This window comes from Notolepis coatsorum (genome assembly GCF_963971535.1).
Source record: "Notolepis coatsorum genome assembly, chromosome: 10".
Taxonomy (NCBI): Eukaryota; Metazoa; Chordata; class Actinopteri; order Aulopiformes; family Paralepididae; genus Notolepis; species Notolepis coatsorum.
The window spans coordinates 95,643,974-95,897,979 of NC_140174.1; the positions used below are offsets into that span (position 1 = coordinate 95,643,974).

Genomic DNA, 254,006 nt, shown 5'->3' on the forward strand with positions numbered 1-254,006 from the left:
GACTATGCTTGCACCTCATGGTACCAAAGCACCTCAAAGGCGCTAAAAACAAAATTACAAACATCTCAAAACAAACTGGTCAGACTACTGCTTGACCTTACTCCTAGAACCCACCTCACCCCTGCCCACTTTGACAACTTAGGATGGCTTAGAGTAGACGACAGAGTACAGCAACTTGCAATGGGCCTGGTCTACAAGATACACTACACGACCAAGGTACCCATGTACATGTCAAAATACTTCCCAAAGGTCAGTGAATACCACGATCACAACACCAGAGGGAGCTCCACAAATCATGTTAAACCCAGATTCGGCTCAAACAAGGGACTAAACACGTTTCGCAATTATGCCACATCAATGTGGAACGCCCTACCCAAAGCTGTAAAGGAATGTGAATCACTACCCACTTTCAAAAACACTCTCAAAAAACACCTACGGGAGACTGCAATTCGAAACTGGCCCCTGTAAATGTCCCAACACAACCCCCTCCAATGTACAGTAAATTACCAAGTATGGTCTTGTCAATATTCCAATGTAGTTTTGTTTGTACAGTTGTACAGTGTACAGTGTCCCCCACCCACCCCTCCTACCCAACCCCCACCCCCCCCCTACCCAACCCCCCCCCCCCCCTCCAATGTACAGTTTCTACGGCAAATGTATATACTTTTTTTTTTTTTTCTGGGCTCTCTTTGTATCACAAACAGTACTGTATTTACAAATATGGTATGTCATAAATATATAGATGTAGCAGTACTGTCTATCTGTATGTCATGTATGTCATATATGTTACGATGAATTGAAAATGGGGGACCCTGATGTAAACAAGACGAAAGTCTTTCTCTGGTCTGCATCCCCTTAACAATTGTATGTATTGAGCTGTACTGTACTGTACCCATTCTGCAATCTGTTATTAAAGTTTTCAATCAATCAACCAATCGGGAGGAGAATGAATGAATTAATGAATGAACCTGATGTAAACAAAACAAAAGTCTTTCTCTGGTCTGCAAACCTTAACAATTGTGTGTATTGAGCTGTACTGTATTGTACCCATTCTGCAATCTGTTAAATAAAGTTTTCATTCATTCATTCATTCTCCTCCCGATGTGTTCGTTCAACTCGCGTCTCTGCGACCAGCCGCTCTATCGGAGATAGGATCACATTGTGTCATGTTTTGCTAGAGGGTGGCGATGTTTATTATTCCGAATAGATAGACACTGCTTATAGCCTATAATACGTGACATTCTGGTAATAGCTGTTTCGAGTGTTTATTATTGGGTTGTTGTCGCAGACTCACTGCATGTTCAATTTGCGGCTCGTATGGTACTGCCTTCCTATACCCAGTTAAATCTGTCTTGTCTTCATATCTCACGCCCCAAAGGCGATAGCGAGGGGGGCGTACGCGAGTAGGTCAGTGGCCAATCAGAGCGCAAAACGGGAACCCGGAAACACAACTGCGTTGGTAAAAGCATACACGCGATCTGTTGTGCATGTTTTTCCATTGGGTTTATCTTATCGGGAGGGGAAACCCTTGCAAGCACGGGGAGAACATGCAAACTCCACACAGAAAGGCCCGGGAGATACCCCACCTGGGTAACTGGCAACATGGCAACCTGGTGCCCAAGCGGGAATCGAACCCAGTACCTTCTAGCTGTGAGGTGACAGGTTAACCACTACCCAACCGTGCCACCTTAAAAGGTACAAGTAGAACAAACGTTCCTTATTCAACAAATTAGATGTGTGTTGTCTTTACTTGTTCCCATCATACCTTTCTGGACAGTTGTCCTGACAACGGAAAACTGTCATTTTATTGTAGTCAAAAAACGACACTCCCCTCAGTGATCTTTTCTGTATGTTGTCGATGTAGCAGCCAATGTACTTTGCTGGGAGAGATGAAAACAAGTCAGAGGTTGGATGCGTGTTAGTCTCACACTGCTTGTGTTAGAAACCCTGGTAGAGGTTGGAAACATATAGGAATACAATTAAGAAAGACGCTGTAAACCCATAAGCAATACTAAATATTTGAAGTGAACATTAAAACAAAAAAATTATATTTTGACAATGTTTTGCTGCAATTACTTTACATATTTCTTTCTCAAATAAATTAGATTCTGTTTCATTCATATTCATATCATGAGTTATGTGACTAGAATCAGCAATCTATCCATCCATCTTTCCATCCTTCCTTCATTCCTGCTCATTAATGCACTGCTGCCCGTTTCTACGAGATTCCACAGACGGTACTACGATACACAAGCAAACCTCTCTCACAATCTGTGCTGATTGATTGATTGATTGATTGAAAACTTTATTAACAGATTGCAGAATGGGTACAATACAGTACAGCTCAATACACACAATTGTTAAGGGGATGCAGACCAGAGAAAGACTTTCGTCTTGTTTACATCAGGGTCCCCCATTTTCAATTCATCAGGACATATATGACATACATGACATACAGATAGTCAGTACTGCTACATCTATACATTTATGACATACCAGATTTGCAAATACAGTACTGTTTGTGATACAGAAGGAGTCAGGAAAAGGGAGTATATACATTTGACGTAGAAACTGTACATTGGAGGAGGTTGGGTGGGGGGGGGTTGGGTACACTGGGATATTGACAACCATACTGGGTAATCTACATTGGAGGTGGTTGGGGGGGGGGGGGGCACACTGTATATACAAGCAAAACTGTACATTGAGGGGGGGGGGGGGACACTGTACAAACAAACAAAATTGTACATTGGACTATTGACAAAACCATACTAGGTAAATGACTGTACATTGGAGGGGGTTGGGTTAGGATATTTACAGGGGCCAGTGTTGAATTGCAGTCTCCCGTAGGTGTCCCTTGAGAGAGGTTTTGAAAGTGGGTAGTGATCCACATTCCTTTACAGCTTTGGGTAGGGCGTTCCACATTGATGTGGCATAATTGCGAAACGTGTTTAGTCCCTTATTTGAGCCGAATCTGGGTTTAACATAATTTGTGGAGCTCCCTCTGGTGTTGTGATCGTGGTATTCACTGACCTTTGGGAAGTATTTTGACATGTACATGGGTACCTTGGTCGTGTAGTGTATCTTGTAGACCAGGCCCATTGCAAGTTGCTGTACTCTGTCGTCTACTCTAAGCCATCCTAGGTTGTCAAAGTGGGCAGGGGTGAGGTGGGTTCTAGGAGTAAGGTCAAGCAGTAGTCTGACCAGTTTGTTTTGAGATGTTTGTAATTTTGTTTTTAGCGCATTTGAGGTGCTTTGGTACCATGAGGTGCAAGCATAGTCGTAGTACCCCTGAATGAGTGCTCCTGCCAGAGTCTTCAGGGTATTCTTGTTTACCAGAGAGGAGATCCGGTACAAGAATCGAGTTCGTTGGTTGACTTTTTTTTATTACATTGGATGCCATTTTGTCACAGGAGAGATTAGCCTCTAGGATGGAACCCAGGTAGGTAATTTCATCTTTCCTTGTGACAATATTGTCACCCACTGTAACTGAGAAGCCGTCGGTCTTGCTGAGTTTGTTATTTGAACCGAAGAGAATGGACTCTGTTTTGCCCATGTGTAATGATAGTTTGTTATCAGCGAGCCATATGCAGATTCTGCCTAGTTCCGAGCTGAGGGTTTTTTCAACCTGTAACTTGTTCTTGTCAGAGACCAGCAGGGCTGAGTCGTCCGCAAACAGGAACAAGTTGCAGTCACAAGCTGACGACATGTCATTTGCATAAATTAGGAATTAGGAATGCTCTGCCATCTCTCCCTCGTCACCCCTTCAAACCTCTGCTAATAGCCAAATGGGTAAAGTGCAGTGAGTCCTAAATCAACCTGCTACATTACTATAATTATAATAGTCTGAAAGGCCTGGGATTGAGCAGCAGGTGGTGCTGGAGGACCTCTGCAGTAATCTTCTCCTAGCCATTGTGCTGCTGCATGAGCAGCAGGACACTAAACTGCTCTATGTGACAAAGGGAAAACACTGATTTTAGAGCTGCACTTTTCAACTTTTGACCCAGCATTTCTTATCGTGTAGGTGTGGAGATAACAGTGGAGAGTGAAACCAATCAGAATAGTCATTTGTCATCATTGTGCTAACTTCTAGTGGAGAAATTATTAGTGCAATTAAACAATTTCCCACTTTGCTGGGGACACCCTGGGACCACCTCAAGGACCCCACCAATGGACTTATCGACTACATGAAACAGCTCACAACAATCAGTCAATCCTGTTTTGCAGTCAGAGACACTCAGTTTTGGAACATCCTACCAACAGAAATACGATACTGTGCTACCTACCACACTTTGGCTTTACAAAAAAACTCAAGACCTGGCTATTAACCAATCAAACATGTGATCACTTTTAATTAGTTCATTGTGTATTTTGTTATTGCTTTTACTATTATGTTGGATTGTGTTGTAAATATTGTGTTTTACTCTTAATGCTTCTGTTTTAGGTGTATGGTCTTAACATAACATCTTGCCAAAAGGACTACAGTTGTGAATTAGCCAGCTGGCTAAAACGGACACATTACAGAAATGTTGATTAATGTGTACAGTCCTTTTTAAATAAACTGAAACCTGGATTATCTTGAGTAACCGGGTCATGATTTATAAATAGAGACATTTTAGTCATTTAGTAGAACCTCCTGTTAATGTTTGCTGATCAATTTGCACTAATTTATTATATTTATATAATATTTTGTGTTTGTGTGTGTGATTGGTAAAGATGATTGCTTTCAAACTTCAGTTATGAAATATAAAATATTTATTTATCAAATATTTACTCCCCCCCCCCCTCTTTTTTTGTCAAGGTAGCAATTTGCTCAACTCTAGCTCCATTTGTTAACTCACTTTCTTGTGTCTCAAATATGCAGTGACTACACTTAAAGACATGAATACATCACAAAAACAGAAGCTTTGTTTACATATCTAATGTATCATTACCAAGGGTAAGAATCACAGTCAATGGATGCTCACTCATTTGAATGACCACTTTGTGATTTGAACTGTGATTTTTTTTCTTTTTTCGATCAAATCTTTTTATTCCCTTTCTTTTTACAAAACAAGACAACACAATACAGTATAATAATAATAATAAACAACAACAACAGTAGACAGGACTTCACATGACAATAACAGTAATAATAATAATAATAATAACATAAAATAATAATAAATTGGACTAACAAAATAATAATAAAAAACAGAGTATAAATTAAATAAGTCGCCACTGAAATTCTAGGTAAAGGAATAGGAAAATTAACCCCTTACTGTATAGTGAGCCTCCTGAGCCCCCTCCATCTCCAGATCCGGCAGGCACGGATCCCAACCCGGAGGACCCACAGTCCGGCGCCCCCGCGAGCCAAAGCACCACGCCTCTTTGATGCTTCGACCCGCAGAGACCCCGAACCGCCCCCCCCGAACCGCCCCCCCCCCCCCCCCCCCCCGGTCCGAGCCCACAACCACCAGATCCACAGCCAAAGGGGCCCAAAACATATATATAATTAAATATATAAGAAAACACAAAATCAAATACATAAAACCAAAAAGAAAAATAACAGACATGAACACTCGCTCGTTCCCCCCCCCCGCTCACCCCAGGACCTTAACGTGAGTCATTCAAATAATACCTTATTCGATACTCGTAAATTCCAAAGTCATATTTGAACTGTGATTTTTGAAGTGCGTGATGGACTCCTTCCCGTCCCTCTCAGAGCACTGCCGGTCCAGATGTCGACGGCTGAGTTCCAACACGCTGCGCGCGGTTAACCCTCATTTCTTGTCGTCCGAGAGGACTCGTCTAAAGGTGAGGTTGATGCGCGGCTTGAGAACCTTCTTGCGAGCAGGCAGGCTGTGGTACCAGTATGTGTTGGTGGGTGGGTTCATGAGGAGTAGGCTTCCATGACTGAGCTCCATCTTTACCGTGTCAATCTGACGACTGCTTCGTTTCCCCCGTGCCTCCATGTGTCTGAAGAGGAAGTCCCGTGCCGCCCCCAGAGAGACCGAGGCGATGGGACAGAGAGGATCCAGTTCCCTTTCATCGTCGCGGTGCTCCCCCATGTGATCCTTCCCATCCTTATACCTGGCGGAGAAAGGAACAATTCTGTAGAGAAAATAATAAATTTCTCATATTTTGGAAACTATCCAGTAATTCCTCTTCCTCACCTGTTAACCAGGACAAAGTTGAATGTGTGTCCTGTAGTTTTTGTAACAGCGTCACGAATATATTCCAAGGTTGGAGTCCATGGACAGGCTAAATGTTTAACCCCAGAATAGGTGTAGGTCAGTCCTGCGTCCCCATATGTTGCCTGCTTTCTAGGCACGTTGTAGATCTTTCCAAATATCTGGACCTTTGCTTCACCCCCTGGGGGGAAAAACAACACTGTAATAATTTATGAACATGACTTTAATGATTGACATAAGTTAATTTGTGAACATAACATTACCCGTTAAATACACCACCTCCTCCTCCAGTTTTGCAAAGAGGTGGTCTGCCTCCTCATTAATGAAAAGTAAAGCATAGTCACAGTCTAGTCCTTCTGCTTCAATCTTCTGCCAGGGGACAGGGTGACAGAACTCTGCAAAAGCTGCATCTTCATCTTCCTCCTCCCTCATGCCCTCATCATGACATGCCTCCAGTTTGATCATTTTGTTTACACTTCCTTTCAGTACATCATCAGCAGTCCCATCATTACAAGACCGCTTCTGTCCCCGAGTTACAAACCTGTCCATTTAAAATGACTGGATACGGATATGGAACATAGCTGCTTACCAGTAACCCCTGCTGCTCTGTCTTCTGTGTTGATGTTTTTAAACGTTCCACTCTCGACGTCATAAGTGCGCGCGAAAGGGGGAGGAATTGAAACTTGGAATTGCTGTGTGGTAGCGTGGCAGCCCGCTTTCTAAGCATCATTTATACACATTTACCACCTTGTTCAATTATCGCAAAACGGCGAAATGATTGGACAAAAAAATATTAAATCGTTTTTCTCGCCTGTCTCGGCGAAAAGAACTCCCAAAGACCTAAATGAAACCAGAAAGGATAACAACAAAGACAACCAGGTGAGAATTAGTTATGCCCCCGATTATTTAGCATAAGTGAAAGTTATGTGTTAAGTGAAGTAACGGAACGCGGCGTATATATACCCTTAACATAATCAATGTTAGTATACGTTATTTCATCTGCTGTGGGAGACGCATGTTATGTTGCTATAGATCTCCGCAACAGTCTTCCGGTATTTTGAGCACGCAGGAGAGAGCGAGCTTCGTGTAACGCGGAAGTGTAGTTGCTATGTAAAGTGTAAACGGGGCTGTGTTCACGAGCTTCGTGTAAACGCGGAAGTGTAGTTGCTATGTAAAGTGTAAACCAGAGCCGTGTAAACGGGGCTGTGTTCACGCGCGTCACTGTTCTGTAATGTTGTCGAAAGTTGTTCCGGGATCATCCCTATGTTCCCCGGGTCCTATGTACGCTCCCCGGGTTCTATGTTCCCCGCTTTGATTGATTAATAGATTGAACATTTTATTAATTTTTATTTTATTAATTATTAATGTCCGCCTTGTTTCGAACGGTTAAGCTTAGGCCCTCTTTCGAACTGGTTACGGTTAGAGTTTGGAATCAGGGCTGGTGGTCTAAAATGTTCAATCAATCAATCAAAGCGGGGAACATAGAACCCGGGGAACATAGGACCCGGGGAACATAGACATGCTCCCGTTGTTCCTTGCCTTGGTACACTCACTCGACATAGTTCACAACTTCACACACAAACACGAGGATGTTTGCGCCGTATGTTAGACTATCTCCAAGACTTATTGCACTCCCAGGCGCACAATTTTCACAAACGTTGTCTTTGTCTGATTTTCTGAAGCCTGCGTTGAAGAAGCTGAAATCCTCGCCGGCTGCTCCTGAGTCTACCTCCCCTGCTCCTCTATCACCCGAGCAGCTAGACCGAATTACCCAAAACAAGAAAGCCGCTCAGGAGAGACTCTCCAGTCGAGCACCAGACGGGTTTGGTGAAAGCTGGAGAAGGGGACTGTCCACTGAGTTTGGAAAGCCTTATTTTGAACAGGCGAGAAATAGAACCATCACATTGTACATTCATTGTTAGTCTTAAAAAGAACACAAACAAAACTTAAACTGCTTCTTCTCTGTGTCACAGTTGGTATCCTTTGTTTCTGAAGAAAGGAAACGCCAAACTGTCTACCCACCTGCTGAACATGTGTTCACCTGGACACAGATGTGTGACATCCAAGATGTAAGTTGAACAATAGTATCCTGGGCGGCTAGGTGGTGTAGTGGGCAAGGCGCTCGCCACCAATGCAGGAGACGCTGGGTTCGAGCCCAACTCTCCGCATTGCTATCAGCTTGGCTGGTCGTTCATACTAACACAATTGGCAGTGTTAGGGGTGGGAAAGCTGATGGGTCGGGATCGGACGTTGTGGACAGCCACTCCTACAGGTCGGTTGGTGCGCCTGCGCAGCAGAATCAGGAAGCGACGGGGGCGGCGTGTCCCTCCCACGCAGACCCCCGCCGATGAGAGATCGCGCTGTGCAGGTGAAAAGATGCGACGGCTGCTTCCTCGAGTACCGGAGGGGACACGTGATGCAAGGCTTCATCCACATTGCAGCCGGCTTGTGGGAGGCATGGCCTTTACTTAAAGGATAACTTCTGTATTTTTAAACCTGGACCCTATTTTTAAGTATAAGTAATGTAATAAAAAAAAGTCAGCCAACGAACAAGATTCTTGTACCGGATCACCTCTCTGGTAAACAAGAATACCCTGAAGACTCTAACGGGAGCACTCATTCAAGGATACTACGACTATGCTTGCACCTCATGGTACCAAAGCACCTCAAAGGCGCTAAAAACAAGATTACAAACATCACAAAACAAACTGGTCAGACTACTGCTTGACCTTACTCCTAAAACCCACCTCACCCCTGCCCATTTTGACAACCTAGGATGGCTTAGAGTAGATGACAGAGTACAGCAACTTGCAATGGGCCTGGTCTACAAGATACACTACACCACTTAGATACCCATGTAACACCAGAGGGAGTTCCACAAATCATGTTCAACCCAGATTCGGCTCAAACAAGGGACTAAACACGTTTTGCAATTATGCCACAACAATGTGGAACGCCCTACCCACAGCCATAAAGTAATGTGAATCCCTACCCACCTTCAAAACCACTCTCAAAGAGCACCTACGGGAGGCTGCAATTCTGGCCCCGGTAAATGTCCAAACCCCCACCCACCCACCCAACCCCCTCAAATTTACAGTTTCAGATTCAGATTACTTTATTCACCATATTGTATATACAAATGGAATGTGATTCGACATTTCAGTGCATGATCTTTTTCACAAATAGGAATAACATAATAATAAATAAATAAGTACAAAACAGAACAGTGAGACAACAATAAGACAGTAAAGGTGCAGTGGTTGGGGACATGGATACAGTGCAGCACAGTTCAAGTCCAGAGGTCCAGCCCTAGCAGCTTGCCATAGAGGGGGGGGGAGCAGGGGGGACACCTGACTCGTTTACCAGGCGAGCTGCTGAGGGGAAGAAACTGAGTCTATGGCGGGACTTTAATGTCTTGGGTAGCCGCCTGCCGTGGGGGAGCATGATGAAGAGGCCGTGACCCGGGTGGGCGGGGTCTGCCATGATCTTCCTCGCCCTCCTCAAGGCCCTGGTGGAATGTAGGGACTCGAGGGAGGGAAGGGGGCAGCCGATCACCCTCTCTGCCGAGCGTATCACCCGCTGCAGCTTGGCCTTGTCCCTGACCGTGGCTGCAGGGAACCAGGTGATGATGGAGAGGGTGAGGATGGACTGGATGATGGCAGTGTAAAACTGGACCATCATAGTCCTCGACAGCCTGAACTTCCTCAGCTGACGTAGGAAGAACATCCTCTTCTGGGCCTTTTGTTGTTTTGTTGTTGTCAAATGTATATATTCTCTTTTAGAAACTCTGTCTCTTAAACAGTACTGTATATTTGTATATCTTGTTGTATGTCATAAATGTCTCGATGTAACTACTGTATATTTGTATGTTGTGTGTATGTCATAAATGTTAGGATGAATTGAAAATGGGGGACCCTGATGTAAACAAGACGAAAGTCTTTCTCTGGTCTGCATCCCCTTAACAATTGTGTGTATTGAGCCGTACTGTATTGTACCCATTCTGCAATCTGTTAATAAAGTTTTCAATCAATCAATCAAAGAATATATATATATTTTGTAATTGTTCCTGTATTAAGAGAGACAAACATTTGAGGTGCAAACATTCACATTGACCTCTAAAGGTTATGTTAAAGTGGTTATGCTGGCTCTGATTACGTCCTCTTGACATTGGCAATCTTCAAATTTGAAAGTACATAATCCTTGCCATGTTTTCTATGCAAAAAAAAATTCTTCAGAGGAACTAGTATAGTGAATATAGTGGAGTACAATATTTCCTTTGAAATGTAGTGGAGTAAAAGTCTCCTAAAAGGAAAATAATCAAAAAAGTGCATTTAACTCGAAATTGTACTTTTTACAGTTACCTGTTACCTATCCACTTCGTGCCTAGTGGCACATAAGGTCTTCACAGAGCGTTTCCACTCCGGTCAGCTGCCGTTGTTCTTGCTTCAGGCCATGAGCTCCACCCTGCCTCTTTTCTTTCTTTCTCTACTGTGCGTCTCCAGGTAGTCCTTGGTCTTCCTTTTCTTCTTTTCCCTTCTGGTGCCCAACTCATTGATATGTTGCAGTCGTTGTTGTGGTCTTGCCTCAGTATGTGTCCTATCATCTTCCATCTTCGCCACTTCACTTCCTTGCTCAACGGCTTCATGTCGGCTCTTTTTAGTAGCTCTACTGTGCTGTCTTGCCACTGGATTCTGAGGATTCTTCTGAGGCATCTGTTATGGAACACGTCGACTGATTTGTTGTCTCCCTTGTTCATCTTCCATGTTTCACATCCATACAGGAGCACTGGCACAACCAGTGTTTTGTACAATCTCAGCTTTGTTCTTCTTGAGATGCTGTTGGAGTACCAGATCTTTTTGAGTTTGATGAATGCACCTCTTGCTTTGGAGAGTCTGTTCTTTAGGTCTTTCATACCTCCTCCCTCTTTACAGACGGTGGCTCCCAAAGTATGTGAATTGGTCTACATCCTCAATCTCTTGGTCGTTGATGTTGATTTTGTCATGGTTTCTTGCATTAATTCTCATGGTTTTTGTCTTTCCAGTGTTAATCTTGAGTCTCACTCGTCTAGCTTCTCTCTCCATTCTTGTCGTTTTTTTCCTGGATTTGGTGTTTGGTAGAGGAAAATAATGCTACATCATCTGCAAAATCCAGATCGTCGAGTTTTGATGTCAACTTTTTACAGTACTTGAGAGTAAAAATACTTAATTACTTTCCACCACTGCAAGAGGGTCGGGCACCCTAAACCTTTCATGGGGTATAACATTACACCATACAAATAACAAACGAAATGTTACCGCCAGCATGGCATTTAGCAATTGCTGTATTTTCAAATTCAACATACATAGGAAGCGGAAAAATAGCATAATAATTTATTGAGGGTAGGTCAGAGTGCAGGCTCACCCACTATGCACACACCCCTGGAGCAGTTTTCTGGTTCAGTGCCTGAAAAGCATAATTTGGATTTTTGGACATTTAACATGGTGACATTTTGGGAAATTAGCTCACCGTCTTCTCAAGAGAGAGACAAGAAGATAGATACCAGTTTCCTCTCTGTGCCTCTCAATGAATGGAAGCGGACATGTACGGGTAGCCTATGCATTGTCCAACTAACACCTCTCCCGAAGGCTAAACGGTCATGTCCGTTTCCATCCATTGTGCTAAGCTAGGCTAACATGGAGCCAGATAGCGGTCTACTGAGAGGAAACTGGTATCTATCTTCTTGTCTCTCTCTGGAGAAGACGATAAGCCAATTTCCCAAAATGTTGGCGTGTTCTTTTAAGTTGTGTGAAATACTTGCCAGTAGTGTTGTGGATCCAAAGCTGTATAAGCGAACCGCAAAGCTTTAGACGGGCAGCAAACTCTAGCGCGTAGGAATAAATTTTTCTTTTCAAGAAACAAAATAATGCCAAGTGGAGGACCGTTATTTTGTGTTAGAAATGGGAAACCCGTTTCATACAACTTCAAAGTCCAAAAATCCAAACTATTGTTTTAATCAAGGGCACTATGGCAGACATGGTTGGCACCATATAGATGCAATACTGCTCTATTTTACGTAGGAAGGAGAGAATGCTATTTTCCTGCCAAAATGTACCTAGCCTGTCTGGGTTCAATCTCACAACCTTACATTTACAAGCTAGCTTCTCAAAACCTTAGGCTACTGCCACACCCGACTCTAAAGATCACTTTATGGGTGTAACTTTTAATAATCTTCCATCAATTCAACAAATAAATTGTGTCCCTGTTCACTCACCCTCTGTCTGTCAAAGCTATAAGGAGCAGTTGGGTTGAGCAAGTAACCTCTAGGCTTCAAAATAGTAATTATAAGGTCAGTTGGGTTGGGTTGTCATTGCCATAGATTCACTGATGAGAACTGTCTTTTTCTCTAACCCCAGGTCAAAGTGGTGATTCTCGGCCAGGATCCATATCATGGTCCCAACCAGGCTCATGGATTGTGCTTTAGCGTGCAAAGACCGGTTCCACCTCCTCCCAGGTACACCATGTCACCCTGAGTACTGATCACACAAGCTACATGTCACTCTGAGTACTGATCACTCAAGCTACATGTCACCATGAGTACTGATCACACAAGCTACACATCACCCTGAGTACTGATCACACAAGCTACCATGTCACCCTGAGTACTGACCACACAAGCTACCATGTCACCCTGAGTACTGATCACACAAGCTACATGTCACCCTGAGTACTGACCACACAAGCTACCATGTCACCCTGAGTACTGACCACACAAGCTACCATGTCACCCTGAGTACTGACCACACAAGCTACACGTCACCCTGAGTACTGACCACACAAGCTACCATGTCACCCTGAGTACTGACCACACAAGCTACACGTCACCCTGAGTACTGATCACACAAGCTACCATGTCACCCCGAGTACTGATCACACAAGCTACCATGTCACCCTGAGTACTGACCACACAAGCTACATGTCACCTTGAGTACTGACCATACAAGCTACATGTCACCCCGAGTACTGACTTGCTCTGTTTCTTTCCTCTCTTAAAAACAAGAATGCCTGCCTGTTCGAATCCAGCTCCCGGCGTTGCTATCAGCTTGGCTGGCCTCTCACACTAATACAATTGGCAGTATTAGAGGGTGGGAAAGCTGAAGGGTGGGTCCTGGGCGTTGTGGACAGCGACCCCTACAGTTCGGTCGGGGCGTCTGCTCAGCAAGGGTAGGAACTAGGGAGAGATAGTGCGGCCTCCCACACGCTACACTCTCCCCGGTGAGAACCTGTGCGGCCAGGCTGGCCTGCCGGCAGGCTGCACATGCGTCGGAGGAAAGCATGTGACAGTCTCCGGTCTCTCGGACCAACAGTAGGGGAAAGTACGCAACAACCAGGAAGGGTGGGATGGGAGAAAAATCGGGAAAAAGAGGGGAAGAAAGATAATAAAAAAAGGGGGGAAAAAAAGAATGCCTAAAGCCACGTCCACGTTGATTGCATAAATACGTTGCTCTCCGACAGAAATTAATTAATTTAGAATGAGATAATCTGTTACCGGTTTTCTTTTGAATGATGCATGTTATATAGATTGGCCAGTTTGAATAAACAATGTATATTCATGTATTGAATGAACCCTTACACCGTTTCTTCGTTCTCAGTTTAGTGAACATGTACAAAGAACTGGCCTCTGACATTGAAGGCTTTGAGCACCCTGGACATGGAGATCTGACTGGATGGGCTAAGCAAGGTACCGCTTACTAAGCAGCATGTTGATCAATGACCTCTGGTGTCCGAAGAGGTGTGTTGCCTTCTATCATCATAATGATCTAGTTAGATTTGGTTTACTTTTAATTCATGTTACTTATCCTGTCTTCCCTCAGGAGAGACTCTGTGTTGTGTTGTTGAAGTAAAGTCACTTGAATGAAATCTTCCCTTGAGATAATATATGTATATATGGCTCCCAGTATTCTCTTTATAACACAGGTTTATAGGCATAAACAGCAAAATAGTTACAATTCGGTTGCTCTCGGTTGTTCTCTCTGTGTGAGCTGAATACCGAAGAAGGAGACAGAAAAAGCCTTCTCTCCTCCAAGGTGAAATACCAAAGAAGACTCCAAGACTTTCTCTCCCTGGCATAATATGACCATTTGTTATCACCCGCTCCATACTTATCTCCATTTCTGGCGGCTTTGAAGCTTAGCAGCGTGGCTACATAAGTAGAGCTCCGGACTCATGATCAGAAGATCACCGGTTCGAACTCTGGTCAAGGCTGTTGTCGGAAAGTGGTGTTGTTGTCCAGAAGGGAGCACTGTGTCCTCTGGACTAGTCAGTAACAATGCCCCTGTTACGGTGACAGGGACACCGTACAGCTGCGAGTGCCGTCCTTCGGATGAGACGCTAAACCGAGGTCCTGACTGAATTCGGTCGTTAAAGAACCCATGACGCCTATCGCAAAGAGTAGGTAGTTCCCCCGAAATTCCTGCTCAGGTCTCTGACATCAAGGCCACCTAATCATCCCGCCCCCCTTAATTGGCTGATATCAATCCCTATCTCCTGAGCCGTTCAGCCATTGTGTAGTGTGATGTGTGCCTGGTGCCAGTGTATGGCAGCCATTGAGCCTGCGTAGCCCAAGGTTGGGTGCTACCAGTGGTGGTGAAGGAGGCAATTTCCACCCTACATTGTGGGGAGCGCTTTGAGTCTAGAAAAGAGAGACGAGAGACGCCATCAGGATACCTGAATCTAGTCTAGCTAACTAAAATGTTAACACTTGCCATAATATCGGGTCAGAAATAAGAATAGACTGTTCCTTCCATATCAACACCTTCTCTGCTTAAGGCCAGAGTGAACTTAGACCTAAAGAATTGTCGTAACGGTGTTATCTTCTAAGAAAACGCTACCCAGATCCTACAATCTCTTTACCTCTTTTCCCCCCAATGTGTCTTTTGCTTCATCAGGTGTGTTGCTTCTCAACGCTGTACTGACCGTTCGATCGCACCAGGCCAACTCGCACAAGGACAAAGGATGGGAGAAGTTCACAGATGCTGTGGTTCAGTGGCTCAGTGCCAACTCGGAGGGCCTCGTCTTCTTGCTGTGGGGAGCCTACGCCCAGAAGAAAGGAGCTGCCATCAATAGGGTTGGTGTACTAACATGGGTTGAGTTTCTCACACTAGGGCTGTCGACAAATATTCTATAGGCAAATTAATAATCGACTTGTAAAAAAAAAAAACATACATTTCGATTGTGAAAATGTATATTCAAATGTGGGGGGGGGGGGACCAGCCCGGCTGTCTTCCTCTCAACTCCTCGCGTGGACCTGAATGCGCTGCATGACGGACGGGAGACACACGGCGTCACTTTTAGCGGACACTTTTAGGGATTTATCATTGGGGAAATGTATTATCGGCTATTGTAATAATTCTGCCTCGTGAACATTGGCAAGCTTTCCATTTTAGCACAAAATGAGTTCCCTTCTATCACTAACATTATTGTTTAAGCATTTTTGGTTGAAATAAAAATATACGTAATTATTTTACGATTGTTTCATGTTGAGTTATAGATTGTGGATGAATACACAGAGAAAGGTACACCATGCCAATGTTCATGCTTTATTTGTTTTAAACAAGACGATTTATAAATGTGTCCATTGCAAATACATTGCCATTTCAAGCGAGGTGGCCCGCCCGGAAACGACAATCAAATCAAATCAAATCAAATTTATTTGTAAGGCCCGACAACGCACGTTAATGTCCCCATGGGCCATACACGTCTTCTTTAAACAAGTCAAGAAGAAACATAACAATAAGTCAAGAACAGAACAAGAACACCATAAGGTCCAACAAATTTTAAATAAATGCAAATAAATGAAAGAATGCAAGCACTCCCAGACATACCCCACGCGAAGGTAAGGAAAAACTCACTAAAACCTAACAATAGGGAAAAATGCTCCACAGGCAGTGTGGAGGAGAGAAACCTTAGAAGGGCCATTCAAGGGGGGATCTCCCTTCTTAGATGTCGGTGATAGTAGTGTTGCAGACTAACAGTTGGTAAGCATGCACTCAAGTTTGTAGTGAAACACAGATGAGTGCATGCAATAGCAACTGAACATTTTGAAAGATTAAAGATAGAGCTGATAGCGATAGCAACTGAACATTTTGAAAGATTAAAGATGGAGCTGATAGCGAATCTATTTGAGGCACAGGGGCGGCGCAAAGAGGGTTGCGTCCTCCCCGTCTTAATCACGGGACATTCAACACCCCGGTCATTGCTCCGAGACAGCCGGAGACAGGGAGATAGGGGGCGGCGCAGAGAGGGTCGCAACCTCCCCCGACATCATCGCGGGACGTCCAGCACTCCGGTCACCACTACGAGACCGCCAGAGACAGGGAGACAGGAGGGCACGCAGAGAGGGTCGCATCCTCCTGGCCTTCAACACGGGATGTCCGACACTCCGGTCAGCACTCCAGGACAGCAACTCACAGGGAGACGGGACAGGTGTTAGACAGCTCGCGTGATTGTAATGGGCGGACATACAATGACGTAACCACTACACCTTCCTACAACAACATGCCGCAATGGCAGAGAGTTCAGAACCCGACTGGCCACGAAGAGAGCAATACGAGCGGCAATCTAAAAAACCCTGTGTGGAAATACCTTTTTAATAGCACTTTATTGTAAATCATCCCTTGAGGCTCAAGGTAAAACTTCTAGATATTGAATAATTAATGGAGACTGAAGCATCATGCTGGTCCCCAATGGTTTGTTTACTAGTTTCATGTCAAGGAAAAGATATTGTTCCATGTTCATCACACCTTGCATGGAGGCGCGTTGCTGTGTATGAATGTCCGTTCTATATACAGTAAACTTTCATTCACTTGATCTCGCTCTGAAAGACGGCCCGTTCTCAATCTAGCACCAATTTGTGCTCGCGCACAGAGAGAGCGAGAGAGAGGGGACAGGCTGGTGTGTTCATCATAAAGGTAATTTATTTAGTTTACATAATAATAATATAATTCAGGGTTAGAAATTAACGGGGGCTTGGGGCAAAATGCCCTCGAACATTTACCAAATGCCCTCGAAAATCAGTTAAGGGGGACAAGAAAAGCCCCAGACAGTTTACTAATTATATATATGCTCTACAGTGCGAGCATTTCACTCGTATTTGCCCCTAATAATATGTGTGCGAACCGGAAAAATCATTTACTCGCAGTGTGCGAGTGAAGATTACAAACGCTCCGCTGTTAATAGTTCAGAAACTACAAGTCCCACATTCCACAAGGCGCATAAACGTCCAATCACAGTAGAGTTTCCTGCGGTGACGCGGCTGGTTTCATGCGAGTGAAGGGAAATGAGAACACAGTACACTGGAACAGAAAGTCACGGTACCAGCATGCGTGATTTTTTCCATAGCCTTTGTTTGCCAAGACGCTCTGATTGGCTAGCCCGCGTACAGCGAAGACCCTCTCTGATTGGTTTAGCTCCGAAGGGTCTCCTCCGCCTTGTACATAATATTCTCTGCTTCGAAGTGGTTATGCTTTGGCCCTCTTTCGAAGTGGGTTATGCTTAGAGTTAGCCCTCAATTATAATTAATTAAAGAATTGTATAAAGAATTTTCCATGTTCTGTCATCTAATAATATATTCCATTCCATTGCCTTTCCTATCTGTATCAAAGTCAAAATGTTGGTATCGTGACAAGACTTGCAACATACAAAAGCAGCTTGACAACCGATATCCTTTGCGTCTAGTAGGCATGGGCCAATTTGTGATTTTAGTGATGTGCTATTTGCACAGATGTTTAGCCCTTAGTATGCACACGCACAGTATAATATGCATGTAATAAATAGTTTGTTAATAAACTCTGTTACTTGAACAATTTTCACTGTGCTCCTAAATTTATTTGTGTGCTCCTAAATTTTTATTTACATTTTATTTAGGAGCACATGTGCTCCTTGGGAAAAAGGTTAGCGTAGAGCCCTATATATGGAGCCATTAACATTACGTTATCAAACATAGGGACAAAGACTGTGAAAAAAAGTGTTTTATATAATATAATAATAATAATATATAATAATAATATATATAATCTTTGTTAATTTTCATCATAAAAATGCTGTGCCCCCGAAATACAAAAAAAGCCCCCGAAAATCAATTAAGGGGGGCAAAAAAAGCTCTGGGGATTTTTTTTTAAATTTCTAACCCTGATATAATTATTCTATAATAAGAGAATAATAGATATTTCAATGGTTCGAACCTATGTGGTTTTTATAGAAGGAATAATTGAATGTCATTTTAGGCCAATTTTGACAGCCCTATCTCATACACACACACCTCTTACTAATCTCCCCTTATGGTCTTTGTGTTCATGGTTTGTAGAAACGTCATCACGTCCTGAAGGCTGTGCATCCTTCTCCTCTGTCGGCTCATCGTGGGTTCTTCGGTTGCAAACACTTCTCAAAGGCAAATGAGCTGCTGAAGAAATCCGGAAAGGAGCCCATAAACTGGAAAGCGCTGTAAAATGCCAAACACGTTTTCTTTGTTTTAGAACTAGCGATGCACCGATACTGTTATTGCATGTCAGGGAGATACCAGGATAAAGTAAAGTAGGGTATCAGGAGAAGTTCCCCAATACTAATATTATAATATAATAACCTATACCAAGAGCCACATCATGGCAGAAACCAAAACAAAGCCACTTGATTTTCTGGTCAAAGTCTATACAGTTCAGTCAAAGTTAGGGACTGGTGTTCTGTACTTTAGTGTTCATGTCTGTAGTTTAGTTTTAGTGTTGCATTTCCTTTCAGAGGTAGATGTTTACAACATTATTGCCTTCGTAAGCATTGTGTTCATTTTGGCAGTTTGCATAACTCACTGCTTGTGCTCAACACTGGATTTTGATGAAAGCTTTTTGTTTTTGTTTGTTCTCAGATTTGTTGTAAAATTTTACAGTATCATATCTGCTACGTTCCACAGTATTTAACATTGTAAATATGTACATGTACTCCCTTGTTTTTGGCACATTAAAGTTGTTTTTGTACTTTTCTTACTCAAAATGTTGGTTCCATTGACTGAAATTATGGATATAGTTGTATCCGTGGTATCACTTTCTATCGGTTCATATATCATCTTTGCAACCCTTATTGTACAACATATAAATGTTAAAGGGGAACTCCAACATTTTGGGAAATTAGCTTATTTAACATCTTCCCTGGAGTTAGACAAGAAGATACATACCTTTTTTGTCTCTGTGCGTGCATTTTAGCTTTGGGAATAGACGCTCCGTTAGCATAGCTTAGCTTCATCACTGGAAGTGAGGCAGGACAGTAGCCTTACAGTGTATTGCAAGGTCTGACATTGACCAAACTTGATATGCATGACCTTGGTGGGCTCTAGGTCAACTCCTGAAAAGGGGGTCAATGTCAGACTTTGCAATCAAAAGTTAGGGGGCTAATAACCCTTGCCATAATTTCAGTGCGCCCCCTAACTTTTGATTGCAAGGTCTGACATTGACCCCCTTTTCAGGAGTTGACCTAGAGCCCACCAAGGTCATGCATATCAAATTTGGTCAATGTCAGACCTTGCAATACACTGTAAGGCACTGTAAGGCTACTGTCCTGCCTCACTTCCAGTGATGAAGCTAAGCTATGCTAACGGAGCGTCTATTCCCAAAGCTAAAATGCACGCACAGAGACAAAAAAGGTATGTATCTTCTTGTCTAACTCCAGGGAAGATGTTAAATAAGCTAATTTCCCAAAATGTTGGAGTTCCCAAGCTCACTTCCAAAAACCTTGCTGTAATTTTTTACCCTCATGTGCAATTTGAGCAGGATGTTGATCAACTCTTAACAGTTGTGTCTTTTCAGGATTTAGAGAAGATTATTCATGCTTTTGTATCCTCGTGCTTTGACTACCATTTTGACCTCGTGTTTTGACTATCATTGGTAGTACCATGGTAAATTATACATGCATAATTAGGCTTCCTTTCATTATGACATGGCCATGTTCCTCTTTATATTTCAGAGTTCTTACATCCATACAAAGCTACCCGGTCCCTTCTATCTTTTTCAGTCACTTTTTCCTGTCTGATTTATCCATTGACCTCCATAGTAAAATTGGACATGAAAAAGTCACTGAAATTGTACCTACCTGTACTCTCACTATAGTGACAGGAGGGTGGTGATTTATATTTTATTTGAACCATCTGCGACTGAACAAAATAACAACCAGCAGTCAATTACATATTCCATATGTTTGAGTATTCTGATGGAGAGTCCGCTGTACTACATCTAAAATCCCATTACCTAAAGGAACACGCCAACATTATGGAAAATGCGCTTACCATCTTCTCCAGAGTCCAAGAATATACCAATTTCCCCTCTGTGTTCAGCTGCAAGCTAGCCTAGCTTAGCACAAATGAATGGAAGCGAATATGGATCAGCTAGCCTAGCTCTTGGCCAAAAACACCTCTCCCGGACTTTTAAGCTATGCTAGCTGATCCGTATTTGGTTCCATTCATTTGTGCTACACTAGGTTAACTTGCAGCGGGAAAGCTTTCTATTGAATGCACAGAGAGGAAATTGGTATTGTCAGGGATTCCGACCGTGCTCAGATCCTCTTTGAAAGAGGGGGATCCGTCATGACAAATAATTTTGTTCTATTCAGATGTGGATTTATTTTATAGTTTAATTATACAAAAGTAATAAGAATAACAGAGCAGTTGGGGCGGCTGGGTGGCGCAGCGGACATTGCGCTCGTCACCAACGCAAGAGACACCAGGTTCGACTCCGGCTGTCAGTGTTGCCTCCGGCTTGGGCCAGCCGTCATACTAACTCAATTGGCAGAGTTAGCGGGTGGAAGTTGATGGGTGGTAATCTGGACGTTGTGGACAGCGACTCCTACAGGTCGGTTGGGGACGCCTGCACAGCAGAGACAGGAAATGGCAGGGGTAGTGTGAGCCTCCCACACGTTACACCTCGCCAATGAGAGTCCGCGCTAGCAGGTGAAAAGATGTGACAGGCTGCCTCCTCGTGTATCGGAGGGGACACGTGATGCAAGGCTTCTATCCTCCCTACAACCGGCCAGTGGGGGGCATATGCGAGCAACGTTCAAGACAGGGGAGGGGACAATTGGCACTGTGGAATTGGGATGGGAGAAAAATAGAAAAAAGGGGAGAAAAAAGTGGATACAAAAAAATAAAGAATAACAGAGCAGTTGATGCAGAACAAATAAAAGACAACAGAATATATTCTCAAGCCAGTGAGTCCCTAAGACGAAATGCCACACAGACTGGTGGGTCCAGTTAGCTGTCCAGCAGTTCGCTTCAAGAAGCTCCCGTCTGTCCAGTGAGTGTCATATATAGAAAAACGTAGGAGTTCCTGGCCCTCCCTCGACAGAGGGAGCAATAACTCTCAAGGTCGGCCTACAAATGGAATGCTGGTGGCGGTTACCATGGAACCTCAACAGTAGATATGGCATATTGTAGACACTGTTTCATAGTCCTTTTACAATAGATAGAATTATAGACAGGTAGATTTATAGATATTTTACATATCCCCCCTTGGTCATGATTTTATTATGACCAAATTCTTATCAATAAAACCACCACCACAATATGAAAACAGCTAATAATGCTAATAATGTATCATACTTTTTCATAGTCATTTTGCAATAGATAGAATTATAGATAGATAGAATTATAGATAGATAGATAGAATTATAGATAGATAGAATTATAGATAGATAGATAGATATTTTACAAGCGACCTGGGGATTTGGGTCGGTTGGTCAGTTGAGCTGTCACTCAACACTCCGCCATCCCGGCGCTGGATCCTATTGGACGCGTCAGCCGCGGGTTGACAGAGTCGAGAGTGCACGGGCTGACCTGGGAAGGTATAAGTGGGTGGGGCACCCAGCGTGCACTCTCTCGGGGCATGGGAAATGGTAGCAATGAGTCTGATACTGCAACCTGTAATGGAGAACTGTGATAATAAATAAGTGAACTGATAATAATAATCTGCCTCGAGAGTCGTCAATAACGTTGGAAACCTCGAACGTTACAGTATGTATCTTCTTGTCTGACTGGAGAAGATGGCAAGCGCATTTCCCATAATATTGGCGTGTTCCTTTAAAGGGGACATGCATTGCTATTCCTAGCACTATATGGGCAACTTTACACAATTCCTGTGAGTCTATTGAAGACATCTGTACACAGTCTGCGACTGGTAGACAGAGAGAGATAGAGAGGGGGGTGGGTGGGAGAGAGAGAGAGAGTTAGAGAGAGAGAGAGAAAAAAAAGACAGGCCGTTATTGATAAGGCCCACTCTCTCCCTCCCTCCCTCTCTCTTCCTTTCTTTCTTTCACTCTCTCCCTCTCCCGTTCGGGGGTGTGTGCCGTGCGGCAGCCCCCCCCCCCCCCCTCTCTATCTCTCTCTCTCCCTCCAGAGTGCATGCAGAGGTGGGTTTCACTCTGCCGCAGTATGAGGAAGTGGTTTCCACTCGCTGTGTAGTCAGTCTAGGTAGATTGTGGGCGGGCATTAGCTACAACCACAGAGCCAATCACATCATTGTCCGCTACCCAGAGCCTGAGTGACGTCACGACATGGCTCAAATCAGGATGGCCTAATTTACTGGAGCAGGAAATGGTCTGAGCTGAATCAGAGCAATCCGCCAATATGGTATTTAGACACAAAAACACATTGATACTAACTCCTATTACTATAATACAATGCTAGAGACTGAAAAATTACATTTATAATGCATGTCACCTTTAAAAGAACACGCCAACGTTTTAATTAGCTTATCGTCTTCTCCAGAGAGAGACAAGAAGATAGATACCAGTTTCCTCTCTGTGCATTCAGTAGAAAGCTATCTGGCTGCATGTTAGCCTAGCTTAGCACAATGAATGGAAGCGGACATGATTATATGATATATGTATTATATAATTTATAATAAATGTGATCAAGCATGGTCTAAAGAAAAAAATAAAGATTGGTCAGGACCTTTATGACTATGAATAGAAGAAAAAAAATAAGGAGAAAAAGTGGATCAAAAAAATAAATAAAAATAAACAGAATGACATACTATTTATATAATAGACTTATAGATAGTTCATAGAGGGGAGAGTTCACAGGCATATGGATAGAGTTCATAGTATGAACTCTATCCATATGAATGTGAACTCTCCCCTCTATGAACTATCTATAAGTCTATTATATAAATAGTATGTCATTCTGTTTATTTTTTTTTATTTTTTTGATCCACTTTTTCTCCTTATTTTTTTTTTCTTCTATTTTTCTCCCATCCCAATTTCGCTTCGCCAATTCTCCTTTCAATTCTCCCCTCCCCTGTCTCGAACGTTGCTAGACTATGCCTCCCACTGGTCGGCTGCAGTGAGGACCAAGCCTTGCATCACGTGTCCCCTCCGGTACACGAGGAGGCAGCTGTCGCATCTTTTCACCTGAACAGCGCGATCTCTCAGTGGCGAGGAGTAACGCGTGGGAGGCTCACGCTGCCCCTGATACTTCCTGATTCTGCTGTACAGGCGCACCAACCGACCTGTAGGAGTCGCTGTCCACAACGTCCAATCCCCACCCACCGGCTTTCCCACCCTCTAACACTGCCAATTGTGTTAGTATGACGCCCCGGCCAAGCCGGTAGCAACGCCGAGAGCTGGGCTTGATACCAGCATCTCCTGCGTTAGTGGCGAGCGCCTTGCCCACTGTGCCACTGTTATTCTGTTTATTTGATGTTTATTTGATTTGTACTATATTATACTCATAAATGTTCAGACAAGCTTAATCTCTGGTTATTAGCGATACTCTGTATACACCCAATTCAAAGTTATAGGCACATTTTCCTAATTTGGTCGCGGAAGTCTGAATTTGGTACACATTTTAGCAGACTCACTCTACAGGCGTGCAGAAAAAGGGCAGCAAATTAGAACCAGGCAACTACTGCCCTGTTTCTATCCTTACCTCCATCTCGAAAGTCATGGAAAAAATAGTATACGAACAGGTCGAAAAGTACCTTGCGGAAATAAATCTAATCTATGAATTCCAATCTGGCTTCAGAACATCCCACTCCACTGACACATGCCTTCTCTATTTAAACGACCACATCAAACAAGAGGTGGACGTGGGCAAATACTGCGGCATGGTCATGCTGGACCTACAAAAGGCCTTCGACACTGTCAATCACACCATTCTGATTGACAAAGCTAAAAGCAATTGGTTTTGATAGTCTATCAGTGAGCTGGATGCAATCCTACCTGGAGGGGAGAGAACAGATGGTGGAGGTAAACGGTACCCTATCCCCCCCCGCCTCCCAGTGAGCTGTGGTGTTCCACAAGGAAGCATACTAGGACCGCTACTGTTCCTAATTTATGCAAATGACATGTCGTCAGCTTGTGACTGCAACTTGTTCCTGTTCGCGGACGACTCAGCCCTGCTGGTCTCTGACAAGAACAAGTTACAGGTTGAAAAAACCCTCAGCTCGGAACTAGGCAAAATCTGCATATGGCTTGCTGATAACAAACTATCATTACACCTGGTCAAAACAGAGTCCATTCTCTTCGGTTCAAATAACAAACTCAGCAAGACCGACGGCTTCTCAGTTACAGACAGTGGGTGACAATATTGTCACAAGGAAAGATGAAATTACATACCTAGGTTCCATCCTAGAGGCAAATCTTTCCTGTGACAAAATGGCATCCAATGTAATAAAAAAAGTCAACCAACGAACTCGATTCTTGTACCGGATCTCCTCTCTGGTAAACAAGAATACCCTGAAGACTCTGGCAGGAGCACTCAATCAAGGGTACTACGACTATGCTTGCACCTCATGGTACCAAAGCACCTCAAAAGCGCTAAAAACTAAATTACAAACATCTCAAAACAAACTGGTCAGACTACTGCTTGACCTTACTCCTAGAACCCACCTCACCCCTGCCCACTTTGACAACCATAGGATGGCTTAGAGTAGACGACAGAGTACAGCAACTTGCAATGGGCCTGGTCTACAAGATACACTACGCGACCAAGGTACCCATGTACATGTCAAAATACTTCCCAAAGGTCAGTGACTACCACAATCACAACACCAGAGGGAGCTCCACAAATCATGTTAAACCCAGATTCGGTTAAAACAAGGGACTAAACACGTTTCGCAATTATGCCACATCAATGTGGAACGCCCTACCCAAAGCTGTAAAGGAATGTGACTCACTACCCACTTTCAAAACCACTCTCAAAGAACACCTACGGGAGACTGCAATTCGAAACTGGCCCCTGTAAATGACCTAACCCAACCCCCTCCAATGTACAGTAAATGACCAAGTATGGTTACGTCAATATTCCAATGTACAGTTTTGCTTGTACAGTTGTACAGTGTCCCCCACCCACCCCTCCTACCCAACCCCCCCCCCCCACCCACCCAACCACCTCCAATGTACAGTACCCCCCCACCACCCACCCAACCCCCCCTCCCCCACCCCACCTACCAGTACCCAACCTCCTCCAATGTACAGTTTCTACGTCAAATGTACATACTCTCTTTTCTAGACTCTTTTTGTATCACAAACAGTACTGTATTTGCAAATCTGGTATGTCATAAATGTATAGATGTAGCAGTACTGTCTATCTGTATGTCGTACATGATGAATTGAAAATGGGGGATCCTGATGTAAACAAGACGAAACTCTTTCTCTGGTCTGCATCCCCTTAACAATTGTATGTATTGAGCTGTACTGTACTGTACCCATTCTGCAATCTGTTAATAACGTTTTCAATCAATCAATCAATCAATCAATCAATCAATCTGTGTAGGAGTACGACAGGGAACACTTGAGAATGTGTTGCTCACGTTTTGTTACAAACAGGAAGCTACTAGCGGTAGACATAGCACTAGAGAATTGGCACTAATATAATAATCTATGAACTACATGAATTCTGAACGGAAATTAGTTGAGTTTGTGTTGTGATACATTTTTCAGTTCACCCATTTACGAGGAGCAGCGAATTGTACCTTTTCTTGTCAAAGGGGACGTGTTTAGATGTGGTGTGGGCGTGGTTTTAGTGCACGCAGAGCGTGACGTTCGATGTCTGGTGAGCTGAAAGAGGAAATAATTTGCTGTTGGGGTCGTTTGCCTCTACTTAATCAATGTTAGCAGAGACTGTTATTTATTTGATGCCAATGTTAACGTTACATAGGAATTAACAATGCCGTTGGAAAGTTTACCAATTCGAGATTCGTCCATCCATGTGCGGTTGCTACAGCAATATTTGCTTCTTCTGAAGAAATATCCCATTCTTACTAAATCTGTGACGAGGTCAGTGTTCATTCATATGTTTAGCTTGAAAATACATTGCAGGCAGCTGATAATATTAACGTTTAGCTTGTCTGGGTTGAGAGGAGTGGCACAATATTGCAAGAATCCTGTTTGGTAGCTTTTTTTGGCCACAGACTCCCACAGTACAGTACAGCCAAGTCAAATGCAAGAAACTGATACATGTGTGTCAGCTCATTTAGATTGTTCAATGTAGCTTATATTCTATTATATTAACATACCATGTATTGATTTTACATGATGTTATATTGATTGAAAAACGTTGTTTGCTAGCTTCAAAGTTGAGTCTGGCCTCTATGTACACAGACCTTTGTTTTGCATGAACCTAGTTTGACCTTCTATCTGATTTTAGCCAATCAGTATCTTCCTTAGGAGCCTCCCCCATGTATCTATAATGACTATTTTTAGATAGTTCTAATATTTCTGATACTGTTTCTGATACTGTCTGTGCTCTATCAGTATTATGTATAATGAAACTCGCCTAACTATCCTGCCATAATACATGTTTATGTCCTTTGCATTTTCAGTGGCATCCTGTCAGCTTTGGGAAATCTGCTATCTCAGATCTTGGAGGCGAGAAAAAGGGCCAAAGATGGAATTCCATTGAAGGAGATTGATGCAGCTGGAGCTACCCGCTATGCTGTTTATGGGTGAGCGACACGTGCTAAACCTAAATAATAACTATATGTCTAATTGTCTATATAATATATAGACATATAGTTATTATTTAGGGATATTATCTCCATACCTTCTAAACACTGGATTCACACTACAAGAACGCTGTAGCCCTCCTTCTTGTTCAAGTTAATATCTCCATACCTGTCTGAGTATACCTGCATATAATCCTTCTATATACCTACTATACACCTGCATATAACCCATAACTCTGTGTGATAGCATGTACAATAATGCTGTATACACCTGCACATAGGCTGGCTCACACTACCCAAATGCAGCACTGAACGGCACAGGAAGTCCTTCATTCCAACAGCCATCAGACTATACAATGCATCACTGTGCCTCACTGCATCACTGAGCACAGAGTGACAGTTACCATCTTCCTGGACTTAGTTTGAAACAGCACTGTGCAATATTACACCTACTGTAGACCTCAGTATATTTTTACTGTATTTATTTACTGTATATTTTATTCACTTTTACTCTACTCTAGGCAACTTGATTTGATTCGTTAAGGGCGCTTTCACATATAGTTTTGGTGGACTTGCAACATTGTTGCATTCGTCATTTGGTTCGTCTGCATTCACATTGCAATTTGTCAAGCGCACCAAACTTTCTGAACAATGTCACGCGGTCGAAAAGGACGCTCGTCTATTGGACACAATGGAGAGTGGAAATCCCTCCCCTTCAGGAAGTGAAATCCACGAAAACACAAACAGCCGCAAGAAGCGTGATAGTAGAAGAGTGTGGCATTGATCCATCGTTCGATTATAACCCATTACCGTCATCCTCTCGCTAAACAACTTGTAAACCTCGTTGTTTTTGTGAGTGCCCACAAGCAGCTGTTTTATTTGGTCTTCTGCCCATATGTCGATCAGGGCTTTCACTTCATCATTTGCCCAAGTCTGTCCACGATTTGTTTTGATTTGATTTGATTAGGGATCCCCATTAGCTGGTGCGATAGCAACCAGCTAGTCTTCCTGGGGTCCACACACAAAAAAACATACAAAAACAATCACTATTGCAAAAAACTAAATTATTAAAAGTCAGTACACACAATGCATAATGAACCTACTGTAACAATTAATATAGCTAAAATTACATTAGTGTAAAACAAAAACAAAAAATTACTTTACAGTGTTAAAAACAATTTAAAAACAAGTTAAGATTCTTTTTACAAGTGAATCTACTGTAAATGCAGCAGAGGTTCCGAGGCAGGCCATTCCACAAAGTTAATGCTCTAAAAATAAAAGATCTCCCCAAAGCGCTGGTTCTAGGACCTGGCAATTCAAGCTGCCCATTACTGGAACCTCTAGTGTAATGCTCGTGCACAGTATTACTAAAAACAATCTGATTATGTATAAAAACAGGAGTTTTACTGCTCATGACCAACTTGAACAGCACAAGTATATTAAAAGACAATCTATTTTCAACGTTAAGCCAAGAGAGGCGGGCATGCATCCGGCTCACATTAGACCTTAGTGAGCAGCCCAGTACCAACCGTGCTGCCCTGTTCTGGACCACCTGGAGCTTCCTGAGGTCACCACTGGCAGCAGATGACCACATCGCAGAGCAATAGTCAAGATGACATAAAACTAAACTTTGCACTATCAGACATAAAAGGGGACGGGCAACAAAAGAAGCACATTTCCTGGAAATACCAATTGCTCTTCCCATTTTTAAAACAATATAATTAATATGCTGAGACCAAGACAGAGTGCAATCCAGAATCACTCCAAGGAGTTTAGTACTTTCAACTTGTTGAACTGCCGAATTACACAAGTTTAAATGAAGCTTTGGATTTGTAGATAACCTGTGCCTTGTTCCCAGCACAATACATTTAGTCTTGGAGATATTAAGGACAAGTCTATTACATACTACCCAGTCATGCACAACTTTAAGTTCTCTACTCAAAACTTCATTAAGTACATTGCATGATGGTGCAGCGTAATACAATGTTGAATCATCTGCATAAAGAACTGTTGTAGCACATTTGGTAGCCCAAGATAGGTCATTAGTAAATACAGAGAAGAGCAAAGGTCCTAGGCAACTTCCTTGCGGCACGCCACACTCTAGACCTCTGCTACTGGACAAGCTGCCATTTAGATACACCTGTAAACGAGACATGTTTACAGTGTGCTTGTTTTGCAGTGAATGCCGCGCGCTGCAGTGTTTTTTTCTTCCTGATTTGGTGCACAGTTTATCATCAGTTTATCATAGGGTTGGGCGATATGGCCAAATATGATATCGCGATATATTTTGGCTATATCGCGATACACGATATATATCGCAATATTTTTACATTTCCTCTAAATCACTTAAAAATGCTTGATTTAACCCTTTGATGCATACAGTCACGCCAATATGATGATTATAATAAGTCCCTGCAACATATGTTTGCATTATTAAACCATGAAGATGCTTTAAAAAATAATTTAATGAAAATGTACTAAGAGTAGTCTACTGACACACTAATAAAAAAAATTATTTACATCTAAGACAATTTATATAAAAACTCTTGGGTGCCTAAGACTTTTACACAGTACTGTGTTTTCTATCCACTTTAGCCAAACACACACACACATATATATATGTATATATATACACACCCTACTGTGAGAAAATAATAAATCACACACAAAAGGTATAATGGCTTATAGCAGACTTAATGATTTTAGAATATTTCAGATAATGAAATTAAATGTTTATATCATCAACTATCCAGTTAGTATTTATACTGTCTGTAACGTTTGGCTACTTTAAATCATTGAATGTAGAGAGAGAGCGAGAGAGAGAGAGAGAGGGGGCGAGAATGAACAAGAGAGCCAGCCCCCCCCCCCCCCCTCGGGGTTTGTTCTAGGTTCGCGTTTTGATCGTCTAAGCTGCCGTAGGTGATAACGTCACACTCGAATGTAAACAGGAAGAGATGGAGATGGAGACACACGGAGATGGAAATTGAATGATATACAGAAACGAATAACTAATAAATATGAAGTTATGTTTAAACTGCTGTTGTCAAGCGTTGTCAATATAACCCACCCCATTTCCTCACGAATGGAACTAGTCTTGTGGAGTCCGCTTTGACCGTTTACCAGGGTTAGCAGCTATCGCTGCTAGTAGCTTAGCATAATCCTAATGGATACCTTGGTTAGCAGCTACCGTTAGCTCATTGCTCGTGTCAATTAAATTACATGTTATTAAAGGTCCGCGCTGGTCTGTCTAATGAAATTACAACCGCAACATTATATCGCACTGTACAGCCCTGACTACACTAACGTTAGCCTATAGCTCCGCCGTCCCTTCTCGAGGAAAGCACTGCGAGTGTCTCTCGGCCGCGGGCGGCACCATATAAACTAAATACTTGATGTTCGTGATATAGTACAGTACTACATCTCGGGTAGAACAATCCGCGATACATCGAGTATACTCGATATATCGCCCACCCCTAGTTTATCATCAACTGTGCACAGATGCACAGTTTATCAGGTGACTTCCTATATTTGGTCCGCGTTTGGTCCGATGAAGCGAACCGAGACCTATGTTTTCTGGCGGATCAGAGTTCGCATGTTTGGTCCGCACCAGAGTTCGACTGCGCATTCACACCACCCCAAAAAAGCGGACTATCGAATTCTGGCCCGATAGTCCGGACCAAACAGCTCTGGTGTGAAAGCACCCTAATTCGTGACCTGTTCTGTCTAAATGTTTAAATGTTGAGCGATTTGCAGTGTCAAATTTCCCACGGGATAATAAAAGTATTTCTATTCTATTCTATCTATAATCCTTTTACATATCCTGTACATACTATAGCTATGTCTGTACATATGCCTTACCTAGTTATGCTGCAGGCCAGTATGACTACTACCATACTGTCTTTATACCTGCATCACTGTACATATTAATACTACAACTCTGTAGTGTACATACATCTGATTAGCACTACACTCAGTAGTACTCATTTATATATTATATACCCAGCTTAATCACCTGTACATTGTATGTTACTATTGCACTTTACTGTTACATTTGCATCTGGTTGGATGCCAAACTTATTTTCATTGTACTGTACTTGTGCTGTAATGATGACAATACATTGAATCTAATCGAATCAATCTAAAGCTCCTCAGCACCAAATCACAGGAATTGATGGGGAAACTCATTGCAGATTAGCTTGTGTAACATGTAAGAAGTGTAACGTGTAGGATTGTTGGTAAACTGTCTTTGATAAGTAGTTAGGCTCATAAACAAACAAAAACTGCAGATTTTCTTTGCACAAGCTCACACATATCCCATAACAGTTTGTAATACATTTGGTTTGCAAGATATTGGGAGTTCATTCGTTTGAAATTCTCCTGTGATGTCATGTGAGGATGTTACATCCTTGGAGTTGATGATGTTAGTAAAATTTAGGTTATTTTTGGTAGGTTGTTGTATACAGTACTAGTACAGTTAAAGTCCAGACTGGAAAAAATTACATTAGGATGTATTATAGGAGCTGAAAGATGTAGGAGATGTGTAAATGGCTGCTTTTTTATATAGCGCTTTTATCCAAAGCGCTTTACAATTTGTTACTCACATTTTACCCATTCACTCACACATTCACACACCGACGGCGGAGGCAACCATGCAAGGTGCCAACCTGCTCATCGGGAGCAATTAGGGGTTAAGTGTCTTGCTCAAGGACACATCGACACGATGCCCGGGAGGAGCGGGAATCGAACTGGGAACCTCCGGATTGCCAGACGACTGCTCTACCTCCTGAGCCACTGTCGTATAAAGAGCCCTCTAATTCTGATTTACAATTAGACAGCAATGTGGTGTAATGTAAAATTGTGTCAGTCAATACCAGTAACTACATAGTTTATCCCAATATAATGAACTAGCCATGCATTTGTATCTTCATTTGGAAGTGACCACTCCCTGACACACTACTACTGCTAATTCAAGTTTTTATACTAACTGGTAGGGATGCACTGATTGCACCTTTTCAATGCAAATACTAGGGACTAAACTTGATGTATTGGCTGATGCCAAGAAATGAAATGATACAATCCAGTCACTTCCTTGTAATGAACATTACAGATTTAGTCCATTTGTTTGTAGTCACAGGACATAGATTATTGAAAAAATAAGCTCTTAACACAATTTTATATGAATAAATGCAGCAAATCAAGTTGCTTTGATTTCTGAGTTACACATGGCTCTTTGTATCATATTTTAGCATAGGAGAAATTCTCCCGTCACAGTCGTGTATCAGTGCCTCTACTAGTTGAGAGGGGGCGAAATAAGTTGATATTTTAAAACCATGCAATTAGCTGTTGTGCTCTCTTCTGCTTGTTTCAGGTTGTTTGTTACTGGACCAGTGAGCCATTACTTCTACCATCTCATGGAGGTGTTGATGCCTAGCACAGATCCTTACTGTATAGTCAAACGTCTGCTGTTGGATCGTCTCATCTTCGCCCCAGGCTTTCTGCTCATATTCTACTTTGTCATGAACATTCTAGAGGTGGGTTGTCCAGAACATGCATGGCCCTTGTTAGATCAAACAAAGGATGCTATGCAAAGAATAAAATTGCCGTAAAATGTTTCATGCATTCTAATCTATTCTCAGGGTAAAGGTTGGCTAGAATTGCAAAGCAAATTGAGAAGTAGTTACTGGACTGCCTTGAAGATGAATTGGAAAGTCTGGACTCCCTTCCAGTTCGTCAATATCAACTTTGTGCCAGTCGAGGTAAGTCCCACTGACACACACCACTGTTCTCCTCAAAGGGCGAGTCATTTTCACAGTAACTGACCGTTGCCTTTTCCTGTCTCTTCTGTTTTTACTTTCAGTTCAGAGTGCTGTTTGCCAACATGGTTGCCATGTTTTGGTATGCTTACCTTGCATCTGTGAGGAAATGAAAGATGATTTCCTCCCTGATTGATGAATTGCACCACAGCAGCTGGTGTATGGCTGTGAACACCAGAGCACACCAGAGTTTGTACAACCAGACCAGTTAATTTAGTTTGTTGTGCTGCACCATAGCGGTCATACAATAACTACAGTAATTAAGTCCTAACAAATGGTTTAAGTTTAACTCACTCAAATGTAACATTATGTGATCTATGTGCTGTGGATGTATTGAAAAAAGTAAAAGGGCAACGCACTGTTGGAGGTGCTGACACAATAGTATGAAAGAAAGTTGTCATACTCGTAACTCAATGCAAAGATAATCTATTAAAGCCAACATTTCTGTGGTAACCTCTAATAATAAGTAAGCCACACGACACGCTTGTGATCCCTTTGGTTGAGTAGTTTAGTGGGTAACGGGAGCAATACAATACAGGTGCGTTACACTCTGCGCACGTTAGTCATACAGGTAAGAACGCCGGCCCCGGATACTTCTTCTTCTTCTTCTATTTGGTGTTTTACGGCGGACGGGCACCAAAATTGGGCCATTTACCGCCACCTACCGACCCGGCGATCGGGCCAGCCTTCCAGTCTCCCCTCTCTAACCACTAGTCTAACTAACTACCTAACCTACAAACACCTTCCTACAACCACACTGTTCACCATCCCTATAAACCTACATCTACATTATACTACATATCCCACTCTCTGACTCATGTATATTTCAACTTTCTATCTAACTTCCAACTCTGACCCTTTCCCTCAGACCCTATCATACACCCCCACATTCCTCAAAACCCCATCACCACCCTCGCCTTATCTCCCCCTCCCCCACTCAGTATTTCCGATATCCCCAACTCCCTAACCCCCATCTCCCTCAAACCTTCTGTGATACCCCGCCCGAATAAAGCACCCTATGCACCTCCTCCCACCCCAGCCCCTCTACTCCCAAATGACTCACTGCTGCCTTCACTACCACCTGAACCTTTGCAGTCCTAGATGTAACCCCGAAAGCACTCGGCCCCGGATACGGAGAATACCTCCCGTATATATCACAAAATAATATCCCTTGAGCAATAGCTCCCTCTAGTGGGGGAATATAGATACTGCCTCCATATTAATCCTAGATATATATATATAAGGCTGACATTACAACTATTTCTGTTGTGTTAATGTGTTGAAACATTGGCTTTAATCAATTATATTTGCATCGAGACTACGATTATGCAACAACTTTCTTTCAGAATATTGATGATATATTGACCACATTTCAGTGTGATCATAATGAATGAATGTAATATTTTATACTATGATGTCATTTTTTTTTTATACTATAGTAACTATGAACCTATAATTAATTATATCATGTCTGTCTCCTTTGAGTTTTGATTGTCAGATCAAGACAGAGAACTGTCAGACGACATTTACTTTTGTACTGCTGCTTTTGACTCCTGTTAACACCACTATACCATGTTGCCTTTTTATGTAGCTGCCAAAAACATGGTGTACCACAGTAAACGTTTTATAAACACTTTATTACTTGATTACAATCACTGTAGCAAAGGGGTATACAAGCATTGCTTTATAAAAACAACATAAACATAAACATGAACGTTTTACTCAGAACAAGTGTGCTTTAGCTAATAAATCAATAGGCAAAACATGTGGAAAAGAACTAAATGCCTAAAATGTTAAATAAAATGGAATGATTGACATTAAGGTCTCAGGGGTGTGTTCTCTCAGCCTCCTCTCAGTCGGAGAGTCAGGAAAATGGTGCTTCCAGCTTTGACGTTGTAGTACTCCAGTGTGTCGGCGTCTTCCATCTGCCTGCTCTCGTGAAGCAGCCTCTGTTGGTCCACAGGCACTTTCTCCTTGTTTTCAACCTTGGACTTGAACTGGCCGACAGTCTCGCCAGGGCTGATGTCGTATGTTTTCATTTGGCCCTTCTCGTTCTTCAGGAACACTTGGATTGGAGTGGGTTTAGTTACCAGCAACCACACTTCAGACCCAGATTGCAGTCCGTAAGAGCTCAAAGATCTTGAATCATCATTGAGGCTGATCTTCTGGCCATTGCCATATGACAGTCTCTGACTCACAGTGGGCACTTTAAAGTGCCCGCTGATGAGGGTTTTCAGTGAGCTTACTGTTGTGTCTGGCTGCACCCTCAGGGTGGTACACGCGCCATCAAACATAGTGATTTTTATATCCATACCTGTAAAATGATTAAGAGTAACATTTTAAAATATATATCTACTCAATTCAACAGTCAACAGATCCAGATGATGTGCTAGCAGTGAGTACAAGTTTGTTTTATTTGTCACATATAATGTGCATTACAGTGAAATGCTTCTGTATGAGCCCCCCTGAGAGTGTGCTTCATACACTAAAAAGAATAAAGCCCAAACACTATACAACATACAATATACAACCTAAAGTACAAAATGCTAACTTTTCAAAATGCAAAAATGATATCATAGCAGCCACTGTAGCTGTTTAAGGTGCACTCTCGGTAGAGCCTGTGCTAATTAAGCCATGTGTCGTGGTAATAAATATACTTTATAAAGTAAAGTATTCCCTCCGTCTGGACAGTCAACACCAATTAATTAGAAATCATGTAAATTGGCTTACCTTTTTTGTTTGTTCTTTAGATTTACAAAAGGTGTTTTATATATATATATATCTGAAGAGTAACGTACTGGAAACGACCACAAGTCCTCGCTCTGTACTCTGTGAAGCTACAGCTGATCAGTGTTTATATCGAACGTCAGCCCGGACAGCCCCGCCCCCCTAAGATTCGTTTTCCGTCCGTCGCTTAGTTTCGTTTTCTGTTCTCGAAAAACTAGACTAAAAACTAGTCTAGGAAACAAAACTAAAATGAACTGATTGTGTACTTACAAAACGAACTAAAGTAAAATAACAATTTGGTCAAATGTGTCAACACAAGCAAGCATTGCTGCATTAGTTTCATTGCGATTGAGATGTCTACATTGTAGTATTTTCACTTATATTGTAGTATATTTTCTGTGTGCTTGGCACCTGATAATGCCATATTTCCCACTGCTATCTTAATTATTTAAGTGTCCGAGAAAGGTACAGATAATAAAGGAGTTGCCAGCACCACCTTTGTTAAATTTGTATTTAATTACGAGTTAAAAACATCCCTAAAAGAAAACCAAATGTTCTAGTTGCAACCAGTTTCAGCCAAAGGCCTCAGCACCTGATTATGTCAACCGGAGAAACTATCTTTGAAACTGTAAGGTATTCCATCCTAATTATGAAATAATCTTCACTCATAAATGATAAAATAATCCAGCCTTCACCCAAATTGTCTCAAATATCTGACTATATTCAATATCCAAATTGTCATAGTTATCATAATCAATAATGAAAGGTTGAACATCTAAGTTAATCAAATATGTTAGACAGGTATACAATATGTTGAAATGTGGTCATTTCAATGGGCAGACATTCTAGATTCTGCCCGGAGCAGAAAGTAGAATGTCGTTTTTATGTCGTTAATTAGCCAACCGAAATGCATTTTCAGAAATAGGATCAGAGAAACAAGACTGACACAAGACCAAATAAAGAAGGTATTGGTCAGTTAGGTAGGATTGGATTACAACTGAGCTCAACATTATTAGAACACAACAGGTGCCTGTTGTATAGGTCCACGGGAATGTATGGCATTCCTGCATAGGCACACATAGTCATATATTCAATTCACATAGAATTAGTTTTAACACAGTATATAAGTACATTGTAGGCACTGCACTGTTTAAGTCATTTACAATATGGAATTATAGATGGATAGATAGGTAGATTATAGATATGGTAGATTATATATACTGTAGATACTTTTATGGATAGTCTTATATTAGCATAAAACTTGCAATATTCTAACAACCTACCTCTCATTGGTGAATGAATGCTGAATATCCTGCTCAGTGACATACAGTACAGTACAGCTTCTAGGCACACTGAGGCAATGGGCCTGGTCTACAAGATACACTACACCACACAGGTACCCATGTACATGTCGAAATACTTCCCAAAGGTCAGTGAATACCACGCCCACAACACCAGAGGGAGTTCCACAAATCTTGTGCAACCCAGATTCGGCACAAACAAGGGACTAAACACATTTAGCAATTATGCCACAACAATGTGGAACGCCCTACCCACAGCCGTAACATTTTGTGAATCCCTACACACTTCAAAACCGCTCTAAAAAAGCACCCACGGGAGGCCGCAATTCGAAACTGGCCCCAAATGTCCAAACCCCCCCACCCACCCAACCCCCCCAGTGTACAGTTTCCTTCCCCTCAAATGTATATATTCTCTTATAGAAACTCTGTCTGTAAATAAACAGTACTGTATATTTGTATATATTGTATGTCATAAATGTCTGGATGTAACAGTAGGCCTACTGTATATCTGTATGCCGTGTATGTCATAAATGTTATGAATTGAAAATGGGGGACCCTGATGTAAACAAGACGAAAGTCTTTCTCTGGTCTGCATCCCCTTAACAATTGTGTGTATTGAGCTGTACTGTACTGTACCCATTCTGCAATCTGTTAATACAATTTTCAATCAATCAATCAATCAAACAAACACAGTGACGCGTTGACCGTTCCTTACATTTGCTTGGCGAAGGACCCGGATGTGCCGGTCTAAAGGCGTTCCTGTTTGCAATAATCCCCACCATGCATTGCACGTGCATACGTTAAACAAATTAAATATAAAGTTAACTTTCAACAAACAGCGTTTCATTATATATACTGTACACATATGTATATATTGGATGTTGACACGGCTTGTCAGATTACGGTTAAATGGTCTCTGAACGAGCGACAAAGAATAGTTACACTTAGTTGTATGTTGTAAAGCCTAACTGAGAGTAGTACGCTGGATAATATGGTCGCCCCGCTACGAAGATGCAGAGCATTGGGGGGGGGGGTGGGTATAAGTAAGGTGGCGAGAGTAGGGGAGAAGAGGGGGGGGGCGATTTAAGGGGGTGATAGTTGGGGTACCGGTCGAAGCTGGTGGAAGAGCTAAAGGAGGACAGGCGTAATGGCATAGTTAAGAGTGCAGCAAGGATGAAGAGGGGAGCGGAGAGGGCAGTGACGGGGACGGTAGTGATTACGTTTGAGGGTGGGGTTGTTCCTAGGGAGGTATTAGTAGGGCGTAGGATGTATAGGGTTAGGGAATTTGTTCATAATCCTCTTAGGTGCTATAGGTGCCAGGGGTTTGGCCATATAGCTACCACGTGTATGAAGGGGATGAGGTGCGCTAGGTGTGGCGGGGAACATGAATATGGGAAATGTGGAGAGGGAGTGAAGCCGAGGTGCTGTAGTTGTGGTGGGGAGCACAGTGTAGCGTTTCGGGGGTGCGAGGTGATGATGAAGCAGGTCGCGGATCGGAGAGAGAGAAGGGAGGGTAAGTTGACGTATGCTGGGGCGGTTAGCAGGGCAGGACAGGGGAGCCAAGAAAGGGTGCAGGGGGTTGAAGGAGGGCATTTGGCAGTGAGGGTAGAGCAGGTGGAAAGAGACAGGGGAAGGGAGGAGAAATTAGGTATTGTGGCCTTCGTGGCAGGGGTAGTTACTGGTATGGCAGAGGTTACGGGTAGAACAGAGATGGTGAAGATGATTGTTAGGATAGCGGTTCAACATCTGGGATTGGAAGGTCTGGACTGGAAGGAGGTGTGTAAAGAATTGGCTGAGGGGGCTGCGAGGGACAAGGCTGCGAGGGACAAAGCAGCCCGGGATAAGATAGCAGGGGGCAAGGAGGGTCCCGCGGAGGGGGGCTCAGACAGGAAGTAGCAGCAGTAGCTGCACTCCAATGGACAATGTAGTTGATGACGGGGTCCAGTAGAAGAAGAAAAAGAAGGTGAAGAAGGAGAAGAAGGAGAAGAAGAAGAGCCCATAAAAAGAATTGCGGAGGGCAGTAATACGCCTCGATGCGTCTACTCTGCCGGAAATTCAAATAAGAAGAAGAAGAAGGTCCTCAGTTCACTCTGGTTTCTCTTCAGATCGCATAAATCTTTCGCCTTTTACTAAAGATTTCCGTGGAGAGGAACATTACGAGTATAAACCAATTTTTTGATGCCCTGCTTCATGGCGGGGCTTCCTGAACATGTGAAAAATAAAATTGATATCACTCAAGATTATTCTTACAAGACTAAATTTAATAGATTAGATTCAAATCTAAGAGTAGGAGGGATAAGAGGTGGATTGAGATTCAGATTATTTTATTGTCACATTTTTAAATGTACATAGATTCAGAAAAACGCGAGATGCTTGTTTTTTTCCGGTTCCTCAACCATAGTAGATTATTTGTACACAACAATCTATATTATAAACTATACAATACAATACAAGGTATGGAGATATGGAATGTGCAGGAAAAGGAGAGAGGGAGAGGCGAAAGATAGGAAGATACCCACTAATCAAAATCCAAAAGAGAGCATTTACATTTAATAATCGCCTAAAAGAAAGTGACCCAGACCCACTCCATAACAAAGCCCTCACCCTAGAGAGATGCTCGCTCAGCCAGCTGGTTCTGGGACTCTGCTCACAAACACACGCAGGGCCACCAGACAGGACTAATCTCATAAGAAAACAAAAAGAAAACGATCTGACACAATGGAAATAATCACCCCAAAACCAGAGCAAATTGGAATGCTATTTGTCCCTAAACAGATGGTAGACAGTGGCAGCATACCAACCTGAGCACTGTGACCAATCCAAAACTAAGGAGATCCTTGACTAGGTACAGACAGGGGCGTAGCTGGGGGGGGGGGTAGTTTAGGATGATTCCAAAGGCCCAGCACGGGGGGGAGGCAGATTTTTTTAGTTTTAGTTTTTTAGTTTTTTTTTTTGTAGACATCACTCAGGTGTATTTATTGATGCTCTCATTGATACTATGTTTGTTTCTGAAGTGTGTGTGTGTGAGATATATATAGAGAGAGAGGGGGGGCTTTGGTAGACTATTGCATTGGTCCATTCATTGAAGATGAATGCAATGCGACATCCTTTACTAGGCTCACCCACCAACAGTGCAGGTGCTGAACTGCTGATCCGAATGTATAGGTAAAAACCATATTATGCGTTTTCATCAATAAATAAATGGCCAAATTTATTTTTGCTTTCGCGCTTACGCGCACTCGCATTCACTGGGGGCCTACAGATACATTCTTTCATGGGGCCCACAATCTACAGCTACGGCCCTGGGTACAGACTCAGCGTGCACAGCCTCACAATCGAAAAAGGCCGCAATAGGCAGACATGGCTCCCAAGAGAAGACAGACCAAGATGAGGTGGAAACCGAGCTACACTTAACAACCTGCCCACTATACTAAGACATCAGAGACATATACTTCCCACAAATTGCAAACACTGGCAAGAAAAGGGCAACCACTATAAAGACTTTCCGGTGCAAAAAACTGCACTGCATAAAAATATCGCATTGATAGTAGGCCTACTCTGTAGGCTACTCAGTGAATCTAAACTGAAGCTGGAAAACCCACTCTGGAAACTAACTGAAACGAAAACGAAAAACGAAATTAATAAAAACGAATGAAAAATACAAAACAATAATAACCCTGGTGATAACTAGGCAAACCTAGACTTGTTTAAACAAAATAATTGTATAGTCTATAATCAGTGGAATCCCCGGAATTTCCAACGGCCAATTCACAATGGCATGGGTTGAAATTGAAAAGAAAAGAGACAGAAGAGGGCGCTGTTGACCACGATTCAAGCCAGGGTCTGGATTGATTGATTGATTGATTGATTGATTGATTGAAAAATGTATTAACAGATTGCAGAATGGGTACAGTACAGTACATCTCAATACATACAATTGTTAAGGGGATGCAGACCAGAGAAAGACTTTCGTCTTGTTTACACCAGGGTCCCCCATTTTCAATTCATCATAACATATATGACATACATGACATACAGATAGACAGTACTGCTACATCTATACATTTATGACATATCAGATTTGCAAATACAGTACTGTTTGTGATACAAAAGTGTCCAGAAAAGGAGTGTATATACATTTGGCATAGAAACTGTACATTGGAGGAGGTTGGTGGGGTGGGGTTGGGTGGGTTGGGTGAGGGCTGTACATTGGAGGTGGGGGGGGGGGTTGGGTAGGGGACACACACATTTTACACTGTACATTGGAATATTGACAAAGCCTTACTTGGTCATTTACTGTACAACTAGGTTAGGACATTTGTAGGGGCCAGTTTCGAATTGCAGTCTCACGTAGGTGTTTTTTGAGAGTGTTTTTGAAGGTGGGTAGTGATTCACATTCCTTTACAGCTTTAGGCAGGGCGTTCCACATTGATGTGGCATAATTGCGAAACGTGTTTAGTCCCTTGTTTGAGCCGAATCTGGGTTTTACATGATTTGTGGAGCTCCCTCTGGTGTTGTGATCGTGGTATTCACTGACCTTTGGGAAGTATTTTGACATGTACATGGGTACCTTGGTCGCGTAGTGTATCTTGTAGACCAGGCCCATTGCAAGTTGCTGTACTCTGTCGTCTACTCTAAGCCATCCTAGGTTGTCAAAAGTGACTGGGATCCAGTCACTTTTCTTAACCCATGGGCCCTGCTTGCATATTATACGTTTAGTTCAAGTTCTTCAAGTTCTTTAATAGTTGTCATACAGAAGTACAGAATACTTTCATACAAAATGCTTCTTACTGTTACGCTCCAGAGACTGTGCTAGACAAGATAGTATCAAATAACATAATAACATAATATAGCATGAATTTAGAAGAAGAAAATGAGGTCACAGTGTTCGGTATAGACATATGTACAATGTTCTGAGTTACCATATAATATACAATACACAATACTATGCAGTGTACTAATGTACAGTACTATCTAGTGCAAAGCAGAAATGGGATGAGGTACAATTTTAGGTACAATTTACAGTAAGGTGTACGAGTTGTAGTGCAATCCTTCATCCATAAATATAAAGTGTGGGGAGTGGGTGCTACAGTGTGTTTGTTTAAAGTGGGTGTGTGCTATAAAGTGTGTGGAGTGGGTGCTACAGTGTGTTTGTTTAAAGTGAGTGTGTGCGTGTGGATGTGTGTGCTATGTGCGTTTGGTGGTTGTTGTTGTGTAGTGTTCATTCATTGTTCGTTTAGCAGCCTGATGGCCTGGGGATAGAAGCTACTTCTGAGTCTTTCTGTGCTCGCCTTGAGACTCCGGTATCGCTTGCCTGACCGCAGCAGTTCAAAGAGGCAGTTGTTCGGGTGACTGGAGTCTTTAATGATTCTCTTAGCCTTGCCCTTGCAACGCTTGTAGTAAATGTTCTGGAGGGTGGGGAGCCCCCCTCCAATTGTGCGTTCGGCTGCACGTGTCACTCTTTGTAGTCTGCTTCGGTCTTTTGCAGTGCTATTCCCAAACCAGGAGGTGATGTTGCCGGTCAAGATGCTCTCTATTGTACATGAGTAGAAGTTCTTAAGGATCTTCTGGCTGACTTGGAACTTCCTTAGGCGCCTGAGGAAGTAGAGGCGTTGTCGTGCCTTCTTCACCACACTGTTAATGTGTGTGGTCCATGTCAAGTCCTCGGATATGTAGGCTCCGAGGTACTTGAAGCTGTTGACTCTCTCAACCGGTGCCCCGTCGATGCTGAGGGGGCTGTAGTCCTTGACCCCCGACCTCCTGAAGTCCACAATCATCTCCTTTGTTTTGCTGACGTTCAGGGAGAGGCTGTTTTCCTGGCACCATCCCGCCAGGACCTTGACCTCTTCCAGGTAGGCCCTCTCGTCGTTGGCAGAGATCAGGCCCACCACCACTGTGTCGTCAGCAAATTTGACGATTGTATTGCTACTCCGCTGAGCCACACAGTCGTGTGTGTACAGGGAGTAGAGGAGGGGACTCAGAACACAGCCCTGGGGGGCCCCTATGTTGAGGGTGATGGATGAGGAGGTGCAGTTGCCTGCTCTCACCACCTGGGGTCTGCCAGTCAGGAAGTCCAAGACCCACTGGCAGAGGTCATAGCCCAAGCCCAGGTCCCTGAGCTTGGCTATGAGTATGGAGGGGACTATGGTATTGAATGCCGAGCTGTAGTCGATGAATAGCATTCTCACATAGTTCCCCTGCCTCTTGTCCAGGTGTGATGCTGCTGTGTGCAGCACATGGGATATGGCGTCCTCCGTGGACCTGTTGGGGCGGTATGCAAATTGCAGGGGGTCCATGTTGATGGGGAGGGAGGAGCAGATGTAGCCCTTTACTAGCTTCTCAAAGCACTTCATGGCTATGGAGGTGAGAGCTACAGGGCGGTAGTCGTTGAGGCAAGCAGGCTTGGATTTTTTGGGTACAGGGATAATAGTGGACTTCTTCAGGCAGGTGGGGTAGCCTATCTGTATACTTGTGAAAATTACCAAAATGTTGACTTTAGTATTTAAACTGTGATATCCAGGGAAAGCATTGCATGTCATGTTCAGACCACCCAGCAACCCTTTAATTGGCTATTATATATATATATCTTTTTTTTTTATCCACTTTTTCTCCTTATTTTCTATTTTTCTCCCATCCCCAATAGACCTATCTCAAACCGTGCCCCTTTTCTTGATCCTCCAATCACAGCTGTCGCTTACCTCGGACAAACGGAAGTCCGAGGTAAGCGACAGCTGTGATTGGAGGATCAAGAAAAGAGGGCAGGGTTTGAGATAGGTCCATTTCGCCTCACCAATTCTCCCTTCAATTCTCCCCTCCCCTGTCTCGAACGTTACTAGACTATGCCTCCCACTGGTCGGCTGCAGTGAGGACCAAGCCTTGCATCACGTGTCCCCTCCGGTACACGAGGAGGCAGCTGTCGCATCTTTTCACCTGAACAGCGCAATCTCTCAGTGGCGAGTAGTAACGCGTGGGAGGCTCACGCTGCCCCCGATACTTCCTGATTCTGCTGTACAGGCACACCAACCGACCTGTAGGAGTCGCTGTCCACAACTTCCAATCCCCACCCACCGGCTTTCCCACCCCTAACACTGCCAATTGTGTTAGTTGGAACGACCAGCCAAGCCGGTAGCAACGCAGAGAGCTGGGCTCAAACCCAGCATCTCCTGCGTTAGTGGCGAGCGCCTTGCCACTTAGCCGCCTATATTTTATGTTTTTGTTTGCATTTAGCTCCAAAGCATAAAGGTAGAATCTGTAATGTCATCAAATAACTCAAACAACAACCTTGTTATTGTTTTTGGTCTGATTTTGTGTGTGTATAGGGGAGGGGTATAGCTATAGCTGGTCACACCTCAGGCCCTGCCGCGTCTATACTTTCCACAAGCAAGTTGTCCTTCCGCATTGCTGATTGGCCACTGACCTACGCTAGTTTTTTGTCCCCACGCCGGTATGAGAGAAATAATAATAATGAGCAGCGTAGAAATTATAATAATGCGAGACTCACACACACGCACGCTGAAATGGGTATTGTAGAACATGACATATTAGTCGCATGACATCTGATTTATTAGTGCCAATACTGAAGATTAGGGACAAACGCATGCAATTGGCACAAGTGTAAATCATGGATTAGTCACTCAGTTTTAACATTGGCCCGCGTAGCTCAAATCGTTCGTCAGCTGGCTGTGCAGCCTATGGTCACAAGTTCAAATCACTTTTTCAATTGAAATAACGTATTGTATTGTTTTCATCTCTCTATATTAACGTGATTCCATCAACACAACATAAATGTTCAAAACACGACTTCATTCTGTTCTGTTATTGGTCCATGATGGCAATAAGTTGATATAGACTTTATTCTGTCAACCTTGACAATGTATGGTTAATGCTATTGATGTAGACTCATCAAAGTATTTTTTAAATGCTTTGTCTAATAAACTAGACTAAATATAGCCTATAGAACAGATTTTTACAGCCTAATCTAAAACAGATTTTTTACACATTGGTTCAAACATGATCACGGAAGGTGACAACCCTAACATGTCATGTTGTGTCACAACAGAATGAGTAGGTGAGTGTTAGGCCTACAGAAAGTGTAATCTATTGATTGACTTGCGCGACCTAGTCAATTCGGTAGAAGAGTCTGGTGGGCGAGATTATGCATGACCAGCCTGTGATCTAAAAACTCCTGCCTGTGGCTGAATAATGAAGCCCAAAGTCGCATCACGCGCAAGAGCATATTACCTACTTATGGCGTGCTCAATATTAAAACTCACTGCTCGTCCACCCAACGTAAACAGAGCAGAGATAAGCATTAATGAAGTCGTGTTTTGAACATTTATGTTGTGTTGATGGAATCACGTTAATATAGAGAGATGAAAACAATACAATACGTTATTTCAATTGAAAAAATTGAACTAAGAGTGATTTGAACTTGTGACCACAGGCTCCACAGCCAGCTGACAAACGAGTTGAGCTACACGGGCCAATGTTAAAACTCAGCGACTAATCCATGATTTACACTTGTGCCAATTGCATGCGTTTGTCCCTAATCTTTAGTATTGGCACAAATAAATCAGATGTCATGCGACTAATATGTCATGTTCTACGATACCCATTTCAGCGTGCGTGTGCGAGGCTCGTTCTCGCATTATTATTATTTCTACGAGGCTCGCTCTCGCATTATTATTATTTCTACGCTGCTAATTATTATTATTTCTCTCATACGGCTTGCTCTCGCATTATTATTATTTCTACGAGGCTCGCTCTCGCATTATTATTATTTCTACGCTGCTCATTATTATTATTGCGTAGGGGCAAAAAACTAGCGTAGGTCAGTGGCCAATCAGAGCAACGCGGAAGGACAACTTGCTTGTGGAAAGTATAGACGTGGCCCTGCCAAGAGGGGTCTGGAGAAATGCACACTATATTAAAAATAATCAAATGTATATATATATATTGATTGAACACCAAGCAGCATCATATCCAATACAGTACTGCACTCCCCATACAATTGTATGGTATAGTAACCATACATTTTCCACTACAACAGCCAAAGTGGTCCCAATGCTACCAGGTCATTAGAGAACTCAACCCATTTTCTACCCAGAAGACAACACTGCTTCTATCTCATCTTTTGAGATTCAATGGTGGTTGGAGCACTTAGTGGAAAGAGTGATTGGCTTCTGTAACCTCATTAGAGAATCAATCAGAGCCTCTAGTCAATCACGCCAACACATGTTGCAGAAGATCATCTGTCTCGCATCAGGCTATGAGGAATGGGATTTCTCAGAAGTGCACTCTATGCATCGCTATGAGTACAACACACTTTCACACCAGCATGCGAGGAAACTTGGCGTGGCCAAATATCAGTGACCTCACTGCACAAAATATAGTGGTAGGTCTAGTGTTTATTCCCTTTGAGTTTCTTTGATTGGTTAGAAGGGGGAGCCTATCTGAAACCTTAGAGTGGAACATCTGTACTGCTGCTACACTGGTCAATGAACCTCCTTCACAGTAAACCTTTGTAGCAAATCTCAAACAAAATAATCTGTGATCAAAAAGCTTACACACTGTAGCTTTAAGATACTGGTTGCATACTCTTATTTTAAGAATCGTTTTGAAATGTATTGTACAGAAGTGTGTCCATGTTAACATGTTTTGGAGCTAAATTCAACCCAAATAATCTGCAATAGAAATCGGGACATATTGTAGCTTTAAAGGAACACTCCAACATTTTGGGAAATTAGCTTATTTGCCATCTACCCTGGAGTTAGACAAGAAGATACATACCGTTTTCTTCTCTGTGCATGCAGTAGGAGTAGGAAGACGTTGGGAACTAGGCTAATGGAGGAACCTACTTCCAGTGACTGACACTAAGCTAGGCTAACGGTGCGCGTCTTCCTACTCCTACTGCATGCACAGAGAAGAAAAAGGTATGTATCTTCTTGTCTAGCTCCAGGGTAGATGGCAAATAAGCTAATTTCCCAAAATGTTGGAGTGTTCCTTTAACTTAACTATCAAATGTCAAGAGGAGCTCCTTTATTATAAGCATACCCTACTCGTAAAAAATAAAAGAGAGTTTATTTTTACAAAAAGCAGGTGAGAAATGTGGCCTACTTGGTTTCCTTGCCGGGACTATCGCTGTAAAGTTGTGCCATCTAGTACTCATTAAATAAATGTATACAGGGCTAAATAAATCCTGTATAATGAATAGCCAACATTGCAATTGGCTATTCATGAAGGTGATGTGGTGGCATATTTGTGAAGGGTAAAGTTGGTCAAGACGGCAGGCTTTGACCCTAAAAAGTTTGCAAAGTAAATAAATTACACAGTATCTCACAAAACAAAGCATTTATTTAACATTCCAAACAGGGCTTATCTAGCGGTGATTTTCTAATGGCTGTATACAAGCAGGGGGATTTGACATTGATATCAACTCCCCGAATTAATCCTGTTTAATAAATAAACATCTTTTACAAATAAAAGTCAAGAACAAATGTTATCATTCTGCACAGGAGGTCAGAATTCTGAGTGTTTCAGCATGGCCGCCCTCTCCTCCCTCTTTGGAAGTGGAATGTTTCCTGAAGTGACAAAAAAGGAGAGAAAACAAAAGAAAAAAAGAAAGATTATATCACAATTACAGTCATATTATACAGTATGGGAGGGGATGTGTTGTACAGCCCTTTTTCATACGCTTCACTTCAAAATATATACCGTACATCAGTCTCTTTGGTTGTGAAACGTGGCTAGAACAGTAAGGCTGTTGTATAACAACCAAAAAACATTCCTGCTTTTTAAAGGATCGGTTGCTTATTCACCTGGCGGTGCCACGAAGTACTCCTCAACTGTATTTCTGGAGAGCTGGAGCAGTTCTTCTGCACAGTTCCCTTCTGCCACAGTGTCGCCCCTTAGGTACAGAGCCCTGTAAGTCAGAGTCAGAGTGAGAGATTTAATTTGCCATGTATGGATGAATCCACATTGGAATACAGGTACAGAGCAACACTGTGTGTCTACAACTAATCCAATACAGGAGCAGAGTAGAAACAGTACAGAAAAGAAAAAAAACACAGACAGTATAAAAGGACAAATGCTAAGGTTGAGATCAACATCCCCTAAAGTGCATATCATAGTAAAGTCAAGTGCATGATGTGATGCATAGAGGCACAATTTACAGTAAAAGTGCATATAATCAAAGTGCGTGATGCACAAAAACAGCACTTCCACAACCTGACTAATAACACACCAAATAAAAAATAGGATAATATACAAATCTAGCCTTTGGAGTTAAGCACAGGTGGAAAGTAACTCATTTACTTGCTAGGGGCAGAAAGTTCCTGGTCGACATACAAGCCAGGGAAACCGATTACAGCTAGTTACTATAGTTGGGTGGTGTTGATTTCTTTGTTTAATTGTGTCATGCAACTTTTTGATATTTATTTTGAGACATTAAAGGGGCAGTTCACCCCATATCCCCCCAAAAAAGAAAAGTTTGCTATCTATTTAGTATCTACCCATCCAGATAATTTTGGTGTGATTTGCAGAGTTTTGGAGATATCTGCCGCAGAGATGTCTGTCATCAGTACAATGGAGTTGAATAGCATTGGATTTATGATGCTCAAAGCGTAAAAAAAAAACAGATTTTTTTAATGTCTCTTACCAGAAATCATGACACAGTTACTCAAAAATAATCCACAGACCTAGAATGGCACTAGTCAGCCCAAATAATTCAAATAAATACTTGTCATTGACTGATTTGAAAAATATTCAAGAATTCAAGTCCTGCTGTCAATGGTACTCTGAGAAAGAGGGAAAAAATATGTTATATCGGACTTTGGGTGAACTGCCCCTTTAACTTCCATAAATGACAAGCTTTGTAGAAGTAAAAAGTCTTGCGCTGATAATGGCCCATGGAAACATTTGAAAGACCTCACAAAAACATGTACCTAATCAGATCATTTTTGTGTGGGACAATTTGGGAACATGCACACAATCTATTATTTTTGTTTGAAAGTAGCTAAGTAATTGAGTGTGTTTCAAGACTTTAGTCAAATTTAGCTGATGGAACTGTACTGTACATCCACTCGAGGGACATATTTTTAAATTCTTTCCACATCCACGAGACAGCTTAGTTGAGGAAGTCACTAGTTTATGTACAGGAATAAAGTGAATGAATAGTCCTGAGAATAGCAAACCAACAAAACCAAAGGAATGCAACATTTTATTTTACTTACACACACAAAATTCACTGGTGTCGTGTCGTGTCTGAAATCCCTCAGTACCTACACAGACAGAAGCTACTAACCCTACTACCAACACACTTTCATGCTTGCAGCCATTAGGTGAAAAATCTGCTCCTACTGTGCAGTAGGGAAATTAAGTTTTTGTACTGCCCCTTTCATGGAAATAAAAATCATATTGCATATTATTAGTCAACAGTAGCATTTATGATGAACAGACAAAAGTAAACTACATAATCTACGTAAAAAGACAAAGGCGTAGGGTTGTTTGTCGGCATGGGGGTGCAAATTGGTCGCTTCCATGATCGTTTTGGTTGTAGAGTGAAGTCGGTGAAGTCACGCCTATTATTGTAATTTTTGGAAGTATAAATCCACTGAAAATAACCATACAACCATATATTAAAAAAATTATAATAACAGAAGACGGTAGATATCAGGCATTTTAAAGATTACTGGGTGCCAAAGAAATGCGTATTCAACCATCAAAAGGTTATGAATACTGGAAAGACTGTACGGAGAGGCTTTTCAGACATGGCATGGATCTGTATGGTACCTGTCCTCCAGAACCGAATCCATTGGTTCAACCCCATTTGTGTCAACAACATGAAGCTGGTCTGCAAATCTTATGGCCTTTTCCAAACAGGCCAGTCCCTCTTTGTTGCGGAAATCCACCAGGGCTAGTCTCTCCAGCTTGTCCACCAAGTCAGCAGGGACCCGAGTTGTCTTCAATTGAAAAGGATAAAAGAGCATTTCTTAGGTCACCATAGAGGGCAGTGTGTGTCTGACTCTTACCACCTAACCTGCACGTATAACCACTACAACCAACATATAACTTATGACGTATATCATTATCATGCCAGTTAGGGTACCTTGAGTATAATGTACCTGTGTGTATGCTGTTTATTTTACTTACTCATGGTATATATTCAGATTCTAAGTGTTTTATTGCCCATATTTATTGTACCATATAATATAATGGATATACATTCTCATATTCAGAGTTAATTATATTGTTTACACTGTTTATTTTTTACTATACTTGTATTGCCATTGCCTATATTTATTTATTTTTACTATTACCATGCCCATACCTGTACGGTACCCACCCCCCCCCCCCCCCCCCCATGCTACTAAGACTGTGAAATGCACTAAATTGAAAATGAGATTAGATTAGATCTTCATTAATCCCAGTGGGGACTCATTTGCCACCAAAAACAACTCATACAGACAACAATCGATAAAACAATATAGACATTGCAATCACAGTACACAACAAATAAATAACACTGTAAGAAGCCATTTGAGACGTGATTAACAGCTACATAAAAATTTAGTGACGCGTTTATTCAACACGATTTACAGGTTATAGCTAAAAAGGTGCTATGGATCTATTCTAGACCACATCTGAAAGTGTTTGTTAAAGAATCTGACCGCTGCTGGAAGAAAATACCTTCTGAGGCGTTCATTAGAACACTGAGGCATCACTAGTCGCTCAGTAGAACACTGAGGCATCACTAGTCGCTCAGTAGAACACTGAGGCATCACTAGTCGCTCAGTAGAACACTAAGGCATCACTAGTCGCTCAGTAGAACACTGAGGCATCACTAGTCGCTCAGTAGAACACTAAGGCATCACTAGTCGCTCAGTAGAACACTGAGGCATCACTAGTCGCTCAGTAGAACACTGAGGCATCACTAGTCGCTCAGTAGAACACTAAGGCATCACTAGTCGCTCAGTAGAACACTGCAAGGCATCACTAGTCGCTCAGAACACTAAGACATCACTAGTCGCTCAGTAGAACACTGAGGCATCACTAGTCGCTCAGTAAAACACTGAGGCATCACTAGTCGCTCAGTAGAACACTAAGGCATCAGAGTGCAGACAGTTTGGTTGTGACGACGGTCCGCGGCGATTTTGAACTAGTTTTGGTGGCGATCGGACATGAAGGGGAGTGAGCGGTGGTGGAAGGCGAACGATGCATGTTATCGGCTGGGAGAGTGGCCTCCTCGTGATTGGCCCCGGCCAGTGGAAGACTGTCCAGGGTTTTGGGTAAATCGAGATGGGAGCGAATGGAATGAGGGCTTGCGTCAGGAGGGACGCGAGTCGCCGGGTGCGAGCCCAGTGTCCCCTCGGGGTGCGACATGTGGAGAGGGAAGTGAGGTGACGGAGACTTCAGCCAAGGAAAAGGAGACGGATAGTGACAGTATGGAGTGTAGTGAGGGAGAGGAGAGCGGGGGAGAATGGTGGACGAAGGTGGAGAAGAAGAGTAGGGTAAGTGAGGGGAAGGGGAGTAAGAGGAAGAAAGAGAGGGGAGATAGCTTGAGTGGGTCAGAGGATGAGGGCAGAGGGAAGGATTTTGTAGAAGGGTTGAATGTAGTGGTGCGATTTGAGAGAGAAGACGGTGTTATGGAAATAGAGCCGAGACAGCTGTCAAGAATCATTAAAGCGCAGTTAGGAGAGGTAAGGTACGCAAGGATGTTGGGGGATGGGAACTTGTTTATAGGATGTGTAAGTGTAGTGCAGGTAGAGAAGGCAAGGGAAATGAAGAGCATTGGCAAAGTGAATGTCTGTAGAGTAGTGATAGTAGGGGAGAAAAGGGATGGTGGTTGCAAGGGGGTAATTAGTGGAATTCCAATTAAGGTTAGTGAAGAGCAGTTGTTAGGAGAGTTGAGGAGTAACAAATGTAATGGGAAAGTTAAGAGTGTAGAAAGGATGAAGAGAGGGGCAGATAAGGAGGAGACAGGGACGATAGTCATTCAGTTTGAGGGTGAGGTTAGTCCGAAAGAGGTATTTTTAGGGTATTTGGCATATAGGGTTAGGGAGTTTGTGCCGAAACCGTTGAGGTGTTACAGGTGCCAGGAGTTTGGACATATAGCTAAGTTATGTAGGAAGGGGCAGAGATGTGGTAGATGTAGTGGGGAGCATAAGTATGGGGAGTGTGAACAGGGAGTGGAGCCGAGGTGTTGTAGTTGTAGTGGGAAGCATAGTGTAGCGTATTGGGGTTGTGAGGCGATGAAACGAGTAGTGGTCCAGCAGGTGAGAAGGGAAGGTAGGATTTCATATGCAGAGGCAGCTAGGAAGGTAGGACAGGGAAAGCAAGACAAGGGACAGGGGTTTAGAGAAGGGCAGTTGGCAGTAAGGATAGTGCAGGAGGATCAGGGAAAGCAAGATAGGGAACAGGGTTTTAGAAAAGGGCATCTGCCAGTAGAGGAAGTTCAGGAGGAGAAAGAGAGGGTGTGGGGGGACAAGTTGGATATAGTGGCCTTTGTGGCAGGAGTAGTGAATACAACAGCGATGGTTAGCAGTAGGACAGATAGAACCAAGTTGATAGTTCAAGCAGCAGTGATACACTTGGGTATGAAGGGGTTGACAGTGGAGGAAGTTATAAGTAGTGATGCACGATATATCGGCCGCCGATATAATATCGGCCGATATGGCCGTTTTTTTACACATCGGTATCGGTCCGATATCAAGATGGGGCCGATATCCGATATTACATTTTTTTTTTTTTTTTTTTTTAAATCTTTTTTTTTTTTTTTACATGTTTTGGCCTTAAATAGTTTCAAAATATCAGTCATTTCTGAAAATAAGTTACAAAAGTAAAAAAATTATGCGTTTTGGAAAATAGCTCTTTATTTGATTATCATAAAAAAGTGTTTTCTATACAGAGATATCGACATCGGTAAATATCGGTATCGGCCAGAACAGCAATATTAATATCGGTTATCGGTATCGGCCACAATTTTCACATCGGTGCATAAGGGAGTTAAAGAAGGTGGGTGTGGGTGATCAAGTAGGAGAGTTAGAGAAGGGGGGTGCGAGTGATCGAGTAGTCCAGAGTCAGGCCACAGGAGGCGAAGCATGTCTCGTGGAGGGGGATTCAGTCAGGAGGAAGCAGCGTTAGCTGCACTCCAGGATGGTGAACGCAGAATGGACATTGTGGGAGGTAAAGGGGTCCAGAAGATGGCGGTATTGGAACGTTAAGACCGTGTCAAGCTAGAGGAGGTGGCGGTAATGCACCCAGAAGGATGTGCCAACCGCTAAATAAAATTCAAAAGAAGAAGAAGAAGACTAAGGCATCACTAGTCGCTCAATAGAACACTGAGGCATGCTGCCCCTCCCAGCAGAGTACATTATAAAAGAGGACACAAGCTACGATTCCCTGATAAAGATAGGAATTACGAACAAGCTTTTTCGGACGCTCTGGATGGGTGACTACTTGCGTTGTTGTTGTGACAGACAGAAAGTAGGTAAACTTGTACAGAGATATGGAGGCGGCACCAGAGTGGAGGGTGGGATCCCGCTGTCGTGCTGTGTTTTCGGGAGGACGGAAAGAAGTATCCGGGGTTTGTTTCATGGATCCGAAGTGAGAAATGCATGGTCAAGTTTGACGGCTATAGCGGAGACGAGACGATGGATGTGACCGCCTTGCTGACCCATGGTGAACTGATATCGACGTCGGGAGCTAAGGCGGGTAGTGGGAGCGAGGGTTGTGACGGCAGGGAGGGGAACGTCCATGACAGGGGAAAGGAGTCGGATAGTGACAGTATGGAGTATGGTGTGGGGGGTGAGAGCGGGGGAGAAGGGTGGAGTAAGGTGGAGAAGAGGAGCAGGGAAAGTGGGGGAAGGGGCTTAAGAGGAAGAAGGGTAGGGGAGATAGCTCAAGTGGGTCAGATGGTGAGGGTAGAGGAAATTATATTACAGGAGTGATTAATGTAGTGGTTAGATTTGAGGGAGAGGGGGGAGTTAGAAAAATAAGGATGAAGGAGTTAACCGACCTCATAGACGAGCAATTAGGTGAGGTAAGGTATGCGAAAGTGTTGGGGGATGGGAATTTGATTGTGGGGTGTGTAAGTGTAGAGCAGGTGGAGAAAGCTAGAAGAATGAGGAGCATTGGTAAAGTTAGTATATGTAAAGTAGTGAGAGTAGGGGAGAAGGGGGAGGGGGGTGTAAGGGGGTGATATCTAGGATACCGATCGAAGTTAGCATGGAGCAGCTGGTGGGAGATCTAAAGAGTGACACACGTAATGGGATAGTTAAAGGTGCAGAAAGGATGAAGAGAGGGGCAGATAAGATAGAGACGGAGACAGTAGTGATTCAGTTTGAAGGTGAGGTTGTTCCTAGTGAGGTGTTTGTAGGGTATATGGTGGTTAGGGTTAGGGAGTTTGTTCAAAACCCGCTGAGATGCTACAGGTGCCAAGAGTTTGGGCATATAGCCATTACGTGTAGGAAGAAGCTGAGGTGTGCAAGATGTAGCAGGGAACATGAATATGGGAAATGTGGAGAGGGAGTGGGGCCGAGGTGTTGTAGTTGTGGTGGGGAGCATAGTGTAGCGTATAGGGGTTGTGAGGTGATGAAAAGGGAGGTAGTGGTTCAGAGAGTGAGAAGGGAAGGTAAGATATTGTATGCAGAGGCAGCTAGGGTGGTAGGACAGGGGAATCAAGATAAGGAACAGGGGGTTAGGGAAGGGCATTTGGCAGAAAGGGTAGTACAGGAGGTTAAAAAGAGGGTGTGGGAGGAGAAATTGAATATTGTGGCCTTTGTGGCAGGAGTTGTTAATGCTACGGCTTTGGTTAAGGGCAGAACGGAGAGGATTAAGGTGATTGTTAGAGTGGCAGTTCAACATTTGGGCATGGATGGTCTGACATGGGGGGAAGTGGTTAGGGAATTAGAGAAGGGGGTTGTGAATGACCAAGAAGTCCAGAGTCAGCTCGTAGGAGGCAAGGAGTGTCTCACAGAGGGGGGCTCAGTCAGGGAGGAGCAGCATTAGCTGCACTTCATGATGGGGAAGGGATATGGACATTGTAGGAGGTGAAGGATTCCAGAAGATGGCGGTAATGCCCCACACGAATGGTGGCCGGCCGCCATAAAACCTCGATAAGAAGAAGAAGATTCCCTGATAAAAAAAATTACTTTAAGAAGCTTCTTCATATCAAAAGATCTAAGCTTCCTCAAGAATAGTCTTGACTGAGCCTTCTTGAATACAACCTCAGTGTTCTTTTTCCAGTTTAATTTCCAGTCCAGGTAGACACCAAAATATGGACAATCTGCTGCCCCTTAATTATCACTGGGAGGACCTCCTCCTTCCTAAATCAACAATGAACTATTTGGTCTTCCCAGCATTCAATTTTTAATGTGCATCACGCCAACTGACAAGATTCAACCCCTATTTTGTAGGCCAGTTCATTGCCTTGGTTAAGTAGGGTCACAGGCATTTTACAACTTTGACATGGGGTCCCTTGTGAACAAGGGTTGTGTAGAGCCTATGCGCTTTACATTTTAACACAAGACATGATTCAATTGGGCAGGGTACTGGCGCTGCACTGATGGCTGCCTTTCTGATCGCTCCGTCGAGACTGTGCTTTCTTTTGTTAATTTTTATAGTATTAGGAGTTTTATTTGCACCAACTGTTGGTGCATTATATGTGTATGACCGTCAGTCAATCATTGACATTGGATTAAGGAAAATTTACCGATTGGATTGCTCTCTGGATCGGATCGCTGAACAGCAGAAATGGCCCGCCGAGATCCTTTGTTATGGCCATGGCCAAGACCAGGAGAAGCCGCCGTGAAGACGTGGAAAGAGAGCCGGGGTCCGAAACAGACTGAGGTCCAAACGACACAGAACCACATTGCCCAGCATATTGTTGGCCAATGTGCAATCGATAGGAAATAAACTGGATGACATCAGAGCACGGATCCAATTCCAGAGGGACATTCGGGATTGTAACGTCCTCTGTTTCACAGAAACTTGGCTGAGTCCAGATGTCCCGAATCACGCAATAGAACCGGCAGACCACTTCTTCGTTCTCCGCAAGGACTGGACGGCAGAAGAGTCACTAAAGAAGAAAGGAGGCGGCATTGCCTTCATGATAAACAAGGAGTGGTGCGATTTAGGCAACACAAAGGAACTGTCTAACCACTGCTCCCCAGACCTGGAGTTTATCACGATAAAATGTCGACCCTTCTTCCTCCCAAGAGAGTTAACGTCCATCATCCTCATCGGAGTGTACATTCCACCACACGCGAACACTGGGGTCGCACTTTCAAAACTTCACGACGAGGTAAACAAACTCCAGACAGCTAATGTTGACGCTGCCATTTTGGTTCTGGGTGATTTCAACAGCGCGCGTCTTAAAAAGGTGTTGCCGAATTTCTATCAGCATGTGACCTGTCCCACCAGAGGCGAGAACATATTAGACCATGTATACTCGCAATTTAAGAATGGGTACAAGTCACAGGCTCTTAGTCCATTCGGTAAAAGCGATCACGCCGCCATATTTCTTTTGCCAAAGTACAAACAAAGTCTCAAGCGAACGCCGGTGGTCTCGCGAGAGGTTAAGCGTTGGGCCGTGACGTCAGAGGAGTCACTCCAAGCTGCACTTGGATGCACAGACTGGAGTGTATTCCGTGATAACACAGCCAATATTAACGAATACACCGAAACGGTGATTGACTATGTCTGTACTCTGGTAGAAGAAACAATCCCCTCCACCAAAATTAAAATCTACCCAAATCAAAAGCCCTGGGTAGACAAATCCGTCCGTGAGGCTCTGAAAGTGCGCACATCAGCATACAACACCGGGCTGGTGACAGGCAACATGGAAGAACACAAGATGGCAAGATACAACGTCAGGAGAGCAGTAATAGAGACAGGCTGACTCTAGAGGCATGTGGCAGGGCCTCAGAACAATGACAGACTACAAAGGCACCCCCCTCAAACTGAACAGTGACATCTCCTTAGCAAATGATCTCAATTCCTTCTATGCGAGGTTTGAGGCTGTGAATAACAACACCAGCCTACAAACCACGGCAATGGGGGGGGGGGGGGGGGGTCTGCTGATGGAGACTCAGTGTTCAGGGTAACAGAGCATGAGGTGAGACGGATCTTTAAAAAAGTGAATATCAGGAAGGCAGCAGGACCGGACGGCATCCCCGGCCGCGTCCTAAAAGTCTGTGCCGACCAACTGGCCCCGGTATTCACTGACATCTTCAACCTGTCCTTGGAACAGGCTGTCATCCCCACCTGTCTGAAGAAGTCCACCATCATCCCTGTACCCAAAAAATCTACGCCCGCTTGCCTCAACGACTACCGCCCTGTAGCCCTCACCTCCATAGCCATGAAGTGCTTTGAGAAGCTAGTGAAGGGCTACATCTGTTCCTCCCTTTCCATCAACCTGGACCCTCTGCAATTTGCATATCGCCCCAACAGGTCCACGGAGGACGCCATAGCCCAGGTGCTGCACACAGCAGCATCACACCTGGACAAGAGGCAGGGGAACTATGTGAGAATGCTGTTCATCGACTACAGCTCAGCATTCAATACCATAGTCCCCTCCAAACTCATAGCCAAGCTCAGGGACCTGGGCTTGAACTATGACCTCTGCCAGTGGGTCTTGGACTTCCTGACGGGCAGACCCCAGGTGGTAAGAGCCGGCAACTGCACCTCCTCATCCATCACGCTCAACATAGGGGCCCCCCAGGGCTGTGTTCTGAGCCCCCTCCTCTACTCCCTGTACACACATGACTGCGTAGCACAGCGGAACAACAACACCATCATCAAATTTGCTGATGACACAGTAGTGGTGGGCCTGATCTCTGCCAACGACGAAAGGGCCTACCTGGAAGAGGTAGAGAACCTGTCACAGTGGTGTCAGGAGAACTGCCTCTCCCTGAACGTCAGCAAAACAAAAGAGATGATTGTGGACTTCAGGAGGTCGGGGGTCAAGGACTACAGCCCCCTCAGCATCGACGGGGCACCGGTTGAGAGAGTGAACAGCTTCAAGTACCTCGGAGCCCACATATCCGAGGACTTGACATGGACCACACACATTGACAGTGTTGTGAAGAAGGCACGACAACGCCTCTACTTCCTCAGGCGCCTAAGGAAGTTCCAAGTCAGTCAGAAGATCCTTAGGAACTTCTACTCATGTACAATAGAGAGCATCCTGACCGGCAACATCACCTCCTAGTTTGGGAATAGCACTGCACAAGACCGTAGCAGACTACAAAGAGTGACACGTTCAGCCGAACGCACAATTGGAGGGGGGCTTCCCACCCTCCAGAACATTTACAACAAGCGGTGCAAGGGGAAGGCTAAGAGAATTATTAAGGACTCGAGCCACCCGAACAACTGCCTCTTTGAACTGCTGCGGTCAGGCAAGCGATACCGGAGTCTTAAGGCGAGCACAGAAAGACTCAGAAGAAGCTTCTATCCCCAGGCCATCAGGCTGCTAAACGAACAATAATCACTATGCAACTAGAGCTGCCGCGGTATTGATTTTTTCCTTACCGCACACATTTGCTAAATATTTCCTACCGCCGCGGTATTACCGCACGCACACAAAAAAAAAAGTTTGAATGCATTTTTTTTTTAGTAGTAGTCTACTCTTTATAGCATATAGCCTGCCTCTAGTCTAAATGTCTATCTTTAGAGGATTACTTTGCAGCATGAATATTGTTTGGGATTCGGCAAGCACGCATTAGTTATTGAAAGTGAAACACGGATTCGAGGTTTCCCCTCTGGTCGTGCGCCGTTCACTCGGTGTCGCGGGCAGGGGTGGTTACCCCTAACCCCCCCGACCCTTTCTTATTATTATTACTATAAAGTTACTACTTTATAATAAAGGCATTCGTTTTGTGGCATTAACATTATATAGTTATACGTTCAATAACATCAGCGTATTTACCGGACCAAGGCAAGCAATACTCTATTCATATCTCAGTTCCTTTCTTTGCTCAGAGCGTGCTGAGTTGTCCCATTCTGCGGTCTGTTAATAAAGTTTTCAATCAGACAAGTGTATAGAACGAAGGGCTTTTATTATAACATTCGTTGCAGACAGTAAAATCATTATGTCTCGTTTAGTACTCCTGAGGAGCGATGATAGTCCACTCCGGCGGAGAGTTAAAGCTAACGTTATTAGCCGTGTTGTGATGTGCTGACATTCAGGAAGTAAAAACCTAATACGCGCTTGCCGATTGGTGGTAACACACTGCATGACGCTACAACGTGTGACGCGTCTCTCTTCTGACCAATCAGTGGTCTGCAATGTTTCACGTGACTTTTCTGGTACCCAATAGGGTCGCTTGGAATCTCGATAGAGGAGTAGGGTATATCTGCAGAGCCGCAAGCCCAACGAGAGGAGGGTAATTTATTATTATTATTATAAAAAACAGCGGTGACGCGGTATTCAGCCTACTCTGCGGTGGCCGTGATGTAACAGCGATACCGCGGTAATGCGGTAATCGCGGCAGCTCTATATGCAACAACCATCAAATGCACACAGCACACACACCCACACACTCACTCAAACAAACAACACACTGCAGCACCCACTCTCCACACTTTAGATCACACAAACACACTTACACTTTATATTTATTGATAAAGGATTTGCACTACAACTCGTACACCTACTGTGAATTGTACCTAAATTGCACCTCGTCCCATTTCTCCATTTCTGCCTTGCACTATATAGTATTGTATATTAGTACACTGCACAGTATTGTATATTGTATGGTAACTACGTCTATTCTGCATCGAACATTGTACATATGTCTAAACTGAACACTGTGACCTCATTTTTTTTACTTCTAATTTTACTATGTTATTTTATTCCATACTTATCTTGTCTTGCACAGTCTCTGGAGCGCAACAGTAAGAAGCATTTTGTATAAAAGTATTCTGTACTTCTGTATGACAACTATTAAAGAAACTTGAAACTTGAATTATAATATGTATAAATTCATCAATGTTTGATTGATTGATTGAAAAGTTTATTAACAGATTGCAGAATGGGTACAGTACAGTACAGCTCAATACATACAATTGTTAAGGGGATGCAGACCAGAGAAAGACTTTCGTCTTGTTTACATCAGGGTCCCCCATTTTCAATTCATCATAACATATATGACATACATGACATACAGATAGACAGTACTGCTACATCTATACATTTATGACATATCAGATTTGCAAATACAGTACTGTTTGTGATACAAAAGTGTCCAGAAAAGGAGTGTATATACATTTGGCATAGAAACTGTACATTGGATGTGCTTGGCCTAAGGTGATCTTAACGTATTACCTCGGGAAGTTGGTCTTCCATAACTGGTTTCCATGTCGGTGCCTTTGGTACCTAAAAGATAAGTATCCAGTCCATTGTGTATCCAGTCCATGTAGCATGTAACAATGAATGTTTCCCAGGATTCACTATTAGTTCTATGCAAACCAACAAAATCATCCAATTACTTACCTTGCAACTGTGTGTATGAGAACTGTATAAACGTGTCACATTTTTAACATGAGTCTGTAAGTGGTTTATTCTTTCCTGGAAGATGTCCATGTTTGTTATAGTATGTTCTGTTCTGAATTTGTGGAGTAAAGACGGCCTAATACATTTTAGTGTCATGTCTTGGAGTCTGCGCGCATAATTCAGGGTAAATACAAACATCGTCGTCAACCTTACGTTTTTAATGTGACGATAGTAAAAAATAAATAAAAGATGTATCTCAGATAACGAAAAACTATGAAGCAACTAGCCTGCTAGCAGGACTCGGTTGTTAGCTCAACGATTAGCCTTTTGCAAGCATGTAAACACAAGATTTCGTCACTGAAGCTACCGGTAGTCGCACAATTATGATGTGTCGCTCCACTTTACCTTCTAGAGCGCCCGGATAGCTCAGTCGGTAGAGCATCAGACTTTTAATCTGAGGGTCCAGGGTTCAAGTCCCTGTTCGGGCGTACGTTTTTCGGCAGTGTTTCTTCATTCAAATTTATTGTCGTACAGCACAGTACAGTACAACGAAAATAAGTCGGATTCTAACCAGAGTGCAAAGCCAAAAATAAAGTGCAATAACAATATACAAGCTATTAAACTGGAATATATATATAAATGAGTACTGCTGTGTAAAATGGTCATCTCTGATGTTTGTAAATGTAATCAGATGTAATCTAATGTACAGTGTTACAGTATTATTATGTACAGCGATACAGGTCAGTGGTTTAACTAGTAAGAGTAGGTAAGGTATAAATACAAATATAGTATACAGGTATGTATGTATGTAAATAGGAATATATTCAGACAGGTGTGGATACATACAGTAAATACACCATATTATTGTACATGGCTATCATACAGAGTTACGTATATGGGTAGGTTTGAGGTAGGTAGTTATGATTACAGTGTAAGGCAGTTGTAGACAGTGAAGGCAGTAGATACATTGAGTATAGGCAACAGAGTTCATACAGTAGTTTCAAGTTTCTTTAATAGTTGTCATACAGAAGTACAGAATACTTTTATACAAAATGCTTCTTACTGTTACGCTCCAGAGACTGTGCTAGACAAGATAAGTATGAAATAACATAGTATAGCATGTAAATTAGAAGTAAAAATGAGGTCACAGTGTTCAGTATCAGTATAGATACACAATATAGATCAGTATAGATGTACAATGTTCGATGCAGAATAGACGTAACTGAGTTACCATATAATATACAATATACTATGCAGTGTACTAATATACAATATTATATAGTGCAAAGCAGAAATGGGATGAGGTACAATTTAGGTACAATTTACAGTAAGGTGTACGAGTTGTAGTGCAAATCCTTTATCAATCAATATAAAGTGTGTTTAGGTGATCTAAAGTGTGGAGAGTGGGTGCTGCAGTGTGTTGTTTGTTTAAAGTGAGTGAGTGTGTGCGTGTGGGTGTGTGTGCTGTGTGCATTTGATGGTTGTTGTGTTGTGTTTATTGTTCGTTGAGCAGCCTGATGGCCTGGGGATAGAAGCTTCTTCTGAGTCTTTCTGTGCTCGCCTTGAGACTCCGGTATCGCTTGCCTGACCGCAGCAGTTCAAAGAGGCAGTTGTTCGGGTGGCTGGAGTCCTTGATGATTCTCTTAGCCTTACCCCTGCACCGCTTGTTGTAAATGTTCTGGAGGGTGGGGAGCCCCCCTCCAATTGTGCGTTCGGCTGAACGTGTCACTCTTTGTAGTCTGCTTCGGTCTTGTGCAGTGCTATTCCCAAACCAGGAGGTGATGTTGCCAGTATGAGTATGAGCCTAGAGTGTAGGCAATGGGGTTCAGAGTTTATACAGTATGGGGGTGGGGCTGTTTTGATTGATTGAACATTTTATTAACAGATTGCAGAATGGGTTGATTGATTGAAAAGTTTATTAACAGATTGCAGAATGGGTACAGTACAGCTCAATACATACAATTGTTAAGGGGATGCAGACCAGAGAAAGACTTTCATCTTGTTTACATCAGGGTCCCCCATTTTCAATTCATCATATGACACACACAACATACAGATAGACAGTACTGCTACATCTATACATTTATGACATACCAGATTTGCAAATACAGTACTGTTTGTGATACAAAAAGTGTCCAGAAAAAGAGTGTATATACATTTGACATAGAAACTGTACACTGGAGGTGGTAGGTGGGGTGGGGTTGGGTGGGTGGGGCTGTGCATTGGAGGTGGGGGGGGGTTGGGTAGGGGGGGGGGTGACACTGTACATTGGAATACTGACAAAGCCATACTTGGTCTTTAGTGTACAACTGGGTTAGGACATTTGTAGGGGCCAGTTTCGAATTGCAGTTTCCCGTAGGTGTTCTTTGAGAGTGTTTTTGAAAGTGCGTAGTGATTCACATTCCTTTACAGCTTTGGGTAGGGCGTTCCACATTGATGTGGCATAATTGCGAAACATGTTTAGTCCCTTGTTTGAGCCGAATCTGGGTTTAACATGATTTGTGGAGCTCCCTCTGGTGTTGTGATCGTGGTATTCACTGACCGTTGGGAAGTATTTTGACATGTACATGGGTACAATACAGTACAGCTCAATACACACAATTGTTACAGGGATGCAGACCAGAGAAAGACTTTCGTCTTGTTTACATCAGGGTCCCCCATTTTCAATTCATAATACTTACAATTACAGTTACAATTATGTCATCATGGTACAGAGTTTAGAGAGATGGCAGCGGAGGGAAAGAAGCTGTTCCTGAGTCTGCTTGACCTGGAACGGAGATTCCTATAGCGCCTCCCAGAGGGAAGGAGGGCAAACAATCCGTGACTAGGATGAGAGGTGTCCTTGACAATGCTGCATGCCTTCCTCAGACACTGTTTGTGTTAAATAGTCTAATTTGCAGGGAGTGATGTACCAGTGATACCAGTGGTTTTCACCACCCTCTGCAGTGCTTTACGGTCTGAGGCAGTGCATTGCCGTACCAGACTTTGATTAGTGTTGGTGTCAGTTGGTGACTGAGGATGCTTTCTATGGCGCATCAGTAAAAGTTCACCAGAATCTGAGGAGACAGGTTGGCTTTCCTCAGTCTCCTCAGGAAGAAGAGATGCTGGTGAGCTTTCTTTACCAGTGACGAGGTGTTGCGGTTCCAAGAGAGGTCCTTCATGTGTGTGGACTCCCAGGAATTTTAAGCTGGAGACACACTCAACCTCCATCCCGTTGATATGGATGGGGGTGTGTGCATGCCGGCTCTAGTCTTTCTGAAGTCCAAGATGAACTCCTTGGTTTTCTTGGTGTTGAGGGCCAGGTTGTTGTCGGTGGCACACTACAAAGCCAGGTGCTGGCCCTCCTCCCTGTAGGCAGACTCATCGTTGTTTTTTATGAGGCCCACCACCGCTGTGTCATCTGCAAACCTGATAATGGTGTTGGTGCCATCTACAGGAGAACAGTCGTGGGTGAAGAGGGAGTAGTAGAGAGTAGAGAAGGGGGCTCAGCACACAGCCCCACAGGACATATTTCTATGGCCAAAGGATTCATTCAGAGGAAGAGATAGATAGATTATTTATTATTGCCAATACTATGCAATAGTGTTGGTGGTGATTGTTTTGGTACAGCATGGTAGTTCAGTTCCAGTGCAAAAAGAAAGAAAGGAAGCATAAACCATTACAACAACACACACAAAAAGAAAACACATGAATGTGAGAATATGTACAGTGAATATGTGATATACAGTTCAGTTCCCCCAGCGTATCAAGTAGACCAACAACAGGCAGAAAGTACAATGGTAGATGTAACAGTGCAAACAAGTCCAGTCTGTGTTCAGTCCAGTGCATTCAGGTCAGGGATCTTGTGGGGGAGGTCTGCTGTAGGAAAGAAGCTGTTTTTGAGTGGATTTGGTTCATATAGACCTGTAGCGCCTCCCATAGGGGAGAAGCTGTAAGAGGTGGTGGACTGGGTGGGACGCGTGTATGCTTTTACCAACGCGTTTGTGTTTCCGGGTTCCCGTTTTGCGCTCTGATTGGCCACTGACCTACACGCGTACGCCCCCGCCGCTATCGCCTTTGGGGCATGAGATATGAAGACAGATTTAACTGGGTATAGGAAGGAAGTACCATACGAGCCGCAAATTGAACATGCAGTGAGTCTGCGACAACAACCCAAATTGAACATGCAGTGAGTCTGCGACAACAACCCAATAATAAACACTCGAAACAGCTATTACCAGACAATTACAACAGCAGTGGTGCCTGCTTCAAATGTCACGTATTATAGGCTATAAGCCCGTGTAGATCTATTCGGAATAATAAACATATACACCCTCTAGCAAAACATGACACAATGTGATCCTATCTCCGATAGAGCGGCTGGTCGCAGAGACGCGAGTTGAACGAACACATCGGGAGGAGAATGAATGAATGAATGAACCTGATGTAAACAAGACAAAAGTCTTTCTCTGGTCTGCATCCCCTTAACAATTGTGTGTATTGAGCCGTACTGTATTGTACGGTACCCATTCTGCAATCTGTTAAATAAAGTTTTCATTCATTCATTCATTCTCCTCCCGATGTATTCGTTCAACTCGTGTCTCTGCGACCAGCCGCTCTTCCATACTTCTCGATGCTCTGCCCGAGTTGTAAGCAGCGGTACAAGCATTCAGGGCCACTCGGATGGAGTTGTCCACCCATGGTTTCTGGTTTGGGAAAACCCGCACCTTTTTCGTGGGGACAATGTTGTCAGCTAACGTTGTTATGAATGCTGTACATACCATATATTCATTCTCACCACATATATATATCTATCTACCTGTCTGTATTTACCTGCACATAGTCCTTTTACACATCTGTCCCCAAGGACTTCAAAATTGCCAGAGTAACACCCCTGCACAAAAAGGGCAGCAAATTAGACCCAGGAAACTACCGCCCCGTTTTTATCCTTACCTCCATCTCGAAAGTCATGGGAAAAATAGTATACGAACAGGTCGAAAAATACCTTGCGGAAAAAAATCGAATCTACGAATTCCAATCTGGCTTAAGAACATCCCACTCCACTGACACATGCCTTCTCTATTTAAACGACCACATCAAACAAGAGGTGGACGCGGGCAAATACTGCGGCATGGTCATGCTGGACCTACAAAAGGCCTTCGACACTGTCAATCACACCATTCTGATTGACAAGCTAAAAGCAATTGGTTTTGATAGTCTATCAGTGAGCTGGATGCAATCCTACCTGGAGGGGAAAGAACAGATGGTGGAGGTAAACTGTACCCTATCCACCCCCCCTCCCAGTGAGCTGTGGTGTTCCACAAGGAAGCATACTAGGACCGCTACTGTTCCTAATTTATGCAAATGACATGTCGTCAGCTTGTGACTGCAACTTGTTCCTGTTTGCGGACGACTCAGCCCTGCTGGTCTCTGACAAAAACAAGTTACAGGTTGAAAAAACCCCCGGAACTAGGCAAAATCTGCATATGGCTCGCTGATAACAAACTATCATTACACATGGGCAAAACAGAGTCCATTCTCTTCGGTTCAAATAACAAACTCAGCAAGACCGACGGCTTCTCAGTTACAGTGGGTGACAATATTGTCACAAGGAAAGATGAAATTACCTACCTGGGTTCCATCCTAGAGGCTAATCTTTCCTGTGACAAAATGGCATCCAATGTAATAAAAAAAAGTCAACCAACGAACTAGATTCTTGTACCGGATCTCCTCTCTGGTAAACAAGAATACCCTAAAGACTCTGGCAGGAGCACTCATTCAAGGGTACTACGACTATGCTTGCACCTCATGGTACCAAAGCACCTCAAAGGCGCTAAAAACACAATTACAAACATCTCAAAACAAACTGGTCAGACTACTGCTTTACCTTACTCCTAGAACAACCTAGGATGGCTTAGAGTAGACGACAGAGTACAGCAACTTGCAATGGGCCTGGTCTACACACGACCAAGGTACCCATGTACATGTCAAAATACTTCCCAAAGGTCAGTGAATACCACAATCACAACACCAGAGGGAGCTCCACAAATCATGTTAAACCCAGATTCGGCTCAAACAAGGGACTAAACACGTTTCACAATTATGCCACATCAATGTGGAACGCCCTACCCAAAGCTGTTAAGGAATGTGAATCACTACCCACTTTCAAAACCACTCTCATAGAACACCTACGGGAGACTGCAATTCGAAACTGGCCCCTGCAAATGTCCTAACCCAACCCCCTCCAATGTACAGTAAATTACCAAGTATGGTTTTGTCAATATTCCAATGTACAGTTTTGCTTGTACAGTGTCCCCCCCCCACCCCTCCTACCCCCCCCCCCACCCAACCACCTCCAATGTACAGTTCCCCCACCTACCCAACCTCCTCCAATGTACAGTTTCTACGTCAAATGTATATACTCTCTTTTCTGGACTATTTTTGTACCACAAACAGTACTGTATTTGCAAATCTGGTATGTCATAAATGTATAGATGTAGCAGTACTGTCTATCTGTATGTCGTGTGTGTCATATATGTTATGATGAATTGAAAATGGGGGACCCTGATGTAAACAAGACGAAAGTCTTTCTCTGGTCTGCATCCCCTTAACAATTGTATGTATTGAGCTGTACTGTACCCATTCTGCAATCTGTTAATAAAGTTTTCAATCAATCAATCTATCTATGAAAATAGCACCATTTATTTGTCTATTATTTAGAGTCTGTTCTGTATAATGACTCATATTGTCAAATTGTCAAATTGGTAATCACTGAGGAGAGGATTGTTTTCCAGATTATCTAAAAGTTGGTTGGAATTGATATCGGCTGATAGTTAAGGATGTAGGTCGGATCTTCAGAGTGTTTCCATTGCCATGGAAAGTTGGATGTTACTAAACAAAGATGAATGAAATTATGTAAAACTGGAATGTATCAATATGACACAGGACACAATCTCAAGCTCATAGACCATGAGAGTCAACTGCATTTGTTTTAGAGTTGAACTGAGTTTATGAAAAAAAACTTTAAATGAACAAGCAATATTTTGAGATTCTGTCATTAAGACCCCATTTACAGTACACATACACATAATTTGTTATCTTTACCAATTTCCAGTTACCAGTTATAGAATTCAGAACTGACCATACCAAATTAGGATTCAAGGCTGCATCAAAAAAATGCATGCAAATGTATAATAATTTGATTTGGCTTTCTGCATCTCAAATGGTATCTGAAGACGAAAAAAATTGCATTAAGACTCATCAGATGGGGGGGGGGGGGGGGGGGGTACCTATAGAACATCTTATTAAATGTGGATCAAAACCATCTCACAATATAGAAAAAAGAAATATTTGTCTAATTTCTCAAATCACTCAGATCAAAGAGAATGGGAGAAAAGTATGCACATTAGAAAGGCTGTTGGAAAAATAGGAATGATTCCATTTTTATTTTTGATTAATAAATACATATACCATTTAATACATATATATAGCAATTCTTTATGTAGAATTTGTTTTACAGTGCACATAGTATTGACCACCAAATAACAAGCTTTACAAACAAAGCAGAAACTAAATGAGTAAATACATAAATAAATAGATAAATAAATAAATATGTTGGCAAATAAATAGATGTTGCAATAAAATTAAATAGTTTGGTTTTCCTTTTCTGATACAGCAGTTTGCGTTCACAAACAACCACCAACACTGAATGCAATTAATCCAAGTAGCAGTTTGCATTCACAAACAACCACCAATACCAAATGCAATTAATCTAAGTACATCCATGAAACAACACTGTAAGAACTTGGTGAAGTTCTAGGCAATGAATGGAAAACATGACTGTTAAAGAGATATTCTTCATGATTACAATTGTATTTGTTTAAGGGGATGAAAGCACCTACACAGTATATTTCCCCCCCTAAATCTCAACAAGCTTCTTCAAATTAAAAGGATACGACAAAATAATGTAGGCTATACCAGCACCCTCCATCTTTGCTCAGCTGTGAGTTTTGTCAACATTACCTCGTATCTAAGCAAGAACCCTCAATATATTTAAAGGTAGAATCTGTAATGGCATCGAACAGCGAATTCTAGGCAAAAGGAGCCTCATTGGGTATATTGTACTTTGTTTGCATTCTTTGGTCTGATGTGTGGGTTGGAGTTGAATGAAGATGGGGATGGGTTGCTATACTGGCCACACCTCAGACTTTGCCAAGAGAGGTGTGGAGAAATTCACAGTATAATAACGTACTATAATATAGCTATATATACACATTATATAATATTATATTATAAATATATCTATATGAATTTCCAGACCTCTCCCACACATCAGACCAAAACAAAAAAGTTTAAACTAAGTGCAGTAACAATAGGTTTCCTTTGTTTGTTTTCCTAATGCAATGCTCAGGGGGCTCTTCGGCTTGAAGTTGAAGAACCAGGTGACAGTGGATGCATGGTTTTGTTCTCTGGTTATAGGCACAGTCACACAAACAGCAGCAAAATGTAGCCGTCACTAATGCTAATTGAATGGAATTGATCAAAGAAACTGTCAGGCTACAGTATATATCCTTTTTGATTAAATCACCTTAATTAAATCAACATCACTTTATTTTGATTGAGATTATTTTGCCCAAAACCTTAAACATACTGTATCAAATCGGCTCTTTTATTACTGCCTTTCATTTAGCATTAGTGGTTAATAATTACCAGGAAACCAAACAATGTATATAAAAAATAAATGTTCCAATGACTGTCTCGTGTGGTCTTCCCCATTTATTATTATAGTTCAAGCTTTGTGACATAGTCTATTTAAACTCTATTCTCATTTCTACTGTTTTCCACAAAATAGGCCTATATACCAGGTCTCAAAAATAACATTTGATTCAAAGACAATACAAGCTAAGATACAAAGTATACTGAGTAAGCAACACAATTTACAAAGTATACAATGGTTCACCAGATAATGAAAAGAATAACTAATATAGAACTGTCAAATTGTCAGGCTTGTTGTTTTGTGTACACCTTTGTCCAGAGTCACTTGAATATCCGGTTATGTTTCTCTTTATGTGTCACACATATTCTCGTAATGATAGATCCTCTCTTAACTCCCTTTACAGTACAATTCACCCACAACAAATACAGACATACTATTCGGTAGACAGGCAGTTTATGTGACATAATCAAAACACTGCATAATATTAAAGCATTGACATGAATTTAAAACATAAATGATTGTTCAAAGTCAAACATTACCGTAGATTGGATTACGTCTTGTACTAAAAGCCACTGGCATGTTAATGCATGACTCATGGGAATTTTGCATGTGCATTGATATTATAAGAATGACATTTGACAATCATGACAACATGATTCAGATAATAGCAAATGAGGAGAATAGCTGTGGTGTTTTACGTTATCACCTAAATAGAATGACTAACCTGGTGGTAACGTTTATATTTCATTTTACCGTCTCGATACAAATAGTTAAAATAGACTTATCACCTCAATTGAATTATATTATTTAGCCTCTCATTAAGCTAATCTTTAACTGAGCTAGAAATTTCACTGAAATGGCAATTGGGTTTGAAATGTGCAAATACAACCAGTCCTATCTATATAAATATGGTGTCCAAATGCGAACATTGACAGTTAAGCTTCTCTGACAAAAATATTCGTAATTTCCTAAAAATCATCTCGTAAATAATGTCACTGACCGACATGAGACATAATGCTTATACAATGGTGGACACCACATACAGTATAGGCTAAAGTGGACTAAGTCTCAGAGCAGCAAACAGTAGTTGGAAAGGCTGAGAGTTTGATTAAGCGAGTGTGTGTGTGTGTGTGTGTGTGTGTGTGTGTGTGTGTGTGTGTGTGTGTGTGTGTGTGTGAGATTTCTACGTGTGCGTCATCTTGTAATCACTCTTTTGCTGCTACTACAGCCATTCACACTTAACTGGAGTGACAGGACATTTGGAGACAAAACACCAGAGAATCACTTGTTTTCTATAAGCATCTGCACTTTGCACACCAGATCTCTGGCCATAGTCAGAATCTGCTTTATGTTGTGATGTTCGGCCATTTCTGAAACAAAGGAAAAGAAACAAACAAAATAAAAACAGTGAGATTAAATTCCTTCTGCATCATAATCATCATGTTAGCAATGAAAGTAATTATAATCATAATCCAGACCACACATCACATATACAGGTATACAGGAGTATATTTTAGATGTCTGGACTGCCCAGTAAAATGTGCTTCAAACCAAATGGTATAATGACATGCAATGCTCATAGACATACAATTTCATTTATTTCATGCAATTGTTCTCTTACTGATACAGTGAATTACCAGTAAATGCATTTTAACTACAATAATTAGACTGAACAGAATGTTTTGAAATGTGTGTTTTGGGTAACCTTTGAATTGGTGTTACAATGCATTTTAATAATACAAATATTTCTGTAGTTGACGATATCTCAATAATCCATAGTGGTCAGGTTAGAGAGGTCCTACAGAATATACATATGGCATACTGTATTACTGAATCATATGTTCAACCTGTACTTATGAACAGAATTGTATATTCATCATGCTCAACTCATTATTAAAGGTCATGTATCGTTGAATTAGCTTAGTTAGTTTCTTATCAATTTATTAATAACAATTTGAGGTCTAGTGTCATTCTAGATGTGCAAATGTGCATTGAGGTGGGCGTTTACCATTGAAGAACTTAATGATGTCAGTGAAGTCCATGTTGTTCTCCAGGATGATGTCCCTGTAGATCTCCACCAGCGCCAGGGCGATGAAGAGGACAAAGTGGCCGGAGGAGGCGTACTTGGCTGCCCAGATGGTCTCCCAGACTGCAAACACATCGTCATATACCAGCTCTGTAGACAAAGCACAAGGGGACAGGAGTCAGGCTAATCTGAGAAACCCAGAAACTCACATTACAACATGTTGTGTAGGAGTCTAGTGTGCAAGAGCTTCTGGTCGCAGCACGTTGTGCAGTAGTCTAGTGTGCACGAGCTTCTGGTCACAGCACGTTGTGCAGTAGTCTAGTGTGCAAGAGCTTCTGGTCGCAGCACGTTGTGTAGTAGTCTAGTGTGCAAGAGCTTCTGGTCGCAGCACGTTGTGTAGTAGTCTAGTGTGCAAGAGCTTCTGGTCACAGTACGTTGTGCAGTAGTCTAGTGTGCAAGAGCTTCTGGTCGCAGCACGTTGTGTAGTAGTCTAGTGTGCACGAGCTTCTGGTCACAGCACGTTGTGTAGTAGTCTAGTGTGCAAGAGCTTCTGGTCACAGTACGTTGTGCAGTAGTCTAGTGTGCAAGAGCTTCTGGTCACAGTACGTTGTGCAGTAGTCTAGTGTGCAAGAGCTTCTGGTCACAGTACGTTGTGCAGTAGTCTAGTGTGCAAGAGCTTCTGGTCACAGTACGTTGTGCAGTAGTCTAGTGTGCAAGAGCTTCTGGTCACAGTACGTTGTGCAGTAGTCTAGTGTGCAAGAGCTTCTGGTCGCAGCACGTTGTGTAGTAGTCTAGTGTGCAAGAGCTTCTGGTCACAGTACGTTGTGCAGTAGTCTAGTGTGCAAGAGCTTCTGGTCACAGTACGTTGTGCAGTAGTCTAGTGTGCAAGAGCTTCTGGTCGCAGCACGTTGTGTAGTAGTCTAGTGTGCAAGAGCTTCTGGTCGCAGCACGTTGTGTAGTAGTCTAGTGTGCAAGAGCTTCTGGTCGCAGCACGTTGTGCAGTAGTCTAGTGTGCAAGAGCTTCTGGTCGCAGCACGTTGTGTAGGAGTCTAGTGTGCACGAGCTTCTGGTCGCAGCACGTTGTGCAGTAGTCTAGTGTGCAAGAGCTTCTGGTCGCAGCACGTTGTGTAGTAGTCTAGTGTGCACGAGCTTCTGGTCGCAGCACGTTGTGTAGTAGTCTAGTGTGCACGAGCTTCTGGTCGCAGCACGTTGTGTAGTAGTCTAGTGTGCACGAGCTTCTGGTCACAACATACGTCTAGTCTAGTTATAATTGCAAAAGATTTCCTCAACTACTTTCAACTGTAGTAGGCACAACTCGAGGAAAGGTGAAGAAATAATTGAGGAAATCGTGTCTGCTCTCCTCCAAGTGATGTCTTCCGGAGTTTCTGGAGGAGGGGGGGGGGGGGGGGGGGGGGGGTGAGAATGAGTCATCAGGTAGAGAGAAGAGCGGGGGCAGGGAGCTGACGAGAGGGCTCAACAACCAGGTCAGAAGGCTAAGAGGAGAGGGTACATAATGAGACGAGGAAACCTCCAGTTTGCCCACACTTTAATGATGTTACCTTATTCATGCACAAAAATAAATGTCTGCCCATCTTTTCCCCACCAACACTTGGAAAGGTTTCTCCCAAAAGGTTTTACCGTCTTCTTTAATCCCTCATTTACAATATGCCTCGCTTGCTAGCTGTCAAGTGGTTTGACATTTTATCAACAAGCAGGGCTTAGTGAAGACAGACCCCCCCCCTTCCCGTTCCTTTAATTGGCCTTTTCCAAATAACAGCGCTCTCTCAGCGGCAAGCCATACCTCGCTTGAAGTCTAGAAGGAACCAGCGGTAGCAGAAATAGAAGTGGGTGTAGTCCCCATTCTGGTGCATTAACTCAAACATCTCGGAGTCCAGGATCTACAGGGGATTGAGATACGGGGGGAAGAAAGAAAGAGTACAAGTAAAAAGAATATAGACCAAACACTATACAACATATACAAGATACAAACTAATGTACAAACTAAAGTACAAAATGCAAACAAAATGCAAAAATTAGGTAGACTTAAACTTGACTAGATACGTGTAATGAGGACCGGAGTTGCCTGTGTCACCTGGATGAGAGACCGCATGTTAGCAAAGTGAGTGTCCATAGCTCCTCCATGGGGGAAGTTCTGGTTCATTCTCTTCATCAGCTCAGTAAAGCAGCTGAAGGCCATCGCCTCTACAAGTGGGGAAGAGGAAACAGAGGCGGGTCGGACCGGAGTGAGTGAAACACATCCTGATGAACTACTGTATGCTGCTGTTGATCTGTGGACAATGCCGCAGAAAGCCAGGGTGAAAACACACAGGGTTGACTCACCGTCATCCAAAATGACCAGCAGTGGAGCCAGCAGATCACACATGCCCTGCACGTAGCCGATCTCCAGGTGCTGCCAGATGTAGCTGTAAATAGAACCACCAAGGCTGTGACTGTGCCATTCGCACTCTTTTTATAAAAAAAAAAATAGATTTGCCATTCTGAGGCCAGTGACAATATGACACTGAGTCATAGACCCAGCGTCTATATTCAGAAGCATTTCCACATCCAAACCATTCCTTTTATTTCTTTTTTTATCAGCACTATCTGTTGCTGACCAAATAAAAATATTAAATCATCCTTTGCCTTCTGGCAATAGCAGATAATGGCCCTATCCTGTAGCAACATGTTGCCTTGAAACGACAGTGTTGTTTTGGTCCTTCATGTTGGCGTGACTAAAACTCCAATAGATTTCATTCTAATCTTTCCTGTAGCGCCACAATCAGGCCAAACGATCAAATCACCTGTTAGTCGTAAAAGCCACGGAAATTATACATTTGCCATGAGGACCTATGAAGTCCACCATATTGGATTTCCTCAATTTTCTTTCTTTCTTTTTCTTTCTAAAATGTGTTTCTTTCTAAAACTTTTCCTCAAACAAGCTAAAACCAGGCGCCTAGAAGTGCCGGGAACAACAACAGTTTTCTTTTTCGATGCCCCTGTTAACAGACTTGACCGCTCACACCAGCCGTGCCACAGAGCGCCACAGAGCGCCACGGCCGGCTCTTGATATGCAGCGATGGTTTTCGGTGTCTGGTCTATTTTCTCCACAAGTGACTTTTTCCTCTTTGAGGAAATAAATGTGTTTTATATCATCATAATCTTTACTCGTTTCCATGGTAACTACTACAGTACCCATATGCCCCAGCATGCCTCGCCAATCTTTGACCAATCACAAAAGCACAACTACTCTGACATGGCATCCCTTGACATTTCGTTGGTTATCGTGGCAAAATTCACACTGTACACCCAATTGACCCATCTCAAGCCTGCCCTCTTTTCTCGATCCTCCAATCACACCTGTTGCTTCCCGCAGACAAAAAGAAAGCAACAGGGCGGTCAGGTGGCGTAGCGGAGATTGCGCTCGTCACCAATGCAGGAGACGCTGGGTTCGAGCCCAGCTCTCTGCGTTGCCACCAGCTTGGCTGGTCGTTCATACTAATACAATTGGCAGTATTAGGGGGTGGGGAAGCTGGCGGGTGGGAATCTGGCATTGTGGACAGCGACGCCTACAGGTCAGGTCTCGGCGCTTGCTCAGCGGGGCAGGACTTGGTGGAGATAGCGTGCCCTCCCACGCGTTACACTTCACCAATGAGAGCCCTCGCTGCCAAGTGAAAAGACGTCACTGGCTGTCGGCGCACGTCTCGGAGGAAGCGGGCGATCGACTCGGGACGCCCTTGTACCGACTCGTAGGAGAACATGCATACAGCAGCCAGGTAGGGGAGGGGGGGGGGGGGGGGGGGGGGGGGAATTGGCACAACGACTAATTGGGACGGGGTGAAAATCAGAGAAATCAGAAACAGAAAAAAAAAATAAAAAAAAATAAAAGCAACAGTCGTGATTGGAGGATCAAGAAAAGGGGGCAGTGGTTTGAGATGAAACCTGCTGTGTGGCGGCCATCCCGGACCCGGCGACCTTTGCCGAATGTCTTCCCCCCGTCTATCTCCCATTCTTCCTCTCTCTCTCTCTACCGGACTGCCCGGTAGTAAAAAAAAAAACAATAAAAATCTACCAAAAACATGAAAAAAAATAATAAACTGCTGTGTGGCATCTAGGGATTGCATCTGGTTCGTGTTGACCCTTATGGGGGAAATATTCAACAGGTGCAATTTGCGACTGATCAAAATGAGATTAAATTAGATTCAAATGTATTGATGTCATTATACAGCACAAGTACAACCAGAGTGCAAATGTAACAGTAAAGTGCAATAGTAACATACAATGCACAGGTGATTCAACTGGTTAAAGGCTTCATTTAGGAGAAATCAGGGTGATTGCGTTCAAGTCGATTCTACAGACATCCTTGGAATTAAATAATTATAATGATAATTAATACAACAATATTTGTATCATTAACAAATTAATTATGTTTTTCATTTATAGTCATGACTCATGACTCAACAAACCATGTCAGAAAATAAATAAGAACTAAACCCAATCAGATGTAGCTATAGTGAAATAGACTGTATTAATATTCCATATACCGTCTTGTTCTCTATTATATTATTTATTGTTGGTTTTATTTATTTCTTACATTGCTTAGTGCGCACACACACGCACACACACACACACACACACACACACACACACACACACACACACACACACACACACACACACACACACACACACACACACACACACACACACACACACACACAAGTACTGTATATGTGCGTAATGAATCGTTCCAGCAACAGTAGGCTTCTATTATTCTGATCATAATGACTTGTTTTATTAGGATATCGCGGATATGCGCTGCTCTCCTGGTTCATGACCGCAGACGGAGCAGGAGGTGGCCTTGAGAGCCAAGCACGCAGTCGTTCCGTATTGACACTACTAAATAAGATGTCATGCTGAGATGTCATGTTCTACAGTATGACCTACTATAAGGCAGCGCATATCCGCGATTTCCTAATAAAACAAGTCATTAGAAGAATAGACTATAAATGTAAAATGTAAATGTAAAACTCGGGCACACACCAATACATCCAGAGATATAGTCGTATTTATTATTATTATAATTATTTAACTCCGAGGATATCTGTAGAATCGAAGTGACACAATCCCCAAAGATTTCTCCCAAAGGAAGCCATTAAAAACTCGGGCGCACACTCGTGAACACAATCACCAAGGATTTCTTTCAAATGAAGCTGTTAAAAACAAAGGTGCACACCAGTCTGTCCGACTTACGACTGCCTTTTCGAGTTCGTAAATCCTGTTCGTAGCTACGAACAAATTTACAAAAAGAAGCCGTTTGGGATGCCTGTGATTGTCTGTGTCATTTGGCCTCACAGTGGTATTATTATCACAATACTAAAAACATGAGCAGGGGACACAAACAGGCTGGATAAGCTGGTCAGGAAGGCCAGTAGCGTGGTTGGGGTGGAGCTGGACTCCCTAGCGAGGGTGGCGAAGAGGAGGAGCCTTGCTAAGCTCCAGGCCATCAGGGAAAACCCCTCCCACCCACTATACACAGACTTGGCTGACAGGAGGAGCATGTTCAGTGCCAGGCTCACACTACCTAAATGCAGCACTGAACGGCACAGGAAGTCCTTCATTCCAACAGCCATCAGACTATACAATGCATCACTGTGCCTCACTGCATCACTGAGCACAGAGTGACAGTTACCATCTTCCTGGACTCTTACTTTTGAAACAGCACTGTGCAATATTACACCTACTGTAGACCTCAGTATATTTTTACTGTATTTATTTACTGTATATTTTATTCCATTTCTATTCTATTTTATTCTACTCTTATCTTAGGCAATTTGATTTGTTGTGTTATTCTTATTTGTGACCTGTTCTGTCTAAATGTTTAAATGTTGAGCGATTTGCAGTGTCAAATTTCCATCGGGATAATACAAGTATTTCTATTCTATTCTATTCTATGAACTGCTTCTCAACAGCTTCCTTTTTACAAAAAAGTATCACAGTATTTCCAAAAAAGTATCACGGAATTTCCCCAAATAAGTATCATAGACCATCTGTATCATGGTTTAAATGAGACCATTTTACATGCTATACTGTATGTGTGTTATTCCAGCAGAACATTCATAGGGGGAATGAATGTTCTCTGTAATTTCCCTGAAATGACTTCCCTTAGCCCGGGTGTAAAATGTCATGATCTACACTCTGCCAGCTGCCAAAAAACATAACTCTATTACAGTAGAGAGATGTACATTTGAACTGGATTGCTATATTATCAAACGACCCTCTGTCGCCGGGTAAACAGAAGGTAATTTGTTCAGGATCTCACAATACATTCAAATTTAAAACGTGGCTGGAAATAATTACAATTACAGGACCTCCCCCAGTAAATCGAATCCAGTCGGAATATGGCTGTAGATAATGACAGGATATGAGTGGCACTTACCTGCACATGATATTGCGCAGTTTCTCCAGGTTAGCGGGGGTGAAGTACCAGTAGTTCCTGTCACAACGCTGAACATCCTTTTCAATACGGTTCAGATTTAGCGTGTACATGTCCAAAAGCTCTTGCTGTAACACATGAGAACAACAACAAAAACTGATACTTTATCGTAATATTGTACAACTATCTATAAATGTATATGTACTGTTAGTGTTGTCACGATACCAAGATTTTGACTTCGATACCGATACCAGCCTAAATATCACGATACCGGTTCTTAAACGAAAATATCAGGAAAAGTAATGGAATGTAATATTAGATGACAGAACATGGAAATGCTTTAATTAATAATATTTTGATGTTATTGAAACTTGAATAATCAAAATGAATAACATGATTGATACAGCTGCTGAGCTATATACTGTAGCTAATCTCCATTTGTTATTATGTGTATTATGTGTTATTTCTCCACTCCACAATATGTTAGTGCTTGTGCCAGCACAAGAAATAATTTCTCTACTTCCTCCTTGCCACTCTTGACACCACAATGTGTCTCATACCTATATCCACAATCTGCTCCTCCAGAACAGATTCAACCCACCCACGGCAGTTTGCTAGCAACCCGGCTAATCTCGCCTACCCTCCTACAGCCACTAATACACCTGTCACAGTACGGGGAGACTTATGGAATTGTCAAGAAAGCTGACTTCATTACTGCCTACGCCCATAGTCTAAATCTGCAGCTCCTGGCTCTAACTGAGACCTGGATAACCCCCAATAACTCATCAACACCTGCAGAATTATCTACAAACTATAACTTCACTCACACACCTCGACCTTCCAGACGGGGTGGAGGCACTGGCCTCATGACATCTCCTTCATGGGCTACAAACTTAACACCACTCCCAGAACTGTCACTCTCCTCTCTCGAATATCATGCAGTATCTGTCTCTAATCCTTTCAATCTCACCATTGTTACACTCTACCGCCCTCCAGGTTCGCTCGATCACTTCACAGATGAGCTGGACATGCTTCTAAGCTCCTTACCGGAAGATGGTACCCCTCTCCTTCTATTGGGCGACTTCAACCTACCTGACTCATCTCAGTCAGTCATAGTAGTCTCCCTCCTACAATCGTTTGACCTGACTCCCTCTGCCATGCCTCCCACCCACAAAGCGGGCAACTCCTTGGATCTCATATTTTCCCGTAACTCCAGCATCATTAACACCACGGTAACTCCCCTACATGTATCTGACCATTCCTTCATATCCTTCTCACTAACTCTCATGCTTAACCGAAAGGTCTTCACCCCAACTCAAACCGTCTCACTCAGACGCAACTTGCCCTCCCTATCCCCCTCCACCCTCTCCTCTGACATACTATCCGCTCTACCTTTGAGTGACACCTTCTCTGCTCTCTCCACAGAGATGGCAACCTCCACCCTCCTCTCAGCCCTTGCAACCTCCTTCGACAAGCTCTGTCCCCTCGTTGAGAAACCTGCCCGCCGTTCCCCACCCAGTCCATGGCTGACAGATCCAGTGAGAGAACAAAGACAGGTCCTGAGAGCAGCTGAAAGGAAGTATAGAAAGTCACGCCTCACTGCTGACATCGACACATATCACAACATTCTCCAAAACCATTACTAATGCCAAAGCTTCTTTCTTTCACCATAGGATCGAGGCCTCTGCCAAGAATCTTCGCAAACTGCATGCTACCATGTCCTCCCTCCTCACTCCCCCCTCCCTCATCTTTCTCTGCCGAAGACTTCGCAATCTTCTTTGAGGAAAAAGTGGAGAACATCCGCAGCTCCTTCTCCCAACCCCCACCCATTCCAAATGCTGAATCGAGAACATCATCCTTCACTCTGTCATCTTTCTCTCCCATTACAGAAGCCGAGACCCTGACACTGGTAACGTCGAACCGTCCGACTACATGCCAGCTGGACCAGCTACCCTCCCCACTCCTCCAGACCATAGCACCAGACATCCTCCCATTCCTAACTGCAACCATCAACTCCTCACTCAACTCGGGGGTGGTCCCCACCTCCCTAAAACAAGCCAGAGTCACGCCGCTCATAAAAAAAACAACCCTGAACCCTACCGTCATAGGCAACTACCGTCCTGTCTCTCTTCTCTCCTTCCTTTCTAAAACACTTAAACGTGCTGTATCCAACCAACTTACTGCTTATCTCTTACAGAATGACCTCCTAGACCCTAATCAGTCAGGCTTCAGGACTGGTCACTCCACAGAGACGGCCCTCATTGCGGTCACAGAGGCACTTCACTTAGCAAAAGCAAAAGGCCTCTCCTCTGTCCTGATTCTCCTAGATCTATCTGCAGCCTTCGACACAGTCAACCACCAGATCCTCCTCGCAGCCCTCGCAGGAATGGGAGTGGCTGGCTCTGCGCTGACATGGCTGACATCATACCTCAATGACCGTTCCTACCAAGTGTCATGGAGAGGGACCCTGTCGGCCACCCGCCCCCTGCAGACGGGTGTCCCCCAGGGCTCGGTTTTAGGACCCCTTCTCTTCTCCCTCTGCACTAAATCACTGGGTAACATTATCACGTCTCATGGCTTCTCCTACCATTGTTACGATACTCAACTCTTCCTCTCCTTCCCTCCCTCAGATATCCACGTCTCTGAGCGGATCTCGACCTGTCTGTCCGACATCTCCGCCTGGATGACGACCAACCACCTCAAACTGAACCTAAGCAAAACAGAATTGCTCCACCTGCCGGCCAAATCCTCCCCTCTGACGACCTTTCCATCACAGTCGAGAATGCAGCTGTGACCGCGTCCCTGACCGCCAAGAACCTTGGTGTTGTCCTCGCCGACCAGTTGAACTTCTCTGCTCACATCGCAGCGACAACCAGAACCTGCCGATTCCTCCTGAGCAACGTCAGAAGGATCCGCCGCTTCCTGACAAAAGAAGCCACCCAACTCCTCGTCAAATCAACAGTCATCTCCCGCCTCGACTACTGCAACGCACTGCTCGCTGGCCTCCCAGCCACTGCCACTAAGCCTCTTCAACTCATTCAGAACGCAGCGGCCTGCCTGATATCAAACCTACCGAAGTCGGCCCATGTCATCCCACTTCTTAGGGACCTGCACTGGCTCCCCATTGCTGCACGAATCCGCTTCAAGGCCCTTGACCTAGCATACCGTGCGGCAAAGGGAACCACTCCCCCCTCCGGTCAATGGTCTCTAACTACACACCCTCAAGACCCCTACGCTCTGCATCTTCTGGCCGCCTCAGACCTACTCCTATCCAAGCTCCGGGAGGGTCATCAAAGAGAAGTCGCCTATTCTCAGTCCTTGCCCCACAATGGTGGAATGAACTACCCACCCCAGTTAGGACAGCCGAAACACGTCCAATCTTTCGCCGTCGACTAAAGACGCACTTCTTCAACCATTATCTGAATAAAAAAAAAATTATAATAAAAATCTAACCCTAACTAACCTTACTGTCATTCACTTGTCCTAATAAACTAACCTACACTGTAGCACTCAACACTTTGATGAACATTGTTGCTCAGCTGATAGAGTTGTGCCCTTCCTGATGACTTGTCGTACAGAACTTGTAAGTCGCTTTGGATAAAAGCGTCAGCTAAATGACTAAATGTAAATGTAAATGTATATTTAAAAAGATGATATATACACATATGTAAATCAATATCTTCCTTTTGAATAAAATAGGCTCAGGAATCAGGATTGTTAGCCTAATTCATGTAAAAAAAAGTATATTAGCAAATGTACACACACACACACGAGAGAGAGAGGGGGAATGGCTTATAGCAGACTTCATTAATTTCAAATATTTCATCTAATGAAGTGAAATATTCAACTGACTGTTGACACGGCCACTACACAAAGCGTGCACACACACACACACGTGCACGCACACACACACACACACACACACACACACACACACACACACGCACACGCACACACACACACACACACACACACACACACACACACACACACACACACACACACACACACACACACACACACACACAGCTCCAGTCTTGCATCCACTCAACTCATAGAAAATATGCATCAGGCTATTGTTCTATAAGTATCGATACTAAAAAAACTGAGAATTGAACCGTTTTTAACAGTTGGGTATCGCGATACTTTTCCAGTATTGGTGTATAATCGTGCAACCCTATGTACTGTATGAATATAAAATGTATGCATACAGAGTAGACAGTCCCGGCGGACACTGGAGAAGTCGCCTCGTTCTTCGTCTCTCCAGCCACGGCCAGAGAGTCAAAATGTGGGAAGAGGCTCTCCATCGCTGGCCCCTCAGACAGGGTGGCCTCAGGGCCCTCGGGGCTGAGCTTCCCCTGCTCCTCCCCTGTCCTGAGCTCCGGGCGGGGGCCAGAGGACACTTTACCCTTCCCGTCCCACGTGGTCATGGGCACGTGGGCTTTGGGGATCTCCTCCATCTCTAAGGCCGAGGGAGACTCGTCCGACTCCGTCGTGACCCGAGCCTCCTCCTCGTTCTGGCTGAAGGCCCCTGTCACTCTTGAGACTCTAGTGTCTGCAGTGAAAGTGAGACGTTCCTCCACCTCGGTGGCCTCAGGTTGTTCCTCGTCCGATTCTAAAATTGTCTCGACTTCTCTCTCCCTTGCGGTCTCTTCCAAACCTGTGTCTGTAGCTTCCTGTGCCTCCTTCTGATTCGCTACTTCCTCCCCTTTTTGTAGACTTTGTCCGTCGGGTCTGATCTGATCTTCTGATTCTGAAACCACTGCTGATACCTTGGCGTTATCGTCCGTAGGCACTTTTTCCTCCTCCATTTCCCCTGATCGTGAGACCTCACATTTGGCTTCCTGCTCCGGAGCTTTTGTTTCCTCTGCGTCCGCCGGTGAGTTAACCTCTCCGTCTACTACGGGATCGGCCTCTTCGGTCTCGGCCCTCTGTTCAGTGTCCTCAGGGTCCACTGCTCGGGACTCTGTCTCTGTTGCTTCTGTGTCCGCCGGTTCATGCGTCGTAGTGTCTTCGCAGGCCATTACATGCTCCTCTACTGTCTGGATTGTCTCCGCATTAGATGCTATATTATTCTCTTCATGTAACATCGCTGTCTCCCCTTCACCCGGCTCTTCTGTCTTTTCCTCTGTCTTTCTATCTATCCCTAATTCCGGCACCTCAGTCCCCGGGTCCTCAGTCTGTTTGGCCACCTCAGGCGTTTTCGCCTTCTCTTCTATTTCCACTCTCACAATTGTTTCGTTCACCTGGGCGTCCTTTCCCCCCTGCTGATCTCGGTTTTCTCCCAGCCTTTCCTGGGGTGGTCTGACCGGGCTCTGTGGTGCTTGGGACTGGCTCTGTGGTGCTTGGGACTGGCTCTGTGGTGCTTGGGACTGACTCTGTGGTGCTTGGGACTGGCGAGGGGCGGCGGCGGTTCTGGGGGTCATCTCGGGCGCGGCGCTGTCCTCTGTGCTGAGTGAGCCGTCCGACATGCCAGAGGTGATGGAGAAGTTGCGGGAGGAGGGGTGGCCTGAATCGGGGGAGGTGGCCCCGTTCTGCGCCGTTCCGTTGGGCATCTTAGGCACCTGTTTGGCCTCATCGCCCTTGGGCTCCATCTCGATCTGGTCCACCTCCTCCACGGACTCAAACACCTGGAAGAACAAACCAAAGGGAAGCACGCTACTCCAGGGGAAGGGGTGGGAGGATGTGAAGAACTAACAGGGGAGAGAGTGGAGGGGTCAGACATATTGGTTCAAAAGAAGTAGAGATAAGTCACTTTAGACAGAAAAAAACATGACAAAAACATTATTGAGTCTTAAAATCACATTATTCTCAGAAAATGTGCAGAAAATGTAATTTGTTTCAATACAACTTAAACAAGACAAGAATACAATATTATATCTTGGAATAAGGCAGATTACTACTCTAATACATTGAATGTGTGTGAACAACAACGTAAGCATACAAGTGTAAATCCAACATGTGTATGGGGTGGTGAGGCTGTGGTACCTGAGTGCTACTGCTGGAGTCACTCTGGAGGCGAGCCAGACTCTGTCTGTCAGAGCTACAGCTCTGGGAGGAATGGGACTGGGACAGAAAGACAGAAATCAAATGATATTACATGCACGTATGGATAGAATATTTCTGTATTATGAGGTTATATTTTGGTTTATTGCCTTCATGCTCATAGCTTGGTTTGTATGTGTCGTGTAGGTCATACATAGGTGAACTCCCATCTCGATACAAACACATCTACAAGCAGCAATGTAAACAGTTGTTCTGCTGCGACTGAACAAGCGTTCACTGTAACAGAGTTGCCCTATGAACTTGGTGTCTTCAGTGTTTGTGTCAGCGCGTTACCTCATTGCTAGGCTGGTAAAGATATGCCTCCTAAAGTGTGTAAACGGAAGTACAAGAAGTACAGGCTACAGGCTTTCCGGTTTCAACAAAACAATTATAGAAACGTGTGAAGTGCACAATATTACCTCGTTTAAGCCACTGCAACGGCTTTGCCTGAAGAATTTACTACATGACCGGGATGTTCTAGCTTGTTTGCCGACAGGATTCGGGGAAAAGTTTGGTCCGTTTGGAGGCAGCTTCCAGGGGAAGTACATACACCGGAAATTCTACCCCATACACACTTTCGGCAGTAGTTCTTTACCAGGCTTTATCTCACGGAGGAGATAAAACTGGGAACGAGGGTACCTCATTGCTAACAGTGGAGTCGCGGTGTGTCATCTTCTGGGTGGTGCCGTCCATGCTAGCCCCGGAAGAGCACTTAGCCAACGCTGCGGCGTGTTGCTCCTTCTCCCGCTGACGGACGATGGTTTCACATCCCAGCCACTCATTCATGGTCTGTTCATAACATGCTCTCACTTGGTCATCCACCTGGTATCAGGGTTTAGGGTTCGGGGGGGGGGGGGGGGGGGGCATAGGTCAGGAATCTTGGGTCAGGTATTCAATGGAAACCGCTTTAAAGGCCAACTTGCAGGTTAAACCCTACTCTGCAATTATGGGTAGTTTACATCATTGGTATCTAATTTAGTTATTTATTTATTTCCATTTGACGCCGGAAATGCCACTCAGAAAGAGTTAAAAAGGTCCACGCACGAATAACATGCACGAGCAAATCTAAAAGCTTATCAGACGCTAGTAGGGCCGTGACGTCACGTCAGGAAACGTATGCCTTATGCCCGTCCGGGTCATAGTACTACTGGATATATGGTGCTGGCTAATGTTAGCATTATGTCTACTGTCGTGAACCATTTTAGATCGGGGCATGTAGAGGAGTTTGGGGAACGAGTAAAATCATGTGCAGGTCCTCTTCTCAGACCTGTGTGGCAAAGCACTGCACACGCATCATGCAAGCTACACGTCGCTGCATGTTGATCTACAGTAGCCCACTCTGTGCATCACAGTCAGTGACTGTGATGCACAGAGTGGGCTACTATTGTGCTAACAACATACCCCGGCGTCTAGCTTGTTAGCCGGCACCGGCATAATGCCTGATTTAAAATGGTTCTCTCCTCTTTGTATACCTTTGTCCTCACAAGTATTCTGCCAGGGAACTTATGGACACGTTAGTTAGCTCATAGCTATCATGTACCACTAACGTTACAAGCTGTATGTTGTTAGCACAATAGCTACCAAGCTAAGCTACGTTAGCTTCTAACGGTGTATACACAATATGTACAACGACACAATGATCAAACACCTTATAACTACTACTATTGTCGTGTCCATAAGTTCCCTGGCAGAATACTTGTGAGGACAAAGGTATACAAAGAGGAGAGAACCATTTTAAATCACAACAAGCTAGACGTCGGGGTATGTTGTTAGCACAATAGCTACCAAGCTAAGCTACGTTAGCTTCTAACGGTGTATACACAATATGTACAACGACACAATGATTTACATTATTATGGTAACGTGGTTGTGGCTTTTACAAATAGTGATTAGCTTTAGAGATGGATGGCTATGATCACGGAGCAATAGTGTTGTTAGGTGAAACAGATACATTTTCATTCATCACTCGGCTAGTAGTAGCAAGGCTCTCTGCCTGCCACTAGCTGTGTGTGACTCTCAGAGCCCCCTGGTGCACTGCACCTGACGTGACGACATCATTTCGATTACACGTGCACGTTATGAACCATTGATTAAAATATCCACGTGTGTGGTGATTGTGTTGGGCAGACAAAATGTTTGATAAAAACGCTAAAACTGGGGTTGGCATTTCCAGACTTTTACCACTATTTTAAAGCGTACTCTTTAAGACCACTGACAACCTGGTTTGACTCCCAAGCATCTGTATCCTGGAGAAACTTAGAAGAAAATATAGTAGCACCACATAGACTGCAGGATATATACACCATATTATCAATTAAGCAATGCGAATTGAAATTTGGCCCCCTTATTACACATGTGATCCGGATATGGCGTGAAACACAAAAAAAATATTCCAACCAACATAAATGGCATAGCCATACTCCCCTATTCAATAACAATGCACTCCTTATTGGAAAACGACCTATAAGATACCCCAAATGGGAAAAGCAGGGCATACACACATTGGGAGATGTTTTCAACAAACAGGGTTTTTGTAGCTATCAAGATATACATACAAAATTTAACCTTACCAGTTCCACATATTATTTTTACGCACAGTTATTGGATTGTTTGAAGGCTCATGGAGTCCCATTAAGGATACCAATTGAGCACCACAGATATCACAAATTCTTCTATGAAAGAGAGACATCGAGAGGCTTCGTATCTGATTTTTATCATCACTTACTAACGTCTTCGTATGGAATCCTCCCCCTAGACTCAGTCTGGAGGAGGGATATACCAGACTTGGGAATAGATTTTGATTGGCAAGAAGTCTGGGCAAACGTTCGAATTGCATCACGTAACCCGGACAATCAACAAATTAATCTTAATTATATTCATAGGACATACCTGACTCCTATAAGATTAAACAGAATGGGACTTAAACAAGACTCCCTATGTTCCTTATGTACAAATGGGGATGAGGGTACATTTATGCACATGTATTGGGATTGCCCACCGGTTAAGATATTCTGGAAAGAAGTGTCCCAGCTATTATCAGTATTCTTATTTCTGAACATACCTGTACATCCCTCTGTATTGCTGTTGAATGATGTATTTCAGTTTGCAGCCCCTATACAGCTAAAGAGACTAGTTTTATCCGGTCTCACAGCTGCTAAAAAGCTGATAGCATCACGATGGATTCAACAGAAAAAAATTTGACGGAAGGTATGGGTTCTTACCTATCTCGATGTGATTTATCTAGAAATATCTACAGCAAGAATTTTAGGTGTCAGTGAAACCAACATTGCAATCTGGTTAGAAGTGGTGGAGAGAATAAAAGCTAGAATATGAAGTATAGTGCCTGGTTAGAAACGAAAGAAAATGGATGGATTATCCAAGTGGGGGTCCAGGGGGGGGGGGTGAGCGAGCAGGAGCATATATGTATGGTATTAGATAGCAAGTATTAGGTATATATCTCGTAAAAACTACATTTATAATGATTCAAATGTTGATTTCATTGGATGTGTACTGTTAATGCTTGTGTGTCTAATTTGTTGTTATGTTTATGTATAAAAAAAATATATATATATATATATATATAAAAAAGGGAACAAAAATAAATAAATAAAAAATTAATAAAACTGGGTCAATTTCAATAATAATTTTTTCCTTCTTCATGAAAGTCACCGTTGGCCTAGTCCACATTGTTTATTGAACAAAAATACAACCTGCAAGTTGGCCTTTAATGCTTCACTATCTAAGATTTTCAATAATTCTAAATGTGGACCGCACAGACGCCATCTGCACAGTTGTGTGGAATGAGAATGCGATTGAGTCTACACGGTCCACATCATTTAGGGATTGAGTCTACACGGTCCACATCATTTAGGGATTGAGTCTACACGGTCCACATCATTTAGGGATTGAGTCTACATGGTCCACATCATTTAGGGATTGAGTCTACACGGTCCACATCATTTAGGGATTGAGTCTACACGGTCCACATCATTTAGGGATTGAGTCTACACGGTCCACATCATTTAGGGATTGAGTCTACACGGTCCACATCATTTGGCGATCGAGTCTACACAGTCCACCAGATTTCAAATGATTGATCTTAGACAGTGCAGGTCTAACAGACAATACAGAATGGCAGGACAACAAACAAACCTCCTTCCTGTCGGCTTCAGACATCCCAAACTGATAGTGACCCAGGAGGAAAGGCCACACCTCCCTCCGCAGCGAGGGCTCCACGCCACCGAAGTAGACCAAACGCAGCAGCTCCTGCTCGTCATAGGCCTGCAGAGACAAAGCACGACGTCAACACGTTAGAACCCGTCGTGTAACACACACCAGTGGTGGAAAGTAACTAAGTATTTTTACTCAAGTACAGTACATGAGTACAATTTCGAGCTACTTGTACTTAAGTGAGTATCTTCCATTTGATGGAACTTTATACTTTTACTGCACTACATTTCAAAGGAAATATTGTACTTTTTATATTTTGTATAATTGATCTGAACCCATCAGTTACTAGTTACTTTGAAGAAAAATATGTTGCATAGAAAACATGGCAAAAATGTATGATGATATATATATATGTATGACGATTATATACTTTCACATACAATATACTAATATACAATATACTATATAGTGCAAAGCAGAAATGGGATGCGGTACAATTTACAGTATAATGCCTCTTATCACCCTTCCTATGCTTCCTATCACCCTTCCTATGCCTCTTATCGCCCTTTCTATGCTTCCTATCACCCTTCCTTATGCCTCTTATCACCCTTCCTATGCTTCCTAACATCCTTCCAAACATCCTTCCTATGCTTCCTAACATCCTTCCTATGCTTCCTAACATCCTTCCTATGCTTCCTAACATCATTTATATGCTTCCTAACATCATTTCTATGCTTCCTAAAACCCTTTCTATGCTTCCTCACATGCTTCCCATGCTTCCTAACATCCATCCAATGCTTACTACTGTGTTTCTTATGCTTCCTATTACCCTTCCTATGCTTCCTATTACCATCTACCCATCTAGCATTAGCATGCTAATGCTAATAACTATAATTGGAGAGTGGTCAGTGTGTCTATCAGTCAGTGTGTTTTTCTGTGTGTTTTTAGCATTAGTATGCTTATGCTAATGCTAATAACTATAAGGAGAGTGATCCGTTTTTGGTCAATCTGTGTGTCCCGTGTGTCACCTGGTGAAGATATGTGCTCTACCGAGCGCACATTTCTAGTAGTCTATGGAGCAGCTTCAGAATTGATACTTGATGACATCATCACTTGACATTGTACGGTGTACCCCAGGGCTCGATACTTGGCGCCGTCCTGTTCTCTATTTATTTATTGCCCCTTGGTTCCAAACTTCCATCCTCAGAAAGCACGGCATTCCTTTTCACTGCTACGCTGATGACAGCCAGATCTATATGCCACTAAAAAAGTCTGGCTCTTTTTCCATAGACCCGCTGACCAAATGCCTCGATGACATTAAATCCTGGATGGCATTGAATTTTTTAAATTTTAATGACAAAAAGACGGAGGTCATGGTTTTTGGTGGCCCCTCTGTGACCTCACTGCTAGATCTGGGTTCGCTGGCACAACATGTCAAACCAATAGTAAAGAACCTAGGTGTAAAGATCGACCCAGACCTTAAATTTGACAGCCAGATCAAGGCCATGGTTAAAACGAGTTTTTTCCAGTTGAGGCAGCTGGCCAAAATTAAGCCCATCCTACACGCCCAGCATTTTGAAGCAGTAATCCATGCATTTGTGACTACCAGGCTGGATTACTGCAATGCACTTTATATAGGGGTGAGTGGATCCTCAGTGGCTCGCCTTCAGATGGTGCAGAACGCCGCTGCTCGTCTTTTCACTGGCACTCGTAAATACGACCACATCTCGCCAATTTTATTTTCACTCCACTGGCTCCCAGTGCACTTTAGGATTCATTTTAAAATAATTTTATTTGCTTTTAAAGCTCTTCATGACCTTGCTCCACCCTACCTCTCTGAGCTGTTGCAGGTCTATACACCTTCTCTGTTATGGTTTGTAACCGACCTCAAACACAACGGCACAGACAGGAAGTTCAGAGTTAGCCAAATGCTAGGGCGTATTTATTTACAGAGTCAAAAGAAGGATAAGGTACAATAATCAAACAAACGGGAAGACTGCCTTCGGCAGAGTCATCTGCCGCTCTGCAGAATCCTCCTGGTGATAGTGGTGGGGAATTGGCATGTGACGTTGTAGCGGCTCTGCAGATACTCCCAGCAGATAGTGGTGGGGAATTGGCATGTGATGTTGTAGCGGCTCTGCAGGCTGGGTCCAGAACCAATTGACAGTGACAGTCCTCAGTGTTCCCCACAACACACAATTTAGCCGAGTTAGTGCAACAAAACAAAGTCTTCAGTGTCTCTTCTAAGACACACAATCTAGCCGAGTTAGTGCAACAAAACGAAGTCTTCAGTGTCTCTTCTAAGACACACAATCAGAATAATCCAGAGGGGTTTGGTTCCACTCACCCAAGCACAACGGGTAAAGCGGGCAAAACGAGGCGCAGCTCCAAACGGGGAACAAGGTTCTCCACAGCGGTTCTCCACAGAAAGGTCCTGGAGAGAAAGTAGACCAGGAACAGCAACGGGGAAAAGCAGGCAAATGCAGTTGTATTCCAGAACGACCCGACATCGATAGAAAGAAGGTCCAGGTATATAAAGCCCTCTGGGGCGCTGATTAGCACACACATCAGGTGCGTGATGGTAATTGATACTTAACCTAGAAGTGTGCGTTAGGCAACGGACCAATCATCACAGCACCCCAAGAAGCGTGTGGCGGGGAAAGAACCAATCCTCACAGTACCCCCCCCTCCACGGGAGCCACCCGGCGACCCACTCGGCCCCGGCCTGCCCAGATGGGACCGAAGGAAGCCGGCGATCAGGGGCACTGGAGAGGGGGACAGAGACAGAGGCCCGGAGAGGGGGAACGGAGACGGGGACAGAGGACCGGTGAGGGAGGCTGGAGACGGGGACAGGGACCCGGTGAGGGGGGCCGGAGAAAGGGACAGGGAACCGGCGAGGGAGGCCGGAGACGGAGACAGAGGCCCGGAGAGGGGGCTAGAGACAGGGACACCAGGGGAACCCCGGGGCGAAGGACTGGACGCCGCCTGAAGACACTGGGCATGACAGGAGGGGCTCCACCCCCTGATGGTGCCGGAGGACCAGGCGATGTGGGGCTCATGCAGCGCGAGCCAAGGCCTGCCCAGGACTACAGGGACAAGAGGAGAGCTGGTGATGAAAAACTGGAGTCTCTTAACGTGGTTACCAGCAATGGTGAGAAGGACTGGACAGGTGCGTTGAGTGATGTCAGCCAGGCGGCGATGATCCAGCGCGAAGACCTCCAAGGGCCTCTCGAGGTCCTCAAGTGGAATGTTGGCCCGGGTGGCAAACTCAACGTCCAGGAAACTCCCATCAACACCAGAGTCAATGAGTGCACCCACCGTCGCCCGCTGGTCCGCCCAGGCTAGGGTGACGTTCGTCAGACGGTTAGGTGGTGCACGGGTGGGGGAACAGGAAAAACGGCTCACCAGGATCTCCCGGGGTCCCGGCGAGCCTGGTCTTCTTGGCCGGGTAGGGCAATTGGAGACACGGTGTCCATCCCGGCCGCAGTAGAGGCAAAGGCTGGACCTGAGCCTGGACTCCCGTTCGGCCGGGCTAAGGCGGGTGCGTCCCAGCTGCATGGGTTCCTCCTCGGTCACAGCTCGGGAGGGAAAAACCCCACCAGTCACGGAGGGGGCAGGACGGTCAGCACTGTAGAGGCGGCTGCCGGGAAGGGAAGCCCCTGAGCGGAGGTCGATGGCACAGTCGTAAGGCCGGTGAGGCGGAAGGACCTGAGCCCGGGACTCACTGAAAATCTCCTTGAGGTCGTGGTACTCGGGGGGTACGTCTGGGGGTCCCAGTCGTGCTCGCTCACGCCTTCTCTCCCGGAGGCGTCCGTCGATGCGGATAGCGAGGCTGATCAGGCCCTCGAGAGAATCGGGCTCCTCTTGGGTCGCGAGCTGGTCCCTTACTGCGTCGTTGAGCCCCCTCAGGAAGGTGAGACGAAGCGCTTGATCGTTCCAACCGCTCTCCGTTGCGGCCAGTCTGAACTCCAGCGCGTAGTCTCTGACACTGCCACTGTCCTGCCGGAAGGTGCCCAACCGAGCTCCTGGGTCCTGGCCACGGGCTGGGTGGTGGAAAACCCTGCGGAGCTCTGCCACGAAGTCTGGGTAGGAAAAACAGAAATCAGCCCCCATTGCCCAGGAGGCAGTAACCCACTGTGCTGCTCGGCCCGTGAGCAGGTTAGTCATGTAGGCTACTCGGGCTCCCCTTGAAGTGAATCGGCTGGGTTGATGACGAAAAACCAACTCACATTGCATGATGAATGTGGCACAAACCTCGAAGTTACCATTGAACAACCGTGGTTCGGAGAGACGGGGCTCCCGAGGTGCGGGATCGGGAGGCGCGGGGCCTGCCACGGCTGCGGGTGATGCTCCGGCCGAGGCTCCTGAAGTAGGTGGGGTTACAAGTAGAGCTGCCGCGGTATTGATATTTTCCTTACCGCACGAATTTGCGAAATATTTCATACCGCCGCGGTAATTACCGCACAGTGCGCACAAAAAAAAAAAAAAAAGTTTGAATGCATTTTTTTTTTTTTAGTAGTCTACTCTAGTCTAATGGCGCTTTTCCACTGCATAGTACCTACTCGACTCGACCCGCTTTAGGCACCTGGTACTTCGTTCCTTTTCCACTGCAGCCAGGTACTACTCCGTTTGTCTCCGTGTGGGGATACAGGCGGGGCCGCTCGCTTGTACTGAAAGCTCCGTGGGCATAGATGTCCGAGGGCTTGCAGCAAGCCAGAGTTTAACACAGTTTCAATCAATCAATCAATAACAACATTAACCAGACTCTCGTTGCGTCTATTCTGCCAAAGCTAACGTTACCTCTCATTGTGTATTCTACCAAGCAAACCCGGGTTTAACGTTACCTCTCGTGTATATCGGCTGACGGTAGTATTAAGCTAATAACAACAACAAACTTAACACATCAGCGATCTTGTTGTGACACTAAACTCTCCGCTCTGTGGTAAATTGGGTTGATGTCGGTTTTGTTTCATCAATAAATAAGGCAGAATACACAGTGAATCCATTCTTTTGTTTATTGCACTTGGTTCTGTCGCAAACAAATCCTGAATGAAATGCATCCTTAGCGAGGCAGTAAAGATGGCGGCGTTCTGTTTTCGTTCAGAGGCTACAAAGTGTGACGCGTCTCTCTTCTGACCAGTCAGTGGTCTGCAATGTTTCACACGACTTTTCTGGTACCACTTCTACCCAATAGGGTCGCTTGGAACCGAGTAGGGTATATCTGCAGAGCCGCAAGCCGCAAGCCAACTTTATTATTATGATAAAAAACAGCGGTGATGCGGTATTCAGCCTAACTCTGCGGTGAGCGTGATGCAACAGCGATACCGCGGTAATGCGGTTATCGCGGCAGCTCTAGTTACAAGCAAGGTGTTAACGGCTTCACTCAGCGCTTGTAATTGGTGGAGAATATTAGTCTGCTGATACCCCTGGGTAGTCTGCTGGGTGGCCAGAGTGTCAATGGCATCCAGAATAAGCTGGACCTCGGCCCGGAGGTCCTGTAAAGCAGCCGCAGCCGCACCCAACTGTTGGGTGTGGTCGTTGACCAACTCGATCTGGACCGCCAACGCTGCCCTGACCCTGTCTGTGTCGGCTGAGGTCGTCATGGTCGGGTCGTAATGTTATGGTTTGTAACCGACCTCAAACGCAACGGCACAGACAGGAAGTTCAGAGTTAGCCAAATGCTAGGGCGTATTTATTTACAGAGTCAAAAGAAGGATAAGGTACAATAATCAAACAAACGGGAAGACTGCCTTCGGCAGAGTCATCTGCCGCTCTGCAGAATCCTCCTGGTGATAGTGGTGGGGAATTGGCATGTGACGTTGTAGCGGCTCTGCAGATACTCCCAGCAGATAGTGGTGGGGAATTGGCATGTGACGTTGTAGCGGCTCTGCAGATACTCCCAGCTTTCACTCAAGGTGGAAAACGGAGAGAGAGAGAGAGATATCAGAAACAGTCCAACGAAACACAGAGGCAGTGTGGTTCCCTCCTCCCTAGCTGGGTCCAGAACCAATTGACAGTGACAGTCCTCAGTGTTCCCCACAACACACAATTTAGCCGAGTTAGTGCAACAAAACAAAGTCTTCAGTGTCTCTTCTAAGACACACAATCTAGCCGAGTTAGTGCAACAAAACGAAGTCTTCAGTGTCTCTTCTAAGACACACAATCAGAATAATCCAGAGGGGTTTGGTTCCACTCACCCAAGCGCAACGCGTAAAGCGGGCAAAACGAGGCGCAGCTCCAAACGGGGAACAAGGTTCTCCACAGCGGTTCTCCACAGAAAGGTCCTGGAGAGAAAGTAGACCAGGAATAGCAACGGGGAAAAGCAGGCAAATGCAGTTGTATTCCAGAACGACCCGACATCGATAGAAAGAAGGTCCAGGTATATAAAGCCCTCAGGGGCGCTGATTAGCACACACATCAGGTGCGTGATGGTAATTGATACTTAACCTAGAAGTGTGCGTTAGGCAACGGACCAATCATCACAGCACCCCAAGAAGCGTGTGGCGGGGAAAGAACCAATCCTCACATTCTCGCTCTCTCAGGTCAGCTGACCAGCTGCTCCTAGTAGTGCCTACAATTAGGCGTAAGCTCAGGGGGGACCGTGCTTTCTCCGTTGTCGCCCCCAAAATGTGGAATGAACTGCCACTGCAGATTAGGCAGGCCTCATCACTGCCCCGTTTCAAAGGCCTCCTTAAGACCCACCTTTTCTCTCTGGCTTTCGACACCATGTAGCTTGTTGATTTTATGATCTTATTGTCTTACTGTGTTGTTGTTGTATCGTTTTGTTACTGTGTCCTTTGCTTTTTTTTTTTTTTTAAGTACTCTGATCTATTTAAACTTGTATTTCTGCCTATGAGAAGCTAGTGAAGGGCTACATCTATTCCTCCCTCCCCATCAACCTGGACCCCCTGCAATTTGCATATCGCCCCAACAGGTCCACGGAGGACGCCATAGCCCATGTGCTGCACACAGCAGCATCACACCTGGACAAGAGGCAGGGGAACTATGTGAGAATGCTGTTCATCGACTACAGCTCAGCATTCAATACCATAGTCCCCTCCAAACTCATAGCCAAGCTCAGGGACCTGGGCTTGAACTATGACCTCTGCCAGTGGGTCCTGGACTTCCTGACGGGCAGACCCCAGGTGGTAAGAGCAGGCAACTGCACCTCCTCATCCATCACGCTCAACATAGGGGCCCCCCAGGGCTGTGTTCTGAGCCCCCTCCTCTACTCCCTGTACACACATGACTGCGTGGCACAGCGGAACAACAACACAATCATCAAATTTGCTGATGACACAGTAGTGGTGGGCCTGATCTCTGCCAACGACGAGAGGGCCTACCTGGAAGAGGTAGAGAATCTGTCACAGTGGTGTCAGGAGAACTGCCTCTCCCTGAACGTCAGCAAAACAAAAGAGATGATTGTGGACTTCAGGAGGTCGGGGGTCAAGGACTACAGCCCCCTCAGCATCGACGGGGCACCGGTTGAGAGAGTGAACAGTTTCAAGTACCTCGGAGCCCACATATCCGAGGACTTGACATGGACCACACACATTGACAGTGTTGTGAAGAAGGCACGACAACGCCTCTACTTCCTCAGGCGCCTAAGGAAGTTCCAAGTCAGTCAGAAGATCCTTAGGAACTTCTACTCATGTACAATAGAGAGCATCCTGACTGGCAACATCACCTCCTGGTTTGGGAATAGCACTGCACAAGACCGTAGCAGACTACAAAGAGTGACACGTTCAGCCGAACGCACAATTGGAGGGGGGCTTCCCACCCTCCAGAACATTTACAACAAGCGGTGCAGGGGGAAGGCTAAGAGAATTATTAAGGACTCGAGCCACCCGAACAACTGCCTCTTTGAACTTCTGCGGTCAGGCAAGCGATACCGGAGTCTTAAGGCGAGCACAGAAAGACTCAGAAGAAGCTTCTATCCCCAGGCCATCAGGCTGCTAATCGAACAATAAACACTATGCAACAACCATCAAATGCACACAGCACACACACCCACACGCACACACTTAAACCACACAAACACACTTTATATTTATTGATAAAGGATTTGCACTACAACTCGTACACCTACTGTAAATTGTACCTAAATTGCACCTCATCCCATTTCTGCCTTGCACTATATAGTATTGTATATTAGTACACTGCATAGTATTGTATATTATATGGTAACTCAGTTACGTCTATTCTGCATCGAACATTGTACATATGTCTATACTGAACACTGTGACCTCATTTTTTTTTTACTTCTAATTTACATGCTATACTATGTTATTTCATTTCATACTTATATTGTCTTGCACAGTCTCTGGAGCGTAACAGTAAGAAGCATTTTGTATAAAAGTATTCTGTACTTCTGTATGACAACTATTAAAGAAACTTGAAACTTGAAACTATATTTACCTAATGTTTTTTATCTCTGTTTTGGTACTCTTGTTTTTTAATCTATTTTTAGTGCTGCTAATAGTTTTTAATATGCTCCCCCTGTACAGCACTTTGTGCCCCTGTGGCTGTTAAAGTGCTTTATAAATAAAGTTGGATTGGATTGGATTGGATCATACATTTGAGTTTAGTACTCCAGTTTTTCATTTGAGAGAAAGTTGTTCATGTTCAATATTCTTGGTGTCTTAGACCATAGGAATAACATGTATGGATTCTGAAATTGGGTGTAGTTCCCCTTCAAGGCTTGCTGTTCACAGGGAGGAGCTCCTTGTTAGTGGATGCACCACATTGGTGGTGAAGGAGGCAATCTCCACCCTACACTATGTAACAAACCATCAAATACACCCACAGCACACACATTCACACGTACACACTCACTTTAAATAAACAACTCACTGTAGCACCCACTTTACCCACTTTAGACACTTAACACACTTTATATTTATTGGTAAGAGATGCACATCATCTCATACCTCATTGCACCTCACCACCACAAGGTGGCACTACAAGCTAAGCTATACCTCACCATTTCTACACTATACTGTATATTGTTGTAACTCAGTTACCTTCTCTACTCTGCATTGTATATACCGTATATATGTATATTGAACATTTTAGTTTTGTTTACACTTGTTTTTTATGTACTTTACTTTCTATTTTATACTTATATTATACTATCTTTTTATTTGATCTAGCACACTCTCAGGAGCAAAACAGAAAGAAGCATTTCATACAAAAGTATTCTGTATTTCTGTATGACAACTAATAAAGAAACTTGAAACTTGAAAACTTGAACTTTAACTACATTGTAAAGCGCTTTGAGTGTCTAGAAAAGCGATATACAAATGCAATGATCATCTATTCAATCATTCATATTGTTTCAAATATTTGTATTTGAAACATGGAGGGTATGGAGGGTTATTCCATAAAAGGTGGTGACTAATAAAAAACGGATTGCAACATGTTTTAAACCTCTTTGAAAACTCACAAGGAATTTACATGGTTGACTACAGTAAATTAATGAATATTGAAAGACTTCTATTTCCGTCATGATTGACAGGGCATTAGTCATGCCTCATGCATACTGTCTGACTAAAGCTGTGAGCCAAATGATTAGCAGAGGATGAATATGGATGAGAGAGAGAAAGAGGGAGGGGAGGAGAGAGTGGGGGTGGGTAAGCAATCTTGTGTGCGTGTGTGTGTGTGTGTGTGTGTGTGTGTGTGTGTGTGTGTGTGTGTGTGTGTGTGTGTGTGTGTGTGTGTGTGGCCAGCATGTCATCAGGTGTTAAAGTCGCAGCAGTGTGGTGATGATGATGCCGCTGGCTAGTGACACCCTTGGTGACTAACGGATATGCTTACAGTGCAGTCCTGGAGGAATCTCTGCCACACCTCGGCGGTGAGGCCTCTGTAGGCGTTGCACGGCACCACCGGCTCCACGATGGTGTGATTGACCAGGGCAGAGAGGTGGGTGCGGACCGTCGATAAGTGACGGCAATACGCCAGCCCTAGTTTGACGAGATGACAAATCATTCAACAACAGCCCCTGCGGAATCTATTAACACAAGATTAAAGGAACACGCCAACATTTTGGGAAGAAAGAGAAAAGAAGATAGATACCAGTTTCCTCTCTGTGCATTCAGTAGAAAACTATCTGGCTGCACGTTAGCCTAGCTTAGCACAATGAATGGAAGCAGACATGACCGGGTAGCCTACGCATTGTCCAACTAACACCTCTCCCGAAGGATTCCTGTACATGTCCGCTTCCATTCATTGTGCTAAGCTAGGCTAATGTGCAGCCAGATAGCTTTCTACTGAACACACAGAGAGGAAACTGATATCTATCTTATTGTCTCTCTCCGGAGAAGACGGTAAGCTAATTTCCCCAAATGTTGTCGTGTTCCTTTAAGACATCGGTGTAATAGTCAAATGTCAAGTGTAAAATGTTTTGTTATATCGTAAAATGTCACCCAATTACAATTTCACTGCAAATTCTTTAATCTCAATTAATTATACGCTTGGAGATGCTGCAAGATAAGTGAAGAGGAGTAGAGGAGTTGTGTTCATACAGCCATAGAATGCCCTGGAGATGATCTGATACTTCATGTTGTCACACAGCATCTTCAGAGGGGCCCTGCGGGGGGAAAACGCACGTAACTCAAAAGCTGTTTTCACTTCTGTGGCGTCACACACACTCTGAGAGTGAGCGGTCCTGAGCTATTCCATAATGAAAATCATTCATATTCTACTGAAATCGGCACAATGTTGATTCAGATGACTACTACACATCGTTGCGGGCAAGACCACCCGCATTTCATTGTATACTTGTATGCCGTGACAATTAAAACTCTTGACTTGACTTGACCCTACAGTGCTACACACCTAATAGGACGAGTTTGGTGGAACCGGAGACCTTAATTATGCGCGTGGTCAAATCTTCTTGGTTGATACAAATGTATTGTTAAAACGTGGTTAATCAAATACAATTTAGGTTGGAGGTAGAGGTCTTGATGTTCTCTGGCCAGGAGAGTGGGCCAAGCACCTCCCTCAATCTGTGGGCTCACCTTATGAGCCAACTGGGAGGAAAGGGGGCGGGGGAGGGATGACCAGGTGAGGGGTGAAAAAAGGAGGGTACAAGGGGGAGGGAGGTGTTAATGAAAGGCCTTGTGGGCGGCTGGGTAGCGCAGTCGCCTACCACCGCAGAGACTCTGGGATCGAATCCAGCTGTCAGCGGTACCTCCGGCTTGGTCAGTCGTCCCTACTAACACAATTGGCAGTGTTAGCGGGTGGGAAGCCGGTGGGGTATGTGTCCTGGTCATTGTAAACTGCGACTCCGAGGGCGGTCGGATGGCGTAGCGGAGATTGCGCTCGTCACCAATGCAAGAGGCTGCGGTCTCGACTCCCGGAGTCAACATTGCCCTGTGGCTTGGGCCGGTCGTCAAACTAACTCGTTTGGCTGAGTTAGCGGGAGGGAAGTCGAGGGTGGTAATCTGGCGTTGTGGACAGCTACAGGTCAGGTCTGGGCGCCTGCTCAGCGAAAGGCAGGAAATGGTGAAGGCAGCGTGACCTCCCACGCGCTACGCTTGTGGTGGACTTCAGGGTTCCCTTGTACCGACCAGTAGGAGGAACATGCGCACAACAACCAGGTAGGGGAGGGGGGGAATTGGCATAACGACTAAATTGGGATGGGGAAAAAAATTAAAAATCAGGCGGAGAAAAAAATTAAATAAAAATGCGACTCCGACTGGATCGGTCGGGGCGCCTGTTCAGCAGGGAGGGGATCAGGGGGAAATAGCGTGAACCTCTGCACACGTTACGTTCCCCCAGTGAAACTCCTCGCTGTCAGGTGAAAAGAAGCGGTATCGGAGGAGGCATGTGGTAGTTCTACACCCTCCCCATGCCAACAGTGAGGCAATGCGCACAACGACCAGGAAGGGAATTGGCATAACGACTAAATTGGGATGGGTGAAAAATACAGAAAAGCCCAGAAATAAATAGAATACATTTTTTTATAAAAGGCCTTGCAAGGGAATTCCACATTTCCTTGTGTTTATGCATAGCCTTCAGCCAATCATTCTGCCCCGTTTATCCTCTCATTATCCAATCACATTCGAGTCGGTAACATATCCATCACATATTGGTCCTCCACTACCCTTGTCTTCTTTAGCTTTTGCAAACGGCACATGGGTAACAGCCACAACGATGGTCTCCACAACTTCAGACTGTTATACTACAGTGTACAAGTACCACAGGGGTCTGCAAACCATAACTCGTCGAACAGCGAACCTAACCAAACCTTTTATTCGGCTGGTAGTGTGTTCATCCCTCACCTCTCATGGTTACACCCGTTGGGCTGTGCTCCTTCAGAGAGGCTGCCCTGGGAACAGGAGGAACAGGAGGATTTTCGGAGGGTTGGGTGCCACATGGTAGCACCCTGGTCCATCAGGTCTGGAGGAGTCACTGTAGCGTGCATATGCACATGCATCCACACATGCACGCACGCACACACACACACACACACACACACACACACACACACACACACACACACACACACACACACACACACACACACACACACACACACACACACACACACACACACACACACACACACACACACACACACACACACACACACACACACACACACACACACACACACACACACACACACACACTCATCATCATCAGCAGCAGTACATTTAGCTAAAGCTATTATGCTGCTCAAACCCTCAGGCTCAATTGCGTTTTGCCCAGAGATAATTAGGACGCAGCTGGATACCATTTGCATATTACGCTCAATTACAAATGATCAATTGCGATCTGATGGCAACATTTTAGAAGACAATTGGTTTGCATTGGCTTGCTGTTAGAGAAAGGATTAAGCACATGAACAACAAGGACATTTGAGCAAAAGGTAGGGTGAACAACTGCCTGCACGCCATAGGGGACTCACTGCTTCTGTGTCTTTTGTCCCTGCATACTATGGTCACGTCAACATTTACTTAGACCACCGTAGTCAATCTTTCTATACCTAGAGATCAATCTTTTCCCTGTTCAATCGGCCTTGATCTTTCAGTCAGTTGTCCACCGCCGTCTGTAAACGAGGTAATTGCATTGCGATGTGGTTAAAGAGTGTGTTTGGGACGTGGGGGCGGTCCTTTGATTAAGGGAAACATCAATACACTTGGCCAGAGGCAGAGGGGAGGACCAGGGGGACATTAAAAGCAGGGGATTAAAGCAAGACAAGCTGAGAGCGGGATGGACAAGCCGACGTGTGACAGTATTACAGCCGTTTCCTGCGGGCGAGTGGGACTCTCCGGGACAGCTGCCGCAGGAGCGCTTAGGGACCACCAGGGTCCCTGTTTTGGAGGGGGGCTGTCCTCTCGGTCGGAGGGAGATGGAGCTGGTCAGATGGGGAGGGTGTGTTACAGTCACTGTAATGGACAATGAGGGACATTTTCATAAAAGGCGACACTTGGGGAGAGACCAATGGGTGCTGCGCGTTGACAGCTACATAGATAACTAGGATGTTATCGCCATAGACATATATAAAGGCTAGATGACTCACCCACGCTGCTGGCCAATGGAGGCCATCACACATGGCGGCCATCTTGCCACAGGCAGCAGGCCCACTCATAACATGAATGTCTATGGTGCATGTACTATTGAAATAACCATAGCTTCCTCAATTTTCAACCGATTCTCAAAATCACTGGGTAACATTATCACGTCTCATGGCTTCTCCTACCATTGTTATGCCGACGATACTCAACTCTTCCTCTCCTTCCCTCCCTCAGATATCCACGTCTCTGAGCGGATCTCGGCCTGTCTGTCCGACATCTCCGCCTGGATGACGACCAACCACCTCAAACTGAACCTAAGCAAAACAGAATTGCTCCACCTGCCGGCCAAATCCTCCCCCCTGACCGACCTTTCCATCACAGTCGAGAATGCAGCTGTGACCGCGTCCCCGACCGCCAAGAACCTTGGTGTTGTCCTCGACGACCAGTTGAACTTCTCTGCTCACATCGCAGCGACGACCAGAACCTGCCGATTCCTCCTGAGCAACGTCAGAAGGATCCGCCCCTTCCTGACAAAAGAAGCCACCCAACTCCTCGTCCAATCAACAGTCATCTCCCGCCTCGACTACTGCAACGCACTGCTCGCTGGCCTCCCGGCCACTGCCACTAAGCCTCTTCAACTCATTCAGAACGCAGCGGCCCGCCTGATCTCAAACCTACCGAAGTCGGCCCATGTCACCCCACTTCTTAGGGACCTGCACTGGCTCCCCATTGCTGCACGAATCCGCTTCAAGGCCCTCGACCTGGCATACCGTGCGGCAAAGGGAACCGCTCCCGCCTACCTCCGGTCAATGGTCTCTAACTACACACCCTCAAGACCCCTACGCTCTGCATCTTCTGGCCGCCTCAGACCTACTCCTATCCAAGCTCCGGGAGGGTCATCAAAGAGAAGTCGCCTATTCTCAGTCCTTGCCCCACAATGGTGGAATGAACTACCCACCCCAGTTAGGACAGCTGAATCACGTCCAATCTTTCGCCGTCGACTAAAGACGCACTTCTTCAACCATTATCTGAATAAAAAAAATAAATAAAAAAAAAATATATATATATATATATCTAACCCTAACTAACCGTACTGTCATGCACTTGTCCTAATAAACTAACCTACACTGTAGCACTCAACACTTTGAGGAACATTGTTGCTCAGCTGATAGAGTTGTGCCCTTCCTGATGGCTTGTCGTACAGAACTTGTAAGTCGCTTTGGATAAAAGCGTCAGCTAAATGACTAAATGTAAATGTACATGCGTAACGGAGTGCCGTGTGTCTATCCTACACTCACGATGGACAGTGTTGTGAAGTGACTGTGAACGGCAGCGGTACTGCAAGTAAACTCACTCCCCAGAGGCGTCCAGAGTCCAGACCCATTACTTAGAAGTGAATTCACCTCTTGGTATAGTGGTCTGTGATGCCGCCCGTCACGCGGGAGACCGGGGTTCAACGGGGCATGTCCGAACCGATCTGTTACACATGCACCATAGACATCCATGTTATGAGTGGCCGTGCTGCCTGTGACAAGATGGCCACCGGTGAACTACGCTGGAGCTGCCTTGCACCATCTAGTTATATATATCTATAGTTATCGCGGCCTGAAGGGGGTGCGAGGTCCCTTACCAAACTCTGATTGGCTGTTGGGAAACAGGATTCGGAAGACATAGTCTGTGGCCTCGTCCTCCTCCTTATCCGAGCCCTGAGGAGCTCTTTTCCTCAACCTAGGAAACACCTTGCCCTGTGACAAGATGGAGGGAGAAAGACATGTCGTTAAGTTGACCCTTTCACTACCACACTACCAAAGGGTTAACCCTTTCACTGTGACAATACAGAAGGTTAACCCTTTCACTGCCACAGGACAAAGGGTTAACCTTCTGTAGTGTGGCAGTAAAAGGGTTAATACCAACAAAAGACAATACTATCACAAAATCACTGCTGAGCCACCCATTCGCTTGTAAGAGACGTAATGTCTGCAACACTGAAGCCTCTAACTAAGACTTAATGTCTGCAACACTGAAGCCTCTAACTAAGACTAAATGTCTGCAACACTGAAGCCTCTAACTAAGACTAAATGTCTGCAACACTGAGGCCTCTAATACTTAATGTCTGCAACACTGAAGCCTCTAACTAAGACTAAATGTCTGCAACACTGAAGCCTCTAACTAAGACTTAATGTCTGTAACACTGAAGCCTCTAAGACTGAATGTCTGCAACACTGAAGCCTCTAAGACTGAATGTCTGCAACACTGAGGCCTCTAACTAAGACTTAACGTCTGCAACACTGAAGCCTCTAACTAAGACTTAATGTCTGCAACACTGAAGCTTCTAACTAAGACTTAATGTCTGCAACACTGAAGCTTCTAACTAAGACTTAATGTCTGCAACACTGAAGCCTCTAAGACCGAATGTCTGTAACACTGAAGCATCTCACTAAGACTTAATGTCTGTAACACTGAAGCATCTCACTAAGACTTAATGTCTGCAACACTGAAGAATCTCACTAAGACTTAATGTCTGCAACACTGAAGCATCTAACTAAGACGTAATGTCTGCAACACTGAAGCCTCTAACTAAGACGTAATGTCTGCAACACTGAAGCCTCTAACTGAGACTTAATGTCTGCAACACTGAAGCCTCTAACTGAGACGTAATGTCTGCAACACTGAAGCCTCTAACTGAGACGTAATGTCTGCAACACTGAAGCCTCTAACTAAGACGTAATGTCTGCAACACTGAAGCCTCTAACTAAGACTTAATGTCTGCAACACTGAAGCTTCTAACTAAGACTTAATGTCTGCAACACTGAAGCCTCTAAGACCGAATGTCTGTAACACTGAAGCATCTCACTAAGACTTAATGTCTGTAACACTGAAGCATCTCACTAAGACTTAATGTCTGCAACACTGAAGAATCTCACTAAGACTTAACGTCTGCAACACTGAAGCATCTAACTAAGACGTAATGTCTGCACCACTGAAGCCTCTAACTGAGACTTAATGTCTGCAACACTGAAGCCTCTAACTGAGACTTAATGTCTGCAACACTGAGGCCTCTAATACTTAATGTCTGCAACACTGAAGCCTCTAACTAAGACTTAATGTCTGCAACACTGAAGCCTCTAACTAATACTTAATGTCTGCAACACTGAAGCCTCTAACTAATACTTAATGTCTGCAACACTGAAGCCTTTAACTAATACTTAATGTCTGCAACACTGAAGCCTCTAACTAATACTTAATGTCTGCAACACTGAAGCCTTTAACTAATACTTAATGTCTGCAACACTGAAGCCTCTAACTAATACTTAATGTCTGCAACACTGAAGCCTCTAACTAATACTTAATGTCTGCCTCTAACTAATACTTAATGTCTGCAACACTGAAGCCTCTAACTAAGCGCTGCCTGAGCTGCCGTGCGTGGGTGGTTTTCATTATTTAGTTTGCCCTGCAGATACAATGCCTTCTTTTTCAGTCTAATAAACACATCCATTCACACAACAGACAGAGCAGACTGTATGGTGGTGGAAACGTGGAGCCAGCAGAGGACCAGACACACGGCCTGTCATCATCAGATTCAACTCTTTATTGAAATGTAAATATTGATCATAGGTTTCCCCCGAAGCATCTGAGAACTACAATATTATACTATAATATTTTCAATGGGTAGGGGGTGGGTAAGTAATTTGTGTTCTGGTCCTGACCCCTGACCCTCCCGTGCTGACCTTTCCCCTCTGGGACCAGAGAGGAGGGTCCAGCTGGCCGTGGGGCAGCAGGCCGTTCTCCAGGCAGGAGAGGAACTGGAGCAGATGGCCTCCTCGGGGGAAGCGCAGCGGGGGCCTCTGGATCCCGTCCTGGCTCACCAGCACCACCGTGCCTCCGCTGTCCACTGTGGAGAGACACAGGAGAACAGTCAAACGGACTCCGTGATGGCCGTGTGGGCAGCCCAGCATAGCCGTTTTTGTGGGGTGGGAAGCCGGTGAGGGCATGAGTGACTTGTCATTGCATTAGTGACTCCTACTGGTCGGTCCCTGGAGGAGTTAGCGTTAACCTCTAAGCGCGGTACGCTCTCCGGGGGAAACTCCTCGCTGTCAGGTGGTAGTCTACACACATCCCCCAGACTGACAGAAGGTAGCGCAAAGACCAGGACCACCGTGATACATCATGAGGAATTGGAATAATGAATAAATTGAGGAGAAAATGCTTTTAATCATTCATGATGACACCATCTTAATGGGACCTCACAAACATGATGATGGTGGCACACCTGTCTCCATGCAAATATATATATATATATATATTGTGTGTATTATTGCAATTATCTCAGGATTTATTAACATGTCTATTTTATCATGTCTATTCTACTTATTTTATTTACTATTACTATTATTTACTATTGTATTCTTGCACAATCGTAGCGGGCATGGCCAACCACATTTCACTGTATGCCCTGGTATGTATGTGATAAATAAACCTCTTGAATCTTGAATCTTGAATCTATAGTGTTCCACCATCATTATTCTCTTAATTTGTTGGCGTAGGTTGGAGTGGGTTATTTTTTCTTAATCCTTCAACATAAACATCACATTCATAACAAATTGTCCTATCTCAAGCCCCGCCCTCTTTTATTGATCCTCCATTCACAACTGTCCATCACAATTGTGATTGGAGAATCAAGAAAAGAGGGGCGGGTTCGACATTGATCAGGTATGTATCAGGAATAAATTACAGTTGAATGCCACTGTACCCCCAGCTCCCCCCCCCCAACCTCTCATCATTCAACATTTTACAAATAGAGCTCTGATATGTATTAGTAATAAATTACTTAATTAATAGTAATGCAGTTCAATTAATAGTTCAATGCAGAATGAGAGGGCAATGGTAGAGATAATCAGAAATGACACGATCGCGTGATGTATATGTTCGTTCCAGAGGGGACTGGTAGCTTACGGAGGCCAGGGCCATGTGTGATGTCATGTGTGATGTCATGTGTGATGTCATGTGTGATGTGCGAGACCCACCCTGTTGATGACAGTGCAAGTAAACAATCTCCTCCAGACGGATGGTCATGGCGTAGTCCCAGTACACGCTGGAAGAGATTCAAACAGCAGGTCAATGCGTCAATCCACGCTCCCCTCGTTCCAAATGAGCCACATTTATCAAGCGATACACTAAAAAAACTATGATGGAAAGACTCTCTCCTTCTCTCTCTCTCTCCCTCGCTCTCTCTCTCTCCTTATCTCTCTCCCTCTCCCCCCTCTCTCTCTCTCTCTCTCTCTCTGAGGCTTATTAATTGAGACATTGTCAAACTAACGTTTTAAACTAGACGTTAAAATTATGAACAGAACAAGATGGATAGGAAGAAGAAAGGAAAGGAAGAAAGAAAGAAAGAAGAAAGAAAGAAAGAAAGAAAGAAAGAAAGAAAGAAAGAAAGAAAGAAAGAAAGAAAGAAAGAAAGAAAGAAAGAAAGAAAGAAAGAAACAAGTGTATTGCTGCAGTGTTTCAAGTGTTTGAAGGAACAGTTAGTGTGCATCATTCAACATTTTACTCATTACTCTTACATTGAGCGGAGCACCAACTAAAACAGAATTATTATTATTATTAACACTGTAACCTATAACTATTAACCTATAATTAAATCAGAACAAACTAATTTCCTTTATGTTAGTAAAATAGTACTGTTAAAGGAACACGCCAATGCGCATGGGAAATGTCTTCTCCAGAGTCAAACAAGAAAATAGATACCAATTTCCTCTCAAGTCTTGTTCAGTAGAAAGCTATCCGGCTGCAAGCTAGCCTAGCTTAGCACAAATGAATGGAAGCGGATACGGATCCGCTAGCCTAGCTGTTGGCCAAAAAACACCTCTCTCCTTACACCTGGCTAGCTGATCCGTATACATGTTCTTGTCTGACTCTGGAGAAGACGGTAAGTGCCATTTCCCATAATGCCGGTGTGTTTCTTTAATACATAAGCACACAGGGGGTGAGTGATGTATCTACAGGGAGGAACCAGGCCTCATGTACAGGAACATAATATGGCTCATTAGCTTGAATGATGCTTGACAGCGTCTCAGTCAATAAGCCATCTGCTGTCTGTCTACACAGCCTCGCTGTACGAGCAGGGTTTACGCCAGACTGCAGAGCCCCTGAGTCACAGACACACATGACATAATTCAGTCATACTCTACGGCAGATAGGAGCCACGAGGCACAGTGCAATGTGTCCTCAGGTCAGGTCTTAACACGACGTCCTTGGTTGATGTCGGCAGACTCGGGTCAAATGATATTGTGAAACACTTCTTGTTCAATTCAGACACACTTCAATTGTGTCCGGAACGGATCATTTTGCGTCGCAATAAGGCACCGATCGTTGAGTTATCGTGTGTGACTTGGGTATGGCTGACAAACCACCATCATCATCATCATCATCATCATCTCATTGTAGCTGTGTAAGTGGGCTCACCTGTGCTCATATTCCAGGTCCCCCACAGAGCCGTTCATCAGCTGGTTGGGTGTCCACTTCAGGGTCATGATGTCAGCCGTCTGGTGCAGCGAGAGGTACCCAGGGATAGCTTCCATGTCATCCCTCTGGAAATACCACAAATACCGTATATTTGTTTGAGGTTTGAGGCAAATGCTGGGAATATTTCTGCATTTGGATACATTTCTGTATTATTATTATTATTATTATTATTATTATTATTATTATTATTATTATTATTATTATTATTATTATTATTATTATTATTATTATTATTATTATTATTATTATTATTATTATTATTATTATTATTATTATTGTTATACTGTATGTATAATATGAGATAAAAGCATAAGAACACCAGTAAATAAGCAATAAGAGATATGAGGTGATGCATTATTCTCGCTGAGAAGACTTAATTTTTTTGTTGAATCTGTACATTTGAAAGACAATAGAGCCAACTGGAGAATGGAGTGCATAAGGGTCTTCTGTGATTTTGTTGGTTTGACTTTGATGGATACAATTTCCTTGCTTTTTGCTTTTACAGCACTGCTTCTGTACCATGCTTTTCAGTGTGACACTCTTGATTCTTGAAGTATAGCAGAAGAGGCTTGCAATTGCACCAGAAATGTATCCTTCTTTAACAGAAGCTGGACCCAGTGGCTGAGAGAAGCTGCCACTGAACAGAAGCTGGACCCAGTGGCTGAGAAATTGAGACTCACAATTTGCATTTTTATTTTTAAATAATTGTGTAGCCCATTACAAGGAAGTAAGCCGCCTGTGTCTGTTTTATTTTTTTCATTGTCCTCTTTTATGTTACTGTATGTTCGGGAAAAATTACACCAGTGTCATCAAGGGATCTCAGTCTGCCCAGAAAGTAATTATTCTGCAATACTTTGGAACACACATAATCACACATGGATATGGTCTTGTTCTTCTTTCCAAATATTCATACACACCACTAAATCTCCAGTCAGGTTCAGGTGAGAGTTAAGTTAAGGGTTACTGTAGATCAGTGGTCACCAACCTTTTTAAGCCCAAGATCACTTTTTTTTTTGGTGAAGGCAAGATCTACCTATTGAAGCGTTGAGAGAAAAAGACAGCCAAGATTGTACTTTAAACTAAATGACTTTTATTTGCCTGTATTCTAATTACATGCAATGCTTTGGTCCAACATTAAAACGTCAAAGTAGAACTGTAATATGTACTTTCTCAACCAGTGCTAAGTGCAGTCATCTTATGCAGCATCACTTTTCACATCAAAACAAAAGTAGAACTGTAATGTGGACTTTCTCATATTATTAACATTGACAAACATATTTACAATTAGCATTTTATAAAGTAGAACTGTAATGTGTACTTTCTCAGTCAGTGCTAAGTGCAGTCATCTTATGCAGCATCACTTTTCACATCAAAACAAAAGTAGAACTGTAATGGGGACTCTCAGGGAAAGATTTTTTTTTTTTTTTTTTTTTTTAATTTCAGGGAAAGATCTACAGGGAAGGTCTCAAAGATCGACCAGTCGATCAAGATCGACGGGTTGGTGACCACTACTGTAGATTTATAAACAGCTTTTGAGGTAAAAATGTGTCATTATCAAACATTCCCACACCTGGATGAGTGAAGGCTTCACGTTTTTTTATTAAATTTATTTTATTATCCCCCCCCCCCCTCCTTTTTTCCGATTTTTCTCCCATCCCACTGTTTTAGTCGTTATGCCAATTCCCAACCCCCTTCCTGGTTGTTGCGCACTCCTCCCTACTGTTGGTCCGGGAGGCCGGAGACTGTCACATGCTTTCCTCCGACGCATGTGCAGCCAGCCGGCAGCCAGCCTGGCAGCGCAGATTCTCACGGGAGAGTGTAACGTGTGGAAGGTCACACTACCTCCCTCCAGATCCTACCCTCGCTGTGCAGGCGCCCAGACCGAACTGTAGGGGTCGCTGTCCACAACGCCCAGGACCCACCCATCAGCTTTCCCACCCCTAACACTGCCAATTGTGTTAGTATGAACGACCAGCCAAGCTGATAGCAACGCCGAGAGCTGGATTCGAACCCAGAGGCTCCAGCGTTGATGGCGAGCGCCTTTCCCACTACACCACCTAGCCGCCCGTGAAGGCATCATGTTGACAACTCCTTGGGATGGACCTGTTAATAAGTACTTAACACTCTCTGTATTATTGTATTTTATTTTTTTATTATTTTTTAAACAAACACATATACAAACATGACAACACACGATAAGATATACAAGCATTAGTTGTCAGTGCACATCCAATGAAATCACATTTTAGTTAATTGTCTTATATAGGATATACCCCTAATACCTGTTATCTAAAAACCTACACACATATGCTCCAGCTCGAACCCCCCCCCTCCCGGACCCCTCCTTGGATAGTACCTCCACACTCTCTGTATTATAAAGACAATATATCGCGTTAATTAGATTAATTAATTACACTGTGGCGATAAGAAAGTAGTGAGCCAGAGACGTAGGTCGAGTTGAGTACTTTACTTATCCTGCACATAGCATTTACAATAACAACCACCCGGAACCGGAAGTTGCATTTAACCTTTCCCCTAACCAGTACAACCCACACTCTTAAAGGCACAAGCCCACCTTGATGAATGTCTCTTAATATAGGTCACCACACAGGCCCCTCCAGAATTCACCAAAACAAAAACTGCAACTAATTAATAGCCAGTGATCAGTCCATCAATGAACAGATTACCGCATGAAATAGTCAACGTGGAGGGGGACGGATCAAGCGGCCGAACCGACTGCGCCTAACCAGAGGGGGATTAAGGGAGAGAAGTGGGACCAGCGGCCGGGCCACGGGAGGGGCCAAGGCCGGAACAGAGGACAGGGCAGGGGTCTGAGCCGAAACCGGGGGGCGCCCCCGCCGCGGGGGTAGGGCCAACTGAACTGGTTCGTCCTTGTCCTAGTGGGCAGGCTTAAGACGGTCTATAGTGACCCGCTCCGGCCTGCCCCCCATGTCCACAACAAAGTTTTTAGTGCCTGCCTCCAGGACACGGAAAGGCCCGTCATAAGGGGGCTGCAGCGGGGTCCGATGGCTGTCGTGCCGGATGAACACATATTTGGCCAATGGCAGGTCCCTGGGGATGTAGGACTGGGGAAGGCAGTGGCGGGATGTTGGAATGGGAATAAGGGCATCGGCAACACCCCGGGACACTGTTCGATGGGAGGCGACGGACCAGGAAGCTGTGGCCTCCGGAAGAAACTCCCCAGGGACCCGCAGCGGCTGGCTGTACACCAGCTCGGCGGACGAGGCCTGGAGGTCCTCTTTGGGGGCAGAACGAAGACCAAGCAAAACTCACGGGAGGCGGTCAACCCAGTTGCCATCCGTAAGGGCAGCCCGAAGAGCGGCCTTCATGTCCCTATGGAACCGCTCGCAAAGCCCGTTGCCCTGCGGGTTGTACGCCGTAGTGCGGTGGATCTTCACCCCCAGGTGCTCTGCAACTGCAGTCCAGAGCTCCGAAGTGAACTGGGGGCCCCTGTCGCTTGTGATGTCCCCCGGTGTGCCAAAACGGGCCACCTAGCAGCCGATGAAAGCCCGGGCCACCTCCGCTGCCGTAGTGGAGGACAGTGGAACAGCCTCAGGCCACCTGGTGGTCCTGTCCACCATGGTGAGGAGGTGAGTATATCCGCGGGAGGGGGGAAGGGGGCCCACCAGGTCCACATTCACGTGATCGAACCGCCTCTCCGGCACTATAAACGGTGCCAAAGGGGCCTTGGTATGGCGGTGCACCTTGGCGTGCTGGCACGCCACACATGAGCCAGCCCAGGTCCTAACATCCTTCCGGAGGCCAGGCCACACAAACTTGACCCCCACCAGCTTAGTCGAGGCCTTCACACCTGGGTGGGAAAGGCCGTGGATCATGTTAAAAACCCGGCGCCGCCAGGCCGTAGGCACCATAGGGCGCGGTTGGCCAGTGGAGATGTCGCAGAGGAGAGTGGCATTAGCTGTGTCAAACACCACATCCTCCAGCTGCAGTGCAGTAGGGCCCGTCCGGTAGGCCTGAATGTCTGAGTCTGTGGCTTGGTCTGCCGCCATGGCGGCATAATCGAGTCCCAAGTGGACGGACCCGATGACCGCCCTAGAGAGGCAGTCGGCGACAAAGTTGTTCTTGCCCGCCACGTGTTGAATGTCCGTGGTTAACTCGGAGATCGCCGATAGCTGCCGCTGCTGACGTCCCGACCACGGCTCCGAGGTCTTGGCCATAGAGAACGTCAGCGGCTTATGGTCCACAAAGGCAGTGAACTGGCGGCCTTCCAACAGGAATCTAAAGTGCCTAGTGGCGAGGAACAGACCCAGCAGTTCCCTGTCGAAAGTACTGTACTTACGCTCGTTGTCGGGGAGCTGTTTGCTAAAAAAGGCCAGTGGCTGCCAGGCCCCGCCCACCCACTGCTCGCACACCGCCCCCACTGCATAGTCAGAGGCGTCTGTCGTGAGGGCGACCGGGGCAGTGGGAGAGGGGTGCGCCAGCAGAGCAGCGTTGGCTAGCGCGGTCTTGGCAGCCCCAAAAGCGCTGTCCATCCCCGAGGACCAGTCTAACTCGTCCTTGGGCACCTTGCCCCGCAGGGCCTCGTACAAGGGGCGCATGAGGTGGGCAGCATGGGGAAGGAACCGGTTGTAAAAGTTCACCATGCCCAAGAACTCCTGTAGCCTCTCCTCTGTACGGTGCGGGGGCGAGGAAAACTGGCAACGGCCTCCACCCTGGCGGGGAGTGGGGTGGCTCCCTGTGGAGCGACGTGGTGTCCGAGGAAAGTGATGGAGGACTGCCCGAACTGGCACTTGGTCAGGTTGACGATGAGGTCGTGTTTACTGAGCCGCTCAAACAGCTGCTGGAGGTGTGTCATGTGCTCCTCTATGGATGCACTGGCTACAAGAATGTCATCCAAATCCACAAACAAAAACGGCATGTCCTGGAGCACAGAGTCCATCAGCCGCTGAAACGTCTGCGCCGCCCCCATGAGCCCGAAAGGCATTCTTAGGAACTCAAAAAGTCCAAAGGGTGTAATGACAGCTGTTTTGGGCACGTCCCGTGGATGGACCGGCACCTGGTGGTACCCGCGCACCAGGTCCACCTTGGAGAAGATGACGGTCCCCGCCAGGTGGGTAGAGAAGTCCTGTATGTGCGGGACAGGGTACCGGTCGGGGGTTGTGGCGTTATTAAGGCGACGGAAATCGCCGCAGGGGCGCCAACCCCCGCCAGCTTTTGTAACCATATGTAATGGAGAAGCCCACGGGCTGTTCGAGCGGCGCACAATGCCAAGTCGCTCCATGGTGGAAAACTCCCCCCTGGCGATTGCCAGCTTGGCTGAGTCGAGACGCCGAGCCCGGGCATAGACTGGGGGGCCTTCGGTGGTAATATGGTGTTCCACGCCGTGTTTGGCCACTGCAGATGAGAACGTGGGTGTGGTGAGGTCAGGGAACCCGGCGAGCAGGCGTTCATACGGGTCCCCGGTGGCAAGTGTGTTCAACAGGCAGAGAGCTCCGCCCCCCCCAACCGCCCCAAGTGTGCAGGGGTAAGAGGAAAAAGAGAGGGCATCGATCAAGCGACAGTTTTTCACATCTACCAACAGACTGAAGGCACAGAGGAAGTCTGCTCCCAGGAGCGGCGTGGACACCGCAGCCATCAGAAAACCCCAGCCGAAACGGCGCCCCCCAAAACACACCTCCACATACCTGGTGCCGTAAGTACGTATGGGCGTACCGTTCGCTGCGTCCATCTGGGGCCCGTGTCTGCCATCCATGGTGTCCACGCCCTGTGCCGGCAGGATGCTGCGTTGCGCGCCCGAGTCCACCAGCAGCCGCCGCCCGGACAAGGAGTCAGTGATGAACAACAGCTTGCAGTCATGGCCGGCACCCACAGCCACTAATGAGCGCCGGCCCTGGCGTTTCCCTGCCCCTTGAAGCTGCATGGCTTGCGACACTGCTTGGCCCTGTCCCCAAACCTGGCATGGTAATAACAGAGCCCGTCGTCGGGCTGTCACCGCAGCCGCGGTGTCTGTATAAACATCCAGTGGTGGGGCTGAGGTGCCCTGGTGGGGCAGCAGTGCATGGACAAACTGCTGCTGCCTGTTGGCCAGGAAAACCCTGTCTGCTTCTGCAGCCAGGCCGCGATAGTCTTTGGTGGAGGAGAGGAGGGAACTGGCCAGTGCCGTGCGCACAGGCACTGGAAGCTGCCGTAGAAAAATGTGCGTGAACAGAAAGGAGGGATCCGCTGATCCCAGCACAGCCAGCATCTTCTCCATCAACTCTGATGGTTTGCCGTCACAGAGGCCGTTGAGGGACAGCAGGCGGTCCGCTTTCTCTAACTCTGACAGTTCATACAGCTTCAGAAGGAATGTCTTTAGCGCATTGTACTTGTCAGCTGCCGGCGGATCCTCCAACAGCATCATCGCCAGTGCTGTCGTCGAAGCATCCAACGCCGACACCACATGGAAGTATTTGGTTATGTCTAGGGATGGGTACCGAATTCGGTACTTTTGAGGTACCGAACCGAAACACGTCGGTACTACCGAGTATCGAATCAAGTGAGATACCAAAAAAATTAAAAATTAAATAAAGTTTTTTTTTTAATTATAATTTTTTTTTAAACTTTTTTCTTTTCATGTCAACGTTCACACGCACAATATATGCTTACCTAGGATTTGACTTGATTCAACAACAAAGCAGTCGGAGCAATGGCAAGCCGAAAACTGTCGAAATTGTAGTTATTTGAAGTTTGGATTTTTTTTTCACGACTGAGGTAGGTAAATAAAATTTCTTGAGACTAAAGTACCGAAAAAAGGTACCATTGGGTACCGGTATCGATTCACAGGTACCGGTACCGGTATCGGTTCAAATGTGAAAGGTACCCATCCCTAGTTATGTCCTGCGTTATTCCTCTCAGCTGGAATTGGGCTTCGATGTGTTGAAACCACGGCCGGGGATTATGCTGCCAAAAGTCGGGCAACTTGACGGTCGCAGCGTAAATGTTCATATTAGCGTCGTTAGCATTCGGCGCGGGTGCTTGCGGTTGCGCGACGCCGTTGTCTTGAGACATAATGCTAATGCTAATTTAACATTAACAAATGTTCTTCACAGGGTCACCAATGTGGCGATAAGAAAGTAGTGAGCCAGAGACGTAGGTCGAGTTGAGTACTTTACTTATCCTGCACATAGCATTTACAATAACAACCACCCGTCACCCGGAACCGGAAGTGGCATTTAACCTTTCCCCTAACCAGTACAACCCACACTCTTAAAGGCACAAGCCCACCTTGGTGAATGTCTCTTAATATAGGTCACCACAACACAGCAAATTATCGCGTTATGAAAATTTACTCAAAATTAATTAAATTTTTTTTTTAAATAATTAATACTATTTTTTTTTATCATTCATTCCATAAGAATGTAGAATACACATTTACAGACTTTTTTTTAATATGGTCCATTTGCATGTTCTTGGTATCTGATTCTAGGGACATCTATGAATCTCAGGGAATGTATTTCCAGTGTCAGAAATACTGTGGGCTAGATCCACAAAGAATGGATTGCACAGTGCAAGTTGCACCCTTACTTACAATTCATTATGAATTGAAAATGGCGGACCCTGATGTAAACAAGACGGAAGTCTTTCTCTGGTCTGCATCCCCTTAAAGGGGAACTCCAACATTTTGGAAAATTAGCTTATTTAACATCTTCCCTGGAGTTAGACAAGAAGATACATACCTTTTTTGTCTCTGTGCGTGCATTTTAGCTTTGGGAATAGACGCTCCGTTAGCATAGCTTAGCTTCATCACTGGAAGTGGGGGAGATCCGGAGCCTTACAGTGCCTTACAGTGTATTGCAAGGTCTGACATTGACCAAACTTGATATGCATGACCTTGGTGGGCTCTAGGTCAACTCCTGAAAAGGGGGTCAATGTCAGACTTTGCAATCAAAAGTTAGGGGGCTAATAACCCTTGCCATAATTTCAGTGCGCCCCCTAACTTTTGATTGCAAGGTCTGACATTGACCCCCTTTTCAGGAGTTGACCTAGAGCCCACCAAGGTCATGCATATCAAATTTGGTCAATGTCAGACCTTGCAATACACTGTAAGGCACTGTAAGGCTCCGGATCTCCCCCACTTCCAGTGATGAAGCTAAGCTATGCTAACGGAGCGTCTATTCCCAAAGCTAAAATGCATGCACAGAGACAAAAAAGGTATGTATCTTCTTGTCTAACTCCAGGGAAGATGTTAAATAAGCTAATTTCCCAAAATGTTGGAGTTCCCCTTTAACAATTGTGTGTATTGAGCCGTACTGTATTGTACCCATTCTGCAATCTGTTAATAACATTTTCATTCAATCAATCAATCTGCGCGGTGATTGATTGAATGAAATTTTTATTTTGAGTAAATTGTAATGAACCAAATGAGAATATCAATACATTTTTTTTTTATCTTTGACTGTGAATAACACCATGCTCAAATTGACCAGACCTGAAAAATCTAAGCAAATTAAGATGATTAAACAGAAGGTTTTGTAGATACAGTACTGAATTCTGCCATCCGGACACATGCAATTTGAAATATGATTATAGAATATAGAATATCAGGCATAAAATGGTTATGCGATTAAAATGCGATTAATTAGATTAATTAATTACAAATCCTGTAATTAATTAGATAAATTTTTTTAATCGCCTGACAGCACTAATATATATATTAGGGATGCTCGATATTGGCTTTTTTTTTTAATCCACTTTTCCTCCCATTTTCTATTTTTCTCCCATCCCAATTTCGTATCGTCCAATTCAACCCTCCCCTGTCTTTGAACGCTGTTTCATGCCTCCCACAAGCCGGCTGCAATGTGGACTAAGTCATACATAGCACGAGTCCCCTCCGATACTCGAGGTAACAGCAGTCGCATCTTTCCACCTGCACGGCTCGATCTTTCAGTGTCGGGGGTCTGGGCTTTGGAGGGGCCCCACCCCCGTCGCTTCCTGATTCTACTGCGCAGGCGCACCAACCGACCTGTAGGAGTCGCTGTCCACAACGCCCGATCCCCACCCATCAGTTTCCCTCCCCCTAATACTGCCAATGTGTATTAGTGCGGACAACCAGCTTAACTGAAAGCAATGTGGAGCGCTGGGCTCGAACAGGGAGATGATCTGTTTGAGCCCAGCCTCAACTATTCGTGGTGAGCGCCTTGCCCACTGCACCACGTAGTCGCCCCGATATTGTCTTTTTTACCCATACCGATATACCGATATTGTCCAACTCTTAATTTCCGATACCGATATCAACCGATATCAACCAATACCGATATATGCAGGGTTTCCCCCACCAAAAAACGGAATAATTTCAGGTAATTAACATTACATATCTCTTGTTGTGGAATTAACACAACATTATGCATACTTTTGACAATAAATTAAATCAGAATTTGTTCTTACTTGCTTGCCTGGATAAATAAAGGTTATAGAAATGTAAAAAAAAAAAAAAAAAATAAAAATGTGAAAACCGATACAGATATTTTCCGATATCACATTTTAATGCCGATATCGGCCGATAATATCGGTAGGCCGATAATATCGGACATCCCTATATATATATATATATATATATATATATATATATATATATATATATATATATATATATATATATATATATATATATATATATATATATATAAATAAATAAATAGGCTGTAGCTACTTGCTTTCTCGATCTTTTTTATATTTGGGGTCGGAATCTCTCATCTTCAAGAATCTTGTATCTACAGACGATCAGACGAAGTGAAATGCTTGGTTCTGTGCTTCATACAGTAAAAAGAAGTAAAAATAAAAAGTAAAGTAAAATAAAGTCCTCCCACTATACAAAATATATAATATACAATATACAAACTAAAGCACAACCTAAAGTACAAAATGCAAACAATGAGGTACAAAAAATGCTAAATGCAGAAATGAGGTTTGTCAAAGTCGCTACTTCATGTCATCTCCAGTAAAAACCCACAGATAGGCCTTTCACACCGTGCCGGAGCCGGTTCCCGAACGTAATCTTGAACCGGCCGGCGTGTTCACACCGGGAATAATTGGTTCGGAACATGAAAAATCGGTGCTCAGTGTTTTCTTAGAGGGCCGAACTAAAGCCTCCGTCATGTTCCGAACCAATTATTCCCGGTGTGAACGTGCCGGCCGGTTCAAGATTACGTTCGGGAACCGGCTCCGCCACGGAGCCCGGCCGGTGTAAAAGGCCTAAGAGTGAGAGGAAGAGGACTGCTTACCGGCTGTACGAGCACATTGTTCTTGCCGAACAGCAGGGTGGCCCGGTTGTTCTGGTGCAGCGACTCCACATAGTCACGGGCCGAGGGGGAAGGCGAGGGCCGCTCGTCCATGCTGCTGCTGGAGTGCCTCTTCTGGATCTAAGAGCACACTACACTTCAGGGTGACAGGGTCCAACTCCATTCTCCGTATTTCAAAAGAAGGAAATTCAACAAGCGGCAACCACCGTTTATTTTTCCCTGCCACATTATCCGCCCACGTTATTCGCCTCGACAACAGCATGCTAATTGGACGGCCGCTCGCACGGAATGAATAACGACCGCGTGGCAGCCTAACACACACAGTGCAGTCCCTGCGGTTCAAATGGCCTAACATGAAATATAGATTTTGATCGTTTCTAGATGATTTTTAATGTGCCACTGAAAACCCTACGTTTGTCCTGAGGCATTCAAAAAGCAGATCTCCACAGTAAACACACTGTGTGTTGTGTACTCCTTATATATGTTCCTAGTTGCACTGGGTCACCGACAACTTGGAAAAACAGTACACAGCAGGGGGTGGCTCTATATACACTCTGTCCTCTCCCTAGACACACACACACTGTGCTTGGGTCAATTATAGTGACTTTAGCAGGTCCCCCCCCCCCCCCCCCCCGATGCGAGACGGAATGTACAAGAGGGAGACCCACAGGCTGGTTCTCCATGTAGCTAGATCAGTGGTTCTCAACCTGTGGTACGAGTGGTACTTGGTGGTACTGCTGGTGGTACTTGAACAAAATATTATAATTTTTTTTTATTATTATTCTAATTTTTTTGTGCAGTCAGGCCACTGAACTTAGAAGCAGGCCAGTGTTTCTAGTTGCGGCGGCGCGATAGTTAGACAACCAGGAGATCACTGTGACAGAGATTAATGCAGTCTAAACAGTCATACATATTTTTTTCAACTTCAGCCCTGATCATAAAATTTTTTTTTTAGATCTTTTTGTAATGTCAGATAAAAAATTAAATACTCCCACTTTTCTGAAAATAGTTGTTGTTAAATCTGACATTACAAAAACAAAAAAATCCATCAAAATCTGTGTTGTTGCTAATCATTGACACATGCCTAGCCTGTAATAATCCCCCCCAGAAAAATGTACATTTGATATATTGAAAATATTTTACTTTTTGTGTGTTTTTTTAACAATAATTTGTGATGCCATCACAAACACTGGCATTTAAAGGGTAAAAATTCAAAAATGCCTGCACCAGAATGAAGGAAATTAAGTCTTTGTAACAAAATAATTCCTGGTGGGGGACCCCCACTTAGAAAGTGGGCTGACTGGCCTGATTTTTTTCCATCCGTGGATCTGCTATATGAACTTCAACCAGGTGGAACATTGTTATGAAGCAAAGGGAGAGATTACGCAATGTTGGACTTTCGCCAGAGGTTCGCCAGCCCCCGGACCCTTCTCGGCACGTCCGGACGGAACGTCGGTCCTATACTGAACTTTCCTCGTCTCTTGGCAGTGGACCGATGGACTACGCGCGGTGTTTGGCAGTCGAGCCACGCCGCGCTCAGGTAGGACCGACAACGCCAGGCGTTGGTACTAGCATATTCAATACTACTCGTTGTCTCGTGAGACGACCGGGCGATGTATTGGCGCGGGGGGCTGGGTATTTGGATGAATGTGGTCAACATGACTCGTTGTTGAATGTTTTTCCAATTATCCTGGCGCGCGCAGCTACTGCTAATGCTAATGTTTTTGGGGCGCCTTTCCCATGTGTCCCGCCGGGACTGTCTCCAGTTTTCCCTCCGCTTAACCATTTCATTGCTGACGGTCAATCTGTGTCTAATGTTGGGGGTTTGGCTGAGGCTTATTTACCCTTTACACGGGTGGATGGTCTGGCGACAGGGCCCAGGACAGGTGTGCCGTGCTTAGAGAAGCGGGTGGCATTGGTTCTTTGCCCTGGCATGGTAGAACGGTATCCCGCCCGGAAGCCGACGCCAGAGGGCGAGTCGGCCCGGCAGGTGGCTGAGTGGGTTGATGAAGCTTATATCGCAGCAGTTCAGAATTTAGCAGCAACTAATAACATTGCTCGATTGGCTGCTTTTCTGTCAAAAATGTTGTCGGTGGTGGGGCCTTAGGGCCAGCCAACGTCAAAACCATCGCGCAAGGTTTTGAGGTTATTCAGCTTTTGACCCAGCCGCAAGCTATAACCGCAGGGAGGGCTAGGATGCTGTCGATGCTTGTTCACAGGCATCTTTGGTTGGAGCAATCTCCCCTTGAGGAGGAGAGGAGAGTTCTCCTCCTCAGGGCTCCCCTCTCCGCGGATGGACTTTTTGGTCTGTCCATGGAGGCAAGGGCGGTATTTGACCAGGGCCCCATGCCGCCCCACACCACGCAGCCAGATGTGAGAGCACGGCCTCGCCAGCGGCTGCGGCGAGGCCCCCGACCGGCGGCCATGTGTCCCCCGCCTGGGATAACCTGGACACAAAGAGAACAGGTTGTCACGGTGCCGACAGCCTCGGTGGCCGAGGGATCGGCTATATTAGATGGGCACGCCCTGAAAAACCGTTGCCATCTAGCTGTGTCTAGCACGCTCTCCGGTCACTCCCCCCCGCTACACTACGGGACTCGAGGCTCTGATTTGTCCCCTTTGGCTGCGGGCCGCATTCTTCCAGTGAAGCGCAAGCGGCCCCACATATCACTTCTCATGGAGACAGGGGCTGACACCTAGTTGCTAGCTAGGCCTGGGTCTGTCTATGAGAATGCTGTGCTGTCAGGAGGCTCCCACGCCACACGTCCTGCGTCTGTGTTTGGTGAGCCTGGTGTTGTATCTGACGACGGAGCAGGGTTCCCTGTATCTAAGAAGTTTTGTCAGAGGGGGAACCCTAGGCCCAGGAGGTCGCAGTGCGGGTTCCCCCAGCCCCGCCCTCGCCAGGCTGGGTATTACGTTAGTGCCTCCCCCGTCCGGACTTCCAATCCTAGCAGCGGTAGTGAGTCAGGCACGCATAATTTGGGTGGTAGTAATATCACTACAGGGCTACAGTGTGTAGGGACTCACCCTATCGGGCAGCGTGGGGACCACACACCATGCATGTCCAGCTGCAGAGCAGGCTGTCCCCAGCAAACTAAGCCGGGAAGATGCTCAGTGGGGGAGCCTCATTCACCGGGGGTGATGGTCGCTCCCTCCATATCAGACCGCCCCTTTCTGTCGGGGTCCCCCCTTGGGTGCGATTGCCTCGTTGGTAGGGTCAGGGTGTGATATCCCGGCTCCGCGAGACAGCCTGCTCGTGCGGTTAGCGAGACCAGGTTTTGCAATGCACGGCGGGAGGGACCGGGCCACCTATCTACGATTCCTAGCAGACCAGCGCCAGTTGGCTGCGGGGGCGCTTTGGGATTATCACCACATATGGTTACAGAAGTGCCATATGTCGGCGTGGATGGAGAGAATGCTGAGGGCGGGGCTTGTGTTGCAGTTTGCACACCCCCACCCTCCGTTTTCGGGTTGGTACAGACAGTGACAGCCCTGGCCGAAGAGATTCATTCTCTGGTGGCGAAGCAGGCCATCGTCGTGGTCCCAAGGGAGGACGCGATGAGTGGCGTTTACTCCTGGTATTTTCTGGTGCCCAAGAAATCGGGAGGTTTCAGACCCATACTGGACCTGTCTGCGTTCAATCGGTTGATTGTGGCGAGAAGGTTCAGAATGTTGACCGTCAAACACCTGTTAAGCGCTGTCAGAGTGGGAGACTGGTTCACCTCCATAGACCTGAAGGATGCGTATTTTCACATCCCGATCTTCCCTCCTCACAGGAGATACCTACGCTTCCTGTTTCAGGGCATAGCGTACGAGTACCAGAGGCTGCCGTTCGGCTAATTTTATTCTACCTCAACGACATTCTGGTCCTCAGCCGGTCAGAGGAGATCGCCAGGTCTCATACCAGGCAGGTGGTGGAATTCCTCACCAGTCTGGGTTTTGCTGTGAACTGGAAGAAGAGTACCCCTCTTCCCAGTCAACAGGTGGAGTACTTGGGCTTGATTCTAAGCTCAAGGTCTATGAGGGCAACCCTCTCAGAGCCGCGGCGAGAGGATATTCTCGGCGCGCTCGGGAGGTTCCATCCTGGCAGGACGGTTACGGCGCTGTCCGTGATGCGCCTGCTCGGTATGATGGCATCTGCTCAACCTGTGGTCCCTCTTGGCCTCCTCTTCATGAGGAGGATACAGAGGTGGTTTTTCAGTACGAAAATAGACCCTGTGATTTGATTTGATTTGATTTTTATTTAGTACATACAATTTATACAATAGTATAAAAACAAGGGGTACAAGGATAACATGTGAAAGTCTGTCGACTTGTTTCCAACATGGTCCCAAGAAAAATACAATAAATCACAAAGAAAGAGTTAAGATAAAATAGATACAACAAGTAGATAAAATAGACAACACAATTTTCTAAGAGCCTCATTACAGCATGTCATGTTCCTGTTCTTCAAGAGTGGTGGCCAAGCACCCTCTGCAACCTATTGTTGCAGATGTCGCTTCACACCCCTCTTGAAGACAGCAATAGTGGGGGAGTTTTGGATGGCCCTGGGCAGAGAGTTCCACAGCCGGCAGGCTGTAGACAGAAAGCCATTCTGTGAATAGGAACCCTTTCTAGGCTCATAAACTGAGAGCTGTCCAGACCGTAACTGTCGTCCGTGGACCTGGCCACGCAGGACAATACGAGAGCATAAATATCTGGGGGCAGATCCATTTAACATTTTATACATATGTCCCTGTGAGAGGCAAGTGGAAGCAGCTGAAGGTTCCTGTGTCAGTACTGGGGGATCTCAACCACTGGGGGGGGCCTGGGGCCCTCACCAGCGGGGTCCCCATGTGCAGCAGGCTATCACACATCACGGTCTTCACCGACGCCTCCCTCACGGGATGGGGGGGGACGTGTCGGACCGACGCAGTAGGGGGCAGCTGGCAAGACCATGCTGCCCGGTCTGCACTACATATCAATGTGTTGGACTTAAAGGCAGTGCTTCTAGTCCTCAAGCAGCTCGGCCACCTTGTGGTGGGCGAGCATGTTTTTATCAGGAAGGACAGCACGACGTCAGCGTCGTATATCAACAGACAGGGAGGAGTATGCTCCCCCCGTCTACACCGGGCGGCGGTCGAACTCTGGCTATGGGCATCTCTCAATCTGCGCAGCCTTTGGGCTCTCCACATCCCCGGCAGGGAGAATGTGGGTGCAGATGTGATGTCGCGGGGCGGTCCTCACCCGGAGGAGTGGGGACTACGTCCAGACATAGTCAGACAGGTCTGGGACCGATTCTGGGAGGACGCGGTGGACCTGTTTGCGAGCAGCCAGTCCCATCAGTGCCACTTGTGGTTCTCGGTCGGTCGGAAGGACAACCCCTCTCTGGGAGTGGATGCCTTCTCAATGTATCCGTGGCCGCCCGGGATTCTGTACGCGTTCCCCCCCATACACCTGATAGCTCAGCTGTTGGAGCGGGTACGTCGGGAGCGCAGGACTTTGATCCTGGTCGCGCCGGACCGGGGCACAGCTGTGTGGTTCCCGGCCCTGATTCAGCTCTTGGTGGCCCCGCTGTGGCCTGTTCCGTGGTCACGTGGGCCCTCTCTCAGGCACGCGGAACGCTGTTTCTGCCTCCTGTTCTGGGGCAGCCTTTAATGGTTTGGCTGCTGAAAGGGTGAATCTGGAGGGGATGCGTCTTAACCCTACTGTGGTTAACACCATCCAGAACACGCGCGCTCCGTCCACTACCGTGGTTTACGCAGGGAAGTGGCGTACGTTTCAAGAGTGGTGTGAGGTTGGGGGCCTGGACCCGGTGTCATGCCCCCTGGACTGGGTTCTTTCCTTCCTCCAGTCTATCCTGAATAGGCTGTCGGCCTCGACAGTGAAGGTGTACGCCGCAGCTATATCTTCTTGTCATGTGGGCTTTGAGGGCAGAACACTGTTCAGCCACCCTCTCGTGAGATGTTTCCTGCTTGGCGCACGCGTCTCAAGCCTGTGGAACGTTCTCTGTCTCCGAGTTGGGACCTCCAACTGGTCCTGGGACGGTTGTTGGAAGCCCCGTTTGAGCCTCTTAAGCAGGCGCCATTGGATCGACTGTCCTTTAAGACCGCATTCCTTTTGGCCATCACCTCCGCTATGCGCATGGGTGAGCTGTGTGTTCTCTCGGTGCGGTCAGAGTGCCTGTCTATTCGGGCCAATAGCAGTGCGACTCTGAGGCCTAATCCGGTCTTTGTGCCAAAGAATATCTGGAGCTCTTATCGCTCCAGGGATATTGTGCTTCAGGCGTTTCACCCTCCTCCTCACGCTAGTGAGTTGGAGGCGAGCCTTCACCTGTTGTGTCCTGTCCGTGCGCTGAAGGTTTACCTTAGTCGCACGCGGGATCTCAGGGCTACCGATCAACTGTTTGGTTGTTACGGTGGCTCTCGCGCGGGTAAGGCGCTGTCCAAGCAACGCCTGTCACATTGGTTGGGCGAGGGCATTGCCCTTTGCTACACTTTGGCTGGACAGGTTCTCCCCGCGGGCGTCAGGGCCTCCGCTGCCCTGTTGGGGGGGGGGGGGGGGGGGGGGGGGGGGGGTCTGTGGAGGACATCTGCGCTGTGGCCTCCTGGTCCTCCCCGGGTCCTTTTGTTAGGTTTTACCTCATGGACATGACTGGGGGTTCTGTCTCCCAGGCAGTCCTGAGGTCCGACCGTCCGGGACCTCTCCTGCATCCCGCCATCAGGTGGGCTAGCAGGTGTGTGTGGGTGTGGACCGCGGAGTGCTGTGTCACATGTGGTCCCGCTAGCACTGTGCGTTCTGGGGTGCCTGGTTCCCTTTTTCGCACATTGGTTGTAGTTGACTGCCTCCCCCCCTTTGTTAGGACGGGCGGGTGGACGGGACTCCCCTCCTCCCTGGCAGGGGCTTACGGGCCCTCAGGGGGTGCATTTCACATGGCCACACGTCCGCTCTGCCCCTTTTGATCTCATAATGGCTTATCTAGGTTATCCTATAACCCTAGTTATATGAATACTGGCTGAGCATCTCGCTCTTCAGCGCCCTGAGGTCCCTTGGATGTTTTTCACGTATGGAATTCAAACTTGGAAGGGCGTGGATGTGACCACTTCCTGTGTCTTGTAGAGGCACGCACGGGAGTAGGCGTGGTCACCTGCAAGTGAGGTGCATGTGCAATTTTTCACACGCACAGTAGGTGCTGGAGATGATATCTCATAATGGCAGAGCGAGACGCTCAGCCAGTATTCATATAACTAGGGTTATAGGATAACCTTCGATATAGCTATAATATTTAAAAGGTTATAGCCCTGCAAAGAAGGTGAGCGACTCCATTGGCTTACAGCACTGGCAGTGAGAGGTATAAGATGGTCAAACTGCATGGCAGACATTGTGTTAATGTGCATTGTCCCTATTTTTTTATAAATTGAAATAGAAATAGAAATCGAAATTGAAATAGACAATGAAATTGGTTTGAAAGAATGGAGAGTAATGATAAATAACACTGTTATACTGAACGGTCCCATATTCCCCCATGCTCTACTCACACACAGAGCCGGCCTCTTGGTGGGGGAGTCCTGTCGGCAGTGGCCCCCGTGGATGCGATGTCTCTGAACCAGCTCATCGGCAGAGGGGTCCGTCCAGAAGTGGTCCGCTGTCTTCATCTTTGTGTACTCCAACGCACAAGGTCCAACTGCACACAAGGCCACGCAGTTCATTTTCTTTCAACTTCCTGACACCGAAGTTTGTTATAACCTGATCGAGTTACCGGGCGACTGTTCCGAGACCAGTGTGCTCAGAGAAAACCCAATGAGAACAACCGATATATGAAACCTTCCCACAGATTTTTAGCTCTGATCACATTGCAATACATCCTTTTAAAAGATAAGTGCAAAAAGCTACCTCCTTGTAGTACCTTGTGGTACCTTTACGTGCATTCAGTCAAACATATTAGTAATTCAGAACAGTTTTACCATTGTACGACTTTGAACTGTTGAATCCAGAACAATTTGATTGCACTGTAAAATATATATATTTTATTCTATTCTACAATTGTATTGCACTGCACTATTGCACTATTTTACTCTGTCTATTTTATCTTGCTCCTTTTATTATTGTCTATTTAAAACTGAATCAAACCATAAACTAGGTGGCCTGTTGGGATGTTAGATCCTAATGTGAAAAACTGTGATTTTATGCACAGTTTGCACTTTATGTGCTCATTTTATGCCTGTCTTTTTTCTGTTGTGAAGCACTTTGAGCTGTAGTTTCTGTATGAAAGGTGCTATACAAATAAAGTTTATTATTATATTGGAAAATATAGCACCATTTATCCTCACAGTCGAGGGATACATGATAAATACTCACAAAATAAAGAGAAAAGTTATTACCTAACAAAGAGGCAAGGATAGGTCCATCCACAGGGTCCATTAGAACAGCCTCTTTCTCGTAGAATTTACTAGAATACAAACATGCAATTGGGGCAACATACTCTAATATATCATTTCTGAGTCGACAAATATATCAAATTGTATTTTTCTGGTGATCGAACGGGTGATCATGTCATTCATTTTGACCACCTCAGCTCACCTGCTGTTCTCCACCAGGTAAAGTACGATCTTGTCCAGCACCTTCTCAAACAGAGCCGTGCGGATCCACAGGTTCTTCACGCCCGGCGGGGTGCGGCTGGGCAGCCGGGGCAGCCTCCGCAGGCCGTCCTGACTCTGCAAGCTCAGGGTTCGTCTGAGACAGGAGAGGGCGGGGGTCGCATAATGATCGCTTTAGAAACTGTGACATAACAACCAGGGAACAACGAGCGCACTGGCGCTTTGTATGAATGAATGAATGAATGAATGAATGAATGAATGAATGAATGAATGAATGAATGAATGAATGAATGAATGAATGAATGAATTAATGAACACTTTATTTAACAGATTGCAGAATGGGTACAATACAGTAGTACGGCTCAATACACACAATTGTTAAAGGGATGCAGACCAGAGAAAGACGTTTGTCTTTGTTTACATAAGGGTCCCCCATTTTCAATTCATCATGACATTTATGGCATAGGGACATACATGACATACAGGTATATAGTAAGTACTGTTACATTTGTGACATATACGATATGCAAATATGTAGACGCTCGTGAGCCGCCTGTCGTGTATTTCTGAATGAGAGGGAGCTCTCTCACTTGGTCTCCAGGATCTGCTCCAGCTCCTGGGCCTTCCTGCACAGCTCCTCTGCCGGGGCGAAGCTCTTCCCCACCTTCGTGAAGAGCGCTGCTATCTTGTTGCTGCGTAGGAACCCCGCCGCCCGCCGCTTCAACCCATGCAGAACACATGCCTCCACCGCAGCTGTGTACAGACACACACACACACACACATTTTCTGCTTTCTACATTAACCTTTAGTGCAGGAATGTCACCTCTATTAGTGTCACTCTTATAGACCCACCAATAGCAGACGCGCACACACACACACACACACACACACACACACACACACACACACACACACACACACACACACACACACACACACACACACACACACACACACACACACACACACACACACACACACACACACACACACACACACACACACACACACAATTTGAAGGAAACTAAGGAATTGTAAATTTTCTGCATGCACATCTGCAAGCAACTCTTTGTTTCTTGTGCTCTAACAAAAACTCTGTGACAAGTACTTGTCTTCCTTTGGTTTGGATGTGGCCAGCATTATGGATGTGGTCAGCATTATGGATGTGGTCAGCATTATGGATGTGGCCAGCATTATGGGTGTGACCAGCATTATGGATGTGGTCAGCATTATGGATGTGGTCAGCATTATGGGTGTGACCAGCATTATTGATTAAGATTAAGATTTGTTTATTAAGGACAATGCAAATTAATGAACATCATTTACATGAGTGTATGCATAACATCACAGCATGATAAAGACGTAAATATGCCGGGAATAGCACAGGGCTAATTTCCACCTGTAGTCCTAACATAAAACAAACACAAAACGGACCTTACAACGTTCATTCATAAAAACTGACATCACTGACATGACCACACTAACATGACATTCAGTCATTCAGTACAACATCACTAACATCCCTAATGAGTGCATATTTGGCTGTCTAACAGCCATTTCCTGAGTTGGCCCCTAAAGGTGGACAGGGTGGTACATTCCCTTAAGGGGACCGGAAGGCTGTTCCATGTTCCACTTCCCTTTATCGATAGACATTTTTTGCTGAAGGCGGTCTTTCTAAAATGGACCTCACAATCCCCTCTGGTGTTTGACCTAGTGGCTAATCCAGTGTTCCTTTTCTCGTGGATAAACTCCTTGAGAGGGGGAGGGGCTAATCTGTGCAGGCATTTATATACAAAGCAGGAACTTTTATAACGTCTGAGGTTTTCAAAATTTTAAATTTGATGCTTATCCAGGATTTTACAGTGGTGGTATGAGTACTGTTTCCTGTCATATACCTTCAATGCTCTGTTGTAAAGTTGTTCTATGGGTTTCATGGCTGTGGCCCCAGTAAATGACCAGTTTAGAAGGCAATATTCAATGTGGGAGAAGACCATACAGTGTAGGTATGTCTTTGTGGCTTCAAGTGTTAGTGTTGTAGCCAATTTAATGATTTTCTGTTTTTGTATTACTGTATGAAGGCACCGTGTCATCATGAAAGTGTTGACCAATTAGCAGGCAGTGGGCTCAGGAGGCGGGGCTCATGTGTGCTCAAGTGCAATCTATATGTATGGGTTCACAGGTGTGCAGCGGCAGGGAATTTGGGTAATATTCACAGGGAAGCCACACTATCTTTTTACCGTGCTCGTTTGTTTGTTTTCAGTTACTTTGCGTCAATTTTTGAGTTTATTTTGTATGCTTATATTTGTCCACACAGCAAGTAGTAATAAAACACTCTCAACAGTGACCAAGGAGAAGACATCATTTATTATCAACAAGCATCACGCGTAGGAAAGAGCTTCACCCAGTATTCCCTCACTGGCAACATTTTCTTGTTAGGTTGCCCTTACACAAGTAAAAAGATAAGCTTCTAAACAAGATTGTTTTCAAAGACGGACAGATACGGAAGGACTCAAGGAACAGCGGCCCTTTTCATTGACGTTTTCTGCCGATTCAACCACGATATCAACAACACGGAACAGCACATCAAAGAAATTACGGTGAGACGGATTCATGAATGAATGGAATAAAGTTGTGGAAGGAGTCGCCTCGCGCAGATGGATAAAGGCAAATCCTACCATGAATTCTATATAAAATCTCCGCCTATTGCTTGACATTGTAAACATGAGTAGCGTGGGGAATCAGGAAATTAACGTCGAAATGGAGGTAGCTGTCAATCAAGATGAAACAGACAATGAACTTGGCAAAAGGCTTTCTAAGCCCACATTTAAAGCTTTAGAAAAACGAAGATCATGTTGTTACATAAAGAAAGGAACTTTGGACTGAAACAATTGTGTAAAATAGCTAAAGAGTTGGATCAAATGATGTGCTCAAATGAAAATATTTCCGTCATGCAAATTAAGCACGACACACTGTGGAAGTTGGTTGGTGAAACTACCCGGGTACATGAATCACTAAAACCTCTATTACCCGACGACGAAATGTGTAAACAAACAGAATGGTTTCAAGGTCACCTGCACAATGTTAATCAAATCATGGACAAAATGGAGCAATGGGTGTGTGCTAATAGGGAGCAGTGCATGCCCACACAAGTTGATGACAATGATTACGAATTAAATGATGTGCCCAATGCAACTGAGGGTGTGGTTGACACAAAGAACAATGCTGTTTCAAGTACAAATGAGGTTCTGAATAACAACGGTTCAAATAACAATGCTGCGTCCTATGCAAACGAGGGTCTTGATAATGATGGTTCAAACGTCAACTTTGTGTCAAATGAAAACGATGAGGTGAATAGTATTGGGCCAGATGACAGTGTTTCCAATACGGGTCAATCAAGGGTGTCACGTGGTAGTTCTACCCGACACTCAATGTCATCAAACATTTCCGCATCCATATTGGCACAGGCCGAGGTGGCGGCACTTGTGGTATTGGAAATGGCATTAAAAGAAAGCCATGAAATGGAAGCTCAGGAGGTACAATTAAAAGCAAAAATGGAAGCCCAGGAGGCACAAATAAGGAAAAGACGACAATTGCTGCAAATACAAAGTCAAATTGCTGCCCAGACAGCTAAGGTAAATGTTCTCAGGAACAGAGGGTCTGACATTGAAAGCAGAGTTACAGATGGAATGAACTCTTATGCATCAAAAGAAAAGGCTGTTCTCAACCCCTCTGCTGTACAATTCATTCCATCAATGTCGGATTGTCATGTCAGCTATCCACCAATAAGAGGGAATGAACCTGCAATGACAATTGATGCACAGCCAGTGGATTCAGCACAGCAATACAGATTTCTGCCAACAGGAGGCAGCAAACCTGCAGGACCAACTCAATCACACCAAAAGCTATCTAAACAGCCCAGCACTGTAGCCACTCGGCACAAGGAAATCAGTTCTCACGGAACCAAAACAAAACCAAGTGCCTTCACTGCAAGCATGCCACAGCGATCTCAACACCTACCTCCTACTGTGTGTTCACCGCAGCAACCCAGTCAAAGCAGTGAGGACCAAGGCAATATCCTCACGATCATGCAGAAGCAAAATGACATTACAGCATTACTTGTGCAACAGCAAGTTTCCTTATCATTACCCCCCAGGGATATACCAATCTTTGATGGAAACCCTTTTGAATACAACACATTCATTAGAGCCTTTGAACATGGAGTGGAAGGAAAGGTTGTTAATAGTGTGGACTGCTTGTACTACCTGGAGCAGTACACTAGAGGGCAACCTAAAGAGCTGGTAAAGAGCTGTCAACATATGCCATCCGACAGGGGGTATCACAAGGCAAGAACTCTTCTGCATGAACGTTTTGGAAATGAGCAGAAAATAGCCACTGCGTATATGGAGAGAGCGTTTGGATGGGTACCTATAAAATCAGAGGATATCAAGGCTTTGCAAGCATTTTCGCTGTTTCTACGCATCTGTTGTAATGCCATGGAAGACATCAGCTATATGTCTGAGATGAACATGCCATCAAACCTACGGGCAATAATTATGAAGCTACCTTACAAACTCAGGGACAGATGGAGAAACATCGCTTTTGAATACCAGGAGAGACACCATCGTCAAGCAGGTTTCAGTGAAGTTGTCACCTTCATTGAAAGACAAGTGTCTATCGCATCTGACCCACTGTACGGGGACATTCTAGACAATGTTGTCTCAATGTCAAAATTAAAGATTGGAAACAAATCTTCACAAGGACGCCTGCAGGAGAGAGGAAGCAGTTTTGCTACGTTTGTGGCACCCGTTGAGTTTGACAAACCAATACGAGAATCCTGTCTGCTATGTGAAGAGGGTCACAGTGTGGAAACATGTTTTAAAATGGAGAAGAAGCGGCATTGTGAGAAAATAGACTTTCTAAAAAGAAAGGGTGCTTGCTTTGGATGTTTACATGTCGGGCACATAAGTTCACAGTGCCATAGTAGGTTGTTTTGTAAAATATGTAACCTAAGACATCCTATTCCCTCCATATTCATGAAAGGGAATGGCAAGAACTAAGATCACGACAAGATGGCACACGAGATGAAAACGGAATGAGTCAAGTCACCACTCCCAAAACGTGTGGCCACATAGGGGCCGGAGCACAAAATTGCATCTTGTCTATTGTACCTGTCAAAATCAAGGCAAAGAAAGGCAATACAGTCTTAGAAACCTATGCATTCTTAGACCCCGGCAGTTCATCCACCTTCTGCTCTGAGCAACTCATGAGGAAGCTCAACTTGACAGGAAGGAGCACTAGATTCCTGATGAAAACAATGAACCAAGAAAACTTCGTCAACAGTCAAGTCATTTCAGGACTGGAGGTTGCAGCACTAAACAGCAACACCTACATTGAATTACCTGATGTGTACACCCAACACAAGATGCCTGTGACTCGCTCTAACATCCCGCGACAGAAGGACTTATATGCTTGGCCATATTTAAACACTGTGGAAATTCCTGCTATTGACGCTGACGTGGAGTTGTTGATAGGAACTAACACTCCAGACGCAATGGAGCCATGGGAAGTGATAAACAGCAGGGGTAAAGGACCTTACGCTGTTAAAACTCTGTTGGGATGGGTTGTTAACGGACCATTGAGAGAAGGCGGTGACGGTGGGATTGGCTGCCCCACGGTCACAGCCAACCGCATTTCCATTGCTCAGATAGAAGAATTGTTGGTTGAACAATACAACCATGACTTCAATGAGAAATCAACAGCAGACAAGCCAGAAATGTCCATAGAAGATCTCAAGTTCATGCAGATTGTCAACACTTCAGCCGAACTAAAGAATGGACATTACTGCTTGCCATTGCCTTTTAGAGAGGACAATGTTGTTATGCCCAACAACCGCCACCTTGCTGAGCAAAGAGTCCTCGGCCTAAAAAGGAAATTAAATAAAAACCCTATCTTCAAAGAAGAATATACTAACTTTCTCAATAACGTCATAAGCAACGGCTATGCGGAGAGAGTGCCAGAGCACCAGTTGGAAGGAAAAGAGGGAAAGGTGTGGTATATCCCTCACCACGGGGTACACCATCCTAAAAAGAAAGACTTGCGAGTGGTTTTCGACTGTACAGCAAGCTACAAGGGAGTGTCACTTAACACCAAGCTACTCCAGGGACCCGACTTGACAAATTCCCTGCTTGGAGTTCTCACAAGGTTTCGCCTAGACTCTGTAGCAATTATGGCTGATGTAAAGGCTATGTACCATCAAGTCCACGTGGCAAAGCGGGACGTGGATTTCCTTCGCTTCCTCTGGTGGCCAGGAGGTGATCTAACACAGCCACTCACTGAATACAGAATGATTGTACACCTGTTTGGTGCAGTATCATCACCCAGCTGTGCTAGCTTTGCCCTCAGGAAAACGGCTGAAGACAACAAAGCAGACTTCCCAGTCCACGTAACGGATACCATCCAGCACAACTTCTATGTGGACGACTGCCTGAAATCTGTGTCCTCAGAGGCAGAAGCCATATCCCTGGTTACAGACCTTACCGCCGTATGCCAGTTGGGAGGTTTCCAATTTTTGAAGTGGATGAGCAACAGCAGATCTGTGTTGGAAACCATTGATGTTGAAAAAAGAGCCAAGAACGTAAAGGAACTGAACTTCGCCAGGGACAGTCTTCCTGTCGAGAGAACCCTAGGACTGCAGTGGTGTGCAGAAACTGACACTTTTAGGTTCAAAATGTCAGTTCAGGACAGACCATTCACAAGGCGAGGTCTTTTGTCTGTCGTCAGCTCAGTCTACGACCCTATTGGGTTTCTAGCACCCTTCACATTACCTGCCAAGATGTTGCTACAAACTTTATGTAAATTGGACTACAGTTGGGATGAGCGTATTCCTCAAAAGTATCAGTTACAATGGGTGGGGTGGCTAGAGGATTTGAAAAGACTCAGCACCTTTAGTGTGCCAAGATGCTTTCAACCCAAAGATTTTGGACAGCTCACAGGTGCCAGATTACACCACTTCTCTGACGCCAGCGAGAATGGCTATGGCACAGTTTCCTACTTGAGGCTGCAAAACAATAACGAGAAGGTTCACCTGTCTTTTGTTCTAGGAAAAGCACGGGTTGCTCCTTTAAAGAGTGTGACAATTCCAAGGATGGAACTGACAGCTGCAGTACTGGCAGCAAGAATTGACAGACTCCTGATATCAGAGTTACAACTGGAATTGGAAAACTCGACCTTCTGGACAGACAGCACAACGGTGTTAAAATACATCAGAAATTAAACAAAGCGCTTTCACACCTTTGTTGCTAATCGGATTGCTGCTATCAGAGAAGCTACAGATATCTCACAGTGGAGGTACGCTGACACAAAACGGAACCCAGCAGACGAGGCCTCCCGCGGGGTGAAAATTGAACACATTCTCACCTGCAGTAGATGGATCCACGGCCCGGAGTTCCTTTTCAAAAGTGAGGAAGAATGGCCTGTTAACATGTTGGATACAAGTTCCATCAACAGTGATGACCCAGAGGTCAGAGGAGAGGCCTCAGTTAACGCTGTCATCATCAACAGCGCACCACAAGCAACAAATCAGCTGATAACTTACTTCTCCTCATGGAACAAACTTAAGACCTCAGTTGCGTGGTTTCTTCAGCTAAGGAAGACGCTGCAGGTGCTGCTTCAAAGGAGAAAAGAACTACAAGCTGCTCTGTGCAGCACCGAGTTTGACATAACTCACAAGAACAAAGTGGAAGAGGACATGAAGAGTTTCAGAGCCACAATGGGTGGTCACACCTTATGTCCTGAAGACATCGACACTGCAGAAAGAGCCATCATTCAATACTGTCAAATGGACAAGTTCAGTGATGAAATCACTGCTTTAAAAGAAGGAACATCTGGAGTAAAGAAAGGCAGCCACATTTGCAGACTTGATCCAGTACTGGATCATGGACTTTTGAGAGTGGGAGGAAGACTTAGCAAAGGAGCAATGCCCGATGACATAAAACATCCAGTCATTCTTGCTAAAGGTCAACACATCACCACTCTCATCTTACGCCACATGCATGAACAGCTGGGACACTGTGGAAGGAACCACCTGCTTTCGGGACTTCGCAGACGGTACTGGATCACCAAAGCAAATGCGGCTGCCAGAAAAGTACTCAACTCCTGCGTTGTCTGTCGACGAAACAGAGGAAAGCTGGGCGAGCAAAAAATGGCAGATTTACCAAAGGAAAGGTTGCAAGCTGACTTTCCACCGTTCACAAATGTCGGCATAGACTATTTTGGACCATTTGAGGTAAAGAGAGGCCGTGGCCTCATCAAACGATACGGAGTTATTTTCACATGCATGGCCAGCCGGGCAGTCCATTTGGAAATGGCCTACTCATTGGACACCAGTTCTTGCATTAACGCCATACGCAGATTCATTTCTAGAAGAGGCCAAGTGTCACACATTAAGTCCGACAACGGCACCAACTTTGTTGGGGCAGAACGTGAGCTGAGAGAAGCTTTAACTCACCTAAACCAAGAGAAAATATCAAACTCACTACTTCACCTTGGAGTAAAGTGGAGTTTCAACACTCCAGCTGCATCTCATCATGGAGGAGTGTGGGAAAGGGTCATTCGCATGGTCAGGAAGGTGTTGACTTCTGTTCTTCACCAACAACATTTAGACGATGAAGGATTACAAACATTCCTGTGCGAAGTAGAGGCCATATTGAACGACCGTCCCATTACGAACGCCTCAGAGGATCCAAATGACCTTGAACCTTTGACCCCGAATCACATTCTTCTGTTAAAGGGCAAACCTTCCATACCACCAGGGCTCTTCAGCAAAATTGATTCTTATTCCAAACGTCGATGGAGGCAAGTTCAATTCCTCTCCAACCTCTTTTGGCACCGGTGGGTTCGAGAATATGTACCACTGTTACAGGAGAGACAACGATGGACAAAGGACAAGAGGAACTTTGCCACAGGGGACATCATCATGATTGCAGACTCTAATGCCCCTCATGGATCCTGGCTGTTGGGCAAGGTACTGCAGACCTTTCCTGACAGACATGGACTTGTGCGATCCGTGAAAGTTCAAACCAAATATAACATTCTGGAGCGACCAATCACCAAGATCTGTCTTCTTTTGGAAGCTGATTAGATTAGTAACCATTTCTTCCCTTTGGACATAGGAGAAGTTTCCATGATCATAAAGATCTACTTTCTATTGGATACTGAGTAGACTGAAGCCACTTTTCTATTACTGGGGGTACTAACCCTACTGGATTACACGAACTTTATGAACTACATGACTTTTGAACTATTGCCAAGATCTGTCTTCTTTTGGAAGCTAATTATATGATTATCTGTTTTTTCCTGCAGACTGCATGAGCTTTGAGCACTACGAGTTAAATATCAACGCGGACTACGCACTTGGCTACAACCAGGGGAGGAAATTAGGCCACTTTACTGGCCAAATGCTAGTATTTTTTACGTTTGGCTGGTAAAAAAAATCAGATACCCGCCAGTTGGCTGGTAAGCCAAAAAGTTAGTTTCCTCCCCTGCTGGCGAGTATACAAAAAAATAAAACATTCTGCAATCACTGCACTGGCAAACGGTGCGCGTCTTCTGAGTGTTCGCTTTAGTTGACAGTGCCACGAGAGCACTGCACAAGACCACCCGCGGACATATAATGTTTAATAAACGTTTGCGCAGTACTGGCCAACCCGCGGACATATAATAATAAAAGTCCCGCGGTACTAGGCTAGCCATCAGGAGCACTCGCAAACAGATAACGTTAAACACAGCAGAAGATGGAAAACAGACAGACTGACCAACGGGGAACTGCATCCAACCCTAGTACAACCCTCGAGTATAAGTTATTAAGGACACATTTAAATCACAGAGGTGTAATGTTAGTCTACTGGAACTGTATACAGTGGTTAGCTTCTAGTTAGCGTTTTAGCTATAGCTGCTTGCTAGCTAACGTTAGCCCCGTGTGCTCAAAGCAGCCAGCTAGGTGTATCTGTTATGACTATAATGTTTCCAAAAAAGCACCGGACTACGACGTAAGGTTAGACATTTTATTTCATGCTCAAAAGCCCCTGGCTTGCACATCGCAGTCACGAAAGGGGCTAGCTCAACCAGTGCACTGTGCACAACAGCACACCAACCCAACTGACGTTACCACAACACTTGACGGTACTTCACAGCACTGTCGTAAGACCACCGTGCTGTCTTAAAGGCACAGTGTGCCTACCCAGATACATACACAACATTGACGCGGCTTGACATACAAAGAAGTAATTATCACAATTAGCGATTTTTTTTGTCTGGTAAAAAATCTGTTTGGCTGGTAAAAAAAATCAGATACTCGCCAGTTGGCTGGTAAGCCAAAAAGTTAGTTTCCTCCCCTGGCTACAACCACTTGCATGCATTGAATTGTTATATGTTTATATAGTATCAATTGGGGCCCGGAGTGTTGTAGCCAATTTAATGATTTTCTGTTTTTGTATTACTGTATGAAGGCACCGTGTCATCATGAAAGTGTTGACCAATTAGCAGGCAGTGGGCTCAGGAGGCGGGGCTCATGTGTGCTCAAGTGCAATCTATATGTGTGGGTTCACAGGTGTGCAGCGGCAGGGAATTTGGGTAATATTCACAGGGAAGCCACACTATCTTTTTACCGTGCTCGTTTGTTTGTTTTCAGTTACTTTGCGTCAATTTTTGAGTTTATTTTGTATGCTTATATTTGTCCACACAGCAAGTAGTAATAAAACACTCTCAACAGTGACCAAGGAGAAGACATCATTTATTATCAACAAGCATCACGTGTAGGAAAGAGCTTCACCCAGTATTCCCTCACTGGCAACATTTTCTTGTTAGGTTGCCCTTACAGTTAGGGAGGGCCGTATTTGTTTGAAGTTGGAAATGTTGAAGTTGATGGTGTTCCTCACTTTCTTTATGTGTTTCTTAAAGGTCAGGTTTGAGTCCAAGATGACCCCAAGGAATTTGAAGTGGGAAACAAGTTCTAGTTCTTCCTTCCTTCCCTCCTTCCTCAGGAACACATTTGACCGCTTGATGGTTTCTGGTCGCTTGCTAAAGAACATGCACACAGTCTTTTTCGCATTAAGTAGGAGACAGGTGCTGTTTAGCCAGCATTGTACCTTGTCTAGTGCGCATGTGAGCCTAGATGTAATCAACTCTATGTCCTTGCCCTGTGTGTAGATGACTGCGTCATCGGCATACATCTGTACATTGAGTTTGTGTGGCCAGAATTATGGATGTGGCCAGCATTATGGATGTGGTCAGCATTATGGATGTGGCCAGCATTATGGATGTGGCCAGCATTATAGGTGTAACCAGCATTATGGATGTGGTGAGCATTATGGATGTGGCCAGCATTATAGGTGTAACCAGCATTATGGGTGTGACCAGCATTATGGATGTGGCCAGTATTATAGGTGTAACCAGCATTATGGATGTGGCCAGCATTATGGATGTGGTCAGCATGATAGGTGTAACCACATTATGGATGTGGTCAGCATTATAGGTGTAACCAGCATTATGGATGTGGCCAGCATTATGGATGTGGTCAGCATTATAGGTGTAACCAGCATTATGGATGTGGCCAGCATTATGGATGTGGTCAGCATTATAGGTGTAACCAGCATTATGGATGTGGCCAGCATTATGGATGTGGTCAGCATTATAGGTGTAACCAGCATTATGGATGTGGCCAGCATTATGGGTGTGACCAGCATTATGGATGTGGCCAGCATTATAGGTGTAACCAGCATTATGGATGTGGCCAGAATTATAGGTGTGACCAGCATTATGGATGTGGCCAGCATTATAGGTGTAACCAGCATTATGGATGTGGCCAGCATTATAGATGTGGCCAGCATTATAGGTGTAACCAGCATTATGGATGTGGTCAGCATTATGGGTGTGACCAGCATTATGGATGTGGCCAGCATTATAGATGTGGCCAGCATTATGGATGTGGTCAGCATTATGGATGTGGTCAGCATTATGGGTGTGACCAGCATTATGGGTGTGACCAGCATTATGGATGTGGCCAGCATTATGGATGTGGCCAGCATTATATATGTGGCCAGCATTATGGATGTGGTCAGCATTATGGATGTGGTCAGCATTATGGATGTGGTCAGCCTTATAGATGTGGTCAGCATTATGGGTGTGACCAGCATTATGGATGTGGTCAGCATTATATAAAAATAATATAAGCTAGACTACCAATTTCAAATGGCAAAGCAGGTGACGTGCTTCAATAAAAATACTTAAAAAAAAAAAAAAAAAAAAGAAAGGAAAAGGAAAAAACACAAACAAGAATGCTATTAATTGACACCGACAATGTATTTGGCAGTTGTGATATGCACAAGCTGAGGTTGCCATCAATTATGAATCCTTTCTTGCATTGAAACCTTGATTGTCTCCTACAGGTATAATGCTTCAATAAAAACATCTTTGCATAATCCGAGATCTTATCCAGTGAATTGAAGTGCACACAAAAAATATGAACCTGAATGACACCTACAGACACATCCTACACAACCATCACCCATCTTTTATCTAAGCCCTACGTGGCAATGCCTCGGGGCTGTGTTGACATTTGAGCTCTCTTTCTGAACTAATCCTGTAGCTCTGTTCACATGGGGTCAGGGGGAATGCTGGGGGTTGTCATGGCAACCCATGTTGATGGAGCCATAGATATAAAACATGGATGGAGCACTCCAGCTCAGAGAGGGAGACAGACAGACAGAGAGAGAGAGAGATATATACAGAGAGAGATAGAGAGGTGAAATGAGGGTCTGTAATTCATCATCATCGTTGTCTCTCTCCCTCTGTCTCTCTCTCTGCCTATCTCTCTCTCTGTCTCTCTCTGCTTATCTCTGCCTCTGTCTCTCTCTGTCTGTCTCTCTCTCTCTCTCTCTCTCTCTCTCTCTCTCTCTCTCTCTCTCTCTCTCTCTCTCTCTCTCTCTCTCTCTCTCTCTGTGTGTGTGTCTGTCTCAATCTCACTCAATCAATCACCCTGAATAACTGTCAGCATTTTGTCATTTTTTGTTATAATCACCTTGGTGACCATGTTTTCCTCCTTTGAAAACAACAACAACAACAACAACAACAACAACAACAACTTCATAGCGGTCAATTAGCCAAATCAAATGAATGATAAAAAGGTTATTTTGGAACATGTTCTAAACATCGTCTGTATCTCTGTAGATCTTTTCCTCTCCCTGCCCGTTTCCTCCTTATCTCTAAACACCAGTCTTTGTTATTTCCCTTTTGTCATTATGGGCTCAAAAACAAACCATAAGCTATAATAATAATAATAATAATAATAATAATAATAATAATAATAATAATAATAATAATAATAATAATATAGTGCATATTATTTATTTATTTCGCACCATTTCAGCAAAACAGTAAAAACATTGACCAAGACAGAAAGTGTATAAAGGTGCTGAGTAGAGGCAAGAGACCCAGATGGGCCTATACGGGACCTCAACTCATTACTAAATCATTGGATAAAAAAAAAAACACAAAAACAAAAGTAAAGTGAAATAAGTTCATAATTTTGTTTTCATAATATTAAGATAATAATAATGATAACAATAATAATCAAAGTAATAATAATAATAATAATAATAATAATAATAACAGGGGTGGCTAAGTGGTGCAGTGGGCAAGGTGCTCGCCACTAATGCAGGAGATGCTGGGTTCGAGCCCAGCTCTCGGCATTGCTACCAGCTTGGCTGGTCGTTCATACTAATACAATTGGCAGTATTAGGGGGTGGGAAGCTGGTGGGTGGGGATCGGACGTTGTGGACAGCGACTCCTACAGGTCGGTTGGTGCGCCTGCGCAGTAGAATCACGAAGCAACAGGGGCGGCGTGGCGTCTATACAAATAGTAGCTCTAGTTCTGCAGACCCCTCTCTGATTGGTTGAGCTCCATTTCTGCAGCCCCCTCTCTGATTGGTTGAGCGAAGCCCCTCGCGCGTAAGGTTATCGCGGTGCTTTGAGGTGCTTATCGCGGAATCCGCCATGATTTTCATTCAGCGCTTCAGCTCACCTGGCAGAGCAGCGGTCCTGCGGTCCTTGCGGTCCGTTGTTGACGAGTTCGAATCCCATCAAATATTTTTTTTTTAACGTGATTTTTTTTTTAACGTGTATTCTTTCGCCGGTTAAGGTTAGGCATGGTTAAGGTTAAGGTTAAGGTTAGGCATTGTTTCGGAGTTGGTTAAGGTTAGAACGGTTAAGTTTAGGCGCTGTTAAGGAGCTGGTTAAGGTTAGAGTTTGTCAAAGAGAATGGCAATATTCTTTCTATGGTTAAGGTTAGGCATGGTTAAGGTTAAGGTTAAGGTTAGGCATTGTTTCGGAGTTGGTTAAGGTTAGAACGGTTAAGTTTAGGCGCTGTTAAGGAGCTGGTTAAGATTAGAGTTTGTCAAAGAGAATGGCAATATTCTTTCTATGGTTAAGGTTAGGCATGGTTAAGGTTAAGGTTAAGGTTAGGCATTGTTTCGGAGTTGGTTAAGGTTAGAACGGTTAAGTTTAGGCGCTGTTAAGGAGCTGGTTAAGGTTAGAGTTTGTCAAAGAGAATGGCAATAGACAGCCTATTTCCGCGCGACAGCTCCTAGCAGAGGGGCTGCAGAAATGGAGCTCAACCAATCAGAGAGGGGTCTGCAGAACTAGAGCTACTATTTGTATAGACGCGGCGGGCGTGTCCCTCCCACGCAGACCCCCGCCTCTGAGAGATCGTGCTGTGCAGGTGAAAAGATGCAACGGCTGCCTCCTCGAGTACCAGAGGGGACACGTGATGCAAGGCTTCGTCCACATTGCCGGCCTGTGGGAGGCATGGCCTAACAGCGTTCGAGACAGGGGAGGGTAGAATTGGACGATACAAAATTGGGATGGGAGAAAAATAGAAAATGGGAGAAAAAAGTAGATAAAAAATTATAATAATAATAATAATAACAAAAACAACAACATTAATAATTAGTCTAAACAAATTAACATGAAACTGTAAAACAAAGTGACATTAGTGGTTTTATGAGATTGAAACTATTCATTTAATAATGTATATTAATTATTTAAACCCTCCTAAGGTGCTCCCATGGTCGAGCGGACTGTGCGCGGAGCGGACTCTGCGAGGTCCGCACGGACACTTTGAGCTTTCATAGTCGAGCGTACCTCCGCGGACCAATTTCCTACATGTCTCGCGGCAGTTTACACATTTTTTCCCACGCTGTTCAAGTTCAACGACTGTCATGTCGTTGTCATCCGATGTCAAAATAAAGACTCTATGTTATCTCCGTTTCCAATATTTCGAAATAAAACTGACAGTTTTACACACTTCATTTAGAAAAGCCATTCAAACATCTCGAGTTTCTTCAGATGATGAAAAAATACATGTATAGGTCCAAATGTATATGAATTGGAATGGGTGACGATTAGCGATAGTAAAACTAAATTTAGCGTCATCTACCTGCCAACGTTTTACCGGACCAATCCTACCCATTTAATCATGATGAGACCGACGGTTGTTTACAGTTTTGCTTGTACACGGTTGCAATTCCCCCTCCTCGCAGTCCTCGGCCAGTCGTCCACGGAGCGTTAAAATACGTACACGCAGGCATTAGCTATAGGCTTCTAAAACAATTTAAACTTAATTAATTTAAATTTAATCTAAACTTCATTTTAACTTCTTTAATTCACATTTCTTTATTTCATTTCATTTTTCCCGACATAATGCTACCTGCCTCGACAAAATCCGTGACTCGGTTGCGATACAGATGAATTATCTTCTCAGAATAGTATATAGTGGCTATGATCCTGCCCTACTCTCACTTGGCACGGAGCGAGTGTTCAGAGTAATATGCAGATCGGCGTCACATTAAATGCAGGTCGATGTCAACCAAAAACGCAGAGCAGCCTTTTATGTGACACCAAGTGAGTGGCACGGACGTCCGCGCATTAGAAAATTGGAGCTTCACACTTGGAGTCCGCTTTGAGTCCACGCGGACCTTCGCGGAGTCCACTCCGTGTACGGTCCGCTCGACTATGGGAGCACCACTGTCACTGAACAGTTCGACTGACTGCATGTGGACAAACACCAAATAAACTGTCTTTCAGTGAACGCTATTCAAAATGTGTGCTTCAATAACCTTTTTATCTCTTATCATTTATTTCATTTCATTTCATTATTTTATTCTTTTATTTGTTTATGTTCCTATTTGCCTTTCCATTCCCTTCTACTCATTGCCATGCAGTGCTACTGACAACAATGCAATTCTCCCCCAGGAGATAATCAAATTCTCATATTTTATCTTATTTGAAAAGCATCTTGCGGAGTTGCCGGTTCCCAGCTCTATTTGTATACTGCTATGCTTCGCTAGCTCATATCACAGCTGGGCAAATTAACATAGACTGAGATGAACTTTAGATCTCCCGGGGCGACGGCATGGTCTGAACATGGCCAAGCACCCTATGGGCCATAGGCACATACCAGTGTATGTACGGCCGTCAAAGCTATTTAAACAAGGGAGCAAGGGAGCAAGGGAACAAAGGAGCAAGGGAGCAAGGGAGCATCAGTACATGCATATATGGATTTAGGGGGGGTTGCAGGGGACATGTCCCCCTCAATATTGAGAATACAGTAGGTTGTCAACTTGTCCCCCTCGCGTGTATGCTTTCTACAACGCAGTTGGGTTTCCGGGTTCCTCTGATTGGCCACTAAGCCCACGTGACCCTACGCTATTACACCCCCCTTATCGCCGCCAGTTATCGCTTACGCCCTCACATGCGCATGAGCCGCGACAAGCCCCTTTAAGCTCTAAACTCCAGTTAACCTAATTTATACCGTAACGAATCATTAAAAAAATATACCGTTAACTGGAATATGTTGTTTCTTTACACATATGTTGGATTATGTACAAATCTAATCATGACATTTAAAATGACATCTATTTTATTATAATATAACTAAATCATACTATTTATTCTACACCATATTGGTACAGTATTATACAATATTTTAATATATTATTATTCTATGTTACGCTGCTATATACTATATTACTATACTCATACTGGCCTACACTACAACTCTATGCTACGTCATCCTGACATGCTAAACTGCAATATTATACTAAACTGTGCTATACTGTCTATGTATCTTTTCTTTGCACAACCTTTTGAAGTGAAATATATTATTGGAACTCTTTTCATCGTTCTGCAAAGAGTTCCATAGTTTGATACCTATAACTGAGGTGCACCTTTGTTTTAAGGTTGTTCGTGCAAATTGGTGTTTAAAATTTTATTTCCTTCTGCTGTCATCTGGACAGGGAACGAACAACCTCTGTATATTTAGATTTAATATGTATTCAGATGGCTCCTCGGAAAGGGGTAGTAAATTAACCAATGATCCAAAGCGCTTTACAATTTATGCCAAGTTAGGGGTTAAGTGTCTTGCTCAAGGATTTTGATGCATTGCTGGAATTTAACCAGAATCGACCTCTTCCTGAGCCACTATCGCCCCACTGTCGGGTAGTAGTTGATCAATGTGCACCTTCTTGGCCAAATCATACCAAGTTTCAAGTTTCAAGTTTCTTTAATAGTTGTCATACAGAAGTACAGAATACTTTTGTACAAAATGCTTCTTACTGTTGCGCTCCAGAGACTGTGCATGACAAGATAAGTATGAAATAAAGACATAGTAAAAATTAGAAGTAAAAAGATTATTAAGATTACTACTAAGATTATAGTAAAAAGATAAAGTACCCTTTATCTTGGTGTGGACTCTAGATTCTTTACAAAAGAAAACAATCTACTGTAGATTATTCTAATAGTATTTGTAGTGACTAATTATGTTACTGCCCCCTTGTGGTGTGGGATACCAATACCCCCAAAATATAAACTGCTATTTCAGAAAATAAACCAAAAGCACATTGGCTCCAACAGTATTTTAACAAATTTAATACACTGCATCTGTTGTAACAGTTCCTGTAGTAAGGTAATCATATGCACAAACCAGGCTTAGATGTTTTAATAATCTAATAGGAACAAAATCACAGACTGAAACTGATTTCATCAGCATGGGGCGACAAAACACTTTGTGAATTGTGAATTGAATTCAATCGAATTGAATCATAGAATTTAACATTTCTCAGAACATTTCTCAAAGCATTACACCTGCGTCTAGGTTTAGATTCAACCATTGCCCCTCAGTCTGACTGCACTGATTGTCGTGGTTGTCGACCACAATTGGCGTTTTCACTCTCTCTTCTAACAGAGCAGCCTTTGGTTGCTATTTCAAATCCGCCTTGGCAACTCGTTAAAAAAAGAAAAAAAAAAGGAAAAAAGAATCCCACCATGATGATAGAGGCTAATTACTCCCCAGTGACCCGGTAGCGCCGGTCCTCTGCGCCTCCAGTCTCCCATCCTCCCACCCTGTGTGATTTCTCTACACAGACACATTAGCGAGGACAGAGACCTGTAGTAAACCAATGCTGGGGATGTGGAGGGGAAGTGAGTACCGCAAACAAAGAGGAGCACAGGAGGAGGCAGGTGGCGCAGAGCGGGCTAACGACCACAGAGAGTGAGGAGAGGGTGTCCTCCCGAGCCGCTGTGTGTCTGGTGTACGCTTTGCTGTAGGGGGAGGAGGTGGGGAGGAGGTGGGGAGGAGGAGAGGAGGAGGTGGGGAGGAGGTGAGGAGGAGGTGGGGAGGAGGAGAGGAGGAGGTGGGGAGGAGGAGAGGAGGAGGTGGGGAGGAGGAGAGGAGGAGGAGGTGGGGAGGAGGTGAGGAGGAGGTGGGGAGGAGGAGAGGAGGAGGTGGTGGGGAGGAGGTGGGGAGGAGGTGGGGAGGAGGTGAGGAGGAGGTGGGGAGGAGGAGAGGAGGAGGTGGTGGGGAGGAGGTGGGGAGGAGGAGAGGAGGAGGTGGTGGGGAGGAGGTGGGGAGGAGGAGAGGAGGAGGTGGTGGGGAGGAGGTGGGGAGGAGGTGAGGAGGAGGTGAGGAGGAGGAGGAGAGGAGGAGGTGGGGAGGAGGAGAAGAGGAGGTGGTGGGGAGGAGGTGAGGAGGAGGTGAGGAGGAGGAGGAGAGGAGGAGGTGGTGGGGAGGAGGTGGGGAGGAGGAGAAGAGGAGGTGGTGGGGAGGAGGTAGGGAGGAGGTGAGGAGGAGGAGGAGAGGAGGAGGTGGTGGGGAGGAGGTGGGGAGGAGGTGAGGAGGAGGTGGGGAGGAGGAGAGGAGGAGGAGAGGAGGAGGAGAGGAGGAGGAGAGGAGGAGGTGGTGGGGAGGAGGTGAGGAGGAGGTGGGGAGGAGGTGAGGAGGAGGTGGGGAGGAGGAGGTGGTGAGGAGGAGGTGAGGAGGAGGTGGTGGGGAGGAGAGGAGGAGGAGAGGAGGAGGTGGGGAGGAGGAGGTGGTGAGGAGGAGGTGGGGAGGAGGAGGTGGTGAGGAGGAGGTGAGGAGGAGGTGGTGGGGAGGAGGTGAGGAGGAGGTGGGGAGGAGGAGAGGAGGAGGAGAGGAGGAGGTGGTGGGGAGGAGGTGAGGAGGAGGTGGGGAGGAGGTGAGGAGGAGGTGGGGAGGAGGAGAGGAGGAGGTGGTGGGGAGGAGGTGAGGAGGAGGTGGGGAGGAGGTGAGGAGGAGGTGGGGAGGAGGAGGTGGTGAGGAGGAGGTGAGGAGGAGGTGGGGAGGAGGTGAGGAGGAGGAGGTGGGGAGGAGGTGGTGGGGAGGAGGTGGGGAGGAGGTGAGGAGGAGGTGGTGGGGAGGAGGTGAGGAGGAGGTGGGGAGGAGGTGAGGAGGAGGTGGTGGGGAGGAGGTGGGGAGGAGGAGGTGGGGAGGAGGAGGTGAGGAGGAGGTGAGGAGGAGGTGGTGGGGAGGAGGTGGGGAGGAGGAGGTGAGGAGGAGGTGGGGAGGAGGAGGTGAGGAGGTGGTGGGGAGGAGGTGAGGAGGTGGTGGGGAGGAGGTGGGGAGGAGGAGGTGAGGAGGAGGTGGGGAGGAGGAGGTGGGGAGGAGGAGGTGAGGAGGAGGTGGGGAGGAGGAGGTGGTGGGGAGGAGGTGGGGAGGAGGAGGTGAGGAGGAGGTGGGGAGGAGGAGGTGAGGAGGAGGTGAGGAGGAGGTGGGGAGGAGGTGAGGAGGAGGTGGTGGGGAGGTGGTGGGGAGGAGGTGGGGAGGAGGAGAGGAGGAGGAGGTGGGGAGGAGGTGGGGAGGAGGTGAGGAGGAGGTGGGGAGGAGGAGGTGAGGAGGAGGTGGGGAGGAGGTGGAGAGGAGGTGAGGAGGAGGTGAGGAGGAGGTGGAGAGGAGGAGAGGAGGAGGTGGTGGGGAGGAGGTGAGGAGGAGGTGGGGAGGAGGTGAGGAGGAGGTGGGGAGGAGGAGGTGGTGGGGAGGAGGAGAGGAGGAGGTGGTGGGGAGGAGGTGGGGAGGAGGTGAGGAGGAGGTGGGGAGGAGGTGAGGAGGAGGAGGTGGGGAGGAGGTGAGGAGGAGGTGGGGAGGAGGAGGTGAGGAGGAGGTGGGGAGGAGGTGAGGAGGAGGAGGAGGAGGAGAGGAGGAGGTGAGGAGGAGGTGGTTGGGAGGAGGTGAGGAGGAGGTGGTGGGGAGGAGGAGAGGAGGAGGTGGTGGGGAGGAGGTGAGGAGGAGGTGGGGAGGAGGTGGGGAGGAGGAGGAGAGGAGGAGGTGAGGAGGAGGTGGGGAGGAGGAGAGGAGGAGGTGGTGGTGGGGAGGAGGTGAGGAGGAGGTGGGGAGGAGGTGGGGAGGAGGAGGAGAGGAGGAGGTGAGGAGGAGGTGAGGAGGAGGTGGGGAGGAGGAGGAGAGGAGGAGGAGGTGGGGAGGAGGTGAGGAGGAGGTGGGGAGGAGCAGGACGTGCAGCGGTCAAGATGCTCCACAGACCCGTCTCAGTTTACCGGCTGTTAAATCCTCCAGCTGTTAAAGCCTCACAGGAGAGTGGATGAATACACCACAGGCCTGGAACACCGGCGGGGCACGGCGACATAAAGCTTGTGAAAATGTAAACGCATACATATGAGATCCGCACACGTACAATGCAACATTGCATTATGACATCGTATTACCAAAAGTTAACAGTTTCAATTTCCTGCAATTAAAAAAAGACATTATAAAATTAAAAGATTTTTTTTACATAATATAAAATGTTGAAACTCTTTAAGAGAAAAGAAAAATGTGGACACAAACGAATGTGTCGGTTCTATGTACATTTGATCTCACTACCTAAAAACCTAAACTTAGAAAATATGTTGCAATTAAAAATGAGTATTTTACTGAACCTTATGTAATGTTAAACTTAAAGAGAAGACGGAGGTCTCTGTGTGCCCAGTTGAGGTCTGGCACCCTGCCATTGGCTGTGGAAGTGGGTCGATTCCAGGGTAAACCTGAGGAGGAGCGGTTGTGTGTTCTGTGTGATCTGAGAGTGGTGGAGGATGAATATCATTTTGTTTTTTATTGCCCTTTGTACACCGCTTTGAGGAGGGCTTTATTTGAGAAAATTCAAATTGTAAATCCAGATTTGTTTTGGCAGTCTGAGAGTTGTATGTTGAGTTGTTTTTTTGTGGAGGACATCTTCGTTTTTTTTTACAAATATAAGTTACTGACTGCAGATAAGAATACAAGTTACTGACTGCAGATACAAATACAAGTTACTGGCTGCAGATAAGAATAAAGGTTACTGGCTGCAGATAAGAATAAAGGTTACTGACTGCAGATACAAATAAAGGTTACTGACTGCAGATACAAATATAAATTACTGACTGCAGATAAGAATACAAGTTACTGACTGCAGATAATAATACAAGTTACTGACTGCAGATAAGAATACAAGTTACTGACCGCAGATAAGAATACAAGTTGTTGCCACAGAACTTGTTTCTCCATTTCTACTCATACTGACCATCGTTTTTGGCTTCAGGGGAAAGAAGCTGTGGGTCATTCTATGACTCTCTAGTATTAGTGCTGGTCACTGAGTGGGTAATGGTCTGTGAAAAGCCGGACTGATTTGTGACTCAGATGTTTGTGTCCATTGGAGATATATAATGCAAGTCAAGACTCTCTCTTTTGGTGGTAAGGGCTTGTGTGTGTGTGTGTGTGTGTGTGTGTGTGTGTGTGTGTGTGTGTGTGTGTGTGTGTGTGTGTGTGTGTGTGTGTGTGTGTGTGTGTGTGTGTGTGTGTGTGTGTGTGTGTGTGTGTGTGTGTGTGTGTGTGTGTGTGTGTGTGTGTGTGTGTGTGTGTGTGTGTGTGTGTGTGTGTGTGTGTATGTGCGTCTGTCTGCTATTGGTGGGTCTAGAGTGGGTCTATAAGAGTGACACTAATAGACCACAGAGGTGACATCCCTGCACTAAAGGTTAATGTAGAAAGGAGAAAATGAAAGAGACCAAAAAGACCAAAGACCAAAAAGACCAAAAAGACCAAAGAGACCAAAAAGACCAAAGACCAAAAAGACCAAAGACCAAAGAGACCAAAGACCAAAGAGACCAAAGATAAAATGTAAAAGACCAAATAGCAAAAAGACCAAAGAGACCAAAGAGACCAAAGAGACCAAAGACCAAAAAGACTAAAGAGACCAAAGACCAAAGAGACTAAAGAGACCAAAGACCAAAGAGACCAAATACACCAAAGAGACCAAAGACACCAAAGAGACCAAAGAGACCAAAGAGACCAAGGAGACCAAAGAGACAAAAGAGACCAAAGAGACCAAGGAGACTAAAGACCAAAGAGACAAAAGAGACCAAAGACCAAAGAGACAAAGACCTAAGATTAAAGACATGGATCCCCCAGAAAGACAAGGTTGTGTCAGGAAGGGCATCTGGCGTAAAAACCTACAGCCAAATTCAAATATGAATGATTGTAATGATCCACTGACCTCTAACGGGAGCAGCTGAGGGGGAAGACTGTAATGATCCACTGACCTCTAACGGGAGCAGCTGAGGGGGAAGACTGTAATGATCCACTGACCTCTAACGGGAGCAGCTGAGAGAGGAAGACTGTAATGATCCACTGACTTCTAACGGGAGCAGCTGAGAGAGGAAGACTGTAATGATCCACTGACCTCTAACGGGAGCAGCTGAGAGAGGAAGACTGTAATGATCCACTGACTTCTAACGGGAGCAGCTGAGAGAGGAAGACTGTAATGATCCACTGACCTCTAACGGGAGCAGCTGAGAGAGGAAGACTGTAATGATCCACTGACCTCTAACGGGAGCAGCTGAGAGAGGAAGACTGTAATGATCCACTGACCTCTAACGGGAGCAGCTGAGAGAGGAAGACTGTAATGATCCACTGACCTCTAACAGGAGCAGCTGAGAGAGGAAGACTGTAATGATCCACTGACCTCTAACAGGAGCAGCTGAGAGAGCCGGAAGATTTGGAAGGTCTTGAACCAGAGGGAAAATATCACTCTGCCTTCTATACAGTAGTTGAGTTGGTGTGCAGTGATGGTACAGTCCTACACCCAGATAGTCTAAACAACATTGACAGGGCTTGCTAAAAGTTGACAGAAGGCTTTTTGAGAAGTAAATTACCTACAATTATGTAATGTAAAAATGACAAACTGTAATGTATACATGTTTTTGGAGAAAGACATGCTCAATAAGCACATGTGATCAGTGTGACATCATGCAAACTTTGACTTTCATCTGTCGTCAGGCAGTAGAGCTGTGTGACTATACTAGTGGTGTAAAGCCTGACACGCACTAGAGGAGAACAGGCCCTTTTCACATGCACAATGACAGGGCCCTGGCTCCAGCACACATAAATGTAATGGAACCCTAATTAATGTTATTAACTATGTTTATCCTGCATTGACATGTCAAAATGGCTGCTGGTGAAAAGGGTCTATTGGATCTATTTTAGGCCAGATTCGCCCCTCCCGACAATCACGGGTGCGTTCACGATTTCAGGCTGGTCGGAACCGATTATCCGTTTGATTATCCTGTTGTCCTAGGTGTTGACAGATTAAATCAGATGCGTAACAATCTGCTTGCAAGCCAGTCAGGAATATAATTTTTTTTGAAAATGTAAAAAAATAGTGTGTGGGGGAACTGCAGAAGAGTTGGCAGTGCAGTTGGCAGTGCCATGCCTCGTTACAAGTCGATTTCCTCTGTGGTCCGGGGTTGTATAAAGCCGGTCCCAGTGTCAAAATATAGGGGAGACCCATCCGGTCACGGAGCACTCAGGACGGCTTCGCAACTCACACCCGTCACCGAGATATGGAGTGAAAACGCCCAAATCTGCCTTTTTTCTTTCTCCCTTTATCTCTTGACATAATGACTTTCCAATATTATTCTAGAGGGCCCTGCAGTGTTTGCAATATTCTAGGTAGGGACAAAATATCTTCTAGTGCATGGAATATCTTCTAGTGTGTGGAATATCTTCTAGTGCATGGAATATCTTCTAGTGCATGGAATATCTTCTTGTGTGTGGAATATCTTCTAGTGCATGGAATATCTTCTAGTGCATGGAATATCTTCTAGTGTGTGGAATATCTTCTAGTGCATGGAATATCTTCTAGTGCATGGAATATCTTCTAGTGTATGGAGTATCTTCTAGTGCATGGAATATCTTCTAGTGCATGGAATATCTTCTAGTGTATGGAGTATCTTTTAGTGCGTGGAATATCTTCTAGTGCAGGGGTGGCCAACCCGCGGCTCGCGAGCCGCATGTGGCTCTTTGCCCGTCAATGTGTGGCTCTTTCATCCATATATTAAAAAAAAAAAAGATTATACTTTTTTTTTATTATTATAATTTTTTTTTGTATGTCACTCATTCCATAAGGACGTAGAATAAACATTTACAGATTTTTTTTTTAAATGGTCCATTTGCATGTTCTTGGTATCTGAATCTAGGGACATCTATGGATCTCAGGGAATGTATTCCCAGTGTCAGAAATAGTGTGTCTGTTACTAGGCTTGAGTAAATTGTAATGAACCAAAGGAGAATAGCAATTATATTTAAAAAATATTTTTTTTTATCTTTGACTGTGAATAACACCATGCTAAAATTGACCAGACCTGAAAAATCTAAGCAAATGAATAAAGGGAAGATGATTAAACAGGTTTAGTAGATACAGTACTGAATTCTGCCATCTTTTTTATAATGTAAATTTCTCCACCATTTTTCATCATATTGCAACACCGTTTTTGCTAGACGTTCACAGAAAGGTAGAGAAACTAACTGCGTTCTGTTTTATGGCAATAACGTTCAGGTTTGTGGGAGATAATCCCAATAAATAAGAGAAATAAAAAAGTAAATCCAGAAGTCAGATGATTGACAGGGGCTGGCATGAGCTGGGTAGGATCGTTTTTCGAAATTCGAAAGCCCTGAGTCTCTTCCTTCAAAAGACTACACTCACTTTTGGCTGCTCCACTTCCTCCTGTCAATATGCGCCGGTTTCCGACTCAATGCCCTGAGATTTCTATAATCTTATATTTCACTAATAACAGTTAAAATCATTGGTAAACAAACGTAATGCTGAAAATATACACTTTTACTGTATATTTCGGGCATAAGAGGTTAACCCTGTGAGGCCCAAATTAAAAAGACATTAGCAACTTCAGAGGGTGGGACACATAAACACATTTACTATCAAATAGCATTGTGAGGCTGAACAACAGGACCAATTGACTATACATGTGCTTAAAACATTTTAAATAAACATTTACAGACTTTTCTTTTTTTAAATGGCTAAACGTGATTTTGTAATTTTGCAACCGTGGGTCTCACAGGGTACTTTTAACCCTGTGAGGCCCAAATAAAAAAGACATTAGCAAATTCAGAGGCCAGAGGGTGAGACCTATAAACACATGAAGGGTGCCGTGACTGAAAAAAAAGGTTGAGAAATGCTGGTATATGGTGTGGCTCTTTGTGGTACCACAGTAATTTGTTTGGCTCTTAATCTCTGACTGGTTGGCCACCCCTGTTCTAGTGCATGGAATATCTTTTAGTGTGTGGAATATCTTCTAGTGCGTGGAATATCTTCTAGTGCGTGGAATATCTTCTAGTGTGTGGAATATCTTCTAGTGCATGGAATATCTTCTAGTGCATGGAATATCTCTTAGTGTGTGGAATATCTTTTAGTGTGTGGAATATCTTCTAGTGCGTGGAATATCTTTTAGTGTGTGGACTGTGGAATATCTTTTAGCGTGTGGAATATCTTTTAGTGTGTGGAATATCTTTTAGTGTGTGGAATATCTTCTAGTGCGTGGGATATCTCTTAGTGTGTGGAATATCTTTTGGTGCGTGGAATATCTTCTAGTGCGTGGAATATCTTTTAGTGCGTGGGATATCTCTTAGTATGTGGAATATCTTTTAGTGCGTGGAATATCTTCTAGTGCGTGGAATATCTTTTAGTGTGTGGAATATCTTCTAGTGCATGGAATATCTCTTAGTGTGTGGAATATAATAATAATAATAATACATTTTATTTATATAGCACTTTTCAAGAACCCAAAGACGCTGAAATATCTGAAATATCTTCTAGTGCGTGGAATATCTCTTAGTGCATGGAATATCTTGTAGTGCATGGAATAAATGATCTTCTAGTGTGTGGAATATCTTCTAGTGCATGCCAGTGTAACGGTTTGAAGAATGATCAGCTGTTTTAGTTTACCGTTTTTAGTTTATTGTAAATTCTGAATGATTTGGGATAACCAACTATTGTAAATAGGTATTTTATTTTGAAATCGTCACTTCAGGAGGAAGTGACGTATTTGCTGCGCGACGTATGGTATCTGGCTTTACATGCTGTTTCTACCTCAGTCTATCCGTGAATGATAAGAGGTAAGCAGCTATCCGTGTACCTTGATGTTATATCTCTGGTCTAAGCCGATAATGTTGTAAATAGGTTTCCAAGTAATGAACCGAGTTATGAACAGTGGTTTGATGGTGATGATGTGCAGTTGTGTATCTGTTTATAAGAGATCTGGGCCCTATTCCCCGTACCTGGTTCAACTAAGTCGATCAAGATGTCATTATCCAGATTCAGTTAACCCGATGTTTGAAGCCGGGATTTTCCTGTTCCTCGAAGGTGGATTCAGTCTCGTTAACTCAAGCCAGACTTGCGACCCAGGATAAGTGCGCGTGCCCGCCTCAGCCGAGAAGGCAGCAAGTGTCGAGAGCAGAGATCCTGATTCTCTAGCGGCATTGATTGATTAATTGATTTAAAACTTTAGTAACATATTGCAGTACGGCTCAATCGCCTCGCCGACAAGTTAAATGCGTTATCTATAGGCTAATTTCAAGTCCCTCATTACCTCAATCAATCAGATTATATTTCTTTAAACTTGCCTGCTGGATTGAATAATCAAATGAGATCTTGCTAGCGAAAATAATTAGTAAAACTGTTATACAGAATAACGATACGGCTCCCTTACCCATTGATTGATGTATGGTCGATCTTTTACTTATCTTCTCTGTGGTGTAACGGGTTCTTCTTTTGACTTTCACGCAGACGACCGGGGTTCGAGACCCAGTCGTCTCCTTCTTTTTGCAATATAGGAATAATTCAATTTGGTGCACGTTGAGAGCTATATAAAGAATGACATCCTCAATGCATGTAGATTTATAATATTTTGACTTAAAACTAGGCTACCTTTGCGTATAATCATTAATATTATATTCCAAAAAGTTATATTGGAAACACGGGGTTTCGAACACCGGTCGCCGGGTTGCCAGGCTTGAGCACTACCGCTACGCCACTGTGCCAGATGGGATAAATTCATTGTTTATACATTAATGAACGAGAGACCCGTGTTTAGAATATTCTTTATTTTGTTGTTGTTGCACCGAGCGAGCGCCACGGTATATAACGTGCATTATTTAGGACAAAGTGAATTTAGTATCAGCATTTTGGGTCTATTTTACATTTCAAAAGACCCCTCTGGAAGAATGGAGCACAAAAACGTATTTGAATGGTATAACGCAGATCCTAGGCTGTGGGAATAATTTCAGGAAACGAGCTGTCACTTTCTTTGCGGGGGCGTGGCTTTGCTTGATCCGGCTAACTTGAACTTAAACTCTGCTTTCGACCAGGCTCAAACTTTTGGATCTGTTGTCATGGTGATTTGGAAAATCCAGGTACGGGGAATCGGAAAGTCCGGCTTAAGTCAGACTTACCCGAAAGTTATCCGGCTAACTCAGTTATCCAGGTACGGGGAACGGGGCCCTGGCCGTTTTCGCGAACTATTATGAGCACGTTGGTAAACCAGTATTCATGGGGGGGAGGGGCTTTACACCTGGCGCTGCTGAGAAGTGTGTGTTCTAACTGGAGTTTTCTCCTACCACAGAGATGTGTGTACTTACCAACATTGATGTGCTTAAGGCTGACGGCATTGTATGTCTCTTATGCTTGACAGGTATGTTGTGATGTTTTTGGTCAATTGTATTTTCTAATGTTTTATTTTATAATGTTTTATTCTAATGTTGTATTTTCTAATGTTTTATATTCTAATGTCTGATTCATATACCTCAGTCTATCCGTGAATGATAAGAGAGATGTGTGTACTTACCAACATTGATGTGCTTAAGGCTGACGGCATTGTATGTCTCTTATGCTTGACAGTATAAAGAAAAGAAGTACTCCGTCCATCCTGTCTCCCGTGTCCATTATTCAAGCAGAGCAGGAACACAGTGGTCACATTGGTGCCGTGATTAGTTGATTCTTCGCTGGAGATGAACTTCATCTTCACGTCCCGGGGATTGTCCTGCTGCTGCCTGTTTACGTGGATCGGGGCTAGTACTTATCTCAATGCACAGCTTTTAGTCCTCTCTTCGTAAATGTACTATAGCAGTTATTTTCTATTGTAATAGCTGCTTCCTCAATTGGGCAGTTTGAGTTTATTTTGACATTGTATATTTTTGCCAGTCCTCTCTTTGTAAATATACTATAGCAGTTATTTCTATTGTAATTGCTGCTTCCTCAATTGGGCAGTTTGAGTTTATTTTGACATCATTGTATATTTTTGCCAGACTTTTAGAATGGATTATTCTAACACCCCACTAGGAGGGAGTGTGGGTAGGGGTAGAGGCGTTTTGAATGTGCCTGCAGCTTTGCAATTTGAAAGTCCTCCTCCTTTTCGACCAGGTGTTGTTGGTGTGGAGAATAGTAGAGGTTCCACGGAGGCTCCTTTAGTCAGTGGGAGCGGGGTTCCTTTTCACAGTCCTCATGTAGATAGCATGCATGGAGCCCCGGTCGTTAGTACGTCCACTCCGGGCCCTGCTACACCTAGTGCTGATTTCGTGAGTCAGATGGGGGAGGTGATTCAACAGGTCAGTCGCCAACTAGCACATGATATTCTCACTCAGCTTAGTCCACCTGTTAGCACTGCACCTCCCACTTCCACGCCTGCACAAGCTGATTCTAATTCATCTAGCTCACGAGTACTTGACCTGTCCCAGGTCCAGCTAGTGTCCCACAGAAAAATGAGAGATCCCCCTAGCTTCAGAGGGGATGGGTCTGATAATGTTTCAGTGGGTGAGTGGGAGGACCTAATGAGAGATTTCATCAAGAGGGGGAATTTGAGGACTGAAGAGCAGGCAGATGAAATTCTCATTCATCTCAGGGGCAAGGCTAGAGATGTGGTCAGGTTTGGCACAAGAAACAGTGACATTGATACTACCCGCAACCCTGAGGCTATATATGGCCTCCTTCGCAGACATTTTGACACAGTCCCGTGCTCGCCTCTTCCACTGGCAGACTTTTACACGACTTTACCAGAAAGAGATGAGGATGCCTTTGACTACTGGCTCAGACTTAATCGTGCAGTGGACCTCGCCATTGCGCGCTTGAGGGAGCAGAGTAAGTCACTGGATTGCCCGAGCACAGAGGTGGCACGTATGTTCATAAGCAACTGCCCCTCCAAAGAACTCGCCATGACATTCAGGTCAAAGGCGATTGACAAATGGTCAGCGCATGAGGTCCAAGACATACTGAATGAATACCATTGTGAGATGAGTTTGAGAGCTGCGGCGAATAGAGGGCCAAAAGAGAAGGTGACAGTGAACACAATGGATATTTCACAGGCCGCGGCACTGCCTCCTGAGGGCCAGGACTTGTCACAGGCAAAGAGTACTGAGTCATCTGCTCTTGAACGTGTCATTAGCATGCTCGAGAAGGTTTTGCTACAGAGACCCGCTGCTACTACTGCAACACGGTTCAATTCAAACAGGCAGACCAGGCCACAGCAGCCCAGGATTGATGGTTTTCATGACATGCCTTGTACTGTCTGCCGCAATACTGCTCACTCAGCCTTCACTCACTGCCGTGACAACAGACTTTGCTTCCAGTGTCACGCACCTGATCACTCCAGACGTGACTGCCCCAATGGGAGGAGACCTGCCTCCCATCAACAGTCGGAAAACTAGTAGATCTGCACCTGGGGGAGGATGGTGCAGATCATGGTGGTGACACTCCCGGCTGTGACATTGTTGATTTGGAGACTGAGTATAGTTCGCTTTGCTCTGCTGCGCCTTCTGGCAAGACGGTGGTGTTTCAGGGGATACACAAACTTCAGGCAGTTGATAGTCTGTTTTATACAGACGTGTCTGTGGCGGGCAGAGTCCAGATGAAGGCCATGATAGACAGTGGATCTATGGCATGCTCTCTGAGTGAGGCTGCAGAGGCCCGCCTCTTGCAACACAACCCTGACGTCAGGAAATATCCCGCTGATGATATCATTGTGGTTGGCGCAGGCGGGCATCATGTCACACCAAAGGCAGTGTATGAGTCGGAGGTCACTGTGTTTGGCTGCGAGCTGCTTATCCCAATGCTAGTGATCCCTGGGCAGACAGATGACTTGATACTGGGCAGCAATGCTATAAAGAGACTTTTACAGTTGATGAAGAGCACAGAGAGTTACTGGAGGATCATGTCTGAACCAGGTGGTGCCATGGATGATGACTGTCGGCGGTTCTTGTCTCTCCTCTCTAATTCGGAGAGGTGGAAGGGAGAGTCTGTGCCTGACAAAGTTGGCACAGTCAAGCTGAACAAATGTGTTACACTACAGCCACAGTGTGAACACCTGGTTTGGGGAAAGTTGCCAGAGTCAGCTGGCATATCAACAGGCAGCACAGTGATTGTTGAACCGACCCAGTCGAGATCCAGGCCCAGGAATATCATGGTTGGACGAGTCATCACGCCATTATTGGGCGACAGGTGGGTCCCTCTCAAACTGATTAACCCCACCAATAAGACAGTTGTGTTAAAGAGAAATACGAAAGTTGCAGATGTCTTTCCCTGCATTGCAGTTGAGGATCTGTCTCCGCCTGAGGGCATAAAGATTAACACACAGCATGTCACATGTAATTCTGAAGAGCCAAGGTCCAGAGAGGAGATGGAAAGAGCAAAGGAGAAGCTGGGGTTACATGAGCTGAATCTTGAAGCCTGTGAGGTGTCTGATGAGTGGAGAGACAGACTTCTGCAACTCGTCGAGAAATACGAGTCGATCTTCTCAAGACACAAGTTGGACTGTGGAGAGGCGACAGATGTCATCCATAAGATACACCTTATCGACAAGAAGCCATTCCGCTTGCCCTACCGGCGAGTACCACCAAACCACTATGAGAAGCTGAGAACTGCTCTGAATGAGATGGAAGAGAGAGGCATCATCCGGAAGTCGTACAGTGAGTACGCATCACCCCTAGTTCTGGTATGGAAAAAGAATGGTGACCTGCGCATTTGCACCGACTTTCGGTGGCTCAACGCGAGAACTGTGAGGGACGCCCATCCGCTACCTCACCAGAATGATGTCCTCGCTGCGCTTGGAGGGAATGTGTTTTTCTCGACTATGGATCTGACATCTGGCTTTTATAATGTGCCACTGTACGAGGAGCACAAGAGATACACCGCTTTTTCGTCACCATTTGGCCTCCATGAATACAACAGGCTACCCCAAGGACTGTCAAACAGCCCTGCAACATTCATGCGGATGATGTTGTCTATCTTTGGAGATGAACATTTGACCAGCCTGCTCTGTTACCTGGATGACCTGATGGTTTTTGCCCCGACTGAACAGCTAGCCCTCGAGCGCCTGGAGATGGTGTTTTCACGCCTCAAGAACCACAATCTCAAGCTAGCACCCAAGAAATGTCACTTTCTGAGAACGACAGTCAAGTTTCTTGGACATATTATCTGTGAGAATGGGGTGAAGACGGACCCTGAGAAGGTTGAGGCAATAAACGATGTTCAAGAAGTTCACTTGATGGAGAGCGATGGTGTCATCAGAAAAAGCTGCGGTCTTTCCTGGGCATGGTGCTATATTATCAACACTTCATTGAAGGTTGCTCCGCAAAGGCCAGACCCCTCTTCAAGCTGCTCTCCGGACAGAGACCTCAACATAAAGCCAAGGTGGGACGGAAGCCCAAGAAAAAATCCCCTCTCCCTCTGAAGCTCTCACCAAGCGACTGGGGCCCTGCATGTAAGGGTGCATTCGAGACCCTGAAGCGCGACCTAGCCCACAGCGTCACCTTAGCTCACCCTGACTTCAATGAGCCATTCATCCTTGCTGTTGATGCTTCATTTGATGGGATTGGAGCCGTTCTCTCCCAAATACCACCTGGTGAGAAAATTGCAAGGCCAGTCGCCTTTGCTAGTAAGACGCTGTCTCCATCTCAGATGAATTATCCAGCTCACAGACTGGAATTTCTGGCATTAAAGTGGGCCGTTTGTGAGAAGTTTAGCCATTGGCTAAAGGGAAGGCGCTTCACTGCATGGTCCGACAACAACCCTCTGACTTACATCCTAACAAAGCCGTGTCTGGATGCATGTGAGCAACGATGGGTCGCCAAGCTCGCTGCGTATGACTTTGACCTGAAGTATGTCCCAGGGACCAAGAACATTGTTGCTGATGCTCTGAGCCGTGAGCCATTTGTCAAGTCATGCGTGAGTCACCGCCTTGTTAAGGAGCCTTACATTGCGCTGCTGGATGAGGTCAATGGTGTGGTCAAGGGTGTCGTGCAGGATGCTTTTCGGCTTTCTAACAATTGCCAAGCCATCCAGGTGGTAGGCGAGGGAGCGTCGGATGATGGTGCTGCTCAAGACGAGGAGGACTCACGACTCGGAAGAGGCTCCATCGGTTCGGAGGAGGTCTCTGCAGTTCTGTCGGCTCATCGTAGCGGTGGAGTGTCCATGCTGCCCGGGGCTAACCCATCATCTCTCCAGCTGCCTGAAGAGGACCCGTCCATCGTTATCCCTCAAAGCCGCATCAGGAGTCTCCAGGAGCAAGATACGACAATCAGTAGGGCTCTATACTATGTGCAACGGCATAGGAAGCCTACCAGGCGTGAGAGGATGTCTGAGCCGGCCTGTGTCACTAAACTTCTTAAAAACTGGGAGAAGCTGAAGGTGCGTGATGGAATATTACACAGGCTGAAGAGGGACTGCAAGCTTGATAAGAAGCTCTTTCAATTCATCGTGCCTGACAATCTTAAGCGGCAAGTTCTCCAGGGTGTCCATGATGCAGCCGGTCACCAGGGCCAGTCAAGAACACTCTCCCTTGCCAGGGAAAGATTTTTCTGGATTGGGATGGAGAAAGACGTGATAAACTATGTGAAGCATTGTGAAAGGTGTATCCTTGGGAATACACCCGAGCCAGAAGCCCGTGCACCCCTTGAGAATATTCGGACGTCCGCCCAGATGGAACTGGTGTGCATTGACTTCTGGTCTGCAGAGTTGAGCGACAAAAGAACAGTTGATGTCTTGGTCGTGACGGACCATTTTTCTCAGATGGCACACGCCTTTCCCTGTCAGAACCAGTCCGCTAAACAAGTTGCCCGTCGGTTGTGGAACGACTTCTTCTGCATCTACGGCTTCCCCAGGAGAATCCACTCAGATCAAGGGGCCAATTTTGAAAGCAGGCTTATAAAGGAACTTCTGGAGATGGCTGGAGTGGATAAGTCACATACCACCCCGTACCTTCCCATGGGAAATGGGATCACAGAACGCTTCAACAGGACCTTGGGGAACATGATAAGAGCACTTCCCCCAAAGGAAAAGTCTAGATGGCCTCAGATGCTGCGGATGTTAACATTCAGCTATAACTGCACGGTGCACGAGACAACCGGCTTCGCCCCGTTCTACTTGATGTTCGGGCGAGTCCCGCGGCTGCCCATCGACATTATGTTCCAGCATGTACTGAATGACGAGACCGTTGTCAGCCACCACAAATTTGTCACCCAGATCAAACGAGACTTGAGTGAGGCTGCACGGATTGCCCAGAGACAGAGCCATGACGAGCAGGCACGGCACGCAAGGCTTTACAATCGTAAGGTCAAGGGTTCACCTTTGGCTTTGGGTGATCGTGTACTGCTGGCTAATCGGGGTGAGAGAGGCAAGAGAAAGATCGCTGACAAGTGGAACTCAACCCCGTATGATGTCGTGTCAGTGAGGTCCCAGATTAATGTGTACAGGATCAGAGACGCTCAAACTGGCAGAGAGAAGGTGGTGCACAGAAATCTCGTCCTCCCAGTTAGTTTCCTTCCCTTGGACGAAGACATTACTCCGACCCTTCCTGGGGACACAGATCTCGGTGATGCGGCATGCGAGAGTATTCAGGTCTCAGTGGTGGAGAATAATATGGAGGATTCCGATGTCAGGACCATGGACTGGCTCATGCGCAGCCCTGACGTTGTGGATCCTGATGATGAGGATGGCCCATCGAGTCGGGCGAGCAGTATCTCTCAATCAGATGGCATCCTGGCCAATGCCACTGATAGCTCTGTTCACCACCACGTGATAAAGGAAGGCATTAACACCAGCCCAGGCCTGGACAGTACTGCCCACTCACCAGTCCTAGGCCCGCACAGGGGGGCGCTCCTAGTTGACACAGACTCCATCTCTTGTAGTGACTCCCTGCATTCGGTTGAGGTTCAGCTTGAACAAGCAGTTGACAGACTCCATCTCTTGTAGTGACTCCCTGCATACGGTTGAGGTTCAGCTTGAGCAAGTAGTTTGCACAGACTCCATCTCTTGTAGTGACTCCCTGCATACGGTTGAGGTTCAGCTTGAGCAAGTAGTTTGCACACAACCGCAAGATAGTTACGCTGGTTCAGTTGTTACACGGTTTGGGAGACTGGTCAGACCTCCTATGAGGCTGATTTGTGAGATGTTAGGACAGCGGGTTGGGGATGCTTTAGCTGTTATTGATCCTGGTATGTGCTCCCTTACACGTGTTTTGCCGGTCTAGATGACAGAGAGTTTTATTTTTGTTTTTATTTTTTTCATTCATTTCTTGATTTTGATTTCATCCTGGATAATGGTCAAGCAATGGTTCAAGATCCATGTGCCTTTGTCTAGTTTGGTATGGGATTAATGGCGCTGAGGGAAATGGGTGGATAACTAGATATGTAGTAAGAGCAAGAGTTATGTAGGTATTGGAGGTGTAAATGGCATCTCTGTTTTGTCTGCGATAAGTATGGGGTCTGGTACCACCCTATTCTTACGCACTTCCTTTGGAAGGGTTTCAAATTGACATTGTTATACATCAGTGCTCTAGTTTCTCTTTTTGAGAGGCTTTTTGCTTCCCCCTCTCTCCCTCTGCCATTCTTGTTTTGTGACGTTCTGGAGTATTCCCAAATTAAGCAGAATGTAAGGGGGTGTATGTAACGGTTTGAAGAATGATCAGCTGTTTTAGTTTACCGTTTTTAGTTTATTGTAAATTCTGAATGATTTGGGATAACCAACTATTGTAAATAGGTATTTTATTTTGAAATCGTCACTTCAGGAGGAAGTGACGTATTTGCTGTGCGACGTATGGTATCTGGCTTTACATGCTGTTTCTACCTCAATCTATCCGTGAATGATAAGAGGTAAGCAGCTATCCGTGTACCTTGATGTTATATCTCTGGTCTAAGCCGATAATGTTGTAAATAGGTTTCCAAGTAATGAACCGAGTTATGAACAGTGGTTTGATGTTGATGATGTGCAGTTGTGTATCTGTTTATAAGAGATCTGGCCGTTTTCGCGAACTATTATGAGCACGTTGGTAAACCAGTATTCATGGGGGGGAGGGGCTTTACACCTGGCGCTGCTGAGAAGTGTGTGTTCTAACTGGAGTTTTCTCCTACCACAGAGATGTGTGTACTTACCAACATTGATGTGCTTAAGGCTGACGGCATTGTATGTCTCTTATGCTTGACAGGTATGTTGTGATGTTTTTGGTCAATTGTATTTTCTAATGTTTTATTTTATAATGTTTTATTCTAATGTTGTATTTTCTAATGTTTTATATTCTAATGTCTGATTCATATACCTCAGTCTATCCGTGAATGATAAGAGAGATGTGTGTACTTACCAACATTGATGTGCTTAAGGCTGACGGCATTGTATGTCTCTTATGCTTGACAGTATAAAGAAAAGAAGTACTCCGTCCATCCTGTCTCCCGTGTCCATTAGTCAAGCAGAGCAGGAACACAGTGGTCACACCAGCCATTACAGAATCACACTACAGTGGCCAGCATGTTATTTCCTCCCACACGTCTGAGTCTGTGCAGAGCATCTGAGTGAGTGTGAAATTATATTTTCACTTCAGTAAAAAACCTACAGAGCAGAGTCATTATCTGATACAGTAGATGTTCTCCTTACTGTGCTCACAGATATATACACACAGTGGAATCAAAGACGCTGTACTCTCTCTCTGGTGCTGGAACAAGGTTCCTATAGATGCACCAACCAAGGTTTTCAATCATTTCAAAATGAGGACCGTGTAGAACTCAGCCACATTCAATTACCTGGAATATGTACGTCATTTAGTGGAGTCTCTACAATCCTCATTGCATTGTCATCTGAGTATTAGTTCTCATTTTAAGCTAAATCAAACAAGAAGTATCCTAGATTTATATAAACAGTTTGGTTTTTTATTTATTAAATTTGTATTTTACCTTTATTTAACCAGGCAGGTAAATTCTTATTTACAATGGCTTTGACCAAAGCAGAAAGCATTTGGAAGGCTGGGGTACTTGAATATATGAAAATACGTCACACATTATTATTAAACAAGAAATATATTGCACGGACCCCTTTAAAGCATTAAAATATGTAATAATCATGGGCATCAAATAATAGTGTTAGTATAGAGATATTACCCCCAAATAACAGTATCAAATTCAGCCAACGCAGCCTGAGAGCCTTATATGAGAGTCATATTGAATGAAGAAATACTCCCACCACTCATATCCTGTTACTGTGGCCTAGAGCTGATATGAAGACATATATATCGTTGGACCATACAGTACCTCTGACTGGTATGACTGCCTACAGGTGTGCAATCTGGTGGGAGGTTTGCTTTTCACAGCCCTCCCACTGGGCTCCATTACCACCATCGGAGGCGTAGAGACACAGTTGAAGCATCTCCCACTATCCGTCGTTATTACTGTCATCATTCACTTCGCTCTTAGGTTTTTGAATAGGTCGCATAGCAAATATATCCCAGGAGTTGCCGTAATGTGATTTTAATGCAACGGAAACGACAGAAACGCTTTCACGTCAAACACGACACCCGTAGGGTTCTGAGAGGGTATAGAAAGCGGCATACGGCAACCAGGATGGTACAAGCAACAAGGGTAACCAAAATACCATAGAAACCTCTGCGCCATTTCAGTGAAAATAAAATCATATGTTGTTTGCAAAACAACATCTTTTTGTTTATAAATTAAAAGTGATGGTGCAGACAATGATGAGGAATTAAGATAATACATAACTTAGCAACCATTTTGGAAATTATATTACAGTTAAAATGGCTACTTTGCAGACAATGCAACTTTCCATACCTGGCATGTATAAAAAGAAAAAGAAAAAAGAAAAGAGCAGAAGAAAACAGCCCTTACCACAAAAAGAGACAATGTGGCTGCTGTCTTCATGGACAAACTTCCTGGTGACCGCCTCCTCCATGATCTGCTTCACCTATGATTGAATGACATAGTACATTTTATTTTCATTTCAAACCTTTATTTAAACTCGAAAGGCAACTGAGGTTTCCCTCATTTACAGTCACGTCGAGTGTACTTACAGAAATAAGAAAAAAGGCATATAAAATCACACAGCATATGCAAACACAACAATAAGACAAAAATTCCATTCCAATAATGATGTAGTGTAAGGAGGTAGCTTACCAATAAGGACCTTAAAAATGTACAAATACCAGTGTTTGCTGTGCCTATTCAAAAATCCTCTCCATCAGAGAGGATGAGTAGTCATCTACTACATATAGTATAGCATTCATTAATATGCTAAACCAGAAATACAAACAGTACATTAGTGTATAGAAATGTGAGTTAAGTGATACAGATTTAAAAAAAACAACAATAGTACATTCTTTACATTAACACTTTCCGTGCCAGCAGGGGGTGCCAGAAATAGGCGCTTGAGTGCCAACGCTGTAGTCAATGGAGGGCGATCATATTTTGCTAACGCATAAACTATATCTTAAATTATGGCTATGTGTCTAATACGCCCGTCGCTTATCAATGACTTGTTTGCAGTCAACATTGTCGAAACGGATTGTTTTTTAATCGGTTCATTTCCGTTTATACCATTTTGAAAAACGCTATTTTTTTTAAACTTAAAAAAAAAGGTTCTGCAGGAATCGTGCTTTACTGGAATACACAAAACACGTTTTAATTTTTCGGCCTATTTATGAATAGTTTTCAAATAACCGCTAGATTATCGATAGTATATGTGTACTTATGCACGCTATAGAAGCGGGCTGGAAAATCTATTATCTTATTTCCTGATCAGCACACACACACTCACAGCCACACACACATATGGGGCACGCTGATATATAGGTGAAAATAGCTCTGATTATCCCAAGACTGGTAAAATAGATTCCTTACCTCAGATCAGATGTTCTCCAAAAAGATTATTCCAATTCCTGATCGCCATTCCAAATATCGCGTTTATTGATCCAACGCTGGGTGGTCGAAAGACATATTCCACGCTGTTCTGATGGTGGGCAATGAATGGGATCGGCTCGGATTACATCCCTGACAAGTAAAATGTGGAATCCGGACTCTTTTTTTCCCATCCATTTCATTCAGTCCAATCCAATGGGGTGCAATACCATCCGGAGAGACGATAGGGGGCGGTATTTTCCCTGTTCGAGCTCAGACAGATCCCCACTGGTAACGTGAGGCTAGATTGATGAAAAATGAATGGAAATCGATAATAAAAAAAATAACGATTAAAAACGAGATTTCTCGTTGGTTGGCACTCAACGCATGGCATGAACTAACGAGATTTATCGTGGCTGGCACTCAAAGTGTTTATTCTTTTAACACTTTCTGTGCCAAAAACGGAAAAATTACGTGTTTGCTCGACAAGCGTTAAGTGCCAAAAACTAGATATTATGTTTTTTGTTATCTTTTTACTTTGATCCCTGTTCTACAGACTTGTCCGGAGCGATCTGCATCACGTTGGCACATCCACATACACTAGAACTGCAATGCCGATCGACTATCACCAGGTGGCAGTATCATCTGTGTCTGAACTGGAATGGCTTGCTGTTGATACTCTTTTTTTTTGCTTGAACATAGATTCACATTGATCGCCCCGAAATTCCATTGCCTAAGCGTATTTTACCATCGAAACGTATATAGACATATACACTGGTAATCGCGATGGCGATGTGATCACTTGGAATTATTCTTCTTGGAACACCTTCTGGCTAAGGTAAGGTATATTCTATGTCTATTTGACCGAATCTGAAACGTGTTTTTCTAATGATCACAGTTATGTGTTTCACCGGACGAAAAACGTAATTTTGTGAAGGTACATAATATACATGTTATATATACCTTTGATTTGGGAGTATTTGGGGTTTTAGGGGATCAACCAGAACGGTTTGGGCTTATTGCATATAACACGTTTTATCTCGCGATCTATGGAAAAAGACTGGATGATCTTGGAAATGCGCGATGTTTAGCGTGTAATAAACTAAAAACTACAGCGTGTAGAAACAAACTATTTTTCCCCATGTTGCACTACAAGTAATATCTGTCAAAATGAGCCACACCATGTCTCCACAGTTATAATACAGAACACACACACAGCTTCGCAAACATAGTGAAACGACCGCGGAAACGACTATCAAGCTGGCAATCTAGCGGTAAAGATAAGCGATACGCACAGCACTGAAAGTGTTAAAGGAACATGCCAACATGATGACAAATGAATAGAAGCGGATACGTAGTGGCTAAAAACTGCAGGAGAGGTGTTAGTTGACCAGCACCTAGGCTAGCCGCTACGCATCCGCTTCCATTCATTTGTGCTAAGCTAGGCTACCTTGCAACCGGATAGCCCTCCACTGAACGCACAGCGAGGAAATTGGTATATATCTTCTCGTCTGACTCTCGTCTGTTGGCGTGTTGCTTTAAGTTTTGAAAATATGCACACATGCAGAGACAATCCTTGCTCCCATTACACACAGTGGGAAGTGGAAGAGCCGGGTTCAAAGATGGTGGGGGGGGGGGATAAGATTTGAGTGGGAAGAAGTTATGTTGGTGGATGAGTCACTAGTTTTTTTCACCCAGAGGATCTCTATCGGGGGAAAGGAGGGGGGTGGGCGGGTGGGGGATGCATTCTTCCCTCAGAGACCACCTCGCTGATTGAGTTCTACTCCACAGAGGGAGCAATTGGCTCTGACGTCAAAAGCTGATGAAATCCCACTCATCCACACACTAAAACCAACCGGAGGTGATTGGATACATGGGCATGGAGATTGAACTAAAATGGAAGCTCAGAAGCCACAGGAATACAGGAATGAAACAACATTTTACAAAAGAATCACCATCTTAGCAAGTAATTCAATCTTGTATTGAGTCTTTTTTTATTTATTTAAATTCTAATCAAAACAAGGAGGAAATCTGCAAATAGGTTGAGATCATGTGGCTTGTTTCAGCTGAACTAAATTTTTGAAATGTCTCAAATCAAAGTGACAATTATCTTGAAATTAGGTACTTCCTCTCAACTTGTCTCAAGATAATGTTTTTTTATTTTAATAAATATCCTTGAAAGAAGATGAATTGATAGTGGAACCGGTGATGAAATCGTCTCAATTTCAACAATCAACACAAGATGAAATTACTTTTTGATGGTAGCCTCTCTGCCGTGAGGAGGAGCGTTGGTACAATGTGGCTGCAGTATACAACGGCTCTAACGATTTTACACACCATGGTGCACATTCAACGAAAATCGTAGCAATCGAGGCACAGAGATCACACGATGCGTTCCGACAGTCAAGAGGGAACGCACAACGTGCTTCAGCCACAGCGGCCGCTTCTCAGGCTCATTGATGCTGACATTATTAGGTGGAGTTGTGCACCCTCTTGGGGTTTTGTTTTGGGGACGAGTGGGGCGCGTGCCTGTGACAGGTCAGTTGTTGTGTTGTTGAAAGAGGAAGGTGAATAAAACCGAGATATCAATTCTCCCGTGATTTTTTTTTACTCTAGTTTGAAAGTATATGTGGACTATTCCTCGGTTACACGGAGACCCTGTTCCCCCGCCATTGTTCCATTCAAGTTAATGTGTGCAGTTACTGCTATCTAGAATGCTGACTAAGAACAAATAATCAAATGAATCAAAGCGCTTGCACTGCACACATAGGAAACGGAAATGCTGTACTAATAATAACATGAATTATTCTAAAAGTTATAATAATTTTGTCTAGTCTTAAAATGAAGAGAGATTTCGGCAAAACTTTATTTTGTAAACTACATTTGTGTTGTCGTTTTTAGTCAACGACATTGCATGAATAATTTAGTCACGTTAGTGTCACATGGTCTCCATTAAAGTGACGTCTCGTTGTCGTCAGGGGAAAAAGCTTCGTTGACGACCATATTTAGTCATGATTTTCGTTGACTAAATGAACACTGCTGTTGTCCTATAATGTTCACAAGGTAAACGCTCATCAGAACCTACTTGGTTTATGTCATGGGAGCAGTGTGTCTACTTCTCCTTCAATGACAGACCACATACTGTGCTTACAGGGAAGAGTACTGAAACCTGGATGACTGATAAATGAATCCCTGGTGGCCATGGAGATAGTGTGTGTGTGTGTGTGTGTGTGTGTGTGTGTGTGTGTGTGTGTGTGTGTGTGTGTGTGTGTGTGTGTGTGTGTGTGTGTGTGTGTGTGTGTGTGTGTGTGTGTGTGTGTGTGTGTGTGTGTGTGTGTGTGTGTGTGTGTGTGTGTGTGTGTGTGTGTGTGTGTGTGTGTGTGTGTGTGTGTGTGTGTGTGTGTGTGTGCGTGCATGTGTGTGCGTGTGTGTGTACCCTGCACGTCAATCTGCATCGGGGATATCAGCCTCCGGACACAGCCACACAGATAGCTGTAATTTCCTGTGGTAATGAGGCGGTGGAGATATTCCACCACCAGCAGGACAGTACTGCTGAATTCACCTCTTACACAAATGCACTCCTTTGCACAGACACGTGCACACGCTGTGTGAGTGTGCATCCACAATAGAGCTGGGTATCGCCACTGAATTCCCAAAACAATTCGATTCCGATTCACAAGGTCCCGAATCTATTCGATTTCCGATAAAATTCTATAAAATTTAAATGGTTCAAGGAACCCTCTAACTGTTGCATTGTTAAAAATATCAATGTTTACATTAAGAATTTGCTCTCAAGCAGTTACATGAATCTATTTTTTATTGGAACATTGGCTTTTGCATATAATAATAATAATAATAATTCATTTAATTTATATAGCGCTTCTCAATAACCCGAAGTCGCTGACAGTAGTCGGGAGCAGGAGTACAAACAAAGAAACGAAAGCAAAGAAACAAAAACAAAAACAACAAAGAAACAAAAACAAAAGGAACATGAGACCATGGGGGGAACAGGGGAGACAGCCTGATAGCAAAAAAAAAAAAAAAAAAAAGACTGGAGACGGACATCAATCAGGTTGGAGGGGAGGGGGGGTTTTAGGGGTGGGGGGGGTTGAAGGCAAGGGAGAACAGGTGGGTTTTGAGGCGAGCTTTGAAGGTGGAGAGTGTAGGGGAGTCTCTGATGGACTGGGGGAGGGAGTTCCAGAGTCGGGGTGCAGTGCGAGAGAAGGCCCGATCTCCGAAGTTTTTAAGCTTGGATGTCGGGACAGTGAGGGAGGCAGTGGAGGAGGACCGGAGGGAACGGGTGGGGCGGTAGGGGAGAAGGAGATCAGTCAGGTAGGGGGGGGCCAGGCTGTGGAGGGCTTTGAAGGTGAGGAGTAGTGTTTTAAAGTTAATGCGCTGTCACGTCTGGGTGATGTCTTGATCAAGATTTGTTGTATTTCCACAATCATTATCTATGTCTGTCACTATAGCCAATGGAAATGCTAGAAATGGTCACGTGGGCTGGGAGAACCAATGGAAAATGCCTATCCTGAGGCCAATCTTAATTGCCGACCCCTGGGCCCTCATTTATCAATAAAGTTGTAAAAGGTCACAGCCAGCAGGACCAAAGATTGATGACCTCTCGTCCACCAGTGACCTCTCGTCCACCAGAGACACGTTCTTTCTCCCCCCCCAGACGAGATTTTGGTCTGAGTACGAAAGACCCACAAGGCCTAGACCAAACCACGATTCAAGACGAAGAGGGTCAGGTCACCATTATCAAGGCAATAAGCCATACCCTTAAAAGAAACATGTTTAAATAAAGTGTAAACAAGCATAGCCCTGATTTCTAGCTCTAAGGTTAGAAAACAGTGATTATTATATTATAAAAAGATATATTCCTTTTTTTCTTCTTACGTATGTAATACATGTATGATACTGTGTGGAGAGGAGGGGAGCGAAGAGAAGAGAGACTGGGGCCCCTGGAATGTGAATGTGAAGAAGGGAGTTACCCAGCTCGGAATGCGAGGGCTGCTCAGCGTACACACAGAATGCATGTCCTGTCAAATATACTATATACTAATTTTCACATGTATGTTATGGAAACACACATTGTAACAAGGTATATATATATATATATATATATATAATACTGTATTGATAGATATGTTTCTTTATTCTCTGCTTAAAAAAACATACAGTATGGAAGGACTTTTTCAATACTTGATCTGATATGTAACTACAAATAACGGAAGTAGGGGAAAGGAGGGATATGAGACGTACTGTACACGTACTGTACACTGATTGGAGCTATGTACTGATGATCGTATGACGCGACGGACCTGTTTATAAAAAGGTCAGCTCGCTGGTTCCTAGACAGATTTTTCATTTTGACATGATTTTTGGAGCCTCTTAACTTCTATGATACATTGTGCTTTTAAAAAAAAAATTGTAACTCTTGTAACTCTTTATTAAAAACTTTATAAAACTAAAATCTCTTTTCTTCGTGTTACTTTTGCTAAAAGAAACATACTGGTAAGCTTTAATATCTTTTTACACTTATTATAACCCATTCAATATCATGGGTTATAGATGGGTTATAGATATAAGGTGTAATGGTTACAGATGTCTTTCTTCTCTCTAAAAAATAGCAAGAGACGTAATTAAGAATCGGTAATCTAGTTGTATTCAATGCTATATAGACTAATGATTCTAGACCGTAAGCATTTAGAAAAGATTTAAAAGATCAGCGCACTCATTTGAGCTCCGACGAGGAACTCTCACCAGCCGCAGTTTGACGGATGAGGAAGGGATAATCACCTGATTAATGACACAACCTATTGGTAGGTTTACTAAGGACAGACTTGTCAAATAAAACTTCCTTGTTATGAAACAAAATACAGATCTCGCAACTTTCACCATCTGATCTATATCAGTGCCGAAGGGGGTCGAGGCGAGCATTCGCTATTGCAGGTCAGTTGCCATTTTGATAACAACATCTTTGTTGAGATTCACTGGGTTCTGAATGTCAAGACATCGCAGGACGCTGTTTGATGTCAAGATGAACGGACCACTGAGTGATGGGTTTATCAAACTGACCTGATATAGTGTGGCTTAATACATGGCGTCCCTGGCATGAGCTTTTATACTAATTGAATAGGTAAAACAGCCAAGAGAATATGAACTTAAATGACTACTGTCAGATGCCTCTAGAGTAAAATCTATTACAGATTTGACTCAACCTAAAGTGGAAAGCTCTACTCGGGAAAATCACACTTCAATAGAAAGCTCTATTTTGTGATTAAAGTAACGTTTAACGTAATGTTTACTTAAAGTCAAAACCTAAAGTGGAAAGCTCTACTCGGGAAAATCACACTTCAATAGAAAGCTCTATTTTGTGATTAAAGTAACGTTTACTTGCAACTAAAAGGTAACGTAATGTTTACTTAAAGTCAAAACCTAAAGTGGAAAGCTCTACTCGGGAAAATCACACTCCAATAGAAAGCTCTATTTTGTGATTAAAGTAACGTTTACTCGCGACTAAAAGGTAACGTAATGTTTACTTAAAGTCAAAACCTAAAGTGGAAAGCTCTACTCGGGAAAATCACACTTCAATAGAAAGCTCTATTTTGTGATTAAAGTAACGTTTACTTGCGACTAAAAGGTAACGTAATGTTTACTTAAAGTCAAAACCTAAAGTGGAAAGCTCTACTCGGGAAAATCACACTTCAATAGAAAGCTCTATTTTGTGATTAAAGTAACGTTTACTCGCGACTAAAAGGTAACGTAATGTTTACTTAAAGTCAAAACCAAAAAGTGGAAAGCTCTACTCGGGAAGGTCCTTCCCCTCGGGGGAAGGATCCGTCTCTCGCACTTCAGTAAAAAGCTCTACTTTGTGATGTTCGAACAGGCTCGAACAGGCTGACTCTAGAGGCATGTGGCAGGGCCTCAGAACAATGACAGATTACAAAGGCACCTCCCTCAAACTGAACAATGACATCTCCTTAGCAAATTATCTCAATTCCTTCTATGCGAGGTTTGAGGCTGTGAATAAAAACACCAGCCCACAAACCACGGCAATGGGGGGGGGGGGGGGTCTGCTGATGGAGACTCAGTGTTCAGGGTAACAGAGCATGAGGTGAGACGGATCTTTAAAAAAGTGAATATCAGGAAGGCAGCAGGACCGGACGGCATCCCCGGCCGCGTCCTAAAAGTCTGTGCCGACCAACTGGCCCCGGTATTCACTGACATCTTCAACCTGTCCTTGGAACAGGCTGTCATCCCCACCTGTCTGAAGAAGTCCACCATCATCCCTGTACCCAAAAAATCTACGCCCGCTTGCCTCAACGACTACCGCCCTGTAGCCCTCACCTCCATAGCCATGAAGTGCTTTGAGAAGCTAGTGAAGGGCTACATCTGTTCCTCCCTCCCCATCAACCTGGACCCTCTGCAATTTGCATATCGCCCCAACAGGTCCACGGAGGACGCCATAGCCCATGTGCTGCACACAGCAGCATCACACCTGGACAAGAGGCAGGGGAACTATGTGAGAATGCTGTTCATCGACTACAGCTCAGCATTCAATACCATAGTCCCCTCCAAACTCATAGCCAAGCTCAGGGACCTGGGCTTGAACTATGACCTCTGCCAGTGGGTCTTGGACTTCCTGACGGGCAGACCCCAGGTGGTAAGAGCAGGCAACTGCACCTCCTCATCCATCACGCTCAACATAGGGGCCCCCCAGGGCTGTGTTCTGAGCCCCCTCCTCTACTCCCTGTACACACATGACTGCGTAGCACAGCGGAACAACAACACCATCATCAAATTTGCTGATGACACAGTAGTGGTGGGCCTGATCTCTGCCAACGACGAAAGGGCCTACCTGGAAGAGGTAGAGAACCTGTCACAGTGGTGTCAGGAGAACTGCTTCTCCCTGAATGTCAGCAAAACAAAAGAGATGATTGTGGACTTCAGGAGGTCGGGGGTCAAGGACTACAGCCCCCTCAGCATCGACGGGGCACCGGTTGAGAGAGTGAACAGTTTCAAGTACCTCGGAGCCCACATATCCGAGGATTTGACATGGACCACACACATTGACAGTGTTGTGAAGAAGGCACGACAACGCCTCTACTTCCTCAGGCGCCTAAGGATGTTCCAAGTCAGTCAGAAGATCCTTAGGAACTTCTACTCATGTACAATAGAGAGCATCCTGACTGGCAACATCACCTCCTGGTTTGGGAATAGCACTGCACAAGACCGTAGCAGACTACAAAGAGTGACACGTTCAGCCGAACGCACAATTGGAGGGGGGCTTCCCACCCTCCAGAACATTTACAACAAGCGGTGCAAGGGGAAGGCTAAGAGAATTATTAAGGACTCGAGCCACCCGAACAACTGCCTCTTTGAACTGCTGCGGTCAGGCAAGCGATACCGGAGTCTTAAGGCGAGCACAGAAAGACTCAGAAGAAGCTTCTATCCCCAGGCCATCAGGCTGCTAAACGAACAATAAACACTATGCAACAACCATCAAATGCTCACAGCACACACACCCACATGCACACACTCACTTAAACAAACAACACACTGCAGCACCCACTCTCCACACTTTAGATCACACAAACACACTTTATATTTATTGATAAAGGATTTGCACTACAACTCGTACACCTACTGTAAATTGTACCTAAATTGCACCTCATCCTATTTCTGCCTTGCACTATATAGTATTGTATATTAGTACACTACACAGTATTGTATATTATATGGTAACTCAGTTACGTCTACTCTGCATCGAACATTGTACATTGTCTATATTGAACACTGTGACCTCATTTTTTTTACTTCTAATTTACATGCTATACTATGTTATTTTATTTCATACTTATCTTGTCTTGCACAGTCTCTGGAGCGTAACAGTAAGAAGCATTTTGTATAAAAGTATTCTGTACTTCTGTATGACAACTATTAAAGAAACTTGAAACTTGAAACTTGATCTGCAGGACATGAGCGCCGGCTAACGAGCCAGTGCTAACAGGAGGCTACCTAGCCAGAGTCCACATAAGCACCGGCTAACGAGCCAGTGCTAACAGGAAGTGAACTGGCCCTAGCCAGACACGAGCTAACAGCAGGCTAACAAGCCAGAGCTAACTAGCTCACAACAGGCTAACGAGCCAGTGCTAACAGGAGGCTACCTAGCCAGAGTCCACATAAGCACCGGCTAACGAGCCAGTGCTAACAGGAAGTAACGTCGTAACTAACAGCTAACTGGCTAACAGTTAGCTCAAACCGGCTATCGCTAGCCACTAGCTCACGCAGAAGCAAGCTAAGCGGCTACTACTGAAAACTGTTAACGTGGGGCATCAAACTAGAACCCCCTCCACGCCGCTAAGGGGCAGCGAAACGGATCCCAGCCTGGAGCCGACTTCTAGACACTCCGGTGGCGAAGACATTATCGCTGCATTTCCTCGAAATATAGTGAGAGAGAAAACAAAGATATAATGTCAACGCAGCTCCTTTTCTCCAATATCGTAACTCCTTTCCAATAACTATTTCGGCACTAAACTAAAGTGGTGTATACAGGCACTTTTTCGGTGGTGAAAATAGGGAAGGATCTGTTAGTATGGCCACGACCCCCGCTTATGTAGAGGAGCGGATGTGCGTGTGGCCAGGCGGATGGGTGTGTACATGTGAAGAAAATTATTCAGTATTAGATTGATAAGGGATAGGGTTCCACTAGAGTGCAGAGCGTAAGCTATACGATAATATAACTAGGCTATGATGTAAGTGGGGAAACACAGTGGTTAATAAGTTGCGAAGTGCGCACTGTTTCTCAAAAGGCCCCACGGCGACAGCAGCAGTAAACATTATACCAAACATTTTGCAAACATGTACAGAGGTATCACAATGTCACACACACACACACAAACACGCGCGTGCACGCATTGGTGAAACCACACACTGAGTATAGCCTACTGTGCACGTCAGAGCTTCGGCGAAACCACAAGGTATGAATATTTAAGTAGGTACAGTACAACTATCACCATTGCCATCAATCAATATATGATCAGTCAATGCAGCCAGGTTTTCCAATAACGCCTACACAAACATACATGCATGCATGCATGCACGCTCTCTCTCTCTCTCTCTCTCTCTCTCTCTCTCTCTCTCTCTCTCTCTCAGGTAGTCGGGAGCAGCATATCACTGTAATATCTTTGTGCATACTCCCATGCACACGCCCGTATTCCGATCCGTACGCTCGGCTGGGAACGTTAGCTTGATGCTATCAGTTAGCCTAGAGTTAGCTGTTTAGCTTGTGCTACAACCATTGGCGTAGCCGTGAGAATAGCAGGCCCTGGCACTCTGACTACGACGTCATCTTTGGCAGAAGATGTAGTCGGGCCTGCGCCATGACCGGCTGCAGGAGGGGGACGTCACGCCGGAGCTAGGCTCCGGCCATAGCTTCTTCTGGCTTAGCCAGCGAGAGGCCTTCGTCGACGTGGAGACCAACCTGTGTTGCAGCCTTTCGTCCTGCATTCCTTGGTGCAGGTAAGATGTCCCCCAGGTAAGATGGACATTACTCCACTCTTCCTTCCTTCCCCTCCCGAATGTTTTTGTTAATAACGATGTTTTTGTCTACGATGTCTTTGTCGCTGCTGGCGGGACAAAACCTCATAACTCCAAAAACCCAACTTTTCAGCAGATGAAAAAAACGAACACAGATTTGAGGGTGAATAGAGTTAGGAGGTTTAGACAGATGATCGGTTTAATGCTTTCCCATTGTTTAAACTTTGTAAAACCCACACACACATATGGAGGATGATCTACGGAGTTGATTTATATAAAAAAAAAAAAAATGGAGTTATGAGGTTTTGTCCCGCCAGCAGCGATATGTTACTTCACTACATTTGGAGATACGACGTGTGCTGTGTGAGAATTGTCTTGGTTGCTTTGTATAGCTTGGGTTAGAGTTGGCCAAAGCTTGTGCCTTTCTCTCTACCTATAGAACAGCGTTGTTTTTTTAACTGGGTTTTTTGTTGTATGATGAGAAGTTGTGTATCTTCATGTAAATGTTTAGACAACATGGCTGAGCCCGCAACTGTCTGGGTTACCCTACAATGCTGTGCATAGTGGCATATGATCGAGGGCTGAGTCCCTCTCTTAGCTTGTTATTCTTTACTTGAGGGTAATGATGAAAATAACAAGTGGCAAGTTTTTTTCACACATAAGCAGAGCTGTGGGAAACCTGTTCAAACAAGGTCTTCGGCTGTGCTGGCGTGCATGATGTAAAGCTTACTCTACACATTTGGCGTCGTATCAGGGGTAAGGTGGTGAGGGGTGGGTGAAATTATTCCCCGGTTTGCCCCTGCCCCCCCCCCCCCCTCCCCTCAAATATTTCATTTCAACCTTTATTTAAAATCGTAAGCATCTGAGGTTTCCCTCATTTACAGAAACGACGATTGTACAGTACATAATAAAAACAATATTCACAGAAATTTAAACACCAGAGTAAAACAAATTAAAAACGTTTAAAAATCATTTTAAAATATCAACTAAAACAGTTACAGGTAGTCACACAATGGTCTGAAATCATACATTTAAACATTCCAAGGGAAGGGAGAACCTCCAATTTTAGCGTGAGTTGAAGGACATTCCATGAGTTAGAGGCATCAAAGGAAAAGGCTGACTTCCCTAGCTCAGAACAAATCTGAGGAACCCTAAGAACCATCCAGTCATTCGATCGAGTTGAATAGGTTCCAATATTCCAATTTAACAGTGAGGAGATATAAACAGGTTGTTTACCAATAAGGGCTTTAAAAATAAATAAATACCAGTGTTTGTTGCGCCTTTCTGCAAGAGAAGGTCAACCCACCCTATCATACAGGACACAATGGTGAGTATCATATCTGTCACCAGTTATTTTGTTTACAAAATGTGTGTTGATTAACTATATTTTTGGGGATACGGTGTAAATCCCTCAGCTTCTGCTGGGGTTGTGCTCTTGCTTAGAGAAAGGCAATTTCTCTGAAAATGTTTTGGTCGCTGTCATGTAGACTTAGCAAGGCCTGTGACCAGCACTTAATCGATGACTTATGTCTTCTCTCATCATAAAAAACGGCGTTCCTCTTACAGTAGTGAGAGTGTACTTTTTGCCCTTTTTAGTTGTGATGGAGGGTTGTGTGTATCGTATTCACGTTTAGGATCCACAACTGGGTTAGGTGTTGGCCTACAGAAGTTACATGTGTAGCTCTTGGTCTGTGTTTTTTCTTCCTTTAGGGTAAAGGTGTAAAAATTCAGGTGGCAAGTTCGCACATGAGCCTGAAGTCATGTATAACCAGTTTTTGCACAGGCGAGGTTATCGTCTGTGGCTGGCGTGCAGAATGTGAAGCTGTTACCCTAACAGGTATAATGCGCTTTCATGTAGCACGCTATGACTGGTGTCATGGCTCTGCTTTGTCGTTACATCGTATCAGGGGTGAGGGGTCATGAGGGGTGGGCTGATAAAATCCTCCCCCCCTTTACTGATTGGCCGGGAGGTGGGACCTCCTGCCTGTCAGTTTTCCCTGTCGGCTGAGGGGCAGAGCGTCACAGGGAGGGGGAAGGGGGGTTCCCTGGTTCCACTCCCTGTTATGGGTGGGTCACAGGATTTCCCCCCGGCCTGGGTGCGTTTCCTATTGGCCAGGAGACATCCGTGAGGTTACAGGCTCTGTGCTGCAGACCGCTGTCTTTGTCAAAGTTGGATGATGCGTTGCATTCGAAAGCTGTTCGTTTTCTGCTCTGCTCTCTATTACAGTGTGTATTGGGCGGATCAAGTCAGTTAACCCGTTGTCCGCCGGGGCGCATATCTGCTGTTCTGGTACCCCGAAGGACTTTGTGCTTTTCCGGGGGCAAAATGCCGGGTCGGTCCGAGCTTCGCAGGGATTGATGTTGTGGATAGGTGTGTCATGTGTATGCCACTACGGCTTGCCCATAACAGTGACGTGCTTGGTCCATACTGTGTTGTACCTTGTGCTGTGTTAGGGGGCCTGGTCCTTCTCCATTGTATTCACTCCTCCCTCCCCCTGCTGGGCAGGTATGGGAGGGGGCTGTGGAGGTGGTTGCTGTCAACCCCTCTAGGCATCCCTGTGTAGGTCCCGGTCCGCCAGACCCAGGTCCGGACTTGTTCCCGTCGACCTGTTGGCCTGGGTTAACCCTTTGAAAACTGAAACACTTTGTTTCTAGGTTTTTCTTGGTGGGTTAAGGGAACAACCGCCTCCTGTTAAACTAAACATAGGGAGGTGGTTGGTTCTCCGGTGTGTTGGTAACAGAGTCGACTCTCGGGTTGAGGCCAGCTTGACCCCATCTGCCCGAGAGTGTGCCCCCGCATTTTTCATGACGTCTGCCAATTGTGTCGGCTTCTCCTTTGAACCTGGACCCCGCTGGAGGGGTCGGGTTTGTTGAGGTCATGACATGGTGCACAGCATACCGAACGCCCCTTCCGCCGGGTACTGTTCTTACAGTAGACCCCTTAGGCGCCTGTCTAGTCCGCAGTGCTCCAGGCACAGGTCGAGTTCTGGCCTGTTGCCTGGATTGAGGGATCAACCCTCTTGGGGGTTGTCTCCCCGGCGCGCCATCTGGCCCCACAGTATTGTGGGGGGGTAGCCTCTTGGGGCTTACGGGCATGCCAGCGCTCTGCACTGACTCACTGAGGACCCCGTGGTCTTCGCCTTCGGTGGTGAAAGACTTGGGAAGGAGCTGTTAGTATGGCCACGACCCCGCTTATGTAGAGGAGCGGATGTGGGTGTGGCCAGGCGGATGGGTGTGTACATGTAAAGAAAATTATTCAGTATTAGATTGGTAAGGGATAGGGTTCCACTAGAGTGCAGAGCGCTCGCTATACCAGGATTAATTTATCATCATAAACCCCATATCAGCCCTATAATTTCTTATATTTCAAAAAAGCAACTGGCCAAGATGAATACGTTCTGTACAACTGTGTAACTAATAGTACACAGGGTGATTTGTGGGTAATGCTTGCCTATTTTCCGATTTAGAACTGTCAACTAATACAATAAGCCTAATTTAACCTACCACAGAAAGTAGCCTGTATTTTGTCCCCCTCATAGACTTGCTATTCTAGGCTAAATCTAAGGTCAGTGGTCACAGAGAGAAATGTTCATGGTCACAAACTGTCCCAAGGTCTATGTGGAATATGCCATTGTGCCTACTGCATAACAGTCTAATATCGACTGTAATGAAATTGAAAGGTTATTAAGCCTATAGGACTATACATAATGCCATTAACCTAGGCATTTAATTAAATAGGGATTCAGATACCACAGATACAGCCTCGGGCAGCGCTATTATTTAAGAATACGTTGACTGTCTGTATACACCCAGCCTCGGGCAGCGCTATTATTTAAGAATACGTTGACTGTATGCACACAAACAATTTTTTAATTTTTTTTTAATAAATGTCTTTTTATTTTTATTTTTAGTCTTTAGGGGGCCTCGCGTTTAAATCTTGCACAGGGCCTCGCATTTCTCCCAGACGGCACTGCCTACGGGAGACTGCAATTCGAAACTGGCCCCTGTAAATGTCCTAACCCAACCCCCTCCAATGTACAGTAAATGTCCTAACCCAATAATACACGAGACCCTCTTCTTGGGACCAAGTAAGGTTTCGTCGATAATCCAATGTACAGTTACCCTAGGGCTGGGCGATATAACGATAACGATAAATATCGCGATATATTTTAATAATCGATATCGAATATCGAAATTTAAAAAAAATCGATTTTTTTTATATATATATATATATATATATATATATATATATATATATATATATATGTATTTTTTTTTGTGACCTGCAACAGGGCAGTTTTAAAACCAGAGACAGTGGACAGACTTGTCTTTCTTGCCTGCAACTTAAAGTAATGGCTTATGACAATACTGACCAAATTGAGATTTATTTTTCTCTTGTCCATTTATTTTGTTTGCTTTTTTTTTTTTTTTTTTTATTAACTTTCTTTTTATTGTTTTTCACAATAAGCAAACAATCACAAACAACAAGACATAACAAAAACACAATCCCGGGCTGCATTATTAGTGTCACTTTACAAAAATATACTTTTCACATGAGTTCTCAATTCTCTTACTTTCCCTATAGGTATGGCGAATATTCTTTACAACTATACATCAATACATCATCCACTGGTTGTCGTCATTACCATATAAAAGTCCCACTTTTCCCAGTACTTCAAACCTTTCTCTTCCTGTAATCTGAGAGTAAAAGTAAGTCTTTCCATTGTGTATATTTCGCCTATAATGGCCAACCATTTTTCTTTTGTTGGAGGTTCTTGTTGATACCAGAGACGCGTGATCGCTTTCTTACTTGCTGCTAAAAATATTTTCATCAAATATCTGTCTCCTCCTACCAATTCCTCAGGTAAGTTACCCAGGTATAAATAGGAGAAGGTCTCCGGTATCTTAAAATTCAATATAACCTGCATGGTGGAGTGAACATCTTGCCAATAACGTTGAATTCCTGGACAATTCCAAAAGATATGAGAGTGGTTTGCCTCCCTCTGGCCGCACTGTCTCCAACATGGTTGCTCTATGCCTACTTGTCGGGATTTGATTTTGGGAGTTATGAAGAATCTAGTCAAGTTTTTCCAGCAGAATTCTCTCCATGTTTTTGAATTAGTCGAGCTACATTGAGTTCTGCACATGTTCTCCCATTCGTCTTCGGTTATTTCAATGTTTGATTCCTTTTCCCAATTTGTCTTAATGTAACTTGTAGAGTCAGTTCTGGCCTGAACAAAGCTATTATACAATTTTGACACAGTTTTACTCATCTTGTCCCTGTATGCCTGAATGAATATCTGAATAACACTGTCTATTGGAGTATTGGGCTCAGACACCTTTACCTCTTTTAGAAAGTACTGGCGTAGTTGTAGGTATCTGAAGAAGTCGTGTTTATCCAAACCGTATGTATCTTTCAAGGTTTGAAAGCTCACAAGTTCTCCATTCTTTACCATTGTGCTGAATGAGGTAATACCTCGGAGAGCCCATTCCTTAAATGTTTGATCATACATTCTTGGTTTAAATCCTAAATCGAAGGCAAACCACCTCAAGATCTTAATCCTTTTTTCTAACTTGAATTGTTTCACAATTTTGAACCATGTCTGTAGGGTGTGTACAATAAATGGGTTTAAGTTTCTATATAGGGTCTTGGCCTGCTGTCTATCACCAATTACTGTCTGGAGTGGTATATCAAGTGATTTCACTTCAATGTCCTTCCACTTCGCTTCGTAGTCCCTTTCACACCAACAGACCAAAGGTCTTATTTGCGCTGCATAGTAATACTCCTTCAGATTTGGGAGGGACATGCCTCCCTTCTCTTTAGGGAGTTGGAGTGTCCGGAACCTAATTTTCGGTTTTTTCCCGCTCCATATGAATCTAGAAATCATCCTGTCCCACTCGTTAAACTGTTTAGCAGGGATTTCCACCGGCAAGGACTGGAAAAGATATAGTAGTCTAGGGACTACGTTCATTTTTACTGAGTCTATTCTGGAGGTGAAATCCAGGGGGGCTAATGACCATCTTTCTATATCTTTTTTAATTTGTGTGTTTAGGGGCTGGTAATTTGCTTCATACAATTTTGTTAAGTCCTTAGTCAGCCTTACTCCCAGATATTTTATGGACTTCATGTTCCAATTAAAATTGTAGTTTTCTTTTATTTCTCTTGGGGGGGTATAGTTATATGTAAGTATCTGTGTTTTTCCTATATTTAGTTTGTATCCCGAATGTTGACCATAGGTTTCAATAAGGTCCATTAGTCTAGGGAGGCTCAGACTGGGGTTTTTTAAGTAAATTAAGACATCATCTGCGTATAATGCTATCTTATGCTCCGTTTCTTTTATATTAATACCTGTTATATTGGGGTCTTCCCTAATTGCTTGGGCTAGCGGTTCAATGAAAATCGCGAACAGGGCGGGGCTACATGGACAACCTTGGCGTGTACCGCGTTCTAGGGCGATCGGATTTGTTAACCGACCGTTTACTTTTATTCTCGCTGTGGGTCTTGTATATAGTGTTTTAAAACACCTAATTGCATCTTCCTTGAATCCTAACCTTTCTAGTACCAAGAATAAATAGTCCCAGCTCACACAATCAAACGCTTTTTCCGCGTCCAGACTTAATAAGGCCGAATAAACGTTGGTTTGTTTAATCTGATTCATAATATGTAGTGTTCGTCTTAAGTTATCCTGGGTTTGGCGACCAGATATAAATCCAGTTTGGTCCGTGCTTATTAGGTCTGGCAAAAACTGTTCTAATCTTTTTGTGATAATGGAGGCGTACAGCTCCATAATAATCCAATAATAATAATAATCCAAATTAAGGATCGATATTGGTCTAAACGAACTACATAATTCCTTATCTTTACCCTCCTTGGGAAGTACTGTTATAGTCGCCTCCCTCCAGGAGGGAGGGGGGATGCCCTCTCTAAGAGTGTTATTTTGTTTGCTTTCTAATTTAAAATACAGTTTGAAACCGTCTGTACACAGTAGGCTATGTGTGCTAGCAGAACTAGACTCCAGTCACGAGTCACGGTGCACATGTGCGGTGGTTTGTCCACCAAAAAAGCGCCAAAAGATCGAAAATAAACTAGCAGAGCCAGAACTGTTCAACTCCCTTGGAGCCACAGCCAGCAGAGAAGCCGGTTTACTTTCACTTTTAAACCAGCTGCAACCTGAGAACTGGAGTGTGAGGGGATGTAACACTAAAGATGGCGGCAATGACAAAGAATTGCTGCAAAATAAACATACATCTGTTGTTTAAAAATATCGATATTGAGAAATATGATAACATTATCATATCGTTATCACGATATGATTTTCTTTCCATATCGCCCAGCCCTAAGTTACCCCCCCACCCCACCATACCCATCCCCCCCCCCACCCACCCAACCACCTCCAATGTACAGTCCCCCCCCACCCCACCTCCTCCAATGTACAGTTTCTTCGTCAAATGTATACTCTCTTTTTTAGACTTTTTTTGTATCACAAACAGTACTGTATTTGTAAATCTGGTATGTCATAAATGTATAGATGTAGCAGTACTGTCTATCTGTATGTCATGTATGTCATATATGTTATGATGAATTGAAAATGGGGGACCCTGATGTAAACAAGACGAAAGTCTTTCTCTGGTCTGCATCCCCTTAACAATTGTGTGTATTGAGCTGTACTATATTGTACCCATTCTGCAATCTGTTAATACAATTTTCAATCAATTCAATCAATCCAATTTGTGTCCCGGCCTCCCGGGTAGCAGACTCTACTGTCTCGGCAAATAGACTGCCATATCCGTGACAAGTCTTCCAATAACGCAAGATTATCCATGCTGCATTCATTCGGAAATACCTATTCTAAATGCTATTTATAGGGTTTGACAATAATTACACTCATGTCTCTATTTTACAATTAACTATAATTAATTATGAGTCATACCGAACAGGTTGTTGGAACTCTAATGCATGAAAGCTTATTCCGTCCGTCTGCAGTCTTCCTATTCTACCGCTTGGTGACATGTACGCACGGTCCGAGCTGTGCATAGCTATACGCACAATCTCAAGCACACGTTCAAATTGATAAATCCCACACTTTGCTTAGAAATGATCTTACACACGGTTTGTGTGTACGCAGCATTGATAAATGAGGGCCCTAATCTACACCCTCCCCAGACCGACAGTGGGGCAATGCGTGCAACGACCAGGAAGGGAATTGGCATAACGACTAAATTGGGGGATGACAAAAAAATATATATTTAATTATATTATATAAAAAAAAATTATGATCGATCTTGGGATTTTATGAATCGATAATTGCTCATTCAAATGAAGATAGATTCAGAATCGGGAAATCGATTTTTTTTAACCCAGCCCTAATCCACAACCACATAGGATGCAAGACCGCAGTGGCAATTTCAAACCACTGGCTGTATAAAGATTTGAAGCTACAATCTAACGTCATATAATGTCACAGACTGAAACTTAAATGACACCTCGACCAGATCAAACCAACGGCCTTGCATACCTATATCACAAGCTGCAAACATATATCATGGTCTGCAAATGTGTATTGTAGTGGTAAATGGACTGCATTTATATAACACTTTACATCTTATGCCTCACATTCACCCATTCACTCATACATTCACACACAGACGGCGAAGGTAACCATGCAAGGTGCCAACCTACTCATCGGAGGGGTTAAGTGTCTTGCTCAAGGACACTTACACACACTGCTGGGAGGAGCTGGAATTGAACCGGGAACCTTCTGATTACCAGACAAGCGCTCTACCTCCTGAGCCACTGTTGCAGACATTATTATGCAGACATTAGGAAGGCGCTCCAGAGGGTCGTCAACTCGGCCCAGAAAATGATCGGCTGCCCTCTCCCCTCACTGGAAGGACTATACAACTCCCGCTGCCTTAAAAAAGCAGTAAAAATACTGAAAGACCCACACCACCCGGGCAACAAACACCTCGTACGGCTGCACTCGGGCAGGCGTTTCAGCGTCATGCCCACCCAGACTAACAGACTGAAGTTTAGTTTTTATCCTAGGGCCATATGTGCACTAAACTCAGCTAAAATGTAAAACAACAGTCTCCCTTGCACCCCCCCCCCCCCCCCCCACGCACACACAACATTAAGGGATAGTGCAATTATCTTTTACACCCCCCTGCTTATGTTAATGTTATTTATGCCTTACTCCTGTTTTTATATTTAATACTGTGTTTAGGACTGTGTTTTTATATTTTTACTAGCACCTAGGGCTGCATTTAAAATGTCGTTGTTACTGTTGCAAACTAAAAATAAGTTATAACTTATAACCATTTCTAAACAGACTTCAAACAGTTTTTGTAGGTACAAAACCCCAAAAACAAATAAAACTCCTTTGTGTTATTAATGAGTTTTAATAGTGTCTTCGTAAGACAAGTAACATTTGTCATTTGTAAAGCAAAAAGCTAGAAGTTATTCTTCAACTGATATGCGGTCGTAGGCAGGGACACTGTCTTAGAACACATAACAAGTCAATTAATGCTTTCTCAAGAGCATGGGCACATACTGTACACACACACACACACACACACACACACACACACACACACACACACACACACACACACACACACACACACACACACACACACGCGCACACACACACACACACACACACACACACACACACACACACACACACACACACACACACACACACACACACACACACACACACAGAGCTTAATTCTCCACTGCCCTGGGTTCAGACTACCCTATCCAGATATTTCTTTCATGCCTCTCTCTTCACGTTCCTATCCAAACTCTGATTCAATGAGACAAACACTACCTTTTGAGCAAATCTCTCTCGTTTGCCTGACCCCTCTGCCCACGAGGAGCTATTACATTTCATCTTTTGATATTTACAGAACACTGCAGAGTACATTAAGGAACAATTAACCTTTATTTTAGAGGATAAACTGTTCCAAGGCTCACCTTCATGCATTGCAGCAGCAGCACTCAGCAGTCACAGAATCAAAATAAATGTTGCATGTTAGCTGCTGCGTATCACAGGATTATTATGCCTATCAATTTTATGTTATGAGACTTACATATTTATTTACATATCTACCACACACACATGCACATGCACACACACACACACACACATGCACACCTACACACACACACACACACACACACACACACACACACACACACACACACACACACACACACACACACACACACACACACACACACACACACACACACACACACACACACACACACACACACACACACACACACACACACACACACACACACACACACACACACACACACACTTTCTTACAGTAAAGTAGCTGCTATGGAGAGAATCAGTTCACTCAGCAGTGATTCCAGACAGCTGCTATGATTCACTATAAAAACAAATTGATATATGTTTTTGATATATCAGCTAATCTATTTTCTCAAAAAGGTTCACAAAATGTCACACATTTATATAAAGTTTCAATGATTTGTATCGGCATCAACATACACACACACACACACGCACACACACACATGCACACACACACACTCCTACACATTTTTTTTTTCTACTTTGTTCTCCCCATTTTTTCTATTTTTCTCCCATCCCAATTTCGTATTTCCAATTCTTCCCTCCCCTGTCTCGAACGTTGCTAGACTATGCCTCCCACTGGTCGGCTGCAATGTGGACGAAGCCTTGCATCACATGTCCCCTCCGGTACACGAGGAGGCAGCTGTTGCATCTTTTCACCTGCACAACGCGATCTCTCAGTGGCGAGGAGTAACACGTGGGAGGTTCACGCTGCCCCTGATACTTCCTGATTCTGCTGTACAGGCGCACCAACCGACCTGTAGGAGTCGCTGTCACACTCCTACACATCTGTCTGAATGCACACAATGATGCTCAACAAAATGAGTCACATGCAGACTGATTGATTTGTGAAGTGGAAAACACACAGATTGACGTGCAGGGTATACAAACACACACACACACACACACACACACACACACACACACACACACAGACGCACTTTCTTACAGTAAAGTAGCTGCTATAGAGAGAATCAGTTCACTCAGCAGTGATTCCAGACAGCTGCTATGATTCACTATAAAAACAAATTGATATATGAAATCAGCTAATCTATTTTCTCAAAAAGGTTCACAAAATGTCACACATATTTATATAAAGTTTCACTGATTTGTATCGGCATCAACACACACACACACACACACACACACACACGCACACACACACACACACACATGCACACACACACTCCTACACATATTTTTTTTATATCTACTTTGTTCTCCCCATTTTTTCTATTTTTCTCCCATCCCAATTTCGTATTTCCAATTCTTCCCTCCCCTGTCTCGAATGTTGCTAGACTATGCCTCCCACTGGTCGGCTTCAATGTGGACGAAGCCTTGCATCACATGTCCCCTCCGGTACACGAGGAGGCAGCCGTTGCATCTTTTCACCTGCACAACGCGATCTCTCAGTGGCGAGGAGTAACACGTGGGCGGTTCACGCTGCCCCTGATACTTCCTGATTCTGCTGTACAGGCGCACCAACCGACCTGTAGGAGTCGCTGTCACACTCCTACACATCTGTCTGAATGCACACAATGATGCTCAACAAAATGAGTCACATGCAGACTGATTGATTTGTGAAGTGGAAAACACACATATTGACGTGCAGGGTATACAAACACACACACACACACACACACACACACACACACACACACACACACACACACACACACACACACACACACACACACACACACACACACACACACACACACACACACACACACACACACACACACAGACGCACTTTCTTACAGTAAAGTAGCTGCTATAGAGAGAATCAGTTCACTCAGCAGTGATTCCAGACAGCTGCTATGATTCACTATAAAAACAAATTGATATATGAAATCAGCTAATCTATTTTCTCAAAAAGGTTCACAAAATGTCACACATATTTATATAAAGTTCCACTGATTTGTATCGGCATCAACACACACACACACACACACACACACACACACACACATCTGTCTGAGTACACACAATGATGCTCAACAAAATGAGTCACATGCAGACTGATTGATTTGTGAAGTGGAGAACACACAGATTGACGTGCAGGGTACACACACACACACACACACACACACACACACTCACACACACACACACACACACACACACACACACACACACACACACACACACACACACACACACACGCGGCTGTCTTTTCTCAGTGGTCTGGACCCTAGATCAAGCCATTGATGGGATTCATCCTGCAGAGGGTGTCTCACCAGACAAGCTGCCGGTTTCTATGGAGACGGCACGTGTCAAGAGGTGTATCGCTACCACGGAAGAAGATGCGTCAACAACATCCCATTCATCAATGAAATAAAACAGCGATGGCCGCTGCCTGCTGAAGTGAGAAGCCATGCGTACTGTATCCGTGCACTACAGTATGTATAGGGTGAAGCAGGGGTTAAATCTGAGCGTACTGTATCCGTGCACTACAGTATGTATAGGGTGAAGCAGGGGTTAAATCTGAGCGTACTGTATCCGTGCACTACAGTATGTATAGGGTGAAGCGGGGGTTAAATCTGAGCGTACTGTATCCGTGCACTACAGTATGTATAGGGTGAAGCAGGGGTTAAATCTGAGCGTACTGTATCTGTGCACTAGAGTATGTATAGGGTGAAGCAGGGGTTAAATCTGAGCGTACTGTATCTGTGCACTAGAGTATGTATAGGGTGAAGCGGGGGTTAAAGCTGAGTGTACTGTATCTGTGCACTACAGTATGTATAGGGTGAAGCAGGGGTTAAATCTGAGCGTACTGTATCCGTGCACTACAGTATGTATAGGGTGAAGCAGGGGTTAAATCTGAGCGTACTGTATCCGTGCACTACAGTATGTATAGGGTGAAGCAGGGGTTAAAGCTGAGCGTACTGTATCCGTGCACTACAGTATGTATAGGGTGAAGCAGGGGTTAAATCTGAGCGTACTGTATCCGTGCACTACAGTATGTATAGGGTGAAGCGGGGGTTAAAGCTGAGCGTACTGTATCTGTGCACTACAGTATGTATAGGGTGAAGCGGGGGTTAAAGCTGAGCGTACTGTATCCGTGCACTACAGTATGTATAGGGTGAAGCAGGGGTTAAATCTGAGCGTACTGTATCTGTGCACTACAGTATGTATAGGGTGAAGCGGGGGTTAAAGCTGAGCGTACTGTATCCGTGCACTACAGTATGTATAGGGTGAAGCGGGGGTTAAATCTGAGCGTACTGTATCCGTGCACTACAGTATGTATAGGGTGAAGCAGGGGTTAAAGCTGAGCGTACTGTATCCGTGCACTACAGTATGTATAGGGTGAAGCGGGGGTTAAAGCTGAGCGTACTGTATCCGTGCACTACAGTATGTATAGGGTGAAGCGGGGGTTAAATCTGAGCGTACTGTATCCGTGCACTACAGTATGTATAGGGTGAAGCAGGGGTTAAATCTGAGCGTACTGTATCTGTGCACTACAGTATGTATAGGGTGAAGCAGGGGTTAAAGCTGAGCGTACTGTATCTGTGCACTACAGTATGTATAGGGTGAAGCGGGGGTTAAAGCTGAGCGTACTGTATCCGTGCACTACAGTATGTATAGGGTGAAGCGGGGGTTAAAGCTGAGCGTACTGTATCCGTGCACTACAGTATGTATAGGGTGAAGCGGGGGTTAAAGCTGAGCGTACTGTATCCGTGCACTACAGTATGTATAGGGTGAAGCGGGGGTTAAAGCTGAGCGTACTGTATCCGTGCACTACAGTATGTATAGGGTGAAGCGGGGGTTAAATCTGAGCGTACTGTATCTGTGCACTACAGTATGTATAGGGTGAAGCGGGGGTTAAAGGTGAACTCCAATCCACTGTTGCATGACCCCATTGAAAACGACATGCTATACATCTCAAGGGGTTTATCCTGCCAAACAAATAAATAGATTTCCACTAAATAGAAATGCTATCACAATAATGCCAATGATCGCCTATGTATAGAATATACTGTATATAATAATGATAATAGCATTATTTTATTTCCTTAAAAACACACTGTTTAAATGACTATTTAATTTGCATCAATCTGATACTACGTATTACTGTACTATAGATTTCAATAGATTTATATCTGCATTAATGTCCAAGCAATCAGTGATTTAAATTTAAACAAATGGGTAACCCCATCACCAAAAGTAAGAAATAAGAATGGAGATTGATTGATTGAATGAACATTTTATTAACAGATTGCAGAATGGGTACAATACAGTATGGCTCAATACACACAATTGTTAAGGGGATGCAGACCAGAGAAAGACTTTCGTCTTGTTTACATCAGGGTCCCCCATTTCCAATTCATAATGAATTGTAAGTAAGGGTGCAACTTGCTCCATGCAATCCATTCTTTGTGGATCTAGCCTGTTTTGATTCTGTAGTTGATTAAGTGGGCTCATGATACAAGGACTAACACTAGACAACGGGTAAATAGATTAGATTAGAATAGATTAGATTCAAATCTATTGTCATTATACAGCACAAGTACAGTACAATGAAAATAAATTTGGCAAATGTAACAGTAAAGTGTGATAGTAATATACAATGTACAGGTGATTAAACTGGGTATGAAATATATAAATTAGTACTATAGAATAATAGCGCTAATCATATGTACAGAGTTGTAGTATTATGATGTATAGTGATACAGATATAAAGACACTATGGAGAGTAGGTAAGGGATATGTACAGATAATTATATATATATATATAGTATCTACAGATATGTAACAAGGGTTATATCTAAGTATGTATAGACAAATGTGGATAAATATATATATATATGGTAAGAATATATATATATATATATATATATATATATATATATATATATATATATATATATATATATATATATATATACGGTATATACAGCAGAGTTATGGGTTATATGCAGGTGTATAAGTAGGTATATAGAAGGATTGTATGCAGGTATATTCAGACAGATATGTATAGTATATATATATAAACTATATTTCGGTTGATTATTCCTCCCCTTTAATAATACCAATTGGTATTGTATTTTATATCGTTGGAAAGCCTGATTAGTCACCTTTACAACGAGGTACAACTTGTAAGGAGCATGCATTCGTGGAAAGAGCATCACACCTAACTGTTTGGGTAGCGGCCCAAAGAAATGTGTCAAAATCCCCTGCAATATTCTTCTGTTGGTATTCACTCTGGTTTTGAGTTGCTTGGTGGATTGGATGATTGCACTCTCCCACAGTAATAAGTATGTGCCAGAGTGACCAACGCAGCCATGTTGGCTGACTTGCGGCAAATCCTGACCGGCTGGTGACCAGCATGAGAAGGAGGTGCCAAGCTGTTGTGACTGTGTATGGATCTTCACCACGCGACTGAGACAGTGTAAAATGAATAAAGTGTAAAAATGTGTGTACAATATATGTTGTTTTTCCTTATTACTGTGGAAGAGTGCAATCATCCAATCCACCAAGCAACTCAAAATGAGAGTAAATACCAACAGAAGAATATTGCTCGTTGTAAAGGTGACTAATCAGGCTTTCCAACGATATAAAATACAATACCAATTGTTATTATTAAATTATTAAATCGACCGAAATAACGTTTCCAAACATTTTTTGAGGAGTTTATATAAAAATGGTAAATGGTAAATGGTGCATTCATATAGTGCTTTTATCCAACGTGCTTTAAAATCTTGTTCCTCACATTCACACACCGACGGCGGAGGCAACCATGCAAGGTGCAAACCTGCTCAGCGGGAGCAGTTAAAGGTTGGGTGTGTTGCTCAAGAACACTTCAACGCTCTGCTCGGGAGGAGCGGGAATCGAACCGGGAACCTTCCGATTACCAGACGACCGCTCTACCTCCTGAGCCACTGTCACCCCTATATAAATATATACAGCACTATTGTACATGCTATGATACTAGTCCGAGGTAGGTAGTTAAGATTATATGATTACTATGATTACAGTGTAAGACAGTTGTAGAAAGCAGTACGCAGGTATAAATTGAGTATAGGCAACAGAATTCAATGTTCATACAGTATGGGTAACAGAGCCTTGGTTTATATGGTGTCATACAGTATTCACTGTATTTTGTGGCTGTAAAATGTTTGTTTACGTTGGTAATGTCTGTAAACACTAGAGCAAAACAGATCTATATTCCGATTTACAATAGGTTAAGAAATATATAGATTACATTAATTAATCACATAAAAACATTCATTTTAGCCCTGCCAAAATGTTTTAAATGATACATTCATTAATCAATACTTTTGGGGGGGGGGGGGGGGGGGGGGCAATACCTTTATTCCACATATTTCTAAAAGCTCTGTGAATGTATTATTTAAACATATATATATATATATATATATATATATATATATATATATATATATATATATATATATATATATATATATATATATATATATATATATATATATATATATATATATATTACTCTACATAAAATGTTATCTCTATAGCACCTTTATTATAGGCAAATATTTCACAAAAGGTGTAGGTGAGTACTGTACATCTTCCACAACATGTATAAGATAAGCAGGCATATACAGAACTGTGCTTATTGATAATATAATAATAAAATGGCAAAAAGGTAAATGGTGTTGGAACGCTAAATATATAACATTAATCTGATTCATTTTCTCATAAATAATGTAGCTGCATGCTGAAAGAGCAGATGTTAACTGAGGTGTGATGCTTAACCATCCCATGACTCACCACTGAGGCCTTCACACTAGCGACGCACCATCAACACCTCCTTTTCACTGTCAGCTCAGTGTACTTTTCAGTAACGGAAAATAAATCCATTTTCTCTGTTAAGAGATCTAACATCCTTCGCTTCGCTTTGATTTGATTTCTCACATGTTAGACGCGGCTGTTGGTATTAGTAAAGAATTCTCCGATAACGATATCGGCCCCATACCCGCGACACCGGTACTTCCCTAATTCACATAAAGGTGCACAAGGGTGTTCCCCAACAGGACTTCTTCAACTCCTCTGACGTTGCAGTAAAGCGTGGTGAGTCTCCTCCGACTCACGAGTCATGACTACTACAACCTGAGGGGAAGGACGAGAGTGATTAAAGCTCTTCAGAGCATTCCAATTAACTCTTGCTACAGCAGAGCTCGGGAAGAAGACACTAAGGACTGTTCCCTTATCATTCATCCTCATGTTACTGTCGGTATTTATAATCCCCCATGTCACTGACTAATAAGAGAGAAAATCATCAGTTACGTAAGTCAGGCCGTGCCTACAGTTTCAATTATGCATGGCTTTAACTTTAACTTACTTTAAATGAGTCATACATTTGTGTCTGTTCAGACTATTCAGCCGTGAATGCCAGTGCTGGTATTACAATAGATTATAATGTCAATGCCCTGAACAAAATGCAACACTGTGCTGCTTTATTTGATGATTTGTCAAAGGTATTTGACTCTGTGTAGACCATGAGCTATTTCTATTGTTAAATAGATGATGATTCAAGAATGATCTAACAGAGCGCACACAAATGTGTTTTTAAAGATAGTATTTTTAGAGATCTCCAAGGGTGTTCTCCAAGGTTGGATTTTAGCCCCTATTTTATTTTCCTTATTCATAAACAATATTGGGAAGGACTTGCAAGGACTGCTAAATTGCACATTTATGCAGATGATAGGTGGCGTACTCAACTACTCCTTCTTTGAGCCAAGCTTCAGATAGCATTTCAACAGTTCCAAGTCTCATTACATGGCCTCAATTTAGTTGCATGCCTTTTTTAGGACACATTCCCAATTCTCAGGTAGCACAAATCTTTCAGAATGGGGATTCATCATATATATATTTTTAGAAGCTTTCTTACAAAAAACACATTGAAAAGCTTGTGAAAAAGATTTAAATAATAAAAAGCTGAAACCAAGGATAGGATCTTATTTTCTAAACAAGGTTTCTCTTAACGCACTTTGCAGCGCATTTGCCCTCGTTTGGCGATGTCCCGCTCTTTTAGTGTCTCTGAACCAATAAAATAATGAAATAAGATGGCCGGGTTCCTATTTCGGGTTATAAGACCAAACAGCGAACGAGCGCCAGTGATCACCTCCGGTTTCGCCTCCCGGTGACTGGATCAATCACCTATGACGTTGAAAATTATTGACTGTTTTTGTAGCCAATGAAATTCTGGAAACAACGATATCTCACGTGAGGGATATTTCCCAGGATATATATGTTTTTTCCCCTGGCGAAAGATCCATCTGCTGCGCGTGCCAATGCATTGGTGCCAATTGCCATTTTGGATAAACATACAGTACCTATACATGTGTAAAACACTCATTTCTGTGGTATTGTTAGCAACCGTGGACCTGTACTAGATAGGACTTCAGGCTATGGCCCCATTGTGTTTTACAGCTAATACCTCTCAGCTGGAACCTGTAAGAGGCATCTGTTGGCAAAATTATTCAGACGTTAAAAAATATATAATAATAAAATAAATATTCAGTTTGTTCAAACCTATTACTGTAACTCTATTACAGTAGCACTCAGAGTTATTCTTCCTGTTTCCTTTCAAAAGAGGCCAGACTCATGCATGTGCTATAAATGGTTCAAGAATAGCTTTCAAATTACTTTGGTTATGCGGCCGGGTAGCGCAGCAGACTAAGCATCTGTCTACCACCGCATAGACACTGGTATCGAATCCAGCTGTCAGCGGTGCCTCCGGCTTGGCCGGTCGTCATACTGACACGATTGGCAGTGTCAGCGGGAGGGAAGCCGGTGGGTGGTAATCTGGTCATTGTAAACAGCGACTCCTACAGGTCGGTCAGGGCGTCTGCACAGCGAGAAAGGGATCTGGGTGAGGTAGTGTGCCCTCCCACGTGTTACACTCACCCAATGAGAGTCCTCGCTGCCAGGTGAAAAGAGGCTGCTGGCTGTCTCCTATGTATCGGAGGAAGCATGTGATAGACTTCAGGGCTCCCTAGACCGGCAAGTAGGGGAAAATGCACGCAACGACCAGGAAGGGGAGGGGGGAATTGGCATAACGACTAAATTGGGATTGGAGGAAAATACAAGAGAAATAGGAGGAGAAAAAGTGGATAAAAAAAATTATTACTTTGGTTATGCAATCGACAGGCGTTTTATGCAAAATTTGCAGGAGTGGTAAGAGGTTAACATGTTAGCCAGAAAAAAACATGTACATGCTACCTTTTGAAGTGTTATGTATTATGGGGATATTGTTTACATGCTACATCTTGTACTTAATTGTTTGCTTTATGGTTTGGTCAACTGGCTGTCACTAAATCTACGAAAAGCTTTCTCCTGCTCCCTGGATCAATAATCTGCAGAGTGTACTTCATCTAACTAATCTAGTCCCCTTGGGAAAATGTATGTTAAGCCATGTTAAAAGGTCCATGTAACTGAGAATTGCACCTGCTTTAATTGAGCTGGATTCAGTCTCTTCCTTGTGTGATTGATGCATGTATTTCCTGTCTGTTGTGTTTATATATATATAAGCTTTTTTTGCTGTTTGTATTCTCTGTGTTTTGATTTATTTTAATTTGTATTTATTTATTTATTTATTTATTTATTTATTTATTTATTTATTTATTTATTTATTTATTTATTTATTTATTTATTTATTTATTTATTTATTTATTTATTTATTTATTTATTTATTTATTTATTTATTTATTTATTTATTTATTTATTTATTTATTTATTTATTTATTTATTTATTTATTTATTTATTTAAATTGAATTTGGCCAGGTCTCCCTCCGAAAAGAGATTTCAATCTCAAGGGACTTCCTGGTTAAATACAGGTTAATAAATATAAGTGTAAGATTATCATCACAAAAACAATTATCAATGTAACAAAACACAACCAGAGGGTTTTCAGGTTATACAGGATTCGAAGTCCTATTATGGGGAGAGTGATACATTTCCTTAACATACTGTAGATCAGAACAGTAGCTTACACTATGGTTAGGTTGATTCTAATGCCCAAGTTATTGAAGCTGATAATAGTCAGACATCATACACCATGACTCAGTCATTTGAACAGCAATTAAATATGTAAAAGCAATATTGCACTCAAAACTAGTTTAGGTGGTGAAATCTAGCATGCTGTCTTGAATAAAGCAAGCAATAAATGCACGTTAAACCCTCAAAGGGATGATAATGTTGGTAAATGTCAACAACTAATGATGCAGTTTCATCCTAATAAATCCCCACAGTATTTGAGCTTTTGAGCCACAATGTGGATCAACCTTTTCCCTTTTGTAATGCTGCGTCATTCTGACAGATGCAATGAATGATGTGTCATTCCTACCAAACACGATTATACATTTACTCATTTAAAATGTCAAATATTTAATACTTTGAATAAAATATGATGTCCTCTATGTATTGACCTATATCACTGTCTATATGACACTAACAACAGAGGTTTTCCCCAGTATTCGTGCCATCTCTGCACCTGACTATAATTAAAACCTAATCTGTATTCATGCTCTTCATTCATATGCGAATTGAGATCAGAAACAAAAAGTCTGTAGTATAGAGGGGGAAACACAGAGAGGTTTCCCTGGATTCTCTAGTAGGTTATCATATGACGGTGGCCTGAAACCTTATCGTGAATAAGCAGCCGGGCAAAAAATAACGAGGTAAAAAACTACAGAAAAGGTGAGTGACTGTAATGAATGAAAGGTAAATGAATGGTGAGCTGTTGCTCGATGGCTGCACTTTTATGAGCGTGCCTCTCTCCTTGGGTAAACACAGGTGTGTATTTGTGTGTGCATGTGTGCATGTGTGTGGGTACATAGAAAGATAGAGGGAGGGGCACAGACTACCGGGCATAGGAGAGAGAGAAAGAGAGAAAGAGAGAAAGAGAGAAAGATCTATATCAATGCTAAGGCAGAGGAGGAGGCTCTTTCAAAGACACTAAAAGCCAATACTATTGGTTTACTTGTCTGTTTATGCACATCTCCCATTCACTGGATAATGTTCTGGCCTAGATCCATGTTAATATATCCGGAAAAGGCGGAGCCTCCGAGGACAGTATGCATTCGGTAGCGTCTGTGTGTGTGTGTGTGTGAATCCACACAATTTCTCACAAATTATGGGGCCGATCAGCCCATACTTTGGCACAAAAGGTTACAGAGCCACAAGGATGAGTGTGTGGGAATATGTTTCACATCTGGCAATGGGAAGTATTTTAGGGGAATGAATTTCTAATTTGACTTTCATGTAGTCCTTTGTGTAGTTGTGGTGCACCTTTTTACCACAAGAGGGCAACAACAGCGGCTTCAAATGCTGCTACTGAGACTACTGCAAGATGCTGTAGATGTTTAAAAAAAATACATATATAATGTTTTAAAAATGGCCGATGCCAGCCAAAATTTGCCTCTGTGTTCACTATTTTCTCAGCAACTGAGCAGTAAACGGGATGGCAATACTGATTTGACCGTGGTACGCCATCACGTTGTACGTGGCTTCATGGATAGCATCAGTCTTATGTACAATGTGTACATATTAGGGCTGTCCCCGACTAAGGATTTGGATAGTCGACTATGATTGGCTGAAATGAGCCGATAGTCGCCTATTAGCACATCCTGCGCCAAGAACGAGTTATGCCGTTTTTTCCCGCCATTCGTTGAACGCCAAGAACGACTTACGCCGTTTTTGGGATCAATATTTAATTTTTTCGCCATGGCATTCATAATTCATCCAGCCAACCTCCGGACTCCAGCGGGACCCTGTATGAGATTGCAACGCCTCAATACCGCCGCCTGGTGGATGGTCGGGCGAGTTACACTCTCACCAAAACCGGAAGTGCCGATCGGTGCGTCGAGGAAATCCCTCCGGCAGTCACATCTTGTTACGGGACTCCAGACAAACACTATAGTGCATTTGGATCGCTTTCTAAACGTAATAATCTATATGATTTCGGCGTTTATTGCGCCATACAAGCCGGAAATGGATGTAGGAGATCGGCGTCAAATAATTGGGATCTTTCTCCTCCAGTCTCATCGGCGAACGGTAAGAGGACACTAATGTTATTTTCAGCCCGATTGTTTATTCATTTCACTGCAAACCATCTGATCAACGTATCAACCCATACTAAATAAAGCTGTTACTGACGATCAAGGAATTATAAACGACCCCCCCCCCCCTTTTCCTTCACGCATGATGAAGCATAATGTATACCGATCATATACATTTGAAATTTTTTTATATAGCGTGTATAGGAAAGAAACACCAATCGATAATCTATCATATGCGTCAGGGCCTAAAACTCTCGTTTTTGGAATTAGTGCTATACTGTCTAAAAACATACTTATATTCTCGAAGGTATTAACACAACAATGTATGAATGAAAAAATATAACGTTCCCACATCCTGAACGATAGATAATCGATGTTGAATGGGCCATAGTAATGTCAATGTGAGGATTGGTTCGTTCCCCGCCACACGCTCCTTTAAGGTACTGTGTTGATTGGTGCATTCCCCGCCACACGCTTTTGGAGCAAGTATCAATTCCAGCACGCACCTGTCATAGTTTGTGATTAGCGCCCCAGAGGCTTCTTATACTGGGACCTTCCTTCAATCGATGTCGGGTCGTTTTGAATACTACTGCTTCTGCCTGTGTCCCCCCGTTGCTGTGCCTCGTCTACTTTCCCTCCAGGACATCTGTGGATTGCCGCTGGTGAAAACCTTGTTCCCCCGTTTGGAGCTGCGCCTCGTTTACCCGCTTTACGCTTTGCGCTTTGGTGAGTTGGAACCAAACCCCTTTTTGGACTATTCTGTTTTGTGTGTTTTGAAGAACACTGAAGAACACTTGCACTAGCCTCAGCTAAATTGTGTGTTAAAGGAGACACTGAAGATTGAATTAACCAACAACCACAGCCTACAGCTAGGTGCGGCTGCGGCTGCTGTACAGGAGCTCCGAGATCAGGTCCTGCCTATTCAGGAGTCCCTTGGCTCTCTGGCTACCCTGCAGACAGCCCAGGGTAATCAGCAGGCTGATATTCTTCACCAATTACGAACTCTGAGTGACGCATTTAATGCCCTGCTTGTAACCCCACCTGCTTCAGGAGTCTCGGCCAGAGCACCACCCGCAGCCGTGGCAGGCCCCGCGCCTCCCGATCCCGCACCTCGGGAGCCCCGTCTCTCCGAACCACGGTTGTTCAACGGTAACTTCGAGGATTGTGCCACATTCATCATGCAATGTGAGTTGGTTTTTCGTCATCAACCCAGCCGATTCACTTCAGAGGGAGCCCGAGTGGCTTACATGACTAACCTGCTCTCAGGCCGGGCAGCACAGTGGGTTACTGCCTCCTGGGCAATGGGGGCTGATTTCTGTTTTTCCTACCCAGACTTCGTGGGGTTTTCCACCACCCAGCCCGTGGCCAGGACCCAGGAGCTCGGTTGGGCACCTTCCGGCAGGGCAGTGGCGGGGTCACCGACTACGTACTGGAGTTCAGACTGGCGGCAACGGAGAGCGGTTGGAACGACCAAGCGCTTCGTCTCACCTTCATGAGGGGGCTCAACGATGCTGTAAGGGACCAGCTCGTGACCCGTGAGGAACCGGAGTCCCTCAAGGACCTATTCAGCCTCGCCATTCGCATCGACGGACGCCTCCGGGAGAGAAGGCGTGAGAGAGCCCGACTGGGACCTCCGGAGGTGACCCAGACCTCCCGCACTCGTGACGGTACTGCGGCCCGTCCTGCTTCCACCACAACTGGTGGTCCCTTCCCCTCCCGTTCGGTGCCCGAGGAGGAACCCATGGAGCTGGGACGCTCTCGCCTTAGCCCGGCTGAACGAGAGGCCAGGTTCAGGTCCGGCCTTTGCCTCTACTGCGGCCGGGGTGGGCACCGTATCTCCAACTGCCCCACCCGGCCAAAAGACCAGGCTCGCCGGGACCCCGGGAGATCCTGGTGAGCCGTTTTTCTCGTTCCCAGAACCGTGCACCACCTAGTCGTCTGATGAGCGTCACCCTGGCCTGGGCGGACCAACGGGCGACGGTGGAGGCACTCATCGACTCGGGTGCTGACGAGAGTTTCCTGGATTTCGAGTTTGCTACCCAGGCAAACATTCCGCTAGAGGACCTCGTGAGGCCCTTGGAGGTGTTCGCTTTGGACCAACACCGCCTGGCTGACATCACTCAACGCACCTGTCCAGTCCTTCTCACCATTGCTGGTAACCACGTTGAGAGACTCCAGTTTTTCATCACCAGCTCTCCTCTTGTCCCTGTAGTTCTGGGCAGGCCTTGGCTCGCGCTGCATGAGCCCCACATCGCCTGGTCCTCCGGTACCATCAGAGGGTGGAGCTTCGCCTGTCATGCCCAGTGTCTTCAGGCGGCGTCCTGTCCCTCGCCCCGGAGCCCTCTTTGTGAGCCGCCCCCGGACCTCTCGACGATACCCCCCGAGTACCACGACCTCGAGGAGGTTTTCAGTAAGTCCCGGGCTCAGGCCCTTCCGCCTCACCGGCCTTACGACTGTGCCATCGACCTTCGCTCACGGGCTCCCCTTCCCGGCAGCCACCTCTACAGTCTGACCGTCCCTGAGAAGGTAGCGATGGATCGATATATCTCTGAGTCCTTGGAAGCAGGTCTCATTCGGCCTTCCTCCTCCCCTGTGGCGGCCGGTTTCTTCTTTGTTGGGAAGAAGGACGGAGACCTTCGACCCTGCATCGACTATCGCCAGCTCAATGAGATCACCATTAAGAACAAGTACCCTCTTCCTCTCATGAACTCCACCTTCGAGCCTCTCACCCAGGCTACCGTCGTTACCAAGCTGGACCTCCGGAGTGCCTACCACCTGGTCCGTATCCGAGAGGGCGATGAGTGGAAGACCGCCTTCAAGACTCCCAGGGGCCACTACGAGTACCTGGTAATGCCGTTCGGCCTCACCAACACTCTGGCGGTATTCCAGGCGCTCATGAACGACGTCCTTCGTGACATGCTGGAGGAGTTTGTGGTGGTATACCTAGATGACATCCTCATCTTCTCTAAGACCCTCGAGGAACACATCCAGCATGTCCGACGTGTGCTGGAGCGCCTCCTCCACAATCGGCTCTTCGTCAAGGCAGAGAAGTGCCGTTTTCACTCCGACTTCTGTCGATTACCTGGGCTTCATCGTGGAGAGAGGCTTGACCCGGGCTGACCCTCGCAAGATCTGGGCCGTGAAGGAGTGGCCGGAACCCACCTCTCGGAAGGAGTTACAGAGCTTCCTCGGGTTCGCCAACTTCTACCGAAGATTCATCCGGAACTACAGCCAGGTGGCGGAACCACTTACCAGGCTAACCTCTCCCGCCCTGCCGTTCGACTGGTCCCCAGCGGCGGGTGCTGCGTTCCGCTCCCTCAAGAGGAGGTTCACTACCGCCCCAGTCTTGCTCCATCCAGACCCCAAGAGACAGTTCATCGTAGAGGTGGACGCCTCGGATACCGGACTTGGGGCTATCTTATCTCAGCGGTCGGCAACGGACCAGAAGGTACATCCGTGCGCCTTCTACTCACGTCGTTTCCTCCCTGCCGAGAGGGACTACGACATCGGCAATCGGGAGCTGCTGGCGGTTGTGGCTGCCTTGGAGGAGTGGCGTCATTGGCTAGAGGGGGCCGAGGAGCCATTCACCATTTGGACGGACCACAAAAACTTGACGTATATCCGTGCTTCCAAGCGCCTCAATGGCTGGCAGGCAAGATGGGCCAGCTTCCTCAGTCGTTTCGACTTCTCGCTGACGTTTCGCCCTGGTTCCCGCAACACGAAGGCCGACTCCCTGTCCCGGTTACACTCCAAGGGGGCCCCAACCACTGAGGACCCGACTCCCATCCTCCCAGAGGGCAGGGTGGTTGGAGTGGTCACCTTGGGCATCGAGGGGGTGGTAAGGCGTGCCCTACGCTTCCATCGCGCTCCAGGCAATGTACCGGTTCATCGCCTCTTCGTCCCCGACTCAGTGCGGTCCCGGGTCCTCCAATGGGGCCATACCAGCCGGTTCGCCTGCCACCCAGGCGTTCATCGCACGTTCTCCTTCCTGGCTCGTTGATTCTGGTGGCCCACCATGAGGAACGACGTCAAGGTGTTCGTACTGGCCTGCGCGGTCTGCGCCCGCAGCAAGGCCTCCCACCAGGCGCCCTCCGGGCTTTTGCAGCCGCTTCCCATTCCGAGCCGCCCTTGGTCCCATGTGGCGTTGGACTTCGTCACGGGACTTCCTTCTTCCCAGGGGAACACGTGCCTACTGACCGTAGTGGATCGGTTCAGCAAGGGGGTTCACCTCGTGGCCCTTCCCAAGCTTCCCTCGGCGGCCGAGACGGCGGACCTCCTGACACGCCACGTGTTCCGCCTCCATGGGTTTCCCCAGGAAGTCGTCTCGGACCGGGGGCCCCAGTTCACTTCCCAGGTATGGCGGGCTTTCTGCAAGGGATTGGGGGCAACGGTCAGTCTTTCCTCTGGTTATCATCCCCAGACTAACGGACAAACGGAGAGGATGAACCAGAGCGTGGAGTCTGCTCTTCGGTGTGTGGCTGCCGAGAAACCTGCTTCTTGGAGCCGTTTCCTTCCCTGGGTCGAGTACTCCATCAACTCCATGGTCAGTTCCGCCACCGGCCTCTCACCTTTTGAAATATCCCTGGGCTACCAACCCCCTCTTTTCCCTGCACAAGAGTCGGAAGTGGCAGTTCCCTCCGTACAGGTGCATCTCGACCGGTGCCGTCAGGTCTGGGAGATCGCCAGGACTGCGCTGCTCCGGTCATCGGAGCGCGCCAGTCGTGGGGCCGACCGGCGCCGGGTCCCTGCGCCGACGTACCGCCCTGGGCAGAGGGTGTGGCTGTCCGCAAAGGACCTTCCGCTTCGATCCTCGGCCAAGAAGCTTAACCCCCGGTTTGTCTGTCCTTTTGAGGTTCTGAAGGTGCTCAGTCCGGCGGCGGTGAGTCTTAAGCTTCCTGCGTCCATGCGCATTCACCCCGTTTTCCATGTGTCCCGGGTTAAGCCTGTCTCTCTCAGTCCCCTGATGCCTCCTGCTCCGGACCCGCCTCCTCCCGAGATGGTGGACGGACACCCCCAGTGGCAGGTCCGCAGGTTGATGGGCGTTCGACGGCGGGGTCGGGGGTTCCAGTACCTGGTGGACTGGGAGGGATACGGCCCGGAGGAACGGAGCTGGGTCTCCCGCCAGCTCATCATGGACCCCGGCCTGATCACCTACTTCCATCGTGCCCACCCGAACGAGCCGGGTCGGGCTGGTCGCCGGGTGGCTCCCGTCGAGGGGGGGGGTACTGTGAGGATTGGTTCGTTCCCCGCCACACGCTCCTTTAAGGTACTGTGTTGATTGGTGCATTCCCCGCCACACGCTTTTGGAGCAAGTATCAATTCCAGCACGCACCTGTCATAGTTTGTGATTAGCACCCCAGAGGCTTCTTATACTGGGACCTTCCTTCAATCGATGTCGGGTCGTTTTGAATACTACTGCTTCTGCCTGTGTCCCCCCGTTGCTGTGCCTCGTCTACTTTCACTCCAGGACATCTGTGGATTGCCGCTGGTGAAAACCTTGTCCCCCCGTTTGGAGCTGCGCCTCGTTTACCCGCTTTACGCTTTGCGCTTTGGTGAGTTGGAACCAAACCCCTTTTTGGACTATTCTGTTTTGTGTGTTTTGAAGAACACTGAAGAGTTCCATTTTTGCTTGCACTAGCCTCAGCTAAATTGTGTGTTAAAGGAGACACTGAAGATTATCATTTTGCTTGCACTGGACTCAGCTGAAGTGTGTGTTTAGAAGAGACACTGAAGATTATCGTTTTTGTTTGCACTGAACCTCAGCTAAATTGTGTGTTGTGGAGAACACTGAAGATATCGTTTTGTTTGTTCTGGACTCAGCTAAGGGAGAAGGAAACCGCACTGCCTCTGTGTTATGTGGGACTGTTATTGATCTCTCTCTCTCTCTCTCCTTTTCCGCCTCGAGTTGAAGCTGGGAGTATCTGCAGAGCCGCTACGGCGTCAACATCAATTCCCCACCTCCAACACCAAGAGGATCTGCAGAGCCGCAGATAACTCTGCCGAAGGCAGTCTCCCTTTTGCTTTCGAAATTGTTACTTGACTCCTTTTTGACTCTGTAAATAAATACGCCCTAGTATTTGGCTAACTCTGAACTACCTGTCTGTGCCGTGCGTTTGAGGTCGGTTTCAAACCCTAACAGTCAATATAGCAATAAAATTTAAAAAGTTATAGCCCTGCAAAGAAGGTAAACATCTCCATAGGCTTTCAACGGTGGCAGACTGGGTATATTGATGGATATAACCCATGGCGCCCAATGTGTTAGTCGACTATGAAAAAAAGAAAATATTGAAGAAAAAAAGAAATTATAGTTAAATATATATATATATTTTTTTATCATTCCATTTGGGCTGTGGGGGGTGCTTAATGTCTCAAGGAGGCGACGGAAGGCTTCTTGTCCTCTGCAAAAGCATGCAATTGGTCCACTGATGGATACATCTTGATATTTGTCTAGTCTAGTGTGTTCATTAGATGGGTGAAATCATCTTTCAGTGCCTCTGTGCCTGTTTTCATAGGCAGTTAGCCTCTGGTATGCGTTCCATTAGCGTTAGCCACGCTTCTAGGCCTCTTTTATTTTGGAAAGAATGATAAAAAAAATTATAATATCTTTTTTTTTGTATTCGACTAAGAGGTTGGCAGTCGACTACGGCTCCTTTCGATTGATTAGTCGACTATTCGACTAATAGGGGTCAGCCCTAGTACATATTACAAATAGGTACATATATTACATATTAAAACAATGTAATGTAACAAGCTGAATATTTCTTTTTTTCAGCTCATGTAGAAAATGTTATATCTCATGACAGCCCACGTCTTATGTACAATGTGTATGTATTACAAATAGGTATACAAATATATACATATTCAAACAATGTAAACTATTTACATTTCAGCTCCAGCAGAAAATTGTATATCTCATGACAGCCAAACTATGAAGGGTGTGGCATTTGTAAGTGGCACGGTGGGGTAGTGGTTAACACGGTCGCCTCACAGCAAGAAGGTCCTGGGTTCGATTCCTGCTTGGGGACCAGGTTACCGGGTTGCCAGGTATCTCCCGGGCCTTTCTGTGTGCAGTTTACATGTTCTCTCCATGCTCGCAAGGGTTTCCCCTCCAGAAAAAGAGAAACCCAATAGAGAAACATGCAGAACTAGGGGTGTAACGGTACACAGAAGCCAAGGTTCGGTACGTACCTCGGTATTGGGGTCACGGTTCGGTACGAGTTCGGTACAACAGAAAATACATATTTATAATTATTATTATTAATATAAATGTCTTTTTTTAATAATTTTTTTTTTAAATTTAATTCAGGCATCCAGAGTAAATGAATTGCCTAGTGCCCCTTTAACAACTTATAGGCTTGGTAAGTTTCAGTTTCACTTCTAGAGAGGATTTAACTGCACGAGACTAAATACTAGAGAACAGATGACATGTTACAAGTTCAATGGCAGAGGATTATTTGGATTTAAACACAATAGCAGTTCAACTGGAGAGGAGCTCAGATGATCAGTCCGAAAAAGTATATATATTTTTTTATTTGATCAGTGTGAGTCCGGCGGGGGAGAATGTTGTTGTTGTTTGTTGGCGACATGTGTGTGTGTGTGTTGGCGATGCGCGGCGTGTGTGTGTGTGTTGGCGATGCGCGGCGTGTGTGTGTTGGCGATGCGCGGCGTGTGTGTGTGTGTTGGCGATGCGCGGCGTGTGTGTGTGTTGGTGACGCGCGGCGTGTGTGTGTGTTGGCGATGCGCGGCGTGTGTGTGTGTGTTGGCGATGCGCGGCGTGTGTGTTGGCGATGCGCGGCATGTGTGTGTGTGTTGGCGACGCGCGGCGTGTGTGTGTTGGCGATGCGCGGCGTGTGTGTGTGTGTTGGCGACGCGCGGCGTGTGTGTGTGTTGGCGATGCTTTCCATTGGTTTCATGTGGTTAACATTATTGGGCGAACAAGAAAACGAAAAAAACTGTACAATTGTAATGACCCTGCAGGCTGCAGCTGTTCTTCTAATGTAAATGTGCCTTCGCTCTGAAGTCGGACTCTGTGTGCCCGGCCACGCGCGCTGTTCTCGCACGGACCTCGCGAGTGCCTGCATGTGTGACTGGTGTGTTGTCACGTATTCGTCGTATGGCTGCACGTACCGCACCGTGACGGCTGTACCGTAAATTCGCGGGACGAATACACGTACCGTTACACCCCTATTAGGGCCGCCTGGGAGAAATGCGAGGCCCTGTGCGAGATTTAATCGCGAGCCCCCCCCCCCCCCCCCCCCCCAAAAGGTTAAACTTTTTTTTTTTTTTTTTTTTATACAGTCAACATATTCTTAAATAATAGCGCTGCCCGAGGCGGGGCATGATACAGTCAACATATAGCAAGAGAGAGAGCGAGAGAGAGCTCCCGTTCTACAGTCAATATACAGTGTACAGAGAGAGAGAGAGAGAGAGAGAGACACATTGGAAAGAAATTGAAATGCTATTTGGCCCTAAACAGAGAGTACACAGTGGCAGAATACCTGAGCACTGTGACTGAAGATCCTTGACTATGTACACTGTACATAGTCAAGGATCTTCAGTCACAGTGCTCAGGTATTCTGCCACTGTGTACTCTCTGTTTAGGGCCAAATAGCATTTCAATTTCTTTCCAATGTGTCTCTCTCTCTCTCTTTGGATTTAAGTGTTGATCTTTGTCCTTTTGGATCTCTCATACATGCTCTCTCTCTAACACACACACACATGACAAACACACATGCTCTCTCTCTCTCTCTTTCTAACACACACAGTCTGCCTATGGCGGCCTTTCTCGATGGCTAGGCTGTGCTCGCTGAGTCTGTACATAGTCAAGGATCTTCAGTCACAGTGCTCAGGTATTCTGCCACTGTGTACTCTCTGTTTAGGGCCAAATAGCATTTCAATTTCTTTCCAATGTGTCTCTCTCTCTCTCTCTCTTTGGATTTAAGTGTTGATCTTTGTCCTTTTGGATCTCTCATACATGCTCTCTCTCTAACACACACACACATGACAAACACACATGCTCTCTCTCTCTCTCTCTCTCTCTCTCTCTCTCTAACACACACAGTCTGCCTAGCGGCCGCCATAGGCAGACTGTGTGTGTTAGAAAAAGAGAGAGAGGGAGAGAGAGAGAGAGAGCATGTGTGTTTGTCATGTGTGTGTGTGTTAGAGAGAGAGCATCTAAAAGGACAAAGATCAACACTTAAATCCAAAGAGAGAGAGAGAGAGAGAGACACATTGGAAAGAAATTGAAATGCTATTTGGCCCTAAACAGAGAGTACACAGTGGCAGAATACCTGAGCACTGTGACTGAAGATCCTTGACTATGTACAGACTCAGCGAGCACAGCCTAGCCATCGAGAAAGGCCGCCATAGGCAGACTGTGTGTGTTAGAAAGAGAGAGAGAGAGCATGTGTGTGTTTGTCATGTGTGTGTGTGTTAGAGAGAGAGCATGTATGAGAGATCCAAAAGGACAAAGATCAACACTTAAATCCAAAGAGAGAGAGAGAGAGACACACATTGGAAAGAAATTGAAATGCTATTTGGCCCTAAACAGAGAGTACACAGTGGCAGAATACCTGAGCACTGTGACTGAAGATCCTTGACTATGTACAGACTCAGCGAGCACAGCCTAGCCATCGAGAAAGGCCGCCATAGGCAGACTGTGTGTGTTAGAAAGAGAGAGAGAGAGAGAGCATGTGTGTTAGAGAGAGAGCATGTATGAGAGAGAGAGAGAGAGAGAGAGAGAGAGAGAGAGCATGTGTGTTTGTCATGTGTGTTAGAGAGAGAGCATGTATGAGAGATCCAAAAGGACAAAGATCAACACTTAAATCCAAAGAGAAGAGGGTCTATACCAGAGAAACCAAAGCAGCAAGGAGCCAATGGCCGACATCAGCTAAATAGGCTAGCCAGGTACTGTGACACCAGGCCACACACAGCTTTGGCCAACGGCCCAACGCTACCCAAGCTACACAAACGACCAAGACATTCACACACAGCACATGTCGTATCTCCAAATGTTGTGAAGTAGCATATGTTTTGCCTGGAAAAAAACATCGTTATTAACAAAACATTCGGGAGGGGAAGGAAGGAAGAGTGGGGTAATGTCATGACATTTTCATTAATCTTACCTGCACCAAGGAACGCAGGGCGAAAGGCCGCAACACACAGGTCTCCACGTTGACGAAAGGCCTCTCGCTGGCGGGACAAAATAAGCCAGAACCCCCTGCTATTCTCACGGCTAATGTCATTGGTCGACTCGTAGCACAAGCTAACAGCTAACTCTAGCCTAGGCTAACTGATAGCATCAAAGTAACGTGCGCAGCCGGCAGCTAGCCGGCAGCTAGCTACGACGTTAGCTGCTGGCTGCGCACGTTACTTTGATGCTATCAGTTAGCCAGTTAGCTCAACCCGGCTATCGCTAACCATTAGCTAACGCACTACCACTGAAACTACAACATGAGAAAAGCAATACAGGCGCTGACACCAGGCCACACACCGTTAGCTACTAACTCCATACTACAACAGGCTACAGCTAGTCGACCAGTTTGGCTCCAGAGAGAGAGAGAGAGAGATAGATCCACGGCGGGAATATAATAATAGGTTGAACTCACCATAACGCAGTATCAATGCCAATGGTAAAGTTGGAAGGAGACTTTCTTGGCCCACGGTGTAATTTCCTCTGATCCATGCTGCTTTTGAAAAGACATCCACTGGCTCCTCTGAATAGCGCTGAATTAGATCATCCCTCTACCTCGTGTGTCTTCTTCTTCTTCTTCTTCTTCTATTTGGTGTATTACGGCGGACGGGAGAAGAGCCCGGAAACACTATCCTAAAATCTGTAGAGCAGCAAAGCCGCAGAAACCGGAAAACTGCAGTCTGCAGAGCCGCAGAGGCAGGAACAAGTCAGACACATTCTACAAACGTGTCTAATGTGAAATATATAAGCATATAAGCAAAACTAGATTTTAGGTCTGTGATGAAAAAGGGCCTCGCGGGAAGGGGGGCCTAGCAAAAAAAAAAAAAAAAAAAAAATTATTTTTTATTTTGCGAGGCCCCCCTTCCCGCGAGGCCCTGTGCGACCACACTGCTCGCACACCCCCTGAGGCGGCCCTGACCCCTATGCAGAACAGATCGCTAACTTTGTCGCATCCCTGACGAAGATGGACAGGAGCACTTGGATTGGTCCCCAGGTGTGGCCCCACGCTACAACCCATGTCTGCTCCTGGCTGACCTTGGGGGGAAGGACGACGGGATGGGTCAAGTGCAGAGACGGAATTTAATCGGTGACCCAATGCATGTGTGTGTTCCTGTGTGTGTCCATCGCATGTGTGTGTCGCTGCATGACTACATTGTCAATGTGTGCAATGAATAGACTTCTTCAAAAACATCCAGTTTAATCTTATTAATCAATTAATTAATAGTGAGTTGAAAATGTAAATAGTTGTAGTCGTTTGAAATATGTAATATATGTACCTATTTGTAATATGTACACATTGTACATAAGACTGATGCTATCGCCGTGAGGAATATGTAATACATGTACCTATTTGTAATATGTATTACGTACACATTGTACATAAGACTGATGCTATCGCCGTGAGGAATATGTAATATATGTACCTATTTGTAATATGTATTACGTACACATTGTACATAAGACTGATGCTATCGCCGTGAGGAATATGTAATACATGTACCTATTTGTAATATGTATTACGTACACATTGTACATAAGACTGATGCTAGCGCCGTGAGGAATATGTAATATATGTACCTATTTGTAATTTGTACACATTCTACATAAGACTCGCCATGAAGCCACGTACAGTGTGAGCAACCCAACTGAAAAAAGGACACCGGTCATATTGGCCAGCCAGTCAAATTGGGTGTCAAACGGATTTCACCATTGATATCTGTGCTAATTGTAGATCATAACCAGCCAGTGTTTCAGTCACTGTAGATATTCTAGAATCTTTTTTTTAACAAAAATGTCAGACGTCAGACAAAATTCACCTATATTCACTATTTTCTCAACAACAGAGCATCTGAGCAGTAAAAGGATTTCACTATTGAAATGTATATTTCCACCTCTTTTTCAAGTGGGCCCTGGCCAATAAGGCAGCATACAGAAAAGGTTAACATATAGAACAACATTAAACAAACAAAAGTAAAAACAAGATAGTAAGAGCACACAAATACTAAAACATAAAGAAAATGTCTTCACATTTCAATGAAAACAGACAATATTAAAAACATGAGCACTCCATGGCAAGAAGGCGTCCAATATCTTCTTTAAAATGATCAATTCCAATGAGGGTGTAACGTTCTGGGTTTCTCATACAGTTTTCTTTCTTTTTCTTGTTCGCCCAATAATGTCAACCAAATGAAGCCAATGGAAAGACACACACACACATCGCCAACAACACACCAACATTCTCCCCCGCCGGACTCTCAGGCAGAGCTGATCAAATAAAAAAAAGAAACTTACATACTGAGCTCCTCTCCAGTTGAACTGCTACTGTGTTTAAATCCAAATAATCCTCTGCCATTGTTGTAACATGTCATCTGTTCTCTAGTATTCAGTCTCGTGAAGTAAAATTCTCTCTAGAAGTGAAACTGAAACTTAGCAAGGATAAGTTGTTAAAGGGACAGTAGGCAATTAATTTATTCAGTGGATGCCTGAACACAGAATGACACCAGTATCACTGACTACCACGGCAAGCCTATAGAAGATTATTCTATTTAATAATAATTATTATAATAATTATCATAAATATATAATAATAATTATAAATTATTATTATAATTATAATAATAATAATAATAATAATAATAATAATAATAATAATAATAATAATAATAATAATAATAATAATAATAATAATAATAATAATAATAATAATAATAATAATAATAAAAGATTATAAATTAAATTATAAATATATATTTTTCTGTTGTACCGAAATCGTACCGAACCGTGACCCCAATACCGAGGTACGTACCGAACCGTGGCTTCTGTGTACCGTTACACCCCTAGGTGTCAGTCTTTAGACAGCATCCTCATTTTTCCCCGCAATATGGTGCAACGCCAACAGCACGTTCGTCAGGTGCTACACCATCTCCTCCAGCATCAGCTATTTGTTAAGGCAGAGAAGTGTGTGTTTCACACTGACACCGTTTCCTTCCTGGGCTTTGTGTTGACGAAGGGTGATCTTCGCATGGATCCAGCCATTAGGGAGGGTGGGGGGTTGAAGGGATGGATTTTGGTGGATTTTTTTCAAATCAGTTGCGCAATAGTCACTTTTGGTGAGTTGTTTCTATACAATTCACTTATATGACATTTAGGTATGACACAGGACTACACAAGCATTTTTAGTATAGAAATGTGTCAACAGACTAAAGCAGGGAACCACAATATTTTGCATACAAATTATGCAGAATGTAATATCATAACTGTCTATTATTCTTCTTGCAATTGAGCCAATTTTCCTTAGGTACGGTTTTGAGGTGTGTGTTCAACAGAATGTAGTATCAAAAACACGTTCACAAAAAGTATGGGTTACTGAATGCTGAATGCTGACTGCAATTATAATCACTAAGCCATTGTAAGACCTTACCTGTGTCCCTATATCACTTGTCTCTGCTGCCCTTTGATTAAAAAACATCTGTATGTCCATTTTCCTTTTTTTGTGGCATATTTGAGTTAGTCACCTATAGTAAAAGTCACCTAGTAAAAGTGAGATAATTGACAATATCAAAACATGCTAGGGCTGTACCGATAGTTCGAAGCTTTGTTCATAATGTTGACATTCGAATTCTAAATCAACATAAAATAAATTGTAATACAAATTAAAAATAAATCTTTTAAATTTTTACTTTTTTTATTTGCCAAGGTATAGCGAGTGCCATACCTTGCCATACCAAAACGACGGCCCTGGATCCAGCCAAGGTGAGTGCAGTCCTGGACTCGCCACGGCCTTCGTTGTCAAGGAGTTACAATGGTTTTTGGGCTTTGCAAATTTTTACAGGCGTTTTATTCGCAATTTTAGCGCCTTAGCCAATCCTCTGACAGCTCTCACTAAGGCCTCTCTCCCTGGCTTTGAATGGTCGCCTCGGGCAGTCAGCCTTTCGCGACCTCAAACGTCGGTTTACCTCCGCCTCTGTACTGATCCGCCACGATTCGGAGGCTCTGTTTATTGTGGAGGTGGATGTCTCCGATATCGCGGTGGGGGGGACTATAGCTTCAAATCCTTTCGTAAAAGATTCCAGGAAAATGGAGCAGCATAGCTGAACGCATGTTTCCCAAATTCAGTTTTGACAGAGGGAACATGATATGAGATTTTGTGATCTCAGATTGTAATGTCTACCTGTCTGGTTGAATGAGTAAAGTGCTTATACCAGCTATAGTGTTACTTGCATTTTGCATTTGGTTGGACAGAGTTTCGGTTTAGAATTGTGGACTACCTAATGTAAATGCTAGCGTTTTCTATTGGAAACAACTTGTGTATGCTAAACGCACATCAATCTCAATGAAAACCACAAACTGCATGAAATGTCTACTGTAGTTGACAGAGTGATGGCCCATGACAAGCTGGACAAGAACCCATCATCTGAAATGTCACAGCCAAGAAACAGAAGGTGGTACAAACCAAACTAAATAATGACAGAAATATATAAAACACCTCTATTGAATGTGATTTCTGCCATTTTGGCAGACTGAATAGAAATCACTCTAAGCTGCACTGAAAATATCTTCAATCAATACATTATTATCTAACAGCAGTGCCACTGACACTTTGATACCAATTACTGTACTTATGGATGTAAGTAGAGTCTGAGATGCTGGAGCCATTCAATCAATCAATGCAAATAATTACCCTACAGTGAACTCTGCAGGGTGCTGTGCTAGAGTACAGATGAAATCTAGTGAGCTGGAGTCTGCACTGTTTCCAGTTATACATCAGCCCTTCTTGGCATCATTAAACTGACGTCCAACAAGATAGAGTGTTTAAGCAGTCCCTCCGTTCTCTAAAGTGTTTTTGAAATTATTATTATTTCACACCACGTGCATTACTGGTTAACACTGGGAGGTCTGATCGAGCTCTCGTAGGTGAATACCAGTACGGCCTGAGAAGCACGGTCACGGCAGGCTTTAACCCTTTCACTACCACACTACAGAAGGTTAACCCTTTCACTACCACACTACAGAAGGTTAACCCTTTCACTACCACACTACAGACGGTTAACCGTCTGTAGTGTGGTTGTGAAAGAGTTAACCCTTTGTCGTTGGGCAGTGAAAGGGTTAACCGTCTGTATTGTTGCAGTGAAAGGGTTAACCCTTTGGTAGTGTGGTAGTGAAAGGGTTAACAGTGCACTCTGGGCTCTGCTGATAAGACTGCAAACAGGCCTCCATTAAAATCAGAGGCAAGGTACCAGGGCCCTCATTTATCAACAATTAGAAAATGTTCTATTTCCGTTCTTAAGCACATAATTTAGAATGTGTGTACGCACAGAAAAATCGGGATTTATCACACGTGCGTACACAGGTCGTACGCACACTCCGTGTTGATAAATACCATTAAGTTCTACGCTCCACGCTCGTGCACGATTTTAAGTATTTGCATATAGCACCGCCCGTAATTAACCATATAATATACGGTAATGGAACACCCCCATGAAATGTGGAAAAATGGACTAAGCCGAGCGAAGCGTGTTATGGGAGAAATACGTGACAGGCTGACAGAGACGTGTACACGTACGGTGATGTCGGATATGATATCTATTAACTTAAAGACCATATTAACTAATAAAGACCGTGCTGGAAAATGACTGCCTTTTTCCGTTTCGTTCGATTAATACCCAGGGATTAAAGTTCTCCTCAATTTTATTCCAAATCGCGACGGATTTTCCGTAAATGTTCTACCTGCATATGATTTGTAGAGGCATACAATCTATTTTGATGTCGGTATTGGGTAGCCTATATAAACAATAATACGAGAGCATATACAAGAACAATGAATCTCACTGCCATGTATGATGTAGCCATACGCCATGTGTAGCCTGCCTATATGTGATCAATACAAACTTGAACTTGAATTCCATCATGTCTGTGTGCGGGTCACTGCGGGAGCTCACAAGGCTGTTTTCACAATGTAAATAAATTAAATAATGTAAATAAATAAGAACGTGCACTGAAAAGTTACAGTATGTAGTTGGTTGATTATTTGTATGACAGTCAGTAAACCCTTGCAAAAAGTATCCGTTTTATTTAATGAATTGAAAACATGCAGCATGCCTTTCCTCCCGGCATGCAGCAACGACATGTATCAGGCAAATGCGCATCGCAACATTGACTGAGTGGAATCCCTTTCTATTCACATAACTGCATTTGTGATGGAGCTTTGACAGCTACAGTAACAGTCTATTGCTCGATCCATCTCCAATATCACGATGGACCGTGCCGGTGGCAAAGACCCGAGGGTGGAGAGGACTTGAATGAATTCCATCATCATATTTATATGTTGTGTCTGTTCACTATGTTTGTTACTTTGTTATTTCCCCCCCCCTATGCCCTATCTATGTAAAGCGACCTTGGGTCTCTTGAAAGGCGCTATATAAAATGAAGCTATTATTATTATTGTTATTATTATTATTATCACGTCTGTGCGGGAGCTCACAAATAGACTGTTAGTCTCAGTGAAGTTTCAACGGAGGTCATCTATTCTAACCAACAAATTGAAGTAGAAAGCATTTCGTTGTGACCAATCTTATTTTGAAACATGACACACAAAATAATAGTATTTCTCTTTTAATTTGAAACAATATTTAATCGCGTTTGGAGGTGGGTGTTCTGCGTCTGCCCCCCGTGCCAAACAAGCAGGCAAACCTCTTGTTCGCGCGTGAGCACGTTATAATTACACTACTGTCGCTATTTTACAATGAACTATAATGAATTACGGGTCATACAGAAGTTGAACACGCCAGTGTTGAAACTAATGCACGGAAGCTTATTTCCGCGTTGCAGACTGCAGTCTTCATATTCTACCACCGGGCGCCAGGTACGCACGGCCGGAGCTGTGCGTAAATATACGCACAAAGTCACGCACACGTTCAAATTGATAAGTCCCACACTTTGCTTAGAAACGATCGTACGCACGGGTTACGCACATATCTGTGCGTACGCAACGTTGATAAATGAGGGCCCTGGACTTTAAATAATTTTTTTTCTTTTTTTACAAGGACCCAGGTGTAATTCTTATGTCTTTGTTTGCAGGGAATAATATAATGGTCTTCTTTTTTATGGCACATTTAGCAAAGGTATCACAGCCCTAGCCAGCACAGATGAGGTGTTGACCATATAGCTCTATTAGAACTAGGGATGTATCGGTATCGGTTTTCAAAAAAGAAAATATATATATATATTTTTTTTTTACATTTCTATAACCTTTATTTACCCAGGCAAGCAAGTAAGAACAAATTCTGATTTTATTTATTGTCAAAAGTATGCATAATGTTGTGTTAATTCCACAACAAGAGATATGTAATGTTAATTACCTGAAATTATTCCATTTTTGGGGGGGGGGGGGAACCCTGCATATATCGGTATCGGTTGATATCGGTATCGGAAATTAAGAGTTGGACAATATCGGTATATCGGTATCGGTAGAAAAGCCAATATCGAGCATCCCTAATTAGAACCGTAAGCCTAATCAAAATGTTCTGTACAATGGAGCTCCGCAGGGCTGGTTGACCAGAACAAGATTATTATGGCTTTGGTTATATAATCCAAATGCCTAATAGTCTCTTAAAAGAGGATTTAATATGATCAAGTTCTAAGTATGATTGTTCATACTTGACTTATTAGACAACAAACAAGAAATTCGTAGCTCATAAAAACAGTTATTGAGGCCATCTTGGTTATTATGTTGATCACCACACGTGCTATATATAAAATATTTGCTGTTACACAGCATTTTTCTTAAACGCATCACAAAAGTGTACAGAAGGTCCTACAGCCAAATCCTGAGCAAATCAGCAGCCATCCAGACACGGAATCATTCAATAGTTGGAAGACAAAATGGAAGACCTTTTATATCTGAAGTGTAAAGGCTCAATGTACACATGCAATTTAGAGGGTTTCCATTTCCATTTCTATTTCCTAGCATTTCTACCTTGCTCCCTGACCCTCTTGGGCACTGTTTTTATTTATAGTACAAATCTGTTATGTGCACTTTGTTTGTGGGGAAACTCCCTTAACATCCTCTCATGGAAACATGACAGAATTGTTTGGTAAAAGAAACCCGATGGTTTGAATATGACATTATGGTTGGACATGGCACGTACAGAATATAGGCTCAGTGCCCAACATGATACTCCAACCCCTCAATTCAAAAGCTACATGATGAGCAAAGGGGGGGGGGGCTGGCAATTTCGAATTCGAACAGGGGGCACTTGAAAAAAAAGAATGAATGATCCACGCAATTGTACAGCACTAGACATAGAATTACAATCAATCAGTGTATGTTTTCTTCGGATTACAAGTTTACACCAAAAGTTGTCCACCACACCCCCTCCGCCCCCTGCTTATAATAAACTAACGTATGTATCGTCCTCCAAAGCCGTATGACTTTGGCGTCTAAATTCATTCATGATTGTGGAAAATAATTGGACATTTATTAATTAGTATGGAGAATGCATGTCTTCTCAAATATAACTTACAAACATTAACTAGGCCTATCTAACATGTTATCGTAATGCGAAAAATATATCACGGGACTGGTGTGAATGGCATCCTTTTTAGGTGAAAGGATTACTAGATGTACGCGTTGGCTATAACCAATATGTGTTTGTTTTTCCGAGTCGATTATTGTTCAGCTGAAAATACCCACCTCCTTCTTGACGGTGCGCAGCAATCTCTGACGCGTCTCCGTTTCTAAAACATAGCAAATAAAATAGTTCCATGAAGTTTGTTTTACAAGGTATGGTACGCTTAGTCACTGCGCAATGTATTTCCAAATATAATTAACATTAATTCATTATTATAATTATTATTTGCATTGTCTTCTCTCCCACCTGCCATTGCTGTTGCCATGGATTCTGACTCCTATCTGCGAGTCCTACCGCTCCCCATCAACTGAATACTGCTGTACACTGACTACTGTGGCTCACACAGCTCCACCTACTACAACTCTCCACGCACGCCTCTTAAAGACACATAGACCACTGCACTTCCGCGTTACACGGAGCTCGTGAGGGGGAGGTTTGATTGATTGATTGAAAACTTTATTAACAGATTGCAGAGAAAGATTTTCGTCTTGTTTACATCAGGGTCCCCCATTTTCAATTCATCATAACAGACACACACGACATACAGATAGACAGTTAAGCTACGTACATCTATACAAGGGTACTACGACTATGCTTGCACCTCATGGTACCAAAGCACCTCAAAGGCACTAAAAAACAAATTACAAACATCTCAAAACAAGCTAGTCAGACTACTGCTTGACCTAACTCCTACAGTAGAACCCACCTCACCCCTGCCCACTTTGACAACCTAGGATGGCTTAGAGTAGACGACAGAGTACAGCAACTTGCAATGGGCCTGGTCTACAAGATACACTACGTGACCAAGGTACCCATGTACATGTCAAAATACTTCCCAAAGGTCAGTGAATACCACGATCACAACACCAGAGGGAGCTCCACAAATCATGTAAAACCCAGATTCGGCTCAAACAAGGGACTAAACACGTTTCGCAATTATGCCACATCAATGTGGAACGCCCTACCTAAAGCTGTAAAGGAATGTGAATCACTACCCACTTTCAAAAACACTCTCAAAAAACACCTACGTGAGACTGCAATTCGAAACTGGCCCCTACAAATGTCCTAACCTAGTTGTACAGTAAATGACCAAGTAAGGCTTTGTCAGTATTCCAATGTACAGTGTAAAATGTGTGTGTGTCCCCTACCCAACCCCCCCCCCCCACCTCCAATGTACAGCCCTCACCCAACCCACCCAACCCCACCCCACCCACCCAACCCCACCCCACCCACCCAACCTCCTCCAATGTACAGTTTCTACGCCAAATGTATATACACTCTTTTTCTGGACACTTTTGAGAGGGGGAAGGGGGGTTGTGGTTCCAGGGGTGCAGTCGTAATATGGGCGAAGGCCAAACGCCCGCGCACGCATGCTCCCACGCACGCGCGCGCGTGCACGCGCACGCGCATACATGTTCCCTCTGTTGCGCACAAAACAGATGATACACCTTGTCTCATCCTTCCAGTGAAGTCGGGAGGCCTGTAGCTGTTCCGCAACCGTTCCTACTTCCGGGGTAGGCCTGATTGGCCGCGACGGCCACGTGACCAGGCACGGCCACGCCCCGCGGCAGAGGCCGCTGTGTTGACGCTAGGCTGCTGTGTTTCCTGGTTGTCGCGCCGCGGTAGTCAGTTAGTTCTGTGTTCCGTGTTGCAATAAACGTTCAACGATGTCAACAAAACGGTATCTTATTACGGCTTTCCTCCCGACGACAAAGAGAAGAGAAGGTGGCTGAAGCCTGAAGTTGATACAGTAAGTTTGATCGCGGTCTCGTGACGACCAGAAAGAATACAAAACATGTCTGTTGTTATTGTTAAGTCGCTATCTTGTGATAGTAACATGGTCGCGCGAAATAACGTTATGAATGCCCGAAATAACATAACGTTACAAAGTACAGTTGACAGCTGCGTTGTGTTAACGTTACAATGTACAGGGAAATAACGTTATGGCGTGTTATGGCGTTATGTGGTCCTCGTTTGGATAATATGTAAAGTACAGTTGACAGCTGCGTTGTGTTAACGTTGCAATGTACAGGGAAATAACGTTATGGCGTTGCGAGTGAATAATATACATGTATTCCATTTCGGCGTCTGAGCGGGGGAAAAGAAAATGCGCATTTGGAGGGTGTTACCGGGGCCAATCAGGGCAAAATGCGGAAGCGCTCTTGCACTCTTCGGCTGGGATTAATATAGACGCCCCCCCCCCCCCCCCCCCCCCCTCCCTCGCGCACTCCCATGAGCTCAAAATACCGGAAGTGTTGCGATGGATTGGCCATACAGTTTGGACCAGTACCATTCATTTGCGTCGTTTGTAAAGCTTGGAAGGTGGAATCACTTTTCATTCAAAGCCAAGCCCTAGCTGTGCCAGAAGTTGAACATGTCACTGGTTTGGCTACTTTAAAGTCACAATAGCTATTATGAGTTACATCCAAATTATCTTATTATTGAGTTGTTATTATTATAATGTTATATTATATTATTGCTGAATTCAATTGAGTTCATAAAATATGTAGGCCTAGCCGCATAGGCTACCATTATTATAAGAAAATGAATCACAGTGTTCATAACACCTCCTGTAGGCCTACTCAAGGATTAGTGCTACTACAATGTACAACAGTGTTTCTTGAAGCTGTGAATTTTGAATGAAGTAAGCCATTAAGTATAGGTATAAGTATAGTAGCCCTGGAGCAAGTGGGGCTTAGATGCCTTGCTCGAAGGCTCTTAAATGGCCATCTTGAAGGAGGAGAGAGAGCACTTTTAAACCAACCCACATTTTAAAGATAATCTTCCAGTCACAAGCTTAATTTGTAACCATTTACCACAGCTTCGCCCAATTATCCTAATTAATCAACACAATAGTCATATCAATTGGCCATATTCACACGGCGGTCATTATGTCATTCTCAGGATGGAATTCCTTTCCACATAAGAGCAAAATGGCCACCACGTGAATATGGTCAATTAATGGTATTCTATCACAAACATCTTGGTCAGCAAACAACAAGTGATTGTCATCAAATATCAGGTTATTATCATGACGGCTGTGGCTAATGAGCTGTGGTGTTCAGGGATGTGCACAGGACTTTAGAGGGGCAGGTGCTCAAAGGCTGAAAAGGGCACTTTACCTGTGTGTGTTTTAACCGAGCGCGCACAGCGAGGCTCAAAAGGGCAGGTGCTCAAGCACCCCTTGGGCTCTATGTGTGCACATGCCTGACTGGCGTTGGCTTGACACGTCCTGAGAATACTATGAATTTAACACAAATTAAAGGGATATTCCACTCTGGGTCTCTCTTGTATTCATAGAAAAGTTGCTTTACTACAGAGTAAAATTAGGCCACAGACAGCTCTGTACACATCGTCAGGCCAGAGATATATAATCCTAAACTACTTGTGAGAACTGGGAGCACAGCCCAATTGCTGAATACACGAGAAGAGATAGGAGCGGTTTCAAGGGTGTTTAATGTCAATTGAGCAACACAGGAATTAGGGAAAATAGAACGGGGTTATGTTCTGTCTTGTGGCTGCCGCGGCGGCAGTGGGCGAGCAAGCGGTCCTGGTGCTTGTCTTGGGAGCTGCTGGGTTGCAGCGGGAAAACAAGTGTTCCTCTTCGGGAACAGGTGACGTCCAGGCAGGGACGGCGGTCCCTTGGGGCACAGGAGAGAAATAGGTTAGAGTAAGCAAATACACGGTTGGTATCTAGCAGAGCTTTCGGCAGAGACGTCGTACCTGGGCAGTGGTAATTAATACCACGACAGCTTCTGGTCAGCGTCGAGGTGTAGAAATAGTCCCCCCATCAGGGAAGGTTTGAGTGCAGCTGTGGAGAGTGGGGTGCTTGACCGCGTGCGAATTAGGGGGATGGAATACAGCTGGGCGTATGAGGGTGAAGGAAGGGGTGACTGGAGAAAGAGAGGATGAGGAGGAGTGTGCAGTGGATGGAGAGGGGGATGAAGAGGAGCGTGTGGAGGACGTGAGGGGAAAAGGAGGGGGAGTGAAGTAGGCCCGTGCTGTGATTATGACACTACTCACATGCTCCAGCTTCCTGCTTTACAAATGACTACACTGAGGCAAAAAGGGGGCGGGCATCAGACAATGCCAGTCAAAGGTTTCAACTCTTACCAAACACACAAACACACAAGGAGGGGATAACTTTTAATTCTGGTCACTGAGTGCTCAAGAGAGAGTAGGAAGCTGAACATGAGAGACGATCGAGGTATCAGGAAATTCGAATGACCCGCCCATTGTAGTCCTTCTAAACCGAGTGAGGGTGGAGCTACGTGTCATTATGACATATGGCGCTCCCAAATTAGCACCTTCCACTGTCGATATTCCTGAGCAGAGATCACTTTGGCCAGCGAGCTAGAGAAAATGTATCTGTTAATTAATCGGTATCTGGTCAATTAGTTTAATGTTGCTTCGCGGTGGACTTTCCCTTTGGTCTAGGCAACGAGGGCTTCATAATCTGGGCATTAGGTATCTTTAACCAAGATGTCTTCATGACTTCTTCTTTTTCTTTCGGCTTTTCCCGTCAGGGGTCGCCACAGCGGATCATCCGTTTCCATCTGTTTCTGTCATCTGCGTCGTCCTCCGTCACTCCCACTGCCTGCATGTCCTCCTTCACTGTGTCCATAAACCTCCTCTTGGGCCTTCCCCTCCTCCTCTTTCCTGGCAGCTCCATCTCCAGCATCCTCCTCCCGATATACCCTACCTCCCTCCTCCGCACATGTCCAAACCATCTCAGTCTTGCTTCTCTCACTTTCTGCCCGAACTGCTCAACATGGGCCGTTCCTCTGATGTAGACATTTTCGATTTTGTCCAACCTTGTTACTCCCAGAGAGAACCTTAACATCTTCATCTCTGCCACCTCCAGCTCCGCCACCTGCTTGTTGGTCAACGCCACTGTTTCTAGACCATACAGCATAGCTGGTCTCACCATGCTGTATACCTTTCCCTTTACTCTTGCTGGTACCCTTCTATCGCAGATCACCCCTGTCATCCTTCTCCACCCGCACCACCCGGCCTGCACTCTCTTCTTCACCTCCCTACCACAGTCCCCATTACTTTGGACTGTTGACCCCAAGTACTTAAACTCGTCCACTTTTGGTACCTCTACTCCTTGCATCATCACCACCCCTCCGTCTTCCTTCCCGTTCACACACATATACTCGGTCTTGCTTCTGCTCACCCTCATCCCCCTTCTCTCCAGGGCATGCCTCCACTTCTCCAGGTTCTCTTCCACCTGCTCCCTGCTCTCACTACAGATTGCGATGTCATCTGCAAACATCATGGTCCACGGGGACTCCTGCCTAACCTCATCTGTCAGCCTGTCCATCACTACTGCAAATAAGAAAGGACTGAGGGCCGACCCTTGGTGCAATCCTACCCTGACCTTGAACCCTTCCGTCACTCCCACTGCACACCTCACCACAGTCGCACTGCCCTCATACATGTCCTGTACTACCCTCACAAACTTTTCAGCTACTCCTGACTTTCTCATACAGTACCACACCTCCTCTCTTGGTACCCTGTCATACGCCTTCTCTAGGTCTACAAAGACGCAATGCAGCTCCTTCTGGCCTTCTCTATACTTCTCCATTAACATTCTAAGGGCGAACAATGCGTCTGTCGTGCTTTTCCCTAGCATGAACCAGGCCACGTGAGCGGATTGGCGCGGCCGAGAAATCCGCTATTCGCTCTTTAAAGCTTGGTCCGCTCCGCTAATCGCTCATGTTGACCCCGCCCCCAAGTCGCTCCCCGCTCACCTTGAATCGAGCGCTCCCCGCGCCAGATCGCTCGGCAGATTTTTTTTCTCTCTTTTGGAGCATGGTGTAAATTAGCTCAAACTACAACAGTCTACACCCCCTGGGCCCCTTAACAATTGTTTGTATTGAGCCGCATTGTAATTGTACCCATTCTGCAATGTTAAATAACGTTGTTTATCCATTCACTAGCTCTATTAAGCGATGATAGGCTAGCCGAGCCACAATGCTATGGTCGCTGCCATTAACGTTAGCATGTAAGCTAACGACAACAACAATGGCATCGATACTTTTTCTAACAGGAGTGAGTGACAAAGCCTGAACAGGATATCACAGGTTCACCCTTTTCATTGGTTGAAAATGGCCTTCATGTTTGTACATCGCCATCTGTTGCTTTGGCATTGTACTGCATGTATATATTACATCAACAGTGTTAAACCACTGTGAGCGGCCTGGAGTGGATTGGAGCGGAGGAGAACTCTCGCTCCGGACGTCGCGCCGACTCATTTTAAAACCCACTCCTCGCTCACGTCAAAACCGCCCGCTCCGCGCCCCGCGCCGCTCACGCGCCGCGCCGCTCACATGGCCTGGCATGAACCCATACTGCTGCTCACTAATCCTCACCTCTCCTCTTAACCTAGCCTCCACTATCCTTTCCCATAGCTTCATGCTGTGGCTGATCAGCTTTATTCCCCTGTAGTTGCTGCAACTCTGTGCGTCTCCCTTATTCTTAAAAATCGGCACTAGCACACTTTGCCTCCACTCCTCTGGCATTTTCTCGTTTTCCAAGATGTTGTTGAACAATCTTGTTAGAAAAACCACTGCCATCTCACCTAGGCATCTCCAGGCCTCCGCTGGTATGTCATCTGGGCCTACCGCCTTCCCACTCTTCATCCTCTTCAAAGCTGCCCTCACTTCCTCCTTACTGATCTGTTGCACTTCCTGGTTCACTGCCTCCACACTGTCCATCCTCCTCTCTCTCATTTTCCTCATTCATCAGCTCTTCAAAGTACTCCTTCCACCTTCTCACCACACTGTCCTCGCTGGTCAGCACATTGCCCTCCTTATCTTTTATCACTCTGACCTGCTGTATATCCTTCCCTGATGTCTTCATGACTATTGACCATTATTCACACGGCGGCCATTTTGCTCAGTTTGGGATTTCTTTCAATCTATGATCACTTGCGACAGCATTTGATCTTCTTTTCAAATGCCATATCCTTTGCTCATCCAAGTGCACCAGCCAAGAGACAAACACAAATACACATAAAACCTCTCCACCACAAAAAGCCTCATCTGTTGCCAGGCAACCTGTGGCGACATTAGCTGGTTAAGTTTGGCAGGCAAGATCAGTCTTCCGTTCTCAAGGAAGGAAATGGATTCACAGTGTCTTGGAAGGTAAATTCAATCTATATATTTGACTTGGTTCACTTGGAATTCATCTATTTCATATGTAGGATCAAGAAATATCTCATTTGCATTCTGCTGCAGACTTCATTGTGACTATTGCTGCAAGGTAATGCAATTATATCGACATGAAGGCCAAATAGAAAGCAAATCATAGTAGGCCTAATATAATATATGTAGGGTATTGTAATTCTGCCACTATACAAGACACATTATGAAGATACTTTAAAAAAAAATATATATATATAAAATTAAAATGCAAATCAACAAATAGGGCAAACAAATCTATAGCAATCAGGGCATGTCATCAATTTCTAGAGTTTTCTCCCTGGTTTGTTTACATTGTATACAACAAGCCTTTTATTGTCATGCCATCTTGTGGTCAAAATGTGAACAGACTAACAGGGTGTCAATGTCTTATTATGTACTGTGTTATATGACATATAATACATTATGAAAACAAACAGGATACAGATTAATCCAGCTGTCTAGCCTGCTTGCATGAAGAGGATTTCTGTCTTGCACTGACCTGTAATAAACTTATATTACAGATTTACTACACAGTACAGAAGGCTCTACACAGTACAGAGGGCTCTACACCGTACAGAAGGCTCTACACAGTACAGAAGGCTCTACACAGTACAGAAGGCTCTACACAGTACAGAAGGCTCTACACAGTACAGAAGGCTCTACACAGTACAGAGGGATCTACACAGTACAGAAGGCTCTAACAGTACAGAAGGCTCTAACAGTACAGAAGGCTCTAACAGTACAGAAGGCTCTACACAGTACAGAAGGCTCTACACAGTACAGAAGGCTCTAACAGTACAGAAGGCTCTACACAGTACAGAAGGCTCTACAATAATAATAAATAATAATAGATTGAATTTTAAGAGAGAAGCGCCTTTCTCAGACTCAAGGACACTGTACAAGGAAAGGATGGAAAAAAATAAAAGTAAGTAATAAAATTGAAAAAATATATATAATAAAATACATAAAAGATCTGTGTATAGTAACAACAAGAAAAAACAAATAAGATAAGAGATAAAAATAAATAAAAAAAAGGAGGCAAGTTCTGTCCAATTGGATGAAGTGGTTAAAATTAACAAACAAACAAACAACAAAACAAAACAAAACAACGGAATCTGTGGCTTAAAAAGAGTCAGGGGTGGGCTACTTGGGAGCGGGGCCGTGTTGCGTGAAGGCAAGCGTGAACAGGTGGGTTTTTAGCTTGGTTTTGAAGAGGTTGATGGTGTCAGAGCCTCGGATGAGGGGGGAGAGGGAGTTCCACAGTCTGGGGGCTGCTGCAGCGAAAGCTCGGTCTCCCAGTGTGGAACGCCTGGTGCGGGGGATGGTGAGGAGGTCGGAGTTGGAGGATCGGAGGCCTCGTGCTGGAGTGTAGGGGTGGAGTAGGTTGGTCAGGTAGGAAGGGGCCAACCCGTGCAGGGATTTGTAGGTGAGGAGGAGGATCTTGTAGGGGATTCGATAGTTGATGGGGAGCCAGTGGAGTTTTTGCAGGGTGGGGGTGATGTGCTGCCAGGGTTTGGTGCGCGTGAGGACCCTCGCAGCAGAGTTTTGGACGTACTGTAAACGATCCAGAACCTTCTTGGAGGCACCAAGAAGGACTCCGTTACAGTAGTCGAGGCGGGAAGTGATGAAGGCGTGAATGAGTGTTTCCGCTGAGGTGTCGGAGAGTGAGGGGCGGAGGCGGGAGATGGTTCTGAGGTGGAAGAAGGCGGATCTGGTGACAGACTTGACGTGAGGGTGAAATGAGAGGGTGGAGTCCAGTATGACGCCCAGGTTCCTTACCTCTGTGGAGGGGCAGATGGAGTAGCCATCCACGGAGAGAACAAGGTGGTCGATCTTTTGGAGGAGGGCTGGGGAGGCTACAACTATGAGTTCGGTTTTCTTACTATTGAGTTGGAGGAAATTGGTGGTCATCCATTTTTTTTTTTTTACACAGTACAGAAGGCTCTAACAGTACAGAAGGCTCTAGGCTGAGGCTCTACACCAGACATGGGCATTGTACGGATGATTCTGACTGGCCCGCAAAAGATTACATGATAAAAAAATAAAAATAAAAAAATCTTTTCATGTCAACGTTCACAAGCACAATATACGCGTACCTAGGATTTGACTTGATTCAACAACAAAGCAGTCGGGGCAATGGCAAGCCGAAAACGGTCGAAAGTGTGGTTATTTGAAGTTTGGATTTTTTTTCTTCACAACTGAGGTAGGTAGATTACATTTTTAGAGACTAAAGTACAGAAAAAAAGGTACCGTTGGGTACCGGTATCGATTCACAGGTACCGGTACCGGTACCGTATCGGTTCAAATGTGAACGGTACCCATCCCTACTGAACACACAACTGCAGGGCAAGGGCATTTTTGCTCATGAAATGCATAGCCATGTGAAAGCCTTCATGACAAAGTTGCAATTAATTTCAAGGCAACTAGGCAGCAACAATCTCAAACACATGAAAACCCTGAAAGAAGTCAAACCATCAGCTGATCACCGGCACAGGTACTCATCCATGTTGGGAGCACTGCATGATGAATTTTCAAGGCGTTTTCAAGATTTCAAAAAGGTTGAGGATGAAATGCAGCTGGTTTCCTCTCCCTTTACCTGCAGTGTTGATAGTGTACATAACATTATCACGTCTCATGGCTTCTCCTACCATTGTTATGCCAACGATACTCAACTCTTCCTCTCCTTCCCTCCCTCAGATATCCTCGTCTCTGAGCGGATCTCGGCCTGTCTGTCCGACATCTCCGCCTGAATGACGACCAACCACCTCAAACTGAACCTAAGCAAAACAGAATTGCTCAACCTGCTGGCCAAATCCTCCCCCCTGACCGACCTTTCCATCACAGTCGAGAATGCAGCTGTGACCGCGTCCCCGACGCCTGTAACTGTTCCGCAACAGTAAGTTACTTCCGGGGTAGGCCTGATTGGCCCCGACAGGCACGTGACGCGGCAAACTCAGGACGCGCAACGAGGCTGCTGAGAGCTGTCGCGCGGAAATAGGCTGTCTATTGCCATTCTCTAACACAAACTCTAACCTTAACCAGCTCCTTAACAGCGCCTAAACTTAACCCTTCTAACCTTAAGCAACTCCGAAACAATGCCTAACCTTAACCAACTCCAAAACAATGCCTAAACTTAACCGGCGAAATGAATGCACGTTAAAAAAGATTGCCATTCTCTAAGTCAAACTCTAACCTTAACCAGCTCCTTAACAGCGCCTAAACTTAACCCTTCTAACCTTAAGCAACTCCGAAACAATGCCTAACCTTAACCAACTCCGAAACAATGCCTAAACTTAACCGGCGAAATGAAACGGCGAAAGAATGCGAATGCACGTTAAAAAAAAATATATAAATAAATTGAAGGGAATCGAACTCGCCAGCAACGAGCCGTAGGATCCACAGCCATGCAGTCTTGCCAATTGAGCTATTTCTGGATACTGAATTAGGGGGCGGTTACTGGCATATAATGAGCTCCGCTCTGCCGCTCCGCGCCAGAGAAAGTTGCGCGTCACGTGCCTGTCGGGGCCAATCAGGCCTACCCCGGAAGTAACTTACTGTTGCGGATAAGCTATAAGCGTCCCCGACCGCCAAGAACCTTGGTGTTGTCCTCGACGACCAGTTGAACTTCTCTGCTCACATCGCAGCGACAACCAGAACCTGCCGATTCCTCCTGAGCAACGTCAGAAGGATCCGCCCCTTCCTGACAAAAGAAGCCACCCAACTCCTCGTCCAATCAACAGTCATCTCCCGCCTCGACTACTGCAACGCACTGCTCGCTAGCCTCCCGGCCACTGCCACTAAGCCTCTTCAACTCATTCAGAACGCAGCGGCCCGCCTGATCTCAAACCTACCGAAGTCGGCCCATGTCACCCCACTTCTTAGGGACCTGCACTGGCTCCCCATTGCTGCACGAATCCGCTTCAAGGCCCTCGACCTGGCATACCGTGCGGCAAAGGGAACCGCTCCCGCCTACCTCCGGTCAATGGTCTCTAACTACACACCCTCAAGACCCCTACGCTCTGCATCTTCTGGTCGTCTCAGACCTACTCCTATCCAAGCTCCGGGAGGGTCATCAAAGAGAAGTCGCCTATTCTCAGTCCTTGCCCCACAATGGTGGAATGAACTACCCACCCCAGTTAGGACAGCCGAATCCCGTCCAATCTTTCGCCGTCGACTAAAGACGCACTTATTCAACCATTATCACAAAAAAAAAAAAAAAAAAAAAAACTAACCCTAACTAACCATACTGTCATGCACTTGTCCTAATAAACTAACCTACACTGTAGCACTCAACACTTTGATGAACATTGTTACTCAGCTGATAGAGTTGTGCCCTTCCTGATGGCTTGTCGTACAGAACTTGTAAGTCACTTTGGATAAAAGCGTCAGCTAAATGACTAAATGTAAATGTAAATGTGTACCCACTGATGTTCAGCTTGAACTCATTGACCTGCAGTCTGATTCACTACTGAAAGAGCACTTTAAGTCAGCATCACTGCTAGAGTTCTACTCTGCTCTCAAGGAGGAGAACTTTCCAAACATAAGGAGACATGCTCAGAAGATGTTGGTTCTCTTTGGATCCACCTACATATGTGAACAGACATTCTCAGTCATGACGTTTACCAAATCCAGGTACAGATCCTCTCTCACTGATGAACATCTGTCAGCTGTGCTTCGCATCTCCACCTCAGACATTCAACCTGACTTTGATGGACTTGTTAAAGCTCAAAAGAGACTGGATTTCTCACACTGAATGAAAAAAAAGAACTGAAGAACACTAAAATGTGGGAATATAACAAGTGAAATGGGACACTTGATCCCTTTCTTTTTTTCTGCACAGTAAAAAAAAGAACTGAAGAACACTAAAATGTGGAAATATAACAAGTGAAATGGGACACATGATATATATATATTTTTTGCACAGTTCTGAAAACATTAAATGTTTAATATAGGCATGTAAAGTCAAAAAGGCTACAAAACTGGGACACTTTTCTTTACACAGTTATACAGTTCAGTCACATGTCTTGTTTAGTTTGGCTACAAAGATGATGTGATGTCTTTAGAAAGCTAAGAAAATCCTTGTTTCAATAGTATATGAAACGCAAAATGCCCTTTGTTATTAATGTGACTGAAAATGAGTTAAATGTTTCACATTTTGTTTATCATTTTGGAAATTCTATTTGAATAAATTATATTTTTGAAAGCTAACCTCACCTTTTAATTGCCAAATAATAACATACACACTTACCAGCGGTCAAAACAATGCCATTTACTGCTTTTTATATAGAAATAAAATGTATATTATGCATAATTGAGTTCGGAATTTTGGCCCGGCCCTCCAAAATATTTTCAGTTGCTCATTTGGCCCCCTGGGAAAAATTATTGCCCACCCCTGCTCTACACAGTACAGAGGGCTCTACACCGTAGAGAAGGCTCTACACAGTACAGAAGGCTCTACACAGTACAGAAGGCTCTACACAGTACAGAAGGCTCTAACAGTACAGAAGGCTCTACACCAGGGGTGGGCAATTATTTTTCCCGGGGGGCCGAATGAGCAACTGAAAATATGTTGGGGGGCCGGGCCAAAATTCCAAACTCAATTATGCATAATATACATTTTATTTCTATATAAAAAGCAGTAAATGGCATTGTTTTGACCCCTGGTAAGAGTGTATGTTATTATTTGGCAATTAAAAGGTGAGGTTAGCTTTCAAAAATATAATTTATTCAAATAGAATTTATTTCCAAAATGATAAACAAAATGTGAAACATTAATAACAAAGGGCATTTTGAGTTTCATATACTATTGAAACAAGGATTTTCTTAGCTTTCTAAAGACATCACATCATCTTATAGCAAAAATAAACAAGACATGTCACTGAACTGTGAACATGTGTCCCACAACTGTGAAAGTGTCCCAGTTTTGTAGCCTTTTTTACTTTACATGCCTATATTAAACATTTAATGTTTTCAGAACTGTGCAAAAAAAAGAAAAAAAATATCAAGTGTCCCATTTCACTTATATTTCCACATTTTAGTGTTCTTCAGTTCTTTTTTTTTTCATTCAGTGTAAGAAATCCAGTCTCTGTTGAGCTTTAACAAGTCCATCAAAGTCAGGTTGCATGTCTGAGGTGGAGATGCGAAGCACAGCTGCCAGATGTTCATCAGTGAGAGATGATCTGTACCTGGACTTGGTAAACGTCATGACTGAGAATGTCTGTTCACATATGTAGGTGGATCCAAAGAGAACCAACATCTTCTGAGCATGTCTCCTAAGCGTATATTGTGCGTGTGAACGTTGACATGAAAAGAAAAAAGTAAAAAAAAAAAAAAAAAAAAAATTATTATCATGTAATCTTTTGCGGGCCGGTCAGAATCATCCCGCGGGCCGCAGTACAATGCCCAGGTCTGCTCTACACAGTACAGAAGGCTCTAACAGTACAGAAGGCTCTAACAGTACAGACGGCTCTACACAGTACAGAAGGCTCTACACAGTACAGAAGGCTCTAACAGTACAGAAGGCTCTACACAGTACAGAAGGCTCTACACAGTACAGAAGGCTCTACACAGTACAGAAGGCTCTAACAGTACAGAAGGCTCTACACAGTACAGAAGGCTCTACACAGTACAGAAGGCTCTACATAGTACAGACAACTCCACAGTACATAAGGCTGAGGCTCTACAGAAAGCTCTAATCTACAACTAAGATATGGACCGATCATAAACATGGCGTAATGTACAGAAGTCATGTGCGGTTAAATGCCCATGGCACCTGGACTCTCCAATTTTTCATAACCAGCAACTACTTGTTGGGCACAAACCGGTTAATATTCCTCAATGGCAAAGGAGGGGAGTTCATACTCTTGAGGATATCTATGATAAAAACGGCCTTCGAGCGTTTCAGGACTTAAAAGAATCGTATGATCTTCCCGGCGAGTCATTCTTTCTTTACCTTCAACTAAGGTCAGCGCTGAGGGCTCATGGCATGCCATGGGCTCAAGCGTTGCACCCACACCCTTTCCTCAGGCTTATAGTGGACAGGACAACCTCGAGAGGGTTTGTCTCAGACTTTTATACGCTCTTAATTCAATCCACGTATAAAAAAAATTCATTAGATACAATCTGGCGTGGGGACATCCCAGAGTTGGACCCCGAGTTTGACTGGGATGAGGTTTGGACAAATGTGGCATTGTCCTCCCGCAACCCTAATCACCAACAAATACATTTTAATTATATGCATAGGACCTATCTTACACCTATAGGAAGCTATTTGCTATGGGACTGGTAACCGACTCTCTGTGCACTTTGTGCTCTCTTTTTTTTTTAAACTTAAATTTGTATTAACATTTATAGACAAACAACACTTACACAAAAATGGATCCCATAACACAATATGAAAGAATGCAGTGAACATAAATGGTTACATGAATAGCATTGTTGGTTATATGTTTCCACTACAGTTGTTTTTCCAGGCACTTGATACAAAGACTGATTGTATACCGCCCTTGAACAGGTATAGACAAATTTAATATCTACTCAATAGGATTAGATACTGACTAAGGCAAAAATGTATGGTATGGGTCCAGTGACCCTCCTTGAATTTCCTTCTTCTCTTATCCTTCGCCCTTTCTATTTCTTTTATACTAAATTTCTCTTTGTCTTTTGATTCACCCATTTACAAACCACATCTTCCTTGATTATTAATACAACATTGTTAAACAGACATAAATAATAAAGTACAAAAAATTTAATACAATTGTAATGCCCAAAAAAAATGAAAAATAAAATCAGAAAATACTAACTAAGTCAAAAGTGTGTGACATGGGTTCAGAGACCCTCCTTGAACCTTTTTCCTCCTTTACCCTTCGCCCTCTTGTGATGCATTTGGTTCTTCCTCTGTGATGTCATTTTCGTTCCCCTTGTAATCCTCCCACTTTCCCCATCTTTCTCCAAATTTCTCTTCCTGTAACCTCAGCATGTGTGTTATCCTCTCCATATCCTGTATCTCCTCCACTATTCCTACCCATTGTGCTATTGTCGGTGGGTCTTCTTTGTACCACAGTCTTGTTATTGCTTTTCTGGCCGCTATCAACATTATCTTTATTAAATATTTGTCCCCCCCTTGTATTCCCTCGTGTGTCAGGTCTCCTAAGCAGTGATGCCGGTAACGCGTTACTAAGTAACGCGTTATTGTAATCTGATTACTTTCCCCCGAAAATAGTAATCTAACGCGTTAATCTTTAAAAGCCAGTAATCTGATTGCAGTTACTTGTCCAAGTGGCTGTGCATTACTATTTCGTTACTATCTCATCATAAATTCATAATGCAGGCGGAATGCAGTATTTTATTTCGTTTTCGACAGTCAAAAATACATTTTTGAGCTGTTTTTCTTATTTGGGAGTGACGTGGTGTGGCAGTGAAAGGGTTACACAAGAATGTGTCCTCGCGGCGTGACTGGACTCTCTGTCTGTGAGTGACTCTGCTTTGGCCCAATCACATTCCCCATCCACAGTCTGCGAATCAGAGGCAGAGTAGGGCGGGTCTTCACAGCACGTCATGTGACATATGCGCCAATCGTCTGACAGCAGGGCTCCGTTGCATTCGTCTGAGAATTCCACCCCAAAACGCTTGTCTAAACGAAGTGAAACCGCAAGAAGACTAGAGAGACATTTATAAAAACAATTTAATAGTTACAGTTGATATAATTGAATAGTTCAGCCTGCATTTGTTAGATGTGAATGGATACACTGGTTTTGTAAAACCACTGGCTGGCTGCTCTAATGCTCTCCCACAGTTCTCCAGGTGGGAGAACACGAGTGACAGAGAGAGGGGAGAGAGACACACACACACACACACACACACACACACACACACACACACACACACACAAGCACAAGCACACGCACACACGCGCACACACACACACACATACACACAGAGAGGGAGAGAAGGGATTATATTATAATAATAATAATAATAATAATTATTATTATTATTATTATTATTATTATTATTATTATTATTATTATTATTATTATTATTATTATTATTATTATTATTATTATTATTATTATTATTATTATTATTATTATTATATTAGAGATGTAGGCTGTCTGGGTGGGGTTGGAGAGAAAGAGGCATGGGGTGAGAGAGAGAGAGAGAGAGAGAGAGAGAGAGGGGTGAGAGAGAGAGAGAGAGAGAGAGAGAGGGGTGAGAGAGAGAGAGAGAGAGAGAGAGAGAAAAGCTCTTATTTGCCAGATTTACAGTTAATTTACATGTTAAAGAGAGACTGCTTGTATGTTTATAGAGAGACATTTATAAAAACAATTTAATAGTTACAGTTGATATAATTGAATAGTTCAGCCTGCATTTGTTAGATGTGAATGGATACACTGGTTTTGTAAAACCACTGGCTGGCTGCTCTAATGCTGTGAGCATCATAGACTGTTGCTTTACCATACTTGATGGTACAGAAGCTGAAGCACTAGTTTAACAATTTACGTTATGTGCAGAGAAACAAGTTAAAAACAATTTATGCACTTTCAATAAAGCGTTTAAAAAAAACTGTTGGGGGAACGACGACGACTTCGTAACCTAGTTACTTTCAAAGTAACTAAGTTACTCTGATAATCAAGTAATCAGTAAAGTAACTTGGATTACTTTTTAAATGAGTAATCAGTAATCAGTAATCGGATTACTTTTACAAGTAATCTGTGGCATCACTGCTCCTAAGTAAAGCACCAGTCCTGTTTGTGGTAACCCGTATCCTAATATTCTGATCATTGCCTCCCCTATCTCCTCCCAATACCCCTTCAGCTTCTGACATCCCCAGAATATGTGCGTGTGATTTGCCCCCTCCTTCCCACACATCCTCCAGCATGCTCTTTGTGTTGGTGCATATTTTCCCTTCAGCTCTGGGGTTATAAAGAATCTGATTATGTTTTTCCATCCAAACTCTTTCCATATCCTCGATCCTGTTGTTGAATGTTGCACCTCGCATTCCTTCCCTGTTATTCCTATCTCTAGTTCTCTCTCCCATTTCTCCCTTATATAATCGGTTGTGTGTCCCTTGCTGGTCATTATAGCCCAGTACAGTGCTGATATTACCCTTCCCTTCCCTCCTTCGTATGCCCTTACTATCATCCTAATTATTCCATTCTGTTCTTCTTCCTTGTCCCCTCTTATTTCTTTATTATAGTAATCTCTAATCTGTAGATATCTGAAGTGGTCCTTGTTTTCTAGTCCAAATTTCTCCTTTAATTTTTGTAGTGTTTGCATTTCCCCCTTCTCTATCATTTTGCATATCGCTGTTGCCCCCCCCCCCCCTCTCCCACCTTCTGAATCCATGGTCCAGCCTCCCTGGTTTGAATCTCTTGTCATGTGCTATCCATCTCAGAACCCCTGACTGCTTCTCTAATTTGTGTGTTTTTACTACTCTGTTCCATATGGTCAAGGTGCATTTGGTGATAGGATCTACCAGTTCCCTATCTCCCACCAGAGCTTGTACCTTGTATCCCTCCCCTTCTTTTTCAATGTCTTTCCATCTTGCCTCATATTTGTCGTTACACCAGCACGTCACTGCTCTCAGTTGCGCTGCATAATAATAGTCTTGTAGGCTGGGTACTGCCATCCCTCCCTCTTCCTTTGGTAGTTGTAGTGTTTTATATCTGACCCGTGGTCTTCTCCCCGCCCATATGAACCTCAATATCAGTCTGTCCCACTCCCTGAATTGATTCTGTGGTATTTGTATCGGTAGTGACTGGAACAGGTACAGTAACCTTGATAGTATGTTCATTTTAATGACCTCTATTCTTGAATTGAAGTCCAAGGGCATTACTGTCCATCTCTCTAAGTCTCTCTTGATGTTCTGATTTATCTGTGTATAGTTCGCCTCAAACAGTTTCCCCACCCCTCTCGTGATGTTCACCCCTAAGTATTTAATCTTGTCCATGTCCCATCTTATCCCGTACTGTTCCCTAATTTCCGTCGTTGGGGTATAGTTCCATGCTAAGGTCTGTGTCTTTGTCACGTTTAGTTTGTATCCTGAGTAGTGGCCATATTCCTTCAGTAGATCCATCAGTGCCGGGAAGCTCTTGTCTGGTTGTCTCATGTATACTATCACGTCGTCCGCAAATAGGCCTGGTTTATATTCCGTTCCCTTTATCCTTACTCCCTTGATGTCCTCGGTCTGTCTGATCAGTTGCGCCAGTAGTTCTATGAAAACGGCGAAGAGCGTTGGTGAGAGACAACATCCCTGTCTGGTAGCCCTCTCTAATCTGATTCTATCCGTCAGGCTGCCATTCACCTTAACCCTCGCTGTCGGTTCTTGATATAGCGCCTTGATCATCTTCATCGCCCTCCCATTCAGTCCGAACCTCATCAATGTTTTATATAAAAATGTCCAGCTCACACTGTCGAATGCTTTTTCTGCATCTAGGCTAATCAGTACCGCGCTACCACCTTGTTTTTGTATCTCCTCTACTATGTGTAATGTCTTTCTCACGTTGTCCTGTGTCTGTCTCCCTTTAATAAATCCAGTTTGATCTTCATCTATAAACGTCTCAAATCTCTTTGATATTATCGATGTATACATCTTGTAATCCACGTTGAGTATGGACACAGGTCTGAAACTACTACATAATTCTCTATCCTTCCCTTCCTTCGGTATCGTGGTGATTATGGCTTCCTTCCACGAGGGGGGCATTTTGCCCTCTTCCATCGTCTGTCTGAACGCCGCCCCTAACATGGGTGCTAATTCCGTTCTAAATGTCTTGTAGAATTCCGATGGGAATCCGTCGCTCCCCGGAGATTTGTTGTTTTTAGCTCTACTAATTGCCTCTTCCAGTTCTCGTTCCGTAATTATCTTATTTAATTCTTCATTCTGTTCTTTCCCTATCGATGGTAACTCTAGCTTCTCCAGATATGCTTCTATTTCCTCTTCTCCCGCTGCTTTTGGCTGTGTGTATAGTCTCTCATAGTATTCTCTAAATGTCCTCTCTATTTCAGCTGGGTCTCTCAATATTTCATTAGTCTTTGTATCCCTTATTGTGTGTATCGTGTTCAACTTCTGTTGCGTCCTAATTCTCCTAGCCAACAGTCTGGTCGCTTTTGGTCCCCCTTCATAGTACGTTTGTTTCATGAACCTCGCTTTCTTTTCTATTTCCGTCAATAATTCCCTATTTATCCTGGCCTTTACTTCTTTGATTTCTCCGAGCGTTTCCTGTTCTTTTGATATCTGGTGTCTCCCCTCTAGCTTCTTCAGCTTCCCTATCAGATTGTGATATGTCTCCGTTCTGGCCTTCTTCAGCATTGCTGTCTTCTCCATCAATTTCCCCCTTATCACCACCTTCAGTGTGTCCCATAGAATGTTCGGATCTACCGCCCCGTTGTCATTTTCTTCCTTATACCTGGCTATCTCCTCCTTGATCTGACTCACCACCCCCTTGTTATTTAATATTCCTACATTTAGTCTCCAGATCGTGTTCCTCCGTCTCCCTTCTAGATCTACTGTCAGATATATGGCACTGTGATCCGATATGTCCGCTACTCCTATTCTGCTCTCCCGTACCCTGTAACTGTCCCCCGTCGTCATCAAAAAGTAGTTTATTCTCGCATATGTCACGTGCGGGTGTGAGTAATGTGTGTATTCCCTGTCCATGGCGTGCATCCCCCTCCAAACATCTATAATTCCCATTTCCGTCATCTGAATATTCATATATCTACTGATTTGTGTCCGTCCTTTTCCAGTACTCGTGGTGTCTAGGTCGTGATTCAGTACTACATTAAAATCTCCCGCGCATATCAATATCCCTTCTAGTTCCATCACTATCATATCAAAAATGGTCTCATATAAATCCCTCTCACTCTCTGGGGGTGCATAAACATTCACTAACGTAACCATTTGGCCCTCCATTTTCCCCTTCACCAGAACAAATCTTCCCTCCTTGTCTCTTACTTCCTTGATCAATTCAAATTTCACTGTGTTTTTGATTAACGTGATTACTCCTCTCCTCAGGTTCCATTTAAAGGAACTATAGTATGCATTTTCATATCCAAATCTCTTCAGTTTCTCATGATCCTGTGCTACCAAATGTGTCTCCTGCAAAAAAATCACTTCCATCTCACTTTTTTTACACTTCAACATCACTTTGCCCCTCTTTATCGTATTATTCATTCCATTAACGTTTAACGACATCATTTTTATACCTTTAACCTCTGTCATCTTTCTTCTTCTTTCGTCTATCAGTCCCCCTCATGTCACAGTCATTCCCCCCTCCGGTTGTAGCCTCCGCTATCTTCACCGAATACATATAATGATTAACATAAATAAAAAACATAAACTTTACATAAAGTGCTCCCAAAGCGTTCGGGGGGTCCCTGTGTCCCCCCCTGTCCCCTGCTGGTGGGTGAGGGGTAATTGCTCTCCTAGCGAGAGGCCCCCTCCTGACGGCTTGGGGGTTTGAAACCTTTACCCCCAACCGCTCGTCATATTTGTCCAGCCTTCTTACTGTTTTTATTGCTGTCGAGCTCCTGGTCAAAAGCGATCTGTCCTTCATTCTGATCAAAGACCCCCATTTCCTAGGTCCCTCTCAGTGTGGCTCATATGTTCCAATGTCCCTCCTTCCTCCCAAACACGTGTGTGGTGTCTTCTGTGTACCCCTTTTACTTTCTTTTCCTCCCCTCTATTTTCTATGTGATGTCCATTTATCCCCTTAATCCCTTCCAACTGTGTTGCTCACATCGTGTGTCTATGTATTTGTTTCAATATGTTCTGTGTTCCGTCTATTTTACCTAATTATATTTCCATTTATTTCCTCCATCAGCATGTGTATTATGTGTCCATGTATACGTTATGTTCGTTCCTATATCCTGCCTCTACCTGGGAATGTGTGTTTATGTATATGTTATTTCAGTTTCTATATTTTGTCTCTATTTGGATAGTTTTTTCAATCTCTTGTGCGTGTACTCATCCGTTCGTCTCCTCCCGCCTCCTCTCTCCTCCTTCTCCGTCTCTGGCCTCCTCGTCTGTCTCCGCCTTCGGTCTGTCACGTCTCACCTCGGCCTTCTCCTCTCTCCTCCCTCCTCTCCCGGGTTTCGATCTCCTACTCTGGTCCATCTGCATGCTTTCTCCAATCTCTGCTGCAGGCTCAGCGTCTGGCCCTCCTTTCCCCTTCCTTCTCCGTCCTCCGCCATCTGCATCCCCCGTCGCCTCATCTCCTCCGCCGCCTCCCGCGCCGTCGCGTACGTCACCGTCCCTTCCTTCCAGTGAATCCTTAGCGAGGTCATGGGTGATTGGAATTTCATTCCGTTTTCTTTCAGAATTCTCTTCAGTCCCGCGTAGGACCTGCGTGTTATTGCTACCGCTGTCGAGTAATCGTGATCAAACGACAGTCTTTTCCCCTCGATTTCTATCTTCTTGGTCCACGCGGTTCTGAGTATCAATTCCTTAATCTCACTTTGTGCTCTCTAAGGGCCACTGGCACTTATATGCACATGTATTGGGATTGCCCACCAGTAGCCCGCTTCTGGAGGTCAATAAAAAACAAACTTTCGGATCTATGTGGCTTAACAATCCCATTCACAGCTGTTACACTACTCCTGAACGATATAACAACACTACCAGCATCCATACAACAAAAAAGAGTTATCCTAGCAGGCGTTACAGCAGCGAAGAAGCTGATAGCATTGAGATGGAAGGAGCCTGAGAAGCTCATAGTGATAACATACGGTTATCCTATAACCATAGTTATATGAGTATAGCGAGCGCTCTGCTCTCTAGTGGAACTATCCCTTTATCCAATCTAACACTGAATAATTTTTCTCCACATGTACACACCCATCCGCCTGGCCACACCCACATCCGCTCCTCTACCTAAGCGGGGTCATGGCCACACTAACAGCTCCTTCCCAAGTCTTTCACCACCGAAGGCGAAGACCACAGGGTCCTCAGTGAGTCAGAGCAGAGCGCTCGCTATACTCATATAACTATGGTTATAGGATAACCGTATGTTATATTATCGTATAGCTTACGCTCTGCTCTCTAGTGGAACACAGGAGCTGAGGCCCCCCACAACCATCAGAACCGGGGAGGACCCGAGCCCCCGGACCCCCCTAGAGGGGGACGGGAGGGAATCGGATCCGACTGTGCGAAGAGGGTTTAGCACCTCAAACGCACAGGGTGAGCAGATCGTGGGACTTACCTTCACACAGATGGACCCGCGACCACTCAGGCACGCATCCCACATGCCACTAGGGAACGAACGGGAAGGAAAAAAACCCGGTTACAGCCCCCAACATCACGGGTCAAAGGTCAAGAACCCAACCCTGTGGCAAGGCCGTAGCAGCGGAGCGCGGAGGAGGACCCAGCCCCAGGAATAGCCTGAGGGCCAGGACCCCCTTAAAAAAAAGGGGGCCTGGTGAGGCCAACGATGCCATAGCATCGAGACCCCACCAGACGGTCACTGGTGACACCACCCCCCACATCGCCAGCGTATCGGACAGGGCCCAATCCAAGAGCAGGCCCTTCCCCCCTACAGCACGCCGCCCTGAAGCGCTCCACAGAGGTTACACCCCCACAACACTGTGGGGCCAGTCGGTGCACCGGGGAGACAACCCCCAAGACAGGGCTGTACGTTAACTTTTTTTGCACATAGCACTGGTGCTACAGAGGTTGATAGTTTTGTAGCACAGGCCAAAATCTTGTAGCACAAGTATAAAACGTCTCTAAAATCTCTAAAAACAACCACAAGTAGTGCAGTTCATTACTTAAATGGGTATGTGACTGGCAAGGGACATGAATCTTGCATACAGGGCACACAAAATCCAAACTTTAACAAGAAATGCTTTCAGACAAATTCTTTCTTTATTTGCCCAAAAAAAACAAAGTATGTTGTGAAGTGTATAGATAGATGTGAAATGTATAGATGTATAGTAGCAGTACTGTCTATCTGTATGTCGTGTATGTCATATGTTATGATGAATTGAAAATGGGGGACCCTGATGTAAACAAGATGAAAGTCTTTCTCTGGTCTGCATCCCCTTAACAATTGTGTGTATTGAGCCGTACTGTATTGTACCCATTCTGCAATCTGTTAATAAAGTTTTCAATCAATCAATCAAGTTAACTTTGAACTTCGGTTGTCAAGCCGCGTCAATGTTGTGTATGCATCTGAGTGGCATCACAAAGTGTTGTGGTAACGTCAGTTGGGTTGGTGTGCTGTTGTACACAGCTAGCCCCTTTCGTGACTGCGATGTGCAAGCCAGGGGCTTTTGAGCATGAAATAAAATGTCTAACCTTACGTCGTAGTCCGGTGCGTTTTTGGAAACATTATAGACTATAGTCATAACAGATACACCTAGCTAACATGGGGCTGGCTGCTTTGAGCACACACGCACACGGGGCTAACTACTAACGTTAGCTAGCAAGCAGCTATAGCTAAAACGCTAACTAGAAGCTAACCACTGTATACAGTTCCAATAGACTAACATACACCTCTGTGATTTAAATGTGTCCTTGCCTTAGACTCGAGGGTTGTACTAGGGTTGGATGCAGACATGCAGTTCCCCGTTGGTCAGTCTGTCTGTTTTCCATCTTCTGCTGTGTTTAACGTTATCTGTTTGCGAGTGTTTCCTTGACTGATGGCTAGTACCGCGGGACTTTTATTCAACATTCTATATTTCCTCGGGTTGGCGAGTACTGCGGGAACTTTTATTAAACATTATATATGTCCGCGGGTTGGCCAGTACTGCGGGAACTTTTATTAAACATTCTATGTTGCCGTGGCCCATTCAACTTAATACCGTCACTCTTTTCTTTTTCTTTTTTTGCCACACGGGCCATCGTACCAGTGCTACTGAAGTCAATCCATTCATCGCACAGACTGACGTCAGTGTAGCACGTGCGACATATATATCGCACTGTACAGCCCTGCCCCAAGAGGTTGATCCCTCAATCCCGGCAACAGGCCCAAGAGCATAACTCGACCTGTGCCCGGAGCACTGCGGACTAGACAGGCGCCTAAGGGGTCTACTGTGAAAACAGCACCCCGGCGGAAGGGGTGTTCGCTATGCTGTGCACCATGTCGCAATCTCCACAAACCCGACCCCTTAGAGAGGTCGAGGTCCAAGAGAAGGCTAACATGATTGGCAGACGTCATGAAAGGTGCGGGGGCACACTCGTGGGCAGACGGGGTCAAGCCCGGCCTAAACCCGAGAGTTGACTCTGCTACCAACACACCGGGGAATCAACCACCCCCCTATGTTTAGTTTAACAGGAGGCGGTTGTTCCCTTAACCCCCCAAGAAAAAACTCAGAAACACAACTGCGCGTATACACCGGCTATACAGGCAGTACAAGTGTTTCAGTTTTCAAGAAGGGGTTAACCCAGGCCAACAGGTCGACGAGAACGAGTCCGGACCTGGGCCCGGCGGACCGGGACGTACACAGGGATGCCAGAGGGGTTCAATAGAAACTTCCTCGACAGCCCCTTCCCAGCCCTGCCCAGCAGGGGAAGGGAGGGGCGAAAACTAATGGAGAAGGACCAGTCCCCTTAGCACAGCGCAAGGTACAACACAATATGAACCAAGCACACTGCAAAGGACAACTCGTAGTGACATACCTACGACACACACATCCATAACATCAATCCCTGCGACGCCCGGGCCGACCCGGCATTTCCGGTGGCCCACCCCATGGGCGTGAGACCCCTCCGCCAATGCTTTGATCTACTCCGTCATCTCCCCCCAGAGATGAGCGTTAGTCGTCGAGACTAACCTAGTACACTGGTGCTCGGAAGAGATAAAATGTCCATCCCATCAATCAGAACATCAAGAAAGACTTAGAGAGATGAACAGTAATTCCCCTGGACTTCAACTCAAGGATAGAGGTTATTAAGATGAACATACTACCAAGGTTACTATACCTGTTTCAGTCACTACCCATACAGATACCACAGAACCAATTCAGGGAGTGGGACAGACTGTTATCGAGGTTCATATGGGCAGGGAGAAGACCACGGGTCAGATATAAAACGCTACAACTACCAAAGGAAAAGGGGGGAATGGCAGTACCCAGCCTACAAGACTATTATTATGCAGCACAGCTGAGAGCAGTGACGTGCTGGTGCAATGACAACTATGAGGCTAGATGGAAAGACATTGAAAAAGAAGGGGGGGGATACAAAGTACAGATTCTGGTAGGAGATAGGGAACTATTCAAGGGAAAAAAGGAACTGTTAGATCCAATTACCAAGTGCACTTTGACTATATGGAACAGAGTAGTAAAAACACACAAGTTGGGGAAGCAGTCAGGGGTTCTGAGATGGATAGCACACGACAAGAGGTTCGAGCCAGGGAGGGGGGACCATGGATTCAGAAGGTGGGAAAAGGGTGGGGCAACAGCGATATGCAAAATGATAGAGAAGGGGGAAATGCAGACCCTACAACAACTGAAGGAGAAAACAGGGACCACTTCAGGTATCTACAGATTAGAGATTACTATAATAAGGAAATAAGAGGGGACAAAGACGAGGAACAGAATGGAATAATTAGGATGATAGTAAGGGCGTACGAAGGGGGGAAAGGAAGGGTAATATCAGCACTGTACTGGGCTATAATGGCCAGCAAGGGACACACGACCAACTATATAAAAGAGAAATGGGAGAGGGAACTAGAGATGGGAATCACAGAGAAGGAATGGGGTAACATATGCGAGGTGCAGCACTCAACAACGGGGTTAAGGGTGTGGAAGGAATTTGGATGGAAGAACATAATCAGGTTCTTTATAACCCCGGAGTTGAAGGGAAAGTATGCACCAGCACAAAAGACATGCTGGAGGATGTGTGGGAAGGAGGGGGCAAATCACACACACGTATTCTGGGGATGTCAGAAGCTGAAGGGGTATTGGGAGGAGATAGGGGAGGCAATAACCAGAATAATAGGATACGGGATACCCCAGACGGGCCTGGTGCTATACTTAGGGGACTTGACGCACGAGGGTATACAAGGGGGAGACAAATATTTAATAAAGATAATGCTGATATCGGCCAGAAAAGCAATAACGAGGCAGTGGTACAAGGAAGACCCACCGACAATAACACAATGGGAAGGAATAGTAGAGGAGATACAGGATATGTCTATACCGAACACTGTGACCTCATTTTCTTCTTCTAAATTCATGCTATATTATGTTATTATGTTATTTGATACTATCTTGTCTAGCACAGTCTCTGGAGCGTAACAGTAAGAAGCATTTTGTATGAAAGTATTCTGTACTTCTGTATGACAACTATTAAAGAACTTGAACTTGAACTTGAACTTGAACTTGGATAACGCACATGCTGAGGCTACAGGAGGAGACATTTGGGGAAAGATGGGGAAAGTGGGAGGACTATAAGGGGGACGGGAACGACATCACAGAGGGAGAAGCGAATGCAACACAAAAAGGCAAAGGATGAGGGAGGAAAGAGGTTCGAGGAGGGTCATTGAACCCGTGTCACACACTTTACCTTAGTCAGTACTTTTATTTTTTTGAGGGTATTATGATTTTTTCTTTATTGTCTATGCCTGTTTAAGGGTGTACATTCCGTCTTTGTATTATGTGCCTGGAAGACCAACTGATGTGAGATTAATATTCAAGGAGGATGTTGTTTGTATGTTGGTGAATCAAAAGGCAAAGAAAAATGTAGTTTAAAAGAAATAGAAAGGGCGAAGGATAAGGGAGGAAAGAAGTTCAAGGAGGGTCACTGGACCCATGTTGCACATGTTTGCCTTGGTCAGTATTTTTTTTTTTTTGAGTAGGTATTATAACTTTATATGCCTGTTTAAGGGCGATATACACTCAGTCTTTGTATTAAGTACCTGGAAAACCAACTGATGTGGGATTAATATTCAAGGATGTTGTGGTTTGTATGTATGTAAATCAAAATGCAAAGTAAAATTGAGTTTAAAAAAGAATAAAGAGGGCGAAAGATAAGGGAGGAAAGAGGTTCAAGGAGGGACACTGGACCCAGGTCACACATTTATGCCTTAGCCAACATCTAAATTTTTTTTTAGGGGGTACTATAATTTATTTTCTTTATTGTTTATGCCTGTTTAAGGAAGATATACATGCCGTCTTTGAATTTTGTACCTGGAAGACCAACGGATGAGCGATTAATATTCAAGGATGAGGTTGTGGGTATGTTTGGGAATCAAGATACAGAGAAAAATGGAGCTGTAAAAAAAAAAAAAAAAAAAAGAGAGAAAGAGAAGGATAAGGGAGGAAAGAGGTTCGAGGAGGGTCACTGGACGCACATTATTGCCTTAGTCAGTATTTATATTTATTCATTTTTCTGCAGGTATTGTACTTTTTTCTTTATTGTTTAGGCCTGTATAAGGGCGATGTACATTATGTCTTTGTATTATGTGCCTGGAAGACCAAATTATGTAAGATTAACATTCAAGGAAGTTGTTGTTTGTATGTTTGTGAATCAGAATGCAAATAAAAATGTTGTTTAAAAAAAAAAGTGTCCATCCCAGTCGCTCGTATAAAAAATGCAGTTTTTATAAATGAGCAACCAAGGCGCGCCAGCCCATGCGTGCTTCCACACTGAAAGCACCCAGGGCCAGCGCCATGTACACGTCGAGACCCAAAACACATCAATGGTAATTCTAACAAGAAACCAGATAACGTTCCCTCCACACCGCCTGGGACGAGCGGCAGGAAGCTGGCCAAAAAGACACAGATATGGGTCCCATATGACGCGTCTGAGGGAAAAAACCCTGTCAACACCGCTCTGTATAAAAGAGGGGAGACAGGGAACCCCCAGAGAGACCTCCCACGTGAGTAATAATTGAAAAGATATATGTAAACGTTGAGCCACGTGACCAAAAACTCAACACATATGCAAATAGAGAGCAGAGCAGAAAACAAACAGTTTCCAACGCACCGCATCACCCAATCTTGACAATGACAGTGGTCCACAATATGGAGCCTGAAAAAAAGTCACGGAAGTCTCATGACCAATAGAAACGCGCCCAGTGACGTATTCTATGGCCGGGGACATTCCGTGACCCACCTGCCCAAATATGGCGTGGGACCAGGGAACTCCCGAAGAACAGGAGGTCCAACCCCCTGGCCAATCAGTAAAAAGGGGGGAGGGGTTTATCAGTTCACCCCCCATGACCCCATACCCCGGATACGATGAAAATAACAAGCAGCGCATGACACCAGTTATCTAGCATGCTACATAGAAAAGCGTATATCCTCTAGGATAAGCTCAACAGTTGCACGCCAGCCACAGACAATAAACTTGTTTGTGTAAAAAAAAAAGTTTTTATACAAGGCTTTAGGCTCATGTGCGAACACGCCACCCGTGTTTTCATACTTCACCAAGTAAAGAAAAAAACAACAGACGTTAAAGAGAGGGTCAAAAGACCTCGGTACAAGCTACATATGTGATTACTTCTGCAGGCTAACACTCTAACCTAGTTGTGGACTCGATGCCATGTTTCCCAAAGGTAACAGAATACACACAACCCCCTCAGATAAAAATGGTAAAGTTCACTCTTACTACTGCAAGAAGAACACCGTCTTCTTCATGATGAGGGAAGTCTTTCGACCGAGTGCTAGCCACAGGCCTTGCTAAGCACACATGTATAGCGACCAGAAAACAATTTTCAAGAAAATTGTCCCACTCCCTAAGCAAACACACAACCCCACAGCTAGATGAGGGTTATACATCGTATCCCCAATATATAGTGAATAAATACACATTTTGTAACAAAAAACAGTCCCTCACCAGGAGGGACTTTTTTATTTAATAATAATGGGGGCAGGGGTAAACAGGGGAGTCACGAGCAGCGCCTGCCGCGTGCAGAGCGCTGCTTTCCCCCATGGGAAGCCGGCCCGGAGGAACGGTTCTGGGGAGCCTGGTCACGACGATCCCTACCGTTCCCTCCGGGCGTGGGGCGGCTGACTGCAGCGGTCGAGGCACTCCCTCCACTCCTGGCCTTCTTCGCCGAAGGCCCAGCAGCGGCGGCGGTGGTGGCGGAGGCAACGGTCGCGGTCCTCTGCCGGCGTTGTTTCTTCCGGACATCAAGTCAAGTCAAGTCAAGAGTCAAGAGTTTTAATTGTCACGGCATACAAGTATACAATGAAATGCGGGTGGTCTTGCCCGCAACGATGTGCAATACAGTGGTACAACATATAATAGAATCCAATAAAAAAACAACATTGTGCAATAAACAGGTAACAGGTAACATGGTGTGACATCTCGGTATCTGTACATAGTTATTTACAGGGCATATAGGACATGCTAGGTAGCTTTGGTAGTGCAATACACTGTTCCTGTTATTCTAATTTAAAGTGGCCTTTCCTTTTGGCCATAAGTGTGCGGCATGAGTGTGTGCCCGCTCATGTTAAAGTGTTAAGTGGCTGCTAGTGTGTGAGCGTGCACAGCGTGCGTGTCGTGTGTGTGTTCATGTGTGCTTGTGTGTGGATAGTTCAGTGTTCTGTGGCACTCAATGTACATTGTTCAGGGCTCTGATGGCCTGGGGGAAGAAGCTGAGCCTAAGCCGCTCTGTCCTAGTAGCTGGGGTTCACAGGCGTCTGCCTGACCTCAGCAGCTGGAACAGGCTGTTATTGGGGTGGTGAGGGTCTTTCATTATCATGCAGGCTCTGTATTTGCACCTCTTGTTGTATAGAACCTGCAGGGGAGGTAGTGCAATACCCGTGGTACGCTCGGCTGAGCGCACCACTCTCTGTCCACTCTCATCACCGGTGGCATCGGGTCGGGGGAAATGGGGCTGGAGCACGGAGCGCTCCTCCTCCATCTCCCTGCAGGCTGCCATCATCTGCTGCATGGCCGACCCGAATAGTCCAGCATTGGAGAGGGGGGCCGTGAGCAGCGGAATCCTCCTCTGTTCCGGCACCCGCACCTGCTCCAGCCAAAGATGGTGCTGGGAGAGAGTGGCCAGGGCGCGCTCCTTCCCGGCGGCTATCGCCTGCAGCTGGGTTAGGTGCAGGATGGCTCCAGCCGCCTGGGCGTGAAGGTACCGTTGATGGTCATCCAATACCGACATGTAGCGCGCTAGCTGCGAGATGTTGGAGGTCACAGCTAGGCTCTGAGTCGTGCCGATGTACACCTGGTCACTCCAGTTAGCCAACTGCCTAGCAGATTTCCCCTGGGGAACCGGCTTTCTTAACGGCTCCGACACCATTTCGGGACAAAGTATGGATGCCATTGGGCTATCAAGTCGAGGCACCCCGTCCTTAAGCCCCTGGACCAAACCCACCACCGCGTGACTGGCACGTAGGCGGGGGTAAGGCCAACGATGTGGGAGATGACCTCTCCCTGTGCCACGTAGGCCTCCATTGCTGGGAAGAATGGGCAGACAACGCCCGTCTCTCTCACAGGACGACGTTGCCAGAGATGACCTATCATGTCATCAGGAACAGGTGCTGGCAGTGGCTGCGGCAACGCCACGCCATTAGCGGCTGCGGCGGCCGCCATGAGTTCGGGCAACAAGGCAAGCAACTCCCCTTGCGTACCTCCCTCCACGTCACTCGCGTCCCTCACGTACGGGAGGCTGCCTCGGGCGCCAACGTCCGACGCGGAAGATAGCTGGGCATCTTGTCTCGAGGTCGGAGGTTCTAACCCAACCCTGGAGTACAAGGGACCCCAAGGAGACGCAGCACTCCCTGCCACTCCCCGAGGGGGAGAGTGATACGTCTCTACTGGGGCTTCGAACAAGAGAGCTACTGCCCCCTCCATGTAATCCTCAGCCTCCATCGGAAATGAGGAAGAGGCAAGAGAACTCTCGTCCGGCTCCAGCACAACATTAAAGCCAGGCCGTTTGCCCCTGCTGCTCGCCGCCTTACGACGAGAGCGAGCCGAGGCGAAGAGTCTGCGACGCAAATCCCCGGCCACCAGAGGAGCTGTCGGCCGACTGTCCACTGGCGGGGGAACCAGGGCCGGAACCAGGCCATCTCACAGGAGATGGAGGCTCAACAGCTCCTCGGCGAGGCAAACTCACCACCGGGCGGCGCCCAGGCATATCTGGCTGCCACGGCCACGGAGCCAGAGACGCCCCACGACGCACGGAGGACGCGGCGATAGTGAAGCGCTGGTGGAGGGTGACGTTGCGAGCGTCTAGACCCTCCGACGGTGAAGACATTATCTTTTAGTTTTTTTCGTAAAATTGCGAGAGAGAAAAAAACAATGTCAACGTAGCTCCTTTCCAACAACTATTTCGGCACTAAACTCAAAGTGGTGTATATACAGTCACTTTACGGTGGTGAAAATAGGGAAGGAGCTGTTAGTGTGGCCACGACCCTGCTTATGTAGAGGAGCGGATGTGGGTGTGGCCAGGCGGATGGGTGTGTACATGTGGAGAAAGATTATTCAGTGTTAGATTGGATAAACTAAAGGGATAGTTCCACTAGAGAGCAGAGCGTAAGCTATACGATAATATAACTGGTCCCTGACACTGTTGGATGTGATTTATCTTGAAGAATTATCTTGAAGAATCAAAAGAATTTGATAAAAAAAAAAGTACAGAAGGGTCTACACACAGTACAGAATCAAATCAAATGTATTTGTAAATCCCGCAATCACAAGTTAATGTCCCCATGGGCTAGACAAGTCGTCTACATCACAATAAAACAAGAACAAAAAAACCCATCATGAAATCCAAAACAACACTCCCAGATGTAGCAGGGTGGATTATCCCTGCTTTATGGGAGTGGTTGTACACGGCCACCTGGTAGCGAGAACGCAGCAGAGCTGAGTCCAGCTGGGTCCCCAACTGTAGGCCAGGAATGTTGAAGTGGGGGTCGAGCAGCAGGAGTGGATGGGGCCTAGGATTCACTGACCTAGGGATGGTACTCTGGTCCTTCTTGCCCTCCAGGGCGATCAGCAGTAGCTCCCCACACACCCACACTTCCCCCAATACTTCCTGAGCCCTCCCACTCCCACACCCGATGGCAGTAAGGTGGATGATATATTCGCTCCCCAAAGCAGTACTCTTCCTTAATGATGAGTGGAGACCTTTTACAATAAACTATAGGCAGGGGTGGGGAAAGGGTTAAACAATAATGAGCATTACCCGGAGAAAAAAAAGGGTTAGACAGAATGCACATTAAAGACACACACACAGTGCTCCCATTTACATCTCCTTTACTGAAGGCTTAGCATGTTACACATTATCGCATATCTATCAAGGCTACTTCCACACTGGGCACCTAGTGCTCTCACTCTATATTACAGACACAGTAAGAACCTCTTCTTCGCGGTAGGTGGAGAACAAGGTAAGGAGTAAAGGAGTTCAATGGGAATTTTATAAAGAACCACACGTTATTATTACACTCAAAAGAAATTAACAGTGGGCCCACATTAGCAAATAAAAGTCCTATCTACAGCCGGCTTTTCCCCAAAACAATAAATGGTTGGGGCGCCCCTAGACACTGCTGCCAGCGTTAGTTTAAAGCACCGTTTATCTCAGCCCTTAGAGAGCCTGCGCCACACAGTGGAAATGTCTACTGATAAAGTTTCAGCACTCGGAGCTCTGCTGTACTTATCCAAGATGGCGGGCCTGCTCTCACCACCACTCGTCCGGGTGGTAAGATGGCTGCCGGGAGATCCCGCGATAACAGGCAGCGGGCGGGGTAGACGCTGGGCAGGTGACTGCTGGGGTAACGGCTGGGATGGGCTGGAGGAGCGTGTAGTGTAGTGACGTCCGCTGCTGGGCTGAAGGGGTGGGCCGACACGCGGGCTAAACTGTGGTGCTAGCCTAAACAAAGCTAAGCTGTGGGTTGTGGTGAACCCACTGTCATAACGCCTATACACAGCTAACGCAAGGTGGACAATATCTACCACCTGGTCTTCGGCAGTCGCTCGCCTGCTGGTTCATTCACAATGTCTCTTCCGCATTAACCAAACGCTAAGCTATCGCATACTTCTAGGATAACCCGCTTTGTAACTGAGTTTATCTCTCGCATGCTGAATCTCCGGAGCTCCCTTTCCGTGCGTCCTCCGCCCTCTGTCGAAAACGCTGAAGAGGAAGCCCCTCCCTCGGCACCGTGCTCTGAACCCATTCTTCTTCACCTGTGTCTCCCTGCCCAACGTGACCACCAGCGCCCCTGGCGGCACCTGTATCCTGTCCCACTATGAAGCGTCAATGTTAGGATAGGGAGAATCAAAGAGAGCAGCAAGTTAAGTGTCAATGTCGGGGCAGGAATGATCAAGAGCGGTCAGCCGGCCACACAACGTCCTCGCGAACACAGGGAATGCAAAAGACCAGCGCCAGACACCCTGAACAACAGTCATACACTTTCGGGTGTCTACACAGACATACCTCAGCAAAGTTAAGGAAAAACTCACTAAAAACCTAGCAATAGGAAAAAAGCAGGGCCGTTCAAGGGGGGATCCCCCTTCTTGGATGTCGGTGATAGTAGTGTTGCTATGGATGATCGATGGGTGGAGAATAAAACAGGCGAAATAGTTAGTATGTATGTACATATACATGTAATAAAACACAAACATGTACATGCAATAGCAACTGGGGTACATCAGAACATTTAAAATAGAATAGAGCTAAGAACAACAACAACAACAAAAGAGTCATATTCCATTTGCACATGAGTATATATTCCGTTTGGATCCATTTGAAGTATGGGGACGACGTTGAGAGGATTGCATCATCTTGGCCATCACCACGGGGCACCCGCCAACTTGGTCATCACCATGCACGAGACATCCCCTCACAGAGAGACAGGGACAGGCGTTAGACAGTTTGCGCGTTTGTGGTGGGTGGACATAGCAATAGATACATGTAGTAAGCATATACTGTATGGGAATAGAATATAAGTACATAACCCGGCAATGAACTAGAACAGGCATGGTTTAGACATTGTAGGTCGGACAGAAGACGGTATGAAGCTGATCCATGACCTCAATGGTGCTCATAACCAATGTGGGGGTAGTACAGTCACTGTAATCTTGGCCATTACCCCGAGACATGACATCCACCACCTTGGCCATCACCCCGAGACAACCACTCAGAGAGATAGGGAGATGGGGACAGGGGTTAGAGAGTTCCCGTCTTTGTAGTGGGCGGACATACTATAGGAGCAATACATGTAATAAGCATATATATGCATGGTGACAATAGAATCAAAGTATATGAGAAAATTGTGAAATTAAGTAATAAATAGAACTAAGAACTACTGCAAGCGTTGGTATACAGGATGAGATACAAGATGATGGCTCAGGGCCATTTGCCCCGGGGGGCAGGAGAACCACTCAGAATAGGTCAAGGCAGAGCAGGTATGGTTCGACGCTGCAGGTCAGACAGAAGGCGATAGGAAGCTGATCCATGGGACCGGTGGTGCTCATGTCCAGTATGAGGTAGAAGGTCACTGGAATGTCTATATTGATATATACACTCAGAGAGACAGGGACAGGGGTTAAAAAAGCTCAGGGAGCAGAAGGGTCTACACAGTACAGAAGGCTTTAGTCTACACAGTACAGAAGGGTCTACACAGTACAGAAGGCTCTACACAGTACAGAAGGATCTATGCAGTACAGAAGGCTTTGGCAGGATTCATACTGCCGCACGAATCCGCTTCAAGGCCCTCGACCTGGCATATCGCGCGGCGAAGGGAACGGCTCCCGTCTATGGTCTCTAACTACCAGGCATGCAGTGGTGGTCAAACGCGGTTAAACGCTGTTTAGGCTACGTCACTGAGGCAGAAGTACGCGCAATCGCGCACGGATGTGTACACACAGTCGCGCACACAAAAATGCGCTGTACCCATTCGTTGTGACTAAGTACCCGGCCGGCGGCCACCGTTTTACATAACAAAAAGCGCAGGTAGACTAGGTGTCTCCAACCACGTCCGCGAGTACACGGTATAAACGGATCATTTTGACAACAACACAGTATCATGTTCCTACCTGCAATAGTGATTCACATTCCTTTACAGCTTTGGGTAGGGCGTTCCACATTGAATCCCTGCCCCTCATCAGGTTTGGTGTGAACGATGGGCTGTGTCTGTGATCGCCATGGAATGTTAACTTGCATTCCATCCACTACCAAAGCTACCTAGCATGTCCTATATGCTCTGTAAATAACTATGTACAGATACCGAGATGTCACACCATGTTACCTGTTACCTGTTTATTGCACAATGTTGTTTTTTTATTGGATTCTATTATATGTTGTACCACTGTATTGCACATCGTTGCGGGCAAGACCACCCGCATTTCATTGTATACTTGTACGCCATGACAATTAAAACTCTTGACTTGACTTGACTTGATAGAGGCAATTAGTGTCATTGTCTTTCATACGCTGGGAATGTGTTTTGCTGTTCTCTGCACAGTATAGCCTTGCTCTCTTAATATGCTGGTTAAATCTGCTGTAATGTATATGTTCTAATGTTATCTGTTTTGTTTAATCAACAGGACCATGAAACAGTGCCCACCACTAGTAGAAAAAAAGCACCACCATCACTGAATGACACAAATGATGTAAGTGATTGATTGAAAAGTTTATTAACAGATTGCAGAATGGGTACAGTACAGCTCAATACATACAATTGTTAAGGGGATGCAGACCAGAGAAAGACTTTCGTCTTGTTTACATCAGGGTCCCCCATTTTCAATTCATCATAACATATATGACATACACAACATACAGATAGACAGTACTGCTACATCTATACATTTATGACATACCAGATTTGCAAATACAGTACTGTTTATGATACAAAAAGTGTCCAGAAAAAGAGTGTATATACATTTGACGTAGAAACTGTACATTGGAGGAGGTTGAGTGAGTGGGGGGCTATACATTGGGGGGGGGGGGGGGGGACACTGTACACTTGTACATTGGGGGGGGGGGGCACTGTACACTGTACATTGGAATACTGACAAAGCCACACTTGGCTACATCCTGCTACCTTTTTCAGCTTCTCTATTTCAAGGCAATAAAAAAAAAAAAATTGCGCATGCGCGCGCGTGCATGGGGCGTTTGGCCTACTGTCATATTACGACTGCACCACTGCTAACTACACACCCTCAAGACCCCTCCGCTCTACATCTTCTGGCTGCCTCAGACCCACTACACTCCTGTCCGAGCTCCGGGAGGATCATCAATGAGAAGCCGCCTATTCTCGGCCCTTGCTCCACAATGGTGGAACGAACTTCCCACCACAGTTAGGACAGTCGAAACCCGACCAATCTTTCAACACTTATTCAATCAATATTTGAAAAAAAAATTATAATAATAATCGACACTTTAGCACTCAAGTTTGAACACTTTGACGAACATTGTTACTCAGCTGATAGAGTTGTGCCTTTCCTGCTGACTTGTTGTACAAAACTTGTAAGTCGCTTTGGATAAAAGCATCAGCTAAATGACTAAATGTAAATGTCATTATGTGATTCTGGAGGTGGTTGCCTCAACCACCACACTGTGGTGCTGTGGTTTCGCAGGATGTAATTAATTAGATCAATGACTCTTTCTTCTATAACTGTTGTTAGGGTAGGGGTTGGGCGCAGTGGCGGCCGCTGGCGCTGGTGCCTTGTAGGTCGCAGTTCTCGTTAATAGGTCGAGTTGAAAATGTAATGCTCTGAGATGCTCTGGAGCAATCTCTCTCTGTCTCTCGGATCAATCAAATCAAATAATTAACACATGTATGTTGTCATTTTAAACAACTCACCATTCATTCATTATGCATCAGCAGCAGCTAAATTAATGTTATAGTTCACAACACAGCAGCGCGTTT

General features: G+C 44.7%; 5 protein-coding genes across 5 annotated transcripts; 2 read left to right on the forward strand and 3 right to left on the reverse strand.

Annotated features, from left to right (window-relative positions):
• Positions 1-5,596: 5,596 nt before the first annotated feature.
• Positions 5,597-6,635, reverse strand: alkbh2 (alkB homolog 2, alpha-ketoglutarate dependent dioxygenase; the record flags this gene model as incomplete). Its single annotated transcript, XM_084323109.1, has 3 exons — positions 5,597-6,069; positions 6,153-6,351; positions 6,434-6,635. 3 exons carry the CDS (start codon positions 6,633-6,635, stop codon positions 5,760-5,762), a joined length of 711 nt encoding a protein of 236 aa, XP_084179235.1. The 3' UTR covers positions 5,597-5,759.
• A 42-nt stretch (positions 6,636-6,677) lies between these two features.
• Positions 6,678-19,180, forward strand: unga (uracil DNA glycosylase a). The gene is made up of 7 exons (XM_084322542.1): positions 6,678-7,049; positions 7,853-8,053; positions 8,144-8,239; positions 12,563-12,660; positions 13,799-13,887; positions 15,095-15,273; positions 18,511-19,180. The coding sequence occupies exons 1-7, from the start codon at positions 6,945-6,947 to the stop codon at positions 18,649-18,651; spliced, it is 909 nt and encodes a 302-aa protein (XP_084178668.1). The 5' UTR covers positions 6,678-6,944; the 3' UTR covers positions 18,652-19,180.
• A 7,058-nt stretch (positions 19,181-26,238) lies between these two features.
• On the forward strand, positions 26,239-34,768 carry pxmp2 (peroxisomal membrane protein 2). Its single transcript, XM_084323254.1, has 5 exons — positions 26,239-26,456; positions 27,002-27,124; positions 32,493-32,655; positions 32,761-32,880; positions 32,982-34,768. The coding sequence occupies exons 1-5, from the start codon at positions 26,347-26,349 to the stop codon at positions 33,048-33,050; spliced, it is 585 nt and encodes a 194-aa protein (XP_084179380.1). The 5' UTR covers positions 26,239-26,346; the 3' UTR covers positions 33,051-34,768.
• Positions 34,769-47,319: 12,551 nt separating this feature from the next.
• On the reverse strand, positions 47,320-60,798 carry gatc (glutamyl-tRNA amidotransferase subunit C). Its single transcript, XM_084322888.1, has 5 exons — positions 60,457-60,798; positions 60,289-60,339; positions 49,755-49,924; positions 47,783-47,886; positions 47,320-47,545 (listed from the first exon to the last, which is right to left on the reverse strand). The coding sequence occupies exons 1-5, from the start codon at positions 60,652-60,654 to the stop codon at positions 47,484-47,486; spliced, it is 585 nt and encodes a 194-aa protein (XP_084179014.1). The 5' UTR covers positions 60,655-60,798; the 3' UTR covers positions 47,320-47,483.
• A 9,634-nt stretch (positions 60,799-70,432) lies between these two features.
• On the reverse strand, positions 70,433-223,784 carry sgsm1a (small G protein signaling modulator 1a; the record flags this gene model as incomplete). The annotated part of the gene is made up of 26 exons (XM_084323110.1): positions 70,433-70,521; positions 71,160-71,327; positions 72,979-73,075; positions 73,270-73,379; positions 73,518-73,600; positions 77,614-77,738; positions 81,822-83,240; positions 83,599-83,676; positions 84,295-84,477; positions 87,808-87,936; positions 97,642-97,787; positions 98,349-98,413; positions 100,110-100,239; positions 101,073-101,219; positions 102,979-103,093; positions 105,077-105,240; positions 106,373-106,440; positions 107,814-107,938; positions 118,115-118,252; positions 125,650-125,795; positions 126,493-126,560; positions 126,692-126,844; positions 127,299-127,461; positions 164,528-164,603; positions 217,110-217,153; positions 223,634-223,784. The coding sequence occupies 26 exons, from the start codon at positions 223,782-223,784 to the stop codon at positions 70,433-70,435; spliced, it is 4,380 nt and encodes a 1,459-aa protein (XP_084179236.1).
• Between the last annotated feature and the right edge of the window lie 30,222 nt (positions 223,785-254,006).

Coding starts and splice junctions, on each gene's coding strand:
- unga (XM_084322542.1), top strand. CDS start 6,945: ATGATTGGACAAAAAAATATTAAATCGTTTTTCTCGCCTGTCTCGGCG. Junction 8,054..8,143: donor GAAAGCCTTATTTTGAACAG/GCGAGAAATAGA, acceptor TCTGTGTCACAG/TTGGTATCCTTTGTTTCTGA. Junction 8,240..12,562: donor AGATGTGTGACATCCAAGAT/GTAAGTTGAACA, acceptor CTCTAACCCCAG/GTCAAAGTGGTGATTCTCGG.
- gatc (XM_084322888.1), bottom strand. CDS start 60,654: ATGTTTGTATTTACCCTGAATTATGCGCGCAGACTCCAAGACATGACA. Junction 60,340..60,456: donor CTCATACACACAGTTGCAAG/GTAAGTAATTGG, acceptor CTTATCTTTTAG/GTACCAAAGGCACCGACATG. Junction 47,546..47,782: donor GTACTTCGTGGCACCGCCAG/GTGAATAAGCAA, acceptor TTGTCACTTCAG/GAAACATTCCACTTCCAAAG.
- pxmp2 (XM_084323254.1), top strand. CDS start 26,347: ATGCCGTTGGAAAGTTTACCAATTCGAGATTCGTCCATCCATGTGCGG. Junction 26,457..27,001: donor CTTACTAAATCTGTGACGAG/GTCAGTGTTCAT, acceptor TTGCATTTTCAG/TGGCATCCTGTCAGCTTTGG. Junction 32,881..32,981: donor TCAACTTTGTGCCAGTCGAG/GTAAGTCCCACT, acceptor TTTTACTTTCAG/TTCAGAGTGCTGTTTGCCAA.